Genomic DNA, 288,358 nt, shown 5'->3' with positions numbered 1-288,358 from the left:
CCCCTCCCTCTACAGCTCCACCATCTATGCCCCTCCCCCATAACTGAGTCCAACATCTCTGCCTCCCTCCCTCCCTTTCCCAGATCCAACATCTCTCTCCCTCCCGAGGCCAACATCTCCCCCTCTTTCTTCCATCCTCAGGTTCAACTCTCCCCCACTCCTGTGTTCACCTCAAAAGTCCCTTTCTCTGAATAAGACCCCAGGCATAGGCTATCTGTCACTGTCCAGAACCTTCTCTCTCTGCTGCAGCCCACCCTTATGGAAGCAGAAAGTTACATCAGAAAGGGTGGTCCATGGCATATAATGTTGAATATTTTTCCTTTGTGAATGACCGTGGGGTCCTGTGATATGTTTTGGCATCGTTTGCAGCTGGATATATTGCAAGCATGTGTGCCATTCTTTTCTTTTTGAGTCTGTGTTGGGAGCTTCACTTACGTGATATTCTGATTGTCTTCTTTTTATACCAGATTGCTTAACTCTATTATGTTATACTTGTTCTTTATGTATTACCAATTGTTTCTTTACTCTTGAATGGTGAATGCCATGATGGAATATTGTAAGCCACATTGAGCCTGCAAATAAGTGGGAAAATGTGGGATACAAATGCAATAAATAAATAAATAGATAGAAAGTTTCAGTCAGTGGTAGACAGCCTAAAGCCTATGCCAGAAGGTGGAACCCTGTACAGAGAAAGGAACTTTTGAGGTAAATGGACTGTGGGGGGTGGAGGGTCAGAGACAGAGGAATTGCTGGAGCGGGGGAGGAAGTGAGAGAGAGGGAGAGTGCCAGTCCCGGGGACGTAGGGGGAGAGATATGTCGGTCATGGGGGAAGGGGTATTGGGCCCCCCCCAACTGCTCTGGGCCCTCAAACCAGTGGCGTAGCCAGACCTGACATTTTGGGTGGGCCCAGAGCTAATATGGGTGGGCACTATGGGCCTGATATTCAAAATTATTTAACCAGCCAGGAACAGCTCTTGGCCAGTTAAATAGCATTTTAGCACATAACCATGGCTATTCAGCAGGAGATAACCTGTCATCTCCTGCTGAATATCCACGTTTAGCAGCTAGCCACTAACTGGCTATATCGTGCAACATAGGTGGCTAGGCACAAGTATTCAGTGCCAAACCAAGTATGTTTAGCGGTTAAATTAGGCCACATAAATAGCAGGCATATCTTTAATCACTAAGCACTTAATGGGTTAGCACTGAATATTGACTTAACCAGTTAAGTTGCCACAGTCAAAATGAAACTGGATATTCTATGCCAGACGCCGGAAATGGCTGGAAGTGAATATCTGGGTTTAACACTGAATATCAGGGGGTCTGTATATAGGTGTGTTTCTTGGGATAGTACTAAATAATGCCTTAGAATACACTTGATGACGGATTTCTAAATAAATAATCTGCCCAACTGTCCTGCATCATCATAAACCACATACGTACTTAATGGAAACACTGACATTTTAATATATAGTTACAGTATCCCATAACTTAAACTTGACCAGTCTATTATAATGAAAATACCCTGCAAAATAATTATAGCAATGACACATATCCTTCAAACTTTGCTTTATAGCAAATGTTCATGTTGATGGCACACTGAAATTTGCAGTCTGTGGCAGAACTAAAAAAAGCCCAAATATAATTTATTTACATTTTTTTAAAGGGAAGCAAGGGAAATATAAACTGATCTTGACAGAATTTACTTTCTTTTCAATATCAATTCATTTACACACGTTAATAAATTTACATTTTTCACAAATGTTAACCTTTGTCTACACCAACACATCAAAAACTGCATGAAGCAAAGTCCAGATTTCTCATTGATGAAATAAGCAAAATTACTGTCAACATCAAGATTTTTTCCCCCACCTATTGTGGAATCTGTAGCATACAAAACGTTTCCTCTTACAGCTTTCTAAAGGAAAAATATATTCAAATTCTGGGAGCACCTCAATAATAGCAACACAAAATTCCTTCACTGCCAGATACTGAAGTAACACTAAATCCTGCGAAGAAGCTTCTCAGAGTCTATGCTGCAAACCTAAACAACGATGATTCTGAACTCACAAATACCAATGACAGTATCTTTAAAAAGGAAGCAGTGAATATACACAACAGCGCCAGACAAGTCAGACTGAGATATAGATCCTGACACTAACCACATGCCAGCAGAATCTCTCACCTGTCACATCAGAACACAGATCAATCCCAAAATAAAGGACTCCCCCCTCCATTCATCCCTGTAGCCTAACATCAGCCCTACCCTTTCCTACCCCCCATCCATCCCCATAGCCCAGCATCAGCCCTACCCTACCCTTCCTATCCCCCCAATCTATTCCTGAAGCCCAAAATCAGCCTTACCCTTCCCTACTCCCCCATCCCTCCCTATAGCTCAGCATCAGTACTACCCTTCCCTTCTTTACTCCTCCATCCATATAACCCAGCATCAGCCCTAACCTTTCCTACCCCCACCCCTCTCTGTAACTAGTGCCAGCCCTACCCTATCCTTTTATTATTTTTTTTTTTTATTGCATTTGTATCCCACTTTTCCCCACCTATTTGCAGGCTCAATGTGGCTTTATCCCCTACCCCCTTACCCTGGCATCAGCCATGACTTCTCCCCTACCCCCTATCCCATAGTCTGGCATCAGCCCTGCCCTTCCCTTCCCCCTCCCCCACACAGAAGCATATTAGCATTAAACACTTTTTTTTAACATCTCCACCCAAAAACCCACCATGAATGAAATACAAAACTTTACTTTTTAACCTGGGAAATGTAGACAGAGCCGACCCCCACTCAGAAGCCCATCAGCATTACACAAAACAACTTTTTGAGCTTCCCTGCAGAGGTCTACCTCCCCCCCCCCCCCCCATGAGGCCCACCTCCCCCCCATGAGGCCCAAGATCACCTGGTGCAAAGTGCTGCCTGGAAAGGAGGTGCAAGCTGATTACAGTGAGTGAACCCGATTTCTCCAGCACTGCTTATCAGCTCAACTCTCCGATTTTGCCCCTTGTTGAGTCCTGGAGCTCAATGCTGTGCTTACCTACGGCTAACATGGCTTGGAGGGAGACCGGCTGCAGGGTCACTAGGCAGGCATCACCATCATCGCAGCACTGCAGAATTGACGCAACCGCGACGCGAGCTGAGGATGGCATGGCAGATCCTGAGGTATGTGGCGCCGCAACCACTCCATCCACCGAAGCTGGTCCCTGCCGACCCGCCCCAATGCCTGACTCCCAACGTGACACACTCCCAGTAAAGATCGGCGCTGCAGGAGAGCTGCTGCTTGTTTCCTGGACTGACTCCTGTAGGCTTCCTTGCACGTCGGTACGTGATGTGACTGATTGCAGCTGTGATTGGCGGTCACAGAAACTGGGTGGGCCTTAGCTGAGTTTGGGTGGGCCCGGGCCCACCCAGGCCCACCCGTAGCTACGCCCCTGCCTCAAACACTGCCCTGTTGCCTGAATGGTCAGTTTGCTCCTGTTCATTGCCATTAACATACCTCCTTTCAGTTTTGCCCACTACTTTTCCTTATCAGTGTAGACCAGTCCAGACTGATCAGAAATTTTATTTATTTAAACTATTTATAGACCACTTGATTCAAAATTACCTGGCAGTTCACAACAATACATTCACAATAAAAACATAATTAAAACAAACCAGACAGACCATATCAATACGTGCTAACAATATACAGTATTGTATTCTCATGCAATCAAAACTGATCAAAACTCTGTCAAACCTTAGGAGTTAAAAACAAGAACCTTCTATGCCCAAATGCCTGCTGAAACAATAAAGTTTTAAACTTTTTTTTTAAACAGATCAACCACCAGCAGATGGAGGCAGAGAACTTGAGATTTCCAGTGACATCACTAGTAAAAGGAGTAATGCAGCCTAGAACTTTCTAGGCCTAGAACTGATCTACACCAGTAATGCAGCCTAGAACTGATCTACACCAGCTGCTAGAGGCAGAGAAATACTGAACTTTTCAGTATTTCTCTGCCTCTAGCAGCTGGTGTAGATCATACTGGTCCAGCAGGATTCTTCTTCTGAGGCCTTGCTCCCTAAGGCGCAGTCTATGGCCTCAAGGTTGAGTCCTTGGCTGCATAGGGCTGTTAGGGATCAGTCTGTCAATCTTTATCCTCCTTGAGCAAGAGGAATTCCTCTCCTTGGCCCCAAGACTTGGCCCACAGATCTCGGTTTGGTGAGGCCAGTCTGGCAGTGGTAAGTAACTTCCTCCCACATGTCTAATGCCCCTTTGCAAGAAAAAAAAGAGTATCATTAATAATAAAGAATTGAAGATCAACTTGAGCAATACAGTGGGGAAAAAAACTGTTTAGGATGGGCTGGAGAGGGCTTTGACAGAAACTCCAGTAATCTGCCAGTAATTTGGAACATGAGGACAGTGCCAGGCTGACTTCTACAGTCTATGTACTGTAGTTGACAAGACGGAGTTGGATGGGCTGGAGTGGGCTTCGACGGCAACTTCAGTAGTTGAAAACTAAGGACAAGGCCAGGTGGACTTCAATGGTCTATGTCCCAGAAATTCCAAAGAGAGACAATGATTGAGTATTTTATCACATCCATTGCTGTTTAATCATGACTTGATAATGTGTGACTGTTGGGCAGACTGGATGGACCATTCAGTTCTTTACCTGCCATCATTACCAAAAGCCGTGAAAACTACGTACGACCACCTAAGCTTCCGGAAAAAACTAAAAACTAACCTGTTTAAACAGGCATACCCTACCAATCCAACATAAATGCCTGATCTCTGCAACACAACAAAACTAAAGTAAGTAATGGACATAACACAACTCTTCCGTTGTACGATTCCCTAATGTGGCTGAACCACATGAACGTTATCTTACCACAACATCACTTTGTATTTGTTTACACCAGAGTATTTGTATTTGTTTACACCGGTACTATGTAAGCCACATTGAGCCTACAAATAGGTGGGAAAATGTGGGATACAAATGTAACAAATAAATAAATAAAATCATTTACTATATTACTATGAATAGGAAATTCAAGCACCAGGGTCTTGTTATCCATTGCTGGTAAATCATGACTTGATAATGAGTGTGACTGTTGGGCAGACTGGATGGACCGTTCAGGTCTTTATCTGCCATCATTTACTATGTTACTATGTATGAATGAAAGAGCAGGGCAGATGTAGTATAGGAGAATTCCTGGTAGCAGCAGAAGGGGATCCGTGAGTGCCTTCCAGGCTTGATCAGGGCCAGATCAATGACAGAGTCTGAGGCATACCTGAAAAGGGCCATCATTGTGGAATCTGCAGGTGTTAGGGCATCAGTGGCGTAGCCTGTTTCTTCTGCCCCAAGTGGAACAGGGATATGTCAGGGACAGAAGCCGCTCACAACATTGGATTTGGTTTTTGCAAGCTCCTGTGAGGCAGCAGGAACCAGAGGAGGGTCTGATACTTTCAGCTTTAGCTGCTGAGGAGGTACATGTGGCGGGATCAATGTTCATCTTGGAGCTTGACCGTGTAGCACCCACCCAAAATGAGCAGAAGCAGACAGTTTAGCAGATGCTCCCTGTATTTGTGCAGACATCATGTTATGAGTATCAGGTGCTTAACAATCAGACTTACTATTTATAGGTACAGTTTAAAAAAAATCATTAATTAGGTTGAAACCTGGGAGCATTTAACATCTTTTTTTTTTTGTGCCTACATCAAAAGAAAAAGATGGCATGTGGAAACTTGCTCCTTTTGTTTTGTGGAATGCAGTGGTATATTATAAAAATGCACTTGTCATTTTTTGTTACTACTATTTCACAGAGTTGTCGAATAATGAGGGAAGGGCTTCCTTCATGCAGAAGTTCTGTCCAGCGTCAGTCTAAATGTGGCAACATTGTCCAGTTCAGCACACTATTATACATTATGTTCAGTGGAAAATAAATCTGTTGGCTGAGGCTGCCTGCTATGTGAATATTCCATCACTGTTTCATTATTGCTACCAAGGGAATTTGCTGTAAACTTTGTTTTAATTTGTGTATCCAGACCTTACGTGTACATGGTTTTGCTTTTTAAACCCAAAGATGAATCATAAGTAAGGGTGGTTGAACAATTAAGTATAAATTTTGTTGTTTCTGACTTTACTTGTTTTGGACTGCTTTGGGTCCTACTGATCTGTACATCTGCTATCTAGAAATTTGGACGATGGAAATGAGAAAATAAAAATTACGTTTTGGATGTACTCTGTAGAAGTTGTTGTTTACTTTTGCATTGTGTGTATGGATGCCTATTCTGGTATGTGCATGTTATAATATTTGAATAACTGTCTATACACATGGCTATGATTTCTGAACATGTGGCATCATTAAAGGACAGACTTTTAAATGCCCAGTTGGGTATATATGCTAATCTCAACTTTGTTAACTGTTTCAGACATATCCAACTAATTGCTCCCATGATATAATTGAATTCTATTATTCTGCCTCACTATTTTCAAATGTAAGCCACATTGAGCCCGAGTTTGCTTGGGGATAATGTGGAATATAAATGCAAAAAAATTTTTTTACCTTTTAAGACACTGCCTGTCCAGTTGGATAGTGATGGCACAAGGAAAGCAAGTTTGGTCCAGTGAAGCCTAACTCAAAATAACCTGTTCCTTAGGCCAAGACCCTATCTAAACATGGACTAAACTCCTTCATTTATGCAGATGATGTTACCATATTCATCCCTTTCCAATCCAACCTAGCAGAAATCTCCGATAAAATAATCACTGGCATGAATATCTTAGCCTCCTGGGCTAACGCTTTTAAGATGAAAATGAATAAGGAAAAAACACAATGCCTAATCCTCTCATCCCAATACTCTACACTCCTCCCAACTACCCTGATTACCCCTGATGTCTCAGTCCCCATATCCGACAATCTAAAAATCCTAGGAGTAAACATTAGACAATCACCTAACTCTGGAAACTCACGCAAAAGCCATGATGAAGAAGATGTTCAACATGATGTGGGTGCTGAAACGAGTAAAACCATATCTCCCCCTAAAAACTTTCCGCAATTTGGTACAATCCACTGTACTTACCCATGCTGACTACTGCAACAGCATTTTCATTGGCTGTAAGGCCCAAATCCTGAAAAAACTCCAGGCCATCCAGAACACGGCAGCCAGACTCATTTTTGGTAAATCACGATTTGAAAGCGCAACACCTCTTCGTGAAAAACTCCATTGGCTCCCTGTCAACGAACGAATAAACTTCAAAGTCCAATCACTAATTCACAAGATTATCTATGGAGAATCTCCAAGCTACATGACCAACCTAATTGACCTACCAGCTAGAAACGGATCAAAATCCTCTCGAACATTTCTCAATCTACACCTTCCCAACTGCAAAGGTCTCAAGTACAAAACGTACTACGCATCCAGCTTCTCCGTTATAGGCAGCCAACTCTGGAATGCCTTACCAAGACCCATTCGAACAGTTAGTGACCATCTACCCTTCCGGAAGTTGCTAAAAACTTACCTCTTCAAACAAGCCTACCCAAATGACCAGACTTATGAACCCACTCTACACCACTCGTACCTCTCCTACCCCTACATTCCCTGCCCATTTCACCTATCTCAACCTATTTCCTAACAACCACATCATACCTCTACTATTGCTACAGCTGTGTTCTTTCTATGATACTATGTAATTCCATACTATGTAAGCCGCACTGAGCCTGCTACCGAGCGGAAAGGGGGGGTATAAATGCAACAAATAAATAAATAAATTAGCTGGGCACTTCATATTGAAAATGCGTGGATCCATAGGAGTCTGACATGTCTGGCTTTTCCAATAGAGGCATATTGCAGTTCTGTATATTCACTGCTGCCTTTTTAAAGATACAGTTACTAATATTTGTGTGTTCAGAACTGGTGCTGCTAAGCTTGCTACATAGGTTCTGAGAAGCATTGTTGCAGGATTTAATGTTACTTCACAAAGTAATTTGGCAGACAATCCTTTATTTGTTTGATCCTCCTTAAAGAGAAGGGAGTGGAAGGAACACTGTCAGGAACTCCAGGGACTTGAACCGGTTAATGTCAGCTTCAGAAAGGGGAGAAAGCAGTAGAACCAGAGGAAGAGATAAGAAGACTTATTTTATTGATACAGCTTAATAGGGCATTTTAAATTTGTTATGAAGCAAAGTTGAGGGATATGTGCCACTGCAGTAATTACTTTCCAGGATACTGTGATGTGTGTTGCGAGGTTGACCAGACTCAACTCTACTATTATGGCAAAGTTTAAGTTCTGGGATAATGCAACTTCATTTAAAAATGTCAGTGTTTCCAAGGTTTCCATAAGTGTGCATGTGGTTTGTGTTGATGCAGAGCAGACTGTTTACTTAGCAATCAATCATAAAGTTCACACTAAGGCAATATATAGGAGTATACCAAGCACTACTCACACCTATATGCCTAGTGCCCCCCATGTTAACTCTGCCCCTCCAAAAGTCAGATCTGGCTACGCTCCTGATACTGTGTGGAAATTTAAGCTTATTCTAATTTAAGGCATACTGTAAAGAATGCATTCAGCACCAAATGTTTAGGCATGATATATAGAATCTAGTCCTCTGTGGTCCATTCCCTAGTGTGACCTAGGTCTAAATATCCAAATTCTCTTCCCCCCCCCCCCCCCCCCCCAATCATCTTCCTATGTACAATTTGGTCTGTTTGATCTGTTTGATTGTCAAGGAGGTGTGAATTCCTTTTAAGGCCCAGTTCTTGGAGATCAGTAGTCTGGGTTCTATTGTTCTTCCTGAGCACTGGTCTTAAGACATGTAAACTAAGCCTAAAAGAGTAGGAGACAACCTGTCTCTCTACCTATACTGACATCACCAGAGATCAGTCCAAGGAGATTTATTAAACCTCCTTGGATCAGTCCAGGAAGGGGGGGGGGGGGGGAATGTCAGGGCTGCTTGCATTATCTCCCACAGGCCTCTAAGTAGGCCCTGGGCCCTTAGGCTAACTCTCAGGTTAGGCTCTGAACTGCACAAGGAGTTTTGTGAATTTTTGAGTATAAAATTAGGCACTCAGCCGGCCCTAGTAAATTTTGAAGAGGCCAATTTAGGAGCATAACTCTCAAAGTTAGGAGTGTGAATCTTTTGACTACTGAGCCCAAAGTATGTGAATCCAAACCTGCCCAAGCCTCGTCCCTGGAAATGCCTCTGCGCAGGTTGGATAAATATATACGTATAAGGTTGCATGCTTGTAATTCCAGGGCAGTTTTATAAAATGTCATTTTTGTTCTTAAAATACTGTTTACCTGCTGGAAATTCCTTTTAAAATTAACTCTGAAATGAGCTGGTCTCAGCAAAGGATGACGTTACCTGAATATACAGTGCAAGTGAATCATAGATTTTGTTACAATGGTGATATGAAGGGGGAGGTGTGATAGGATGAAAATGGTAGGTGGTGGAGATGAAAACGGTAACGGAATTCAAACATGCGTGGGATAAACATAAAGGAATCCTGTTCAGAAGGAATGGATCCTCAGGAGCTTAACCGAGATTGGATAGCAGAGCCGGTAGTGGGAGGCAGGACTGGAGGTTGGGAGGCAGGGATAGTGCTGGGCAGACTTATACAGTCTGTGCCAGAGCCGGTGGTGGGAGGCGGGACTGGAGGTTGGGAGGTGGGGATAGTGCTGGGCAGACTTATACGGTCTGTGCCAGAGCCGGTGGTTGGGAGGCGGGGATAGTGCTGGGCAGACTTATACGGTCTGTGCCCTGAAGAGCACAGGTACAAATCAAAGTAGGGTATACACAAAAAGTAGCACATATGAGTTGTCTTGTTGGGCAGACTGGATGGACCGTGCAGGTCTTTTTTCTGCCATCATCTACTATGTTACTATATGTAACATGTTAGCAGAGTGATAAAAAGGTGGCTGAGAGACAGCAAAATTATTGTAAAACTGCTTTGAAACTGATTTTAAGCCTTTGAAATACATTTCGATAGCTGAAAAGAAATCATTTGACATCTTTAAACTGATTTGAAACAGATGGAAAATGAACTGCAATGATGATATTTTACCTTTGGGGTCACATATTTAGTACTAATATTTTTAAATTTGATTTTTACCAGGGACCCATTTATGAATGCCATAATTCAATTCAGTGTGCGAAAGAAGATTGAAAGTGGAATTGAAAGGTAATGTCTTTTTCTTGCTAACTACTGTTTTTTTCTTTGTTTTCTGGTGATCAGTTGCCCTTTTAGACCAACTTTACCCAGTATATATACAGCAATAATTAATATAGCAACAGTGATTGTGACCAAGTACATCCTATTCCATCCTCTCTCACGATCAATCATTTCTCAAGGTTTTGCCATCCTGCGTGTGCTGTAAAGTTTGAACTGAAGCCTGGAGCACACACAGTCCATTCTCATTACATTAAGGTCTGACCATAATGCAGAATGGTTCAAGGTCAAAATAGCTGTTACCATAGTGAAACAGAATTGATCGAGATGCTATAATAAATCTACTGTAGATCGAATGTATTCCTTTCTTAAATAAAAGTCAGCAACTTTATAGTGTCGTGTATCAAAGCACGAAGATGAGCAGTTTTATGGGATCTAATGAAGTTTCTGTAAAAAAAAAACCCCAACAACCCATCACTCTGTTTTGATTAGATGATATTGTATTGCCCTGGGATGAGCATTGATTAAGTAGAATTGGGAATGCAATTATTATTGGGGGAGAAGAGGGATAGCACCTCTGAATAAGAAAGCAGGAGTAAACTCTTTGGGTCTGATCTTCAGTGCTATTTAACTGGCCAAGAACAGCTTCCTGGCTGGTTAAATAGTGCTTATTTATTTAGATTTTGCTCACACCTTTTTCAGTAGTAGCTCAAGGTGAGTTACATTCAGGTATATTGAATATTTTTCTGTTGCAGGAGGGCTCACAATCTAAGTTTGTACCTGAGGCAATGGAGGGTTAAGTGACTTGCCCAAGATCACAAGGAGCAGCAGTGGGATTTGAACCAACCACCTCTGGATTGCAAGACTGGTGCTCTAACCACTAGGCCACTCCTCCACTCTGCTAATATTTAGCACAAGATAGCTGGTTATCTCTGCTGAATATTAGTGCTTGGTGGCTAATCTGCTATATCGTACATTGTAGTCTGCTATATCGTGCATTGTAGCCAGCTATCTGTGAATATTCAAGTGCTGACCGGCTAAGTTTAGCATTCAAATCGGACCACCTAAATAGTCTTCCTATTTTGCTGCTATGAATTTAACCGGAGAGCAATGAATATTCACTTAGGGGTTCTTTTACTAAGCTGTGGTAAAAAGTTTCCTGCGGTAGTGTGGGCGCATGTTTTGGGTGTGTGCTAGGCCATTTTTTACCGTGGCTGGGATAAAGGTTTTTTTTTAATGGGCCGGGAAATGGACGTGCGCTAAAATTAAAACAAGCATGCGTCTATTTATGGCCTGAGCCCTTACTGCCACCCATTGACTTAGTGGTAAGGGCTCACGTGCTACCCACATGGTAACCATGCAGCGAGCGCCAACTGCTGATTACCTCCAGGAACGCCCCCGATGGTAGAAAATAGAAAATTATTTTCTACAGCGGGGTTTTGGCATGTGCCAAACTCAAAATTACCACTGGGCGCATTTGCTAGCCTGGCGGTAGTGCTGATTTGGTGTATGCTACTCGCGCATTATCCCTCCCGCACCTTAGTAAAATGGCCGCTGAGCCTGTTAAATTTGAAGTGGTCAAACCCCCTCCGGATATTCAATGCTGGTTGCTGGAACTGACCTTGCATTGAATATCCAGGTTGAGCACCAATTGTGGCTCTTATGCGGGCTGCCTCCCGCGGTCTGAATATCAAGCCCTTTAGGTTTTCATTCAACTGCTTCTCATATTTAGAGCATACAAAGGGCTTGATTGATAAGGATTTGGTCTACTTAAAATAAATTTGGGGGTCCCTTTAATAAGGAATGCATTGCCTGAAAGGCTCCGCTTAACACAAGACTACCTGTACTTCAGGAAGCAGGTGAACGCTTGGCTCTTCAACCAAGCCTTCAATGGAAGAAGTAACAAACTTGTTAGTCTCACTCACACACACACACAAGGATTGACTCGGGCTGCACATACTGCAGCGGGACATGTTTATCCACTCTTACCCTAGCTGAGATAATATTTAACCATCTCTCTGACCTCACGTGCAACTTTCTTCAAATCAATCACCTTACTTTCCTAATCCTTCCTACTTTCTTACTCATCTATATGTTACAACTTTGCCTTACCCTTCACTACCAATTATAATGTTCTAGTACATTGTGTTGTCATTGCAAGAGTATACCATGCCATACTTTGTATTGTTGTTCGAATATTTTTACTGCTCTAATTGCCTCCTGCTCATGTTTGATCTAGTCTTACTGTATACCGCCTTAAGTGAATTCCTTCAAAAAGGCAGTAAATAAATCCTAATAAATAAATAAATAAATAAAATAAGGTGCACTGAAAAATAGCATGCGCTAGTGTAGGCGAGTGTTTTGGACATGCGCAGGTCCATTTTTCAGCGTGCCTTTAAAAAAGGCCTTTTTTGGGGCCGAAAATGGATGTGCAGCAAAATAAAAATTGGTGCGCATCCATTTTGGGTCTGAGACCTTACCACCACCCGTTGACTTAGCGGTAAGGTCTCACGCGCTAACCGGGCAGTAATTGTCAGTGTGCCGATTACCGCCCAGTTAGTGCTACTCAGTAGAAAATAAAAAATATTTTCCAACGCATGTATCGACGCACATAAAAAAATGGAATTACTGCCCGGGCCACGCTGTAGTTCCAAATTGACGCACTTTGGATGCACGTAGGCACCTACACTGCTTAGAAAAAGGGCCCCTTGGTTTGTGGAAGATGAGCAGTTTTAAACAGCTGAATAACAGCTATCATAAAACATATTTGCAAGATATGCAAGGAAAATGCTTGTTATGGCTTTGAAAAGGTTATTTGGTGTGTGCAAGAGGAAGTGGTAAATGTGTCAAATACATGAGGAGAACAAGCTGAAATTCTAAATACGTCTTATCAAAAGTTAATACATTGAAGAACCCAGCAATTTAAATCATAACATTGTTATGCTTCAGTTGTTATACTTCAGTTTCAGTTAAGTGCTCATTTTTAATTCAATAATGATGGAAATAATGCTTCAAAAAGCAATGTTATATTGATTGCTACACTAAAGACTGTGTCTAGTTAAGCTGGAAATTATTTTTTAATTTTGATGTGGAAATTAAACCAGATTTTTAAAAAAAAAACAAAAATTGAAATTATGAAAATAGAAATAAATTGAGATATCATGAGGTTTTTCTGACCAGTGATGAAAAACACAACTCCAGTGTAAGATGTTGAAACAATAGTAAGCGTTTGGGCGTTTGAGGTCTTTTCTTCATACTTTATTCAAGAAGAAGTGGTACCATTAAGGGTCCCTCTGTGCTCTCCATTCTACCCAATGACATGTCTACAAAGATTTAAAGCCCAATTTTGGATAGGATGTGGAGAGGGAAATTAAGATATCCAGGTTGGGGTGTGAAAAATTGTGACTATATTTTATGAACACAGAGCCTCTTGTAAAATATGTGTGAGGATACACAAAAGTGTATGTCGATGTCTCTCCAAGTCCCATGGAAGCAGCAATTTTATAAAGCTGCATGTGGAGAAAAATTTTTTTTACCCCAAATGTGAGTGGGGGCATCTTTTAAAATCACTGCTCCAAATAACCATGCGCCCCCCCCCCCCCCATCACCACCCATCAGAAACGCAAGAACTCTTCACCCACGAAATATTTATTATCCAATTCCTTCAATTTATTGGCAGTCTCTTGAGAGAATATACACAAGTGATCAACAGTTCCTTTGATCATGGAGTCAATCCTGTTGTAAATCATTTTGAGTTTTGTGATAAAGGCAATATATTTAAGTAAATAAAATAAAAAAAAATAATCAGGAGCACTGATCCCAGGATTCTATATATGGCGCCCCAGTTGTGCGCACAACTTAATTGAGTAATGAGCCCTTAACTACATATAGTAACATAGTAGATGACAGCAGGTAAAATCTGTACGGTCCATCCAGTCTGCCCAACAAGATAAACTCATTACATATGATGTACCATATGTATACCTGATCTTGATTTGTCTTTACCATTGGGCATAGACCATATAAGTCTGCCCATCACTGTCCTTGTTCTAAAATTTCTGAAGTTAACGTCGAAGTCCCTGAAAAGCTCCACTCCAACCCATCCAAATCTATTCAGCCACGATCAGGGCACAGACCGTAGAAGTCTGCCCAGCACTAGCCTTGTTCTCCAACTTCTGAAGCTGAATCTGTCCAGCCATGATCAGGCCACAGACCGTAGAAGTCTGCCCAATACTGGCTTTGCTTCCCAATTACAGGTTTTGCTTACTAATCTCCGCTCTAAGCTTCTTTGGATACATTCCTTCTAAACAGGATTCCTTTGTGTTTATCCCACGCATTTTTGAATTCCGTTACCGTTTTCATCTCCACCACCTCCTGCAGGAGGGCATTCCAGGTATCTACCACCCTGTTCCTAAAAAAATACTTACTGAATTATTCCTGAGTCTGCCCAACCTCAATTGAGCACTGACAATCAATTATTGCAGTTAATTGGCTCTAATTAGGATTTGCGCATGCATCTGGCTAGGCGATATTCTATAAAGATCCACGTGTTACTGTTGGCCTTCAGCCTAATAGGCAACAGTAAGAAACATCAACTACCCATTTAGAAACATAGGATCATGACAGCAGATAAGGGCCAAATAGCCCATCCAGTCTGCCCTTCCTCAGTAACCACTAACTCCTCCTTTTCCTAAGGGATCCCATATGCTTTCAGGCCCAGATGCACTAAACTTTAACGATCCTTTAACGAAGAAATTTTCAATCGTAGCATGCATTAAAGGCCATTTTCCGACGACGCTAGCAGCTAACGAAAACGGAATGCAAACGAGTCAATTACAATTGAAATGTGGACAATTCGGGATGCACTAACCATACCGATGATTGCAACGAATCATTTACCGTGAAATATTTAACGTGAGGTCAGAGCTTTTGTTAAGGCCTGAGCTGTCATACAGACACTGCTCCCCGCTTCTCCCTGCAGCATAAAAATCCAAGCTGGGACGTTTGAAAATATAAATAACACACACAAACACGTGGCTCCCCGCTTCCCCCTGCATAAAAAAGAAAATCAAACCAAAAAGCAAAAAAGGATCGGGAGGGGGCAAAGGCGCTCGTCAGGAGCGTCCTGTATGGATGGCCTTGCCCCCCCCCCTTCCCAGAGGTCGCTGCTGCTCCCCTCTTCCCCCTGTATTAAATACAAAATCAAAACAAAAATCAAAAGTTTAGCAGCCCCGGCCCCCCTCCCTTCCTGTCTCTCTCTTTCTCCTTCTCCCACAGCCCCGCCCCCATGAGGTCATCGCCGCCGCTTCCCCCCTCCCCCGGATCCCCCCTCCGCCTTACCGGGCCCGCGCAGCGCCTCTCACCTCTGCGTGAAGGCGCTGCAGAGGCAAGAAGAACATCTGATCGCCGCGAGTCTTCAGGACGTTTCTCCTTCCCTGACCTGGGCCCGCCCCTGTCTGACGTAAGTAACCTCTATGAGCGCTCTCTTTGTCTCTTTACATTTATTGATTGATTGGAATCTATTAACCTATCTCATGACTCTTTAATTTTCTCAGGAGTCTCTCACGAGAAACTTTATCAAAAACGTTCTGAAAATCTAGATATACTACATCAACCATTTATTCCTGACTGTTTAAGCTAATCAATCACGATTGAAGTTTAATTCAATTCCTTTTATTTCATATTATGAAAATGTATTTTCTTTATCTGAATACCTAACCCACTCTGTCATCTCCTTTTTAACAATGTATTTCTTTCTTCCGGAATTGGTGATCACCATTGCGGAACAATGTAAGCCACATTGAGCCTGCAAATAGGTGGGAAAATGTGGGATACAAATGCTATAAATAAATAAATAAATAAATAAATAACCACCTTTGTGAAGAGATTCACCCAAGGCTGTATATAGAACTAGATGGTTTCTGCTGCAGATGACACAGCTCTCCCCTCACCACTCCACTCTCGATAATTCCCTATGATTACAGCTGTTTGAGATCTGTATGTATCCAGCCTTGTTTAAGGAACTGTCAGAGAAGAGTGATTGGGTTCATGCCATGGCCTTTCTCTGTGTTTCCTTGAAACTGTAGCTCTCAGCAAATATTCACTAGTATTTACTACAGGCATTTGCTCTGCACCTTTGTACTTAAGAATAGACCATGTGGATGCTCCTCTTGTACTGAGCTATAAATAATTGGCTTTGTCTCTAGTGATTAACCCTTAAGGGCTCATTCTGGCAGCTACATTGAAACGTTAATTACCTGATTTGTTTTTCTAATGAGAAGAAATGCAACAGCTTGCTGGCGTTTTTACAGGTTTTTTTTTAAGGGTCCAAACCTATTTTCATATGTTCTGAAATTCCCATTTTACAGAAACTGCTGATGGTATGTGCTGAATGTTTTCTCAGCCTGACTGACATTTTCTTACAGCAGTGAAGGAAGAGAAATGCTGGTGCTCCATGGTGTAACAGAGCCCGAATCAATATTGTCTTTGAAATTTTCACAAAATATTAAAGAGATTTATTAGAAATGTAATTCCTTTTTTTTTTTTTACTTTTTTAAATGATTACATTCCAAAATCACAAAGAAATATCAGAAACATAAACATAAGAAACACTATTTATTTAAAAACATTTTTATTCCACACTAGCCCAAGTTCTAGGCGGATTACAAGTTAGCATACATAGGGGTCATTTTACAAAGCAGTGGAAGGGCTACCACGTGGGCAGCACATGGCAAAACAGCCCTACCCCCTGGGTGCCCCCAGGCGCCCTGTGGTAGTTCTGAATTTGCTGCATGCTGTTTCCTGTGCTAGAAAATTATTTTTATTTTCTAGCATGAGGAGCGGGGAGTAGGCATTTCCGGTGGTATTCGAACAGCGTGGGCACATTGCTGTGTGCTGCCTGATTACCTCACAAGTAGTGCGTGAGCCCTTACCGCCTACTAAATAGGAGGTGGTAAGGGCTCAGGTGGTAATGGCTGAGCACTAATTTAGAAATTAACGTATGGCCATTAATAACAGAAATAAAAATTCTGCCATTTTAGTGCAGCTTAGTAAAAGGACCCCACTCACAAATCACACAAACTAAAATCAAGGAAAAAAAAAACAGCAGGTAGTTCAAATCAGAAAGTCAGCTCAACTCTTACATTTCATGGACTGTAAATCTCACCAAAGTGCCCTTTTACCAAACTGCAGTAAAATGTGGCCTTAGCATGTCCTTAGGCGGGTCATTCCCACACGCTAAGGCCATTTGACTTTGTTTCTTATAGACTTACCAATAAGAATCAAAGTCAGATTGTCAAGATCCTACCTAAACCTACACTACCCAAATTGCAAAGGACTGAAATACAAAACAACTTACGCATCTGGCTTCTCCTACATAAGCACACAACTATGGAATGGGCTCCCAAAAGCTGTGAAAACAATCCACGACCACTTGAACTTCAGGAAATCACTAAAAACCTACCTCTTCAAAAAGGCCTACCCCAACGACCCCACGTAACCCTCTTCACCTACCAACACAGCATGACTATGATCGAACAAGACATCACGCAATCTTCATCAATTCCGAACCTCTACTTATACCCAGAGCTTTTTTTGAGGGGGTACTTGGGGGTACTGAGTACCGGCACCTTTTCCGTTGTCTGCTAAAATTGACCCATGTTCCCCAAGTTTTAATGAAAGAGCTCAGGCGCTACACACCAATTGTGCCTTGTCATAGATTCTGTGACTGGTTTCAGGGTGCCTGGCTATTGTGGGATGGGTTCCTCAGTGATAACCCCCACACCTGAAGGGTGACCTGGCATTTGAGTACCGGCACCTTTTTTGCTAGAACAAATGCACTGCTTATACCTCATACGATCACTACACAACTTTGTATTTGTTATCCACCGACTGGAAAAACGCCTTTGACGGTACTATGTAAGCCACATTGAGCCTGCAAATAGGTGGGAAAATGTGGGGTACAAATGCAACAAATAAATAAATAAAATTTTTCTGCAAGGGTAAAGTGGCCTACTTTTCTGTTTTCTGTATTAATGAACATGCACTAATTTTCCCATTAGCCAGTGAGCCCCTACTGCGGCTTATTTTTTAAGTGGTAAGGGCTCACACACTAACTATGCGCTAATCAGCGCATAGCAATATAGTTGTGCTAACCGATTAGTGCAGAGCACGCCCACTCTCCACCTCCCAGACCCGCCCCTAGTGCTAAAAAATAAATGTTCTTTTTTTAGCGCATGGATTACCGTGGGATGCCTGTGGTAAAACATTTTTAGCTCTGGTAAGCACATGCTAGTGGTTAGTGCAGCAGACTTTGATCCTAGGGAACTGGGTTCGATTCCCACTGCAGCTCCTTGAGAATCTGGGCAAGTCACTTAACCCTCTGTTGCCCCAGGTACAAATAAGTACCTGTATATACTATGTAAACCGCTTTGAATGTAGTTGCAAAAAGACCACAGAAAGGCAGTATATCAAGTCCCATTCTCTTTCTCTTTCCCTTACTGCAGCTTAGTAAATTAAGGGGGGGGGGGTATGGGGAAGAATGGACCCAAGGGGAGGAATCAGAAAGGGGAATGGAGGGAATCTGGGGGATAGGTTGGAGGATGGGAGCATCAGGTGGCAACCAGGATGCTGACTGATATTCCTTGTCAGCACCCGCAGAGCTAAGTGGCCAAACTTAGGCCTGCCTTTTGTGTGGTCCAGTCTGGTTGCTTTGCTACATGGGCACTGGCATTTAATACAGCCCGTTCTGGGTAACTGCTGGCTCCTTCCCAACTTCTCCCCCAGACCACCCCAGTCTGGGCAGTCAGAGCAGATATTCAGTGTGCTGCCCAGTTAAGTGCTACTAAATATCAGTGGCTGGCCCACTCAGTGTGATTTAAGAACATAAGAATAGCCATAGTGGGTCAGACTAATTGTCCATCTAGCCCAGTGGCCAATCCAGGTCACAAGTACCTGGCAGAAACCCAAATAGTATAAAAAAGAAAAGGGGAAAAAAATCCAATAATCCTACTTGTTTTGAGAATTATACAGCGCTGTATCCACAGGAGTGGTTTGAGATAAAGTCACTTTTATATTATGTTCTGTGGCTGAGTTTGCCAAATAATATATTTTTTTCACATAAAGTGTAATAAAGTTTAAGTGTTGGAGGCAAGTGATTGGGGCTATAAGAGATCCGATAGCTCATTTCTATGCTCTTTGGGTTTATTTGCTTTCCGACTATCGATTTGCAAGAGTAATTGACAGTTTTTATTGTATGTTTTCTTAATAAAGCCTTTGCAAAGTTTCATTTAATCACTGTTTATCTTACTATTTATGCCGAAATATCTGCGCCAAATTGTCCGCTCCCAATTGCCCTAGAGCTGCCTAATTAATAGCCTCTGTTTTCGATGCATGGCTTCATGCACGAATTGTGGCAGATTTGGAAGCAGCTGCTAATTTTTAATAATGAGACTTTGTTGATTTTAATACACAGCTATGAATTCGAATGCCCTAGAGCAGATGAAGGATGCTACTTTTCCTCTGTACCCACTGGAATGTGATTAATTTGGAATCTGACTAAAATATTAGCAGTCTGAATACTTTATGAATAAATGTCATTTCTCTGCAAAAGCAGGAAAAACTGAAACTGGCAGATGGGAGCTAATGTGTGCAACTGCAGAGTGATATTACTTTTGGATGCAATGGGCAGGTGCACTATATTTAGAATGGGAAAATACTGGCTAACACCGATTAGTAAGCAGTCTGGGTATATCAGATGATGAACTGAGTGAATGTGCAAAGCCAAGCTACAGCAGTCAAAATGAAGAGGATGACCTGCTATAAATGTTGGCATGAATTAAAAGAGGTAGAATTAAGGAATGAAGATATCATCCTATCACTCTGTTATCTATTTGCCAGACCACATTGGGAGAAGGAACTGATGTCACTGGATGGGGTGAATGGGTGAACGAGAAGTTCTGTGCCGTGACCTCAGTTTTTGCTGACTTCAGCAACCTTCTTCACTTCAGGTTGAATTGAGGATGTAGTAAAACGAGAGTGAAGTTAAGGGAACTCCTACACAATGGCCATGAGAAAGAAAACAGTAGATCTGAAGGACTTTACATTCTGCAATGAGAAGGAGCAGCCCCAACAGAGTGCAAAGATGGTGGTGGGAGAAGCTGCAGATGGGAGCATGCCAGAACAGGTTCAGAGTGGCGTGGCAGCGCATATACACCTATGTTTACTAAGTGGCGCTATGGATGCGTTAGCATTTTTAACGTGCGTAAGCGCCGATAAAAATGTACAGGCACGTTAGCGTTTAACACACCTCAATTTTACAGGCGCATAAGAAATGCTAATGCACCTTAGTAAACATACCCCATAATGTTGATAAGCAGCTCACCTGGGAAGAATTCGGTGTTTGGTTCCAAGAGTTCAAAGATCATTTGGCAGTGACAGATTAGTTCACGTCAATGGCTGAAATTCAAACAGGCATAGTAGAACTCAGCGGTCAGGTGGAGGAATTGGAGGGTGAAATGCTGAATTTGTTCTGTGAGCAGTGCATTATATGTGAGTGAATTCAGTGAAACACAGGGAAAATGTTACGCACCCCCTAATGCAGCCATTGGTGAAATGGATAAATGCTGTTTGTTTCTGAGAACTTAGAATCACGAATGACACCAAAACTGTGAAGGCTAATAGTTTTAATGCAGTTGATTGATTGATACAAGAGTAATATAAATTTAAAGGCAATATGGTAGCACATTAATAATATATGAAAAAAATGTATTGTGAATATCATTAATGGAGATGTATACTGTGTGAGTGATATATAAGGGGAGTTTTTGAGGACCTATGTTTATAAAGGGACCTATATGCAGAATCATTAAAGCTATTCAGCATAAGAAGTCATTGTTCTTGGTCATATGAGGTCCTTTTCTCCCTGACAGATAAGATATTTTTAGCTTTTTTTTCACACAATTGTTTTACTGTGATATACTTACAGTAGATGTGGATGTAATCAGCCATTTGGGTGGCTATCCTGCTTATTTTTGAAGGAGAAGGGCGCCCATCTTCCGACAAAAATCGGGAGATGGGCATTCTTCTCCTAAGGTTGCCCAAATCGGCATATTCGAAAGCCGATTTTGGGCGTCCTCAACTGCTTTCCGTCGCAGGGATGACCAAATTTCAAGGGGGTGTGTCAGCAGTGTACAGAAGGTGGGACGGGGGTGTGGTTAACAGATGGGCATCCTTGGCTGATAATGGAAAAAAGAAGGGCGTCCCTGACGAACATTTGGCCGACTTTACTTGGTCCACTTTTTTTCACGACCAAGCATCAAAAAGGTGCCCGAACTGACCAGATGACCACCGGAGGGAATTGGGGATGACCTCCCCTTACTCCCCCAGTGGCCACTAACCACCTCCCACCCGGAAAAAAATAACTTCAAAAACTTTTGTCTTTTTTTTTTTTTTTAGAGTATGTCCTTCACTATGCTTCCATTGGACGTCCTTCCCTGCAACGGCAGTTGCCGATTTCCTTCCCTGCAAGGACATCCTTCCTTGTGACTGCAGTTGAGGATGTCCAAAATGTGGATGTTTCTGTGAGAAGGACATCCATGCCTTTGCTATGCCTCCCGTATTATGGCTCCCGTATTATCGAAACGAGATGGACGTCCATCTTTCGTTTCGATAATACGGTCGGGGACGCCCAAATCATGAAATTTAGATCGACCTTAGAGATGGTCGTCCCCGGTTTTTGGCGATAATGGAAAGTGAGGTCACCCATCTCAGAAACGACCAAATCCAAGCCATTTGGTCATGGGAGGAGCCAGAATTCGTAGTGCACTGGTCACTAACTGAATGGAAAAAGCCCTTCCCTTACCGATTCGGAAAGGAACGGGCATGCATGAAGGAAATTGCATGCAAATGAGCTGCTCGCTGTTAGCTCATTTGCACACGATTTCCTTCCTAAGGAGGGGAAGCGACGGCAGTTGAGGAGGTCCAAAATGTGGATGTTTCTGTGAGAAGGACATCCATGCCTTTTCTATGCCTCTGACACCCTCTTTATTTATTTGGATTTTGGATCACAAGTAGCAGCAGTGGAATTTGAACCAGCCACCTCTGGATTGCAAGACCAGTGTTCTAACCACTAGGCCACTCCTCCACTCCACTCCCTTGAAATTTGGCCATCCCTGTGTGGGGGGGGCAGTATGCAGGTTCCTGGAGGGGGGTTATGTGTGTGCCAGCGGAGGCATAACGAAGGAGTGGACGTCCTTCTTTCAAACATTTTGGATGTCCTCAACTGCCCCCCACAGGGATGGCCAAATTTCAAGGGAGTGGAGTAGAGTGGAGGAGTGGCAGAGTGGCCTAGCGGTTAGAGCACTGGTCTTGCAATCTAGAGGTGGCAGGTTCAAATCTCAATAAATAAATTACCTGCAGAGTTTGTTTATTCGTTCCTGCCTCTCTGCCTGCCCTCTGCCAGCTCTGGATGATGGCACCACACAAGAGGTGAAATCCTAGAGTGACAATTTCCTGAATGATACAGGAAGTATTTGCTCTCCGATTTCAACAGCCACTTGGTGCCAGGAGCCAGAGCTGGCTGAGGAATGGCAGAGTGGCAGGAATGTAGAAACAAACTATACTGCTCTGCAGCTATCTAGACTATATTGCAAAGAAAAAAAAAAGACAGATGGAGTCATTGCAGGGCTGAGGATTCACAGACTCCCTTTAAGGCCCTGACCACATGCCACTTTTTTTGTTTCTTGTTAGTGATACCACAGAGCCGACTACTTTCCCATGATTGATGACCTCACATGGGCATGCTAGTACATACAGCCATTTCAAAGCAAGAGCAGCAACAAGAATTATTGTAAAATCCTTTTAAAGAAAATAGAACTATATACAATAAATAAATAAAATACTGACTAGGTGATCATTACATATTCTTTATTTATAGTGCACACATTGTATAGTTGAAATTGCCTTTTAGCAAGATAACTGTTTAAGCTATACCAGACAATATTGATTTAGATTTGAAAGATCAATGTTTTTGTGGGGCAGGTTATTACTTATTCATAAGTAGAGATGTCTGAAGATCAGTTACATCACTGTAGATCTGTCTTATAGACACAGTATGAAGAGCAGTGCAAAGAGCCTCAGAAATCAATATGACAATATTGGAAAGAATTACCTCTTCATCTCCAGCATACTCTTTGGCAGAGGTGGAGGGCATAAAAATGAATTTTAAAAACAAACATTTGCAATGTTTCAGTAAACGCAGGGGGAGGAGTATCTCACATCTTCATTAGGCTTGGCAGTAATAGAAATCTCAGCTGGTGCTTTCCCTCTCCTGGTACTAAGAGCAAATCTATGCTGCTGTGGTCTATGAACTTCCCAAGGAATCATACATTTGAGGCTGAAACACAATCCCACTAATTCTATAAATGGTGCACACTTTATAAAGTACCTCACTTATGTACATAATTTAATTGCCTGGTTGGGCCTTAATTAGCACTTAAGTGTCACTAATTGTCAATAATTGGTACTAACTAGCACTAATTAGCACTTACACACATAAGTGAGGTATGTCCCTATTCTGTAAATTTGGTACCTAAATCTTATAGCACGCAACATCTATGGGGGGCATACACTTGGGTGGGGTATGGATGGGTTAGGAGCATACCGACTGTTTTTAACATACAGTTTACAGAATTCTGACAGTTACATGCACAACTGCTACATTTAGGCATCAGCAGTTATGCCTGCCATAGAGCAGAAGTAAGCGGTGGCTTCTACATTTAGGCGTGTCTTTGCTGATTTAAGCTCGTATTCTATAGTGTCTTTGGTGCACAATATGAACATAAGAATAGCCATAATGGGTCAGACCAATGGACCATCTAGCCCAGTATCCTGCTTCCAACAGTGGCCAATCTAGGTCACAAGTACTTGACAGAATCCCAAATAGTACTAAGATTCATGCTATTAATCCCAGAGAATAGCAGTGGCTTCCCCGTGTCTATCTCAATAGCAGACTATGGACTTCTTCAGGAACCTATCCAAACCTATTTCACACCCACCACTGATACCACATCCTCTGGCAACGAGTTCTAGAGCTTAACTATTCGTTGAGTGAAAAAATATTTCCTCCTGTTCGTTTTAAAAGTAGTACAACAAATTGGGAGTGGATTTACAAACGCAACAAACTCAAAGTAATCCACACAATATAAATATATGAAACTCTGTGGTAAAAAGGGAAGGAAAAGTAGCTCAAATCTCAAAAGAGATTCATAGAGCTATATGGATCTAGATAGATCTCTACTTCATCATCTGTAAAAACCTTCCCAAACGGGGTGTGACTGCATTAAGCTCTTCAAAAAGAGAAAACAATACAGTCTTAATAGTACATCAATCTTTAAAAACAATGTTCCAGAAGGCCACTTATCTCATAGCTCAAATGAAGTTCAGGACACGCATCTGGTGAATCTCTCAAACTTCAAACTTGCCTCCAGGCCAGTGGTGGCCAGTGTTTCACGAAGCTTCTTCAGGGTCCCAGATGGCAAAAATAGTTCTGAAAATGAGAAAAGCAAATTAGTGAAAGAGTTTCATAATGCAAAAACAAGCAAGATCCACTCACAAACATGTACTTCAAAGGGCAGCACTGAGAAGCCCTGCAAACCTTGTTGTCCGCATACTGTTCACAAAATGGTTCCTATTTAACAAAAATGATGACGTGAGACAGTCTCAGTATGTCAAGAAACGTCATTGGCTTTCACTTAAGGCACGAATTGCCTTTAAATCTGTCGTGTATAATATTTCAGGTTTTGTATGGTATAACCTCAGAAATGATTATTCAGATGTTTTCTGATCTTTATTTTTCATCATTTAGATTGTTTGATAGCTTTTTATTGAAACTTCCTGCGTTTAATGGCGTTCGATTAAAACGTCCTTTTGAGGCCTTGTTTTCTTTTTGGGCACTCACTATCTGGAATGCTCTTCCTATGTCTATAGATCTGAATTGAGCTACATACAATTATGTAAAAAGATTGAACACTTTTTTGTTTGATAGTTTTGAGGTTGTAATTTATTATCCCATATATTTTGGTAATTCCTCATATTATTTGAGTTATCTTATTTTTCTTAACCACCTTGAACCTTACGCCGGGACTAGTGCGGTCTATAAATTTCAGATTGGATTGGATTAGATTAACCATTTTCCTAATTTTATCAGTGTTACCCTTTCGAAAATTAAATGCTGTGTCATGGCTGTGGCCGTGCTTGGACCCCCCGACTTGCCCTGGGATTTGTAGTGTGTAGTTTTGCCACAATTTGGGTTTCTGCCAGGTACTTGTGACCTGGCTTGGCCACTGTTTGGAAAATAGCATACTGGGCTAGATGGATCATTGATCTGACCTAGTATGGCTACTCTTATGTTCTTACTTACCCAGTTGTTCCCATGGTGTCCTTGGGTCCTCAGCGATTGTTCCTTGCACCTCAAGGCCTTCTTTGGTCCAGCACCTGGCCCGTGGTACTGCGCTGGCAGGAGTTGGCTTCCCTAGGCATGTGTGTGCACTGAAAGGGCACTTTAAAGGGCCAACTATGGGAGATAAAGACTGGCACCCCATGATGACATACAACTGGGGCTATGTAAGGCAGACAGACCTTTTCTGCCTTGCCATCTAAATGGATTGCCTTGGAATCCTGTTCCTAATCCTCTCTTGGTCTTCATTTCCTGTTTGAGCCTCACCTTCAGCTCTCCAGCCCTGCTCAGGGTTCCTGTCTCTAACCCTTCTCAGCATCCATACCTTCAGCCTGCCAAGTATCCATATCTCCAGCCCTGCTCAGTGTCCTTGTCTCCAGTCCTGTTCAGTGTTCTTGTCTCCAGCCCTGCTCAGCGTCCTTGTCTCCAGCCCTGTTCTGTGTTCTTATCTCCATCCCTGCTCTGCATGCTTTTCTCTACTTCTGCTCGGGGTTCCTGTCTTCAGCTCTGCTTGGTGTTCCTATCTCCTGTACCACTTCAGGTCGCTGTTCCCATTATTTTAGGGCTCCCCTGGCTCCAGAAACATAATCCAGGGATCAACTGGGACAAGGGGAAGCTCGCTGCCTGGAGTACTTCTTGCCAGCATCATTGCATTGACTCGGTGCTTCCTGCCATGCCTATAGCCAGCGGTGGGATGGAGACTCATGCAGGCTTATCCCAGGCTTACAGATCCTGTGCTGACATATTCTCTAAAAGAATAAGCTGAGACGTTTCCTCAACATCTGGAATATAATTGCCCCATTAACCTCCTTCCATAGAAGATGCCAAAGGTTTACTTGCTCTCCATTCCTGAGATTCAGGCTATGTTGGCTTACATTGCAGACAGCCTTCAGTGGGGTTTCATCTGCCCCTCCGCCTCTCCAGCTGGGGCAGGTTTTTTCTTTGTGGGGAAAAAGGATGGCATTCTACACCCTTGTATTGACTATCATGGTTTCAATGCCATCACAATCAAGAATAAATACCCGCTTCCCCTGATATCCAAGTTGTTTGACCGTTTCAAAGGGACTCACATTTTTCTAAGCTGGATCTTAGAGGCGCATACAACCTGATTCACGTCCATGATGGAGATGAATGGAAGACTGATTTTAACACCAGGGATGGTCACTACAAATATTTGGTTATGCTGTTCAGACTCCCTGTTTACACTTTATTCTTGCATTTTATCTTTGTAATTAAATCTTTTTCTCTTTACTCCCTATGGTCCGTATGGCTCATCAATGAATAATAAGAGTGAATTCTGAATTTGGGGACCTTTGTTAAACGTGTTTCCCCCTAGATTCTTTGTCATTATTTACATGTCTAAGGTACCTTCCTTCGGGGGCAGGGGAGGGTCATAGCTGTACACTCACAAGTCCACAATTGGGAGGAGCTCAATATTATATGTGATATTTGAGGCTTTTCTTGTTCTTTTCTTGGTCCTCTAGTCTCTCTCTTAGTGGCTTTGTGACTTGAATCCTCCCCTGGTGGGTCCCACCTTTCCTGAGTGGGGCTATAGGGATTGTCCGGCCAGTAATAGAAAATTGGGGAGCTCTTGAGTTAGACCTGTCGAGGACTCACCCAGGAAAACTGGGGCTGGACTCCTTCTCCCATTATCCTTGGGCATCTAAGGGACCCTCATGGGATTTCCTACAGGTAGTCCAGAGGCCAGAGTCTCACTGGTCTCACTATGCTAGTGTTAGGGTTGCGCTATCTTGGATTGTTGCAATGTTCTTTAATGCTCTGGCTCGCCTGTTTCAAGATATAGCTTTGATTTGTAATGCTGGTTTATATTGTTGATCTGTAAGATTGCATTTTAATGCTTTTCAAGTGTTGCACATTTGCTTTGTCAATAGAATCTAGCAAGTTCCCACGCTGCACCTTATACTGGTGATGATGTCACTGAATTCTCAGTGCTCTCTGTCTCCTTCTGGTGGGTGGGGGAAATTGCCACTTGTCTGGCTGGTCTAGCAGGACTCAAGGAAAGGAAATTAGCAGGTAAGACCAAATTTCACCTTAACACAGTCCCGCTCTAACATTTACCCATACATTAACTGCTTAATATACTTTAGTAAACATCTCCCTAACTGGGGAGGGGGGGGGGCAGTAGATAGCAAAAAGGCTATCCTAAATTAAACTACTTACCTATACGGTGGTTGCTGAATATTGCCACTATACATAAAACTCAGCGGTCATACATATATTTAGTACTACTGAGTATTGATACGGTGGTGCTGAATATACATGAATGATGTAAATGTCATGGCCAGTATCTAAAAACAAATACTGACTGTGGGGTTTCAATATTGACCTGGTGGCTTTCAGGTTGGCCTTATGATGGAAAAGAGGAAAGGGAATGGGATTTACTATACTGCCTTTCTGTGGTCACCATCAAAGCAGGTACTTATATACAGGCACTTATTTTTGTATCTGGGGCAATGGAGGATTAAATGACTTACCCAGAATCACAAGGAACTTCAGTGGGAATTGACCCAAGCTCCCCTGGATTGCAGTCCACTTCACTAACCATTAGGCTACACTGCATAGCTAGCCATCAGAACAGAATTTTGTAGCAAATAAATTGAAAGCATTAATTGAGACATGATATTGAAACTATCATTTTAAAACCTGGTTTACATTCCAATTATACACTTAAGTAGATAAGGTGAGGGGAAACTGTTAAGTGTTAAAATGTAATAGAGGAGTAATAGAGATGTAATATTTTGCAAAATACTGCAGTTAACCACAGATTAAGCAATTATGGGTTCCTGTAAAACAACGATGTTAAAGGTCACTGCTTCAATTCACTAATATTCATTTCTTTCATTTTCTTTCCACGTTCTTTATGTTAAGGATCTCTGTATTAAACATTGAAGCCTGCTGATTTCATTGCTTGTGACATATGTTATTAGGCATATTTTCAAAGCACTTAGCCTCCCAAAGTTCCATAGAAACCTATGGAACTTAGCCTCCCAAAGTGCTTTGAAAATATGCCTGATGGTTTTCTATGCCGTGATCAATGCTTCAATAAGTCAGGAATATTTCCCAGGGCACTAAGTGTACGTAGTGTTCTATATATTAGGAATTTACAGATCCCATAGCTTCACCAAGTTAAATCACATCTTTTTTTACAGTATAAACAGGCGGGTTCATGAATTGGAATTTGAAAGAATATGGGAGCTAATGTACAAGGAGTCCAAACCACCAATAAGCAGTTGCCTTAATATCAGTATAGCAGAATGATTAGAGGATGGAAAGAGTTGTGAAACCTGGAGTCAGTGTTTCAGATTAGTCATATAACCTCCCAGTAACCACATTTGGACAGTCAGCTCTTTGGAAGCAGAAACACTTAAATTGTATACCTTATTAATTTTGACAGGGCTGGCAGAAGCTTGAAAATTGGCAGATGACACACCAGTGTCCAGCTAAGGTACTATGGGTTCTTGTGGAAATTATAGGCTAGTAAAACTCAGCAGTGTATTAGGTAAGGCAGTGGAAAGAAATCACAAGAGAGAACATTAATTTGGAATGGTTGGCATGGTTTCAGGAAATGATGGGCATACCAAATGAATACAGTAAATTTCTTGGGAATAGTGAAAAAGTCACCGCATAATAGGAGGATTGTGGACAGTATTTACCTAGACTTTGGGACATTTTTGATATAGTGTCATATGGAAGGTGTCTAAAGAGAATGGAAAAAGAAGACACAGGGGAACAATCAAAGCACAGCTACTAAATTGTCTCATAAAATGAAATACCAAATCAAGGGAGTGGAAGAGTCATCTAATGGTTAGAGCAGCAGGCCTAGAACCAGGAAGTTCAGAATTCATATCCTACTGCTATTGCTTCTGATCTTGGGCAATCACTTAACCCTCCATTGCCTAAGGCACAAACTTAGGTGCGTTGTTATATATCATTAGAGCTCTAAGGAGCCCTTTTACTAAGCAACCTAGGCACCTACGTGCGCCCAATGTGCCTCAATTTTGAGTTGCCGTCTGGCTACTGCGTGGCCCTTGCGGTAATTTCATTTTTGACACGCATCTGCTACGCACGCTGGAAAATATTTTTATTTTCTGGGAGGCGGGGCATTTTACGTGTGTAGACCATTACCACCTAGTTACCGCGTGAGACCTTACCGCCATGTCAGTGGCCGGCAGTAAGGTCTCAGACCCAAAATGGACGTGCGGAAATTTTAATTTTTCCGCATGTCTGTTTTCGGCAAAAATTTTAAAAAGGCATTTTTTTGTAGGTGCGCTAAAAAATAATTCTGTGCACTCCCAAAACACGCGCCTACACTACCGCAGGCCATTTTTCAGCGTACCTTAGTAAAAGGACCCCTAAATTAATATAAGTCAACCAACTAGTAACAGGCTCAGTTTCCAATATGTGAAAATATCACAAGCCCAATATAAACTTTAAAGTCGAACGCAACCAATGGACTTGTATAGAAAGATTTTTCCCAAAGTCGTCACTGGTCCGTTTTTTTTTTTTTTTTACAAAAAAATTTATAATCTCAAAACTTTTCAAATGCTATAGGCCCTGTTGACTAAAGAGCACTAGTATTTTTAGCACGCGCTAATGCTAGAGACACCCATATAAGTGTCTCTAGTGTTAGTGTGCGCTAATTTTTAGCACGTGCTGAAACGCTAGCTCACAGGGCCCTATGTCTTTAACAAAAATATCAACATATGCAAGTTTGTAAATATATAGAATCAATAACTTAGCTTTGTATATGCATGTGTCAGCTCTTGGGGGGTCTGACATGAATCATGTTTCGCTTGCTGACAGTATGAAGGATCAAAGATGTTATTTGATTACTCAAACCATTTTATCAGTTAGAATCTTGATTAATTTAAAATAGCAGCTCACTCATTTGTTTGCCAAACCATCATTGCCGACTATTTCATTTTCTATTGTCAAGATGGTGGCGGTGTGTATTTGAAACTTATTTATAGAAAACAGCTAATGTCCACCAATCAGAATCAAGGAATCAAATCAATGAGAACCATTCCAGTTAAGCGTTCAACACCTTAGGATTTACTGCTTGAAGGGTATATATCCCAAACTGCTCTTTATAGTTTAGCAATTGCTCTAGATAACCACCCACTTGAACATGAAGAGACAGTCCCTGCTCCACAGAGCTTACAATCTAATTAGGACAGACAAACAGGACAAACAAGAGATAAGGGAATATTAAAGTGAGGATGATAAAATAAGGGTTCTGAACAAGTGAATAAGGGTTAGGAGTTAAAAGCAGCATCAAAAAGGTGGGCTTTTAGCTTAGATTTGAAGATGGCCAGAGATGGAGCTTGACGTACTGGTTCAGGAAGTCTATTGCAGGCATATGGTGCAGCAAGATAAAAGGAACGAAGTCTGGAGTTAGCGGTGGAGGAGAAGGGTGCAGATAAGAGAGATTTACCCAGTGAATGGAGTTTCCGGGGAGGAATGTAGGGAGAGATGAGAGTGGAGAGGTATTGAGGAGCTGCAGGGTGAATGCACTTGTATACGGAAATGGATAGGGAGCCAGTGAAGTGACTTGAGGAGAGGGCTAATATGAGCATAGCAACACTGGCGGAATATAAGTCGTGTGGCAGAATTTTGAACAGATTGAAGAGGAGAGAGATGGCTAAGTGGGAGACCTGTGAGAAGCAAGTTGCAATAGTCTAAGCGAGAGGTGATAATAGTGTGGATGAGGGTTCTGGTAGTGTGCTCAGAAAGGAAAGGGCGAATTTTGGTGATATTGTAGAAAAAGAATCGACATGTTTTAGCAGTTTGCTGAATTTGTGCAGAGAAGGAGAGGGAGGAGTTGAAGATGACCCCAAGGTTACGAGCTGATGAGACAGGAGAGATGAGAGTGTTATCCACAGAAATAGAGAATGGGGGAGGAGGAGAGGTTGGTTTAGGGGGAAAGAGAAGAAGCTCAGTCTTGGTCATGCTTAGTTTCAGATGGCGCTGAGACATCCAGGCAGCAATGTCAGACAGGCAGGCAGGCTGATACTTTGGCCTGGATTTCGGCTGAGATTTCTGGTGTGGAGAGGTAGATCTGGGTGTCATCAGCGTTAAGATGATACTGAAAACCATGGGATGAGATCAGAGTACCAAGGGAAGAAGTATAGATGGAGGAAAGAAGAGGTCCCAGGACAGATCCCTGAGGTACACCAACTGACAGTGGGATAGAAGTAGAGGAGGATCCACTAGAGTATACACTAAAGATACGTTGGGAGAGATAATAAGAAAACCAGGAAAGAACAGAGCCTTGAAATCCAAGTGAGGACATCGTATCAAGGAGTAGGCTGTGATCAACAGTGTCAAAAGCAGCAGATAGATCGAGAAGGATGAGGATAGAATAGAGTCCTTTGGATCTGGCTAGGAACAGATCATTGGAGACTTTAGCAAGCGCTTTTTCAGTTGAATGAAGGGGGCAAAAGCCAGATTGAAGTGGATCAAGAATAGCTTAAGATGAAAGAAAGTCAAGGCAACGGCGGTGAACAGCACGTTCAAGTATCTTGGATAGGAAAGGGAGGAGGGAGATGGGGCAATAGTTGGAAGGACAGGTAGGGTCCAATGAAGGACGGCTACTTCGTCCAACATAAATTTACTGACATGGACAGTCGATCATATAAACAACATTGGCACTGTTCCAAAAAGTAATATGTCTAAATCTAAGCACTTGTCCTGTTGTATGTTTCCAAGTCAATCCTGTTCTAGCATAAGGGCACCACTGGCATCTACTACATACTTCATGGGAGCCTTCAGTGATACTCAATGATCTTTCATATTGCTGATGATAACAGTGTGATTCTGTGGGGATAAAAGATATTGGCACCACCAGACTTCCATACTGAGGTCCATAAAAATTTCAAAACAATCTTTCTATACAAGTTCTTTGGTTGCGTTTAATTTTTAAATTAATATAACACAGCAATAACTAAGTCATCACAGGGTACACGGTAATGAGATATAAAACATGGAAATGCATGTAAAGTAGCTCATTACTATGTAAAAATCTATAAATCTAGGATTATTTTAACATCCTGGGATCATCGGGCCTCAAAGCCACGGCCTGATGCGCCTCACCACATATTAAAGGAGCTGTTGGTGCTGTTAGGGAATCAAAGATGCCCTAAACACATCCCTGCTGAAGATCCCAAGACCTTAATGATTTCCCTCCCCACGCTCAAACACCACACACCTGACACAATCCCATTTATCCAATATCAGCTTATCCTTCACCCAATGTACATCTACGTTGTTCCTAAAACATGACATACATCCTCTCACCCATCACACATTCAACCCTCCCAAACTTGCAGTGTCCCTTGTTCCTCCCCCTTTCTCTGCATTGTCCCCTTTTTCCTCCCTCTCTCCTCATTCAACTCCTGGCACTCTCTCTTACCCACCACATTTGCCAAGCACTACTCTTTCCCTTGCAGTCCTCCAGTTTACTCGCATTATCATCCAGCCCTTGCAATCTCTTCTTTCTGCCATTCCTATCACCCCTTCATATACCTCCTCACTCACTACACACCCCATTGCACTGTCCCCTGCTTGTTTGCACTCCCATTCCTCTTCATAATTACAGCAGTTAATTAATAAAACACTAGTTAATCAAAGAACTAATGGTTACAGTACACCAGCAGGATCCATTTTTTTCTACAATAAGCTTCAAACAAAGGATAGCCTGCATTTATAATAGCTTGAAGTTGTGTCTTCTACAAGGTCAGGCTGCTGGTTTAAATGTGGGAAATGAAATCATAAATTAATCCAATCCGACATTTGTATCCCGCCTTTTTCCAATATAAGAATCAAATTGGGTTTCAAAATTAAAACCAAAAGAAAACAGAGAGGATCAATCAAAATACTTATTAAACAAATAGGCCTTTAATGGTTTACGAAATGCTAAATAATTAGACATAGTCTGTATAAATACTGCTAGATTAATAACCAAATGAGCTGTTGTGAAATCTTTTTAATAAGACTTCTTTAACTGTAGGAAAGCCCAAACTAAAGTATAGAATAAAATCGAGAAGAAGATCTGAAAGAAGGAATGGACAATAATTGAATATGAGAGCTTGCCTTGGACACAGGCCGTGGATAATTTTAAAATAACCGTACATTCAATCTTAAACTCTACACAAGTGTCCAGTGGCAGCCATGACGTGGCAAGTTAATATAATAAGGGATAGATTTTCAGAGTGATCACTTGGCAGCTATACTGCATTTAGCTCTGCAAATTATGGATGTTCCACAGAGCAGGGTTTGGTTGAAATAAGGAACTTAGGACTCCTTTTCCTAAGCTGCAGAAAAAGTGGCCTTAGCGCACCCTTACATAGGTATTTCTCGCATTCTAAGGCCATTTTTAGTGCAGCTGGAAAATGAGTGATTTTCCATTTCAGAGTTAATGGCCATGCGCTAATGTTGCCATTAGCACATGGCCATTAACAAAAATTAGCATGTGAGCACTTACCGACGCCCAATTTGTAGGCAGTAAGGGCTCACACCTTACTCCTGTTCTAACCAGTTAGCGAGTGGTAATGTAGCGTTGCTGATTAATATAGAAACGCATACTCTCTGCCCCCAGACGTGCCCCCTCTGTGGAAAAATAATTTTTTTAGTGCTTGGTTTGCGTTTGTACATTGTAGAATTACTGTGAGATGCCTCGGCATGCCCGCGGCAAACCCTTTTAAGCTGTGTTAGCGTGCACTAGTGCTTACTGCAGCTTAGTATAAGAAGTGCTTAATGAGGGGCTCATGCTATGGTATTCTAGACATATAAGTAATGTGTAAATAACACGTCATAGAATACCACATGCGTTGATAGTGTGTATTTTGCCAAAGGGTTTGCGGCTGAGGCAGAGCATGCATACAGGATGAGGCAAAAAAGTAACCCCCTAGAGATTTTTGCTTTTTGCTTTTTTTTCTCAGCAACTGTTTGGAATTTCAACGTGAAATCTTACAGATTTATTTGTTGTTACTATCTATTGGCGAGGTTGCAGACTTTTTAGCATGACCATCCAGTGATTTTCGCGTGTTCAAAAAATGTTTGCACTGTAAAACTACCATTATTTGGAATTAAAAAACAAAAACGAGGCACCAGCGTGCTGTTAATGATGTCACAGTGATGTAGACTTTTGTAAACAATACTTTGAATTTGAATTATATGTATTTGATAATATAAAAATTCACAGATCATTTCTTTAAAAGCACTTTGGATCAGAATGGCAATCAGGGGCAAGGTGTTAGTAGCGGACAAAATGAGAATCCAGACACTGCATGAACAAGGTTTTGAAGCAAAGGCGGTAGTGGGTGTGTATCATCTCAAGAACTGGAAGCTCAGCGTTGTGATGAAAATTTGTCAGTGTGACTGCAAAATCACTAGGTAGTAATGCTAAAATGTCAGTAACATCAACATAGCTTAAGATAATTAAATGTTGTTTAACAGTAATATATAAATAAGTACTAAAACGCTGGGGGGGGGGGGGGAGTTGGGGTGGGCTGGAGGTCCACTGGACCTCCAGCCCCCCCCTTTGCTCACTGGGTGGGAGAGGGTTTGGCTGGCGGCCACTTGACATTTTCTGGGGGTTTGGGGGGGCTGGAGACCCACCGGATCTCCAGGCCTCCCTGAACCTGGGGGGGGGGGGGGGGATCATTGGGGGGACCGGACCTCCAGCCCCCGTTGGTCGGGGCAGGGGTAGACAGGGCCTGGTGGTCCCATGGACCTCCAGCCCTGTTGATCATGAGGGTTTGACAGGTTTGGGCTTTTGACAGCCCCGACCTGTCAAACAAGTGCGGGAGGATTGTGCTGAGCGCATGCTCGGCACATTTCGCCCGCACTTCTACCCCATAATCAGAGATAATTGCGCTGCTTAAATTTGCATGCATTATCTCTGATCATCGGTGCAGTAAAGCCCCACGCTGTTCCAGCGCTATTTTTAGAGCGCTGTTTGGAACAGCGCGGGGCTTTTGATCATGACCTCCTAAGAGCCTAAATTTGGCTTCCAGAACTTTCCTCCCACGTTTTCTTATGTCATTGGTACCCACATGTACCAAGACAGCTGGCTTCTCCCAGCACTATCTAAGATCCCATCTAGGTGATGCGTGAGGTCCGCCACCTTCACAGCAGGCAGACAAGTGACCTGGAAATCCTCAGGTCCACCAGCCTCCCAGCCATCTACATGCCTAATGATCGAATCACCAGCTACAACAGCTGTCCTAACCGTTCCTGCCTAGGCTGAAGTTCTCAGACACATATCCTCAGTGTGAGAGAATAGTTCATCCCCTGGTGGGCAGGTCCTTGCTACAGGAGTACTTCCTACTTCACCAGGGTGATGCTCTCCTTCTCTGCCAGACTGGAGGTGGGATTTTTTTACAGCGTCCATGTAGGTCTCCTCTATGTACCTCTGTTTTCCTCAGCTCTACCAGGTCTGCTTCTCTAGCCTCAAGAGAACATAGTAGTAGTACCTGTTCTCTGAGAGCTAGGAGCTCTTTGCATCAGGCAGACACATATATCCGCTCACCAACTGGGAGATAATTATGCAGGTGACACTCAATGCAAAAGACTAGATAGCACCTCTCTCACTGCTGGACTGCTGTCTCCATCTTAGTATTTTTGAGTTTTTCAATAATGTAAAACTTGCTAAGATATTAAGGATATTAGTCTAATGTAAAAAGTCTTTAGCTTATTTGGTGTATTTTTTATTTATTTAGTGTTTCTTCTTAGAAAGTAATGAAATCTAATTAAAACTCTGTAAGCACACTCCTTGCTTGTTATCCTAATTAGAATAACTGATTATAAATAGAGAGTTGTGCTAGGGGTGGGCAGGAGTTGGGGAGGAGGGTGGGACTGAAGACTAAACTAGGTCCGTCCGTGCCTTCTAGAGGCTATCTGTTAATGCTTAGGTACAAATTTCAAGTTTTAAAACTAGGGGGAAGAGAGTATGAAGATTAGTTGATAAAGTTTGCTTTTTTATATTTTTATTCTACCTGTCACTAACCTGCAATTCCTCCAATCTTTAAGTTTCCAAAGCACAAAGCAAAATAATGTTCACCCACCAGAGAAATGTCTTCCTCTCTCAGAACCTCTCAGAAAGAAAGCCAAGTGGGACCCTCCCTCCTCGCATAGTTCTAAATCCAATGGGACTGCCTCAAACAGACCCCCTCAAGCCAACTCGGCAATCAAATTGCCAACAACCTCTGCAAGCATTCTACTTCCTCCCACCCCAACCAACGCCCAATTCAGGCCAGTAGCAGTTCTACTTTTCCAGCAACCAAAGAAAAGAAAAAAAAAAAAGTACAACCATCATCTGGAACAGAATTTGAGCCCCGTCACTATCCCCCCAAAGATCTTTGGCTGTCAAGTTTCCACCCCCAGAAAAAGTTTGTCTAAAACTATGGGGAAAGTGTCTACCTCCAGAGAAAACTTCCGGTAAGCACAAGTTCTCAGAACGTATTTCTCAGCTGGTACCAATAAATTTGTAATCCGGTATGTTTTTTTAAAAACTATTTTCCTGATCTCTGTTGATCACAAAATATTGGAACAGTGCTGAGTCAGGTTTGGAAATGAAAAGATGGTTCTAAACTGGTCCACATCATTCACAGAAGAGAAAAGCCAGTTTGTGATTTTAGGAGACTTCTCTGAACGTGGTCAGTGGCATGTGTACAGCGAACTTCTATTATTTCTCACTTGATATACTGCCTGTATATTAGAGGCGTAACTATGGGTGGGCCCAGGCCCACCCAGTTTAAGCGCTGAAAAGTGCACTGCCTTTCTGCCTCATAGCAGCGTCGGCCTGCTCAGCCACCTCCCACCTGCTTTTAGTCTCTGGGGCGGCACTGGTAGCTGTAGCAGGGGCGTAGCTATGGGTAGGCCTGGGTGGGCCCAGGCCCACCCAGTCTTGGTTCAGGCCCACCCCATTTGCTTGTCCTCCAATCGGTGCACTGTGAGTGCACTGCACAACGTGCTGTGCTCTGCTGCTCTGATCTCCGTTCATCATAGCGCCTGCCTGCTTTGCCTTGCCTTGCCCCCCAGGACCCCGCAGGCTGCAGCATGCACAGACGCTGGCGCCGCACAGAAACTCTGCCGCCAGTGCCGCTGCCGCGGTTCTCAGAGGCCGACGCACAGAAAAATCTGCCGCCAGTGCTGCAGCTCAGCTGAACGGATCCCTCGCTGTGCCACAGGCTGCCAGCAATAGCTTGAGAAGCTACTGGGGCCTTGCTTCATCTTGCCCCTTGCTCAATCTGCGTTTGATTGAGTCCTGCAATCTTCTGCAGGCAGTACACTCCACTGTGGTCCCAGAGGCAGCAAAGGGAGCACATGTGCACTGCTCTTTGAATCTGGCCCTGTCCAGGTAAAACAACAACTAAAGTTTTATATCTACAGTATAATGCTGGTGCTGGGCTTCTATGTGAGGGTGGGTTCTGTTCTTCACTGCCTAGGGGAAAAAGGTATATTTAATCATTACATATACCTTTTTTTCCCCTAGGCAGTGAAAAGCCCACCCTCACCCAGAAACCCACTAACAATAAATTTTAATGTTGGGTTTCTGGATGGGGGTGGGCTCAGTCCCCAGTTTAAAATTTTTTTAAAAAGTTGTATATTTGTTCATGTTGGTGGGTTTTCGGGTGGGGATGGTCTCTGTAGTGCTCAGGTTAAAATAATGTTTCAAAAATATTTAACGTAGGTGGGATGTTGATGTGCTTCAGGGTGGGTGGGGAGGAATACTGAGAAGGGCAGAGATGCCAAAACTGGGGGGGGGGGGGGGATGGGTAGGGCGTAGGACAGTGTTGATGCCTAGCTACAGGATGGATGGTGGGGAAGGGAAGGCTACAGGGATGGAAAGTGAAGAAGGGCTGATACTGGGCTATGGAGATGGATGGGGGATGGGGGGTTGGGAAGGGCTGATGCCGAGCTATAGGACAATTTCTAATTTTTAGTCTTTTATTCTATAATTGATGAGTGTTGTTTTTTGTTCTTCATGTGACCGAACAGGTGAGAGATTCTGCTGGCATGTGGTTTGTGTGGGGATCTATGAGTCTGACTTGTTTGGCTTTTCCAATGGGATGTGCATTGCTGTTGTGTATATTCACTGATGCAGTTTTAAAGGTACTGTTATTGGTATTCATGTTCAGAATTGGTGCTAAGGTTTGCGATACAGGCTCTAAGAAAATTCTTTGCAGGATTTAGTGTTACTTCACAAAGTACCTAGCGGTGAAGGGATTTTGTGTTATTGAGGTGCTACCAACCAGAATTTGAATACATTTTTCCTATGAAAAGCTGTAAGAGCAAACATTCTAGCTTTGTTCTGAATTCTACAGATTCCACAGTAGGTGGAAAAATATCTTGATGACAGTAGGATTTTTCTTATTTCATCAGTGAGAATTCTGCGGCTTTGCTTCATGCAGTTTTTGACATGTTGAAGAACAGACAAAGATTAACATTTTTGAAAAATATAGGTATTTACCTGTTTTGCTTAATCAATCATTTACATTTGTTATAAAGCCATTGCTGTAATTATACTGTAAGATCCTGTCACATGTGTTGAGATGTTTGCCATTATAGTAGACTTACATCAGGTCAAGTTTAAGATATGGAATAATGTAACTATATTTATCATTTTTCCCTTTTAAGTATGTATATATGTGGTTTATGTTGATGCAGAGCAGTTACTGGGCAGAGCAATCCATCATCAAGTGCATTGTAAGGCATTATTTTGTGGTATCCCAAGAAACACTTCTCATACCTATATACATAGTGCTAGTGCCCACCCATATTAGCTCTGGGCCCACCCAAAAATTCAGGTCTGGCTACGCCACTGAGCTGTAGTGAGCAAAGTGATGCTCCATGACGCAAGCCACGTGCTGTGCGGTGCCAAACAAATCCGCCACTTCCTGTGGGCTGAGGTCATGTGTGTGTGGTGCCCTTCTTTTTCCGGCCTGAACAATGAGTCTGGTAGTTTGTCTCCGGTGGCTCCCCCGTTTCCCCGTGTGGGGCCTCGACAATCGGAAACAGCTCCGCGGGCTCAGCAGAGGGAAGTTAGCCCCGTATTGGCCCTCCGTTGCTCCTCTTTTCTTGTCCGACTCTCAGGTCTCCGGCGTGGTTCCCGCAAGACTGGTGGATGAGTCAGGACTCGGGAGGGTTGCCGTCCCTCGACGTCAGTCTGCTCCTCTCGGCCGGCGCTCCGATGGTGGAGCGGTCGGTGTGAGGTAGGTCCCCTCGTATCAGCTCAGGCATTTATATTTTGAGGAGCCAGGGGCAGACACCATGGGGGTGGGGGAGAGAGAATTACATGCCCACCCACATTGGGCCAAGGCCCACCCAGAATTGGTTGTCTGGCTACACTACTGTAAGGTACCTAAGCTGTATGCATCTATTCTCTGCAGAAGTCACATTATATGAAGGTTATACGAAGGCTCATCTTGCCCCATTTAGATACTGGCTAGTATTAAATTTGCTGAAACTGAACTTATTTTTATATAGATCTTGTTTATTTATCTTGACTAGGTTATAAGCACCACAGTGCAGGGACCATCTCTTATTTGTTTCTGTAAAGTGCTGCATACACCTGGTAGTGTTTTACAAATAATTATAGTAGTAGTAATAATAATATTATAATCTGCTTCCAAACTCCCTGTGGGTTGATGTCTACTTATGTTATTAGTGAGGTTTTAACTGAAGAGTGTGTAGCTGCATTACAAATATTTAATGTGATTCTGTGACCTTTGCATACAAGGAAGTGCAGAGAAAAAAATATGGTTCACTTAGCACAAGTTAGAAACTTGTGAACAGTTGTATCATTTGTCAGTTCTTCCGCCTTTATTGCTGACCATTTTATAAACATTCATATTTTAACCATTACTATATTGATTCATCTCATGCTTACAGCAAGGCTTGAGCTGCTAAGAAGGCAGTGAATGCTTTTAAAATCTACACTAGGGAATTCATTATTCATATTTAAATTCCCCAGTGTAGTCTTTAAAAGGCCAGAGCTAGCATGACCTCTTTTCCCAGCCCAACCCTTCACTGTGAGCATGAGGAAATTGAATCTAGTATCCTTTTATATAAAGTTGATTGAATTATGAATGTGGAAAATGTGTGAATGGTCAGTAGTTAAGGCTGAAGCCCCGACAAATGGTGCTACAGATTTCTAGCTTGAGCTAAGTGAATCATGTTTTTATGATCCTCTTACCTCTAGGTCGCTGATTCAAGTTTAGCTCAGATCTGTAGGGATCTTTAAAGTGAACTGTTGGTCTGAGGCCAGCTTTGGAGGATCATAGCAGAAACATTCCCATTGCTGCCCCTTCCAGACTTCTGCACATCTGTGAATTCTGCCCTGATCTGTGATATGCGCATAAGGCAAGAGAGAGCTTTCAGGATGAGCTTCTCACATTTCAGTTGATTTATATAACTTGGTGGCTAAGGTATTACTTGGATTAGGACTAGTGTTAAAATACATACTTTGACATAATGTGCACATTTTGCGATAGGCATGCACGTGGGTGGTGTCTGGATGGAATATGCAAGAATGCTTGTAGATTAAAGTTACAATTGGTATGTCGTATTAATGGAACTCTATCATTTAATTATCATTTAACATGCAGTTAACCGGAGCGTGCACTTAACCGTTGTGACCCAAAGAAGCTTGACATCTGATAAACATATGTACAGTACTGTTTATTATACCTACAGTATACAGTCTCCGTTAACTGACGTTATACAGTCTCTGTTAACCGACGTTAGGCTTACTTGAAGTAATCAGTCATAGTCCTCTGTACACTCTTGTGTCTGTGAGTTCCATAGACTACATCTGCCACACGGTAAAAACTGTCATAGCACTGATATCCAGTGGCCTCCAGATAGGTCCGCACGGTTTTGAGACTCTCCAGCGCTCTTGCAAAAGTGACAGGAGGTTGTTGAATTTCATCAGCTTGTGCCTCACTGCTCATTTCATCATCTGTTTCATCATCAGCCATTGCCTGCGTGTAGGTGCATATCTCGACATCAGTGCTGTCAGCTGTTTGTAGATCGTAATCAACAGCTACGTAGTGATGAAACTTCCCTTCAGTAACACCAGCTGGGATGTCAATAGCCTGTTCTTCTGACGCGTTTGCAACAGCTGCATCTGTTTCGTCCCTCTCTACATTCTTAACAAAGCTTGCCCGCTTGTAGCAGTTCACAATGGTTGCCTGTGTAACATGATTCGAGGCTTCTTTCTGCATATGTAGGGAATCCAACAATGATAGATTACGAGCCAGTTCAACAGCACATTTATCCTTGCCAGTCTGGTCATCCATAACGCTCATCAGACGACGTAGCACAAGAGCCCGATAATGTTTTTTGAAATTGGCTATTATGCTCTGATCCATAGGTTGGATCAGAGAGGTAGTGTTTGGTGGCAGGAAGACCAACTTGACGTTAGACAGCCTGACATCATCACTGTGTGCAGCACAATTATCACAAAGCAACAAAATCTGACGCTTTTGTGCCCGCAGTCTAGTGTCTAACTTCTTTAGTCACTGCTTCCAAATTTCCCTAGTCAACCATGAATTTGCGTTAGCCTCGTATAACACAGGAAGTTGCTTAACATTCTTGAAGCAACAGGGCTGTTTGCTCTTTCCAATGACACGTGGTTCCAACTTCTCACTCCCATCAATATTGCAGCAAAGGAGGATCATCAGTCGGTCCTTCGACGTTTTACCTCCTGTAGTTTCGGCTTGTTTGAATGCAAGTGCTCCATCAGGAATCGCTCGCCAGTAGAGACCGTTTTTGTCAGCATTGAAAATGTCACGAGGTGCAAACTCATTCAAGATGGTAGGAAGAACTGAAACAACCCAATTTTCAGCACCAAAGTCATCAGCGCCTTGTTTTTCACCATTCTGTTTCTTGAATTTTATGTTGTTCCTGTCCTTCCATCTTTCCAACCATCCAACAGTGGCTTTGAATTCAGTTAGTCCAAGACTTTCAGCTAGCTGATTAGCTTTCTCCATAAGCAGTGGACCACTGACAGGAAACTGTCTGCTCCTGACTTGAGAAAACCACTGAAGAAGAGCATCTTCTACCTCCTCAGCTTTTCCCGCCCGTTTTCATTTCTGTTGTGGATTTGTATTGTTTTGCCAGTCTTCCAGAAGCTGGTCTTTCTGCTTCAAGATACGTGAAATTTGACTGGGATTGACACCATATTCTTTAGCAATAGTTGCTTGACTTTGTTTTCTAATTTTTTAAGAACTTCTATTCATTCAGCCAGTGTTCAAGTCTTACAGTTGCGCAATGACGACGACGACGACAACTCCAGTGTACACTCCAACAACATTCTTTCACTTATTCTGTCTGTGGCAGTTAAAGGGGTGGTAAATTTGAAATCTCGTTGTTTGTCATGTGCCAATCGGCTTCCATATTCCGTGTGTGCGCTTATGCGGAGTCTTTCCTGCAGAGGAGCAATCTTAAACCATGCATATAAGCGAATCTTGCATTTATCAGTGGTGCGCTAAACCGAAGTTTGTCCCCATAGAAATTGATGGCGCCAAAAACGAGACCGAAGTACGGCATTCAGTTAAACAGAGCATGTTTATCCGACGTATGGAGTGCACTGTATGTATATATATATATATATATATATATATATATATATATATATTAGTTTATTTATTTTTATTTTTTATTTTTCAATCCTAGGTATATTTTTGTAGGCTCAGTAGGGCAGGTGGTGGTTACATTTTCACATACTTTCATACATTTTTATATATTTTATTACACATTTATATTTTTATATATTTTCATTCAGGCTCATTTCTGTATTTATTCTTTTGCTTTATTTACATCTGAATCATTTTCAGCTTAAGTATCCCGGATTGTATATATATTCATTATTCAAATTTATTTAGTAATCGTTGTTGGTATTCAATCTTTCATTCTTTTATTTTCGTATTTTATTTTATTTTACTTTACTATATTATTTTCTGGAACAATTGCACATCAAAGCTTGCAGATTCTGTTGCGCTATGCTTGTTAATAAAGTTTTTCTTCCAGTGATGTCATGTTCGCACACAGCTCCGGAGTTACCCCGCCTCCATGGAAGCCTTTATTAGTTCCATAGCAGTGGCAAATCTAAGAGAGCGACAGCCCTAACCCAAATCCCTGAAGGAGTTTGTGTGAAACCCGTGGCGTCAAGCGTTTTGTTATATCTACAGAGAAGAGCAGTCTTTTCTCCATGACAATTGAGTGATATCATCGGAGCCCTTAACGTTTGGTTTTACGATCACTGCAGGGCTCATAAGAGGGTGTTTTGTTATATCTAAAGGGAAGAACAGTCTTTTCTCCATGACAATTGAGCGCTATTATCATCAGAGCTCTTAGCATTTGGTTTTATGACCAGCGCAGGGCTCATGAGATAAGTAAAAGTTCCTTACATTTTGATGTTATTTATGCTGGCTTAGTTGGTTATTTGTAGTGCATTTGTATTATTTGCACAAGTGGGGCACACAATTGCATATTATTGCACACTAGTAAAAAAGGCCCGTTTCAGAGACAAATGAAACGGACGCTAGCAAGGTTTTCCTCGGAGTGTGTATGTTTGGGAGAGTGTATGTGAGAGTGACTGTTTGAGAGTCAGAGTGAAAGTGTGAGTGTGTGAGAGAGAGTGAGTCTGGGTGTGAGTGTGAGAATGAGAGTGTGTGCAAGTGTGTATGTGAGACACAGTGTGATAGAGAGTGTGTGTGTGTGGCCATCCATGCTCCTCTGTCCCCTGCCCCCTCCATTCATCCCTTTCCAGCATTTCCCCTCTTTGCCTGAGGCCTGCCCTGCAATCCATATCCATCCATGCCCATCTGTCCCCTCCATTCATCCCTATCCAGCAATTCCCCTTTCCCTGAGCCCTGCCGTCCCAATCCATGGCCATCCATGTTACTCTGTCACCTGCCCCCTCCATTCATCCCTATCCAGCATTTGCCCTCTCTGCCTGAGGCCTGCCCTGCAATCCATGCTCCTCTGTCCCCTGCCGCCTCCATTCATCCTTTTCCAGCAAGTCCCCTCTCTCCCTTCCATGACCCCCCCCCTCGCATCCATGCTCCTCTCTCTCCCATGTTCCAGCCTGGCCCGCCCTCTTCTTCTCCCCCCCTTCGCATCCATGCATCCGTTTTTTTTTTTCTTCTTTTAAAATGTACCTCCGTGGCGGTTCCGGCAGCGAAGCGTCAGGGAAGGAGGCGGCGCTCCCGACGTCTAGGTTTCCCTTCGCTGTGTTCCGCCTTCTTTTGACGTCATCCTTGACGTCAGAAGAAGGCGGAACACAGCGAAGGGAAGGCTAGACGTCGAGAGCGCCGCCTCCTTCCCTGACGCTTCGCTGCCGAGCGATGCGATTGGTTGAGTGTCATTGCTCCGCCCTCGACGTCATCACGTTTGACGCGTGGGCGGGGCAGACACAATGCGATCTCACCCCCTTCACTTTTGGCTAAAAGAGGCTTCATAGAACGTTGGAGGTGTGTTTTATATAGAGAGATAAAAAATTAACACTGTGCGTTAGCAGCCCAATGAATGAAGTGCAATGTTTCACCCGTTAGTGGTCTTCAGTGACTATCACGTGGGTGTTTAAATTTCTGAGGACGCTCCTCTCCTTTCTATATATTTGGTACTCTCTCCTGGTTAGGGATGTTCTATTCTTTCTGTAGATTAAATATGGCAGAAAGGTGAGCAGCTTCAGGCTGCAAATGCACAAGGAAACACCTCCTGCCCATTGACTGACAGATTGACCCTTCCCCACAGCACCATCCTATCCAGAGCTCTACTGTAGGGATATGCATTTGTTTGAGAAGACACGGGAAGCGTTAACAACCTTTCCATCTAGTTTTATGTCATTATTAGCGTGAAACACTATTTCATTTTTTTTGCCCTGTGTTGGATAGAGTTCACATTATTGGAAAAGTATGTGTACTGTTTGCAAAGAGTGCACGCTTTTTCCAACATTGCCCATGAAGCAGACAAGCAAAATAAACAAAATGAAAATTTCCCTAAACAAAGTGAAACATTTGGGGTTGCATATCCTTAAGGAACAAGGGGCAATCTGGGGGCAGTATCTGGGCAGAGTTGAGATTTACCTAGTTAGCAGCGATTTTCAGACTGCTAACCCGGTGAATGCCCAGATAAAGTTAGGACAGCCTTTTATCTGTCCTAGCTTTATTTGGCCAGTTATCTGAACACTAGTCTGTACATCAGTTGGCATCAGATAATTTCTGGCAGCCAGCCAAGACCCAGATATGCAGTGCCGACCTGAGGGCTGTGCAAGCAGTGCAGCCGCACAGGGCACAAGAGAGACAGTGGTGCAAAAAATCATTCACCATTCATTGTGTCCCCAGTGGTGGCCACAGGGTGGGGGTGCTAGGGAATGTGTCACACAGGCCACAATTCCTGCTTGGGACACTCCTTGGATATTCAATGCTGGTGCCTGGATTAGGTCTGACATCAAATTCTCCCCCCACCGGTGGTCAGTGCCATTAATATTGCTGACCAGGCTGAATATTGGTACGATTGGTTTCTAATTATGTTTTTTATTTTGGAATATTATTGCACCTTAACTGAATCTTTTTACTGGAGAGAACAGAATGTAAAATCAGGTAGGGTTGTATGAACTGTTTATGAATTATATTTTTATATGATATTGTAATGTAGCATACTATACCATACTTTGTGTTGTTATTTGAATATTTTTTACTGCTGTAGGTGTCTATTGATCATGTTTGATTTATTCTTACTGTATACAGCCTTCAGTGAATTCCTTCAAACAGGCAGTAAATAAATTCTAATAAATAAATAAATATTTATAATACTGTATTTTGTTGCATTTTTATGATTCTGTAAGCTGCTTTGGGTGTTCACATTGGGTTCAATCAGGCAGGAATAGAAACAAATATTGATTTGCCATAATGTTTTGGTTCCTAAAGAATTGTGAGAGAAAGTGTAATTGATGCAATTATGCATACATTTAGGTATTTAGAGATAACAGCAGCAGTATTAAAGTGGCACTTATCTGCTTATCGGTTATATGATTGAATTGAATTCAAAACTACAAAATGTAACATAATGCCCAGTGACTTATTGAATTAATTTGTGTTGGCTTAAGTTCTTGAGCATTGGTTTGACAAAGTGCAGCAAAGAACAGCATTCATTAATCAGTACAGGAACTTATGAACAATATAATCTGTTTAGAAAAGCTTAATTTCTCAGCTCAGTTTTTAGGGTCTGTTCTTAACCTGATATTGATACCGTGGTTATAAAGACAGTGGGCCCTGTTTACTAAGGTGCATTTGTTCTGTCCTCTGACAACCTCGTACTAGTTTATAATGTAATCCTAAAATGTGTTTAATGCTTTTACTGTTATTCTCATTTCTAAGAATTTTCACTGCTGCAGTTCCCACTGCAAAGATACATGAGCAATGCATTGTGTGTAATGTAGTTCGCAGGCGATGCAGCCACACTTGCCTATCTGTATAAGAACTGTACTATTGGTGGTGCTGCTGCCTAGACTTCTTCTCTTTCTCAGCCAAGCTTGGTTCCTTTGTCTACCTGCTATCATTTCCTGGTCATTCTTACTATCTCTGTCCTGAGAGGTCAGCCAGGTATGACCTTTTCCTCCAATCGAGGGCTGTCCTCTAGGACTACTACTACTACTACTTAACATTTCTAGAGCGCTACTAAGGAACTTACGCAGCGCTGTACAGATTAATAAAAAGACAGTCCCTGCTCCAAGGAGCAAGGGGACCACCCCTTGCTACCCGATGGCAAGCTCTGTCCTCATTAGTCTATTTACCCCCTCCTCCCTGGGCCTGTGTGAGCCCTTCTTAGCCTCTCCCTACGCCCCGCCATGAGGCATTCTCCATCTTGCTTCGGACAGCACTTGTCCTACTTCACTCCTTGGAACAAACTTGTTTTTTTACCTTGAATATATCTTCTTAATAAGATTTGCACTTTCCAGTCACCCAGCTCTGAGACACTTCTATCTGTTCAACTATTTCCCACCTCTGCAATAAAGCTGCCTCTCTTCAGATTTCTACCTCCAACCACTGGTACAGCTGTCAGAATTACGGAGTCTCTGTGACCTGGGGCAACACTTCTGAACATCATGACTGTGAGTAAATTATCTATGTTCATTCAATAAAAGGAAACTTCAGAAAATAATAGAGAATTCAGGTGTGCTCTGGCGTGCCAAGGTTATACTTCAAGATATTGAGGCTTTAAAGTTAAACAAATCTTAAGAGGCTTGACAGCGTTATCGTTTTTAATGCGCCTATAATTAGCTAACTGTGTAGGCACCTATAGGGATATTGTAGGCGCGTACATGATTAACGCACATTAAAAACACTAACTCGCCTATAACGTGGCTTAGTAAACAGGGCCCAGTGCATCACAAATGAGAGCATTCTTCAAGTTTTCTTTTACATAGAAACATGACTGCAGATAAAGGGAAATGGGACTTGATATACTGCCTTTCTGAGGTTTTTGCAACTACATTCAAAGCAGTTTATATATATTCAGGTACTTATTTTGTACCAGGGGCAATGGAGGACTAAGTGACTTGCCCAGAGTCACAAGGAGCTGCAGTGGGAATTGAACTCAATTCCCCAGGATCAAGGTCCACTGCACTAACCACTAGGCTGCACCTCTACTGGGCCAAATGACCCATCAAGTCTGCCCATCCTCTGTAACCCCCAATTCTACCTGTTCCTAAGCGATCCCACATGCTTATCACATGCCTTTTTAAATTCTGGAACAGTCCTAGACTCCACCACCTCCACCGGGAGGCCATTCCACGCCTCCACCACCCTTTCTGTGAAATAATACTTCCTTAGGTTACTCCTAAGCCTATTCCCTCTTAACTTTGTCATATGCCCCCTCATTCCACAGCTGTCCTTCATTTGAAAAAAGGCCCTCTTCCTGTACATAAATGCCCTTGAGATATTTAAATGTTTCTATCATGTCTCCTCTCTCCCTCCTCTCTTCCAACGTATGCATGTTGGTTGAGGGAGAGGGTTGGGGGCGAAGAGGGGTTGGTGGTGGGGAGGCGAAGATAGTGGTGGGCAGACTTATACGGTCTGTGCCAGATCCGGTGGTGGGAGGCGGGACTGGTGGTTGGGAGGCTGGGAATAGTGCTGGGCAGACTTATATGGTCTGTGCCCTGAGCCAGGGAATAGTGCTGAGCAGACTTATAAGGTCTGTGCCAGAGCCGGTGGTGGAAGGCGGGACTGGTGGTTGGGAGGAGGGGATAGTGCTGGCCAGACTTATACGGTCTGTGCCCTGAAAAAGACAGGTACAAATCAAGGTAAGGTATACACATGAGTTTATCTTGTTGGGCAGACTGGATGGACCGTGCAGGTCTTTTTCTGCCGTCATCTACTATGTTACTATGTTGAGGTTCATAAGCCTGTCCCTATAATTTTTGCATTCAAGACCGTTTACTAATTTCGTAGCCGCCCTTTGGACCGACCAGGGGCGTATCTGCGTGGGGCCACAGGGGCCTGGGCCCCCGCAGATTTTGCCCTGGACCCCCTACCGCCATCAACCCTCCCCGCTGCCGTTGTTTACCTTTGCTGGCGGGGGACCCCAACCCCCGCCAGCCGACCTGACATCTTTAAAGTTCTTCTTCGGCCTCCGTGGCCGTGCTGTAGTTGACTGTTCAATCCAGTTCGGAGTCTGACTCCCAGCACGTTGTAAGTGCAGGACAACGTGCTGGGACGTCAGACTCCGAACTGGATTGAACAGTCAACTACAGCACGGCCACGGAGGCCGAAGAAGAACTTTAAAGACGTCAGGTCGGCTGGCGGGGTTGGGGTCCCCCGCCAGCTGAAGAAATATCTTAAAAGGCGGCAAGCGGACCTCGGCTGGCGGGGGGTTGGGGTCCCCCGCCAGCAAAGGTAAACAACGGCAGCGGGGGAGGGTTGACAGCGGGGGGGGAGGAGGGTGGAGAGTCGTTGGTGGGGAGGTTCTGGCAATGGCGGCAGTGGCGGCGGGGGGGGGGGGGCTAAAATGTGCCCCCTCTCTCTGGCTCTGGCCCCCCCTACCGCCAGAGTCCAGATATGCCCCTGGGACCGACTCCATCCTGTTTATATCTTTCCGTAGGTGTGGTCTCCAGAACTGCATGCAGTACTCCAAATGGGGCCTCACCAGAGACTTATACAACGGCACTATCACCTCCTTTTTCCTGCTGGTCATGTCTCTCTTTATGCACCTAAGCATCCTTCTGGCTTTGGCCGTCGCTCTTTCTACCTGTTTGAAAGCTTTAAGGCCATCAGACACAACCCCCCCCCCCCCAAGTCCTGCTCTTCCTTCGCACACTTAAGCACTTCACCCCCTATACTGTACCGTTCCCTCGGATTTTTGCGACCCAAGTGCATGACACTGCATTTTTTGTGATTAAACCTTAGTTGCCAAATATCGGTCCATTCCTCTAGCTTCGCTAGGTCCTTCTTCATGTCATTCATACCTTCCAGGGTGTCCACCCTGTTGCAGAGTTTAACATCATCCGCAGAGAGACAAACCTTACCAGACAGCCCCTCCACAATATCGCTCACAAAGACGTTAAAAAGAGCCGGCCCTAGGACCGATCCCAGCGGTACTCCACTGACGACCTCCTTTTCTTCAGATCAAGCTCCATTTACCACTACCCTCTGTCTCCTACCAGTCAACCAATTTTTAACCCAATCCGTTACTCTAGGTCCCATACCGAGGGCACTCTATTTATCAGTCGCCTGTGCGGAACCGTGTCAAAGGCTTTGCTGAAATCCAAGTATACCACATCAAGCGCCCCTCCCACATCCAACTGTTTGGCCACCCAGTCGAAGAAGACAGTCAGATTCGTCTGACACGACCTGCCACTAGTGAAGCTATGCTGCCTCGGGTCCCGCATTCCATGTAATTCAAGAAATGTCACAATTCTCCTCTTTAGAAGCGTTTTCAGTAGCTTACTCACCACCAAGGTCAGACTGACAGGCCTGTAATTCCCAACCTCCTCCTTACTTCCACTCTTGTGCAGGGGAACCACATTCGCCCTTCTCCAGGCTGCTGGGACCACTCCAGTATCTAAGGAAGCATTGAAGAGTTCCGTCAGCGGAGCCGACAGAACTTCTCCGAGTTCCTTAAGCACCCTCAGGTGTATCCCATCAGGCCCCATCGCTCTGTCTACTTTTAGTTTGGCGAGCTCCTCATGAACACAGTCCTCCGTAAACGGGTCTTGGTCTACCATCCATCCATCGCCTTTAGCCTTTGTTTTCTGCAGCCCTACCCCTGGTCTTTCATTTGTGAACACAGAGCTGAAATAATCGTTAAGCAGTTCAGCTTTATCCTTATCATCTTCCACATATTTCTCTCCCTCAGCTTTGAGCCTCACAATGCTATTATGGCCCTTCCTTTTGTCACTTACATATCTGAAAAAGGTCTTGTCCCCCAATTTTACCATATTAGCTATCTTTTCCTCCATTTGCCGCTTTGCTTTCCTGATAGCTTTTTCAGCTTCTCTTTGCTTATTTATGTATTCTCTCCTGTCCTCATCTTTCTGAGACGTCTTGTAACATGCAAAGGCTAGCCTCCTTCCCCTTATCTTTTCAGCTACTACATTCAAGTACCAGAGAGGCCTTCTTTTCCTCTTACTTTTATGTAATTTTCTAACATAAAGGTTAGTTGCCTTTAATATAGCTCCTTTCAGTTTTGTCCATTGCTGTTCTACATCCTTCAGCTGTTCCCATCCCGCTAACTGTTCCTTGAGAAATTTCCCCATCTCGGCAAAGTTAGTTCCTTTGAAATCCAGGACCTACAATCTCGAATGAGCCCTCTCTACTGTTTTAATATTGAGCCATACCATACAATGATCACTAGATGCCAAATGGTCCGCCACCTTGACAACAGAAACGTACTCTCCATTCGTAAGCATCAGGTCCAGAACAGCTCCATCCCGCGTCGGTTCCGTCACCCACTGCCGGAACAATTCTTCCTGTAGGGAATCTAAGATCTCTTTGCTTCTAGATGATCCCGCAGCCGGGACACCCCAATCAACATCCGGCATATTGAAGTCACCTATCAGTAGTACTTCCCCTTTCCTAGCTATCTTGCGGATGTCTTCAATTAAGTCCCTGTCCATTTCCTCCGACTGTAAGGGTGATCTGTATATCACTCCAATATAGATACATTTTCCTTTCCCTCTTTCCAGTTTAACCCACAGTGCTTCTGCCACACCCCACATGTCTTGCAGTTCTGTCACTTGGATATCATTCTTAGCATTTAATGCCACACCTCCACCCTTTTTTCCTACCCTGTCCTTCCTGAATAGATTATAGCCAGGTATAGCAACATCCCAGTCATGGTTCTCTGTGAACCACGTCTCCGTGACCACCACTTGTAGTATTTTGTAAACAGAAGAGAAAAAGTGGAGATCAGAACATTTTTGAAAAAAAATCTAAACCAGGCCAGAGTCTTCACATTTCTGAAAGGAATGTACATCTGTTCTAACTCTGCCTGGTGTCCTGGAGCTTGTCACTGTTGTACGTTGCTGAGCAGCATTGTGGACTGTGGCTTAGCCAGAGTCAGTTTTGGGTGGGCCTGAGCCCAAAATGGGTGGGCTCCTGCCCACCCGGGCCCACCTACGCCACATTTTGAGGAACTGGGTCTTGAGTAGACACAGAAAACGTCAGGTAGGCAAGTGGAATTTGAGGCAACATCAGAAAGCTATCTCATCACTGTTTTTAATGCTGTAAAATGCTAACGTGCCTCAGTGAATAGGGCCCATTGTCTTTATAACCACGGTATCAATATCAGGTTAAGAACAGAGCATAAAAACTGAGCTGAGAAATTATGCTTTTCTAAACAGATTATATTGTTCATAAGTTCTTGTACTGATTAATGAATGCTGTTCTTTGCTGCACTTTGTCAAACCAATGCTCAAGAACTTAAACCAACACAAATTAATTCAATAAGTCAAGTCACTGGGCATTATGTTACATTTTGTAGTTTTGCATTCAATTCAATCATATAACTGATAAGCAGATAAGTGCCACTTTAATACCACTGCTCTTATCTCTAAATGCCTAAATGTATGTATAATTGCAACAATTACACTTTGTCCTGATCTCCACTCCTCTGTTCTCCCCTCAGACAACATTGCGAATCATTGTTGCTTTCCAAGATGGATTACTGTAATATTGTGTATGTAAACTATACCAATTTGGTTATGAAAAAGTTACAAACAGTTGAAAACCTGGTGTGTACCTGGGAGTGCCCCTCGCTCTCCTGAGATGTCTGGGGGACCAGTCTACAAAAAATGCTAGCTCCTCCTATATCCCAATGGCTTGATTTTCTACGTTTTGCACGTATTCGTTTTTTTTTCTCAAAAATGGACCAAAAAGCAAAATGTCCAAAGCACAAAACCTTGTTTGAAACAGTATTTTCAAAACAAAAACATAGTCTGCCTTTTTCGAAAATGACCTTCTTTCCTATTCGGATTTTGGGCGTTTTGTGCAAAACATCCAAAATCAGACTTGGACGTCATCTTGAAAATAAGAACATAAGAACATAAGAGTAGCCATACTGGGTCAGACCAGTGGTCCATCTAGCCCAGTATCCTGTTTTACAAACAGTGGCCAAGCCAGGTCACAAGTACCTGGCAGAAATCCAAATCGTGGCAACACTCCATACTACAAATCCTAGGGTAAGCAGTTGCTTCCCATGTCTGCCTCAATAGCAGACTATGGACTTTTCCTCCAGAAATTTGTCCAAACCTTTTTTAAACTCTAATACGCTAACTGCTGTTATCACCTCCTCTGGTAAAGAGTTCCAGAGCTTAACAATTCATTGAGTGAAAAAATGCCCCTCCACGTCTTTGTAAATTCCCAGATGTTTGTTCTGATTTCTTCTTTTTGTGGTCCACATGGAACTGTGGAGGATATTGCAGAATACAAGACCAAATGTAATGTAATGACATAGAGCCACTTCCACTTCAGTGTTTGTATGCTATAAGACTGAGTCTGCCTACTGAATTTATTTCCTAAAACTTTTAGCTTTAAGTCTGATGAATTTCATTGAATTGGTTACACAGTGTTTATGAAAATGTTTTTTTTTAATGTTATTGTAGTCAGTTTAATTGAATTTTAGCAAAAATGTAGTATGGTGAATTTGGGCTTTTGCCTCTAGGCAGTGGTGTGCTGGAGCAGGCTCTCACAGGCTCGCAAGAGCCGGTTGTTAAGTTTTTAAGAATTTTGGGAGCCGGTTGTTAAAGTAGGGCCCTCCATGGCTACTTTAACAACTGGCTCCCAAAATGTGGGCTTTGGCCCCCTGCTGAATTCTCTTTTACTTTGCTGGTAGGGATGCTGAGCCCTGCCAGCCAAGTAAATAGACTGCTGCTGCTCCCAGCTCCTTGTTTTTAGCTCTGAGCAGCAGGCTGGGACTTCTCCAGCATGTGTGAGAAGTTTCAGCATGCTGCTCAGAGCAAGACGTTGGGAGTGGTGGCAGTCCATTTATTGGTTGCCAGCAAAGGTATGCCTAGCGTGCCCGCACGAAGGGAGGGAGGAGAGAGAGGCAAGTGTTGCTCCCCCCCCCCCCACCCCGGCCACCCCTGGCCCTTCCAACTGCAGAGCTGGCTACGTCCAGAGAAAGAGCCGATTGTTAAAAATTTACCAGCACACCCCTGCCTCTAGGTATTATGTTGTTGTAAGGCCTCAGCCATGGACTCATTTGGGCTCCCTGGGCTGTTGACATCTGGTGTGTGTTGACATATTTGTGCATGTTAACATATTCATGATGTGGAAAGCAGCACGGTGTGCATCGGTAATCCATTTAGCTGCTGCTTGTTCCTAGAATCCCATTAATCATTGACAAGACTGTCATATCAACAGTTTCCTTTCAAAACAGATTTGCAGTAAGTTCACACCCATATGCCTGCTTTTCAGCATGTTTCCAAACACAGCATATTTTTGCTATTGTTTTGATTGCTAAAGTAAAGATAACCCCTTAATGTAGTTGATTACATTTAAAACAGAGGCTATTCCTTTCTCAGGCTTATTTCGAAAGAGAAGGGCGCCCATCTTTCAACACAAATCGGGAGATGGACGTCCTTCTCCCAGGGTCGCCTAAATCAGCATAATCGAAAGCCAATTTTGGGCGTCCTCAACTGCTTTCCGTCGCGGGGACGACCAAAGTTCACAGGGGCGTGTCGAAAGCATAGCGAAGGCAGGACTGGGGCGTGGTTAACACATGGGCGTCCTCGACCCATAATGGAAAAAAAAAAGGCATCCATGACGAACACTTGGACGACTTTACCTGGTCCTTTTTTTCTTACGACCAAGCCACAAAAATGTGCCCTAAATGACCAGATGACCACTGGAGGGAATCAGGGATGACCTCCCCTTACTCCCCCAGTGGTCACTAACTACTACTACTACTACTTATCATTTCTAAAGCGCTACTAGACATACACAGCGCTGTACACTTGAACATGAAGAGACAGTCCCTGCTCAACAGAGCTTACAATCTAATTAGCACAGACAAACAGGACAAACAAGAGATAAGGGAATATTAAAGTGAGGATGATAAAATAAGGGTTCTGAACAAGTGAATTGAAGAGGAGAGAGATGGCTAAGTGGGAGACCTGTGAGAAGCAAGTTGCAATAGTCTAAGCGAGAGGTGATAAGAGTGTGGATGAGGGTTCTGGTAGTATGCTCAGAAAGGAAAGGGCGAATTTTGCTGATATTATAGAGAAAGAAATGACAGGTTTTAGCAGTCTGTTGAATATGTGCAGAGGAGAGGGAGGACTCGAAGATGATCCCAAGGTTACGAGCTGATGAGGCAGGAAGGATGAGAGTGTTATCCACAGACATTTACACCAGGTTTCAGCTTGCTTAAATACCAGCATTCAACTTTAGGCGCGGGAATCAGCGTGAAGCACTATTCTAACCCCCTCCCACCCTCAAAAAATGTTTTAAAAAATATTTTTCCAGCCTCTATGCCAACCTCAAATATCATACCCAGCTCCATGACAGCAGTATGCAGGTCCCTGGAGCAATTTTAGTGGGTGCATGCACTTCAGGCAGGCAGACCCAGGCCCACCCCCCCTACCTGTTACACAGTGGTGGTAAATGTGAGCCCTTCAAAATCCGAAAACAATGAAAAAAGAGTCCAATTCTCCCGTAAAAAACAACAGAAAAAACAAAAGAACGGAAGAAATCAAAAAGACCAGACTCGAAGATATAAAAAAGCCAAATTTATTGCACAAGACCCTACACGGTCCGTGTTTCGGCCAAAAAGGCCTTCCTCAGGGGTCTGTAAATTGGCTTATACAATATTCTTATATTCATCCGAAAATGTATTCAAATTCGGACAAATCTGCTGATGCTGTCCGAGCTGATGCCTTCAAAACCCACCACAAACCCATTGTACCAACATGTAGGTGCCCCCCTTCACCCCAGGTGCCAAGAACAGATAACAACTAGGAACTGGTTTAAAAGCTCCATAATATTCATGTTTCACTGCACGTTCTTAAAGCGACTGGGACCTCCACTAGCCACAGCTGTATCTACTTTTAAGCACCAAGATAAGTGGTTTGTCGAATGATTTCTAATGTGGATAAGGAACACACACATTATCCACAGCAGCTATAATGTAACATCATAGGTAGGCAGGAGGCATAGTGCTATGATATATTATAAGTACATAAGTACATAAGTAGTGCCATACTGGGAAAGACCAAAGGTCCATCTAGCCCAGCATCCTGTCACCGACAGTGGCCAATCCAGGTCAAGGGCACCTGGCACGCTCCCCAAACGTAAAAACATTCCAGACAAGTTATACCTAAAAATGCGGAATTTTTCCAAGTCCATTTAATAGCGGTCTATGGACTTGTCCTTTAGGAATCTATCTAACCCCTTTTTAAACTCCGTCAAGCTAACCGCCCGTACCACGTTCTCCGGCAACGAATTCCAGAGTCTAATTACACGTTGGGTGAAGAAAATTTTCTCCGATTCGTTTTAAATTTACCACACTGTAGCTTCAACTCATGCCCTCTAGTCCTAGTATTTTTGGATAGCGTGAACAGTCGCTTCACATCCACCCGATCCATTCCACTCATTATTTTATACACTTCTATCATATCTCCCCTCAGCCGTCTCTTCTCCAAGCTGAAAAGCCCTAGCCTTCTCAGCCTCTCTTCATAGGAAAGTCGTCCCATCCCCACTATCATTTTCGTCGCCCTTCGCTGTACCTTTTCCAATTCTACTATATCTTTTTTGAGATACGGAGACCAGTACTGAACACAATACTCCAGGTGCGGTCGCACCATGGAGCGATACAACGGCATTATAACATCCGCACACCTGGACTCCATACCCTTCCTAATAACACCCAACATTCTATTTGCTTTCCTAGCCGCAGCAGCACACTGAGCAGAAGGTTTCAGCGTATCATCGACGACGACACCCAGATCCCTTTCTTGATCCGTAACTCCTAACGTGGAACCTTGCAAGACGTAGCTATAATTCGGGTTCCTCTTACCCACATGCATCACTTTGCACTTGTCAACATTGAACTTCATCTGCCACTTGCACGCCCATTCTCCCAGTCTCGCAAGGTCCTCCTGTAATCGTTCACATTCCTCCTGCGACTTGACAACCCTGAATAATTTTGTGTCATCGGCGAATTTAATTACCTCACTAGTTAACTATTAACGGATACAACACCTTTAATGGCTGCCAGTCAGTCTAGAGGTGGTTGTCCAGTCACTGAGCAGTACTTGAATGCAAATCAAAAAGTATAAAAAAAGTGGATGTGGTAATTTTGTTTGTTCATTGCACTGTTCAAACACATATATATATTTTTTATTTATTTATTTTTATTTGTTTATTGCATTTGTATCCCACATTTTCCCACCTCTTTGCAGGCTCAATGTGGCTTACAATACATCATGTGTATTGGAAATATATAATAGAATATACATTTAGTATTATGGAAGGATTTGGGGTAACATGATAATGATAAAGCATCTTATAAAGGATGATATAAAGGATAATGAATAAGCATGATATAAAGGCAAATATTATAAGGCAATACTGGATGCATGTTATAAGGGTTTTGTTTGTGTACACCAAGTTGAGTAGAAAACCCGAAGGACTGTATATACCCTGGAAGTGAGTACTAAATATTAGCTGCCAAATTCTGGACCATTCTTCAAGATTGGCTAGGTCCCTCCTCATGTTACCCACTCCATCACGGGTATCTACCCTATTGCAGACATTGGTATCATCCACAAAGAGGAAAACTTTACCAGACAGTCCTTCAGCAATATCGCTTATAAATATGTTAAAAAGAACCAGTCCAAGAACTGAATCTTTCTGCACACCGCTGGTAAAATCCCTTTCCTCAGAGTGAGCTCCATTTACCTCTACCCTCTGTTACCTTCCACTCAACCAGTTTCTATCCTAGTCAATCAGTTTAGGTCTTATACTGAGGGCACTCAGTTTACTAGTCGTCTATGCAGAACCATGTCAAAGGCTTTGCTAAAATCTAACTATGCCACATCTAGCACACCCACATAATTAAATCAGATTTGTCTGTTAAGACCTGCCTCTAGACTAATAAAGCAAAGAATTAATTTTGTCTCTCTGCCTTGGTCTCCCTTAGAGGGGCATAATTGAATGTAAACGTCTATATCCATGGGCGTTTATCTCCGAGAACGGGTCCGTGAAGGGGCGGACCGAACCGTATTTTCGAAAAAAATAGACGTCCATGTTTTATTCGACAATTTGTGAGCTCGGCGTTTTTGTTTTTCAGTGATAATGGAAAATGAAAGCGCCCAGCTTAAAAAACGAATAAATCCAAGGCATTTGTTCGTGGGAGGGGCCAGGAGTCGTAGTGCACTGGTCCCCCTCACATGCCAGGACACCAACCGGGCACCCTAGGGGGCACTTTTACAAAAACAAAAAAAAAGGTAAAAGAGCTCCCAGGTGCATAGCACCCTTCCCTTGTGTGTTGAGCCCCCCAAATCCCCCTCAGAACCCACTGCCCACAAGTCTACACCATTACTATAGCCCTAAGGGGTGAAGGGGGGCACCTATATGTGGGTACAGTGGGTTTGGGGGGTTGGACGACTAATAAGCATTAAGCAGCACAATTGTAACAGGTAGGGGGGGATGGGCCTGGGTCCACCTGCCTGAAGTCCACTGCACCCCGTAACAACTGCTCCAGGGACCTGCATACTGCTGCCAGGGAGGTGGGTATGACATTTGATGGTGAAAATAAAAAGTTGTGAAACATCATTTTTTGTGGTGGGAGGGGGTTAGTGACCACTGGGGGAGTCAGGGGAGGTCATCCCCGATTCCCTCTGGTGGTAATCTGGTCATTTAGGGCACTTTTTGGGGCCTTATTCGTGAAAAAACAGGGTCCAGGAAAAGTGCCCTAAATTCTAGCTACAAACGCATACTTTTTTTCCATTATCGTCGAAAGGCGCCCATCTCTGTTCGGGTGATAACCATGCCCCAGTCCCGCCTTCACCACACCTCCGACACGCCCCCGTCAACTTTGTACGCTTCCACGATGGAGTGCAGTTGAAAACGTCCAAGTTCGGCTTTCGATTATACCGCGTTATTCGTTTTTGGGAGATAAACGCCTATCTCCCGATTTAGGTCGCAATATAGGCGTTTTTGTCTTTCGATTATAAGCTGGTTAGTGTCCTTCTTACTCCTTAAGAATCTAGAGGCCCATTTTCAAAGCACATAGACTTACAAAGTTATATGTGGTACTGTAGGGCTCGTTTTCAAAAGAAAAAAATGTCCAAAAAGTGTCATAAAGCAGCATTTGGACAAATTTCTTCTCAAAACATCCAAATCAGTATTTTTGAAACCTATTTTGCAGACATTTATCTTTCACCACCCCTCTATGCCATTTTTAGTTGGTCTATAGCTATACAGTGCAAATCAGCAAATGAGTGTTTATTTTGGAGACAATGATGAACCAATGGTTCCTCCAGTCTTCCAGATTTAACACAATATCAATGTTCAATCATTCTAGTTTTAAAGTATTGGGAGCTTTAGCCATCATATAAGAGATCACATGACCACTTAATCACTTAAATCACATTCAGTGAAGTACAAGGAGTGCGGCTTCTTAGATAGTAAATTTTATCCATTTTGTTATCTTTAAAAGTGGTTCCTTCCAATGTTACCACACAAATCAAACAAGAGCCACAACAATAATGGCCTCCAACTTCCACTTGTCTCGATGTCCAAATATCTGATTTACATAAACTATCAGATAAGTTCACATTCCAGGAATAAGCAATAGTATGATGAGCCTCTGAGAGTGCTTCATGTGCTCGCAAAACATTCCACTGTTTCTGAATACATTTAGCTGTCTTCATAGACAGACCCTTATATTGTAATACACACACTGTGCTCTGTTAACAGGAGTTTGAAGCAACAAATCCCAGTTATTAAATAATGCTCTCTTAAAAGCTTGTTTAACACTTCTTCTTGAGTATCCTCTCTAAAATGTTTTGTCAATTTCTTACCCTGAGGCAGCCCTAGGTTTTGTGAAACTTGGCCATGTTGGGCATCTGTTTGAACCCTTCGTGTGTTGTTGCCACATTAAAACTAGCATTTGCTCTGGTTTGCATTTGGATTTAGAGTGAGAAATTACAATCAGGGGCAAACTATAGTACATATTTGATATAGTAAGTAACATACATAGTAACATAGTAGTTGACGGCAGAAAAAGACCTGCACGGTCCATCCAGTCTGCCCAACAAGATAAACTCATATGTGCTACTTTTTGTGTATACCTTAGTAAGTATTTTCAGTTTGCCATCTCCATTTGTTTAAGTTTTCTGATTGAATAATTGAAATCACCTATTATATTATGCCATCATTGCTAACTTGGCTAATTTCTTTAAACATTTCTTTATCTTTCTGTTCGTTCTGGCCTAAGGGACGGTATTATAACCTTACCAGTATTCTCTTTCCTTTTATGCATGCAATTAAGCTTCCATCATTTGTATACATACATTTCAAGTTGTGTTTTTCTTTGTATCTACAAGCTGCTTAGAGGTTAATAGGGGTAATTTGCAACCTTTACTTTGCTCTCCCTGTAAAGGCTCATGGCTTTCTTTCAATTTTACTGCAACCTCTCTATCAGGATTCCCTCCCTGTTTTGATAGTATCCTTCAAGGATACCTCACTCCAAATCATGCAACTCTTGGCTGCTTCCCCTATTCTAGTATAAAAGTTGCTCTATCGCTTTTTTAAATGTTTGTGCTATCGGCCTGGTTCCATTCGATTAAGGTACAATCGAACCTTTTGGAATAGGTGTCTCCTTCCCCCGAATATTACCTAGTTCCTAACATTCTAAATTCCTCATCCCTGTACCATTGTCTCAACCACACATTGAGGTTTTGGATCTCTACTTGCCTCTTGGGTCCTGCATGTGGCATGGGGAACATTTTTGAAAATGCTATACTGGAAGATCTGGATTTCTAATTTCTACCTAACAGCTTAATTTGACTTCCAGAATCTCCCTCCCACATTTTCCTATGTACCCATGCTTACCAAGACAGCTAGATCCTCCTCAGCAATGTATAAAATCTTATTTAGGTAAAGCATGAGGTCTGCCACCTTTGCCCCAGGCAGGCAAGTGACCAAATGATCCTCATGTCCATCAGCCACCCAGCTATCTACATGCCTAATGATTAAATCACCAACTAAAACGGCCGCCCTAACCCTTCCCTCCTGGGCAGAAGCCCCTGGAGACACATCCTCAGTATGAGAGAATGTGGCACCCTTGCAGGTCAGGTCCTGTCTATGAGATCGCTTACTACTTCACCAAGGTGATGTTCTTCTTTTAGGTGACCTTCCTGCTCCAAAGCAGCATAGGAGCTGCTAGACTGGAGGTGGGTCTTTTCTACTGTGTCTCTGTAGATTTCCTCTGTATACCTATCTGTATGCCTCAGCTCCTCTAAGTCTGCTTCTCTAGCCTCAAGAGATTGGACTCATTCTTGAGAGCTAGGAGCTTTTTGCACCAAGCTTACACTTATATAATCACTTGCCAACTGGGAGATAATCATATATATGATACTCAATGCAAAAGACTAGATAGCAACCCTCTCTCTTCTGGACTGCTGTCTGCATCAGGGCCGCCGAGAGACTGGGCCGGGCTCCCGCGCCCCCCCCCCCCCGAGACCGCTGCCACCGCCACCACCACCCCCGAGGCCGCTGCACCGCAGTCCCCAGTATCCACCCACCCACCCCCCACCCCGTCGACAGCTCCCCTCCGTCTGCCACCGGGCCTGGGCCCCCTGCATTCAAATCACAGCGCCTCACCTCTGTGTGAAAGCAGCAGCAGCGGCAGCTTGCCTCCCTTCGGGCCTTCCCTCCCTGTGTCCCACCCTCACAGTGGCGGACGGTCAACGGAGCCAAGGGCGGGTGGGTGAGACCGGAGACTGCGTCGCCGGGCCCCCCTTGGAGGCCCGTAGAATTTTGTCCCCTGCCCCCCCCCCTCGGCGGCCCTGGTCTGCATCTTAGTATTGGTGAGTTATTTAATTAATTAAAACTTGTTAAGGTAGTAGGGGTATCAGACTAATTTAAAGAGCCTTAAGATTATATGGGATATTGTATGATTCATTTAGTATTTGCTTCTCAACAAGTGTAAATAAATTGTTCAGCGCAATCATTGGAGATGAAAATACTCTATAAGGACAACCTCCCTCTTGGGGATGGTGGGTGAGAAAGAAGAGCGAAGGCTGAACTGTGACTTGCTGTGTTATCCACTGGGTGGTCATCTGGCCAGTTGGGGCACTTTTGGGGGACTTGTTCGTTAAAAAAAAGGGTCCAAAAAAAGTGACCCAAATTCTCGCTTCTGGAGCCCTTCTTTTTTCCATTATCGGCCGAGCGTGCCCATCTCTCCTCGGCCAATAAACACGCCCCAGTCCTGCCTTCACCATGCCTCCGACACGGCCTCGTGAACTTTGTCCGTTCCCACGACAGACTGCAGTTGGAGTAGCCCAAAATCGGCTTTCGATTATACCGATTTGGGCGCCCATGAAAGAAAGGCGCCCATCTCCTGATTTGGGTCGAAATATGGGCGTCTTTCTCTTTCGAAAATAAGCTGGATAGTATACTACTTACAATGTCAACCCAATATGTAATAAACATTTTAGTAGACAGCTTAGGGTATATGCAAAGACGGAGTAACAGGAGGTTTGTTCTGTCTGTCTGTCCTAATTAGATTGTAAGCTCTGTCGAGCAGGGACTGTCTCTTCATGTTCAAGTGTACAGCGCTGCGTACGTCTAGTAGCGCTTTAGAAATGATAAGTAGTAGTAGTAGTAAGGGGATTCATCAAAGAAAGTTGCCCATGAGGTCAGGAAGGTGCTTGAATATTATTTTAGCTAGGGTTGGAGTGGATAAACATGCCCAGCTATAGTTTTTGCAGCCAGTGTCACTCCTTGTGTGTGTGTGAGACTAGCAAATTAGTTACTTCTTCCATTAAAGGCCTGGTTGAAGAGCAAAGCTTTTACCTGCTTCCTGAAGTAGAGATAGTCTTGTGTTAAGTGCAACCTATCAGGGAGCTCATTCCAGAGTGTGGGTGGGCTACTCCAGAGAAGGCTCCCTGGAAGGTATCACATTGTGTAATGCCCTAGGCCAGTGATGGCGAACCTTTCAGAGACCCAGTGCCCAAACAGCAACCCAAAATCGAATTATTTATCGCAAAGTGCCGGTACTCATTATGGGCGGGGTTACCACATATGACTCCACCCCTATGATAGCCACACCCCCTACACCAGCCATGGCGCATATAAACAGACATCACTGAAAATATTATACTAGTATAGAAGGAAAAAATAACATGATTTTTTTTCATTATAAATCATTTCTGTAAGCTGTTACAGCTCCAGTATACCCAGTGCAAAATAAGACAGCAGATGTAAATTCTCAAATTGGACATATTCTAAACACTAAAATGAAAATAAAATGATTTTTTTCCTACCTTTGTTGTCTGGTGATTTTGTTTTTCTATCCATATTGGTCCAGTCTCTGATTCTGCTGCTATCTGTTCTCTTAACTCCGTTTCCAGATCTTCCTTTCCATTTATTTCTTTACTTTCCTCCTTTCTTCTTCATTTCTTGCCCTCATCCATGTCCAGCAACCCTCCTCTCCCCTTCAGCCACCCATGTCCAGCCACCCTCCTCTTCCCTCCAGCTGCCCTCCCTCCCAGCACCAGGCCGCCCTCCATCCCAGCACCCAGCAGCACCCAGCCTCCCACCCAGCACCCCCCCAGTACCAGGCCTGCTACCCTCCCTCCCAGCACCAGGCAGGCAGCTGCCCTCCCTCCCTCCCTCCCACCCAGCACCCAACATCAGGTCACCCAGCACCAGGCCTGCCGGCCTCCCTCCCAGCACCCAGCACCAGGCCTGCCGGCCTCCCTCCCAGCACCCAGACCAGGCCTGCCGCCCTCCCACCCAGCACCCAACATCAGGCAGGCAGGCAGCTGCCCTCCCTCCCTCCCTCCCACGACCAGCCCTCCCTCCCACCCACCCAGCACCCAACATCAGGCCACCCAGCACCAGGCCTGCCGGCCTCCCTCCCAGCACCAGGCCTGCCGCCCTCCCACCCAGCACCAGGCATCAGGCCGCCCTCCCACCCAGCAGCAGCAGCAGCAGCAGGCCCTCCCACCCAGCAGCACCAAGCCTCCCTCCTACCCAGCACCAGGCCTGCCTCCCACCCTCCCTCCAACCCAACAAGTATCAGCCCGCCCGCCCGTCCGTCCTCCCTCCCTCCCAGCACCAGGAACCTCCCTCCTCCTGTGAAATGTTAAAAGCCTACCGTTCCTCGGGGTTAAAGCAGCAGTGCAGCGCCGGCAGCGAAGAAGCGCGTGTTCTTCGCTCGGCGCGCCTTCGGCCTTCCCTTCGGTTTCTCAAGCTCTGGTCCCGCCCCCTCATAGGCATCCACCGGACCTCCAGCCCCCACCCCCCCCACCCCCGTCGATGGATCACAGTGGTGGGGAGGGTAGGACAGCGTTTTTCTGGAGGCGGCGTGGATTCGGGGTGCCCTCTGTGAACATGGGGGGGATCGTCGGGGGGACCGGAGGTCCACTGGACCTCCAGCCCCCCCCCCCCCCCGTTCGCGTTTGCCTTGGGGGGGAAGGGGGGCCTGCCAGCATGCAACTGCATGCTGGACAGGGCTCACCATTCCTCCCCAATGATCCGCAAAATCTAACGCCAGCTCGGAGCTGGCGTTGATTTTGCTGCGGCTAGCGACCCAATCTTTGGCACGCTGGTCGCTGATCATTGGGGATGAATGCGTTAAGCGCCAATTAGCTGCATTTGCAGGCTAATTGCGCTAGAAGCCCTGTTAAGCATGCATTTGCATGCTACTTGCGCTGAGAGCCCTCGAGTGCGCTGTTTCAGGCGCTCGAGGGCTCTGATCATGGGTCGGCTGCAAACTCTGGCGCTAGTATGGCGTTAACAGCCTCTAGCGTCGGAGTTTGCTTTTGATCATGAGGGCATTAGAGTGCTGTGAGCAGCCCTTCATGACTTCTGCATTGGGTAAACACCAGCATTTGATAGGGTAAATAATCAAACAGCCACATAGGTGCCTGCAAGCACTTACAGTGGGGGAAATAAGTATTTGATCCCTTGCTGATTTTGTAAGTTTGCCCACTGACAAAGACATGAGCAGCCCATAATTGAAGGGTAGGTTATTGGTAACAGTGAGAGATAGCACATCACAAATTAAATCCGGAAAATCACATTGTGGAAAGTATATGAATTTATTTGCATTCTGCAGAGGGAAATAAGTATTTGATCCCCCACCAACCAGTAAGAGATCTGGCCCCTACAGACCAGGTAGATGCTCCAAATCAACTCGTTACCTGCATGACAGACAGCTGTTGGCAATGGTCACCTGTATGAAAGACACCTGTCCACAGACTCAGTGAATCAGTCAGACTCTAACCTCTACAAAATGGCCAAGAGCAAGGAGCTGTCTAAGGATGTCAGGGACAAGATCATACACCTGCACAAGGCTGGAATGGGCTACAAAACCATCAGTAAGACGCTGGGCGAGAAGGAGACAACTGTTGGTGCCATAGTAAGAAAATGGAAGAAGTACAAAATGACTGTCAATCGACAAAGATCTGGGGCTCCACGCAAAATCTCACCTCGTGGGGTATCCTTGATCATGAGGAAGGTTAGAAATCAGCCTACAACTACAAGGGGGGAACTTGTCAATGATCTCAAGGCAGCTGGGACCACTGTCACCACGAAAACCATTGGTAACACATTACGACATAACGGATTGCAATCCTGCAGTGCCCGCAAGGTCCCCCTGCTCCGGAAGGCACATGTGACGGCCCGTCTGAAGTTTGCCAGTGAACACCTGGATGATGCCGAGAGTGATTGGGAGAAGGTGCTGTGGTCAGATGAGACAAAAATTGAGCTCTTTGGCATGAACTCAACTCGCCGTGTTTGGAGGAAGAGAAATGCTGCCTATGACCCAAAGAACACCGTCCCCACTGTCAAGCATGGAGGTGGAAATGTTATGTTTTGGGGGTGTTTCTCTGCTAAGGGCACAGGACTACTTCACCGCATCAATGGGAGAATGGATGGGGCCATGTACCGTACAATTCTGAGTGACAACCTCCTTCCCTCCGCCAGGGCCTTAAAAATGGGTCGTGGCTGGGTCTTCCAGCACGACAATGACCCAAAACATACAGCCAAGGCAACAAAGGAGTGGCTCAGGAAGAAGCACATTAGGGTCATGGAGTGGCCTAGCCAGTCACCAGACCTTAATCCCATTGAAAACTTATGGAGGGAGCTGAAGCTGCGAGTTGCCAAGCGACAGCCCAGAACTCTTAATGATTTAGAGATGATCTGCAAAGAGGAGTGGACCAAAATTCCTCCTGACATGTGTGCAAACCTCATCATCAACTACAGAAGACGTCTGACCGCTGTGCTTGCCAACAAGGGTTTTGCCACCAAGTATTAGGTCTTGTTTGCCAGAGGGATTAAATACTTATTTCCCTCTGCAGAATGCAAATAAATTCATATACTTTCCACAATGTGATTTTCCGGATTTAATTTGTGATGTGCTATCTCTCACTGTTACCAATAACCTACCCTTCAATTATGGGCTGCTCATGTCTTTGTCAGTGGGCAAACTTACAAAATCAGCAAGGGATCAAATACTTATTTCCCCCACTGTATACCCATGGGGTTTGCACCAGTAACCAAATCATGTATGCTATTCAATGCCCTCTGCCCACCCATGAGACTGCCTCTTCAGTCCACAGGCAAAAACACATGTCATTAAACACTGCATCTACTTAAATAAGAATATAAGGACATAAGAATAGCCATACTGGGTCAGACCGATGGTCCATCTAGCCCAGTATCCTGTTTCCAACAGTGGCCAATCCAGGTCACAAGTACATGACAGAAACCGAAATAGCAGCAACATTCCATTCCACCTATCCCAGGGCAAGCAGTGGCTTCTCTCATATCTATCTCAATAGCAGAGTATGAACTTTTTCTCCAGGAACCTGTCCAATTTTTTTTAAAACCCTTAAATGCTAACTACTGTAACCACACCCTCTGGCAACAAGTTCCAGAGCTTAACTATTCATTGAGTGAAAAAATATTTCCTCCTATTTGTTTTTAAAATATTACCTTATAACTTCATTGAGTGTCTCCTAGTCATTGTGGGACCCTTTTACTAACCTGTGCAAGCGTCTGTGCGTGCCCAACGTGCACCAATTTAGAGTTATTGCCCAGCTACTGCGTGGCTCTTGCAGTAATTTCTCTATTACAGGCCTTCTCTATTGCTGCGCCATCCCTGTGGAATGCTCTACCTGGATACCTGAGATCATGTGAAGACACTCAACAAGTCAAGCGATTACTAAAAACGCATCTGTTTGTAAAAGCCTTTTCAGCCACATGAGGTCTTATCTTAGGAGTGGCCAAGTGGTTAGAGCACCAGTCTGGTAATCCAGAGGTGGTTGGTTCAAATCCCACTGCTACTCCTTGTGATCTTGGGCAAGTCACTTAACCCTCCATTGCCTCAGGTATAAACTTAAGATTGTGAGCCCTCCTGGGACAGAAAAATATCCAGAGTACCTGAATGTAACTCACCTTGAGCTACTACTGAAAAAGGTGTGAGCAAAATCTAAATAAATCTGTATGACTCTTTAATTCAATTTATTTTTTTTCTTTTCTCTTCCCCTCATTTCATTTACAGACTGATCATGTTCCATCTTCATATGATTGCAACTGCTACCTATCTAAATCTATGTATGTGACTACTGCTTAAGACTATGTATGTGACCATTGTAACACGCCGTGGATAAAGACGTATTATAAATATAATAAATAAATCAATAAAATAAAGTTTCTCCAACAGGGCATTTGGTAGCTAGAAAAGAAGTAAGGTGAGACAGATCAAAGAAAACATATTTAAAAGACTGATATATAATGATGTTTGCATGGGTATCTAAGAAAAATGATAGCACCCATCTAAAGAACACTAGGAGGCAGATGCAGCAACCAAACGTAAAAAAATCTAAATCGTTAAAGTCCCTAACGATTTTAAAATAACGAAGAATGCACCAAAAAAAAAGTCACACGTGCTGAGATCGGTATTGAAACGTACAGTGTATCAAAGAATCACAATACACATCTTTAATCGGCCCCCAAATCATGCGCAGAGCAGCCAAGCATTATGTTAGCTGCTCTGCGCATGCCACAAACAGTCAAAACACAAGCACATGGCTCCCAAATCAAAATAAAAATTAAAAAAAAGGGTCGGGAGGGGGCAAAGGCGCTGGTCAGGAGCGTCCTGTATGGCCATCCTTGCCCCCCCCCCCCCACCCGTGGTCGCCGTTCCCCCCGCCCCACTTCCCCCTGCATTCTAAATTAAAAAGCAAGAAGAAAAGCAAACGTTCCTTTAGCAGCCCCGGCCCCCCTCCCTTCCTCACTACTCTGTCTCCCCTCAGCTCCGCCTCCCGACATCCTCCGCCCTGTGCCCCGCCCCCTCTTGGGGTCGTCGCCGCCATTCCCTCCTCCATCGGGCCCCCCTCCCTCTTACCGGCCCGTGCAGCGCCTCTCTCCTCTGTCCGAAGGCGCTGCACAGGCAAGAAGAAAGCTGATGCCTGCCTTCGCCCAGCTTCTGTCGCGCGTCTCTCTCCTCCTGCGCCCGCCCCTGTCTGACGTCAGTAACCTACGTAGGTTACCGACGTCAGACAGGGGCGGGCCTAGGAGGAGAGAGACGCGCGACAGAAGCTGGGCGAAGGCAGGCATCAGCTTTCTTCTTGCCCGTGCAGCGCCTTCGGACAGAGGGGAGAGGCGCTGCATGGGCCCGGTAAGAGGGAGGGGGACCCGATGGAGGAGGGGAATGGCAGCGACGACCCCAAGAGGGGGCGGGGCACAGGGCGGAGGATGTCGGGAGGCGGAGCTGAGGGGAGACAGAGTAGTGAGGAAGGGAGGGGGGCCGGGGCTGCTAGAATTTTGCTTTTTCGGGGGGGGGGGGGGGAGAGCGGCGGAAAGTGGGGAGCAGCGGGGGGGGGGCAAGGCCGTCCATACAGGATGCTCCTAATGAGCGCCCTTGCCCCCTCCCAATCCTTTTTTTATTTTTTTTATTTGATGTGTTTTCTGACGTCCTTTGGACCAATCACAGCGCTTTTAGCTCTGCTAATGCGCTGGGATTGGCTCAAAGTTTGTTTATTTTTTCACTTAATGATTTTTCCTGGCACAGAGCTGTCCTAACGAGAGGTCCAGACCTCTGGTTAGATTTCCTGCCTTTTTCCTGCGTAAAGGCAATTGTAAAAGGTTAGTGCATGTCGTTTCAATGGGGTTTTCACACTAATTGCTCATCTCCATTCCGTTTTCGTTAGCTGCTGGCTTCCTCGGTAAAAGCCCTTTGATGCATGCAACTGATCAAATTTTCCTCGTTGGAGGGTCATTAAAGGCTCATTTAGCTTTAGTGCATCTGCTTCTAGGTCTTGTTAATAGAATCTTCTTCCTATGCCACTGGGAGTCTTTAGAGATGTCTGGGAAGTCCCTGATGTTAAAACCATAACATGTTTTTTCTCTGTTCCTAAAGAACAGTCTCAAAAGCCAGTGTTTAACTGGAGCTAAAGCCATTACTGCAATCAAAGTGGAACTAGATGGAAGTTCACTATCTGAGGTCTCAAGTAAAGCAGAAACATCTAGTGGTCTAGTAGACAGTTTAGGTAAAGGTGGATAATAAACTTGAGCAAAGGGAGGAATACTTTCTTCCGGAACATTCAAAATTGTAAGGTGGAATGCCTTTGATTATCCGTTCTCCCTCTGACTATGCCCCTCGCTGACCAAATGGCATGCCAAAAGCAGAAACAGGAAGGCATTTAAAAATCCTAGAGTTTTGTATTGCTCATTCAGGAACTTGAAAAGCATTTTGTCACATATGCTGTGAACCTTCTCATCAGACCCTGCCATACAGTAAGTTGTTAATGTTTTACATTTCCTCTTTGACTAAATTAAAACTTCCTGTTTGGAGTGGTTGTGTTTTGGCTTGCTACCAGCTTGTTAGCAGAGCAGCATTAGAGGTGCTAAGCAAATAGGAAAGTGGGGTCAGTGCTACTGGTGTTAGGGCTGGGACATATGCAGCTTGAATGGAGAAATGGCCATAAGAAGGGGCCTTTGGAGGTAAGAGCCTGCTCTTTGTTAATCTCATTAGCAATCTCTTGCTCTTGTTACCATGACTTACCCTCCCTCCTATCATCTCTCTTCAATTCTCAGTTCTGTCCTATCATAATAGTAGTTCTTTTCTAACTTTTATTATGGTTTTAATTGTAAGCCGCCTAGATGGATCCCCTTTGTACAGTATATCAAATTTTAATAAAACTTGGAAACTTGGAGCTCGGAAGAATATTTCTGCATAAAAACAACTGAATACATTTAGACAGAAGTAAAGCAAATAAGCATGATACGAAGGACACTTTGTTTTCAGTAATTCTTAAGATGAACTGCTCTATTAAAATATGGATGACATGAAAAAGGGAATAAAAGGAAGGAAAAGAGGTGGTTGAACTGAAGACAAATATCGATATACAGAGTAAAAATTCTTTTGAAATTGATTCAATTACAGTTTCTACAGGCTAGACTTGTGGCGCAGTAGCAGTGCTGTCCCCTGCTATGTGGTGGGACCTGGGTTTAATTCCCAATTTAGATCTTCTCTGAGTCAGCCAGGCCTAGGCTCCACAGACAAGTGGAAAATATTCAGCCGATGGTGGTCAGTGATTTGTGGCCTGTGACGGCGTTATGCTTGGATATTCAGAGTCAGACCATGTCTGGGCACCAGTTGTGTGGCTAGCTATCCCTTCTGGGCTAGATTCTATATATCACGCCTAAAAAATCAGCACTGAAACAAAATACACCTAAATATAGGCGGGGTTTATAGAATACGCCGGTTTATAGAATACTTCTATCACCTGTCCATGTGATTAAATTTAGTCGAGGGCAGTTACAACAAGTAAAACATGGTATAAATGCCTATGCCTAAATTAGGCGCAGACTGGGTGGCCATAAGGGCTACTTCCGAAATGGTCGCACGGCCATTTATATAGAATCTCGTCCTTGGCATGCAGTAAGTGCAGGCACTTAAAGCGCCAAACACTTTTTTTTGTGCACATTCTCCACTTATGGCCCCACCCAGTTTCACCCTCTTCAACGCATGGCTTAAGGCATGCTACCTCTAAATATACTGCGTTGGCAGTTAGCGCAATTGTGCATTAATTGTTAACATGTGCCAAACTGTGTGTTAACAGCCTAATGCACTTTAGTAAAAGAGTTCTGCTTTTCAGAGCTGCCAAAATTAATCTGGCCTGTCAGCTTTTGACTGACAAGATTTAACCAGATACTCAGCTTATCTTTTACCCAGAGAAGCACAGCTGAATATCTAGCTAGAGATAACTGGTACAGATCTCCTTATGAATATGTGTTATCAGAGTCTCTGGATTTTTATATCCCCCTGTTTGGATGTAATATTTACTTTGATAATTACCTTTTTTTTTTGTGCCTCCCTTCTTTGTGAGTTGGCACTTGTAATATGGTTAAAGAGTTTATTAGTTTATTTTCTATTGTTTGCACGTTTTACATTATTAATTTGAATGCACAGATAGAACTGATAAAGTTATGGCTGTACTTAAATTAGAAACTTAAAATATTATAAAGAAATATGAAATATTTTTGTTGCAAAGGTTGAACTCTTTCTACTAGAGGATTTAGTGCGTGGTCTCTCAGGGAAAGCTTTAGAAAATGAACAGCACATAAACCATTCTGGTGCTTTGTTTTAAGAGGTGACAGATCCCACTAAAATATATGTTTTCCTCTTAGACCAGAGAGGTCAGGCTTGCCACATAAAATAAAAAAAGCACATTGATGAAATAACTAACTTTCGCAAATCTTTGAAGACACATCTCTTCAACAAGGCCTACAAAGAGAACCCATAGCCCTACAAAACTACCTCACCAACCCATCCAGTCATTAAAGCCCACCTTCTATACTATCATGCCTAACACCTTTTTTCTCTCTTACCTACTCAACCATTGTACATTATCAATTGTATCTGATATCCTGGAATGACTATGTCATAACAAAACTCTGTAAGCCACATTGAGCCTGCAAATAGGTGGGAAAATGTGGGATACAAATGCAATAAATAAATAAATATATCATAGAACCTTAGGGTCAATATTCAGCCCGTGGCAGTCAATGTTTTTTAAATGCCGGCTGCCACGGACTTTTCATACCCAGATATTCAGTGTCGTGCCATACCGGGCTACCAGCATTCAATGTTCAGATACAATATGGCCACTGGCACTTATCTAGGTACTGGTAATATGTCTAACTCTCTACCTCTATTCAGGAAGCTGGTGAAACCCTGGTTCTTCTCCCAAGCCTTTAATACATATGGTGACTGACTGTACACTCATTCTGTACCTGGACTAGCTATCTAAACACACTGTACTTTAGACCAGTTCCTCATATCTTGTTGAACTGTACAAAGAACTTGCCTTGAGTTTAGCTACCCACCTAGTTGTCCTAATTGACTCCCAAGGAGTTTCCCTAACCACACTCTCTCCAAAGCGCATCACATGATGTGGTACCCGCCAGTGAGCCTTCTCCGAAGTAGTCCCCATGCTCTGGAATGCACGCCCTGAAAGACTTTACTTAACAGAAGACTGTCTGTACTTAGGAAGCAGGTGAAAACTTAGCTCTTCAACCAGGCCTTTAATGGAAGAAGTAACTAACTTGCTAGTCACACATACATACAAGGAATGACACCGGCTGCACATACTAGAGCAGGACATGTTTATCCACTCCTATCCTAGCTAAGATAATTTTCAAGCACCATTTTGACCTCATGTGCAACTTTCTTCAAATTAGTACTCTTATTTTCTTACTCCTGTTACTCTATCTTATCTATATGTGCCATCTTTTGTTTACACACTATGCTGTGTTAAACGGGTGTTAAACTGTTTAACACAGCATAGGGTGTTAAATGGGTCAGAAATACTTAAAGTGAAAGGATATAATCACATCGAAAAAACTGCCCCACACAATTTTGTATCTTCAATATCACATACCACAGATTTGTTGCGTTGATTATCACATACTCAGGGCCGTGCCTAGGGTCTCTGGCGCCCCCCTGAAGACTATCAGTTGCCCCCCCTCCCCCGTGTGGCACAAGATGCAAAGGAAATAGGAGCTGAAAGATGGAGTGCATCTTTGTGGGATTGCTCAACAAATAGATCGCAAATAATTTTTTATGATTTTTAACCGTGAAAATGATCGCTCACCACTTGCCACACTGACAGGAATTGTCAGCAATATTCTTAGAAACAAATTGCTATACATTGCAAAATAAGATAGCAGATGTAAATTCTCAAAGTGGACATATTCCAAACGCTAAAATGAAAATAAACTGATTTTTTTCTACCTTTGTTGTCTGGTGACTTTCTTTTTCTGATCATGCTGGCTCAGTATCTGATTCTGCTGCTATCTGTCCTCTTATCTCCGTTTCCAGGGCTTCCTTTCCATTTAATTCTTTACTTTCCTCCTTTCTTCTTCATTTCTTGCTCTCCATTTCCAGCAATTTCCCCTCTCTCCCTGGGTCCAGCCCTCCCATCCATGTCCATCCTTGTCCCTCTCTGCCCTTTCCTCCTCCATCCATAGCCAGCAATTCTCCTCTCTCCCCTCCCCTCCATTTCCAGCAGTTTCTCCTCTCCCTGGGCCCTGCCCTCCCATCCATGTCCATCCATGTCCCTCTCTGCCCTTCCCTCCTCCACCCATAGCCAGCAATTCTCCTCTCTCCCCTCCCAGCAATTTCTCCTCTCCCTGGGCCCTCCCATCCATGCCTCTCTGCCCTTCCCTTACCTCAGCTCCGCGCCCTGGGGCCTTTAAATCTTTTACCTCCAGTCATAGCAGCGTCAGTGAAAGCGCTGCCGACGTCTCCCTTCCCTTCGCGCTCGTTGGTTCCCTCAGTGTCCCGCCTTCTTCTGACGTCAGAAGAAGGCGGGACACTGAGGGAACCAACGAGCGCGAAGGGAAGGGAGACGTCGGCAGCGCTTTCACTGACGCTGCTGCGACCGTCGGAGCCTCAGAGGTAAAAGATTTAAAGGCCCCGGCGGCGCAGAGCTCAGGTAAGCGGCGAGGGTAAACACCGCGGCGGCGCCCTCCAGAGGTCGGTGCCCCCCCTGCGGTGCTTACCCCGCTTACCGTGTTGGCATGGCCCTGTACATACTGTTTTCAAAGAATAGCCATATCTTGTATTCAGACCATCAGAAGTGGCTGCAATTCACTGTCCCTACTCAATCCGGGACTATAAATGGACAAATTTCCTCATAGGTCACGTTATTTTACTGATTTTTGTATAAGCTTTTTTTTTTCTCAGTACAATGTTGAACCAGCAATGCTAACAGCTCCCGACAAAGTATATTTATTTATTTATTTATTTGTAGCATTTGTATCCCACATTTTCTCACCTATTTGCAGGCTCAATGTGGCTTACATTATTCCGTGATGGCGATCACCAATTCCGGAATGAGAAATACATAGTTATAATGCAGGTGACAGAGTGGATTAGGCAATCAAGTAAAGAGAATTCATTTTCATAATAAGAAATAAAAGGTATTGGGTTAAAGTTCAATCGTGATATGTGATTTGTGTTCATTCAGATGCACCTTAATGGCTCTCTTCATGAGTCCAATGTACATTAAGTGGCAAGGACAAACAATACAATAAATAACAAAGATGGAATTGCATGTAACGATAGTAACATAGTAGATGACAGCAGAGAAAGACGGTTGTAACCTTAATCTCCTGTACAGTTTGTGGGTCAACCCAGGATACCCTGAGGCAGAACATGAAACATAGCTATGTCAGCTGTTGGTTTTCCAGAGCGTTGAAGATATGTTTTGCAATTAATTCATTTGAGTGATGAAACTAAAAAGTGATATTCAAAAATTTATTTAAAAAATCAGTAAAATAATATGACCAATGAGGAAATTTGGCTGCTTAAAGTCCAAGATTGAGTAGGGACAGTGAATTGCAGCCACTTCTGATGGTCTGAATACAAGATATGTTTATTCTTTGAAAACAGTATGTGATAACCAATGCAACAGAGCTGTTATATGTAATATTGAAGATACGAAACAATGTGGGGCAGTTTTTTCCAACAACATTTTAATGTAGTATACTATCAGGTGAATTTTTGAAAGAGAAGGGCCCCCGTCTTCCGACACAAATCGGGAGATGGGCGTCCTTCTCGCAAGGTTGCCCAAATCGTCATAATTGAAAGCCGATTTTGGGTGCCCTAAACTGCTTTCAGTTGTGGGGACGACTGAAGTTCACAGGGATGTGTCGGCAGTGTAGCAAAGGCAAGACTGGGACATGCTTAGGAGATGGGCATCCTCGGCCGATAATGGAAAAAAGAAGGGCATCCCTGACGAACACTTGGGCGACTTTACTTGGTCCATTTGTTTTCACGACCAAGCATCAAAAACGTGCCTGAACTGACCAGATGACCACCAGAGGAAATCGGGGATGACCTCCCCTTACTCCCCCAGTGGTCACTAACCTCCTCCCACCCTCAAAAAAAAATTTTTAAAATACTTTTTTGCCAGCCTCTATGCCAGTCTCAAATGCCATACTCAGGCCCATTGCAGCAGTATGCAGGTACCTGGAGCAGCTGTAGTGGGTGCAGTGTACTTCAGGCAGGCAGACCCAGGCCCATCCCCCCCCCCCACCTGTTACATTTGTGGTGATGTCAGCCCTCCAAAACCCACCACAAACCCACTGTACCCACATCTAGGTGCCCCCCCTTCATCCATAAGGGCTTTGGTAGTGGTGTACAGTTGTGGGTTTTGGGGAGGGGGGGTTGGGGGGCTCAGCACCCAAGGTAAGGGAGCTATGCGCCTGGGACCTTTTTCTGAATTCCACTGCAGTGCCCCCTAGGGTGCCCGGTTGGTGTCCTGGCATGTCAGGGGGACCAGTGCACTACGAATGCTGGCTCCTCCCATGACCAAATGGCATGGATTTGGTCATTTTTGAGATAGCCGTCCTCAGTTTCCATTATCACTGAAATCCGGGGACGACTGTCTCAAAAACGACCTAAGGACGACCATCTCTAAGGTTGACCTAAATTTAATGATTTGGGCGTCCCCGACTGTATTATCAAAACGAAAGATGGTCGTCCATCTTGTTTTGATAATACGGGATGCCCCGCCCCATCCTGCGAGGATGCCCTCATGAAAACTTGGGCACCCCGTTAGATTATGCCCCTCTATGGGGTTCATTTTCAAAGCATTTAGACTTACAAAGTTCCATAGTTTCATTGCCATTATGCTGACATCGTATTATATCTATGTTATTTGGAAATGTTCTTCCATGCTGTTTGTTATGGTATTGTTTGTAATTGTACTGATAACATATTTCTGTTAGGATTATTCTGCAGTGCTGTTAAATGTGTCTATTTTTATACCATTTCATGTTAGTCCTTTTATTAGGTTTAAATTTGCCATTTTCATGTTTACTTCATTGATTGTATTTATGTTTATATTTGGTCGTTATCTTGGCCTCTTGAAGCATAATATTCTTAAGGCTTTAATATCCAAGAAGTGTAACCTCGGCACATCAGCACAAAGTCTCTTGTCTTTTTCTGCAATTTACTTGAATAAATGTAGATAATTTACTCACAGTTAGCAGATACTCAGAAGTTCATGTCCTGAGGCTGCGGTATATGTGGAACTACATTACGCACAATGCATTGCTCATATACCTTTGCAGGGAGTAATGGCAGCAGTGAAATTCGTAGAAATGAGAATAACAATAAAGGCATTAAACACATTTTAGGGCTACGCTATAAAGCTAGTGTAAGGCTGCCAGGGGGCAGAACAGTCATTTTACTGTTGTTATACTGTGTGAGGTAGTGAGTGATATAGTGACAGGTTTCTCTAGGAACACTCTCTCACTGATGTTGCAGTTAAGCCATCTTATGTCAGGTGGCGCTAGCTCACTAAGCCAGAAACTGAGTCAGAGGGGTGGGGCTCAGGAAGGAAGGTGATTAAATGCCCTAAGAAAGAGTAGAGCAGAGAAGCCCCACGGCAAGAGGTCTATGGGAGTGAGACCCCGAATACAGAAGTCTCCTGGAGGAAGACTGTGAGAGAAAGAATCCTCCCAAGGAGTTGACAGGGCTATAGTACCTGAGGGAGGCTCAGGGAAGCAGAATGTTCTCAAGCTTATATCTCCAGAGACTATGTGGGATAGACAATCAAGGTAGGAAGTTTCTGCAATTACCTTGACATCTCATATGTTGTGTGTCCAATCCAAAAGCAAGCCTTTGTTGCTCTAGCGTACCAAGGGTAGGGCGGTCCACCCCGGTTGCAGGCAGCAAGGGGGTGCATGGAGCAGGAATGCGGCTGTCAGCAGAGCCGATAGCAGCACAGCGCCTTGCTCAGAGGAGGGAGGTGCTCTACCCCAGGTGTCATCTGATGTAGATACTCCGCAGCTGGGTTGGACAGTGGCTGTTTGGAACGGTATCATTATGTTTAGGGTGTGGCCAGAAGCCAGCCCTAGTAAAGACTGCTTCTTTAGGGTTCTACAAGAACACTGCTAGCACTGCAACAAGCTGTGATGCAACAGGCTTCTGTATAGTAGAACACTGTAAAATAAAGAATTATTCTGTTTATTGTTACCCTTGTATGCCTGTGTCTTTGAGCAACCCTGCCTGACCCTTGTTCACGTTACCACATCTTCTTAACAAAATTGCAGATTTTTCTCTTCCTAAAGGCTGTTAATAAATCACATTAAGTAAATAAATATTCAGATCGGTACCCACATATGTATTGCCATAAATTCTGCCTCCAGACCTCCCTGGCACTACCTAGATGGTGCCGAGGTGGCCTGTCCAAATTTTGAGCAGCCTTCAGCAGATTGTCGCTGAAAATCTGGGTATGACCCACTGAGCAGGACTTTTCCGTGTAGGAGCTGCTCCTACCTTGGTATATCACATTGAATTTTGGGCTCACTGTGTTTGATTATCCACTGGAACTAACAGCTGGTAAAAAAATAGGATATATGGGTTGGTCAAATAGTTCCATGGCATAAGAACACAAGAGTAGCCATACTGGGTCAAACCAGTGATCCATCTAGCCCAGTATCCTGCTTTCCAAACAGTGGCCAAGCCAGGTCATAAGTACCTGGCAGAAACCTAAATCGTGGCAACACTCCATACTACAAATCCCAGGGCAAGCAGTTGTTTCCCATGTCTGCCTCAATAGCACACTATGGACTTTTCCTCCAGGAATTTGTCCAAACCTTTTTTAAACCCAGATACGCTAACTACCATTACCACATCCTCCAGCAAAGCATTCTAGAGCTTAACTATTCGTTGAGTGGAAAAAATATTTCCTCCTATTTGTTTTAAAAGTATTTCCATGTAACTTCTTTGAGTGCCCCCTAGTCTTTGTACCTTTGGAACGAGTAAAAAATCATTTTACTTCTACTCGTTCTACACCACTCAGGCTTTTGTAGACCTCAATCATATTCCCCTCTTATCTATCTCTTTTCCAAGCTGAAGAGCCCTAACCTTTTTAGCCTTTCCTCATACGGCTGAAGAGGTCAGACTGAGCTGTCTTCAGGAAAAGAGGACTACATTAGTTCAAGCCACCCTTTCTGATCTACAGCTGTAGGGTCTCACTCTTGTGTCTTTCAGGAATCCGAGTCTTCATATCCTGCAAGAGAGATGTTGCTTTCTCGCACTGAAATACCTTTCTGTAAATAACAGTTGTGAGAAAAAAAATTACAAAGTGTTTTAAATTGTGCACACTACTAATCAAATGTGCAGATATGAAACAATGCAATGAAGGGCAGCTCCAGACTACAGTGGCTATTCTAAATATATCTGAACAAGAGCTAACATGGGAATTGCCCTCTGAAAGGTGTAATTATGCTACTGTACATGGGCAAGGATTCTGTTGGAAGATTGTGGCGTTTAACTTGGCATTACCTCAGGTTTCTTTTTTTGTTTGTCCCAGATTCAATATCCCCGGTGTTTTCTGGGACTGTGTTTCTGGGCACTCCTTAAACAAATCTCCACATGTGAATTGAAGGAACCACAGTACACAAACACTCTTGTACTATTTCATCTATTTTTCTGTACATTTTTGAAGCATAACTTGTTAAGAGATATATTTGCTGCAATTCTAGAAAGCATTTCCCACTTTTAAAGCATGTTTTAGATGTGGATAATGGCTATTATAAAATTGTGCAAGTGAATACACTCATACAAATAAACATGTTGATAAGAGCAGGTCTGATTCAAGGGTTTCTGATGCCCTGGGTGAACCATCAGCTGTACACTCCCCACCCCCAACCATGTGAACCTCTATTGCCCTCACCCCTCATCTTTCATTCTTCTACTGAATTCCCCTTATTCCCTTCTCCGTTTTCCCAGCATCCACCTACTTACCTCCTGAAATGTCTATTTACCCTGCCTTTCTTCCACCTTAACCCCAACATCCATTCCTCTGCTCCTCTGTCCTCCTGTTCCTTCTCAGTCCCCCAGCATCAGCCCTCTTCTCCACCTGCCTTCTTGTTATTCCAGTTCCCTTCTCCTTGGCTCAGCATTAGATTCCTTCTTCCACCCCCATTTTTTAGCACCTACTGCCCTTTCTGTCATCTTGATTTTAGCTCCAAAGCTCCTTCTCCAAGCCCTAGGATCACGCCCCTTCTCTCCCACCTGCTCCAAGCATCAACCACCTTTTACCATCCAGCCATCTGCCAGTGTAAGCCCTTCAGTGTGTTTTTTCTAGTGTAAAAGGTGCCGGTACTCAAATGCCAGGCCACCCTTCAGGGGTGGGGTGATCACTGAGTGACCCACCCCACAATGGCCAGGCCCCTTGCAACTAGTCACAGAATCTATGACAAGGCAGAATTGGTGTGTTGGGCCTGAGCTCTTTCATTAAAACTTGGGACCATGGGTCAATTTTAGCAGACAATGAAAAAGGTGCCGGTGCTCAGTACCCCCCCAAGTACCCCCTCAAAAAAAGCCCTGAAGCCCTTCCTTAGACAAATATCAGCCCCCAGCCTCAGCCTCTGCATTAGTAACTATCTACCTTCTCCCAGCCCCAGGATCAGACTCCTTCTCCTACCCTAGCATTTGCTGAAGTCATCCTTCTTGCCTCTCTCCCCCTCCCCCAATCAAGTATCTCTCCTGAGTGCGAGGGTAATATCAGTAATCACCACTAGGAGTAGTAAGATAAAGACGTATAAAATAACTGTTTAGAATTCTAGAATGAGCTATGTCTTTTCTAGTTGGCCTAAGTCCTCTAATTCTCTAGATATATACTGATAAACTACAAAAACACACGTAACTAATGACAATATCAAAAGGATTTATTTACAAGGATATAAATAAGAATGTGACAGAAGAAAAGATTAGAATAAAAGTTCTTTAAATGCTAGAATGAATACTAGTCAGGTATCAGTTGGAATAAACACATACCCTATAGCAAAATGCCACCTGTTTGGCCCCTGATAGGATAGTGATTAAAGATCTTGACATATGACCTGAGGAGGTAATGTAAGTCTCTTCCTTCTCGAAGACAACTGGAACAGCAGGTGTTTGCCTTGTCAGAGACAGTGCTCACACTTGACCTTCAGCTGTTGCTGGAGATCTGTAGCTCTGAAGTGTGATCAGATGAGGTGAAGAAGAAGTAGATTAGGTATCGTTGATAGGTTGGCTGGTAGGTAAGTAGGTTCTGTTTTGATACAGCAAGGGCCCTTTTATATCCTTTTTATATCAGCAATATCTCTGATGATTTGATAACATCGCAGAAGGTGATTGGCTTGTGCTCTTTTGTTGTGATGAAAGAAACCACAGGAGTGTCTTATGACATTACTTTAGAGGTTTTCCTCCAAATTCTAGGCTCCAGGCTCGCTGGGATTGACACGACAGGGTCCTTATCACATTGCCCATATTCCTTTGTCCTGCATCAATCAGATTGCCACCTCGACAATTCTAACAGGGTCATGGGCTCTTTTCTTCAGGAAGGCATGCCTGGTCAAGTTTTAAATGTAGCATAGACTCTACGTTGCTTGTCCTAATTATTTTTGGTATATAGATATATTTGTTGTTTCTTAGGCCTCTTATCTGGCCTCGGTTGATTATGTTGTGTTTTAGCTGGTACATATGGGCATGTAATAAAATGTTAGTCCAGAAGGAGATTTGAGAAGTGACGAGAGGGCGAATACTGTTAACATATTTTGATGACGGACAATGTTCTTATGACTATCTGGTGTACATCTATTTGGTCAATTGCATTTTGGTGTACTTAAATTGGTTGCTGTATACATTTTGATTGGTCATCAATAAAAACATTGACACATAAATGTAACATAGAGCACTGCACATTCTGCGAGCTGTGTAAGATGTACCACAGGTGTGGGGTAGTCAAGCTCTGTAATACACCAGTTATTTTGTAGCAGGGGCTTATACCCTATTCTTTTCTCCTTCTCCTGTCTCTCTCTCCCTAAAATGTTGCCTTGCATTTTTCACTCCTACCCCTCCCCACATGGTCTCACTTATGCCCCTCTCTCTCCCCCTCCTTTCCCTGCTGAACCAGCAGCTACCCTTCCTGCCTCTCCATCTTCCTGTGTGCCAATTCCACCACAGGGGTCCTTTTACCAGGGCTTGGTAAAAAGACCCCTAAGTCTGAGAAGTGTTATTGCTTAGTGTATCAGTTAAGAAGGTAATGCATATCCCCAGCAGATGACCTTTCCTTACTAGATTTCATGGTCTACCTATCAAAGATACAGGCTGATGAGACACGCTGATTAATTTCCCTACTCCTGGACCACAAGCTTATTTGAGCTGAATCTTGCTGTATAATTTACAGTGCATCAGAAGCAGGCTTTCATGTGATATATGCTGTAATTCAATTTCTGGACTATCCTATTCCTGCTGTTCATCACTGTCCAGTGTTTCCATTTACCTGTGCTGTAGAAACTGCAGTGTTTCTACAGTGCAGTCTCATCTGCCCGCAACCTCGGAGTCATCTTTGACTCCTCTCTCTCCTTCTCTGCGCATATCCAGCAGATAGCCAAGACCTGTCGCTTCTTCCTCTTTAACATCAGCAAAATTCGCCCTTTCCTCTCTGAACACACCACCCGAACTCTCGTCCACGCTCTCATTACCTCTCGCCTGGACTACTGCAACTTACTCCTCACCGGCCTCCCACTTAGCCATCTATCCCCCCTTCAGTCTGTTCAGAACTCTGCTGCACGTCTCATATTCCGCCAGAACCGATATACTCATATCACCCCTCTCCTCAGGTCACTTCACTGGCTTCCGATCGGATACCGCATTCAATTCAAGCTTCTCCTTCTTACCTACAAATGCACTCAGTCTGCTGCCCCTCACTACCTCTCTACCCTCATCTCCCCTTACGTTCCCGCCCGTAACCTCCGTTCACAGGATAAATCCCTCCTCTCAGTGCCCTTCTCCACCACCGCCAACTCCAGGCTCCGCTCATTCTGCCTCGCCTCACCCTATGCTTGGAACAACCTTCCTGAACCCTTACGCCAAGCCCCCTCCCTGCCCGTCTTCAAGTCTTTGCTTAAAGCCCACCTCTTCAATGCTGCGTTCGGCACCTAACCCTTACCGTTCAGTGAATCCAGACTGCCCCCAATTTGACTGCCCCTATCGGACCGACCGTTCACTTGTCTATTAGATTGTAAGCTCTTTGAGCAGGGACTGTCTCTCTTTGTTAAATTGTACAGCGCTGCGTAACCCTAGTAGCGCTCTAGAAATGTTAAGTAGTAGTAGTAGTAGTAGTTACATACACCATTATCTTTTAATGTTTATTATCTTTACTCTTCAGCTACCTCTGTGAAAATGTCTTCCTGGAGAAAAGAAAACACATTTAGAAGTTGTGAGGATTTCTTTTTTGTCTCTCCCTTGTATTTTCTCCACCAAAATGCAAATTGATAGAGGAATGGGAATTGTAAATAGGTTTCTGCTTAAAACCCTGATCGTGTCGTTTATGATTTTGCTGAGCCTTTGCCTGCTTTCTGCTCAAGGCTAGAGATATTAGGAGTGGGAGTCCCAGTCATCACACAATGACAGCATCTAGTGATTGGATTTGGGGCCCGTGATTGAGTAAAGTACTGTGGTAGCCATGTTAGTCCACTTTTAAAGATAATAAATAGCCCCTCCGAAGGGACACCACCTTGTAGTGGTGGAGGGGCTTCTGTGTTTCAATGACTCAGAGGGCTATGCTGAAGGGTTACCTATATCAGACAGGCCTCTGAGGAGAAACCAGACAAAGAGTGTCCCAAACTGGGAGAGTGGTAAGATGGTGACCTGAAGTTTGTATGCCCAACGGCCCAGCTGCCCTCTGAAGATTTGCATTCTTTACGTAAATTTCCTGTCTGCAATTGCAGTTACCTTAACTGAGAGGAAGGGGACAACCGGCGGTCAGCCGCCGATGGCCAGCGTTTTGTCCCCTGAGCATCAAGTGCGGGACCGCTGCGTGACGAACTGCCCACAGATGAAACGGTTGGCGAGTACTTTGATTAGCGCTGGCGAAGGAGTGTCAATGCTCTTGGACCTGGAAAAAACAACTCCATCGCTCCCGAATTATTCAACCACCATGTCCAAAGGAGTGGAGGAGTGAGTTAGAGGCATATGCTGAAACGGAGGACGTTTACAGCAGAACCTGAATCGGCAGAACCACTCCTAAACACCTAAGAGAAATCAACTTGGAGTTTTTGGCTCCCATGGAGGTTACATTGAATACCATCTGGAAGGCGCTTCGGGACCTAACGGTAGCAGTAAATAATTTTGTTTCAGATATAATTTTATTAGAGAGTTACATGGACAATTTAACTGAACCCTTTGAGAGTGAAAAATTGATATAACAAATGATTCCACAAGAGCAAGAAGTGGTTATGATTTTGAAAATGATAATAGACCAGAAACTTTGAATAATAAAATGGACATTATTATAGATGATTAATATCGAGATTATTGTTTTTCCCAGAGTTCCGGGTATGACTCCTAAAGTTTTCCTCAGAAATATTTCCTCAATTATTACTTTAAAAGGAGTGAAGCCTATGAAAACTGGGATTACTTTAATCAGTGGGATTTGAATTAGAGACTTAAGTATATGTATTGTTAAATGACTTCTTGTTGTTAAAAGAGGAAGAATGTAATCAGATCTATTATTTCTAACTAATATGTATGTTTTCAATGAAATGATTTGACTATACACCGTATTGGCCTTGAAGAAGCCAACCAGATGATCAATGTGGAATAATGAATTAGATGAGTAATATCTGGGGATAATCAGGTTAATACCACTTTTTTTTTACTGTTTAATTGATCTCCTTGTCTTGTTTCACTCTCCCTATTTAGTGGTCTAAGGAAGAGAAAAGAATTACCTGACTGAAATAATTCCAATGTATTACTTTCTCTATATTTCCAGCAAGTTGTTGTATCGCTTGTAAAAATTTAAATGGTTATAAATAAAAAATTTAAAAAAAAAGGTAATAAATAGAAATAAATCAAAACATAGAAAAGAAAATAAGATGATACCTTTTTTATTGGACTAACTTAATATATCTTTTGATTAGTTTTCGAAGGTAACCTTTCTTCTTCAAATTGGAAATAAGCAAATATTGACAAATATCAGAATATATAAGTGAAACCCAAAAGCATTCCAATGACAGTCTCACAGGAAGAGGGAGGGGTAGGTTAGGTGAGAAACAGGGAGAGATGGATGGTAGATAAGAGGGTGACAAACTACTAGAATTTTATGGTTTATAATGGGTTAAAAGACCCAGAACTTTGTTGAGTCCTGTCTGGTGGGTGTCAAAATATTTCATCATTTTGACTTCAAAGGTTTTACATTCTTAGTTTGTCTTACAATTTCCTGTTAGTATTTTTACCATAAGATCATTGTTTCAGTGTTCTGGTTTTGTGAAGTGCTGTCCCACAGAGGTGGCATCCTGGCTGGCATTGAAATGTTTAATATTGCATCTATGTAAATTGAGCCTCATCCACTGCATAGCCAAGGACTATTGCTGCAAAAATTGGGATAAGTGAGTTGGAAGGGAACCTAAAATAGGGAAAAACCTGCTGGGTAACTGCAAATGTAGGCTAATGACACCAGATTCCAGCCCCAGTTCTGACAGAGCTAAAAACCCCAGGAAGCTGAAAGAAATGGATGGACCCCCCCTCCCAAAAAAAAACTAAAAACAAAGAGAGGGTTCAAAGCACAAAACAAAGTCCAAACAGCAAAAAAGTACCAGGGGCCTTCACACGCAGGGCAAATCCTTTAATTGTGCATCATATATCATTGACCCGACATGGGCCATGTTTCAGCGCAAAGCACCTGCGTCAGGGGTCTATATTAAAACATAAATATAATTATAAATCATGTATTATAAACCAATTACAGTAAAAAGACAAACATTAAAAAACCTTAAACGTAACCAATACACATAGAATGTCAACTTGCATATTGAGCAATTCTGAGATATACATGAACCATAGTGTCACCAATGTAGCAGAGATGTAAGGATTATTGAAAAGGTGAAATCGGTGTTGAATTGATTGGAGTGCCAATAGTGTTTTGAGTTTTAGTTTTTTAGAGTACTTTTATAAGGAGGTATTAAAGGCCCTGTTTACTAAGCTGTCTTATAGGCGTGTTAGCATTTTTAACACACGTTAACCATGTATGTGCGTTAACAGTGTATGCATCTACAATATCCTTATAGGCACCTACATGGTTAGTGTGCTTGCTAATTTTAGGCGCGTTAAAAACGCTAATGCGCCTTAGTAAACAGGGCCCCTAGTGTAAGCACATTTTCCTGTGCCTATTTTAATTAGTTTTATAATGACAAATATCCTCTACTTGTCTTTATAAAATGCTAGCATAAGTGGCAGAAATTGCACCTACCTTTGAGCAGGTATAAAGCCTTTGCTTATCATTTTTAAGTACATGTGTATATTACAGTAGGTCCCCCTGTGCACAACAATCAAGCTGTGAATGACTTATGGGGGCTGCCACACAAGTGTGATGGTTTCCATGGCAGGCCTTGAGTGGGGTGGTTTACCAGTTTTGGCCTCAACCATCCCAAGACAGTGGAAGGTAAATTGTCTCATCCAAGGCCTCAAGAAGCTGCCATGGGATTTATTTATTTATTGATGACATTTATATCCCACATTATCCCCAAAACAAGCTCGAGTTCAATGTGGCTTACAGTTTTTTAGATTAAAAATACAGAGTTTGAATTTCAACAATAGTGAAGTAGTGTGATGAAGTGGCTGAGAGTAACAGATTAACAAATAAACTACGAATAGTGTATATATTGATAGATTTGCAATACAGAAAAGATACAAGATTATCATTGAACCTAGGCACTCCAGGTCCCAGCCTAACCATTAGGCTACTCCTCTGCACTACTACTACTACTACTACTTAGCATTTCTATAGCGCTACTAGACGTACGCAGCGCTGTACACTTGAACATGAAGAGACAGTCCCTGCTCGACAGAGCTTACAATCTAATTAGGACAGACAAACAGGACAAATAAGAGATAAGGGAATTACTAAGGTGGGGATGATGAAATAAGGGTAGTGAACAAGTAAGGGTTAGGAGTTAAAGCAGCATCAAAAGGTGGACTTTTAGCTTAGATTTGAAGACGGCCAGAGATGGAGCTTGACGTACCGGCTCAGGAAGTCTATTCCAGGCATATGGTGCAGCAAGATAAAAGGAATGGAGTCTGGAGTTAGCAGTGGAGGAGAAGGATGCAGATAAGAGAGATTTACCCAGTGAACGCAGTTCCCGGGGAGGAGTGTAGGGAGAGATGAGCAAGGAGAGGTACTGAGGAGCTGCAGAGTGAATTCACTTATAAGTCAATAAGAGGAGTTTGAACTGTATGCGGAAACGGATAGGAAGCCAGTGAAGTAACTTGAGGAGAGGGCTAATATGAGCATAATGACACTGGCGGAACATTAGTTGTGCAGCAGAATTTTGAACAGATTGAAGAGGAGAGAGATGGCTAAGTGGGAGACCTGTGAGAAGCAAGTTGCAGTAGTCTAAGCGAGAGGTGATAAAAGTGTGACTAAGTGTCCTAGTAGTGTGCTCAGAAAGGAAAGGGCAAATTTTTGGTGATATTATACAAGTACATGTGTAAATTAGTAATATTGTGCATACCTTTTTCAGGTTGTAATTTTATAGGAGGCCATGAAAATGACTCTGTAAACATATCCCCTTTAAGTCCATTATTACAATATCCATTTGCTGTGAATGTGGCAAAGATCAATGAGCAGAACTAAGTTTCTTAAAAAGCAGCTATTTAAAGCAGATAAAATGTTTCTTTTGCTCAGTAACCAGCTCCCCCACAGCTGGGATCACATGCGCAGCTTTTGCTTCTCATTAAAAGGAGTCTCTGGAAGAAAAAAAACATTAAATCCTACCCTGCATTTAAAGACGTGACTGGATAAAGTGCAGCACACTCAGGGGGTGACAACTTACTGCTTGTATGCTGTAATTATCTCACAGCTCAGCATGCAATATAGGTAACAGGAGATAGATTGCTTCACATATATCTCAATCCTCTTCATTAAAAAAAAAAAAAGTTGTAGTGTCAGTATTATGCAGTCAGTGGCCAGTACACTGATTTTGAGCATAAAGGAGCTATATTTAGCAATTCAGCATCGGGCGAGTCCAAACCACGGGGGCTAAATTAAGCTACCAAGATTTACTACTACTATTCAACATTTCTAAAGCGCTACTCAAACTGCTACAGTTGTCAGAATGACCCTGAAAACACACACAGTTGAATGAATATCATACTTTAAATATGAAACCTTGCTACGTACATCACAAAAATAAGAGCATTTTATTCTAAATGACACTTAACGTTGGTGGCCAGAGAAGGCTTGCTGTAGCAGAGTTGTAGTAGTACCACAAGACTACCACTAGGGGCAGGCAACATTTTGCAGGAATTGCTGACCCAGGCAGCAGCAAAGAGGAACTTCTGTCATTGGGAGCTACACAAGGGGATGTTGTCCCCCCCCCCCCCCCCCCCAGGTAGGCTTGAGGTGGAGGAAGGGTAAAGCATGGGGGCAAGGCTTATATGCCAGGTGGTGGGTTTTGGACAGGGGATCGGGAGGTAGAAAGATGTATCAGGATACTTTTGCGAGGGTTGGAGGTAGGAACGGGGATTGAGGTGCTTGTGCCAGGGGGCCAGAAGGTGGGGGGGGGGAGTCTGATTTGGGCAGGGGGTTGGGAGGAGGGGGCATGTGGTGGAGGGAATGGGATGTACTATGTGGCTTGTTGCACAGATTTTTTATATTTTTCATGTGTGGGCTGGCTCCGCATTCTATGGGGTGCCCAATATAGCACTGGTGCTCCCTTGCTATCAGGCACTTCATGTAAGGTGAGCCTCTGTGCTAACCTTCTGTGGTAAATGCAGTACAGATGGTGGCTCCATCTTCTGCATTTACAGCATAGCCTTTGCACTGACCACATGATCATTTTTGCATTAACTGTACAGTATGTGTAAGTTTTACTGCACTTTAGTAAAAGAGGCCCCTAAGTAAAGGGATCCTTGCAGGAACTCTAACTGGTTGGTACACCTGACAAAAAGCTTTCAGCCAATCAGAGAAAAGCTCCATGGCATCAAGTGGATTTTAGAGATTATAGCTAAGAGAAAAAAAAAGAGTCAGTTGGGAATTTGGTTTTTGAGATGGGCAGGAACATCTTAAATGGCTGAAGTGCCTCAGATTTAAGTCAACCAGATTTTATCAAAAAGAAATCTTAAATAAAAGTGGGCACAAAAGTGTAGTACTGTGGTAAAATTTGAAAGAAAAGTTATATGATTGTATGAGAGGATTTGATATGTTTAGATTTCTTTTAAAGTTAAAATTAGCAGAATGGTGGATTTTAGCTCTGCTTTAAGGGAGTGTGGTTGACTGTCATGATTTAAGCTCATTACTGGTATTTCAAACTAAGAAAACCTGAGTGAATTCATTTGTTGGTTGAGAGACTTGAACTGATCTGTTTTTCTATCTAAAAAAAAAATATATATATATATATATATATATATATATGTGTGTGTGTGTGTGTGTGTGTTATACAGTTTACCCTCGATTTAACGGAGTAATTGGGGTGAGAGAGTGTTCGTAATTGCCAATTGTCTGTTGTTTCCGGGGGAAGTCCTAAAAATAAATACAAAAAAATCATATAAAATCTAATAAATTTGCTTACAGATGTGTTTTAGAACATAAATATGAATATAAATTAGATGTAAAAATGCTGTTTTTACCTTATTCTGAGCTAGAAGAGCTATTTGCCTCCTCATACTTACTGGACAGTGTTTCCACAGGCATTACAGGATGAAAGAAAGTATCAAGCTTCAGCTGCTTCCCACTTTTACAGTCCTCCCAGATAACAATTTCTCTTAAATCTCTCAAATGTTCATAGTAAGGCTTAACCTCAGAATTGTCATATGCATCAGTGTAAGTGATAAGAATATCAATGCATTTGCAAACATGAGACATCTTGGGTTTCATCACTGGTTCGTCTGCGTCTTCATCTGAATCCTCTTCCTTTTTGTCTCTTGCACTCACTTCCTGTGCAATCTCATCAGGCCACAGCGTTTGGTAACCTGGATCCGCTTCACTTTCATCCAAGCAATCTTGAATATCATCTAAAGCTACATCATTCTTCCCTTCCCAGGGCCTGCATTGAGGGGGGAGGGGCAAACATTGCAGCTGCTCTGGGCCCCACAGCTCCAGGGTGCCCCAGCAGTCTGCCATCTCTTCTTCTTGCACCCCAATCCAAGGTCTCCCTTCCTACCCCCTCATCTTTCCTGTCCAGCTTACATCATGTTTTTGTTGATGTGGGATCATTGGCGCAGCAGTGATTGATGCTCTGCATGTGACTGTTTCGGCACATTCCATCCTCTTCTGACGCAACTTCCTATTTCAGTGGAATGTGGTGGAGGAACAGAGCCGGGGCAGTCACATGCAGCATATCAGAATTACTTTTGCGCCGATGATCCACCGTCAACAAAAACATGAAGTAAGTTGGACAGGGAAGGTGAGGACAAGGGAGGGAGACCTTTAATGGGGGTGGCGAGAAGGGGAAGAGATAGCGGACCTTGGGGCCCCCTGGAGCTATGTTAAAGTAGATCGGGGGGGGGGATTGAGAGATAGGAGGACATGTCAAATTGGAAGGGGAGAGGGCATAGAAGAAGAAATGATGGGTTTGAGAATAGAGGTGAGGAAGGGAGAGAGAGAGAGAGAAATGGCAAACAGGGTGGAAGGAAGGAAGAGAGAAGGAAAGTTGTTGGGAGTGGTGGAGAGGGAGGGAGGGATAGATGCTAGATGGGAGGTCAGTTGGGAAAAAAGAGAAAGATGTTGGACCCAGGGAGGGAGGGAGGGAGGGAGAGGCAGGTGTCGAACAATGGGAGAGAGTGGGGTGAGGGGAGGGAACAACAGCAGGAAAAAGAGAGAGAGAGCAATGTTGGACCATGGAGGGGAGAGAGAGATGAAGAGAGATGATTGACCATCGGGTGGGGGGCAAGAGGGAAGAGAGATGGGACAGGAAGATGATGGGGTATGGAGAAAAAGGAACAGGGGATGTTAGACCATCGGGGGGGGGGGGGGGGAGAGAGAGAAGAAATACAGGGCTACAAGAGTGGAGGGAGACGGAGGGAGAAGAAATAGTGGAAATGGAGCAACCATGTGGAAGAGGCCAAGAAGGGGTAGCAATATAATGAGTGAGAAGAGGATAATGAATACAGAGGTAGAAATGAAGTAACGGAGAGTAGATGAAAGATGGAAGGGACTAGCAAGCTGGGGAAGGAGTGATGAGAAATGAGACAGCTAGGGAAAAGAATATGGAAAGTTAATAGGTAACTGAAAAATTTAAAGAAAGAGAAGGGTGAGAAAGAAAATGGAATTTGAGTGGATAGAGAGGCTGAAAAGAAAAATAGGGAGGAGAAATCAATAAGGGAAGGATCACTATGTCAGAGACAGGTGTAGTGAAGGAATAGAACAAGACAGGAGAGAGAGAAGAAAAGAAAAGACAAATGGACAAAATTCGCTGGAAAGAAAATTAGCAGTAGACAGAAACTGGGACCAACATTACAGAAAAATAAAATGTCCAGACAACAAAATTAGAAAAAGTGTTTTATTTTGAGTTTATTAACAGGAATATGTTAACAGGATTTGTGTTCCACAGATGACTTTGTATTGTGTTCAGTGGTGTAGCCAGACGGTTGATTGGAGGGGAGGCAGGGCTAAACTCTAACATGGGTGAGCACCAAATTTTCTCCCTGCTGCCTGCCTCCGCCTGAATGTAAAATATAAATACCTGAGCTGGCAGGGATCTCCAGCCCCTCCAGGTGAAGACTTCCTTTTCCTTTGCTGTTCCGACAGCCAGAACTCTCCAAGCTCTGCAGCCAACGGCAGTATCCCAAAGCTGCAGCCGCCACTGCTGACCCACCCCTGTGAATGCTTGGTTTTTCTGCATACATGAAAACTGAGCATGCATGGGGGATCAGCTTGAGGACACGGCCACAAACTGCAGTCATTTCTAATAGAATCCCACTCATCACCCTCTGAAGTGATAGAACGCATCACACAGGTACACAGTAAAGCTCCTTCCTGATTTCGTTACATAAATATGAACTTCTACTTCAGATCAAGGGTGGTGTGACAAAAGAGCTGATGGGAGCTTAGGGCCATTCTTGACCCATACCTAGTGAGCTGCAGGCTCCCTGATGCCCCCAGGCCACATCTGTTGCTCTTAGTCACTGCATTTGTGTAGCTTCTTTTGGCCCGATATTCAAACAGACTTATCCGGATAGAGCATCTGCTACCCAGATAAACACTGCTGACCAGGGCCTTCCATCGACTTTCATCAACACTATCCAGATAGTAGCACAGAAAATCATTAACAGATTGCCCTGATGCTATCCCATAGATTCTATCATGGCACCCAAAATTGGGCATCGATCCAAGATAGGCATCTAACTACCCCCCCCCCCCGCCCCCCACACACACATTTACTAAGCCACGCTGTGAATGGGCTGTGTCGGCATTAGCGCACGGCAGCCCAAATTTGGGCGCAGTAATCAGCACTCAATTTTATTTCTGTATTGGCCGCTCATTTTCGAGTGCCCATTGTAGAACAGTATTGAGCACTGATTTTTTTTCTATGCCGATTTTTGAGCGCCATATACTGAATCTAGCCCTATCTGGATAGTGCTGAGGCGATATGGGAGCAGAGTTTAAGCAGAGGGAAAAGTTATCCAGGTAGCAATGATGTTCAAAGCATTATCTGGATAATTATCTAGATAAAGTTAGAGCAAAAATTTGCTATCCTTATTCGGTCTGGATGGTTATCTGGATAGCACTTTAAATTTTACCGCTGCCCAGATAAGAATGACTTCCTGCTGTATCTAGATATTCAGTGCTGCTCACCATCCAGATTGCAGTGCTAAATATCTGAATTATATTTAAATACCACAGCTGGCATTTTTAAAAATCACTGGACATGGAACTTAAATATTGACCTGTCTGTTACTTTCTCCTTATCCCTGTCGTCTTTTTCTCCCAATTGACTAGAGGTGGCAAGGAAGGAGATCTCTGGATTTCATTATCTAACCTTAAAACCTTTACACTAGCAGAAAGATATTTTCAATAATTATTTTGATATACCTCATGTGGAAGTGTCTCAATAGCCAACCAGCTGGAATGGACTGAAGTTGAATGTACCACATCGAAGAGTTCAGTCTGTACATTTTCTTAAAGTGCCTAAATATATAAAACGCCAGCTACCCACTGTTTGTTTCAGCACAACAACCTCCATGCCATCGAACTGAGAAACTGAGGTTTCACCGCCAGCTTCTAGCTATCCGCCTTGTCTCCTGGTCTGAGCCAGAGGTCCTCTGTGTTTTAGCAGCACTGGCCTCCTAGAAACTTACTGTCCTTTGGCCTCTTTGCTCTTATGCCTTGCTCTCTGTTTATAAATCAAGTTACAGGAAATAGCCTTAGGTTGCTGAGGTCACTATTTTTGCTCATTAGGAAATCAGAAGTGTTCCGCTTCAGTTGACATTGCTCAAGCCCCAAGGTTGAGTGTGAAGTGCACAGAGCCTTCCTGCATGCACTAATGGTTTTGCAGGCCACCTGCCACTCCTTGCTCTATTTCACTCATGGCTCTTCCACAACCACTTTGCTGCAGCAGGTTCTTCCCATCTTCTCGTTCTTCTCTTAGTTTTCCCAGCTTTGCCACCACTGAAACCATGACACATAAAATCCTTAGCTGCTCCAACTCTACTAACACTTTTAGCAGCAATAACTACTTAGTCTAAAGCAAGAAAGTACATTATTATCAGCTACTGTGACAGATTTTCAGCAAGAAACAGTTATACACTAAAGATGCAAGTGAAAATAAACAATGGTTATTTGGAATAATCCTAAAATATTGATAAGTAACAAACTGATCCAAAGACTGGTTTGGCAAGTTAGGCAAATTGGGTTCTTAAAGCAATTATAACATAATGGCAAAACTTTTCAGGCACTAAAAGATGTCTAGACTTCCAGATATGCAATTTTATGCATGCCACAAACTGTAGCAAGCAATATGAAGTTCTAACATAGACGTAACAACTTTATCTGATATATGGTGGTCATAGACTCTTTAGAAGATTTTACAATTATCGACTAGTAAAGTTTGTATAGGAATGGAAAGAGTGTGGGAACAAGATTTACAGGACTCTTTTTCAGACTATCAGTGGCACTTTCAATAGATATGTGAGCCATGATTATCACTGTCAGTGTCAGTCACTCAGGAGCCGATATTCAAACTGCAGGAGGCAGCCCTGCCAACTCCCGTGGTTGGTGGTGAGCCCGGAAATTTAATGCCAGGCTGTTGCTGGTGACCGGCATTGAATATCCGGTTTATTTTGGCTGGTTACGCTTAAACCAACCAAAGATAGGCCTGCTATTTCAACGGCCCAATTTGGCCATCAAACTTAGCCGGTGATGTGCTTAATATTAGCTGTGATATAACCAGTTAGCTGCTAAGAGCTAGATGCTATATATGGCATCTGAAAATTCCATGCAGAAAAAAAACTGCCCAGGCATATTTTATTTTTGGACTTTGCTCACACCTTTTTCAGTAGTAGCTCAAGGTGAGTTACATTCAGGTACACTGGATATTTCTCTGTCCCAGGAGGGCTCACAATCTAAGGTTGTACCTGAGGCAATGAAGGGTTAAGTCAGTGGCGTACCAAGGGGGGGGGGCAGAGGGGGCGGTCCACCCCGGGTGCACGCCACTGGGGGGTGCCACGGCGCGCGCCTGCTCCGAGTTCGATAAACTTCTTCGCTCGTTCGCTGCAGCTCCCTCTGCCCCGGAACAGGTTACTTCCTGTTCCAAGGCAGAGGGAGCTGCAGCGAACGAGCGAAGAAGTTTAGCGAACTAGGAGCAGGTGCGCGCCGCGGCACCCCCCCCCCCCAGTGGCATGCACCCGGGGGGGGGTGTCATTTTGCCAGAGGGGGGAAGGTGTAATTTAGTGGGGGGGGGGGCGCATCGGCGCTCCGCCCTGGGTGCCATCCAGGCAAGGAACGCCACTGGGTTAAGTGACTTGCCCAAGATCACTTTTCTAAAGTATGCCTAGCCTCCATCTGCATGTCTAAATTTAGCCGCGGCCAGTTATGCCAAGTAAAACTTGGTGTAAATATAGAGCCTAAATTATGCATGGATCAGGTGTATTATATAAGAATGCATATAAATTCTAGAAATGCCCATGACCACGCCCCTTTTCAAATATGGCACTTCAAATTTAAGCGCATCACGTAACAGAATACGCTTAGACAGTTGTGTGTGTAAATTCTAATTGATGCCAAATCTATATAAATAATTCTCACCTCCAACGTTCTGAAGCTCACTCTGTGGCAGGGAAACACTGAAGCCCTGTACTGTTGGTAGGCTAGGCTGTCAGCACCACTCACTCTCACTCATAGAACCGCCCTCAGCCACGCCCCATCCAGACATAATTCACAACCCCAACGTTCTAATGAAGCCTCCAACATTTCAACGTTCTAAATTTGTAGTTGTGTAGATCCCATGAGTGTCTGCCCCGCCCTCACGTCAAACGTGATGACGTTAGGGCGGAACACAGACACTCAACGAATCAAGGAAGCCCAGTGGTTAATCTCTGTTTCCACTCCCCAACGCAACCGTCATTCCCATACACTCAAAACCAAACAAAATCACCACTTTGTGGGTGACTTGAGTCTGCAGAGTCATATCTGGAGGACTTCAGGTCCCTGTCTCGGGTGCCCTGCGAATTTACTTCTTCTCTCCTTTCACTTCTCCTCTGTTTCCTGTGGACCTCTCCTTTTCCAGCACAATAACCTTAAAAAAAAAGAAAGAAAGGAGAAGGAAAGAGATTTATTGGAGAGTGTGGGACAGAGTATCAATCCTGATTCTTTCTCAGTTGGATGTAAGACTTGTGGAGACTGTGAGCTTGAAGGGAGCAGCTGACAGTGGTAAGTCCAACTAAAATTTGACTCAGAACTGCCTGAAGGGCTGCAAGTTCTACTTGGTGCAGGGGAGGTATCCCGACTCACTACTTGGGACTGCATTGTGCTGTGTTTGTGCCAGTCATGGTGAATGGTGACTCCCGTGGAGGCAGTTAAGTGATTTTCCCACTGTGAGACTTACTTGTCCGCATTGGGGTGTTGCAGTGTGTACAAGCCAGGAATCCTGCAGGACGTGGAGGAAATGGTCGGTAGCAGCACATGTTCGGACTTGACGCAGCATCTGAATATGCCAGGGACTTTGGGCTTTCCGGTTGGGCCAGTCCACAGTTTGATGCAGGAGAGCGGGGAAACAGGCGCCATTATATTGGGGCCGACTGACAGTGAGGAGCAGCCTCTGTCTGATCATGCGTAGAGCACAGCCACCAATTTACAACCTCAGGACCCGGCAGAGCATTCAGCTGCATTGAGATCTTTGTTTTCTCCAGAGTTTATATTGCTCTTATACCAGGCCTATTTACTGAAGCAGGAACAGTCATGGTTGCTGCAAGGTGCTTCAGTTTCTTGTCCCACTGCCTGTCCGACTCCTAAGAGATCTTGTTTAGCCTCATCTGTCCACTCCTGGAAGTCTGTCTCTGCTTCTCCTTTCATATCTGATGTGGCCTCGGTCTATTCAGAGGAGCCATCATTGAATGAGCCGTTAGAGGAAGGAGAGCTCCCTCCTGAGGAAGGGGATGAGCCAAAAGTGCTGATGTTGTTTCATAAAGAAGAGCTCAGTACTCTTATTTCTGAGGCATTGGTGGTGCTTTCCATTGAGGATCCTTCTGCTTCGTCATCAGAAGTTCCATCTTCGTTCATCATGAGTGGGAGCAACTGAGGAGCAAGGAGCAAGCCCCCTCTCCCACAACCTGCTTTGAGGGAAGAGTCAGTTGGTATTCTGGTATCTGGAGATGTGGTTCCGAAGTTGGTCCTCGGACCAGGGAGTGCTGCTGCTTTGTCTACTGGAAAGGTACTTTCTAGTGTTTCACTTTCCTACAATGCTGTGAGCATGCCAATAAACACTGATGAAAGATGTCAATGAGGCAATTGCCAGTATGAACAAATCTTTAAAGGACAATTTAATACTTTTTAATAAATTCACTGAAGATACAGTCACAAAAAGTAATAAAAAATGTTCTAGAATTCCTCAAGTGGTTAAAAATTTAGATAAGGTACAGTCTCAAGTTATGTCAGTTATGTCAATCTGCAGCAGCTGCCAAAGATAGTTTAACAGTTCATCTGACATTGAAAGCTATTGAGAATGCTTCATGTAATCTACGCTTACGGAATTTTCCACTGACACATTATCTTTCATCCTTGGAGTTGTTCAAAATGTGTGTAAAAGATGTGCTACAAATACCTCTTGAATCTTTGAAAATAAAAAATCCGTACTAGCAAATCAAATCAAAATAATTCTTATTAACCACTATCTTCCGTTTTCAAGATTCAATGCAATGTACAATGGATCAATTCTCAAATAAAATACACAAATCAAAACAGTATAAAATTAATCAAAAGCTATCGCTCTCATCAACCTAGTTACTAGCAATATCAGGAAACAACGTTTTAACCTTTTTCCTAAAGATTAATCCCCCTGTTTACTACGCTGTGCTAGTGGCTGTGATGTGCTAATGCCGACACAGCCCATTCATTTTGAATGGGCTGTGTTGGCATTGCTGTGTGACAGCCGCTAGCACGGCTTAGTAAACAGGGGGGTAAATAATTAATTTCTAGTTTAGTATATTTAGGAAAAGAATTTCAAAGTTGAGTTGCCATAGATGCAAAAGTAGAATTAACAATTCTTATGTACTTAAGAACTGGACATTCTTAAAACAAGGTGATCATAAAGTCAATTGGTTTCATAACCGGGATGAAAAGCCAAACAAAGAAACTAACAGTGTTTTAATAAGTAATTCAGAAGTTAATCCATATAATATCTGAAAAAAGCAAGCATGATGCTTTAAAATTAATTCTTTCATTAACAGGAAGCCAATGTAATTTCATTAAACATGATGAAACGCTGCAATATTTGCTAAGTTTAAAGATTAATCACTGCAGTGTTTTGGCTAAGTTGTAGTTTTTTAGAGCATTTGGAGCTAATGCCCAGAAAAAGGACATTGCAATAGTCCAAATGAGGGAGCATTAACATTTGGATCAATAGAGGAACTCACATGGGTCAAATGTCTTCATCGACATAAAAACCCCTTCTCTTTTACTTCATATTGCTAAAATCTTCACAGGAATGACAAACACGTGGATCCAAAAAAATAGAAGTGAAAAAACACTTAGCTTAAACTTCTAAATGATAGTAGACACAAAAGTGCAGGGTAAGTCAATCATACCCACTGTGGCCAGAGTTTCGCTACCAAGCTGTCTCAAGGTATGCCTGACATCAATAACTTTGAGCACTGCATAACTTCAATGTGTCACCGACACAGAGGAGTCAGAGCAGCAACAGTTAGTGGGAGACAGATACCTGACAGTGTCAGGTCAGACAGCAGACAGTCGTGATCCAGTATCCAGGCAAGGTCAGGTCAGGCGGCAGACCGGCGTAATCTGATATCCAGGCCAGATCAGCTCAGGCAGCAGTCAGGCGTGTTCCAGTATCCAGGCAAGGTCAGGATTCTATCAGCATCACTCATGTTTTGCCCAGGTTTTAAAATCTGAAGTCCAAAGGGTTATCAAAATATCAAATTTTATTTTTAAATTTTACAAAGCAACTAGAGAAGGTGATACAGTACACACAAAAAGCATACAGAGAAAAAAGAGCACAACTAGACCTTCAAGACTGAGACAACAGGAGTCCTTTATTGAGATCAGACCCAACACGGGCCGTGTTTCGGCCTGCCTCGGGTCTAGGTTAATTATCAAGATACGCAAGTGAGGGATTCAACTCCCCACCAGAAAAAATAGATATATACGAAACTTCTGTAAAACGCCGTCAGTCAATGAAGACTGCCCAAGTAATTTGCAGAACTCCTGTGGAGCGCCGTCAGACAGTGAAAACCGCCAAAAATGAAAAATGCAAAACAAAATTAGGCTGCAAGGAGATGCAGTTAAAAATAACGGGCCCAATATTCATCTGGTGTTAAACCCAGAAATTCAATTCTGGGCCATGTCCATGAACCGACATGAGTTTCCAGGTTTGTGGCGCAAGCTAGTGCATAGCCAGTTACATTCGACATTCAGCACTTAATCGTCTAAGGGTTACCACCTAAATATAGGATTGACTTTTATGTGGTCCTATTTATGTGGTTACCCTAGCTGGTTAAGTGGTCCTTTTACCAAGACTCATAGTTGAGTACTTGAATTGTAAGGGAATTCACAGAGAATCTGGTGAATTCACTGATGTATTTATCCAGTTTGTCCTTTAGAAAAAGGACCCCTAAGTGCTGACTCTGCCCCCAGAATAACTGGTTTTCAGTTTGTTGCTCACCAGTTATTTCAGCACCACTAACTGGTTAAGTGCCACTGAAAATTAATGGTTAGTCCCGAACAGGCGATTTAATTATTATTATTATTATTTGTTGCATTTGTATCCCACCTTTTCCCACCTCTTTGCAGGCTCAAAGTGGCTTACAATACATCATGAGTAGTGGAAGAATACTAGAAAATAAACATTTAGTATTACAGAAGGATCTTGGTCAGCATGATGATAATAAAACAAAGTAATAGTATACAAGTAGATATTATGAAACAGTTCTGAATATAAATGGGCGAGTTGTGCATATTCACATTGGTTGATCTTTGTGGTACGCTTTATTAAAGAGATGGGTCTTCAGTAGTATGCGGAAGTTAGTCCCAAACAGGCGATTTAACCAGCCAGAAGCTGTTTCTGAGCTGTTAAATCACAGACAGACATCAAGAATAATTTTCATGGTGATGGCAAAATCAGTGATGGAATTCAAAAATACATGGGATAAACCCACAGGATCCCTAAAGGGTAGCAGGATAGAATCCAAGTGTAGAGCATTTCCACCCAAAGCAAGAGTAAAATTGAGTTTTTGCATGTAAAAAAAAAAGGCTTGAGGAGGGCACAAATTGAATTAATACCACTTGCAATTCTAAATAAAAGTGTGTGTGTGTGTGGGGGGGGGGGGGGGGGGGGGGGAACACCTGCATGGAGCAGCAGTTACAACTCTGAACAAAAGCATGGTGGGTAATTCACTCAGTGGCAGTTACAGCCCTAACCACTTTATCAGGAACACTGGATGGACCATACAGGTCTTTATCTACTGCTTCTGGGTAAAAATGATGAACAAAAAATATTTTCCGGAATATATGAAAGGACACCCCTAACCTGGCCATGTTTTGGAAAACTAAAATTGTCTTTTCCAAGGGATTAATGTAACCAAAGACTATAAAGAAAAAAAAGCAACTAGAAAATAAAGAAAAAAAAATTAAATACAATGAAAGGATGTTGTCTTACTTCCAATGAATGTTAAATAGATTGGTTTAAATGGGTGCTTCTCTGCCAGATGTCTTTATACACAATTTATGTTGAACTGAGGAAAACACTTTGCTTTTTGTTATTCATAGTGCTCATCCCCTGAGACTTGTTTTGTTCTTCTGGTATAACTGTTCCCAATTGATGATCATGCTGGTTAGTCTCAGCAACAGAAAATCCCTCTTATCTTTTCCTTATTAATGTTCTCACACAGATGGAGCTCTTTTTCAATAAACAGAAAAGCCATTGAAAAACATACCCATTACCTAAAAATTGATGTGTGGAAAGAAAGAATTCAAAGCATGCTCTATGCACTGTATTGTATTAGACTCTATTCGAGATTAATATTGATTATCTGTGCCAAAATGCTGTTTCACAGTCTTGGAAGCTATATAGTTTATTTGCTAAAAATGCTAGGAAAGCTATATTAAACAAGTGCTATTAGGTGAATTATCCTGGAAAAAAACAGAAAAAGCGGGCAAGACCTTGGCCCAGCTGAACTACCATATATACTCGACTATAAGTTGACCTAACGTATAAGTCAAGGGCAGTTTTTGGACTAAAAATGGCCAAAATTGATGTGACATACACACACACTCAGTGGCATAGCCAGGAAGTTTGAGTCGCTACACCCCCCTGCTCCCCCTCCCATCTTCTCTGCCTGCAGCCTGCACCAGGGCTTTCTCTCTGAACCAGTGCCAAAGGGAGGGCAGCTGACACCCGGGACGGGTCGCCACTGTGCACCCCCCCGGGTGCAGCACGGCACACCCCCCCCCCTCGGCTAGCACCCTCCGCAGCGCACCCCCCCCCCCCCCCGCAGCGCATTCATACTTGCATAGGGAAGCGGCGAGGGGCGATCCGCCCCGAGTGCACGTCTCTGGGAGCTGCGTCGGCTCCGCTGGTTCCCTGCTCTCTCTGCCCCAGAACAGGAAGTAACCTGTTCCGGGGCAGAGAGAGCAGGGAACCAGTGAAGCCGACACCCCCCCCCCCCAGCGGTGTGCACCCGGGGCGGACCGCCCCCCCCCCCCCCCCCCCTTCCTATGCCACTGCTCTGAACAATCCTGCCTTTCAGAAAACAGGAAGTTGCATCAGAAGGGGTTGGATGGTTCAGATGGAAAGCCCCAGTGCAGCCTGCAGGCAGCCTATGACTGCTGCTGCCACAACTGCCTGGAGGTGATTTTAAGGCATGGGGGAGGGGCGAATAGAAGGAGGAATTTGTGAGAACTTTGAGGGGCCAGGAAACGAAGGGAGAGAGGCAGTGGGAGGGAGAAGAGAGGGACTAGGGGATTCCTCCATGTGGTTTTGTTCATGTCTGATTTGTTTTGGGACCATTTTCTTTCCAGTTTCCTACACAGTTTTTAAATCTCTAATAGTTTCTCATTGAATCAGAGGCACGGTTGTCGTTTCCTCTTAGTTTTCATTTTGAGTGGTGCTATTTCATTTAGTGTGTTTCCACTTAGTTCATCCCAGTTTCACATGAAGTGAATGTTAGTGGGTATTATGTTTGTTTGGTCATTCATCATTGTTAACCAGAAGCTATGGTTGTCCACTTTTCCTCTGGTTAGGGCAGTGTGTGGTGTCCACCAGGGGCATAGCCAGACACCCAATTTTGGGTGGGCCTGGGCCCAAGATGGGTGGGCAGAAGAACCCCATCCCATCCCATAGGTGATTTGGTCTCTCCTCTCGCCTGCATGCCATATGGTCTCTCAAATATCCCTCCACTCCTGCACACCTTTTAAATTTCAGATTTTCACAGGCAGTGAGGAGCAACTAATACACACTACTCATGTAGGCCCCACATCCTTCCCACTGATGCAGCTTCCTGTTTCCGCATAGGCGGGAGTACGTCAGAGGGAAGTCTGTGGGGCCGGTGTAAGCAGTATATATCAGTTGCTGCTTCCTTCAGGTGAAGATCTGCTATTTATAAGGTATGCAAGAGGGACAGTTGTTGGGAGTTTTTAGCTTGGGAATCTCTGCCGGCCACATCATAGGTGTGCTGCTACTGGTGGGCCTGAGCTCAAAGTGGGTGGGCTTGTGCCCACCCAAGCCCACCCTTGGCTACGCCACTGGTGTCCACTGTTCTCTATTTTTGCCATTCTCTTTCCATTGAAATGTGAAGGTGAGTTTGTTATGGTCTGACCATGGCACCTCTGCCCAGTTATGATTCTCTATTATATGGTTGCAGACATACTAGTCTGTAAGCTAGTATGTTTAATTGGTAACCTTTTACATGAGATGAGGTGGCTGGTGCCATTTTGAAGTTCTATTGGTTCAGGAAGGGCCCATCTAAGTTAGCTCTGGGTCCATCCAAAATATTGGGTCTGGCTACGCCACTGGGCATTAAATGAGTGGGTCAGCAGTTTCTGAAGGGGGCATCAAACCCAGTTCCCCCAGCTTCCAGGCTGCTGCCTTAACCATTAGACTACCAATTCAGGCGATCTGCCATACTTTAACTATTGTCTTGATGTTAGCAGTGGTGTAAGAGAGTTCTATTATGTTTCCTTTGGTCTCCCTGAAGCAGCCAAAGCAAAACATGATCCATTTTGGAGACTAACAAAAAGGATTTAAAAAAAAAAAAAAAAAGGAAAATAGGATAAAAAGACTCAGAAAGTATTTTTGTGACTGCTCTTTATTTAATTATCACCATACAGATAAGTACTTTAACAATACTATTGGTGAACTGGTATTGCTCACAGTTTTTGAAGTATTTCTATAATTAGTTTTCAGTTCTTTTTTATGATTTTGTGAATGTTTGGGCAGGACAGGCTGAAGAAAAGCCCCCAGGACTGGCTGAAGCAGCCTGTTTTTTATGATGGTGCGGGCCCGGTACTTCTTTATAAAAGTTAGTCGCTGCAAGAAGAGGTGCTGCATCGGAAGGTTGGGGGGGGGGGGGGGAGAGAGATGACTGAGCGAGCCACAGGGAAGGAGGACGCCAAGAAGAGGCATGACGAGCCCAAATTTTGGGAGCCAGTTGTTGAAGTACCTACTTTAAAAACTGGCTCCCAAAATTCTTTAAAAACTAACAAACAGCTCTCACGAGCCAGTGTGAGCCGGCTCCAGCACGCCACTGGGATGGGTACACCAGACTCTCTCTCCTGCTTTACTGTCCCCTATTCACCTGCAAGGGTACTCCGTTTCTTAAATAATCATCGTCTTGTTCTGCCAAGCCCTAGAGGTGATGATTCCCACGTATAAGACTCTGGTGAGACCTGATTTAGAATATTGTGTACAATTCTGGAGACCGCACCTTCAAAAAGATATAAGCAGGATGGAGTCGGTCCAGAGGGCGGCTACTAAAATGGTCATTAGATTTCATCATAAAGTGTATGGGGACATACTTAAAGATCTCAATATGTATTTTTTGGAAAAAAAGGCGGGAGAGAGGAGCTATGATAGAGACATTTAAAAAAACCTATGCGTCATACATGCACAGGAGGTGAGTCTCTTTCAATTGAAAGGAAGCTCTGGAACAAGGGGGCATAGAATGAAGGTGAAAGTGGATAGACACAGAACTAACCTGATGAAATACTTCTTCATGGAAAGGGAGGTGAAGTTATGCAATGGCCTCCCGGTGGAAGTGGTGGAGATGAAAACAGTATCTGAATTCAAGAGAGCTTGGGACAAGTGCACAGGATCTGTAAGGAAGTGATGGGCAGACTGGATGGCCATGTGGTCTTTATCTGCCTACATTTTCTCTGTTTCTACCAAATATCTTCCCATGTAGGGCCATAACACTGCCGACCACTTGTGTGTCAATGACATCCTCCCCCACTAGCCCACCTTCAAACTTCATTGGGAGGTATCTTCAAAGTTGTAACATTTCCAAATGTATTCTTTTTTTGTTTATTGAGAAGTACCTTGTCTTTCAAGTATGCAGCTCTTCCCTTCCCCCTATCTACTTTCCCCTTTCTGTCCTGAGGCTGGGTAGGGAGGCAGAAAAAAAAGATAGACAATGGGAACCACCCCACAGGTCTCTGGGGACTGCCATTGGCCCCCAGCCTTGCACTGAAGAACACTGGCCCAGTTTATAGAATTGACTTTTTTATGTCTGTTCTCAGGGGCATTGTCTCCAAATAGGTTAGTTTTGTGCATATCATGATAGTATGGTGTATCAGTATGTATCTTTCTTTTCAAATTCTGAATTCCTTATTGTCAGCTCTGTGTATGTGTGTTGTTGCCATTGACTTTATGTATTTCACTTGTGCTTGGAACACATATTTAAAATGCATTTTTTTATGCTGAAAACATTGCTAATTATGCTACTTCATCTCTGGATATTTCTGTAAACAAGGTTCAGTTCATAGCTAATGTGTTCTAACATTTACTTGCAAGTTTTCAGTAACCCCCAAATTCTCTAAATGGCGTACAAAAATGCATGCAGAAATGTGTGTGCACTGCCGCTAGGTAGGCACAGCTTAATTAGTTAATAAGCCAATCAGTGCCAGTGATTGACCACTAACAAGTAATTATCAGCACTAATTGGACATTATTCGCACATCCCTCTACGTTTATTCTAGAAAGTAATGCACTAATTTTCCAAGGTACACAACCAAAAAAGGCGTACGATGAGGGGGCATGTCTAAAATGTTATAGAATCATGCCTAACTGCACATAAACTGCAGATATGTAGGCCTGATCTAAGTAGGCCTAACTACTGACACATACATTGTTTAGCGCTAAGCCCGATTCTGTACAATGCGGTTTTTTTTTTTGGTGTAGTTTTCCCCAAACTTGCAGTGCTGGTTAGATAAGTCTCAAATGTATGAGGAAATTAGATGTGTTGGAGAGTTTAGGGTGTTGCTTGTAATTCTAAGGATTGGCCCATGGCATAAACAGGTGTTACAACCTGTATTGTACCTCACATCCCTTACTTGGGTGCTTTGTGCTTGGCCTTAGATCTGGAATATCAACCCTATGGAGTGCTATGGGTCCCTCATTGGCCTAGTGGTAACAGCTTAGGCCTGAAGGTCAAGTGACCAGGGTTCAATTCCCACCTGATCTACAGCTATCCTACTCTCCCACCCCTGTGCTAGTGCTTTGGGACCAATAACCAGCCTTTGCGGACAGATGGAATTGGAATTGAGCTAGATGGCTATTTAGTCTTCTGAAGAGTGCCTTAGCTATTTTTGCCAAAGTGACATCATTGGACCTCTCCTTTGCCACACAGATGGATGTCATATAGACTGTTGTAGAACAGGTTGCTTAGTTGCACTCTCAGGGGAGAGAGGTAAGTGACCTCAAAAGCAAGGTGGGGGGGGGGGGGGTCCATGGATGGCAGCATGCCTGAGAGCAGAGAGAATTTTGCCTTGAGTGGCTTCCATCTGCTCTAGAACATGCTCCAACCTGGCCTGACCAGTTTCAGGGCCCTTAGTCACCAGTCAGTGGCCTCACATATGGGTAGTACAGGGGGAATCAGATGTGCAGGAGGGGGGAATATTGGGCTGGGGGGCAGCTGCGGCCTAAGTGACTCCCCCCCCCCAAGCATCTTCTTCATCTTCATCTTTCTCATCATCTTACTTCTCCTCCTGTAGACTTCCCATCTTCTCATCCTCCTCATACTCCTTCAGGGCTGGTGGGGCTGGCCTTGCAGCAGCATCAGGTCCAGGGGATGGGGCAGCTGGTGGATGAGCTACAAAGGTGGGAAACAGAAACATTGGTTACAGTCCTGCTGCCTATCACCTGCATAGTTGAACATAACATATTCAAGGTCAGCCATTGCGGTTGAAAAATTGACCATTAGGGGTAGGGAGCAACCTTTGCCTATTGGTTAGACATTGGCACCTAGTGGCTGACATAGAGATGAATGAGAAGTGGATAGGGTTATTGGATACTAAAGTATTACTCACCTGCTTGGCACACAGTCAGGCACATGCCCCCTGGAGAAAGTTCTGGTCATGCTGCCATAGGTAGCGGCCCCTTGTCGGAGGTCCTCCATCTGTATAGAGACAAGGGGTGGGAAGGGAGAGAGAGAGGAAGGTTGAGTGCCAGAAACATGACAGATTTTTCATACATCTGTTTCACATTACAGGCCTGCTCCTGCCTCCACCTCCCTCTCACAGTGTTGCATGCCATGCCCAGTGTCATGACATGGATAGAGAGGCTGTTGTGATAGTCAATCTGCATTGAACGTCACAGTATTTGCAGAGTATATAGCACTAATTTGTTTTGGGTTTTGAAGCCATATAATCTGATATGAATATGCTGTCCTGTCACTCATTCCTGCCCCCCCCCCCCCCACCCCCAGACTCTAGCATTTTGCCCTTGCCTCCTCAGGGACATAGGCTTTGTCATCCTAAGAGGCACTGAAGGAGGTGGCAGATTGGTTAGAACACTTGTCTTATTCTTCTGGGGTGGAGAGTTCAAATCCTGTTGCTAGTTGCTGTCACCCCACCACCACCACCTGCATGCAACCTGCACTTCCCTCCTGAGGGATGCAGGCTTTTGTCATTCTAAGAGGCACTACTCCACTGGAAAGGAGATGGCAGCGTGGTTAGAAAACTAGTTGTGCCATTCTGGGGTAGCAAGCTCAAATCCCATCACTGGCCACCATCCCCCCCCCCCCCCCCCCCCCCCCCCCACACACACACACACCTCAAGAGGCATTGCAAAGCAGGGGAGGAAGTAGCCTTGTAGTTTGAAAATCCTGCACTGCTCCACAATCATGAACAAAGCTTGTACACAGTTTACACCCCTGGGGAAGGAGGCTTGGGTGTTATATGCAACAGTTAGTCTCTACCAGGTCCGCCTATACCTGAGATAGGATCCTCTGTGGCCTGGGACAACATAATACCTTTTCTTCTTGTGGAGAAAAAGGCAAGCCAGTAGCTTTGAATCTCCATAAGAGGAATTTGGCTGCCTTCTGCTCGCGAAGCCATTTTTGCCAGTGTCCCCACATGCATCATGTCATGATGTACTTACACTGAGGTCAAATCGGTGTTGATCGATTTCAATACACTGCGTGAAAATTTTGGTGATTCAATATACAGTGCAGAACAAAGGTAGGTATATTCTATAAACAGCACAGATTTTTAGGTGGGTTACAGGATGCACAAAAAACCATGACACTAAGCGTGATTCTATAAGTGCCGCACAACCTTTACTGAATCGTGTTCAGTGTCCTTCTAGTTGGTTCCAATTTTTTGGTGCAATATATAGAATTTTGGTGTGTGTCTCTCCTCCAGTGCTGATCAAAGCAAAAATATTAAAAAGCAGCTCATCGCTATTCTCATGAAGTCTGAGTCACCAAAATATTTCCTGCAATTTTTTATTAGTTGAGGTTTCATTCTATAGTTTCCTGAACTTTCACCACAGGGCAGATTTAAACTGAAAAGTAAGCTTTATATCTTCTCTTTGAGAACTGGTGCAAAGCCCCTAGGTAAAGGCATCCATCACTTTGAGCACTTTTGAAAATTGCTCCCATATGACAGAGAAACTTCCTATAGTGTTTAGCATAATACAAATGTAAGAAATGTCATGCTGAGTGAGACAAAGGTTCATCCAGCCTAGCATCTTGTTTCCAAAAGTAGCCATACCAGGACTCTAGGAAGGACCTGACAGATCCCAAAGAATAAAATTATTTTTTACAGTTTTCTCCTAGGGATGAGTAGTAACATTCTGAGGTCTGCTTAACTAATTATTCATTGATTTCTCCACTAGAAATCTGTCCAAATCCCTTTTAAACTCATCTGTGCTAGATGTCTTGACCATATCCTCTGGCAACAAATAACAGCTTGATCGTTATCTTCCTGTTCTACCCGACTTATGATATCGTAAACCTCTATTGCATCCCCTCTAAATCTTTTCCTCTTGAAGCTCGAGTCATTCTCTGTTCAAAAGCCAGCTATTCCATTCCCTTTACCATTTTTAGTGCTTCTCTCTATACATTCTCCAGTTGGGGAAACCAACAAGAGCTATACACTGTATTCAAGATGAGATCACACTATGATTTTTTTAAAATCATCTTTATTAACGAATGCAAGAAATCCAGCAGTACAAGAACAAGTAAATTTGTTTTTGGAAGTAACAATACAAAAACCCCTTCCCCCACAACACCCACCGGCAGAATCCAACACAACATCTCCAGACCTGGTGGTTTCTTATGCAAGTCTAGAGAACACCCAGAGGGTGGGTCCAAGCAACTTTGTACTCTGTGTGGCATGACAGTCCAAAAAGGCTTCCAAATCAGCTGAAATTTCTTCCAGTGACCTGAATGGTCCCAGCCCACCTTGTAGTGCTCCAGTATCAGCAGGGCATAAACCAAATTGAGCCATTGCATCCTAGTAGGAGTTCCGGGATCATCCACTGCACCAAGATGAATACAGAAGAAACAGGTAGAACAATAAAGTTCATTTAAGTTTAGTAGGGCTTAACAGAACAATCAGTATAATCATCAAACAAAAAAATCTGAGGTTGTAGAGGTAAACGAAACTGAAAAATGTGATACACCTTAGAAGTAACTTCCCGCCAGAAGCACTGTTTGAGCAGACAAGTCCAGAACATATGGCCTGACGTGGCATCTGATTACGAGCGTTTCACATGTTGATTATTCTGCGCAAGCCCCATCTGAAAGACTCACTTATGTGATATGTAAGTACAAAACAGAAATTTGTATTGCTGTTCTCGATGGATTGCTGAGGTCAACTTAACTTTATTTCCCATGCCGGAAATGAACTTTCTATATTTGACTATCTAGCCTACCCTATAATTTACTCTATCATCTATGAACTTTAATGCAATACCACCTTGTAATCTACTCTATCATTTACGAATTTCAATGCTATACCACTTTGTATTTATCAGAACCGGAAATGGCGATCGCCACTGTAGCATAATGTAATTTACTCTATCATTTATGAACTTTAATGCTATACCACTTTGTATTTATCAGATCCGGAAATGGCGTTTGTCACTACGAAATAATGTAAGCCACATTGTGCTTGCAAATAGGTGGAAAATGTGGGATACAAATGCAACAAATAAATAAACAAATAAATAAACAAGAGGCTTACACACCAGTTTCTTAAACAAGTCTGCTTAGACCTCAGTCACCAAGTTTCAAGCCAATGCATCCGCCCTTTTCTGTAAGTGCAATGGTAGAAGATCAGCCCTCAAAACCTTGTAGTAAAAAGAAACATATGGGGTAATAGAACCTTCCAGTAAGAAAGTATCTTGTACACAATCAGTTTCATCTTCAGTCAGAGCAGAAATGGGTAAAGATGAAACATAATGCTCAATTGCAAATAAGAGAAAGAATCCACTGGAGAAAGATCATGATGAGTACACAATTGGATGAAAGGAAGCAGTTTCCCACCATTATTAAGGCAGAATTGCAATAGATGAAACCCCTTGGCTCCCAAAACATTAAAAGATCTGCTGACCAGGCCAACTGGAAAGTCACAATTGCCCCACAAGGGCAGCCGTGCTGGCACTTTAAAATTCAATTTCTGTAACTTACATAACCACACCCAAACCTTGTGCAAGGTTACTATAAGACAACTATTCTTGGGGGGGGGGGGGGGGGGGGGGGACTATAGCCATCAGTATTTTTCAACCAATCAGTGATTATGCCGGAGATGAAAGGCTCAATTATAGAGGTCAAAGTCCAGCAGAGCCAAACCTCCATCGGGGTACATAAGTTAAATGTTTATAAGTAAATCTAGCTTTATGACCCTTCCAAAAAAATTTCTGAACCAGTCATTGAAGCTGCTGTTTGCCCCTCCTGTGCAATATTAATGAAATAGTTTGGAAAACATAATGCCATTTTGGCAGGTTAAGCACAAGAAAAAGTGCCAAACAACCCAGCCAGGAGTGACATGAAGGCAGCAAAGACCAATTGGTCAGCAAGGTTGTAGTAAAAAGTAAGAGGGGTTTAATATTGACCTTGTGTAACTTGTGCAATGAAGCAGGCAGCTGAACCCCCAGATATCTAGTAGAGTCCCCACCCCACTAAAAGGGAAAATGAGCCTGAGCAAAGGCTTCCCTAGCAACATTAATTGGGATGGGCACCATTTTATGATAACTGAACCTGAATTCCGCTTCCTCTCCAGATTCCTCAATAAGTTGAAGAAGATTAAAAATTGGAAAATTGATCAATTATATAATGTTATTATCTATCAAAACCACCCCAAGAGGATTTTAAAGCATATGTACCAAACTTGGAAACAAAAATTCCCACGCTCAAATATTATTTTATTTTATTTTTATTTTATTTATTGCATTTGTATCCCACATTATCCCACCTTTTTGCAGGCTCAATGTGGCTTACAATTCATTGAGGATATGGGAAATAGAAGAGAAAATACATTTGGTTACAAGGAGTTTTGGGTAAAATGATAGTATTGAAGCAAAGATAGTATAGAACACTTCTGGATAAATCAAAGACTGTACTGTTAAATGTGTTGATCCTTGTGATATATCTTGTCGAAGAGATAGGTTTTTCAATAGTTTGCAGAAATTGGTCAGTTGATAGATAGTTTTCAAGTTGCGTGGCAACGCGTTCCAGATCTGCGTGCTCATGTAGGAAAAGGTAGATGCGTGCATTGATTTGTACTTCAGGCCTTTACATTTGGGAGGACGAAGATTGAGGAAAGTGCAAGAAGATTTTTTTTGCATTCCTGGGTGGAAGTTCTATTAGGACTGACATGTAGGCTGGGGCGTCCCCATGGATGATTTTGTGGACTAAGGTACAGAGTTTGAACATGATGCGTTCTCTGAGTGGGAGCCAGTGTAATTTTTCTTGCAGGGGTTTTGCGCTTTCGTATATAGATTTGCCGAATATTAATCTGGCTGCCGTGTTTTGAGCTGTCTGGAGTTTTTTGAGTATTTGCTCTTTGCAGCCGGCATAGAGTGAGTTGCAATAGTCCAGATGGCTGAGTACCAATGATTGTACTAAGCTGCGGAAGACATTCCTTGGAAAAAATGGTCTAACTCTTTTTAGTTTCCACATTGAATGAAACATCTTTTTAGTTATATTTTTCGCATGATTCTCAAGTGTTAGGTGTCGGTCAATGGTAACTCCAAGAATTTTCAGGGTATCCGAGACTGGTAAACTTAATTTGGGTGTGGTGATGGTGGTAAATTTATTCTTTTTGTATTACAGAACAGCAACTAATAGATCAACATAGGGTCATTCTTCAAAACAAGCAAGAACTGGGAACCTTAGAGCACAATTGTACAGCCTCGGTCCTTGAGGTCCGCAATCCAGTCAGGTTTTCAGGATTTCCCCAATGAATATGCATGAGATCTATTTGCATGCACTACCTCCATTGTATGCAAATAGATCTCGTGCATATTCATTGGGAAGTCCTGAAAACCTGACCTGGCGAGGGCTGAAGTTGGACACCTCTGCCTTAGAACATGGAGCCAAAGTAAATTCTGGGCCACCAAAAAAGATAATTAGTTCTCTTATAGAGTGAATGGAAAAAGCTGAGGAGCAAGAAGAACATACTTATTCTGCTGTACATGAACCATGTACAGCATGTTAACTGGTCACTTTCTATGTAAGATAGAAAGTGACCAGTTAACCTATTAACAAAAAGATCTGACTGAAACAACTCAAAGACTAAATGAAAGACACCACAAGTGTCATGCATTACACCAATGGTCTCTAATGTTTTTTGTATCTCACACACTATTTGCTTTTGTCTCACCTAGAATGGAAACGGCACTGAACCCTGGAAAGGGGATATTAGCTGTATACAAGAATTGATTTGAATTGAATTGAAGAATACAATTGTCAGTACTAAAAGAGGAGAAAAGGAAAAAAATTGGCTGAAGCTTTGCATAATATCAATTCATTGTTCAAAACAATCCCCATGGAAACCACTGCAGAAACGAACCAATTAATGTATTCCTCTGCTTTTGTTACCATAGGTTAATTTCAGTCTTCCTGAAACATACCAGTGCTAACCCACAGTGGGACTTGTTACATACTATATAGGCTGTGTCCTTCCATGGGCAGTTTTGCCCTTATTTTGTTATTTCTTTTATAGTTTTCTGATTTCTGCTGTAGCTTTGGGGGTGAATTATGTGGCAAGAGTTAGGTTGTTCTTCAGCACAGTTTTAGATTAGGTGGCAATTCTGCGGCATACCAAAGAATTACACATAAAATACATTTTATAAACCCTTCCCTTTTTTAATACATTCATTAAAAAAGAATAATATTCAAAATATGTTTTAGTATGCATCGGTAGTATTTCTTTTCTTTTTTAAAAATTTATGTTATTTATTTATTGGGATTTATTAACTGCCTTTATGAAGAGATTCACCCAAGGCAATGGACAGCAAGTACAGTTTAACATAAAATTTACACTTGTTAACAACATGTGATAACGTGAATGAGAGTGACAGGCAGGGTTGCTGAAAGACACAGGCATATAAGGATAACAATAAACAGAAGAATTTTTTTATTTTACAGTGTTCTACTGTACAAAAGCCTGTTGCATCACAGCTTAGTTACCTCTATCAGTGTTCTTGTAGAATCCTAGTAATGTGGAGGTGCATTTTCGATATGACGTCTAAGTCCAACTTTAGACGTTTTGCAAAAAATGTCCAAAATCTGAATAGGAAAGAAGGTCATTTTCAAAAAATAAAAACGTCTTTTTTTTTTTTTCAAAAATACTGTTTTGAACAAGGTTTCGTGATTTAGACATTTTGTTTTGTGGTTCATTTTCGAAAAAAAAATGTCCAAGTGCAAAACGCACAAAATCGAGCCATTGGGATGTAGGAGGAGCCAGCATTTTTAGTAGACTGGTCCCCCTGACTTCCCAGGAAAGCAATAGGACACCCTAGGGGGCACTGCAGTGGACTTCATAAAATGCTCATAGGTCCCCATCTCACCATTGCTCCCTTACCTTGTCTGCTGAGCCCCCCCCCCAAACCCACTACTTCCAACTGTGAAGGGGGCACCTATATGTGGGTACAGTGGGTTTCTGGTGAGTTTTGGAGGGCTCACAGTTTCCTCCACAAGTATAACAGGTAGGGGGAGGTAGGAGCCTGGGTTCACCTGTCTGCAATGCACTGCACCCACCACTACACTACTCCTTGAACCAGCATGCTGTTCTAATGGACCCGAGTATAACATCTGACGCTGGAAAGTAAATGTTTTTAATCACATTTTTGGGGCGTGGGAGGGGGTTAGTGACCACTGGTGGAGTAAGAGGAGGTTATCCCTGATTCCCTCCAGTGGTCATCTGGTCATTTAGGGCACCTTTTTGTGCCTTATTCATTATAAAAGCAGGTCTAGCTCAAAACGTCTTAGTTTTAGTCCTGGATGGTTTGGTTTTGTTCCATTATAGCTGAAAAACGTCCAGATCCCACCCTTAACACGCCCCTGACCCCTCCCCCCCCTTGTGATTTGAACGCACTTCTGACGGACGTCATAGAAAAACGTCTAAAAATTGGTTTTGAAAATACTAATTTGGACATTTTTGTGAGAAAAACATCCAAATGCAGATTTATACCACTTTTTGGACGTTTTTCTCTTTTGAAAATGAGTTCCGTGGTAACCTGGTAGATGATGGCAGATAAAGACCTGTATGGTCCATCCAGTCTGCCTTTTCAGTACTGAAAGCAGTACATGTCCCACCTTCATTTCAGGCGTGGCACTGTACCAGGGTGAACAGAGGAAGAAAGGGAGTCGCTCACAGAGCTTACAACTCTTGAGGGTCCCCAATCCTGGAATTCCCGAATTAGTTACATCCCAAAATGTGCTTGGGTTTGTTACAGTTCTGTCTTCTATAGTTATGAAAAACCGGTTTCATCCTGCGAGTGCCACACTTGCAACTCTGCCATCACTCTATTGTTTTATAACCCAGATCAACATTAAGAGCATTGTGACCAGAACTTGCTGAACCCTGCAACTTGACCACCTATGTTCTGCAGAAAGAGCCCTAGAAACGGGCAGACTGATGCTTCATTCTGTCAAAGTTTATCTGGGCCAACTGTTACACTAACTGTTATCCTAAGGATGCTTTGGGGGTTTTTTTCTTCTTTTCTTTCTCTATTATATCTTCTCTCCTTTTCTATATCATTTTACATTTTTTTCTTCTTTATTTCTTCCATTGCCTCATTTTCTCATTACTATCTATACCCCTCTCATAGGGGTTTCTTTTCTTCTGTCATCTCCCTTGCTTATCACTCTTCCTTCACCATCTCCTCCCCTCCCAAACATCTAGATCATCCCTGTTCCATCCATGATGTGTGTTCTTTCCTTAACTCTCTTTCTCATCACATTTCCTTTCCCCTATGTCATAACTCTTATTCTTCATTCTCCCTTCTTCATTTTGCCTATTCTGTCCCATCATCTCTTCTTACCCAACCTGTACTCTTTCCTCAACCCTCCAGTTGTATCTCATTTCCTCTCATTGCATCTCCTTTACCCATACCCCCCAACCATGACCCCTGCTTTCCTCCACCTACCAATTATATATCCTGCCAACCCTGTGTCCCACCCCCATCATATTCTCCTTTCCTCTCTATCTCTTTCTTTCACAGCTACTGTAACGACTCTCCTTGCCCACTTTCAGTAGCTCTTGCTATTTAACTACAGAGTCAAGTGGAAAAATAGCCAGGCTCAAGGAAAGATTGTTGAGAATTGTAGGGTCAGGAAGAGAGTGTAGAAGCTTCCAGAGGGGCCAAGAAGGATTGCAGAGGTGGTATAGCTTGGAGAGATAATAGCAGCAATAGAGGGAACAGCAATAGCAGTGGAAGAAGGGGGTCAGAAAAAGTACAGCCTTGGAACTTTTTTTCTGACCCATTATCGCTGAAAAATGTCCAGATTTTAAACCCGCCTAAGTCCTGCCCAAACCACATCTCCAATATGCCACCTTGTGATTTAGACGAACTGCAGAGTAAAACATTCCAATTCTCAGTTTTAAAAATCATGACTTAGACATTCTTGTGAGAAAAACATCCATCTGCCACTTTGTGTGACTCTTGAGACGTTTTTTCTCTTTTGAAAATGAGCACCACTGTTTTTTAAACAGGTCTTTGATTAGGATTTATTGTTCATGTGCGGATTTAACAAAAAGGAGGAGATTAAAGTAGAATTAATGTTTATGTTCCGGCCTGTCTTCTGTTCTCTTTTCAATTTTTAAGCCATTATAAGGAAACTTGTATTACAAGTATTCCTGATGTTACTACTATGTTTACCTTGATGTGGATTATGCCTTGGTCTGTTTGATGTTCTTAGTGGTAAATCCCATAAGAGCTGTTGTTTTTGGATTGGCAGGATATAAAAACATAATAATAAATAAATTCCACTCAGGGCTCTGCCAAGGCAGAAAGGGCTGGCACTGCCGTGCTGTTTTCCATTAGGAGGCCATCCAGTGTGATTGCAAACTTAGAAGTAGATTTACTAAAAGGCACAATCCCATTCAACATGCAGACGGACATATTTACTAACAACACACATTAACGGCATTAGCAAGTGCTAATTAGATAGCATACTTTAGGAAATTTAGCATTTAGAGGTGAGTGCCCTAAAATGCATTAAGCTTTGCAAAATGTGATTATGCATGAAAACTAGTAATTAGCACACATAATTGTATTTGTGAAATTTAACATGCTCTGGGGCCAACGCCCATAGGTCCGGCGCTAAAGCCAACAGCGCAGACACCATAGCTCAAGGTCAGCGCAGAACCTTAGCTCTCTACTGCTCAAAGCAAATGGTATTCAAATTATATGCGTACTATGAATCTGAAAGCAAGGAGGAGGAACATGCGTGGCACGTGCGCACAAGTTTCTTGGTAAGCGCAGCTCTCGTACGCATGCCCATGCAAGATCGGAACTCCAAGCACACGTTGGCGCCATTCTTCTACGCCATTAAATGTAAGCGTTTCAAAAATTGTTTTCACTTGAAAGGCTCATATTTAAGCACAGAAAAATGGCGCCGATGTGTGCTTACAGTTTCTGTTTTGCTGGACTTGCACACATTTGTTTCTCACTATTAAAACAAAACCTCTCTTGAAAACCTTCAATGCCACCCCCGAGCTGGCGGTAAGTTTCCAGCATTAAGGGCAGCATTTGTTTCTGCACTGTTCTTTGAGCATTGGGAGGGAATACCAAATGACCTCATTAACATCCATTTGAGTATATTTCAATACAATTTGCAGCCAGCTTTCCCCACGCTAGAACACTCTGAACATACAGTGCATATTAACGTGAATGCTAATCTGGTGCTAATCGCCTCTAACGCCAGTGGTAGGTTTTGAGCATCAGCCCTTCTGTTTGCCAATTTACTGTGTAATTAATGTGATCACAAATAGCTGTATTGAGGGCCAGATGCACTAAACAATCGATGGAGCCCATTCCTTACCGATTCCCTTAGCGAATCGGTAAGGAACGGGCATGCATTAAGGAAAGGAAATGCAAATGAGCTGCTCGTTGTAGCTCACTTGCATTCTCTATTCCATCATTAAACAGTCGGCCAATCGGCCGGTCGAGTCTAAGCAGAGCAGCCAAGCGTTATGCTGTCTGCTCTGCGCATGCCAAATACGCCTCCCTGTGCCGCCCGAAGATGCCGCGCTGCTCACCCCCTCCGATGTGGCTCGATCCAGAGGACAGTGCAGTTGAGGACGCCCATCCAAAAAAAACGTCCATTTTGGCCGTCATTCCCACCCGCAATAATAAAAACGTCTTTTTTGGCAGTGCTTCACTCAGCTGAGAGACCTGGAAGTCCTGAGCCAATCACAGCACGTTTAACCGAGCTAAACACACTATGATTGACTCAGAGACTTCCTGGTCTCTCAGCTGAGTGAAGCACTGCCAAAAAAGACGTTTTTATTATTGCAGGGGGGGAATGATGGCCAAAATGGACTTTTTTTTTAAGTGGAGCGCTATTTTTTTTGTTACTTTTGTTGCAGTTTTTCAATCCCGCGCAGCCCCAGCGAGAGGTATAGATCTCTCATTAGATTTTCCAGCATTAAGGCAATCGGAAAAGGTTAGTGCATCTCATTACAATAGAGTTTCTACACAATTTGCTCATCTGTATTCCGTTTTCGTTAGCTGCTACAGTCGTCGGAAAAAAGTCTTTAGTGCATGCCAGGATTTACTACTTGCTCGTTAATGGCTCATTAAGTTTAGTGCATCTGGCCCTGAGTGAGTAGATTTCCTTTTTTTGTTCAGTTTAATACATATTCATACCTAATGAACCACTCATGCAAAATTATGTAAAGCATCAAATAAAGCTTGGTGCAAAGAATACTTTGGAAAATGTGATTTCCAACAATCAAAACTAACTATGTCCATAAGAACATAAGAGTAGCCATACTGGGTCAGACCAATGGTCCATCTAGCCCAATATCCTGTTTTCCAAACAGTGGCCAAGCTAGGTCACAAGTACCTGGCAGAAATCCAAATCGTAGCAACACTCCATACTACAAATCCCATGGGTGGAGGAGTAGGTGAGTGGTTAGTGCAGTGGACTTTGATCCTGGGGAACTGGGTTTGAAGCCCACTGCAGCTCCTTGTGACCCTGGGCAGGTCACTTAACCTTCCATTGCCCTAGCCTAGGTACAAAAATTAGATTGTGAGACCTCTAGGGACAGAGAAAGTACCTGCATACAATGTGTACAGCAGTAGTAGTAGGCAAGCAGTTGCTTCCAATGTCTGTCTCAATAGCAGACTATGGACTTTTCCTCCAGGAACTTGCCCAAACCTTTTTTAAACCCAGATACACAAACTGCTGTTACCACATCCTCTGGCAAAGAGTTCCAGAGCTTAACTATTCGTTGAGTGAAAAAATATTTCCTCATATTTGTTTTAAAAGTATTTCCATGTAACTTCCACAAGTATCCCCTAGTCTTTGTACTTTTGGAACGAGTTAAAAAATCAATTTATTTCTACTCATTCTACACCACTTAGGATTTTGTAGACCTCAATCCTATCTCCCCTCATCCATCTCTTTTCCAAACTGAAGAGCCCTAAACTCTTTAGCCTTTCCTCATACAAGAGGGGTTCCTTCCCCTTCTTTGAACCTTTTCTAATTCTGTTATATCTTTTTTGAGATTCTGCAACCAGAACTAAATCCAGTACTCAAGGTGCGGATGCACCATGGAGTGATACAAAGACATTATAGTATTTTCAGTCTTATTCACCATCCCTTTCCTAATAATTCCTAACATCCTGTTTGCTTTTTTGGCCGCTACCACACACTGAGCAGAAGATTTCAGCATATTATCTACTACGACACTTCTTTTTCTTGAGTGCTGACCCCCAAAGACCGTAGCATCAGGTAACTATGATTTGGATTATTTTTTCCAATGTTCATCACCTTGCATTTGTCCACATTAAATTTCATCTGTCATTTGGACACCCAGTCTTCCAATTTCCTACGGTCTTCCTGCAATATTTCACAGTCCACACGTGTTTTAACAACCTTGAATAGTTTTGTATCATCTGCAGATTTGATCACCTCACTAGTTGTTCTGATTTCCATATCATTTATAAATATGTTAAATAATACAGGTCCCAGTACAGATCCCTGCGGCACTCCACTGTTCACCCTCCTCCATTGAGAGAAATGACCATTTAACCTTGCCCTCTGTTTTCTGTCCAATAACCAATTCCTAATCCACACCAGAACCTTGCCTCCTATCCCATTTTCTCAGGAGTCTATCATGAGAGACTTTATTAAAAGCTTTTTGAAAATCTAGATACAGTACATCAACCAGCTCACCTTTATCTACATGTTTATTCATGCCTTCAAAGAAATGAAGCAAATTGGTGAGGCAAGACTTCCCTCGGCTGAACCCATGCTGACTCTGTCCATTAAACCATGTTTGTCTACGTCTTCTGTAATTTTATTCTTTATAATAGTTTCCACTACCATCTGTAGCCCTGTCCCTATCCTTCCTCCAGTTTCAGCAATTATCCCTCCATCCATATCCAGCATTTCTCCTCATTCCTCTTCCCTCCATCCATGTGCATCTACTTCTTCTGTCTTCCCTCCCCTCCATCCATGTCCAGCATTTCTCCTCTCTCCCTTCCCCTCCATCCGTGTGCATCTCCTTCCTTTGTCTTTCCTTCCCTCCATTCTTGTCCAACATTTCTCCTCTCTTCCCTGCCCTCCACTCCATCCATGTCCAGCATTTCTACTCTGTTCCCTCCCCTCCATGTGCATCTCCTTCCTGACTTCCCACCCCTCTATCCATCCATGTCCAGCAACTCTCCATTCTCCCCTGCCCTCTTCTTCATCCACCTATATACAACAAATTTGCTCTCTCCCCTTTCCCCTCCATTCATCCATCCATGTCCAGCAATTCTTCTCTCTCCCCTGCCCTCCTCTCCATCCATCCATGTCCAGCAATTCTCCTCTCGCCCCTGCCCTCCCCACCATCCATCCATATCCAGCAAATTTGCTCTGTCCCCTGACCCTTCCATCTCCTCTCTCCCCTGCCGTCCCCTCCATCCATCCATGTCCAGCAATTCTCCTCTCGCCCCTGCCCTCCCCTCCAGCCATCCATATCCAGCAAATTTGCTCTCTCCCCTGACACTTCCATCCATCCATGTCCAGCAATTCTCCTCTCTCCCCTGCCCTCCTCTCCTTTCCAGAGATCTCTTCTCTCCCCCTGCCATCCTCTCCCATCCATGTGCAGTGATTCTCCCTGCCCTCCCTCAGCTCCCCGATAGCCCTCGTCTCCGTTCCTTCCTGCCCCACCCCCCCAGGCGTTTAACTCTTTTACTTTCAGGCGCAGCAACAACAGTGAAGAAGACAACACAGCGGGCTTGCCTCCAGCTTCTCTGTTCCCTCACACAGTGTCCCGCCTTCTGCAATGATGTATTTTCTGTTTCCGCAAGGGCGGGACACTGTGAGGGAAGGGAGAAGCTGGAGGCGAGCCCAATTGTTTGTCTTCTTCACTGCCGTCACTGCAACTGAAAGTAAAAGGGTTAAACGTGTGGGGGGGTGGGGAAGGAAGGAATGGAGAGGAGGGCTGTCAGTTGGGGAGCTGAGGGTAGGAAGGAGGGACCGTCCAAGAGCTGCCTGCTGTGTTGCGCCGCGCCGGCCCTGTGTTGGGGGGGGGGGGAATGCCCCCCCCAAACTACACCCAAGGAGGAAACAGAGGGTTAGGTAGCTTGCCCAAGATCACAAGGAGCAGCAGTGGGATTTGAACTGGCCATCTCTGGATGTCAAGATTGCTGCTGTAACCACTAGGCCACTCCTCCATTCTAATGTAAAATTCTACTGGCACATACATACATAGAGCCCCTAATTCAATAAAAATCACGCCTGCAAATGTGGGCATGTGCCCAATTTGTGCCCATGATTTAATTGAATAACGAGCTAATTAGTACCAATTATTGGCATTTTAACAAGCAATTATTGGCACTAATTAGATTTAATTGGAACTTACGAGTGAGTAAAAAAAGGGGGCGCAGAAATGGGAGGGTCAGGGGTGGAACGGGGGCATTCCTAGCATTTATGTGCATTGTTATAGAATACCAGGGGATGTATGCCTAATTTAGACACATACATTTGCACCACATTTTAGTTGGTACAAATAGCTGCACTTAAAGTTAGGCGCGGTTCTCGGGCGTAAGCACTATTCTGTAAATTGCACTTTTTAAGCATGGCTTATACAATAACACTTTTTTTGGCACAGATTTTTTAAGCGCCATATATAGAATCTAGTCCAAAGTGTATTCTGCCTCCAAGCAAGGGTAAGTGTGTGGAGGAACATTTTTGCATCGTGTGTTTTATAAAGCCACATAGGCGCATTCTTACCCGTATAAAAATAGGCATAGCATATATGTCCATCTGCCTTTCCCATTTTGCTGCCCTGTTATTGAATTACCCTCTTATGACCAAAGCAAGAATTTATTGGCATTTGCTTTCTTTAATTCCTCACCACCAGCTTCTCTTGCTGGCCAGTGGGGAAATCATCTTTAACTAGGGTTACTAAATGTCCTCTTTTAACAGGACATGTCTTTCTTTTGGACTTCTTCAGATATGTCCTCCAGGTTTTTTTAATTTTTAGGAAAATGTCCTCTTTTTTATGTGCCTATGAACAACACACCTACCCACATAATGAGAGAAACCATCACTGGCCTATTAGTCAGTCTGTGCACATGGGGGTGCTAAAGAGAGGGAAAAAAGGCATTGCAGATCTCCTCTCTGTTTCCCTGCTGGTTGAATCTGTCAAAGGAATTTTATTCATGCAAAACAACTTTTAAGTATATGTAAAGACTGTATTTCAGAAGCCAGCTAAAGTTGCTGAGGGATGTCCACTCTTTTGTCAAGTATGCTTGCGCTCAGACTCAGTCAAACTGAACTCTGGAAATTTTTGAAAAGTAGATTAACTACTGCAAGTCAGTCACTCTTTGATGTGTGTTTATTAAGGGATGAGGACTTGATAAACTGCCTTTCTGTGTTTTTATTTTTTGTGTGTGTGTAACTACATTCAAGGCAGCTTACATATTATATACAGATACTTATTTTGTACCTGGGCAATGGAGGGTTAAGTGACTTGCCCAGAGTCACAAGCAGCTGCAGTGGGAATTAAACCCAGTTCCCCAGGGTCAAAGTCCACTACACTAACCACTAGGCTACTCCTCCACTTAACTGTCTTAAAACCATTTACACATTTGCTATGATTAAATATTTCTTTAACAACTGTTGCAACCATTTTAATTTTTTTGTGTCCTCTTATTTGTCTCTACGAATATGGTAACCCTTCCTGTAACAGAGAACTCCTCAGCTCTGCCCTTTTGCCATTCGGTTACTGCAGTCCTCCCAGAGGCCAAATGCATCACCATTTGAAGGTGCTGAAGTTGTCCCCATCCTACTGGGCAGTAGCAGCAGCAGCATCATGGAGGCCTAAATCCAACCTACTGCTCGTTTTTCTTTTCATTGTGCTACAGCAGCAAAAGTTTTCCAGAATCTTCCTTCCCTCCGTTTTTGTGAACGCTGCTGAGGACTGAGCAATGTGAGCTAGGAAAATACAAGCCTTCCTATTGCAATAAATCTGTGCAGCCAAGAATCTTAGGGAAAGGAGTCTTTATAAGCATGATTCATTTGTACAGCTTATTAAGGAAAGAATTGAAACACCTTGGCAAGATAAATCTAATTCTTTCTTTCTGTGGGACCATCATCAATACGTCAGTATAAACTACTGAACTATTCAGCCTTTTAGGTTTGTACGGCTCTGCTATTAAGCCCTTGAAAGTGTATTTCTTTTGCAGCTTTGTGGGGTTTTTTTGTATGGAGGAGGGGGCAGACGTGCAGCCTGTGGTTTTATTTTCCATTAGGGACCAGCAGAAGGGAGAGTTGAAAGCAGACAGCACTGTAATTGTTCACATCCCCAGGAGCTGCAGTGAGGAGGAGCCCTGCGTGGGACCAGTTACAGCTGTCTGCAGCTGTTTCAGCCTTGTGTTTCTAACTTATGTACAGTAAGAATAATGCAAAACACCAAAAAAGGAGATAAAATCCCCTACGAAACAATAACAGTCGTCAGAGCATTTACCAGAGAAAGCATTTACATAGATATTTTCCTCTTTGAGGATTATTTAACTCCCAACAACACATACTTTTGGTTAGAACTACTCAGATTGTTGTGATTCCTGATGCAGGCGGTCGCACCGATACACGGCACCATGTCAAGTCCTTCTTCTGAACATCCACTGTTTTGAGGAGTTGTTCTTGTACAGACCTGATGGTCTAGTTTTAATTGTGGTAAACTTTGGGCCCTGCTTACAAAGGAATAGGAATATTATGGACATCTACACGGATAGCACATGCTAAAAACGCTAGCGCACCTTTGTAAACAGGGCCCTAAGTGTTTGTCATTTCTTGACTCCTAGGTTCCTTTTTATTTATTTTTCTAAATTATTTTGTATTGGTTCTCCCCTACTTCTTTTTCGTCAGTGCCAATATGGCACCACTGATCATTAAAAGCTGAATGTGGCCCACACATTGTGGGGAGGGGGGGGGGAGATGGCAGATTCATTTCATACAGGGCCGCCAAGAGGGGAGGGCAGGGGGCCAAGTTCTGTGGGCTCAGCCTCCACGGAGGGCCCGGCACCGGGGTCTCTCTCTCTCTCTCTCTCCTGCTCCTGACGAGCCCTAAGTGATCAGGTCCTGACAGGAGCAGGAAAGAGAATACTCCGGCGCCGGGCCCCCCTCCAGTGCTGCTCTTCACTCTCTTCTACCTCCGTGCTGAGCAGCTGCTTTTCCCCCTCAGGTGCTTGCTCGGTTTTGAAACCGAGCATGCACGATTAGAGAAAAAAAGCAGCCGCAGGGGCAGGGCAGACGTGGAGTGAAGAGCAGAGCTGGATTCTTCTGCTAGCAAGGCCTCGAGATCTCCACCAGCCCCAGAGTACCTCAGTTGCGGTGGCAGCGGCGATCCTGGGGGGAGGGGGCGGGAGCAGCGATGATATGGGGGGGCGGTAGCAATTGGGGGGGCGGCAGCAGCCCTGCCCCAGGCCCGGTTCAGTCTCTCGGTGGCCCTGATTTCATAAAGCCGTTTCTACATGCAGAAAATGGCTGTTAGTCACTTGTGTATGGATATAAGCACATTAAAAGTAGGCATACAGAAAGACTATGGGGACAACTCTGTATCTGGATGTCTCAAGATAGGCACACCAATGCTGAGCGCAACACCGATTCCACAATGGCATCTGTGCACCAAGAATACTAGCATAACTCAGCATTGACACACCTATAGTTAGGCGCAAACAGTTACACCAGGTGAATGGCAGGTGTAAATGTTTGCAACCAAGAGTTCCATGATATGCACATAACTTACAGTATTCTATGTTATTATATATATATATATATATATATATATATATATATATATATATATATATATATATATATATATATATATTTATATTCTTGCTCACACCTTTTTCAGTAGTAGCTCAAGGTGAGTTACATTCAGGTACACTGGATATTTCTCTGTCCCAGGAGAGCTCACAATCTAAGTTTGTACCTGAGGCAATGGAGGGTTAAGTGACTTGCCCAAGATCACAAGGAGCAGCAGCGGGATTTGAACCGGCCACCTCTATAATCGGCACCTAGATGTAGGCTCCGATTATAGACTATGCCTAGTTGATATTTCAGCGCCTAAATCTGTGCACATCCATCTACACCAACTAAAACATGGCGTAAATCCCGGTGCGTAGATTTAGGCTCACTGGGCCATATTCTATAACTAGGCACCTAAATTTCGGAACACCTATGAAATGCCCATTTCCCTGCCCATAACCCATAGGTTATAGCAGAATTAGAGAAAGTAAGGATGAAAATGATAGAAGGGGTGGAATGGTTTCCCTATGAGGAAAGGCTAAAGAGATGCTTGAGCTTAAGGGGTTAGGGTGGGGGCAAACAGGACAGCTGCTCTACGTCCCACAATTCCAGGGGGCACCCCTATGGGCCGGCATGTCTTCCTCTTCTCCACACCCCCGTCCGGCATCTCCCTCACCTTCCTGGACTACCTTTAAAACGCATTGTTCTCAGGTTTTGCCGACGGGACAGCGATTCTGATATGCTGCCCATGGCCTCCTCAGTGCTTTCCCTCCACCCCCTCTGACGCAGCTTCCTATTTACACTTATGGGATCTTGCCAGGTACTTACAATCTGGCTTGGCCACTGTTGAAAACAGGATACTGAACTTGATGGGCCTTTGGTCTGTCCCAGTGTGAAGGAGTGGGTGGTACATGGTTGGGTTTCTAAAGGATCAGTCCCTCACTGAGGCTGATGTTGAATCACCTTACGGCAGGTAGCGCTAACCTGCTGAGTCAGAGGAGTGGGGCTCAGGCAGGGAAGAAGTTAAGTGCCTTAGGACAAGAGGTTTGTCCTGAGTGAAGAGGACTAAGCCTGTGATGTAACAAAGGTGACTACAGTCTTTATGGTGTATATAAATAATTTTGTACTTTTACCTGCAACCTCTGTGTGTGTATGCCACATTTCTATGAGGTTTTGTAGCCAGCCACAAGCCACGCTGCCATACCCATGGCTAGGTTCATGGGGAAGGAGGGAGAAATGGGGGTTGGGAGGGGTGCGAGAAATTAAGGAAGGGAGATGAGGTTTAAAGGGGGTTAAGATGAAAGAGATGAATTAAAACCTGAGAAGGTATAAGAAGGGGAGTGCTGGAAATGGGGGTCTGAATGGGGCAGTAGAGAAAGGTTGAGGGACTAGGAGGATTTGGTAATAGACAACTAAGGGAACATAGACTACTGGGCAGAGATTTGGAGGAAGAAGAAAAGTGAAGGGAGAATTAATGGAAAGAGAAAGGCAGAGAAGAAAGAGGGTGGTGAGAAGTGATATAAAAAAACAGTATAGATTCAACAGACATAGATGGAAAAGAAGGTGGATATGAAGAAATAAGGAGAGAAGAAAAGAAATCAGAAAAGATAGACAAGATAAAATAGGAGACCATAGGTTAACTTCATGCTGGCTGTATGATATGGGTATGTGTGATAATACTCTTTTTCATTTGAATCTTTTTGGATTAACGTTACAGAGAGTGACCATTCAGAACCATACTTTGGATCATTTATAGAGTTCACTTTTATCACTTCTGCTTTGAATGCTCTGTTTTCAGATTGCATATTATTAGACTTCTATTTGCTGATGACCTGCAAGTATACTTCTTTGTCAGAGGAGCCCAACTCTGTGATAAAGAAGGTTAATTATTGTGGATGTTTATTTGAATAAATCATTATCTATGAAAAGTCAAGTTGCTAGAGTAGTTAAGTGGACATTTTAGCAACTGAGATCTCCACATAGATCATCCAAAGGATTTGGTAACAATAATATATGCATTGATTTTGTCTGTCATCGATTGTCTTCTTTATGGGAATATTAAAAGGCTGCAGTGTATCCAAACTGTAGCAGCATTGTTAGTGGTCAGCGCTGGCTTTTGGGATCATATTACCCCCGCCTCCAAGAGAGTTACATTGGTTCTCAATTAAATACAGATGCCTTTTTAAACTGCTTTCACTGACATTCAAGGTCAAGCAAGGTTTATTTCTAGGATGCATACAGAAAACATTCAGCCATGTGCTTTGCAGTTTGAGTTTCCCTTAGGAAGATTGGTTATATGAGTTCCTAGTTCCAAGGAGGCGTATTTGGTGAAAGCAAGAACCAAAGCCTTTTCTATGGATCAGAATCTAATCTAAGTAAATTTTGGACAAACCTGAAGACATGCTTTTTTTAAGCAGGCATTTGACCTTGCTGATGTATTTTACTGTAATATATCTATGATTGCCGTATATTACTTTGCAGTTTAAAAAATGGCCTAGTAGAGGAGTGTGGTAGCCGTGTTAGTCCACTCTTAAGGTTATCAATAGAAATCAAACAAAATAAAACATGGAAAAGAAAATAAGATGATACCTTTTTTATTGGACATAACTTAATACATTTCTTGATTAGCTTTCGAAGGTTGCCCTTCTTCGTCAGATCGGAAATAAGCAAAATGGCCTATAAATTGAAGTGAGAGCATGAGAACACTACAAGGGGCACACAATTAGAGAAAAAGGAAGCGGGTGTTCAGGTTCTGACAGATTAATACTCACCTAAGGATGAGAGATTGATAGTTGCAGCTCAGGGCAGTGGATTACGGATGAGTTGGTTCACAGCAAGTATAGAAAAAACTAGTTCAACAAACATTTGTAGATTCTAAAAGAAAGAACTGGAAATGGTGATTTATTTTGTGGCTGACTATATGAAACGGCATATCAAGGTGGCTTGTCTCATTCATTGGAAACTCTGCAAACATTACAACATCACTATGCCAGAAAAGCATTAGGTTCATGACCCTAAGGGACCCTTTTACCAAGCTTGGTAAACATAGTAACGTTTACTATGTTACTATGTTTACCAAGCTGTGGTAAAAGGGAGCCTGTGATGGCGTCGGCATGTGGATTTGCCATGCACCAAGGCCCCCTTTTACCGCAGCGGGTAAAAAGTTGTTTTCTGCCAAAAAAAAAAGAAATGGCCCTGCGCTAATCACAAGGATTGGCAAATGGCCATTTCCAAGGGAGCCCTTAATGCCACCTGTTTAGGTGACAGTAAGGGCTCCCGTGCTAACCCGGTGGTAACCGAGCAGTGAACGGCATTACCCAGTTACCACTGGGTAAGCCCCGGCACTACAAAAATATTTTTCTCATGCTGGAAATGGCGTGCACTGGGAGTGCGAATTGCTGCTGGGCTCCTGCGTTATCCTGGCCGTAGTCCTGATTTAGCACATGACAAAGTGGCAGTAACTCTACCGCTGCTTTGTGAAAGGGTCCCTAAGAGAACTGTGGAACGTGAAGAGGTTATGATCACCTGGGAGATCCCCAACCTGACTGATAAAAAGCTGGATGCAAGGAAACCGTAGTGGTAAAAGAGAAAAACACCAGAATAGAGGTGTCAGTCTCAAGCAATTATTCTGTGAATCACATGGAGAGAGAGATCCTCAAGTACCAAGAAATGCAGTCTGAGACCAGGAAAATGTGGCAGAAAGATACAGAAATATTGAGAAATAGTTGGGGTGCCATAAACCTGATCAAAAAGAATTTTCAAATGCACCTGGATAAGTTGCCTGTGTAAATGTATTTTAATGTCTATATGTTTTATAGACTCCTGAAGCAGGCTTATGGCCAAAACACAGTTACTGTGTCGAGTCTTTGAGCAAATAATTGGTCTTACAATCAAGATTACTAGGAGTAGAGGAGTAGCCTAGTGCAGTGGACTTTGATCCTGGGGAACTGAGTTCAATTCCCACTGCAGCTCCTTGTGACTCTGGGCAAATCACTTAACCCTCCATTGCCTCTGGTACAAAATAGTGCCTGAATATATGTAAACCGCTTTGAATGTAGTTGCAAAAATCTCAGAAAGGTGGTATATCAAGTCCCATTACCCTTCCCCTTCATGGTCACCTTCCCATTGTCTCTTCATTGCATCTGATCCTCTGTGGGATTTCAGTTCTCTTCTGTCTAGGCGGATTTCCACTACACATAACTTATTAGAATAATGGCGTGTATGTGTGCACATATATGCCAACATTCTACCTAAGCACTATTCTGTACATACATGTATATCTGATATAGTGCATATTTTACAGGTATGCATATACATAGGCAGAGTCTGGGTGGAAATCACACTTATACATGTAACTTAAGAATATTATATATTACATGTATATCACCAGGACAGAGTTGATCCAGTCCTGGGTTTATTCCGTTGCATGCAGGAACTTGTAGTTCTGATTTCCCCATTGTATTATCTAAGAAGAGCAAGACTACAAGTCCCAGCATGCACTGGGATAAACCAAGGACTGGATCAACCCTGTCCTGTGAATCTGGATCCAGTTGGCAGCCTTAATTTGGGAGAAATCTCAGCCTGCAAAGATTGAGTGTAGTTAATTGACACATAGGGCAAGAGAGGAAACATTTGCAGTTCAGTTTAATGACAGCTTACTTTACCACTCACTCCAAACCCACTCTCCCATGAATATATATGTGTATTCTTAAACACCACTTAAGCACAGAAATCTAATTTAGTAGTGACCGGAGCTGACCATTTGCTATCATATTTGGTACATCTGCTGGGCTATTCATGAGCACTAGTTTGGCCTTCAAACTGTCTTCCTATACCACTGGATACACTGATCTTATGTGTGAGGCATTTGCCCAGGCACAACATCCCTGTCCACCCCAATGTCACTATGAGTAAAAAAGCAGGCAGTGCTTGAACTTTACAGTGTTTTCTTGATGCTTCTTGTCTGACTGCACAGCTGCTGAGCCTTGACAATCTGCCACCAGTGTCGCTGGTTTCCTAGTGTGATGGGATGCTGCCCATGTCTTGGCCTTCTGGTGAATAGCCAAAAAAAACAATGAATCAGTCAGGCGAGTTTACAGAAAGCATCTTTTATTCTGTTTCTGGGTCTGATGCTTTACAAATAGGATTTTTTCCATCAGACAGAGGCATTCTATACATATATAGCAGGTATGTATTAGCAGGATAAAGTTTTAAGCAACAGTCTATAAACCTCTTTAAGACTACACTTTTCTATTTTCCAAGCCAGACCACAAGCCATAAGCTCTCCAGGTTTCTTATAAGATTGCCATCTGCTATGATTGCTCTCGGCTTTTGTAAACCTCCTAGTGGTGGAGTGGAGAATTACTATATATGGTTTGATAGAAATGTCAAGGCTTATGGTAGGGGTGCCCAGATAAACTCTACGCAAACCAAGGGATTTGACAAGAAGAATTTCAGATATTTTATTATATTTTATTAGAGTGTAAATAAATGGAAACGGATGTATTTCTCTAAGTTGGTACTTCTCTGGGCAGGATCTCTTTGACACCGGCGGATTCTTACACTGGATCCTTCCACAGGCAGGTACTCATGCTGGCTGCCACTCCAAATCTGGATTTCTTTAGGGTGTGGGTACTTGGTTCAGGCTAGGTTCTCTTCTTGGTAGGGCTTCTTCCATTTTAGGGCAGGCTTATTCTTCATAGGACAGGCAGTTGCACAGCTGGCTTTTTTTTCTCAGGACAGGCACACACACTGATAGATGCATAGGATAGACTTCTCAGGGATTTGGGGCCCCAGCAAAGTTGCTCCCTTCCAGCTTCTCACTGTCATGTCCACTACCTCAACACAAGCGGCGTCCTCGGGCTGCGCAGGATCCCATCGACACGCACACGTGACTGGCACTGCCCTGAGCCATGTGTGTGTAGTTCTTCTCTGGGTTTGTTCAGAGAGTGGTGGTTGCAGGCTCCTTAATTGCTTTGCTTCCATGCACCTGTGACTGCTCTCTCTCTCTCTCTCTCTCTCTGCCTGGCTTCCAGGCTGCTTGATTGCTTTGCTTCCACCCACCTGTGTCTGCTCTCCCTCTGCCTGTCTTCCCTTGCTTCTCTCCTATTGGTCTTCTAGTGCCTCTTTCCTCTGCTTTTGTCCTATGGCTGTGCTCATTCTCCCTGCTGGTTCCTTCTGATGTCAGACGCCAGCACTTTATCAGCTCAGCTTTTCCTGGACTCCATGCTTCAGCTTCTACTTTGGTAGGTGTTACTTGCTCAGTAGTTTGCTTCTTAATCTACTTGTCCCTCGTTGCTGACTTTGCCTGTACCTGGATCACTCTCTTGCCTGCTGCCTGCCTATTGACTTTGCCTGTACCTGGATTACTCTCTTGACCTGCTGCCTGCCTACTGACGTTGCCTGTACCTGGATTACCCTCTTGACCTGCTGCCTGCCTACTGACTTTACCTGTGCCTGGATTACTCTCTTGCCTGTTGTTTGCCTATTGACATTGCCTGTACCTGGATTACTCTCCTGCCTGCCTACTGACGTTGCCTGTACCTGGATCACTCTCTTGCCTTCTGCCTGCCTGGCCGATACGTTCACCACCCCGCTTCCAGCTCTGTCTCGTAAGTCCTGCAGGCCACCCGCACCTAGGAGCTCAACCTCTGGGGAATGGCGGTCAGCACAGGTGAAACCAGGGGTTGTCTGGCCGCCAAGCAGAACCTGGTCCGAGTACCGGGCTCAGCAGCGCTCTACTTGGTACAAGAACTCAGAAGTCTGACAGTAAACCGAAGCCATGAGTTCGCCGGACAAACTCGACCTGTCTGAGTTGCCCCAAGTTCTTCAGCAGCAACAGGCCCAGCTAAACCGTCTGTCCGGAGTTCTACAGGATGTGTGTTCCCAGATATCAACCCTTCAATCCCAACGACAGCCTCCTGCTGCGTCGTCCAGATCCGTGTTACCTATTCCAGGGTTGCGGCGCTCTACTTGTTACAAGAACTCACAAGTCTGACACTCACTCTGGCCCAGTTCCAGTTTTAGAACCGAAACAGACCTGGAAATGGGTCTCAACCAAACGGGGCACTGCAATGGGCCAGTGCAACGGCCCCAAGTTAAAAAAAAAAAACTTTTCTTATATTTTTAAACCCCTGTTTAAATTCGTCCCTTCAATGGAAAATGTCGACCTCGAATTTCCATAACATCCAGACTTTTTACAGAATTTAAAGAATAGTAAATCACCTGGATCAGATGGCATACATCCAAGAGTACTCAAAGAACTTAAGCACGAAATTGCTGATCTGCTGTTAGTAATAAGAAAAGTAATTAAAATCGTTCATAGTACCTGAAGTTTGGAGGGTGGCCAATGTGATGCCAATTTTTAAAAAGGATTTCAGGGGTGATCCAGGAAATTACTGACCGGTAAGCCTGACATCAGTTCTGGACAAAATAGTGGAATAAAATTACAGAACACATAGACAAACGTGGTTTAATGAGACAGAGTCAGCATGGGTTCAGCCAAGGCAAGTCTTGCCTCACCAATTTACTTCATTTCTTTGAAGGCATGAATAAACATGTGGATAAAGATGAGCTCGTTGATGTAATATATCTAGATTTTCAGAAAGCTTTCGATAAAGTTCCTCATGAGAGACTCCTGAGAAAATTTAAAATTCATAGGTAGGAGGCAAGGTTCTGGTGTGGATTAGGAATTGGTTATTGGACACAAAGCAGAAGGTAGAGTTAAATGGGCATTTCTCTCAATGGAGGAGGGTGAACAGTGGAGTGCCACATGGATTGGTACTTGGACTAGTGCTGTTTAACATATTTATAAATGGTATGGAAATTGGAACGATGAGTGAGGTGATTAAATTTGCAGATTATACAAAACTATTCAAGACTGTTAAAACACGTGTGGACTGTGAATATTGCAGGAAGACCTTAGGAAATTGGAAGACTGGGCATCCAAATGGCAGATGAAATTTAATGTGGACAAATGCAAGTTGATGCACATTGGAAAGAATAATTCGAATCACAGTTACCTGATGCTAGGGTCCACCTTGGCACTCAAGAAAAAGATCTAGGTGTGGTTGTAGATAATATGCTGAAATCGTCTACTCAGTGTGCCAAAAAAGCAAACAGGATGCTAGAACTTATTAGGAAAGGGATGGTGAATAAGACCAAAAATACCATAATGCCTCTGTATCTCTTCATGGTGTGACCGCACCTTGAGGATTGCATTCAGTTCTGGTCGCCATATCTCAAAAAAGATATAGCGGTTAGAAAAGGTTCAAAGAGCGACCAAAATGATAAAGGGGATGGAACTCATCTCATATGAGGAACAGCTAAAGAGGTTAGGGCTCTTCAGCTTGGAAAAGAGATGGATGAGGGGAGATATGATGGAAACAAACTGCTAGACTGGCTATTGGGAAAATATTTGCGAAATACAGTACTGTATTTAAAACTGCCAAACTCTGGTTAATGATGTTTTCTGTGTATACTTCCCGTGGAGGGACATTTTAATTCTGGCGTTCAAATCCAATTGCAAAATTCTCATCCTGAACATAGCAGTTTTCTCTTTTGAAAATGAGAGCCATATGGGGTTCATTTTCAAAGCATTTAGACTTACAAAGTTCCATAGGTTACTATCAGGCTCATTTTGAAATTGTGAAAAACATCTAAAAAGTGACATGTCTGCATTTGGACATTTTTCTCACAAAAACGTCCAAATTAGTATTTTCGAAACCTATTTTTAGACATTTTTCTATGAAGACCATCAGAAGTACGTTCGAGTCTCAAGGGGGTGTTTCAAGGGCATGTTCAGGGCGGGACTTGGGTGTTCCTAAGACTGAGATGTTTTTCAGCCATAATGGAACAAAACAAAAACGTCCAGGTCTAAAATGTAGACATTTTGAGCTACACCTGTTTTTAATATGAATAAGGCACAAAAAAGTTGCCCTAAATGACCAGATGACCACTGGAGGGACTTAGGAATGACCTCCCCTTTTTCCCTCAGTGGTCACTATCCCCCTCCTACCCCCCCAAAAATGTGATAAAAACATTACTTAACATCCTCTGTGCTACCATCAGAAGGTCCATCAGAATAACATGCAGATTCCTGGAGTAGTCTAGTAGTGGGTGCACTGCACTGCGGACAGGTGAACCCAGCCTCCTACCTCTCCCTACCTGTTACAATTGTGGAGGAAACTGTGAGCCCTCCGAAACTCACCAGAAACCCACCGTACCTACATATAGGTGCCCCCTTCACCCGTAAGGGCTATGGTAGTGGTGTACAGTTGGGGGTAGTGGGTTTTGGGGGGGGGGGGGGCTCAGCAGGCAAAGTAAGGGAATAATGGTGAGATGTGTACCTGGGAGCATTTTAATGAAGTCTACTGCAGCGCCCCTTAGGGTGCCCTATTGCTGTCCTGGGATGTCAGGGGGACCAGTCTACTAAAGTTTTTGGCTCCTCCTTCATCCCAATGGCTTGATTTTGTACGTTTTGAATTTGGATTTTTTTTTTTTTTTTTTTCGAAAATGGACCAAAACCCCCCATCCAAATCACAAAACGTCCAAATACAAAACGTCCATAGTATTTTCAAAAGAAAAGATAGATCTTTTTTTTTTTTTCCAAAAATGGCCTTCTTTCCTGTTCAGAATTTGGACGTTTTGTGTAAAACATCCAAATTCAGATTTAGACGTCATATCGAAAATGCCCCTTTATGGAACTTTGTAAGTCTAAGTGCTTTGAAAATAGTCTCACGGTCAGGCCACATAAAATTCAGTGGCGGGCCACATTTGGCCCGTGTGCCACAGGTTGCCCACCCATGCACTAGAGATACTGCAGATAATACAGCTGTGGAAATATGAGGGCGATTTTGGAAAACTGCAGCAGTTAAAATGAGAATGTGAGTTTCACTTACAGCTGATCTTCCACTAAAGCAGCTTTAGAAAAATGATAGCAACTGTTTATAAGCAAGGCATTTCTTTTCTTATTTAAAACATGAGTCTGTTTGTGCCATTGCAGATTCATAATTAGCCCAACGGCATCCTATATCTTGTGTTTTAAATTTTAAGACAATGTACACTGTATAGGAGAGGAGTGAAGAGTGTCAATATTAGTTTTTTTTTTGTAGGGTGCCTATAATCCTAGGCCTGACTCTTTTCCTTTTATACTTGTTAACCAGGGATTTGTATTTGTTAATGTGCCTTCAGATCATTCACATGCCTCAAAAATTTTAATATACATTAAACCATGTATTAACCTTATTGACACATTTTTAAAAGTTCGAACCCATGTTAAAATAAGTGTCAATAACCAAGCTGTAGGTGATCCCTTTTTATTGGATTAACTTAATGTATCTTTGACAAGCTTTCGAGAGCTGCCCTCTTTTCATGGATCAGTGGAGAAACAATGTAGTTACACTGGGGTTAAATAGTATGAACTCAGCTAGGTTATGGCTTGTCTGCATATGTTATTAAATTTCAGTAGAAGGGGGTGAGGGGGCAGTAACATGTTGCAATCGAAGGGCCCTATGTCTGATAATAGGTGAGAAAGCCGATGTCTTTTGTGACAGTGTTAGTGTTTGATGATTCTAATTTCAAAGGTTTTCTCTTTCTGTGTGCTCCTGAACTTTCCATTAAGCAAGTTTATTGTAAGGTCATTGTTGGGCTCATTTTCGAAAGAGAAGGATGTCCATCTTTCGACATAAAACAGAAGATGGACGTCCTTCTCCCAGAGACATCCAAATCAGTATAATTGAAACCCGATTTTGGACGTCTCCAACTGCAGTCCGTCGCAAGGACATCCAAAGTTCAAGGGGCGTGTCGGAGGCGTAGTGAAGACAGGACTTGGACGTGCCTGACACTTGGACGTCTTTGACCCATAATAAAAAAAAAAAACAAGGATGTCCCTGATGAACACTTGGACGTTTTTACCCGGACCTGTTTTTTTAACGAATAAGGCACAAAAAGGTGTCCAAAATGACCAGATGACCACCAGAGGGAATCGGGGATGACTTCCCGTTACTCCCCCAGTGGTCACTAACCCCCTCCCACCCTTAAAAAACATCTTTAAAAATATGTCGTGCAGCCTCAGATGTCATACTCAGGTCCATGACGCGCATGAAGGTCCCAGGAGCAGTTTACTGTAGTGTACTTCAGACAGGCGAACCCAGGCCCATACCCCCCCCCCCCCCCATCTGTTACATTTGTGGAGGAAACAGCGAGCTCTCCAAAACCCACCACAAACACATTGTACCCACATCTAGGTGTCCCCTTCACCCGTAAGGGCTATGTTAGTGGTGTACAGTCGTGGGTAGTAGGTTTGGGGGGGGTTGGGGGGCTCCGCACACAAGGTAAGGGAGCTATGTTCCTGGGAGCATTTTATGAAGTCCACTGCAGTGCCCCCTAGGGTGCCCGGTTGGTGTCCTGGCATGTCAGGGGGACCAGTGCACTACACATGCTGGCTCCTCCCATGACCAAATGGCTTGCATTAGGATGTTTTTGACATGGACGTCTTTGGTTTCGAAAATCACTGAAAGTCAGAAACGTCCATGTCTAGGTCCAAATCTAGGGACATCCAAATTTAAGGATTTGGACATCTCTGATGGTATTTTCGAAATGAAAGATGGTCGTCCATCTTTTTTTTTTTTTTAAATACGGGTTTCCCCACCCCTGGATTTCGTCGTTTTGCAAGGATGTCCAAATTGCAACTTGGACATTTCTTTCGAAGATGCACCTTTAAGGGATTCAAAGGATTTTGAAAGTTTTCAGATGCCCAAAAACTGTTAAAAAAAAAGTCTGAAAATGACAATAGTGAACCAATGTGTGTGTGTGGGGGGGGGGGGGGGGGGGGGGGGGGCATGTAGAAGCCTATTCTTAACATATGGTTGCATTCATCTTTATTGGGTCTCCTAAACTAGTGCCACCTGCAGAACTCAAATGGGCTGAAGGTGGAGCGGAGTGGTGGAAACAAGCTTCTGGTCCTCAACACTTTTGGAGTTTGAAAAGAGTTAGGATGCCCCCCCCTGAAAAAAAAAAAAGAAAAACAGGTTGGGAACCCCCTGGCTTATACAGCGAGAGTCTGCGTTTAGAACCATATTTGCTCAGTGAGGCTGTTGAATACAAAGGGCTCTATTTACTATGGTCTGCTAGCGTTTTTAGCGTGTGCTAAAAATTAGTGAGCGCTATCCATGTAGACGCCCAAAATGCTAGCGCGGATTAGTAATCAGAGCCCCAAAGTCATTCTATGGCAATATTATAGACTGAAGCATCCTGTGCCCACTGTCATGTGCGGAGGTTCTTCGTGGTGCAGTTGCCCTGAGAAGCAGTTGCTGTGCTTATGACAGCAAAGGTACCTGTCATTCTCACATTTTATCTAGAGTTATCAAGGGAGCAACAAAAGAAATGTACAGAGAGAAAATAGCAGTGATGATGGGATTGTACTCTTGCATGCTACAGGCCAATATATTAATATGGTTAAACGAGGCCACAAGTGCTCTTTCAATTATTTCTGATTATTGATGTTCATTGTCATGATTCATAGTAAGAAGGTACTATAGCATTTAACCTGCAATAACAAGGTATTCTGGATGTCTATTTAGTTTCATGAAGAGAGAGCCAGGAATGGATATTAAGATTCCTGGCACAGGGAGCAGCATCTTGCAGAGAAAGTATGGGTACATTCTAAGCCATAAATCAAATGCTAAAGATGTTTAATTAGAAGTACCCTGTACTCTGCAGTGCCGCTTTTAGGAAAAAGGGTCAAAGGGACCAGAATTACATTTATCCAGGAATATGCCAGCGACAGACATAAAAATGCTGACCACTGCCGCCACCTGAATATCGGCCGGTGAGCGTTCTAACAGCTTTCTGAGGGGTCTTTTCACTAAGGTGCGCTGAAAAATGGCCCGCGGTACCGTAGGCGCATGTTTTGGCAGCGTGCAGAATCATTTTTCAGCGCACCTGTAAAAAAAATGCCTTTTTTGGGGGGAGGGGTCCAAAAATGGACGTGCAGCAAAATGAAAATTGGTGCGCGTCTATTTTGGGTCTGAGACCTTACTGCCAGCCATTCACTTAGCGGTAAGTCATGTGTTAACTGGGCAGTAATGGTCGACGTACGTTCAAATGCCGATTACCACCCGTGCGCCAGAAAATAAACATTTTTTCCAGCGCACATAGTAGACGCACGTAAAAAATAAAATTACTGACTGGGCTATGGGGTAGCCAGGTGGTAACTCAGAATTGAAGTGCATTGAATGTGTGTAAGCGCTTATGCGACTTAGTAAAAGGGTTCCTTAGTTTACCCTTAGACTTTAAGAACACTGTAAGTTAAGTTTAATTTATTATCAAGTTTGATTGGACATATGGATAATGATTAGATATAAAATATTTTTAGATTTTCAGCCAGTGATAAATATAATCTAAGCATAGTTTTGTGCCTAAAAGGGCTCTGAGGTGTTTCCTCCTAATTTGAACAAATACAAATATCATTGTAAGATAATATTGTTTTCTGTTTGCACTTATCCGGTGACGTTTTTGGTTTTATATACAGTGATTATTTCCTTTCAGATCTGCCAGTATGCTGCTGAAATTGCTTAGTATTCAACAGGTGACAGGACTGGGCTGTCCTTTATTATTGGGATTGCTTCCACTTGTCCGCAATTCACTGGGGTCTTGTGTTTTTCTTCTATATTTTTCTCATTTCTCAGTTGAAGGGCCTAAACCGAGCAGGAACAGAAAGAAACTGCAATTCACTTTACTTTCAAAAAGCAACCATAGTACATGGTATGGAAGGGCAGATTGGATAGGCCATATGGTCTTTATCAGCTGTCAGTTTCTGTGTTTCTACTAGAATATCTTTCAGATGCTCTGAAATGCTGTACAAATGCTAAAATATAGTTTGTGTGTTTTTTTAAGTGTAGTGCCCTAAGGTGAATTTTCTGATTTTGTTTTCCTTGTAATTCAAGATGTGATTAGCACATGTAAAAAAGGAAAATAAATCTGATCTTTTAGTCATAATTTCTTGATTAGTGTTGACCACGTCATGGGAGTGGGGGTGGGGGTGGGGAGTGGGGGTGGGGAAGGAGAGGACTAAAGAGCCATGCTCAAGATGGACGCCTAAGGTCTAACATCCATACCGGATATCCTAACATCTTACCCTCACTCTATTTAGAATTCTGTCAAACCCTTCTGGATTTCCTGAGTGATATTTTGAGAAGTTGGTGAACGTCGGGCAAGTTGGACTTTTCCTGTTGTAGCCCACAGGCCATGAAATGCTCAAAACAAGACTCACTGTCCCCGCACAAGATGGCGGGGTGCCAAGAAGCTGAAATCACACTACAGTCCCTAATGACCGAGCTATTACAGATAAAAGAGATGATGAAAGAAAGTCGGGGGAATGCCTTTGCTGAAATGAGCACTGTGATTTCTAATTTACACTGTCGGCTTTCTGCCACTCTTACCAAAACAGCAGTCCTGGTGAACAAGATGGAAGCACATACTGACCTAATTGTTACGCCACAGAAGCAAATAAAGGCTATCCCAATTCTTGAGTGGAATAATCTTTGGGTACTTGATGTGCCTGGGGCACCAAGGAGATTGAAATGATACTGTTCGTGTAGACCTTTGTAATAAAGCTCTTTGACTTATGGTTTCTGATGCCTTTTGATATTGCAAGGGCACATCATGCTCCCTCGTACTGCATTGTCACCAGCAAGTACCCCAGGCCTATTCTGTTAGAGGTCCTACATTATCCACAGGCACTGGACGTTCAGACTATAGGAGAAGAACTGAAAATACAGGAGATGTAATGAATTAAATATTCCAAGCAGAACCACCGAAGTGGAAGAACAGAAACACTGGGATGGTGAAGGGAAGACAAAGGAGTAGTGTATGTAATAGGACACTTCCACACACAATGAAAGACGATTCAGTCAAGCTGTTCTCAAAAGGATGATCTTTATTCTAAAAGTAAAATTACATATTGGAATAGAAGGGTCACTGAAAGGTGATAGAGTTAAGGAAACAAGTTACATTTAAAGATAAGGAAATAAAGAGAAAGAGAGAGGGAGCAAATGAATTTTGAGGAGAAAGTAACCATCCAGAAGGAAAAATACTCCCGTTATGCCCATCGATGCTGTGCACTGAGCTGTTATAGAATACTAGCATAAACCTGAATTGGCACTCTTGCATCTAAGTGTGACCATTTATGTCAGGTCAGTGCCAGGCGTAAATGAACACATTAAGTGTGCCATGCAATCAGGGGCATAGCCAGACTTCGGCGGGAGGTGGGTCCAGAGCCCGAGGTGAGGGGGCACATTTTAGCCCCCCCCCCCCACGCCATTGCCGACACCCCCCAACCATTGCCGACCCCGCCGACCCCCCTGCCGACAACCCTCTCGACCCCCCCTCCCGCCGCCAACCCTCCGTCGCCTACCTTTGCTGGCGGGGGACCCCAACCCTGCCAGCCGAGGTCCTCTTCTTCTCCTGCAGGACGTCAGAAACAGAAGGAAGACTTTTGCGAGAAGAAGAGGACCTCGGCTGGCGGGGGTTGGGGTCCCCCGCCAGCAAAGGCAGGCAACGGCGGGTTGGCGGCAGGAGGGGGGGTCGAGAGGGTCGTCAGCAGGGGGTCCAGGGCCAAATCTACGGGGGCCCAGGCCCCCCCTGGCCCCACGTAGCTACGCCACTGCATGCAATATGTGTAACAGACACGCTCGTGCCCCTACCCCACCCGCATATTCACCCCCTTGGAGTGATGCGCTAAGGCACTTACGCACTGCATTATAGAACAGCACTATTTATTTATTGGGATTTATTAACCGCCTTCATGAAGCGATTCACCCATAGCAGTGACTAGTGCAGTTGCAATTTTCATGGCACTTACGCATGCAAGGCACATGTATCTGCAGATACCCAGTAGCAGAGCTGCCTCTTTTTGTTTGTAACTGTGGAAACAGGACTGTGATTTAAGAAGAGCACAGTCACCCCAGTATAAGAGGTTTGGGGAGGCTAATCCTTCCCTAAACCTAGACCGGCAGACAAGAGCAAGGGCAGGACCATGTACCACTGACAGGCTATGACTGTATTGTATTGTAACATTTATACCCCGCGCTTCCCCACTTATTAGCAGGTTCAATGCGGCTTACAAATATAACAGGTTTACAAGAAACGCAAAATGGATAAACAGGTGAATATGGTATATAAAGAGGTGGACAATAAAAAGTAAGGGCAGGCACTAGTATGGTGACTGATGGGTCAATGCAGAAAGCTTGCCTTAGAGCCATGCACTGATTGCTTAACTCACCACTTCCTAATGCAAACCTAATGCTCAATTTATGTTCACTGATGTAGTAAACAGATTATATGCAAATGGGGCTGACATAGAAGAGGGTTGCAGCTCAATGTTCAGCCCTTTGCCTCCTCTTCCTCCTGCCCTGTGATCATTGAAGAGGGGAAAGCAAGGTTTACAGGTATGCTGCTGGGGGAAATGACAGAACAAGCTGAAGGTGAGGGCTGCAGGGGGGGGGGGGGGGGTGGAGAAAGAAAAAGCTAGGGCTGTTTGCCGTGGGAGAAAGATGACAGAACAAGCTGGAGGATATGCCTTGGGGGAGGGTTTTGCAGCAGGAGGAGAGAGGACACAAACAACCTGGGTTCAATTCCCACTGCAGCTCCTTGTGACCTTGGGCAAGTCACTTAACCTTCCATTGCCCCAGGTACAAAAACTTAGATTGTGAGCCCTCTAAGGACAGAGAAAGTACCTGCATATAATGTGTACAGCACTGCGTATCTCTAGTAGCGCTATAGTAATGATTAGTAGTAGTAATAGGCAAGCTGGGGGCATGAGGGATGGGATGTGTCTGCCACTGAGGGGAGGGGGGAGAGGACAGCTGATAGGTGTGCTGTGGGGGAAAATGATAACAGAGGAAGCTGGAGGTGTGTAGCACTGGTGGTGGTAGAGGGGGCAGAACAAGCTGGAGATGTGTGCTGGGGGTGTGTGCGGGGGGGGGGGGGGGTGGATAGGAGAAATCTTGGGGAGGCAGAAAATGAGGGGTTGTACTTGGAATTGGAGTGGGGAGAACTGGGGGAGGATACAGAAAGGATTGAAGGGTGGGGGGTCTGTAATACCTGAAGATTGGAGGGTGGCTAATGTTACCTCGATTTTTAAAAAGGGTTCCAGGGGTGATCTGGGAAATTACAGATCGGTAAGTCTGACATCAGTGCCGGACAAAATAGTGGAAACTATTGTAAAGAATAAAATTATCAAACACATAGATAAACATGGTTTAATGGCACAGAGTCAACATGGATTCAGACAAGGGAAGTCTTGCCTCACCAATTTGCTTCATTTCTTTGAAGGTGTAAATAAAGTGCATAAAGATGAGCCGGTTGATGTAGTGCATCTAGATTTTCAGAAACCTTTTGAGAAAGTCCCTCAGGAGAGACGCCTGAGAAATTAAAAAGCCATGGGATACAAGGCAGTGTTCTGTTGCGGATTAGGAGCTGTTTAGTGGATAGAAAACTGAGCATAAGATTAAGTGGCCTTTTCTCTCAGTGGAGGAAGGTGACTAATGGAGTGCCACACGGATCTGTTCTGGGACTGATGCTATTTAATATATTTACAAATTATCTGGAAATGGGAACAAGTGAGGTGATTCAAATTTGCAGATGACGCAAAGCTATTTAAAGTTGTTTAAAAAAAAACGCGGACTGTAAGAAATTGCAGGAAGACCTTAGGAAATTGGAGACTGGGCATCCAAATGGCAGATGAAATTTAATGTGGACAAATGCAAAGGGATTCACATTGGGAAGACTAATTCGAGTCATAGTCACCAGCACCCAAGAAAAAGATCTAGTTGTCATCTTGGACAATTGGCTTAAAACTTCTGCTCAGTGTGCAGTGGTGGCCAAAATGCACAGAATGCTAGGAATTATTAGGAAAAAGGACAGGAAATAAGACAAAGAATATTATAATGCCTCTGTATCAGTCCATGGTGCAATCTCACCTTGAGTATTGTGTTCCATTCTGGTCTCTGTATCTCAAAAAATATGTAGTGGAATTAGAAAAGGTTCAAAGAAGGGCAACCAAAATGATTAAGGGGATGTAACTCCTCTCATATGAGGAAGGCATAAGAGGTTAGGACTCTTCTGCTTGGAAAAGGCAGGGCTGAGGGGGCATATGATAGAGGTCTCCTGAATGGAGTGTAAACGTAAATTTATTATTTACTCTTTCAAAAAGTACAAAGACTAGGGGACACTCCCTTAAGTTACCTAATAATACTTTGAAAACAAATAGAAGAAAATACTTTTTCAATCAACAAATATTTAAGCTCTGGAACTCTGGAGGATGTATGTGGCAAAAGCAGCATATCTGAGTTTCAACAAGGTATGGACAAGTTCCTGGAAGAAAGGTTCGTAATCTGCTATTAAGATGGACATGGGGGAAGCCACCACTTGTCCCTCAGGTTGGTAGCGTGTAATCTTGCTACTTGTTTGGATTCTGCCAGTACTTGTGACCTGGACTGGCCACTGTTGAAAGCAGGATAGTGGGCTAGATGGACCATCGTCTGACCCAATATGGCTATTCTTATGCAGTGGCCTAGCGTCCACCCACGTAGGGATCAAGCCCACCCAACAGTAACACACTTTTAGCAGTAGCTGGTGGGGATTCCAAGCTCCACCAGCTGAAGTCTTTCCCCTGATGGTAATAAAAACGCTGCTCTCCACGATACCGGCACCTGCGCATTCTCAGTTTTCAGCACATGCCTGCTGCAGAGTGCTAAGGTGGAAAGAAACGTTTTCCCGCCAGCTGAGATATTTGTTTGGTGGTGGTGGGGGTGAAGGGAGAACACTTGGTGCCCACCCACTTCTTGTCTAGGCCCACCCAAAATCTGTTGTCTGGCTACGCCCCTGTGAGGGTAGATAGAGGGGTAAGGGTGGAGAAAAAAACGAGGGAGAGGCACAGCTGGGGATCAAACCAAGGGAGGGATCTGGGTTCTACTGAAGAGTGTGTGTGTGTGGGGGGACGGACGGACGGACGGACAGACCTGAAAAGTGATTCTGTTGGTGAGGGTCTAACAAGAGAAATGGGGAAGAGAGGATCCAGCCTATGCCAGGAAGGCGCCACTCTTATGTTAGGGGAATTCTGCAGAAAATATGTTACAAATAAAGCATGCAGAATATTGCAGATTTTTTACACTTTATGTGCTGAATTTAAATGTGTTTTACCCAGCATTCTTCCAGACTAGTAACACATAACTACAGAAACTGGAAGATGAGAACTAGTCAAGGGAGAGAGAGAGAGATCTGATGGAGAAAATAAGTAGGAAACAGAGGTAGGCAGACATGAAATGGGTCTAGGCACCTCAGAGTGAGAATAAGCAGAAAAGCCCAGAAGAAATTCAACAGTCAATGGGGCTGTGCAAGTTAAGCATGACGTTAACTGGAGGTATTGGTGATGTGTAGATAAACTCTCCCCGAATAGTCATCAAGCAGTAGAAAAAGAAAAATTGTTAAAACAAGATACATTTTTGCAACCACTGAAGGTTCTCCTGACAGTGTTGTCAACCTGGCTGATGAGTGCAATCAAATCTGTACTTGTGGACTGACAGAGCTAGCTGTTAAATAGCATTTTTTTTAATTCCAAACGGGACAGCATTCGACAGCAAAAGGTCAAAGAAAATGCAAACTTTTCCTATTAGGATTCAGGGCTGCAAAGGCAGCTCTGGCATGGGCACAGGAATGGGTCTGCAAGATATCCCTCAGGTTTGGCGGGTAGATGCTGAAGAAGTGACAGGATCAGTTTGTTGCATGTGCCTGACGGGAGGCGCTCTGGCTTTCCGGTCCTGCGGGCACCCGCCGCCGCCTTTTAAACATCGCCCGCAAACTCTCCGATTTTCCTCTATCTCGATCTCCGTAACGCTATTTTCAGAAGGCAGCGCTCGCTCTTTTTCCAGCCGCAGCCCCTTGTGGAGGTGGTGGTGGGGCGGGAGAGTGCGGGCTTGACCCAGGAGGAGTGTCGTTGTGATACAATTCATTCTGCGAGGCTGACAGAGCAGGCATTGTTCGCTCGGTAATGGGCTTGGCAGGCAGATAAGGAAGTGAGCTGTTCTCTGCATGCAGATTCCTACTGTGACCCGGCAGACCAGAGAGCTCGCAATTGCAGCTCCATGCTGGATTAACTGGAGGCAGGAGGAGGAATCTGCAGCGCTCCCCGAGCCCGGCAAATCGGCTTGGAAACCGGACAGATGGAGCCCTCGGCGGGGAAACATTTTCCGTAGCAGGTAATGGAGTGGGGGGGTTTTCCCCCCCTTTTTAATTTAATTTTACTTCTTCTGACGCCGCGTTTTAATGACTCGCTGGCTGTATCGGTTAATGAACGTGTAGTGAAAAGCTAGATCAGTGAGCAGTTCTTGTGTGCACTAGAAATCTTGCAGAATATTTCCTCTGAGCGAATTTGGAGCAGTGTAGCCACTAACATGAGAATTTGGTCAAAATCTTACTTCTTACACTTGTGACTTGTCTTTACCACACTGTTGGGAGAGGCACAACACTGGACATCACTACAGGAGGCAAATAGAAAGGGATTTACTGGCCAATGCTTCTTAGTGGGGGAGGGGGAGGGCCTGAGGTTTGTTATAAGTTATTGAGGAAGGAAGGAGTTTGCACTGATTTAAACGTTTGATCTTAATCAGTATTTCTGCGTCCCCCCCCCCCCCCCGAAGTCTGGGCTGCCTGTTAAAGTCAACTAAAAGGTACTAGTTTGGGGTAACTTCTTCAGATGTCTTTCCTGCAAGGGCAAGGCCAGATAAGAGTGGATAAAGTGATTCCCTGCAGATCTTTAGCGTCCTTTCATTTTCACCAGCAGGCAATATTAACCTGGGGGGGGGGGGGGGGGAGGAGTTGGGGAAAGGGATACAGTATGTGCTCAACACAAATCGTATAGGTACAGTTAATTTACAGTTCCAATAATTTTAATGAATACATACAAGGAATAGAAAGGAAGGGTTGGCTGCTGGGTTGAAAGGTCAGAGAGGAAGGTGAGGTTCATGCAAACTAGTGGAATGTGCTGCCTCTGAAGACCTGCCTTTTCCCAGGAGTGACACAGGATCTAGATTTATTTGGGGGAAGGGGACCAGTTTTCTTCCTCTTTGGAGCTTCCATCTCGGTGAGAGCCAAGGCTGGTACTATGAGCCTTCATTCACAGCAAACTGCTTCTGCATTTTTCAGTGCTTCCTCTCCCAACCTTCCTAGTCCAATCACTGTAGTGAGAATCCCAAGCCAGGGACTGTGCCACTGGACTTTGTCCAGAAACCTACAAGTATTGACCCTGTATCTGTCCACTAGCAATAAACATTACTCCCTCTATCCCCAGGGAAATGAACACCACCTCTGCATTGTCCCCTTTTGCAGCCCACCCCAGGGGTAGTAGACATGACAGGGATCAAATCAGGAGGCAGCACTGCCACTGAGCATTGAACTGTCTCGGGGAACCCAAGAAGAGATGGAGCAGCCAAGAAAATGAAATGGGAAGATGGAGAAAGGGGCAGAATGTGGTTTTTGAGGAACTGGGGGATTAGTGATTGGCAGAGACAGAGAAGTGGATATGGCATGGAGAAACTTCAGAGTAATTCAGCTGGAAATGGGGAACTAGTGGAGGGGGAAAGGGGAAGATGAAAGATTCACACAGAAAAAGAAAACAATTGTTTTGTACTGCATGGTAGTCAGGGGGTGGAAGAATAACCTAATGATTAGAGCAGTGGGCTGAGAACTGTTTGAATCCCACTGTGACTCTGATTTTGAGCAAGTCACTTAAGCCTCCATTACCTCAGGCGAATAGTAACATAGTAGATGACGGCAGAGAAAGACCTGTACGGTCCATCTAGTCTGCCCAACAAGATAAACTCATATGTGCCCAGCACTAGCCCCTCCTCCCAACCACTAACCCCGCCTCCCACCACCGGTGCTGCCACCCAATCTCCGCTAAGCTTCTGAGGATCCATTCCTTCTGAACAGGATTCCTTTATGTTTATCCCATGCATTCTTGAATTCCGTTACCGTTTTCATCTCCACCACCTCCTGCGGGAGGGCATTCCAAGTATCCACCACTCTCTCCGTGAAAAAATACTTTGACATTTTTCTTGAGTCTGCCCACCTTCAATCTCATTTCATGTCCTCTAGTTCTACCGCCTTCCCATCTACGGAAAAGGTTCGTTTGCGGATTGATACCTTTCAAATATTTGAACGTCTGTATCAAATCACCCCTGTTTCTCCTTTACTCCAGGGTATATATGTTCAGGTCAGCAAGTCTCTCCTCATACGTCTTGTAACGCAAATCCCATACCATTTTTGTAGCTTTTCTTTGCACCGCTTCAATTCTTTTTACATTCTTCACAAGATACGGCCTCCAAAACTGAACGCAATACTCCAGGCAGGGCCTCACCAATGACTTATACAGGGGCATCAACACCTCCTTTCTTAAGATTGGGAGCCCTCCAGGGACAGGAAACAGGAAATAAGAAATAAAGCTAAAGCTTTTTCCATACGTTAATCTTTTTTTTTTTAATGCGGGAAAGGGCTTTTATGAAACTTTGCAACAAATATATGAATGGAGAAAGTTCTACGATGTATTGTGTTGATATTGTAAGTAGTATGCTATTTCATACTTTGTATTGTTATTTAAATATTTTTACTGCTGTAATTGTCTGTTGCTTATGTTTGATTTATTCTTATTGTACACCGCCTTGAGTGAATTCCTTCAAAAAGCCAGTAAATAAATCCTAATAAATAAATAAATAAAAAGTAAACATGTGGAAAGCGTATGCCTAGCTTTATGTGATCTGTGCATTGGCATTTTTGGCAGAGTCTAATCCGAGTTGCAATGGATCTGCGCATTTTCTAAAATAGGTGAGTGCATGCCTAAAGTTCTCATCAGTGCGGGCGTAAATTGGGGTGTGAGTATTTGCTACTGTTAAGACTGGTTTGGGGAGTCTATTTTTATTTATTGATTGAATGACTGATTGATTGGGATTCACCCGAGGCTGTGTACAGCAGGTATAGATTAACATAAAACTTACAATTTTATTAACAGCATAGCAATGGTAAAAGTCACATAGGCACCTTCATTGTCTTTCTAAAATGAGCATTAAATAAGGGCTTTTTTGGATATTATGTAGGTGCCATTTTATGAAGTCAAACCTCATATGTGAGGATTTGGTTGGTGTCCAATGGTGTTGGGAATCGGACAGCTGGGAGATTCCGAAAGTGTGGTTTGCAATTCTGGCTGTAGATAGAGAAAGGAATGGTCCTGGCGGTGCTCCAGAAGAAAATATTTGTCAGGGACTAAATGTTGGAATGCAGTAGAGAGAAGGAGTGAATTTTGTTGCCCAGTGGGACTGGGAAGATTTTGATAGCATTTATTTAAACTTGATATCTCATCTTTCACAGATACATTAAAGTGAGTTACAGCACAAATCGTAAAAATCAATACAGTTTAATATATAAACATTCAATATCCTACACAAATATTACAAACAACCACAGAAATGACATCTGAATTTTACTCACCCCCATCCTTCCCAGAACCTACTGGGACATGGAAGAGAGGGGTTGTGAAGGAAGATTTTTTTGGCATATTATCAATGCAGAGGTGATATTTGAAATAAAAAACTAAGGAGAAAGGAGAAGGACTCTAGATTAGAGCAAAGGGGGACTCCAGTAGTTTAAAACTGGAAGAAGATATGGATGGATAAGGTGGAAAAATGGGGAACACGAGGGAGGACGGAAATGCAAAGTTGAAGAGCATGAAGGATGCAGAGGAGTAAAGAAGGTCGTCAGTGTCTAAGCAGACAAAAAAAGGCAATAGAGAAGTGAGCCATCAGCTATTTGTATTGTGTTCGTGCTTTGAATGTGTTACGTCGGCACAAGCACAAGTTTGATAATGAACAGTACAGCAACACCTTCAGTCTTTTCGTTATGGAGGGGCATTTTCAATATGACATTTAAATCCGACTTTGTGTCTAAGCAGACAAAGGCCATGGAGAAGTGAGCTGTCAGCTGTTTGTGTTGTGTTCATGCTTTGCATGTGTTACAGTGGCACAAGCAAAAGTTTGACAGTAAAGAGCACAGCAACACCTTCAGTCTTTTTATGTGGAGCAGCATTTTCACTATGACATTTAAATCCGAGCTGCATTTTCAATATGATGTTTAAATCTGAATTTGGATGTTTTGCTCAAAATGTTCAAAATTCAAGTGATGAATATAGTGATTTTCAAAAGAGCAAAACATTTATCCTGTTGTTTCGAAAATGGCCTTTATACAGACGTTGCTGTACTCGGTGCTTTTATCTTTCTGGACCATTTTTTAAATAAAAAAAAAAGTCCAAGTGAAAAATGCACAAAACCAAGCCATTAAGATGTAGGCGGAGCCAGCATTCTTAGTAGACTGGCCAGATAGACATCCCAGGAGAGCAGTGGGGCACCCTAGGGGGCACTGCAGTGGACTTCACATAAAAGGTCCCAGGTGTACACATATCACTGTTGCTCCCTTATATTGTATAGTGAGCCCCCAAAACCCACCAAAAACCTACTGTACCCAACTGTACACCACTATAATAGCCCTTATGGCTGCAGATGTCACCTATACGTGGGTACAGTAGGTTTTTGATGGGTTTTTGAGGGGCTCACATGTTCCACCACAAGTTTAACAGAGTAGATTATGGGCCTGGGACCCCTTCTCTACAGTGCACTGCACCGACCACTAGGCTACTCCAGGGACTTGCTGCTCTAATAGGACTGGCCATAACATCTGAAACTGTCATAGAGGCTGGCATGCACTGTTTCATTTACTTCTTTGCAGGTGGTGGGGGGGGGGGGGGTCAGTGACCACTGGGGGAGTAAGGGGGTCATGCCTTAATCCCTTCAGTGGTCATCTGGTCATTTAGGGTGCCTTTTTCAGACATAGGGCCTTGTGTACTAAGCCGTTATAGGCATGTTAGGGTTTTTAACGCACATTAACCATGCACCCATGTTAACCATGTGCACGCCTACAATATCCCTATAGGTGCCTACACGGTTAGCGCACTTCCTAATTGTAGGCGTGTTAAAAATGCTAACGAGTCTTAGTAAACGGGTCTAAACCAAAACATTTAAATTGTAGCCCAAGACATTTTTGTTTTATTCTACTATGACAAAAAAACATCCAAGTACTTAAGTAATGTCACACTGGGAAAAGACCAAGGGTCCATCGAGCCCAGCATCCTGTCCATGACAGCGGCCAATCCAGGCCAAGGGCACCTGGCAAGCTTCCCAAACATACAAATCCTGCCCCTAAAATGCTCCAACACACCCCTTTGCGATTTGAACACACCGGCAACGAACTGCATACCAAAACATTTAAAAAATGGGTTTCGAAAATAACAATTTCAACGTTTTGCCAAACAAGACGGCCAAATGCTGATTTATGCCACTTTTTAAAATGTTTTTCTCTTTTGAAAATGAGCCCCTTTGAGTAGTAGGAGTTATCAAGCAATAGAATCTTACAGCAGCTAAAGCGACAAAACTGACTGAACATCTGTGCTAGCCAGGGACTCCTCCTTTGCCTTCTAAAATAAGAGAAAAGGAAGTCCTTTAAAAACTGCATGCTATTTCAAGTGCTGGTGAAGCAATCATGTGTTTCGGAGTTATGGCAAAAGACAAAAACAAATCTTCAGCCAGGAATCAGTGGCGCAAGCAGTAAAGAAAGTTCTTACAGTAAAGTGAAATCTTAAATGTTGTAGGGAGACAGAGGGAAATGCCCTCAATCTGCCGAAAGAAAAAGGGGTTTTGCTATTAACTGTGCTTGGCATGAAATATCCAACTGATTGGCAGTTTTGTTGTTTTAAAGAGTTTATAGACTAGACAGTCTGTTTTATGTTTCACAGGTTCTTTTCCACCCCTTTCTATCCCAGTAGGAAAAAGACAAAAATGTAATATCATCAGAGCTTGCAAGTAACCCAGTACAAGAAAGGATATTTTAGGCCATTCCCAAGATTTGACAACCAGGTTCCTTGCAGTCCAGATTTCCAGTGATAAACACAGGCCACCCGATATTCAGCACTATTTAACCAGCCAGGATTGGCTCCTGGCCGATTAAATAGCAGTTAGCTGGCTATCCGCAAATAATGGTAAAAGCAGTTTGCTTAGCGGGGTTTAAAAAAGGTTTGGATAACTTCCTTAAAGAAAAGTCCATAAGCCATTATTAAAATTGACTTAGGAAAATCCACTGCTTATTTCTAGGATAATCAGCATAAAATATATTGTACTGTTTTGGGATCTTGCCAGATACTTGTGACCTGGATTGGCCACTGTTGGAAACAGGATACTGGGCTTGATGGACCTTCGGTCTGTCCCAGTATGGCAACACTTATGTACTTATGAGATAGCTGGTTATCTCCCGCTGAATATTCCCGGTCAGCGCTTAGTGGATAAACGGCTATATCGCAAATATTCAGCACATCACCAGCTAAGATTGGTGGCCAAATTGGGCCACCAAAATAGCAGGCCTATCTTTGGCCAGTTTGAACTTAACTGGCCAGTGCAGAATATTGACTTGTTTAAACAAGCCAAAAATAAACTGAATATTCAATGCCAGTCCATATTCAATGCCGGTCACTGGAAATGGCCCGGCATTGAATATCCAAGCTGAGTGCCGACCACGGAAAGCATCCCGGCTAACACTCCAACGGTCTGAATATCGGCCCCTAGGTGTACCAGGTTGTATGCTCAAAATGTAGAACTGGCCAAAAATCTCCCTCTGACCTAGTTCACTTAGCAGCTCTTCCTGTTGGAACGTATTAGAAGCTGAAGTCCAGTGTGGCTGTTTCTTTTTAGATCAAATAAACTGGAGGGGCGCTGTTTGTGGCTGAGATCCAAGTGCAGGATCTAATATCAAAGAGCCCCTGACTGTGGACCAGATGATGTAGGAAGCATTTCCAAACCTCTTACTAGAAAAGAAAAACAGCAACAAAAACCTTGCACAGTATGAAGTCTGCAGAGGCACTGACACCCAACTCTTGAGTCCTTAACTCAAAACGCACGGGGGAGGGGGGGGTCACTGCTCCCTCTCCCTGATCAGCCTGTATGAATCCCTATAAAGAGTGTTTTTCTGCAGGGAATTCTTGGTATTACACCTCAAGATTTTTCTTAATTAAAAATGATTTGCTGTCAGTCTGTTGCTGGGAATAGTGTCTCCAATTGGATTAATTTTCCACATAGCGTGACAGGAATGAACCTCGCTGCTATGCCAGGATATGTTGGATGATCTCAGTCTCTCAGATTCCCTGCTAATGCTCGCCTTCTGGAATTCATAAAGTGTCAGGCAGAATACTAAGGTATCAGTATATTATTATCTCCTGTTTATCTGCTTGATTGTAGTTAGTGCTCAACTTTTTCATTAACTTTTATGGCCCATTTCCTGCTGCCAGTGGGTCTGTGAACAGGTTCACCATGGTTTATAATTGTTTCAGGGATGTTTAGCTTCTTCCGCAGTGTCTGAACTATTTCTACCATTAGCTCTAGTGCTTAAGCCAGTGGTTCCCAAACCTGGTCCTGGAGGCACCCCAGCCAGTCAGGTTTTCAGGATATCCACAATGAATATTCACGAGATAGATTTGCATGCAGTGGAGGCAATGCATGCAGATCTGTCTCATGAATATTCATTGTGGGTATCCTGAAAACCTGACTGGCTGGGGTGCCTCCAGGACCAGGTTTGGGAACCAAAGGGGGCATGTTTTTATCCTAGGCTACACATGGTCAGTTTAAACATTTTGGGATAGATATTTAGCTACGGCTGCCAGTTTTATGCCTGGATATTCAATGCTGAGTCGTGTACGGGTTCCAGCATTGACTGCCCGATATTCAGCGCTATTTAACCAGTCTACAACAGTTAAAATTGGTAGGCTACTCTCTCGGCCTGTTTTGAAGGGAAAGATGCTTGCCGTGTGTCGACTAAATAACATAGAGTAGGATTTCTGCATTCTACACTATATCACAGGGTGCTTCTGTTATGATAAGTCAATTTTGGATCCTTAAATGGGATGTCTTATCATAAGTACATATAAGTACATAACTATTGCCATACTGGGACAAACTGAAGGTCCATCAAGCCCAGTATCCTGTTTCCAACAGTGGCCAATCCAGATCACAAGTACCTGGCAAGATCCCAAAACAGTACAATACATTTTATGCTGCTTATCCTAGAAATAAGCAGTGGATTTTCCCAAGTCCATTTTAATAATGGCTTATGGACTTTTCTTTAAGGAAGCTATCCAAACCTTTTTTAAACCCCATTAAGCTAATTGCTTTTACTACATTGTCTGTCAACGAATTCCAGAGTTTAATTACACATTGAGTGAAGAAATATGTTCTCTGATTTGTTTTAAATTTACTACTTTGTAGCTTCATTGTCTGCCCCCTAGCCCTAGTATTTTTGGAAAGAGTAAACAAGCGATTCACGTCTAGCTGTTCCACTGCACTCATTATTACCTTATCATATCTCCCCTCAGCCATCCTTTCTCCAAGCTGAAGAGCCCTAGCCATTTCAGCCTTTCCTGAAATGGAAGTCGTCCCATCCCATTTATCATTTTCATCACCCTTCTCTGTACCTTTGTGCCTGGGTTGGTTTTTCATTGAAAAGGTACTACTGCCTTTTCTTCTGTTGCAGTTTCTCCTTGGGGTGGATCTGCCTAAGTGTATGAAAAATATTTAAGTCTTGGAGATACTTATGTGAACTGGATGTCAGACTGGCTGTTCACTGAACAGATGCTAGTAAAATCTGTGTTACAGTCAAATACAGGTTATATTTATTTTTAATTTGATACGTTGCCACCTCAGCAGAGAGAGCAAGGTGGTTTCCAACAGCTAAAATAAACATATCCACTATTACATAAAGTTAAACATTAACATTCAAACACACTTGGTCCCAGGGGCGTATCTGGACTCCGGCGGTAGGGGGGGGGGCAGAGCCAAAGGGAGGGGGCACATTTTAGCCCCCCCCCCCCGCCACCGACCCCCCCCCCCCCCCCGCCATTGTCAGAGCCCCCACCGCCACCAATGACTCTCTCCACACCCCTCCCGCCGCCAACCCTCCCCCGCTGCCGTTGCTTACCTTTGCTGGCGGGGGGGCCCCAACCCCCGCCAGCCGAGGTCCGCTTCCACCTGCCGCTGCCTTAAAAACTACTTCTTCAGCCGGCGGGGGACCCCAAACCCCCGCCAGCCGCCCCGAGGTGTTTAAACTTCATCTTCGGGCTCCGTGGCCGTGCTGCTGTTGATAGGAGCTGTTGAATCCACTTCGGAGTCTGACGTCGCAGCACGTACAACGACGTCAGACTCCGAAGTGGATTCAACAGCTCCTATCAACAGCAGCACGGCCAAGGAGCCCGAAGATGAAGTTTAAACACCTCGGAGCGGCTGGCGGGGGTTTGGGGTCCCCCGCCGGCTGAAGAAGTAGTTTTTAAGGCAGCGGCAGGTGGAAGCGGACCTCGGCTGGCGGGGGTTGGGGTCCCCCGCCAGCAAAAGTAAGCAACGGCAGCGGGGGAGGATTGATGGCGGTAGGGGGGTCCAGGGCAAAATCTGCGGGGGCCCAGGCCCCTGAGGCCCCACGCAGATACGCCCCTGCTTGGTCCTTAGTATTCCATCCAAGACAGATCTTCCTATCTTGTCATCCCTCTCATTAACTTATTTGCCTAATAAAATACAAATCCACAACCAGTAGCACAATCCACAATCCACTGTTAAATGTGCAATGCTATTGCATTCTGAGTGGCAATTTCTTAACTCATTAGAATGTTGTGTAATCGATAGGCCAGAGACTTCAACTGGCCTTTTCAATATAACATCTTTGCCTCAATGTGATCAATATGATATCTTTATATATTATAAATCCCCTTAGAATAAGCTTTTCTAGAAATTAGTACAGTGTTAGCTATAAAGGGCCTTCCTGAGATCTAACACTGATTTGTAATTCCACTCTACTAACATCCTACTGTGAGATCTGCCAATCTCACAGAGACTGCAAGGTTCAATTGTTTTCTTATGGGTCCTCAAGATAAAACTATCTAAATAACCATGTTTCCTGAACTGTGTGCTTGGTCTTTCTATAATAACAGAGAATCTGGTAAGGTAATGCATAATTTTGCTAGTTGAAAAGGCCCATTCCCTAGTATTTTCCAGTCTTGACACAGCTCTCCTTGTAAAGATTAACGAGGCAGTTACTTACGGCTAGTTAGGCATGCAAAAGGAATTTAGGCACTGAACCAGATCATCCGCAAAAACCCTTTTCTTTCATGCAACAATTTAATTTAGGTCTGTCTAATAATATTAAATGGCTTTGACTAAAACACTGGGGGCTCTATTTACCAAATTGGGGTAAGACTTTGTTTGCAGTGACCTCATATTAATTGCTAAATTTAATGTACAGTAACTGCAAAACCATTGGGGGTATTTCCAGCAGTTTCCCTTTCAGTTAATGTAGAGAAACATTTTTTTCTAAAATCTAGGTTTACTCCGGTTCAAATAACACCATGCAGTTAGCTAAACCTTTTCAGCAGATGTCATTGTAGACAATACGCTGAAATCTTCTGCCCAGAATGCAGTGGCGGCCAAAATTGCAAACAGGATGCTAGAGATTATTAGGAAAAGGATGGAAAATAAGATGAAGAATGTTATAATGCCTCTTTATTGCTCCATGGTGCGACCTCACCTTGAGTATTGTGTGCAATTCTGGTCACCATATCTAAAAAAAAGTATTGTGGAATTAGAGGTTCAAAGAAGGGTGACCAAAATGATAAAGGGGATGGAAATGAGGGGACTTGATATACTGCATTTCTGTGGTATTTTGCAACTACATTCAAAGCGGTTTACATATCTTCAGGTACTTATTTTGTACCAGGGGCAATGGAGGGTTAAGTGACTTGCCCAGAGTCACAAGGAGCTGCAGTGGGAATCGAACTTACTTCCCCAGGATCAAAGTCCACTGCACTAACCACTAGGTTACTCCTCCACTAGCAGCAGCCCATGTAGAAGCCTGCCCTTGCAGATCAGCAGTGCGGCCACACAGGCTTCTGTTTCTGTGAGTCTGATGTCCTGCACGTACGTCCTGCAGAAACAGAAGCCTGTGCAGCCGCGTTGCTGATCTGCAAGGGCAGGCTTCTACATGGAATGTTGCTAGTGGAATAGCAACATTCCATGTAGAATCTCAAATAGTAGCAACAGAATCTCCAATAGTAGCAACATTCCATCTAGAATCTCCAATAGTAGCAACATTCCATGTAGAATCTCAAATAGTAGCAACAGAATCTCCAATAGTAGCAACATTCCATGTAGAATCTCAAATAGGGAAAGGGAAATGGGACTTGATATACTGCCTTTCTGAAGTTTTTGCAACTACATTCAAAGTGATTTACATATATTCAGGTACTTATTTTGTACCTGGGGCAATGGAGGGTTAAGTGACTTGCCCACAGTCACAAGGAGCTGTAGTGGGAATTGAACCCAGTTCCCCAGGATCAAAGTCTGCTGCACTAACCACTAGGCTACTACTTATCATTTCTATAGTGCTACAAGGCATACGCAGCGCTGTACACCAAAAAGCAAAAAAGTCAGTCCCTGCTCAAAGAGCTTACAATCTAGATACTCCTCCACTCTAAGGCTAAAGAGGTTAGGGATCTTCAGCTGGAAAAAAGAGAAGACTGAGGAGGAATATAAATGAGGTCTACAAAATCCTGAGTGGTGTAGAAAGGGTGAAAGTGAATCGATTTTTTACTCATTCAAAAATTACAAAGACTAGGAGACACTCAATGAAGTTACATGGAAATACTTTTAAAACAAATAGGGGGAAATATTTTTTCACTCAACTAATAGTTAAGCTCTGGAACTCGTTGCCAGAGGATGTGGTAACAGCAGTTTGTGTATCTGGGTTTAAAAAAGGTTTGGGCAAGTTTCTGGAGGAAAAGTCCTTTGTCTGCTATTGAGACAGACATGGGGGAAGCCACTGCTTGCCCTTGGACTGGTAGCAAGGAATGTTGCTACTATTTGGCTTTGTGGCAGTTACTTGTGACCTGGATTGGCCACTGTTGGAAACAGGATACTGGGCTAGATGGACCATTGGTCTGACTCAGTATGGCAATTCTTATGTTCATAACTGCACTATGTTGCCTGCCACCTTAAGTCAATGGGATTCTTTTACTAAGCTGCAATAAAAATAGGCCTTACTTGCCCCTTACTACTACCACCACTAATAGCATTTATATAGCGCTACCAGACGCACGCAGCGCTGTACATTTGACATGGAGAGACAGTCCCTGCTCAAAGAGCTTACAATCTAGGTAACATACAGTAAACTGCAGATCTTTCCTGTGCACTAGGGTCCTTTTTAGTGTGTCCATAAAAACTCCAATTTTCTATTTTGTCCATTAATGGCTGAGTGTTGTTGTCATTAACACAAAGCCCCCTTTTTTTTTTTTTGTAAGTTTCAACAATTATTTTTGTGAGGAAACAACAAGACAGAATATCTTACATTCAATCATAGTTTACAGAGAAAGGAAAACGCTGCTGTAATCAACATTAGAGGTAAAGAGAGATAATTAGTCTCCCAGTTTTTTTATTTCTCCCCACCCCCCATCCCCAAACCAAATGAAACTATTATCACCTTCAGCCTGGTTTCTTATGGCTTCCGGTGATCTGAAAATGAAAGGTAGAGCATCATTAAGGATAAGACATTCTAAACTTGAGAACTAAGTGCCACTGATCTCTGAATCAAGTAGGCAGTGTTCAAAATACGTCTCCTGCCCCGTGGTGTCATGTGTTGAATGTAACTATCCCAAATCATTAAAAAAGCGTTTTTTTACGCTGAAAAAAGCTACGCGCCTCCCAAGCCTCCCAAACAAGTAATTGATGGACCTGATTTCTCCATTTCCAATAAGCAGCAAGTTCAAGAACCGTCCATGACTGCAAAATGTATTTGTGGTCTACTCTTTAGCTTCATATGTTTTTGTTGCTATCAGATAATTATGGTGCAGTTTTTGAAAATTCAGAAAACAGAAGAAAAATTTGTGGAAACTGATAACCTCTACATATTTAAATTAAATTATTAGTTTTTTGACCTATGATAATACTGGAGTCTGTGATGCACCGGCACTGAGAGACCATACTTGTTGCCGAGCTGAGACTTTTGAGGTCTTTTTCCTCCATGAATTGTGTTTAAGACTCTTAAGTTTCACAGTGTGAATGAAGAGCTTTAAGACAAGTTGTTTATTTTTCAGCTTTTGAATATTGTTTATACAAGTGATTTTTGGAAAATCAGTCTCTAGGTATTTTTTTTGAACAATTCACTTAACCCTCCATTGTCCCATTGTACAAAACTTAGAGTCTGAGCCCACTAAGAACAGAGAAAGTACCTGCATATAATATATGTAATCTTGTGATTGTACCCACAGAAGGGCAGTATATCAAATCCATGACCCTTTCCCTTTACCTCTAATGTAGATGTAGTTCAATACACATAGGGGCTCATTTTCAAAGCACTTAGGGGTCGATGATCAGAAACAAACGCGGGTGCTAGAGGCCAATAGCATCGTAGTAGTGCCCACGTTTGCTTCTGACCACAAATAGCATGCAAATACATGCTAAACTTATTCCTCCCCAATGCTCAGTGGGCAGCGAGCCAAATATTGGTGTGATGCCCACAGCAACACCTACACCAGCTCAGAGCTGTCGTTAGGATTTCTGGAGCATCGAAGCTCCCCCCTATAGTAGCCCCTACCCACCATCCCAAGCTAGCGACACAGGGACTGGAGGTCGGGTGGACCTCCGGTCCCTCATGACACCCCCCTCCCCCGACTCAAGTTCAAGGGGAGGTGGAGATCTGGTGGATCTCCAGCCCCCCTCAGCCCCCCACACCCAATAAAAAAGACCTGGTGGTCAGTGGGCTGCAATTGCAACCCTCCTGTCTGGTGGTCTAGAGGCCCCATTCCCCCTCCTCGTACCTCAGCAGTGGAGGAAGGAGTAGCACACTCCGTCCTCTCTTCAACGTCACTTCGAAAATGGTGGCACCCAGCTCTGCCCAGTGCGTCCAGTGTGCTACTACCTTCTCCACTGCTAAGGTACAGAGGGGGAATGGGGTTGCTAGACCACCAGCTAGGGGGTTGTGATTACAGCCCAATGGGCCACGGGGTTTTTAAATTGGGTACGAGGGGAGGTTAGTGGGGCTGGACATGACCTCCAGCCCCCCATGAGCTTGTGTCAGGGGGGTGTTTGGGGTGACTGGAGGTCCGCCAGACCTCCAGCCCCGTGTTGCTGGCTTGGTGTGGGGGTTCTGGGGACACTAGGCCACCAGGGCCTTTCAGTTGTAGGGGGGGGGGTCTTGTGGTCCCGCGGACCTCCAGCCCCTGTGTTTGACAGGTCTGGGCTTTCAACAGCCTGGACTTATCAAAGAAATATGGGAGGATTGTGCCTGAGCACATACTCAGGCACAGTCCTCCTGCACTTTTAACCTATGATCAGAGATAATAGTGTGCTTAAATTTGCATGTTATTATCTCTGATCGTAGGGGCGGTAAAGCCCCGCACTGTTCCAGCACTGTTTTTAGAGTGCTATTTGGAACAGCTCAGGGCTTTTGATCATCTGCATCTCAGACAGAAAGCTCAATAGGTTACTATAGTAAGTCTCCCACTACTGATTAGGATGGCATCCTCTTGTAAACACTGAAATCTTCTTTTTAGATATGGCTGCATTAGAGTTTTGTCAAAACAAAGTAAAGTAGAGGTTGACCCAGTGACAAACCAATGTAGGAAGTGTTGCTTAGGAAACTTTATTGAAGGCACCAACAGACAGGACTTAACAAGGATCTGGGTTTTCTAGCCCATTATAAACCATAAAGTTGTATTTCTCTGTTTATCACTCTTCTCTCACTTACCCACACCCATCCTGTTAGACTATCAATGAAATGAAATGCTTTGATGTACCCATGCATACCTCCTACCCACCCCCACCTTGCTAGACTGTCATTGAAATGCTTTGATGCTTCACTTATATATACTATCAACTAACACATTTGCTTATTTCCGATCTGACGAAGAAGGGCAACCTTTGAAAGCTAATCAAGAAATGTATTAAGTTATGTCCAATAAAAAAGGTATCATCTTATTTTCTTTTCCATGTTTTATTTTGTTTGATAACCTTTAAGAGTGGACTAACACGGCTACCACACCTCTCTACTTGAAGGCACCAGACACTTGTATTTCTATAACATATATATTTCTTTTTTGATAGAACTTTGGTGACTCCTGAGGTAGGCGGTTTGTGTCTGCTGAAACATGGCCCGTGTTGGGTCAAGGGTCTGGTGCCTTCAATAAAGTTTCCTAAACAACGCTTCTTACCTTGGTTGGTCATTGGGTCAATTTCTACTTTACTTTGTTCTGACTGCCTTTTCCATAAGATTTTTGCCCTGTTTGCTGCTTTGCATTAGAGTTTTGTTCTTAAGTTTTGTAATTCTCAAAAAGCGGTGTTGTTTTTTTTCGACTGTAAACCGCTCAGAATATATAAGAAATTGGTCAGGTTATAAATACCCAGAATAGAATAGCTTATCAGATGCATCTGACAGTATTAATCTCAGTGAACCTAATTTAATTTTTGGTCAGTCGGCTTTTAAATTTTATAAGCCGTTAAGATGTTTCGGAAAGTGTGAGTTTATTAGATTGAAAAATTGTGGAAAATGAGGTGAATTGTGCTGCTGTGAGTATTCCATGAGATCACTTGTGGTTCCAAGTCTGGAGTTTCTGTTATGGCTAGTGTTACACAGTTGTGTTATTTTACAGTGCTTGGGGCTATCTGAAATACACTTCCATCAAGCTATTTCTAGCCAGGCCTGTTAATGAGGTTTTGCGTTGGTTTTCATCATTCAGAAGAAGAAGCATAGTCTCATTTAAATTGTTTTCTTTGAAAGAATATTAATCCCTTCTGGATACTTGAGGCCTCATTGTGAATGATCGCTATCCAGTTGTGATTCTGCCATCCATTTTGTACTGGGAGCAGCTGTCTTCAAATAAATGCTTCTGGGTAGTCATCCTTCTCTTGCAGTTAATCTAATCGTTGATAATTGGACAGACCAGGCTCTTATTCACGTTAACTAATGTTGAATGTTGTTTATGTGAGTCATAAATATGAGTCCTGTGCTTCCGAAAACTCTAAGATACGGAAACATCTCGAAATTTGGAAACCTGTGCATGCCCTTAGTGAAGTATTTCTTTTCCATTTCCTCAAATGGTTTTGTTTGTTATTTTTTAGATTACTTTTTGTATTTTCTTTACATTTAAATTTTAAAAAATTTGGAATAAAAACAAGCCTAACTGATCTGCATCCCCACCTCCTGCTCCAGGCGAGAGCTACCTTAGGGCTGTTATAACAAGGAGAGCAGAACAGACTTCTGTGGATCCTTGAGTCTGGGCACAGAGACAGGCAGGACTGTCATAATTCTTCCATGCAGGTTGGAGAGAAAGGCAAGTCTTCAGCATTTCAGGGGTAAGCAGAGAAGAAGGGAGGCCTTCCCATAATTCCTAATGCTCTATACCAAGAGGCATGAAGCAAACATTTACCTTGTTGCCTTCAGTAGGGGCATAGGGAAGTCCTCTAAACTAGATGAAAAAATGTGTATGGCTACTAATCATCTATGTTATATACTAGGTTCACTCTGTCCTCTTTGGGGGTCTTTTATGTAGGCTCGCTGGTGTTTTTAGCGCGTGTTAAAAATAGATGCGCGCTAAACGCTAAAGACGCCCGTAGGAATACATTGGCGTCTTTAGCATTTAGTGCGCGCCTATTTTTAACATGCGCTAAAAACGCCAAAGTGCCAACATAAAAGACTCCCTTTGTTTTCATTCAGCGATGTATCAGGCATTTTGTCTTCACTGGATACAAGTCACGCTTACACTGCAGGACATCACGTTCAGTGTTCTTTATAAGAACCCACAACCTGCTAACTCTCTCTTTTTAAGGAAACTATCTGGTTCTGACGCTCTCATATTTCCATTGTCTACCTCCTAGACACCCATGGGACTGTTATTAGCCAGCGGAAGGCAGGTCGCATAACAATGCCGGGTCACTTCCGGTGATCGGCATTGCGGCATTGAATATCCAGGGGAGGCTTTTGGCCAGCACTAACTTAACCAGCTAAGTGAATATTCAGCGCTGGACGGTTAAGTTAATAGCGTGCAAAGATAGGACTTCTATTTATTTATTTATTTGTTGCATTTGTATCCCACATTTTCCCACCTATTTGCAGGCTCAATGTGGCTTACATTATTCCGTTATGGCGATCGCCATTTCCGGGATGAGAAATGCAAAGTGGTATTGCATTAATGTTCTTTAGTGACAAGTAAATGAGGCAGTCAAGTATAGAGAGTTCGGTTTTGTCCAGTTCTGGTATAAGTTTCGTTGTCTGGTATTTAGGATGGATCATTATGGTATGTCTTATTGAATAGGTTGGTTTTTAGTGATTTTCGGAAGTTCGTTAGGCCGTGCATTGTTTTTATGGCTTATGGTAGTGCATTCCATAGTTGCGTGCTTATGTAGGAAAAGCTGGATGCATATGTTGATTTATATTTTAGTCCTTTGCAGCTGGGGTAGTGGAGATTGAGGAATGTGCGTGCTGACCCTTTTGTGTTCCTGGTTGGTAAGTCTATGAGGTCTGACATGAATTTATGTAGTCTTTGCCCACTAAACTTAGCCAGTCAGCACTGAATATTGATGGTTATCGTGCGATATAGCCAGTTAACTTGTCGGTGCTGACCGTGAATATTCAGCAGAGATAACCAGTTATCTCATGCTGAATATTTGCAGTTAGGCACCAAAATACTATTTAACTGGTCAGCGGCCATTTCTAGCCAGTTAAAAACTTTGAATATTGAGGGCATCTTTTTAGGGGTGTGCACAGAAAAGAACGGTCTGTTTTCTGAATATTTCTGACTTTTTGGCCAATTGTCAGATTTTTACAGGTTATTCAAATCCAAACTGCAAATTGAGTGTATGTTCCTCCTCCTTTTCCCTCTTTGTTATTCACCCTGCACCCCATTGCATTCTGTTTTTAGGCATTATGACATCTTCCTATTCCTCTCCCTAAATCTCTCTCTTAAGGGCTTTCAGATGTTGTTGTGCTATTATGTGCCAAAACCAGACCACGCTTGTTTTCAGGATGTTTAAATCCTCTGATGTGTAGTTTGTAATTATTAAGAACATAAGAATAGCCATACTGGGTAAGACCAATGGTCCATCTAGCCCAGTATCCTGCTTCCAACAGTGGCCAATTCAGGTCGCAAGTGCCTGAAAGAATCTCAAATAGTAGCAAGATTCGTGCTTTTGGTCCCAGGGACAAGCAGTGTCTTGCATTGTTACACATTTTCTATTTGATCCTGTGATTGTGTCACTCAGTGCTAAAGCATGACCCCTGTCAGCTTCAGAATGTTTTCCAGACCTAGGTCTTATTTAATCTGGGCTTTCTTCCATTTATCTATGCAAACTGAAGATGTAGTTGAAAGAAATGTATTTGCAGCTGATTTATTATCTTCTATTTGCACTCTATATCTTTTCTTTTCGCTCAGTGCCTTGACTGACTTTATTATTAAGGAAACCAGAAATGAAAAGGGTTCGGTCCTCCTTCACTTGCTGCCCAATCTTTAAAAACAGAATGCAGTGGAGTGCAGGGTGGATAACAAAGAGGGGAAAGAAGGAGGGACATACTTCTCTACTATCTGAAAAGTTTATTGGTGACATCAAATATTTCTGAAGCAGTGGTTACTCATACTCAGGTTTCTGAGCAACAGGCTGCTAAAATTGGGACCACGTCCGTTCAATTACAAGAGGTTCAGAATATTGAACTCTTGTTAATTAAAGACAGTAATTATCTTTGTAGAAAATTGGAATATCTTGAGAATCAGTTCTGCAAGAATAATCTGTGATTTATTAATTTTCCTAAGTCTCCACTTATAACTCCTGCAAATATGGTGAAGAAATACCTTATGGAAGTATTGGGAATGCCATCTGACTCTTTACCCCCCCCCCCCCCCCCCCCCCCACCCCATAACAAAGGCATTTAATGCCTTTTGGCATGGGTAGTGCTGGACCATCAGGGCAATAAGGACAGCAACAAGGAGCTATGGAGGCAATGAATATAACTGATTTTCCAGAATCTTTATTGGAATTTATTATCCAGAGAACTATCATAGTAGTTTCTTTTGCTTTAGAACCTGACCGTAATGCTGTCTTAAACTATATTTCCTCCATTTGAATAAGTTGTTTTTGGGTTCCAAAGTGAAAATTTATCCTGATTTGTCTAAGGTGCCAAGAGTTACTGGCGTTGAGATTCAGGGTGTTGGCTCTTGGTGCTAATTTCTTGCTGCAAATTCCTTGTAGTTGTTTAATACTATTATCCACTAAACAGTTCAGGTTAGGATGTGAAAATATCCACTCAACAATTAATACCTAAATACCATTATTTCCACTGGACGAAAATGATAGAAATATCAATGTCTAATGCTGTTGTGTAATTAAGAAGGGAAAAGGGCCACACAGAGTTCCTAGATTTGAAGGTATCTATTGGAGGTGAATCGGATGCAAAGCTCTGTTCATCATTGGCCCAAAAAACCTTCCGTGTGTTGTGATAAGTCGTATTAAACTGTAAAAAATCACAAACGAAGGCGGGCCTGGGGCGTGCTTAACACATGGGCGTCCTCTGCCGATAATGGAAAAAAGAAGGGCGTCCTTGACGAGCACTTGGCCGACTTTACTTGGTCTATTTTTTCTTGTGACCAAGCCTCAAAAAGGTGCCCGAACTGACCAGATGACCACTGGAGGGACTCGGGGATGACCTCCCCATACTCCCCCAGTGGTCACCAACCCCCTCCCATCCTTAAAAAAAACTTTAAAATTTTTTTTGCCAGCCTCAAATGTCATACCCAGCTCCATGACAGTAGTATGCAGGTCCCTGGAGCAGTTTTAGTGGGTGCAGTGCACTGCAGGCAGGCGGACCCAAGTCCATCCCCCCCCCCACCTTACACTTGTGGTGGTAAATGTGAGCCCTTCAAAACCCACCACAAACCCACTGTACCCACATGTAGGTGCCCCCCTTCACCTGTAAGGGCTATGGTAGTGTTGTACAGTTGTGAGGAGTGGGTTTTGGGGGGCTCAGCACCCAAGGTAAGGGAGCTATACACCTGGGAGCAATTTGTGAAGTCCACTGCAGTGCCCCCTAGGGTGCCCGGTTGATGTCCTGGCATGTGAGGGGGACCAGTACACTACGAATGCTGGCTCCTCCAACGATCAAAAGGCTTGCATTTGGTCGTTTCTGAGATGGGCATCCTCGGTTTCCATTATGGCCGAAAACCGGGGACGACCATCTCTAAGGATGACCATCTCTAAGGTTGACCTAAATGTTGAGATTTGGGCATCCCCGACTATATTATCGAAACGAAAGATGGGTGCCCATCTTGTTTCGATAATACGGGTTTCCCCGCTCCTTCGCCGGGACGTCCGAGGACGTCCTCAGGAAAACTTGGGCGCCCGGTTCGATTATGCCCCTCCACATCTCCCCCCCCCCCCCCCCCATATTCAGCGCTATTTAAGCAGCCCGTAATGGCTCCTGGCCAGTTAAATATCATTTAGCCAGCTACATGACAATTTTCAGTGGGAGATAGCTGTTATCTCTGCAGGCTATGTCGCGTGCCGTATCTGGCTAGCTGCGAATATTCAGTGCTAGCTGGCTAAGTTTAGCGGTCAAATTGGACCACATAAATAGCAGGCCTATCTATGCCCGTTATTAATTTAACTGGCCAGCATTCAATATTTGCTAAGCAAATCCTGATGTTCAATGCCAGTCGTCAAAAAACAGCCCGGCATTGAATATCTAGATTGAACCCCAGCATCAGGCAGATAGCACGCTGCCCGGCACCAGCTGAAAATCACCCGATATGATTCTAAATCATTTTATTTCTGTGACTCTAAACGGTTGGTTGAGTTTTTAGAGGCAAGAAAAGAATTAAAGGTGGTAGTTGCTCCTATAGATAATGCTGTTCAAGTTGGCTACTCTTTCCTTATTCATCGAATGTTTGCCAGTTAAATTATTTTCTTTTCAAGTTTCTTAATTCTCTTGGATCTTTATGTCCTGTATTTCCTGATATTGTGGACAAATTGAAATTGATATTGTGGATTACAGTAGAGTCTCGATTATCCAACGTAACTGGGACCAGCCCGTTGTCAGATAAGTGAAAAGTCAGATAATATGGAAAACAATGGGAACCTCTCACAATGCACAGAAAACATAATTTATGCATGAAGAACAGGCGTAGAGTATTTTTAAGTAAAATATTGTTTATTAACACTAATCAGCAGCAAAAAATGAAATGAACAAACAGGAATACAGTAGGTGTACATATGGTACTGGATAAAACTCATTGTGCACAAGAATCTTACTATGGTTCCATATGGGAGTGGAGGAGTGGCCTAGTGGTTAGAGCACCAGTCTTGCAATCCAGAGGTGGCCAGTTCAAATCCCACTGCTGCTCCATGTGATCTTGGGCAAGTCACTTAACTCTCCATTGCCTCAGGTACAAACTTAGATTGTGAGCCCTCCTGGGACAGAGAAATATCCAGATTAGTCAAGACATTATGGAGGAGTCTCTTTGAACAGGTAGGTTTTTAGTAATTTTTGCAAGGTTGCCAGATCTTGCGTTGATTTTATTGTGTTAGGTAGTTTATTCCATAGTTGCGTACAAGTATAAGAGAAGCTAGATGCATGTAAGGATTTGTATTTAAGACCTCTGCAGTTGGGGTAATGGAGGTTCAAAAAATATAGATATAGATACATATATGTTTATTTTCAAAGATTCAATTTAATTTCAGTGTGGAAGCATCCAATGTGCTCTTCCTGATTAGCACTCAAGTACTGCATAGGGCCTGTTTGCATTTAATTGGTTTACTGCATCGGTGAGCAAAAATTGGACATTCCGCTTGTGTTAGGAAGACGTGCGCCAAGCCATCAGCGTGTGGCTCTAGTACAAGCTTTCTACATCGGCCTCTTAGGTTGTCTCACTTCTTTTTTACGGATGCAGATGTCAGCACCAAATGCTGAGGTTCCTGTCCTTCCTTTGCAGGATCGACTGGTTCCGAATATTTCAAGTGCTACCTGGCACCATTTTCCAGCCGCCAACGGTCACAAAACTTTGGGCTCCTTTTACAAAGCGGCGCTTCCGATTAGTGGGCTCTGAATGTGAAGATGCCCATAAGAATTGAATGGGCTTCTTCGCATTCAGGGGGTCTTTTACTAAAACTTAACTCGAGTTATCTGCAGTAGGGCCCGTTTTATTCCTATGGGCCCTGCTGCAGATCAGGGGCATAGCCAGACTTTGGCGGGAGGGGGGTCCAGAGCCCGAGGTGAGGGGGCACATTTTAGCCCCCCCCCGGCGCTGCAGACCCCCCTCCCCGCTGCCATTGTCGACACCCGCTGCCGCCAGCACCACCACGAACAACTTTGACCCCACCCCTGACGACGACCCTCTCGACCCCCCCCCGCCCCTGCTGCCCCCGCTGTCGCCTACCTTTGCTAGCGGGGGACCCCAACCCCCGCCAGCCGAAGTCTTCTTCCTTCATTTGGTTGGGGTTGGGGTCCCCCGCCAGCAAAGGTAGCAGACGGCGGGAGGGGGGTTGAGTAGGTCATCAGCAGGGGGGTCCAGGCCAAATCTATGGGGGCCCAGGCCCCCTTGTGGCCTCATAGTAGCTATGCCCCTGCTGCATATAACACGAGCTAAGCTTTAGTAAAAGACTCCCTCAGCCCGCCACTAATCAGTAGTACCACTTTGTAAAAAGGGCCCTTGTGTCCTGCTCTTTCAACTCCTGGCAACTGTTTCAAGCCGTGATGTGGAACCATATAGTCCCAGATGGGAGCCTGCCCAAAACGGTATCACCTGCAAGGTTCCTGTCATTATTTGTTAGAGCATAGCTGTGGTATATCTAATCTAAACTTTGTAGCCCATGGCATTTTAATAGAATCAAACGTTTCAAAAATCTTTTATCCATGGCTTCTTATAATACATTTAAGGGCCCTTTTGCTAAAGTGGATTACGTTTTGGGCTTAACTCGCCCATTCAGCATTTTAATGTGCAGCAGGCCCGAAGCTAACGTTGCATCAAGAAGGGCGTTCCTCAACATTTTTAATTGCAGATAATGCATTAACCTTCAGATTAACATACAGTACCTGCTCCTGGTTAATGGTTAATGCGGGGGCACTTAGCACCTCCTATTTAGGAGGTGCTAAGGGTCCTGCATTAACTCTGTGTTAGCCTATAGTAAGTGTAAGGCCTTAGCTGGCTAATGCTTTCACACCTACTCCCTGACCATGCACACCGAGACTCTTAGTTCATTGGTAAGAGCACTTTCTAGCAGGGGCATAGCTAGCTGGAGCCATGGGGGCATGGGCCCTCCACAGATTTAGAGCTGGCCCCCCTGCTTTCACCTCCCCCGCCGCCGACCCTCTCCAGCCGCATTCGACATCCCTCCCCCCTGCCGCCGTCAGGTACCTTTGCTGGTTGGGGTCCCCAACACCCACCAGCCGAAGTCCTCTTCAGCGCTGGTCTCTGGTGCGTTGCTGAACTGGATTCTGTTTCTGTAAGAACGCGTAGGACGTCAGGACTCACAGACACAGAATCCAGTTCAGCGAACGCGCTGGACTCGGAGACCGACGCTGAAGGGGACTTTGGCTGGCGGGTGTTGGGGACCTCCGCTAGCAAAGGTACCTGGCAATGGCGGGGGTGGGTTAGCAGCAGCGGGAGGGGGGTCGAAAGGGACAGGGAGGGGAAGCGGTGCCGTGAAGGGGGTCGGCGGCGCCAGGGGGGGCTAAAAGGTGCCTAATATGAGATTGTTCTCCACTTTGAACTTGATGGTTAAGCAGATTATAAATGCCAGAATTAAATTAAATCTATTGGACAACAGTTTGGACAAGAATCTATGTGATTCTTGAAGTTGAAGATCAGCTCTCATACCTTGTATTAATATGGAATATGTTACTGCAAACAATAATATATAAATCTGTTGCTTACTTATTCAGTCTTTTGTTTACTATAGCTTTATTTGTGGTATTATATAATTGTAGAGACAATACTTGACGTAGATATATGAATCAGTGATAGAATTATGTTTGTCTTATAAGAAAGTATGAATCAGTCATGGCTACAAAATACAACTGTTTGAAGACATATGAGTCAGAAGTGGAAAGCTTTATATCAAAATGTTTCCAAAATATAAACCCCCTATTTATCCTTCTGTGTAACGATGGCAGGACATTACATTTTGTTGTTTTTGTTTATATGCTGTTAAACTATATTGTAATTTCATTTAAAAATTTGAACATAAAAAGTCTTTAATCTAATCATGGTACTTTTAAACTACTTACTCCCAATAAGGCTCAAAGCAGTTTGCATTCATATTATAAACAGATGAATACATCAGAACTTTTCTTAAAAAAAGGAAAATGCCATAGTAATCATTGATAGCTACTAGTACACTAAAAATTCTGAAATAATGAATAGGTTTCAGATATGAATCGCTTGTTTACTCTTTCCAAAAATACTAGGACTAGGGGGCATGCAATGAAGCTACTAAGTAGAAAATTTAAAACAAATCAGAGAAAATAATTCCTCATTCAATGAGTAATTAAACTCTGGAATTCATTGCCAGAGAATGTGCTAAAAGCAGTTAGCTTAGCAGGGTTTGGGTTTAAAAAAACGGTTTGGATCATTTCCTAAAAGAAAAGTCCATAAGCCATTATTAGGATGGACTTGGGAAAATCCACTGCTTATTTCTAGGATAAGCAGCATAAATCTGTTTTACTGTTCTGAGATCTTGCCAGGTACTTGCGACCTGGACTGGCCACTGATGGAAACAGGATACTGGGCTTGATGGACCTTCAGTCTGTCCCAGTATGGTTCTTATGTCAAATCCAGTTTGCTTCCATTATTTGGACATGTTTTGCTTAAGCAGCAACTCTTCTTGGGGAAAGTTCATCCTAGGTTTGTTTGCATTTGCACTTTTTTGGACAATATTGAGGCTTGCGATAAATAGCATTGGTCTCACATTTGAGACAGTAGCAGGTGGAATGACTTGCAAAAGGTCATAGTGCATCAGTGGGAGAAACATTTTTTAATCCTTTCTTCCTCAGTTATCTGCATTCAACTCCATCAATCCGAAACAGCAGCTCTTTCTTGGAGAGAAATTTCAGAGTTATACCATAAGGGAGATGTTTGGTAGTGTGCCAGAAGCTAATTTGTCTCTGAGTGTTGGGAATTAATGATATTCAGTGTTATGCTCTCTAAGAATTTCTAGGTAATAGTCCCATGATTTTCCAGCAACACTATATTGACCTCAGGGAGGCCAATGCAATAAGCGTTGTACGCTGACACTTAATGCATGGCTTCCTAACACAACCCTAATGCAAACTTTTAGCTCCTCAATGCAATCACCACCTTGGATGAATCTCTTCAGAAAGATGGTTAATAAACGCCAATAAATAAATCAGCGAATAGCAAATTATAGCTGCATTAAAAAGCTTTCAGTGTCAGAAAAAACAGCACACAGTGCAGCAGCCATATGCAGCTATTTGCTACACTGCAGACAGGGCTCTGAGCCAACTTGCTATGGAGGCGCCCCCACCCCCCATTGCATCGCTTCCAGTAGCCCCTTCCTCTTCTGCCCCCAACAGGTTCAGTATCTCTCCCCTTTCCCCCAGTCCAGTTTCTCCCTCTTCTCTGTCCCCCTCTCTGCAAGTCCGGCACTGCTCCGTCACCTCTTTCACTCCCCCGCAGTCCTGTACAGTTTGTTGGTCGCAGGTGGCAGCAGCAGCAGCATAACAGGCTGTCTTCGGCCAGCCCTTGGGTCTTCCTTCTGCTGTTTTCTGCCCATAGGACTCTGGCAGCTGACAAACATTTCAGGACCACAGGGAAGAGAGAGAGGTGAGGAGCAGTGCCGGACTAAGGGGGGAAGAGAGGAGAGAGACTGGACTGTGGAGGTGAGGGGTGGGAGAAAAGGCTTAACGTGTAGACCAGGTGAGGTCAGAAGCTGGGTATTTTGGCACCCTTAATTGTTAGAGCCCTGGGCCAGAACATCACTACTACTACTTACTACTACTACTTAACATTTCTAGAGCGCTACTAGGGTTAAGCAGTGCTGTACAATTTAACTAAGAGAGGCAGTCCCTGCTCAAAGAGCTTACAATCTAATAGACAAGTGAACAGTCGGTCCGATAGGGGCAGTCAAATTGGGGCAGTCTGGATTCACTGAACGGTAAGGGTTAGGTGCCGAATGCAGCATTGAAGAGGTGGGCTTTAAGCAAAGACTTGAAGACGGGCAGGTAGGGGGCTTGGCGTAAGGGCTCAGGAAGGTTGGGCATCACCTGGTCCAATGGTTAGCCTGGCCCTGATTGCAGAGTAAAGTGTTTCCTGTGACAGGAAGGGAGACACTAGAAGAAAAATTCTGCTGACTCCAGATCCCCTTCACCCCCTCCCCCAATACCCTCAAAAAGTATGTTTGGTGGTCTAGTGGAGCCCCCAAATTCCCCAATTTTCTATACCCTCAACCCCAGAGATGACCCCCAGTTACCCCTTATAGTCCCCAAACTATTCCTGGTAGTCTCAAATCCCCCTGGTGATCTAGAGAACTCTAACATCTCTGTTGGTCCCCTGGGCCACCAATACACCTTAAAGTCAGGAGGCAGGAGAGATGCTTACTTGCTCCTGCCTATGTGCTGCCATCTTACAAAATGGCAGCACACATGGTGTATCCTGGGACACTCTGCACAGGATCAGTCTGCCAAATAAGGGTGTACCCACCTGCCAGCTGTAAACCTATGCATGGTAGTGTTTTTATCTAAATCGTTAGTACATATGTATATATTTTTTTATGCTATAAATTTATATCAGTTAAGTTCACTCTTGTATTCTTGCTTTTTCGCTGCATCTTGGCTGATGCAAGACATCTTGCCTATCATTTGTTTTTTTTCTGTTTGGACTTTGTTGAGGTCTTTTGATTATGGTGTTTTCACCGTGGGACAACGTTATGAGTTACAATGAGGAGACTATTCAAAAAAATGTTGCCAAAAGAACCCAAATAAATAAATAAATAGATGGTGCCCAAATTTGGGCGCCAAAAAAAGCACGCTATAAAGAATAGCGCTTATTACCAGAATCTGCGCCTATCTCTGGTGTAAATCCCTCTGACTAAATTAGGTGTAGATCTCCCAATCTCTATAACACTGTGCACAAATCCTAGAAATGACCCTGACCCGCCCATGGCCATGCCCCCTTTTCAGATCCATGCGGAAAAATTTATGCGCATATCTTTACAGAATAGGGACTTATAAAGACACACATGTAAATTCCAATTATTGCCAATTAGCACATATAATTGTTAGCACCCAATTATTGGTGCTAATTGGCTTGTTAAGCAATTAAATTGTGCGCACAATATGGGCACATGCCCAAATATGCGAACGCAATTTTGAGCGCTATATATAGAGTTAGGGGGGGTTAATGTTTATATATTTATATGTAACCCTTTTTTCACCTGAATCAGACTTAGGTGAGTTACTTTAGTAAAACTGTGTACGTTTGTTGGTGGCCCTGATTGGGACCAGCGTTCAATACAGGCTGATGACGACAAAATCAAGCCACATGCCTCTAGCACACAATAATTCAGTCCAGGTCTGAACTGGGTGTTTCTGAACCAAAAGGCTTACTCAAAATCAGATTCTTTAAGAGGACATGGGACGAATCTACACAACTATTACAAACTACAGGCACAGACAAAAGAACTCTAAACAGTCTGATCTTCTTATCACATGGTCTTCGTTCATTATGTTCAGAACTCTCCACTCTTTAGAGGCTCCTGATAGAGTCCTCCACTGCAGTACCTCTGTGTGGGTTGGTCTTCCCCAAATGGAGCCTCCGAGTGGAGGAGTAGCCTAGTGGTTAGTGCAGCAGACTTTGATCCCGGGAAACTGGGTTCAATTCCCACTGCAGTTCCTTGAGACTGTGGGCAAGTCACTTAACCTTCCATTGCCCCAGTTACAAAATAAGTATCTGTATATATGTAAACTGCTTTGAATGTAGTTGCAAAATACCACAGAAAGGCAGTATATCAAGTCCCATTTCCCATTCGTGTAGATCCAAGGACAGTTATTCCTCATCCTCTCCTCCTTCTCAGGGTCAGGAACTTCAATTACTCCTCCAGCTTTCCTACTGTTTGATCCCCATTCCAGCTCACACCTGCAGGCTACTGCTCTCCACTCCTTTCTCAGAGGCTAGGCCAGCCGAAAATCTTCTTTCCCTTGCTGTGTGGTATAATGGCTGAGGAAGCAGGAGCCAAAGGCAAAGAAATTCAAACAGGGCTAGGGTTTTTTAATGGTCACAGTGTCCCTCCAAGTAGAGTCTTTTCCCTCTGTTACTTCATTGGTCAGGACTCAGAACCTTCCTCTAATTCCAGAAGCTGTGGGGTATTTACAAGTTAAAATTCCAGTACTTAGTAAAACCACTAGAAGTCTCTGATAATCACTTAGAACTCCACCTCCTTTTTGGAAAACATCATAACCTATAAATGTATTCTCTCTGCTGCTCCCCAGTATCTCTCCACACTCGTCCTGCCCTACACCCCTTCCCGTGCACTCTGCTCCATGGATAAATCCTTCTTATCTGTTCCCTTCTCCACTACTGCCAACTCCAGACTTCGCGCCTTCTGTCTCGCTGCACCCTACGCCTGGAATAAACTTCCTGAGCCCCTACGTCTTGCCCCATCCTTGGCCACCTTTAAATCTAGACTAAAAGCCCACCTCTTTAACATTGCTTTTGACTCGTAACCACTCGCCTCCACCTACCCTCCTCTCCTCCTTCCTGTACACATTAATTGATTTGATTTGCTTACTTTATTTTTTGTCTATTAGATTGTAAGCTCTTTGAGCAGGGACTGTCTTTCTTCTATGTTTGTGCAGCGCTGCATACGCCTTGTAGCGCTATAGAAATGCTAAATAGTAGTAGTAGTAGTAGTAGATCAGCACAGTGAAACCATTTTTTGTTTTCCCCAAAACACATCATCCAGGTATTAACTTAAGTTAGGAAATCGAATTAAGGGGCCCTGTTAGGAAATTCTTTCTGGCAAAGTCATGCTACATTTGATCTGTTCTGGCTTTTTTTGGAAGACGCAAAATCCTATTGTAACTGCTCGGTTTGAGTCATAGTACAGGTCTAGGTTGCTGCAGTTAACTATAGGCAAAAGTCACATTATAGAAACATTTATTATACTGACATCAAAATGCAAAATTAGAGATTTACTTATGCTCCCATGCTTGTCAGGAAGGTCACATAGAGGGGCATAATCGAATGACGCCGGCCAAATAGATGGCCGGCCATCTTCGGGGCCGGCTCCGCAAAGGGGCGGAGCAAACCGTATTTTCTAAAACGATGGCCGGCCATCTTTTCTTTCGATAATACGGTTGGGGCCGGCTAAATCTCAACATTTAGGTCAAATGTTGAGATCGCCGGGTTTAGAGATGGCCGGCTTCAGTTTTCGGCATAATGGAAACCGGGCCCGGCCATCTCAAACCCGGCGAAATGCAAGGTATTTGGTCGTGGGAGGAGCCAGCATTGTTAGTGCACTTTTTTGAGGCTTGGTCGTAAAAATAAATGGACCAAGTGAAGCCGGCGAAATGCTTGTCAGAGCCGGCCATCTTTTTTCCATTATCGGATAAAGCCGGCCATCTCATAACCACGCCCCCATCCCGCCCCCGTCCTGCCTTCTGTACCCTGCCGAAACGCCCCCTTGAAGTTTGGCGGCTCCACGACGAAAAGCAATTGGCACCGGCCAAAATCGGCTTTCATACCGATTTGGCCGGGATCAAGAGATGGCCGGCCATCTCCCAATTTGTGTCAGAAGATGGCCGGCGATCTCTCTCGAAAATAAGCTGGATAGCTTTCTCCAAAATCTATGGAGGGTCATTCATGTCTTTCCCTGTGAGGGAGAAAGATATAGCATTCTCCCAAAAATCTTGACTGCAAGGTCATTAACTAAAAGCCAAGCAGAAGGTACCTTTCTCACATTATATTAATCACTTTCAATAACAATAATGTTCAACACATTTCAACTTTTATTAGGTAAGAGCTCCTGGGTGGGGATTCCCACCAATCAGGTTATCATTGACACTTCCTAGACAGGAAACTCAGACTCCACATTCCTCTTAAGAAAGTCTACTGAACAAAGATACCACATATGAGTTCTGTCATTAGAGAAGGCTCAAAAACATCAATTACGATGACAACCCATTTATCAGTGTAATTGTTTAATCCTGTATAGTGATGAGCAACCCATGACCTATATCAGTGGTATAATCCTTCAGAATTTATCTGGAAGGGAAAGGGTAATTTGAACATATCCAGTACATATATTTTAATCACACATATTTAAAATACAAATAGGATATTAAATGGCAATTACTCAGTATGCAAATTACAAAATATAGGGTAAAAAAAAAAGATAGAGACAGAAAATTTGGTTCAGAACATTTTTTTCTATTTTTGTCATTTTTAATTAAAAAATGCATGAGCATCAGAATGGGGGGAATCACAGTTGCCATGGCACCCCCAACATTTTCCTTCCCTGCCACCTTCCCCCATCCACTAAAAGTGCTATCAGACTGGTATAATCATCTATTGTCAAAATGATTTTTTCAAAATTTTTTTTTATATATATACACCCAACCAGTCATACACGCATAATCGTTGCCTTTATGCTTTAATAGTAACTGCCTAATATTAGTATATACAGAGTGAGATACAAGTTACACTTGAAAGGCAACGATTATGCATGTATGACTGGTTGGGTGTATATAAATAAAAAAAATTTTTGAAAAAATCATTTTGACAATAGATGATTATACCAGTCTGATAGCATTTTTAGTGGATATTTTCAATTTAATAAAATAAAAGCATTAGAGCAACCCGATGAATGAGGTGCTACACCACTAAGCCACAGAACATTCTGTGTATTAAATTGAGTGGGAATATCTGAGGGTGCCCTTTAAATAAGAGGATCTTGAACATTTACATTTATTACAGGCAACTAGTCTCTGGTTCCGTTATTATAGCTAGGGCCACGGCATCTACAGTTAAGACCTCTCCCCCCTCGGAGGTGAACCTGGATTACAGTTTATCCCCTCCTCTTGTAACTACCCTTGCTATCCTATCAATATTGTAGTTCAACCCTCTTTCCTTTTGTGTCAAGTCTAGTTCCCCCATCTCTAGCTTCCTCTTTTTCTTTTTTTTAACTATGAAAGCCGCCTAGATGTACTTGCAATGGGCAGGGTAGTAAATCCTCAGTAAACTTGAACCTTGAAGAGGCATTGCTCAACCGGCTGGTGTGAGGCCTTGAGTGCGCATGCTTATGGCCTGCTAGTTCTTGCCTCTGTTAACTATAACACTTGAGGAGAAGTCCAGATCATATTGTCCATGGCATGAAAGTTTGGAGTCCCGAAATGCTGGCTTAAATGCAGAACCATTTCAGATCATGCTTTTTAACTAGACTTTATCCGAGCAGGATCCATGTCACAGTACAGCTTTTGGACCTTAATCCTTTGTCCACCAACACAAAACCAGGTTTTCTGGCTGACCTTTTAATCTACTACCTACTCTACCTTGGATAAACAATATACTTTTTAATTTTTTTATAATGCAATTATATAGTGTTTAAATGTGCTCAGACCTACCCATTCCAACCATTATATCCCCAAAGGGAGTATGTGGTGATGTCACAGATGGAACCATCATTGCACATTTAGTGTTCCACCTCCTTACCATGTATGTAAAAACATCTAGGCTGATTCTGAACTCTTACGCATATAGCATAGATTAAACCAAAGAACCTTCTGTATATAGCATATTCAATATATTAAAAGAACATAATCACATTGTCCTAAATTCAAAATATACATGTCTCCGCATACTCCCTTTGGGGATATAATGGTTGGAATGGGTATGGTCTGAGCACATTTAAACACTATATAATTGCATTATAAAAAATTAAAAAGTATATTGTTTATCCAAGGTATAGTAGGTAGTGAATTTGCAGACTTGGTATTGTATATCTTGTGGTCTTCCGTTGATATTATTTTATTGACCTTTTAATCTGCCAGTCCTTGAATTGATGCTCCACTGTTACTTTAACTATGGGATCATGGAGTCCAACTATGGTACAAGTTGGTTCAGATCTCATTCGATTGTAAATCTCTCCTGGACCCAGACATCCCTTCTCAATTCTACTACATTTATCACTTACAAGTTCACATACGTGTAGCAGACCCTCCAAATCTCCTGTACAATTGTTCTTTCAGCACGGCTCTATTTGGGCAGTCGTCTTTGCCTCTTTTTCTAGGCCCTATCCTGTTACACTGGTACAGGGATGGCTGTTAAATCTATTTTCTTAGGAAAGAGTGATTGGCTCAAGGGTTTTGACCCAAGCTCCTCTGCTTTCTTCTGTTGTAGATCTGCTAGCCCCTGAGGGCATATCTTCAATCTCAGGGCTGGAAATGTTCCACTCCATGAATGCTCTTGATAAAGAGCCTTCCATCAGGCTACACAAGGTCAGGCACACAAAATCTATCATACTATCCAACATGGGCAGCCCAGTGTTGGCCTTTTTTTTTTTTACTTTATTTATTAACAAGCATGAGCTATACAACAGTATAACGCAACTCATCAACAGTAGATGCTGAGCTTTGGGTCTCCCATGTTTCTTTTCATTTGGACCACAATGGTGGTACAGGCTGAGAGCTGGTAGGCAGAAGCTGAGGAGAATCACCCTTTCTGATGGCTTTCTTGTAGACTTTCTATATTGCCATCCTCCCTTAGCCACATGGTCTGAGAATGGTGATTGGTTCCATCAGCTGGCTAGCAAACCACAGCATCAAATGGAATTTTGCCGAGCTACATTGAGGAGGAGGAGGAGGATATCTGTGGGGTCAAACTTTGGTTTATGAGTGCTAGCTGCCATTTTGCAATTGTCCCTGTGCAGGCACATCAGCACGCATGTTGCATAGACATGTGCACACACAACGTGTACATGTACATTTGAGCAGAATATGCATATGTCAGGGGAGGGAAGCTGGAAATATGTTTATTTTTTATAACATAGTAAAAGAGTAACATAGTAAATGATGGCAGAGAAAGACCTGAATTGTCCATTCAGTCTGCCCAAGCCATAGTCAATATCAATTCATAATTAAACCAACAATGAATCTTTCTTTGGCGTTTCTAGGACATAGACCATAGAAGTCCACCTGGCACTGTCCTTATGTTCCAACTACTAGAGTTGCTGTCAAAGCCCACTCCAGCCTATCCGAATCTGTCTTGTCATTGGTGGGACACAGACTGTAAAAGTCTGCCTAGCAGAGTTTTCATGTTCCAGCTACCGAAGTTGCTGTCAGAGCCCTTTCCAGCCTGTCCTAAACTGGATTGCCATATATGAGATTTGGGACACGGGATACAAGTCTGCCCGGCACCAGCCTTAGTTCTATACAGCTGACACATCCACACATATGCAGCCACTGAAGTCTTGTTTTTTTATACTGTCCATTTTCTAATTAGAGATCCTCTGTGTTCATCCCGTGCCTTTTTAAAATTCTGCCACCATTTTTGTCTCTACCACCTCTTTCGGGAAGGCATTCCAGGCATGACTTTACTCCTAAGTCTACCACTCTGCAACCTCAATTCAATTCAATGCAACCTTAAAGAACTTCAGACCGCTGAAAACATGGCAGCTAGGCTTATCTTCAGAAAAATGTGATTTGAAAGCGCAAAACCCCTCCGTGAAAACTACACTGGCTCCCAATCAAAGAATGCATTGCTTTCAAAATCTGCACTCTGGTTCACAAAATTATCTTCGGTGAAGCCTCGGGATGCATGACGGACTTGATCAACCTACCAACTAGAAACACATCCGAATCAACACGGACGTACCTAAATCTGCATTACCCAAGCTGCAAAGGACTCAAATACAAATCAACTTATGCATCCAGTTTTTCCTACGTTAGCACACAACTATGGAACGCATTACCAAAAGTCTTGAAAACTACATACGATCACCTAAACTTCCGGAAAACACTAAAAACTAACCTGTTTAAAAAGGCATACCCTACCAATCCAACATAAATGCCTGATATCTGCAACACAACAAAACTAAAGTACGTAATGGACATACCCCAACTCTTCCGTTATACGATGCCCTAATGTGGCTGTGCCACATGAACTTTATCTTACCACAACATCACTTTGTATTTGTTCACACCGGAGTCTGCAAACGCCCTCTCCGGTACTATGTAAGCCACATTGAGCCTACAAATAGGTGGGGAAATGTGGGATGCAAATGTAACAAATAAATAAATAAATAAAATTACCATTTCCCCTTCTCTGGAAAAGACTTATTTCTATATTAATACCTTTCAAGTATGGTTTGATTTGTTATATCAGTATATTTCTCTCATATGCAGTAAGGGGCTCTTTTACAAAGTAGCTGTAGAGCTACTGCCGCTTTGCTGTGCGCCAAATCGAGACTACCGCCAGGCTACTGCAGGACCCGGGTGGTAGTTCCCACCCCCCAGCGCACACCATTTCCAGTGCGACAAAAATATTTTTTATTTTTGTAATGCCGGGGCTTACCTGGCAGTAATTAGGCAGCCCTGTGCACTGCCCGGTTACCGCTGGGTTAGCATGGGAGCCCTTACCATCACCTAAATAGGTGGTGGTAAGGGCTCCCCCCGGAAACGGCTGTGCACCAATTCCAGTGATTAGCGCAGGGCCATTGATTTTTGGGGGTCGAAAGCAACCGTTTACCCGCTGCGGTAAAAGGGGGTCTCGGTGCACGGCAAATTTATGTGCTGATATCACTGCAGGCCTCCTTTTACCGCAGCTTGGTAAAAGGGGCCCTAAGTTTAATGTGCAGCCTACACAGTTTTTCGCTGTTGGGTTAAGCATCATAAGCCGTAATAGCAGGAAAAGGTGAATTGTAAACAGATTGCTTCAGGGATGTTGAATTCATGTGCTTGCTTTTGAGTTTTAGGTTTGGTTTTTTTTCTCTGTGGTTCAATACATAGGCTTCTTCCTTTATAATTACTTCTCACAGTGGACTGGCTAAATATAGTTTCATTTAATGCAGCCTGCTGAACAGGTTTATGTGGATCAATTCATCTTTAAAGTCTGTTGAGTGGAAATTTAATGTTAGTGCTCTGTATCCTGAGATAAAATAGGGCAGAACAAAGGGAAATAAAAGTTGAGCTCAAAGTCTGGAAGCAAATCAAAAAATTCATATGGAGAGTGTGATGTGGTTTAAGATGCACAGGAACAAAGTGCATGGATTATATCATTGATATTAATAAAAACAAATACATTGACTTGTCTGTTATTGGTATCCACAATTCTTCCCAGTCAAAACAAGCACTGGGGAGACTGCAAGCTGAGCCACATCTGAGAAGCTGCTGGCTGCGGCTCTCCCATGTCCCTCCAAACACGGTTTTCTTTGGAAGTGAGGGAGCCATCTGAAAATCGGGTTGACTAGGGGTTGTCTCATTATTCCCAGTGAGAAAACTCTCATATTTTCTTTTAACTAAAACATTTTGAGGATTGCATTGTAAGTTGTGCACAGTTCCATAACATACAGTGGTGGAAATAAGTATTTGATCCCTTGCTGATTTTGTAAGTTTGCCCACTGACAAAGACATGAGCAGCCCATAATTGAAGGGTAGGTTATTGGTAACAGTGAGAGATAGCACATCACAAATTAAATCCGGAAAATCACATTGTGGAAAGTATATGAATTTATTTGCATTCTGCAGAGGGAAATAAGTATTTGATCCCCCACCAACCAGTAAGAGATCTGGCCCCTACAGACCAGGTAGATGCTCCAAATCAACTCGTTACCTGCATGACAGACAGCTGTCGGCAATGGTCACCTGTATGAAAGACACCTGTCCACAGACTCAGTGAATCAGTCAGACTCTAACCTCTACAAAATGGCCAAGAGCAAGGAGCTGTCTAAGGATGTCAGGGACAAGATCATACACCTGCACAAGGCTGGAATGGGCTACAAAACCATCAGTAAGACGCTGGGCGAGAAGGAGACAACTGTTGGTGCCATAGTAAGAAAATGGAAGAAGTACAAAATGACTGTCAATCGACAAAGATCTGGGGCTCCACGCAAAATCTCACCTCGTGGGGTATCCTTGATCATGAGGAAGGTTAGAAATCAGCCTACAACTACAAGGGGAGAACTTGTCAATGATCTCAAGGCAGCTGGGACCACTGTCACCACGAAAACCATTGGTAACACATTACGACATAACGGATTGCAATCCTGCAGTGCCCGCAAGGTCCCCCTGCTCCGGAAGGCACATGTGACGGCCCGTCTGAAGTTTGCCAGTGAACACCTGGATGATGCCGAGAGTGATTGGGAGAAGGTGCTGTGGTCAGATGAGACAAAAATTGAGCTCTTTGGCATGAACTCAACTCGCCGTGTTTGGAGGAAGAGAAATGCTGCCTATGACCCAAAGAACACCGTCCCCACTGTCAAGCATGGAGGTGGAAATGTTATGTTTTGGGGGTGTTTCTCTGCTAAGGGCACAGGACTACTTCACCGCATCAATGGGAGAATGGATGGGGCCATGTACCGTACAATTCTGAGTGACAACCTCCTTCCCTCCGCCAGGGCCTTAAAAATGGGTCGTGGCTGGGTCTTCCAGCACGACAATGACCCAAAACATACAGCCAAGGCAACAAAGGAGTGGCTCAGGAAGAAGCACATTAGGGTCATGGAGTGGCCTAGCCAGTCACCAGACTTTAATCCCATTGAAAACTTATGGAGGGAGCTGAAGCTGCGAGTTGCCAAGCGACAGCCCAGAACTCTTAATGATTTAGAGATGATCTGCAAAGAGGAGTGGACCAAAATTCCTCCTGACATGTGTGCAAACCTCATCATCAACTACAGAAGACGTCTGACCGCTGTGCTTGCCAACAAGGGTTTTGCCACCAAGTATTAGGTCTTGTTTGCCAGAGGGATTAAATACTTATTTCCCTCTGCAGAATGCAAATAAATTCATATACTTTCCACAATGTGATTTTCCGGATTTAATTTGTGATGTGCTATCTCTCACTGTTACCAATAACCTACCCTTCAATTATGGGCTGCTCATGTCTTTGTCAGTGGGCAAACTTACAAAATCAGCAAGGGATCAAATACTTATTTCCACCACTGTACATGTAAAAAAAAAGTTATGCCCGAGGCAATAAACAAATCAAATGCAAAAAATGCTACACCCAATGCAGTAAACAAATCAAACGTACAGAAATGTTATACCTGATGTAGTAAATAACCTAATGCAAAAAAGTTATACCTGACGCAGTAAACAAATCAAATACAAAATAATGTTACACTCGATGCAATAAACAAATCAGATGCAAGAAAAGTTTCACCCGATTTAGTAAACAAATGAGATGCAAAAAACGTTACACTCGATGTAGAAAACAAATCAAATGTACAAAAATGTCAAACTTGATGTAGTAAACAAAGCAAATGCAAAAACATTTATACCTGATGCAGTAAACAAATCAAATACAAAGTAATGTTACACCCGATACCCAGTTTAGTGGCCATATTTGGCTGCATGAAAACGTAGAATATCTTTGGCCAGTTTCAAAATAACCGGCTAAGTCTGAATAGTGACATAGCCGGTAAACTTTAAACCGGCCAAAAATAAACCGGATATTCAATGCTGGTCGCTGAAAACGGCACAACATTGAATATCTGGACTCAGCAATGACCGCGGGAGTTATCCGGTCTAACTCCCACAGTCCGAAAAACAGCCTCTTTCTGTAACTATGTAGATATCTTTGATAGACTGTAGTTTGAAGGTGGACATACGCATGAACAGCATCTCGGCAGGACATACATTTATATGAGTAATTTACCCAGGGTCCCTTTTACTAAGCCACGTAGGCGCCTACGTGCACCCAATGCGTGTCAATTCGGAGTTACCGCCTGGCTACCGCATGGCCCAAGCGGTAATTTCATTTTTCACGTGTGCCAGAAAGCAACTGTTTATTTTTTGGCGCATGGTGGAAACTGGGTGGTCATTGGCATTATACGTGCGTAGGCGATTGCTGCCTGGTTAACACGTGAGACCTTGCCACTAAGTGAATGGGTGGTGGTAAGATCTCAGGCCCAAAATGGACACGTGCCAATTTTTATTTTGCTGCATGTCCATTTTTGGCAAAATTTTTAAAAAGGCCTTTTTTACAGGAATGCTGAAAAATGGATCTGCGTGCACCCAAAACATGCGCCTACACTAGCGCAGGCCATTTTTCAGCGCACATTAGTAAAAGAACCCCCCCCCCCCCCCCCAGTCTGTATGGTAAGCTTATCTTCTCTTACAGTTACATCAAGAGGATTATAATATATTAAACATAAGAAACCTCAAAGCTTCCCAGTGAGCTCATTCAAAATTGAATTACAGTATCACTCCCGGGTACACGTCAATTGCATATGGAGCAAGGTCATATCATTGGTTTCTATAGTATTTAAAGGGGTAGAAAAAAAAAAGAACAAATGCAGAAAAAACTCCTCCTAAGGCAAAAAGGCTTTGGTTCCACACCCCCCCCCCCCCCCAAATCTCTTTAAAGCATTTTCTCTCACTGTTACAGTTTTTTAATCAATTACAATAGCGTTTATAGTAACTTAGGCCTGAATAAGAAAGACTTAATAGGGAATGGTGCACCAATAGTACTTATCCAACAGGAGAATGATGCTGTAATTCAATTTTGAATGACCTCACTGGGAAGCTTTGAGGTTTCTATAGTACTTAAAGGGGTGGAGTGGCCTAGTGGTTAGGGTGGTGGACTTTGGTCCTGAGGAACTGAGTTTGATTCCCGGCACAGGCAGCTCCTTGTGACTCTGGGCAAGTCACTTAACCCTCCATTGCCTGCCGCATTGAGCCTGCCATGAGTGGGAAAGCGCGGGGTACAAATGTAAGAAAAATAAATAAAATATATAATACGCTTGATGTAACTGTGAGAGAATACAAGCTTGCTATACAGACTGGTGGAGATTTATAGCATTGACGATATACCAGTTTGTTTTCCCATAGTGTACATTTATGAGTAACGTACACAGTACCATAAGTTATGCACTTATCTCCCGAAACTAGGCGCAAGTATTTACACCAGCTCTGTGGCTGGCAGAATTGCTCAACTAGTATTTTTTAAAGAAAAGTAGGCATCTACTTTCCTTTTGAAAATATGCACTGATCAGGTGCCCTCTGCGCACCTGTATATACGCTCTAGGTATGCGTTTCTGGAATGTTTATTCCGTGCATTAAAGGTTTCCCTTTCGTCCATGCATTAAAGGTGCATTTCTGCTCCTGAGCACATTGCATTTCAAAGAGGTAGCTGTGATTGGCAACATGATTAGCTCGGCTTTTCATCTCCCTGTCCCTTTTCTTTGTATTGCCCGTCCTCGTCAATAAAAGAAGAAAGTTTCATCTACAAGTTTGCACAAAAGAGAAGAAATAGACATGAAGGGCCCGATATTCATATGGCGGGAGGTAGCCTACATAAGTGCCGCAATTGGCGCTGACTCCGAATATTCAAAGCCAGGACATTTTCAATCAGGCTTCCCTGGTCTTAGTCCTGTGTTCTAACCATTAGGCTACTCCTCAGCTCCACTTTCTTATCTTCAACAAATATACACAAGATGGAGTTTTAATAGTGGTGACTGTCCAGACCTTGCTGGTTGACATGCTTTCTACCAGATTCTATATAGTGCGACTGAAGTAATCTGCATACACGCATTCATTTTAAATATTTAACAAGCCAATCAATGCTAATAATTGCCACTTAAGCAATTATTGACACTAATTGGCATTAATTAGAATTTATACGCACAACATGCTAGGCGTATTCTGTAAAGTGGTGCATATAAATTGTGTTGTGCGCTGCCACTAAGGGGGCATGGCCATGAGCATGGAATGGACAGTTATAGACTACACCTGCTCTGCACCTAACTTAGACACCGGTATTTAAACCAGGTTTTATTTGGCGTAAATGGACACGTATAGAGTTAGACGAAGGCATGGCCGCTAGGTGTATTCTATAAACTGGCTAACCAGCTTATTTTCGAAAGAGAAAAACGCCTATAGTGCGACCCAAATCGGGAGATAGACGTTTGTCTCGCAAGGGCGCCCAAATCGGTATAATAGAAAGCCGATTTTGGGCATTTCCAATTGCACTCCGTCGCGGAAACGAATAAAGTTGACGGGGGCGTGGTGGAGGCGGAACTGGGGCATGGTTTTCAGCCAAGGAGAGATGGGTGTCTTTAGCTGATAATCGAAAAAAAAAAAAAAAAGGCGTTTTTACCGCGATTTTGGGTCACTTTTTTTGGACCCTTTTTTTTCACGAACAAGTCCCAAAAAAGTGCTCCAACTGCCCAGATGACCACTGGAGGGAATCGGGGATGACCTCCCCGGACTCCCCCAGTGGTCACTAACCACCTCCCACAAAAAAAAATCCACTTTAAAAACTTTTTTTCCAGCCTGTATGCCAGCCTCAAATGCCGTACACACCTCCATGACAGCAGAATGTGTTTGATCCTCTCACAGCCTTTCCCTGGGTCAGATGTGGCTCTCGGGTGCAGTACAGGGTCATATCAGCATTGCATTGTGGTGGGTGTAGGGTATTGGGCTCCGTGATTTCATTAGCTTGTGTAACAGTCTCACGATGTTGGTAGTTGGTAGGCTCTTCTCCCATGGTGCTTTTCCCCCTGCCTACTGGGTCAGAGTGTGCCCTGTTGTGTTTCCTGTTGTAGTCCATGCGGTAGTAGCCATTTTTGTAAGCCAGTTTTAGTTCCCTTTCCTGTGTTAGCCACGTTACAGAACTTAGTTCTTACCTTGAATGTGGCTGAAAGAGGGCATTGTACAGCATTCTGCCAGCTCTGACCTACTGCTAATCTCAGTACCAGGGAAACTCGTTGCCAGTGGGGCACAACCTCTGATCTGCAGTTAACTGTGAGTAAAGGCGGTTATTCCAATAAAGGACGTTTTTGGAGAGATTAGTCTTCAGGTGTCAACTGGTGTGCCAATGTTATATAGCAGCAACCAGTCCTAGAGGCCTGCGTGTATGCAGGTCCCTGGAGCACTTTTAGTGGGTACCGCAGTGCACTTCAGCCAGGTGGACCCAGGCCCATCCCCCCCTACCTGCAACACTTGTGCTGGTAAATGGGAGGCCTCCAAAACCCACTGTACCCACATGTAGGTGCCCCCTTCACCCCTAAGAGCTATGGTAGTGTTGTACATTTGTGGGTAGTGGGTTTTGGGGGAGGGGGGTTAGGAGCTCAGCACCCTTGGTAAGGGAGCTATGCATGTGGGAGCTTTTTCTGAAGTCCACCGCACTGACCTAGGGTGCCCAGTTGGTTTCCTGGCATATCAGGGGGGCGAGTGTACTACGAATCCTGGCCCCTCCCACGACCAAATGGCTCGGATTAGGACGTTTTTGAGCTGGGCGTTTTTAGTTTCCATTATTGCTAAAAAAAAAAAAACGCCCAGCTCAAAAACGTCCATTTTTTCGAAAATACGGTTCGGCCCACCCCTTCACGGACCCGTTCTCGGAGATAAACGCCCATGGAGATAGGCGTTTCTGTTCGATTATGCCCCTCCACGTGTACTAAGATTAATCAAAATTTTATATGCATTGCCTTGCAAAATTTTTCATGCCTTTGTATATTTTTCACTTTCTGCTGTCTAAACAATACAATACAAAAATGCAATACAGTAGGAGCTTGTTTCACTGATCTATACAATATACTCTATACTTTGAATGTGAATAAGGGGCATAGCCAGCCCTCGCGGTGGGAGGGGCCAGAGCCCGAGGTGGGAGGCAATTTTGGTCTGCCGCCCCCCCACTGCCTCACTGTCCCCTCTGCCACTTCCCCCGCCCTGCCGCTCTCTCCCCACCCACTGCTGCAGCAAATAAATATGTAATTTATCCTTAAAATCAAGCGTGGTACCGGAAGATTGGAGGGTGGCCAATGTAATGCCGATTTTTAAAAAGGTTCCAGAGGAGATCCGGGAAATTATAGACCGGTGAGTCTGACGTCAGTGCCGGGCAAAATGGTAGAGACTATTATTAAGAACAAAATTACACAGCATATTCAAAATCATGGATTAGTGAGACAAAGTCAACATGGATTTAGTGGAGGGAAATTTTGCCTCACCAATCTACTACATTTCTTTAAAGGGGTGAACAAACATGTGGATAAAGGTGAGCCAGTTGATATTGTGTATCTGGATTTTCAGAAGGCGTTTGACAAAGTACCTCATGAAAAACTCCAGAGGAAATTGGAGAGTCATGGGATAGGAAGTAGTGTTCTATTGTGGATTAAAAACTGGTTAAAAGATAGAAAACAGAGAGTAGGGTCAGTATTCTCAATGGAGAAGGGTAGTTAGTGGGGTTCCCCAGGGGTCTGTGTTGGGACCGCTGCTTTTTAACATATTTATAAATGACCTAGAGATGGGAGTAACTAGTGAGGTAATTAAATTTGCTGATGACACAAAGTTATTCAAAGTCGTTAAATCGCAGGAGGATTGTGAAAAATTACAAGAGGACCTTACGAGACTGGGCATCTAAATGGCAGATGACGTTTAATGTCAACAAGTGCAAAGTGATGTATGTGGGAAAGAGGAACCCGAATTATAGCTATGTCATGCAAGGTTCCACGTTAGGAGTCACGGACCAAGAAAGGGATCTAGGTGTCGTCGTTGATGATACGTTGAAAGCTTCTGCTCAGTGTGCTGCTGCGGCTAAGAAAGCAAATAGAATGTTAGGTATTATTAGGAAAGGAATGAAAAACAAAAATGAGGATGTTACAATGCCTTTCTATCGTTCCATGGTGCGACCGCACCTCAAATATTGTGTTCAATTCTGGTCGCCGCATCTCAAAAAAGATATAGTGGAATTAGAAAAGGTGCAGAGAAGGGCAACAAAAATGATAAAGGGGATGGGACGACTTCCCTATGAGGAAAGGCTAAAGTGGCTAGGGCTCTTCAGCTCGGAGAAAAGGCAGCAGAGGGGAGATATGATAGAGGTCTATAAAATAATGAGTGGCGTTGAATGGGTATATGTGAAGTGTCTGTTTACGCTTTCCCAAAATACTAGGACTAGGGGGCAAGCGATGAAGCTACAATGTAGTAAATTTAAAACGAATCGGAGAAAATATTTCTTCACTCAACGTGTAATTAAACTCTGGAATTCGTTGCCAGAGAATGTGGTAAAGGCGGTTAGCTTAGTGGAGTTTAAAAAAGGTTTGGACGGCTTCCTAAAGGACTTGGGAAAATCCACTATTTCTGGGTTAAGCAGTACAAAATGTTTTGTACTTTTTGGGGATCTTGCCAGGTATTTGTGACCTGGATTGGCCACTGTTGGAAACAGGATGCTGGGCTTGATGGACCTTTGGTCTTTCCCAGTATGGCAATACTTATGTACTTATATACCTTGGCTGGTGTGGGTCCCCAACCCCCGCCAGCTTAAGCCTTCTCCTGTACCAGTCTCCAGCGCTGCCGCATTCCCTGTCCTGCTCTTTTTTCCCCTTCATATCCTGCACACTCCTTTTAGTGAAACTGAGCATGCAGGAGCCCAGAGGAAATTAGAGGGGGCCCAGGCCCCCGTGGCCCCACGTACCTACGCCACTGATGTGAATAGATCTATTATAGAAATTATTCCAAAAGTAATTAACAATATGAAACATAAAAGTTTTGACTGTATAAGTCTGCACACCCTTTGTCATCATAGCAAACCCAAAGTAACTGTGCTTCAAAAATTGCCTTAACGAGTCCCGTTAAAGTGAAATAGAGGCCACCTGTGTCCAATCCCACCAGTTGTGATGATCTAAAAACATCTGGATGAAGAATTGAGCTGTTTATGTGAATTCTATGAAGTGAATTTGAAGCAAACGTCTAAATAAACTGAACAGAGTTTGCCAAAAGAACTCTTAAGTTATTCTAAGGTTCAGAGGGAAGGATATAAGAAAATTTTGAAGTGTTGATATTATGCCTCAGAGCACAATTAGGTCTATGATTGTAAAGTGGAAACAATTGGTACTACAAAGACACTTTTTCAATCAGGCTGCCCTTCCACAAACTAGTGGCAGGTACTGTAGGTAAAGGACTAGATTCTATATATAGCACCAAAAATATTTCCGTCTAGGTGTAATTCTGTAAAGTGCTCTCTTGGGTATTTCAAAGGCTCAGATCCCGTTCAGTCCTTAAGCATTTCTGATGCGTATGACATAGGAGCCAACTTTTTAAAATTATTGGGGGGGGGGGGGGGGGGGTGCAAAGCCCAGTGGAAATAACCCCTCCCTGGACACATACAAGGAATTTTCTCACAGTCAGCTGCTATGGCCTATGATAATGATCCATAAAAGAAGCAAAGGCTCATGCCAATTAAATCACTCTCAGCAGACCAGCAGCCAATATTCAGTGGCACTTAACTGGGCAGTGCAACTGAATATCAGCACTAACCAGACAATTCTAATCTCTGCAGAAATGGGGTGTTCTTGGGAAGGAAATGGAAAGGAGACGGGAATTATGTGGGTTCCAGTGCCTGCATAGCTAAGCAGGCAGGTAACATGTAGTAACTTAGTAAATGACGGCAGATAAAGATCTGAACGATCCATCCAGTCTGCCCAACAAGATAAACTCATTTTACATGGTATGTGATACTTTATAAGTATACCCGAGTTTGATTTGTCCCTGTCTTTCTCAGGGCACAGACTGTAAACGTCTGCCCAGCACTGTTCCTGTACTAAAAGTTCTGAAGCTAATGTCGCAGCCCCTTAAAATTTACACAAAAGCAGTACTCCCCTCAACACGACCCAATTCACCCTCCTATTCCCCCTAATGTATGCTAGTCCTCACCCTAAAAAATAGATGACCCTCTCCATGACATCCTGCTCCCCACAAATCCATAGGCCTTCTGGGGCCTATCTTAAATTTGTTTGTTGTCCAGTGGCTAGGTAGGGGAGGAACGAACACCACTTGTTCCTCCCCTTGGCGGCTTCTGCCTAAAAATGGTAGCCGTCTTTCTGAGAAGCTGCTGTCTTGTCTTTCTTCCAGTCAATCTGTTCCTTTTGGGGTCCTCTACTTGCTCCTGTTTTCCCAGCCACTACCAGTACCACTGTATATTTGGATTGGATCTCGGTCTCACCCTTCTCCCTGTCTTCCACTCAAGAACTCTATCATCCAATCAGTATTCTATTTCCTCCGTCTTTTATACATGCAACTTTATTCCTTTCTGGGCTGACACCACTATTTCACTTTGCAATTTCCTAATCTTCGTGTTTGTGGTTAGGAGAATGTACATGTTTATTATTTCTTGACTATACTGCACATTGGGAACCATCTGTGCGGTTTAAAATTCAGATATAAATAATATCTATGAAATACAGGAAAAGGAACTCCAATAATATATAAAAGGGAACGAACAGACAGAGTTATCACACTGTGCAGAGTTATCATTCTGTGCAGTATAGACTTAACACTGGCTCCATCTCTCGAAATTAATTTGGGTAGGTAACCATAAATTTCCAAAAGACTTTTCAAAAAAGTAGGTTTTCAAACCTGCTGTGAAATTTTAGTAAGAGGGCTCAAAGCACAGATAATATGTAAGTTATTCCACTAGGTGGGTCCAGTTATGTTGAAAATTGAAGAACTATTGTACCTGAATGTACACGGCTTTGATGGCTTGTAGGTGGGTGTATAAGAAATTGAAATGAATAAAAATAAATAAAACAAATGTTCAATCACATCCAGAAATCTCTCTCACACACACTCACACACTCCTTCTCTCTCCTCAAGCCACAAATCCTCAGTGCATACACTCACTTTCACCAGTGACCAGTGACCAGTGGTCCCTCACAAGAACTCCTGTGTAGAAATATGGACAAAATACCAGAAAAAGACATGCCTCCAAAAAATGAGCTGCACTGAAAGTATTTCCGGTATGTCTGTTGAAGAGGTAAAAATAGTACAGAGTGGTTCCTCATGCTTTGTTAATGGCTCAGAGGACATACCAGAGACCCTTGAAGCCCAGCTGCTCTCACTCACAGTTCATAATGCAGCACTACAGGAGCTCTGCTAGTCCTAAAGGGTTATTCCATGGGCTGGAGGCAGAAGCTACTGTAGGCCGGGCTGACTTCTCCACATTCTTGTTGGCTGCAAAGTGGGTCTTCTTTTGTTTACAGTGTTTTATACCACTCTGTATAGGCCAATAAAGTAGCAGGCATCATCCCCAAAACTTGGGCAACTGGGCAGTCAGGAATAACCCCTTCCCCCCATGTAAGAAAGGGATAATAGATGTTATGGTAGACCATATGATCTTTATCTGGCATCATTTTCTATATTTCTTTGTGACCTTTGGGTACTTTGGTCTTTTTTTTTTTTAGGGAGGAGGAGTTTACCGCTTTCTTTTACAGTATGTGTGAATTAGTATGTGCTATAGTGAAGCAATAACATTTTAACTTGTGCTTTGTTCTTTTCCAGTTTCTTCAGTGGCAAGGATTGCATGATATACTGGCGACAGCATTGATACCAGGTAGGAAAAACATGTGGCATAATAACAGACTGACTTCAGAGTGTGAACACTAGAATATTCCAACAGTTTAAAAGGAATATTGTATGTGGAAACAGCATTTCTACAGGTGTCATGTTCCACTAGAATCTGTTAAGCGTCAGTGCAGCTCTTGGAGGTTTTAATAAAATCTGCTCACTCAACCAACCAGTTTTATACCAAGCTTTTTTAACACCTGATTTATTTATTCAGGAAACTGGCAAGCCTAGGGAATCTTAAAGTCAATCATTAGTTAAGAGTGAACAAAGCGGAGTGGAGGAGTGGCCTAGTGGTTAGAGCACTGGTCTTGCAATCCAGAGGTGGCTGGTTCAAATCCTGCTGCTGCTCCTTGTGACAAGTCACTTAAACCTCCATTGCCTTAGGTACAAACTTAGATTGTGAGCCCTCAGAGAAATATCCAGAGTACCTGAATGTACTACTACTGAAAAAGGTGTGAGCAAAATCCTGTACTAAAAGTTCTGAAGTGGAGGAGTGGCCTAGTGGTTAGGGTGGTGGACTTTGGTCCTGAGGAACTGAGTTCGATTCCCGGCACAGGCAGCTCCTTGTGACTCTGGGCAAGTCACTTAACCCTCTATTGCCCGCCGCATTGAGCCTGCCATGAGTGGGAAAGTGCGGGGTACAAATGTAACAAAAAAATAAATAAATAAATGAAAAATAAAATAAATAAATAAAGGTAGAGAGTGCAGTGCTTGCTATGAAGCTTAAGGTAAAGTCCTAACAGGTCATCGTTGAGCCAGTGGCTGCAACATTCAAAAAATAGTCAGTGGCCACTAGGACTAAATTCTGTATATGGTGCCAGAAAATCAGCACTGATAACTAAGCACTGTTCTATAAACTGACTGTGCTCAGATTTGGGTGCCATTTATAGAATAGCATTTGATGTGGAATCTGTGCCCACTTTTGGGTATGAGGATTTATATCAACTGAAATCTGGTATAAATTCTCATGCCTAAATTAGACGTGAATCTCTCCGCACAGTGCACGCAAATTCCAGGAATGCCCCTCCCATGGCTGTGCAACCTTTTCAGATTCGTGCTTCTAAAGATGTGCATGTAAATTTAAATTAATACCAATTAGCATCAATTAGTGCTAATTGGCTTATTTGTCAATTAACTTGTGTGTGCAAATTGGGTATGTGCCCAAATTTTCACACAGTTTTGAACTGTGTACTGACATTTATTGTACAGTGCTGATGCTGCTTCATGTTAATCCTATTAATAGGTTTCAATTAATTGATTGTTTTTATGTTTATATTTGGTCATTTTACTATTGTTATACTGTTAACAAAATTGCAAGTTTTATGTTAAACTGTACCTGCAGTACACCATCTTGGGTGAATCTCCTCATAAAGGCGGTTAATAAATCCCAGTAAATAAATATTTACAGACCACTGACCACTTCCAGCTCTCAGATAGCGGCAATATTCAGCTCAGGGCCAGTGCTAGAGGGAACAAACAGGGCAATTGTCCTAGGTCCCCATTCTATAGGTGGACCCAAACGTACCTAAAACTGAACAAGATACAGCCTGCTATGGTGAACTTTGAGGGCCCCCACTACATATTTGCCTCAGACCCCAGCTGTTCTCTGTACAAAGATGGGGGTTTGATTTAGGACTTTGTTTTTGCTGTCCTAAATTAAATTGCATAGTTATATGGGGATTAGCTAAATGTCACTGGGTATCTATAAAATTAGGCAGCGTGTACAAACTCTGCCTTCACTACATCCCGGATAGTCTGTAAGAGTTTAAAGTGGCACTACCTGTATACCCCCTAACTCTATAAAGTTGGGTGCCCAAATTTATGCTTGAGCGCAAAGTTGCATGGAAATTTATAAAACAGTAAGTAATCTATAAACTGGGCACACAATTTCCATAACACACAACTACAATGGGGCATCGACCTGGTAGGGGCATGGGCGTGCCTAGGAGTTACGCATGCAGGTTATAGAATACTAGGAATTAGACGCCTAACTACCCACAGTTAGGTGTGACCATTTACACCAGACATTCAATAGACTTGCCCTAGTATTCTATTACACCACTTTGGCACACAACAGACCAGGAGACACTCAGTGAAATGACATGGAAATACTTTTAAAACAAATAGGAGGAAATATTTTTTCACTCAAAGAATAGTTAAGCTCTGGAACTCTTTGCCGGAGGTTAGTGGATCTAGGTTTAAAAAAGGGTTGGACAAGTTCCTGGAGGAAAAGTCCATAGTAACAGAATTCAAGCACACGTGGGTTAAACATAAAGGAATCCTGTTCAGAAGGAATGGATCCTAAGGAGCTTAGCCGAGATTGGGTGGCAGAGCCGGTGGCGGGAGGCGGGGATAGCGCTGGGCAGACTTATACGGTCTGTGCCAGAACCGGTGGTGGGAAGCGGGGCTGGTGGTTGGGAGGCGGGGATAGTGCTGGGCAGACTTACACAGTCTGTGCCCTGAAAAGGACAGGTACAAATCAAAGTAAGGTATACACAAAAAGTAGCACATATGAGTTTATCTTGTTGGGCAGACTGGATGGACCATGCAGGTCTTTTTCTGCCGTCATCTACTTTGTTACTATGTTACTATGTCTGCTGTTGAGACAGACATGGGGGAAGCCACTGCTTGCCCTGGGATTGGTAGCATTGAATCTTGCTACTATTTGGGTTTCTACCAGGAACATATGACCTGTATTGGCCACTGTTGGAAGCAGGATACTGGGCTAAATGGACCATTGGTCTGACCTAGTACGACTGTTCTTATTATAGAATTCACACTTACCTGCAAATTCTATGTGCACTCAAATCTGGGCGTATTCTGATTTGCACGCACGACTCAATTGGTTAACAAGCCAATCAATGCCGATAATTAGAATTTACGAGCGTAAATTCTACTGCATGGATTTCAAAAGTAGGCGTGGCCATGGGAGGAGCTTGGGTGGGTCATAGGCGTTCCTAAAGTTTACACGCAGTGTTATAGAATAACCCTTTCTGCGTCTAAAGTTAGGCATGAGCATTTACACCTGCTTTTCACTGATGTAAACGGCTGTACCTAAATTTTAGTCACGTGGACGGTGCTACACGTGTTCTGTAACCCATGCCTAACTTTAGGTGTGGTTTATAGAACACGCATAGGCGCATTTTCCATCTGTACTGATTTTTTCTGTGCCAAATATAGAACCAAGCCCTTGGTGCTCATATGTTTGATGCCTAACTTTAGACAACCTTTATAGACTGTACCTCATATTGCAGCTCAAAATGCACAAATCTGGGATTTATCTATATAGTGGTGACCAATGTATTGATAAGTCTCTTTGAATATCTGGTTCTGAGGGGTTAGCCCACTGCGCCTAGTGCAACATTAGCATCCTTCCAAAGGGAGGGGGAAGAGAGAGAGAAACATCTCAAATTGTGCATACATATTTAACATTAATTCTCTTCACTCATTATGCAGAGGATCCCTCTGCAAACCTTGACTCTTCTCCTCCTGACCTTTTATACTTCAGGCCACATCTACTGCAGGTTTTTTTCTCCCATGTTGTATCTAAGGGGAAATTGGAGGGTCATGGGATGGGAGGTAGTGTTCTGTTGTGCATTAAGAACTGGTTAAAAGATGTAAAGCAGAGAGTAGGGTTAAATGGTCAATATTCTCAATGGAGAAGGTAGATAGTGTGGTTCCCCAGGGACCGCTGCTTTTTAACATATTTATAAATGATCTAGAGATGGCAGTAACTAGTGAGCTAATTAAATTTGCTGACACAAAGTTGTTAAATCGTGAGAGGATTGTGAAAAATTACAAGAGAACCTTACGAGATTGGGAAACTGGGCATCCAAATGGTAGATGATGTTTAATGTGAGAAAGTGCAAAGTGAAGCATGTGGGAAAGAGGAGCCTAAACTATAGCTATGTAATGCAAGGTTCCACATTAGGAGTCACTGACTAGGAAAGGGATCTAGGCTTCGTCATTGATGATACGTTGAAACCTTCTGCTCAGTGTGCAGCGGCTAAGAAAGCAAATAAAATGTTAGGTATTATTAGGAAAGGAGTGGAAAACAAAAATGAGGACGTTATAATGCCTTTGTATCGCTCCATGGTGTGACCACACCTCAAATATTGTATGCAATTCTGGTCAAAAAAGATATAGTGAAATTAGAAAAGGTGCAGAGAAGGGCGACGAAAATGATAAAGGGGATGGGACGACTTCCCTATGAGGAAAGGCTAAAGCAGCTAGGGCTCTTCAGCTTGGAGAAAAGATGGCTGAGGGGAGATATGATAGAGGTCTATAAAATAATGAATGGATTGGAATAGGTAGACGTGAATTGCTTGCTTGTTTACTCTTTCCAAAATAAAAAAGGACTAGGGGGCACACAATTAAGCTACAAAGTAGTAAATTTAAAACGAATCAGAGAAAATATTTCATCACTCAACATTCACTCTGGAATTCGTTGCCAGAGAATTTAGTAAAAGCAGTTAGCTTAGCGGGGTTTTAAAAAGGTTTGGATAGCTTCCTAAGAAAAAGTCCATTAGCTATTATTAAGATGGATTTGGAGAAAATCCACTGCATATTTCTAGGATAAGCAGCGTAAAATGTATTGTCCTGTTTTAGGATCTTGCCAGATACTTGTAACCTGGATTGGCCACTGTTGGAAACAGGATGCTAGGCTTGATGGACCTTTGGTCTGTCCCAGTATGGCAATACTTATGTACTTATGTGTGGTACATGCGCTTCTGTGCTCCATGTTGGTCTTTACTTGCCAAAAATTATCATCATTAACTACTAATTAGAAAGCTGGAATTTTATGACAGAATGAATAGATGATTGTTCAGGCTATGAGCCCAGGGGAACCCTGGTTCAAATCTCACAGCACTCTTTTTGATCCCGGCAAGTCACTTATCCCCAAGAGAGAGAAATATAAATCAAGTGTGATTGTTCAAAGCCCAATCTTCAGCCTTCTCTTAGGTTCAGGTTTCATCCAAAACATTTTGTGTGTCCCCGAGAACATGCTGAATGGTGAAATATGAACTTAAATCAGTTGTGTGCTTATATGCATCAAATAGGAAAGAAAGGGTGCTCATTAATGTTATTGTTGTGTCATTATAAAGAGACGGTAACTCTTGAACACTGGCATAAAGATACATTAAAAAGATATCATAGTTTGGTTGATGACCCTTATTTCCACGTCCTATCATAATAAATAGTAATTTTTTCTATTAATAGCCCTCTACTTCCTTTCCTTTTATTGTTCATGCAGTTGGATATATCTTTTCTCTGCTTACAGCTTACTTTGCAAGTGATCCCTTTTTATTTCAGCAACTTAATGTGACTTTAACAAGCTTTGGAGAATTACCCTCTATTCATCAAGTCAGTGGAGAAACAAAGGGTTAAATAGTACAAACTGAACCAGGTTTTAGGCTATCTCAATGTTGTTGAAGCTTAGTGAAAGGAGTTGAGGTGATAAGACAGTAACACTTTACAGGTCAAAGGCCCTGTTTTTGATAATAGGTGAGAAAGCCAATGTCTGTTGTGTCAAAGTGTTTGATCATTTTCATTTGAAATGTTTTCTGTTTTCTCTTCTGGTAGCTCCTGAAAGCTCATTTAAACACCTTTACTGTAAGGTCCTTAAGGGCGCATAAGAGCTTCACAGTAAGCCCTGCTTCTGTGTGCATGCCAGGGGCGTAGCCAGACTTCGGCGGGAGGTGGGTCCAGAGCCCGAGGTGAGGGGGCACATTTTAGCCTCCCCCCGGTGCCACCAACCCCCCCTGCCATTTTAACCCCCCCCCCCCCCCCGGTGCCATTTTGACCTCCCCACCGCCACCACCACCTTTGACCCCCCCCACCGTCAACCCTTTTGACCCTCTCTTCCCGCCGCCGCCAAACCTCCCCCGCCGCCGCCGTCTGGTATCTTTGCTGGCGGGGGTCCCCAGCCCCAGCCAGCCAAAGTCCTCTTTTCCAGCGCATGCAGGACGTCAGACTCACAGAAACAGAAGCCTGCCCTTGCAGATCAGCAACGCAGCCACGCCGGAGAAGAGGACTTCAGCTGGCAGGGGTTGGGTTGGCGGCAGGAGGGGGCCAGGGCCAAATCTACGGGGGTCCATTTCCCCCATGGCCCCATGTAGCTACGCCCCTGGTGCATGCGCCTGACAAACCGGAAAATGAAGCACACAATGGTGTAGCCAGACTTCGGCGGGAGGGGGGTCCAGAGCCCGAGATAAGGGGGCACATTTTGCAGGTCTTTTTCTGCACGGGGCTAAAATGTGCCCCCTCACGTGGATGGATGGATCGTGCAGGTCTTTTTCTGCCATCATCTACTATGTTACTATATTCACGTTTTCTGTGTCTCTAAATATAAACGTTTCAAATTTTTTTTTTATTTGGAAGGCTTATATTTAAATGCAGGAAATAGGTGTCAGTGCGTTCTTCCACTTTTGGTTTTGCTCGGACTCGCACACATTTGTTTCACACTACCAGCGCTTAAGGGCTTGCACGGGCTTCCTTCTGCTTCCAAATTATATAAAAACCGGCAGATTTTAAAAGAGAATCATGACAAGCCCTCTCTTCAAACACCCTAATATTATTTTTTCAGCAGTAAGACGGCTTTGTTTTTTGCGCTGTTTTCTGAGCATTGGGAGGGACCTAATTAACATCCATTTGACTACAGTAACATACTATTTGTGCTAGTCTTTGGCACACACATCTCCTGCAGTAGAGTCTCTAAGCATTCTGCACTCACTAATGTGGATTCTAGTTGAGCGCTAATCGCCTCTAGTGCTTGCGTTTGGGGGTTCTTTTACTAAGTGGAGGAGTGGCCTAGTGGTTAACAACACTGGTCTTGCCATCCAGAACTGGCCAGTTCAAATCCCACTGCTGCTCCTTGTGATCTTGGGCAAGTCACTTAACCCTTCATTGCCTCAGATACAACCTTAGATTGTGAGCCCTCCTGGGGCAGAGAAATATCCAGAGTACCTGAATGTAACTCACCTTGAGCTACTACTGAAAAAGGTGTGAACAAAAATGTAAATAAATAAGTTTGCAGAAAAATGGCCTGTGCTGATGTAGAAGATGTGTATTGGATACATGCAAGTCCATTTTTCAGCACACCTGCAAAAAAGGCCTTTTTTTGGCCCGAAAATGTACGTGCGGCAAAGTAAAAATTGACACGTGGATTTTGGGCCTGAGACCTTACCGCCACCCACTGACATAGCAGTAAAGTCTTACGCATTAACCAGGCAGTAATCATCAGCGCATGTACACTGCTGATTACCGCCCAGTTAGCGCTGTGCGCTGGAAAATGTCCAGTGCACATAGTTGACGCGCGTAAAAAATGAAATTACTGCCTGGGCTATGGGATAGCCGGGCAGTAGTTCCAAATTGGGTCACGGGTGCACGTAGACGCCTACGCTTCTTAGTAAAAGGACCCCTTGGATCTGATTATTGCTCCACTACTGAGCTGTCAATCTTTTTAGATTTTTTTTCCCCTGTAATAGTTGTTATTTCTAGGAAGATTGATATGTGTCCTCAAGTTCTGGCTTGTTTCTCCAGTATAGCATCTGTCTTCACATTTGTTGCATTGGAGCATATATACAGAGGTGTGGTAGCCGTGTTAGTCCACTCTTAAAGGTTATCAATAGAAATCAAACAAAATAAAACATGGAAAAGAAAATAAGATGATACCTTTTTTATTGGGCATAACTTAATACATTTCTTGATTAGCTTTCGAAGGTTGCCCTTCTTCGTCAGCATATATACAAAATTCATAGAGCCTTTGATTTTGAATGCCTTTGCCATATATAGTTATGCTGTCTTGTAATTTGTGCTGGCAAAGCTAGTATTACAATGTTTTGAAAAACATTTAACAAATTAACCGGTATTAGATTGTAAGCTCTTTGAGCAGGGACTGTCTCTCTTTGTTAAATTGTACAGCGCTGCGTAACCCTAGTAGCGCTCTAGAAATGTTAAGTAGTAGTAGTAGTAATGGATTTATTCCTTCAGGTTGTGACCTGAATTGCTGCCCTTACTTTCTTACAAAGCCATGTGATAAAAAGCTGTTTACTAACTGTCCTTAAAGCCCTTGATTATTCTGGGTGTTCACAGGGTTTGTCATTCATTTGCTAATGTTTTATTTCATTAGGTAGGAAAGTTCCATTCCTAGGAGAATACTGGGCTCTGGGCTAGATTAGCACTTAATGCAGATAATGCTGGTGGTAAATGAATTATTGTCTTAGAGGCAATTGCAGTTCACTATCCCCGCCATACCAAGGAATAAGGAGGAAAGGAATGGGATTTCCTTAAGCATTTTTTTTTTGGATTTGTCATTTTAGAAAATTATTTAAAAAGAAAGAGGTTTGTGCCTAGAACTTCCAATGCAGAACTTTGCTGCAGATAATCAGAAATGGCCCTGGGCACTGATGGCCATTGTGACGTATTTTGACCACAAATTTTAGATGCCCATCAGAAGAAGAAGAGCCGAAGTGTCTGATGCAGAAATCTGTGCATTAGAACCGCTGACCGCAAGGCGTCTAACTTGAGTTTTCTGTTAAAAATTGCCGCCAGAAGGAAATGATCTATGAGCTTGTGGATTGCTGTCACATTGAAATTGCAGCAGTAATCTGCAGCTTGTTGTAGAATGGCCTCCTTCCTGTCACAGCATAAGCAGTAATCGCCGATTGCACTGAAAGGAAGTGGAGCATTTTAAAACCAAAATAAGTTACTGAGTCGGCATTGACCCCTTTCCCCTGGTAGTCTAGTGACCCTTCTCCCTCCCTCCTAAACTGAACCAAATCAATTTGACCCTACCTGACATAAAACCAAAAAAATACCCTGGTAGTCTAGTAGCCCCCTCCCTCCCCACCAAACCAACCAATCTGATCTGATCCCCCTCCCTACACCTCCTGATATGTAATCAAAAAGCCTTGGTAGTCTAGTGACCCCTGACCCTACCCTTTGATGTGATCCTTCTTGCCATTGAAAGAAATTCTCTGGTGTCTAGTGGTACCCTCATCACTCAATCCACTTCCTGGGTCCCCGGACCCCCCTCCCTGGGCATACCTTCAAGAGACAGGAGCAATGCCCACTCACTCCTGCCTCTGCCCTTATTTATTTATTTATTTATTTATTTATTTATTTGTTACATTTGTATCCCACATTTTCCCACCTAGTTGTAGGCTCAATGTGGCTTACATAGTACCGGAGAGGCGTTTGCAGACTCCGGTGTGAACAAATACAAAGTGATGTTGTGGTAAGATAAAGTTTGTGTGGCACAGCCACATTAGGGCATCATATAACGGAAGAGTTGTGTTATGTCCATTACGTACTTTAGTTTTGTTGTGTTGCAGATATCAGGCATTTATGTTGGATTCGCAGGGTATGCCTTTTTAAACAAGTTAGTTTTTAGTGTTTTCCAGAAGTTTAGGTGATCGTACATAGTTTTCAAGGCTTTTGGTAGTGCGTTCCACAGTTGTGTGCTAATGTAGGAAAACATATGATCCAACATGATGAGTCCCACAATGCACTGCTATTTTCCAAGATGGCTATGCTGAGGCAGGCGCGAGTGGGCATCCCTCCTGCCTCTTGAAAGTATGCCCTTGGGGAGGTGTCTGAGGGGCTTGAAGGGGGTCTGGGTGTGTTGCTAGACACCAAGATTTTTTTTTTATAAGGGGACAGGGAGGTTGAGTTGGTGGGAGGAAGGGGAGCCATTAAACTACCAGGGCTTTTTGGTTTTATGTCGTGGGTTGGGGGAGGTGTCAGATAATTCAGTTCAGGAGAGAAGGAGGAGGATATTAGTCTACCAAGGAAAGGGGACCAATGCAGGAAGCTATGTTGGGGCAAGAGTTTTGAGTCAGGGTGCTCTCCTTACCCTTTTTCTTTGTCTCAAATATGGCAGCAAATATCCTGGGGTTGTTCACGTTTTGCTCCAACCGAAACAATTCTGCATTGCAGCAGTTTAATTAATAACCTTCATTGTATACATTTTAGTAGGATGTGTGCTGATATCTGTCATGGGAGTTAATTCAGGCACTGAACCCATTTCTGCATTGTTTGCCTTCTAATGCACACGTTGCGCCTTTGTTAATTTCATGCTTTACCCGCAGTAGTTTTCTGCAGTGACCGCTATGTAAAGTTCTGTGCAAAGGTTTCAACACCCCTGGTCAAAATGTATGTTTTAATGAGCCCTAAGTGAATAGAAGTAGACGTGGAGGGGCATAATCGAACGTTGGCAATCTATTTTGGCGGCGGCACAACAGCTGGCTGGAACCGTATTATCGAAAAAGATGGCCAGCCATCATTTTTTCCGATAATACGGTTTAGCCCGGCCAAATGCCAGAGTTCGCCGGGTTTGAGATCGCTGGTTTTGTTTTTCAGAGATAATGGAAAAAAATGCCGGCCATCTCAAAACCGGTGAAATCCAAGGCATTTGGTCGTGGGAGGAGTCAGCATTTGTAGTGCACTGGTCCCCCTGACATGCCAGGACACCAACCGGGCACCCTAGGGGGCACTTCTAAAAAATTTTTTAAAATACAAAAAAATGCTCAAATCCCCCCCAAACCCACTCCCCACAACTCTACACCATTACCATAGCCCTTATGGGTGAAGGGGGCACCTACATGTGGGTACAGTGGGTTTTGGGGGGGTTTGGAGGGCTTAACATTTACCACCACAAGTGTAACAGGTAGGGGGGGGGGGGTGGACCTGGGTCTGCCTGCCTGAAGTGCACTGTACCCATTAAAAACTGCTCCAGGGACTTGCATACTGCTGTCAGGGAGCTGGGTATGACATTTGAGGCTGGCATACAGGCTGCCAAAAATGGTTTTTATTTTTTTAGTGTGGGAGGGGTTGGTGACCACTGGGGGACTACGGGGAGGTCATCCCCCATTTCCTCCGTTGGTCATCTGGTCAGTTGGGGCACCTTTTTGAGGCTTGGTCGTGAAAATAAAAGGACCAAGTAAACCCGGCGAAATACTGCTTAACGCCGCTTTTTTTTCTATTATTCGCGAAAGCCGGCCATCTGGTAGTCACACCCATGCCCATCCATGCCCAGCTTTTGCTACGCCGCCAACACGCCCCCTTGAACTTTCGCCGGCGAGGCAACGGGAAAGCGGCGATGCTGTCAAAAAAGCCGCTTTCGATTATACCGATTTTGCCGCTTTTGAGAGATCGCCGGCCATCTCCCGATTTATGTCGGGAAATGGCCGACGATCAATTTAGAAAATAAGCCCACCCCTGCCGATGACCCTCTTGACCCCCCCTCCCGCCACCAACCCACCGTCGCCTACCTTCTGTTTCTGATGTCCTGCACGTTGTACGTGCAGGATGTCAGAAACAGAAGGAAGCCTTTTGCAGGAAGAAGAGGACCTCGGCTGGCGGGGGTTGGGGTCCCCCGCCAGCAAAGGCAGGCGACAGCGACAGCGGGTTGGCGGCGGAAGGTGGGGTCGAGAGGGTCGTCGGCAGAGGGGTCCAGGGCCAAATCTACGGGGGCCCAGGCCCCCTGGCCCCACGTAGCTATGCCACTGCTTTAGTAAAAGGGCCCCTTAGCTATTTTGATCTCCTGCCTAATCATTTTGAGAATACCATGGCGATTTTAAAAAGAATGAAACAAAACACAACTTAAAATACGTAATAAAATATGATGCACTAACCTAATGTAACCACTATTTTTTTAAAGAGCCAGTTAAATATCGATTCCCCCAAAGTATTCAATAAACCCCTCATTCATAGTGCCAGTGGGCTTCTTAAAGGATGATTATGTCTATTCAGAAAGTAATTAATAATAAAAAAAAACCCACTAGATTCACTGAACAATGGAATAACCTAGTAGCTGAGGATTCTTGCAGACATCTGAGTGTAAAACCAAGCCTTGAATTGCTTTCTAAAATCAAGATAATTTGATTCTGAGTGGATTTCCAAAGGCACTATATAGGAATCAGTTTTCAAAAGGATTAGGGGATGCTAAACTCAACACAAATTCCCCTTCCGGGATACACTGACCTCCTAATACTTTAAAAGTCGCCAAAAATTGTGCTAGCAAACTTGGTTGCATGCCCAATTTGCACATGCAATTTAATTGAATAACGAGCTAATTAGTGTCTAATTGGCTTTTTAACAAGCAATAGTTGGTATGAATTAGATTTAAATAGCATTTATGCATGTAACTTTAGGCGAGGGATCAGCACCTAAAATTTACACACGACCTGGGAAATGGGAAGGTCATGGGCATAACGCGACATTTCTAAAATTAACGTGCATCATTATAGAATAACAGGGATATACTCCTAATGTAGACGTGTACATTTGCACCACGTTTCAGTTGGTGCACATGGCTGCACCTAAAGTTAGGCGCAATTCCCCGGCATAAGCGCTATGCTATAAACTGTACCTAACTTTAAATGTGGATTATAGAGTAGCGCTTTTTTCGGCGCTGATTTTTTTGGCACCATGTATAGAATCTAGCCGTGAAGACATTTGCTCAATACTGGAATGTTCTTATTTAACCACAGAGATGGCGTCTTTGCCACTGTACCGCGAAGCATGGGGCTATACAAGTAAATATGAACCAGTAGGGAGATGTGAGTATGTGCAACATAGTCAGTGCATGCGTTCCTACATCACTTGGGTTGCTGAGCATATCAGGGGCGTATCTGAGGTTCGGCGGTAGGGGGGGCAGGGGCTAGAGTGAGGGAGCACATTATAACCCCCCCCCCGGCCGCCGTTAACCCTCCCCCGCCTACCGCCAACCCTTTCCCCGCCTACCGCGGTCACCTACCCCCGAGGTCCGCTCCTACTGGTTTTTTAAAATATTACTTCAGCTGGCGGGGGACCCCAACCCCCCCCCAGCCCAGCCGAGGACTTTAACTTCTTCATCCTCGTGCTGTTAAAGCTGCAATGCATCCTTCCAGTTGGACGGAGTTTGACATTGCAGCACGTTGTACGTGCAGGACATCAACGTGCTGTGACGTCAAACTCCGTCCAACTGGAAGGATGCATTGCAGCTTTAACAGCACGAGGATGAAGAAGTTAAAGACCTCGGCTGGGCTGGCGGGGGTTGGGGTCCCCCGCCAGCTGAAGTAATATTTTAAAAAACCGGCAGGAGCGGACCTCGGGGGTAGGTGACCGCGGTAGGCGGGGAAAGGGTTGGCGGTAGGCGGGGGAGGGTTAACGGCGGTAGGGGGGTCCAGGGTGAAATCTGCGAGGGCCCAGGCCCCTGTGGCCCCACGCAGATACGCCCCTGGAGCATATACATTTCCATATTTAAACCAATGTTTCAATACTGTTCCCACCCTTGAGTTGTACGGTATATCCGTCCTGTTGAAGTCTGACAAGACATCAAGATCATTTAAAAACTAAGTAAAGATGACATTTTTGTCTTAGTAGTAAACGGTAGAAGAAACTGAATAAAAAAAAATTATATAAAGAAAATATAGTACAAATACACATAGATATTTTATACCAAAGACCGATGATGAGAAAAGGTGGGAAATATTCACCAAATGTGAACTGCTAATGGTGTACCGCCAGCTAACGGAGTACCACCTCTGATGGTCTGAAGATACCATATATGTGTAAATAAGTATAACAGCAATCAAACACATAATAGTACATTATATATAACATTCTGATTACTAAATATATAAATAAAGTGGGCACTTTTTGATTCTGTTGTAAGGATAAATCAAGAACAGGTATATATACCATATGTAATTTTTACTAGTAATTTTAGATTTGCTCACACCTTTTTCTGTAGTAACTCAAGGTGAGTTACATTCAGGTGCACTGGGTATTTCCCTGTCCCTGGAGGACTCACAATCTAGGTTTGTACCTGAGGCAATGGAGAGTTAAGTGACTTGCCCAAGATCACAAGGAGCAGCAGTGGGATTTGAACTGGCCACCTCTGGATTGCAAGCAAAGTGCTCTAACCACTAGGCTACTCCTCCACATATTGACCCAGGGGCGTAGCCAGACCTCGGCAGGAGGGGGTCCAGAGCCCAAGGTGAGGGGGGCACATTTTAGCCCGCCTCCCCCAGCCACCGACCCCCCCCCCCCCCACCGCCGACCCTCCCCCGCTACTTAACGGTGGCAAAACTGAGGTATTCAAAACAATTTGCCAGGAATGGCACCTGGCTAGTTAAATAGCATTTAACCGGCTATCCAGCGATATTCAGTGGGGGATAACTGGTTATCCCCTGCTGAATATTCCTAGTTCGCAGCCTGGAGATAACTGGCTAAATCGCACATTATAGTCGGCTATCCCCAAATATTCAGCACATAACTGGCTATTGTAAGTGGCCACATCGGACCGCTTAAATAGCTGGAGTATCTTAGGCCGGTTTAAACTTAACTGGCTATCTCTGAATATTAACTTAGCCGGTTAAGCTTGAACTGGCCAAAATAAACAGGATATTCAATGCTGGTCACTAGAAACGCTAGTGTAACAAAGAGAGGGAACCAAGTACAAAAAGACCGAACAAAAAAGAAGAGCACAAAGGGCCTTTAAAAACGGGAAGGAACACAGTTTTTTCATTAAAATAATTCTTTAATGGTGAACTTTGATTGAAGAGAGACCCGACACGGGCCGTGTTTCGGTGCTGCCGCACCTGCGTCAGGGGTCACACCAATGACAAAGGAGGCTTCAATAGACAAATTCTTTCCGAAATTTTGTATAATATATTCCTCCAGCTGCAGCTCCAGAGTCTCCGACAGCCGTCATATACCTCACACTAAACTACGAGGCAAGTCGTAGTTTAGTGTGAGGTATATGATGGCTGTTGGAGACTCTGGAGCTGCAGCTGGAGGAATATATTATACAAAATTTCGGAAAGAATTTGTCTATTGAAGCCTCCATTGTCATTGGTGTGACCCCTGACGCAGGTGCGGCAGCACCGAAACACGGCCCGTGTCGGGTCTCTCTTCATACCCCCTACCTTCATTGGAGGAGGGAGGTGGCTTCTCTCCTCTTCCATCGGCGCCGCCTCGAAAATGGTGGCACCCTGCCCAGTACATGCTAGGATGCACTGAGCAGGGCTTCACACTGTATAAGGGAGAAACTCCCTTATATGGTGTGAAGCCCTGCCCAGCGCATCCCAGGATGCACTGGGCAAGGCTGGGTGCTGCCATTTTTGAGGCACTGATATAAGAGGAGGGATGCCACCTCCCTCCTCCAACAAATGTAGTGGGGCGGGGAAGGGCCGCTAGACCACCAGGTGGGGGGGATTGACCCATGGCCCACTGGACCACCAGGGATATTTGAGGGGATGCTAAGAGGGGTTAGGGGGGCTGGAGACCCACCGCATCTTCAGCCCCCTTGAACTTGTGTTGGGGGGGTCAGGGGGACCGGACCTCAGTCCCAGTTTCTTTTGGCTCAGGGTGGAGGTACTTGAGGTCTGTTGGTCCCATGGACTTCCAGCACCTGTGTTTGACAGGTCTGGGCTTTTGCCAGCCTAAACCTGTCAAAACAAGTGTGAGAGGCGCTCAGGCACGATCCTGCTGCACTTCTACCCTATGATCAGAGAGAATAGTGTGCTTAAATTTGCAGGCTATTACCTCTGATCATAGGGGCAGTAAAGCCTGCACTGTTCCAGCGCTATTTTTAGAGCGCTGTTTGGAAAAGAGCGGGGCTTTCGATCATCTGCCCATCAGATTGTGAGCGCTCCAGGGACCTATTGTGTCTGAACGTATACTGCAACATCGGCCTTCAGGTGATATATAATAAAATAAAATAATTTTTTAAAAACCCCTTTCAATCTACACAAAGAAAGCCTCCCTGCATGTAAATGTCCCTTGTTGTGTAATGCCATTTACATGTCTGGGCCTCTCTACATATATAAAAGCTACCATTTACTTCTGGAGAGGACCTAAGATCATGTTTGGTTGTGTCTCTGATTTTATGAAACAGCTTACCCTGTGAGATTCAAGAGGAGTGGAATTATTTTCATTCAGGAAACAGGTTAAGGTATTTTTATTTTTTTCATAGTACTGGACTTTGCTTGGCGTGCAGTGAGGTAAAACTTTTCTATTGGCATTTTGAAACTTGATATTACAGAAGTATATTGGCCTGTATATTAGTGTTTGTTTTAGGGGAGAGAGCAGGGTGAAATATGGTATTGAACTGTGCATATGTTTATGTACAGCATATTTGATACTTGTTAGTGGTGCACTTATGTATCTGTTAGGAAAACAGAGTATTGTGTCTCAGATTTACAAGCTGCCAAGGCAAACAATACCAGTATCGCTATGCCACACCTTGTGAAGAAGCCATAGTTTTGTTTTTTGGCATGGCTGTTTCCTCCTGCCCCATGTACATTCAGCTAAATTGAAAGCAGGGCTGGGATCTGGGGAAAGAGCTGTTTTTCACTACTATTCAGGGATTTTAGCCCTTTCGTATTACTTTTTTCTCCCCCACCCCAACAGTATAGCTAGTTTTGTGATCACCATGACAGTACTACTACTACTATTTGACATTTCTAAAGCGCTACTAGGGTTACGCAGTGCTGTACAATTTAACATAGAAGGACAGTCCCTGCTCAAAGAGCTTACAATCTAATGGACAAATGTACAAACAGTCAAGTAGGGGTCATCAGATTGGGGCAGTCAGGATTTCCTGAAAGGTATAAAGGTTAGGTGCCGAAAGCAACATTGAAGAGGTGGGCTTTGAGTAAGGATTTGAAGTACTGAGCCAGGGGCATGCACCAGGGCATGTTCTGAACACCTGCAAATATGAACCTGAATCTGGTCATTAGGGGTCACTTTTAGGCCATGATTATGGCTCTGTAGGAGCAAAACAAGCACTATGAAGCGCTATATGTGCTCCTATATAATAAAGATATATTGGATTATAATACATGGCACTATGCAGCATTAATAACCTGACTTCAAAAATGCAGACTCAAGCTTATTCCATCTTTCAATATAAAGCCTATTATTTGCTGAAGCTGCGACCTTGCATATAGATGAAGACTACTGACAAGGGTCCTGATGTGCTAGAATAACAAGGTTGTTATTAGCATCAACGTCATGGCCAGAACAGTCATGGCCAGAATTACCCTTGCAGCTGAAGAGACGCTGAGGCTGGCAAATTGCACATTGTTTATGAAACCCCGGCTTCTTGACAAGGTGACTCCTTCAGTGTGGTGTCAGAGAGAAAATCAACTGTACATAGGCCTACAGGGACATTGTAGAGAAGTCCCACCTCCAGTCTGGCAGCCCCTGTGCTGCCTTGGAGGAGAGAGGTATTCTAAAAGGACAGCATCACCCTGGTAAAGCTGAAAGTAATCCTGTAGCCAGGACCAGCCCACCAGGAGATGCTATATCCTCTCGCACCAAGGATGTGTCTCCAGGAGCTCCTGCCCAGAAAGGAAGGGTTAGGATGGCTGTTGTAGTTGGTGATCCTCATGTCCACCAGCCACCCAGCTGGGTGGCTGGTGGACATGAGGATCACCTAGTCACTTGCCTGCCTGGTGCGAAGGTGGTGGAAAAAAGGAAGTAACCTCGTAAAGTGGAGATGCGCTTGATCCCTATGCAAGTCAAACAAACAGAAGAAGAGTAGGGGGACAGGCTCTTTCCAAACCACAAGGAAGAGGTCTATGAAATTATGTCTTTATTGCAAAACATCAAACGACTCGACACAGCAGCTGTGTTTCAGCACCTAAGTGCCTGCCTCAGCAGTCTTATGATGTCATGAATGCTCTTTACAAGAAAAAGTACAGAGAAAGCAAATACAGTGGTGGAAATAAGTATTTGATCCCTTGCTGATTTTGTAAGTTTGCCCACTGACAAAGACATGAGCAGCCCATAATTGAAGGGTAGGTTATTGGTAACAGTGAGAGATAGCACATCACAAATTAAATCCGGAAAATCACATTGTGGAAAGTATATGAATTTATTTGCATTCTGCAGAGGGAAATAAGTATTTGATCCCCCACCAACCAGTAAGAGATCTGGCCCCTACAGACCAGGTAGATGCTCCAAATCAACTCGTTACCTGCATGACAGACAGCTGTCGGCAATGGTCACCTGTATGAAAGACACCTGTCCACAGACTCAGTGAATCAGTCAGACTCTAACCTCTACAAAATGGCCAAGAGCAAGGAGCTGTCTAAGGATGTCAGGGACAAGATCATACACCTGCACAAGGCTGGAATGGGCTACAAAACCATCAGTAAGACGCTGGGCGAGAAGGAGACAACTGTTGGTGCCATAGTAAGAAAATGGAAGAAGTACAAAATGACTGTCAATCGACAAAGATCTGGGGCTCCACGCAAAATCTCACCTCGTGGGGTATCCTTGATCATGAGGAAGGTTAGAAATCAGCCTACAACTACAAGGGGGGAACTTGTCAATGATCTCAAGGCAGCTGGGACCACTGTCACCACGAAAACCATTGGTAACACATTACGACATAACGGATTGCAATCCTGCAGTGCCCGCAAGGTCCCCCTGCTCCGGAAGGCACATGTGACGGCCCGTCTGAAGTTTGCCAGTGAACACCTGGATGATGCCGAGAGTGATTGGGAGAAGGTGCTGTGGTCAGATGAGACAAAAATTGAGCTCTTTGGCATGAACTCAACTCGCCGTGTTTGGAGGAAGAGAAATGCTGCCTATGACCCAAAGAACACCGTCCCCACTGTCAAGCATGGAGGTGGAAATGTTATGTTTTGGGGGTGTTTCTCTGCTAAGGGCACAGGACTACTTCACCGCATCAATGGGAGAATGGATGGGGCCATGTACCGTACAATTCTGAGTGACAACCTCCTTCCCTCCGCCAGGGCCTTAAAAATGGGTCGTGGCTGGGTCTTCCAGCACGACAATGACCCAAAACATACAGCCAAGGCAACAAAGGAGTGGCTCAGGAAGAAGCACATTAGGGTCATGGAGTGGCCTAGCCAGTCACCAGACCTTAATCCCATTGAAAACTTATGGAGGGAGCTGAAGCTGCGAGTTGCCAAGCGACAGCCCAGAACTCTTAATGATTTAGAGATGATCTGCAAAGAGGAGTGGACCAAAATTCCTCCTGACATGTGTGCAAACCTCATCATCAACTACAGAAGACGTCTGACCGCTGTGCTTGCCAACAAGGGTTTTGCCACCAAGTATTAGGTCTTGTTTGCCAGAGGGATTAAATACTTATTTCCCTCTGCAGAATGCAAATAAATTCATATACTTTCCACAATGTGATTTTCCGGATTTAATTTGTGATGTGCTATCTCTCACTGTTACCAATAACCTACCCTTCAATTATGGGCTGCTCATGTCTTTGTCAGTGGGCAAACTTACAAAATCAGCAAGGGATCAAATACTTATTTCCACCACTGTATTGTTTCATTATTTTTTGTTACATTTGTACCCTGTGCTTTCCCACTCATGGCAGGCTCAATATGGCTGACACGGGGCAATGGAGGGTTAAGTGACTTGCCCAGAGTCACAAGGAGCTACCTGTGCCTGAAGTGGGAATTGAACTCAGTTCCTCAGGACCAACATCCACCACCCTAACCACTAGGCCACTCCTCCTCTTCTGGTTCTGGTACAAAAAGGGGCTATCAACATAACCTGGGATCACAGGAAATACCTCTGTGCACCAACAAAGTGGTCTCAGCGAAGGTGATGGACCTCTCGCATCACCTACATAGGATTTTAGATAGTGCTGGGGAGGAGTCAGCTGTTTTGGTACATGTGGGTACCAATGACATAGGAAAATGTGGGAGAGAGATTCTGGAAACCAAATTCAGGCTATTGGGTAGAAAACTCAAATCCAGAACCTCTAAGGAAGCATTTTCAGAAGTGCTCCACATTCCACGCACAGGGCCCAAGAGACAAGCAGAGCTCCGGAGTCTCAATGCGTGGATGAGGTGATGGTGCAGGGAGGAGGGTTTTATGTTTGTAATGAACTGGGCAACATTCTGGGGAAGGGCTCCACCTTAACCAGGGTGGGACCAGGCTGCTGGCATTGGCATTTAAAAGGAGATAGAGCAGCTTTTAAACTTGAAACTGGGGGAAGGCCGAGAGTCTTTCAAAAGCGCATTGTTTGGAACAAGGTATCTTTCAAAGATATCACCAGATCAGGGAAGATAGGGTATCCTGACAGCGAGGTTGCAATAGAGATCATAGTAGATCAGACTACTTTAAATAAAAAGCAGACAAAAGATTGCAAATTATCACTGTCAATTGCTGAGCAAGATGTAAACAGGAACAAACAAACATAGTTTGAAATGTCTATATGCAAATACCAGAAGCCTAAGAAATAAGATGGGAGAATTAGAATATATTGCAGTAAATGAAACATTAGATATAATAGGCATCTCTGATGGAGGGAGGATAACTAATGGGATGCTGTCATACCAGGGAGCAAATTATACCGTAGTGATAGGGTGGATCAAACTGGTGGAGGGGTAGAACTGTATGTTAAGGAGGGCCTTGAATCAAATAGATTGAAAAGTCTGCAGGACACAAAACACATCTTGGAATCCCCATGAATTGAAATTCCATATGTAAAGGGGAAAAGGATAGTGATAGGTATGTACTACTGTCCACGTGGCGAGGATGAACAGACAGATGTAGAGATGTTACTGAAAACAGATCTCTTCAAGAAGGCATACCATAAACATCCATCTTAAATACTAAACAATAACACTAAATACGATCTACACAAAACCGGAACCTTACCACATGATTGATTAACCCTGTTCTATTAATGATCAAGCATTACCCATTAAACCTGAGTTCGAATAGGGTCTCTCTATATTCGATGACCTAATGTATGTTACAACCCAGTGTATTACTTAGGTACCTTCATGCGATACCATAATGTATTCTGTTTCACCATATATGTATACACATGATATACATATACACCAGGATCTGTTCCATATATGCTATATTCCATGTATGTTACCATGTATGTATGCACCTTAACGCAACACCAACTGTAATTCTGTTACCTGGAAATGGCAATCGCCATTATGGCAAACGTAAGCCACACTGAGCCTGCAAATCGGTGGGAAAATGTGGGATACAAATGCTACAAATAAATTATCAGAAATTAGGGAGGCTTACAAACTGAGGAACACAATAATAATGGGTGATTTCAATTACCCCATTATTGACTGGGTAAATGTAACATCAGGGCATACTAGAAAGGTACAATTACTTGACAAAATCAAGGGTTGCTTTATGGAGCAGCAGGTAAAGGAGCCAACAAGAGGATTTAAAACTGGGCCGCTTGATAACAGTGATCATAATATGACTGGATTTGATATTGGCTGTGGATTAAGTACACACAGGAAATCCAATATGTTAGCATTTAACTTTCAAAAAGGAGGTTGTGATAAAATGAAAATAACGGTGAAAAAAAACTTAGAGGAGCAGCTGCGAAGGTCAAAAATTTACATCAGGCATGGATGCTGTTCAAAAACACCATCCTGGAAGCCCAGGCCAAATGTATTCCATGTATTAAAAAAGGAGGAAGGAAGGCCAAACGACAGCCGGCATGGTTAAAAAGTGAGGTGAAGGAAGCTATTAGAGTTAAAAGAAAATCCTTCAGAAACTGGAAGAAGGACCCGACTGAATATAATAAGAAACAGCATAAGGAATGGTAAGTCAGATGCAAAGTGCTGATATGGAAGGTAAAAAAAAGATTGCATTGGAGTAAAAAACACATAGTAAAAATTTTTTTAAAGTATATTAAAAGCAAGAAACAGGCAAAAGAATCAGTTGGACCGCTAGATGACTGAGGGGTAACAGGGGCACGCAGGGGAGACAAAGCCATAGTGGAGAGATTAAATTAATTTTTTGCCTTGGTCATCACTGAGGAAGATTTATTTTATTTATTTTTGTACCCTGTGCTTTCCCACTCATGGCAGGCTCAATGCTGCTTACATATTGTATACAGGTACTTATTTGTACCTGGGGCAATGGAGGGTTAAGTGACTTGCCCAGAGTCACAAGGAGCTGCTTGTACCTGAAGTGGGAATTGAACTCAGTTCCTCAGGACCAAAGTCCACCACCCTAACCACAAGGCCACTCCTCCACTCTTTGGGAGAGGTACCAGTGCCAGAAATGGTATTTAAAGCTAAGAGTCAGAAAAACTTCTAAATGAAATCTCTATAAACCGGGAAGATGTACTGGTGCAATTTGACAAATTGAAGAGTAGCAAATTGCCTGGATCGGATGGTATTCATCCCAGAGTACTGATAGAAATGAAAAATGAACTTGTGGCACTATTGTTAGTAATATGTAATTTATCTTTAAAATCATGCATGGTACCGGAAGATTGGAGGGTGGCCAATGTAATGCCGATTTTTTTAAAAGGTTCTAGAGGTGATCCGGGAAATTATAAACCAGTGAGTCTGACGTTGGTGCCAGGCAAAATGGTAGAGACTATTGTAAAGAACAAAATTACAGAGCATATTCAAAAGCTTGGATTAATGAGACAAAGCCAACATGGATTTAGTGAAGGGAAATCTTGCCTCACCAGTATAGTACTTTTCTTTGAAGGAGTGAACAAACATGTGGATAAAGGTGAGCTGGGTGATATTGTGTATCTGGATTTTCAAAAGGCATTTGACAAAGTACCTCATGAAAGACTCCAGAGGACATTGGAGAGTCATGGGATAGGAGGTAGTGTCCTATTGTGGATTAAAAACTGGCTAAAAAAAAAAAAAAGAAAACAGAGAGTAGGGTTAAATGGTCAGTATTCTCAATGGAGAAGGTTAGATAGTGGGGTTCCCCAGGGGTCTGTGCTAGGACTGCTGCTTTTTAACATAGTTATAAATGATCTAGAGATGGGAGTAACTAGTAAAGTAATTACATTTGCTGACGACACAAAGTTATTCAAAGTTGTTAAATCGCAAGAGGATTATGAAAAATACAAGAGGACCTTACGAGACTGGGAAACTGGGCATCCAAATGGCAGATGATGTTTAATGTGAGCAAGTGCAAAGTGATGCATGTGGGAAAGAAGAACCCAAACTATATCTACTGTGGGGGGTTACTGAGAGGACGGTCACAAGGAAAGCGAGAGTGACCCAAGAAAGAGCGGAGGAGGCAAGCACATGTCCTGTTTGAGCAGGAAGCTCGCCCCCTGGTGGGTAAAAGAGTAGGGGAAGGAAGGGATAAGACTAGGAACTACCGACCCCATAATGCATCTGACCCAAAACAGTACGAGCAAGCAGTGGGGGAGGAGGAGCAGGATTGGGAGATGAGTTCCAATCAGGGTAATGATGAACAGCTGGGGAGCTTGAGTGGGAGGAGGTGGTGATGGAATGGGATAAAGTGGAAGAGTCGGGGAGAGGGAGGAGGAAGGAATGGAGGTGTCTGCTTGGGCTCAGTCTAGAGGAGCCAAGGTGAGAGCAGGGCCGGTCTTAGGCCGAGGCGACCGAGGCGGCCGCATAGGGCCCCGCGTGACGCGCCTCAGTCAGCCTCCTTCGCTCCCAATTCCCGGCAGTATAAATGTACCTCCGTTGCAGGCAGCGTCAGTGAAAACGCTGTCTGACGTGACGTCCCACCAGTCTTCCCTTCGCTCGTTCGTTCCCTCTCAGTGTCCCGCCCCAAGGAAATGATGTCAGAAGAAGGCGGGGCACTGAGAGAACGAACGAGCGAAGGGAAGACAGGTGGGACGTCAGACAGCGTTTCACTGACGCTGCCTGCAACGGAGGTAAATTTAAATACTGAAGATCTGAGCCTGCCATGAGTTGGAAAGCGTGGGGTACAAATGTAACTTTAAAAAAAGAGAAGAGGGGGTTCGGGTTGCGTACTGTCTGCAGCGAAGCTGCGGTAGCAGATGAGTGGACTAGGGTGAAAGTAGCCGATGCTCCCTTGCACAGCTCTTCCACGCTTCTTCGTACGGACACCGGCCGGCAACATTCCCCTACCCCCTCAGTACACACACATGCACAAATAAAATTTGGCAAAACAATAACGGTAATCATAGACAAGAATAGTACTTCGACTGAGAAAGAGCTGTGCCGCCGTCTGTAAGGGAAGAGCGCCAACACTAGTGAGCCCGCCATGGCCAAAGAGGAGAGCAAAACATTCGGCCAGACTCTCCCCGACTGGAAGCAGTTCATTTACAACCCGCGGAGCGGAGAGGTCCTGGGGCGGACGGCCAAAAGCTGGGCTTTAATCCTGCTCTTCTACTTGGTGTTCTATGGCTTCCTAGCTGGACTCTTTACCTTCACTATGTGGGTCATGCTTCAGACACTGGATGATAATTTTCCAAAGTATCGTGATAGAGTTCCTTCTCCAGGTCTTATGATTTCACCAAAATCAGATTCAGGCCTGGACATTGTTTTTCGTACATCTGTTTCTAGTCCATATGACAAGTATAGTAAAGCCCTTGACTCATTCCTGCAGCCATATAATGATTCGATACAGGGAGCCAAAAATGTATTATGTACCCCAGGGCTTTACAGAGAGGATGATGAATCTAAAAAAAAAAGGCATGTCAGTTTAATCGAACCATGCTTGGCCAGTGTTCTGGCACTGAAGATACTTCGTATGGCTATTCTAACGGAACCCCATGTGTAATTGTGAAAATGAACAGAATTATTGGATTAAAGCCTGAAGGAAATCCATCCATAAATTGTACTTCTAAGAAAGACAATGGAGTGCAACTGCTATATTTTCCAGATTATGGAAAAATTGACTTAATGTACTTTCCATATTATGGGAAAAAGGTTCAAGCCACCTATGTACAGCCTTTAGTTGCTGTTAAAATAATTATCAGCAGTGCTACCAAGGAAGAAATACAATTTGAATGCAAGATCCATGGGTCTCGTAATTTAAAAATTGACGATGATCGGGATAAATTCTTGGGACGAGTAACATGGATGGAGGGGAAGGGAGAATAGTAGACAGGACACCGGAGGATGGTGGACATGGTGAGAGAAAAAATATCAAATGAAAAGAAGACACTGCATAAAACAGAAGACACTGGGACCAAAGCGAATAGAAAAACTAAATGATCAGACAACAAAGGTAGAAAAAAGTATTTTATTCAGAATTTATTAATTGGAATATGTCAGCTTTTGGAAATGTGCATCTGTGATATTTTGCATGTAAGTTTCAATTTTTCTAGTATCGCTGCATGCTGAGTCTGATTTCTTGCGGTAACTTTCCAGTTCAGTATTTTGCCTTCATAACTGTTGTGTCATGTGTTTTTCATGTGTGATCAAGGTGCAGTATCCTGCCAGCGTGTAGTATTTGCAGCCCTTTTTGTTTTGTTTTTTTCACGAGGTAGTGAATGGTGTTTTAGAGCCTGGTGTAATGACAGTTCTGCCTTTCCACACATAAGGTTGTAGCTCGTCCTGTCCTTGGAATTAGTGCTGTTATGGTTTGGTAAGGTTATGAGTGTGTTTTTGCACAAGTTTGTGTATAGTGTGTTGCAGTGGAGAGATTGTGTGTCCGCACCTCTGACCCCCAGGGGTTATGAGAATTGGAACTACTAATTGTAGTGGACTTGAACTGAATAATTTCTGGGGAGCGGGGGTTTCATGATAGCATTGTGCTTATTATTTCAATCAGTTTTTCTGTACAAATTTAGCATCATTTGTCTTTATTTGAAATTTCATAAATAAAAGATGTTCTAAAAATTTTATAATCAATGGGGCGGGGCTAGGATGGGGCCCCACCAAATTGGTCTGCACAGGGCCCCGCACTTGCTAAGACCGGCCCTGGGTGAGAGGTTTGCTGGCTGCAGTCTTTCCTAAACCGAGTGGTATTGGAAGAGATGAATTGAGACAGTTGGGGAAGAGGCTGTGGCAGAAAGTAACCCAGGGATTGAGGCAGAAGAGAGAGTGAAACTGCCGGCTAGGTGGAGAAAAGGAAGGTAACATTGAATTGCTGTGAGCTTTATGTTGCAAGACAAGGAAGGAATCCTTGGAGTAACCCAGTGGATATTAACGAGGGTTAATGATTGAAATGTGAACTTTATGCTGCAATTCAAAGAAGGAATCCTTGTGTAACCCTGTGAACATTAACAAGGGTTAATGTTGAAGGAGGAAATAGCATCATGTATTGCAAGAAAGATGAACTGTGTTGTGTGAAAATAAAAGAGGAATTCTTTTAAGATATGACTGAAGTCTTTGGTCATCCTTTGGGAGAATACTATTCATAAAAACCACCTTGAGGTATGACTGAATGAAAGGACGATACGGAGGTGGACATCGGAACAGAGAGTTGCCTGGGGCAGACGGAGCAGGAGTCGTAGTTGGAACAACCCGGCTAAGCAGGGTCAGCCCTGGCCCAGGTGTGGAAGGGTGATCGGCTGACATAAGTGGTGGCAGTGGTGCAACCTATTCCTATTAGAAATTATGCTGTCAGATACCCCAATAACACCCCCAAAAAGGGTTGTATCTATATGTGCTCACAGCTCTATCACTCAGTAGAGCTATGATTGCTGTGTCTGAAGCATCCCAATCCCTAGCTGACCCAGGGGTTTGAATTGAACTGGAGACCCTCCACATTGTACTGCACAGCATTCCCACAGAGCCACCAGCCTGGCCCTGTGCCATAGGTACACATAATCAGTAGTAAGTCATGGGAACTGGTTCTGCTATGTAATTATAGTTCTTAAAAAAAAAAAAGAAGTGTAAATCACAGCATTGCAATTAGTAATACAGAGCATTGACAGTGATCCAACCATGGCCTTTGTCATAGAAATAAGAAGTATGTGCCGAGGCTGGCCTTCCCACACACTTTCAAGTTTTACACATTGTGGTTTCAGAGAACACCTGCTGCTGGTGGCAGTGGGGGGAGGGGTGTCATCAAAGATAAAATCAACATGTAGTTTTTGGCTATAATAGAAGTTCATCATTTGATGAGATGCGGCCAGCCAACCTAACATAGCTGTTTCAAAATGCAGGAGGCTCCTGTGAGCTTCGATTTCTGGGTTGTGATTTTTACTGCAAACTAGTTTTGGTATTCGCTTATTTTAAAAAATGTAAGGCCACTTTTCCAAAGCTGCTGTAGAAAGTGGCTTTAGCGCACTCTTGCACAGGTTTTTCCTGCATGCTAAGACCATCTTTATGAGAAAAAACAAAGAGTGGGGCAGGGGTGGCACCTCCAAGAACCAAAGGCGATGTGATGGATCTTGCAAATGATATTTATTGAAAATACACCAAAACAGTGGCGTTCCTAGGGGGGAGGTGGGTGCGGTCAGCCCCGGGTGCACGCCGCTGGGGGGGTGCCGCGCGCCTGCCCTTCGTTCGTTCCATGCTCTCTCTGCCCCGGAACAAACCTGTTCCGGGGCAGAGAGAGCATGGAACGAACGAAGGGCAGGCGCGCGGCACCCCCCCCAAGCGGCGTGCACCCGGGGGGGGTTCTTTCGCGGGGGGTGTCCTTTCTTTGGGGGGGGTCGCACTGCATCCGGGGGGGCGGGGCACATCTGCGATCCGCCCCGGGTGTCAGCCCCCCTAGGAACGCCACTGCACCAAAATGACTCAACGCAGAAGCTGTGTTTTGGCGCCTAAAGAATCCGAAGAATACTCTCATTTGAGAATGCATTCACTTTTTCCAGCACAAACAATGTCTTCCTAGATACTGCATTACACGTTGTATGCTGGGGTCCAGCCCATTTCTATACACCATTATTCCAGACTCCTGAGGCAGGCACTTTAGGTGCCGAAACATAGCCACTGTGTCAGTTTGGTGTATTAAGTTATGTCCAATAAAAAAGGTATCATCTTATTTTCTTTTTCATGTTTTATTTTGTTTTATTTCTATTGAAAAGTGGACTAACACGGCTACCACACCTCTCTACTCAAGAAGTACCTAGAAATTATAAAAGTCATGTGGTGTAGTTGCAACATAGAAAACTCAGACATAGAAATAGACTTGGGGGCCGATGCACAAAGGTTGCCGTTAAATATGGCAGCCGCGGAAGAACTTACCGAGTAGCAAAAACAACGGATGCGCAAAGGGGATGGCATGCATCGGTCACTATTTGCGACTTGGGTGCCTACACATTTTGCTGCTGGACTTTTAGAAGCAACCATTGATTCGGTACCGCTGTGCCTGCTATCTGTGAAGGCAAAACAGAGCTCTGCCGAAGTGTTTGATTGCCTGTGTGAAACGAGTTGCTGCTGATGGTTCTATAGTTTGAGTTTTGATAAATGCAACTAGGGCTTTGGCTTGTTATATTAGAAACTGCCCATTGTTACTTTAATTTGATTCATGAAGTATTTGATTGGCACTGCTGTGCCTGTTGTGAGCCGCTGTCAGCAGGCCACCACCTTCAAGCCTTCCTGCAGGTATGAACTCGGCTGACCCTGAAAGGGCCCTTCCCTGGACACAGCACTCCCAGAAGCAGACTCCAAAAATTGCTTAAAACCACTTTATTCCATCAGCAAGGCCAAGACATTTCCTCTTTCAGACATAGTCCTTGGTTACAGCACATATCACCCCTTGTTCCTTCCCCCCACCGGCCACAGTTTCTGGATACAGTTTAAATCATTCACTGCTTCCCCAGCATGACCTGATTCCTGGACACAGTTTTAAATCACTCACGGTTTCACCAGCATGGCAGTGTTCTGAACACAGTTCAAGTCACTCACTGCTTCACCAGCATGGCAGTGTTCTGAACACAGTTTAAATCACTCACTGTTTCCTCAGCATGGCATGACTTCTGGACACAGTTTAAATCACTCACTGCCTCCCCAGTATGGCATGACTTCTGGACATAGTCCAAATCACTCACTGTTTCCCCAGCATGGCCAGGTTCCTGGACACAGTTCAAGTCACTACCTGTTTCTCCAGCCGGGTCTGACTTCTGGCCACAGCTGAAATCATTCACTGCTTTACAGAACGGCACCTCTCTCCCCCTTGAGTGGAACAGCTGCTTAACTTTTCCGCTTTCCCCAGCCTTGAAGAAGGTTTGTTATGAAGCCTTTCAACTTCTTCCCTTGTACCTGAGCTAGAGCAGCAATCTCCATGGGCTCACTTCCCCAGTCATCTTGGGCTTGGATCTCCTCTCCAACCTCTTTTTCCCCCTCCCATCCATGGGCTCCTCTCCCTTTATGGTCCCCAGCTGGTCCTCTCCCTCCTGATTATTTCTCCTCAACCAATCCCCCTCCTCTCCCTCGGGATCCTAGGACTTGTAGTTCCCTTGCTGCTCCCTTTGCTTGCCCCCAGGGCTTTGCAGGGGTTCTTGGGAACTGTAGTCCTCCTCCCTTCTCCGGCTCTTGGGAAACTATGCCTCCATGGGGGCGTGGCTTCCCAGCCCCTAGGATCCTGGGACTTGTAGTTGGAATCTCGGGTATGAAACCTACCCATCTTGCTCCTCTCCTGGAGCTCTTCTTCTCTGACCCTCAGGGGTTCCTCACACCGTGGAAGATAAACAGAGCCATGCAGGAAATCAGCAACTCTGTGCATGCCGTCTGTTTGCCTCAGAATCTGAACCAAGTCATGCTTTAATCAGCAACTCCCTGTCTGCCTGCTCTGCCTCAGAAGCTGAATAGGAGGATGAAGGATCAGTGAAGTCGTCATATCATGGTCTGCCAGGCCTTTTTAACAACTCCACTTAGCACTGTTTGCTGTTAAATGTGGGGTGATCGGCAAGCAGAGGCTGGGAGAAGAGGGTGTCAGCCCCACAGTTTCCATCACGGAAAACCCCTTTGTGCATTAGATGCTACATAACGTTTGCTTTAAATTGGCTACAACCAGTCTAAAGCAAACGTTGCAAGCTCGGTAAGCTTTGTGCATTGGGCCCTTGGTTTCTTACCAACTGTAGATGAGGTAATGTAAATTGTGGGGGGCCATGTCATATTGTGCAATTTATAAATCAATTGTTATGGATTTTACCTATGAAAAAGTATTTCATCATCTTCTGATTCTAAAGAGGAATATTATATTTGCAGCCTTGGATGACAGACGTGAAAACTGAGGATAAGGTTGATAGATCCCAGTAGACCAGGGTGGGCATTGTGCAGCCTGCAGTTCAAACACAGCCCACCGTTGAATTTTAGTATTGTTTTGAAATAATAAAATTTTAAAAAGCCTTGAACGTAAAACTCCAATGTTAATCAAAAATAGGATGAATGACTTTCAACATCCTGTTTAATGGAAAGGCTGTACTAAATTTATCCGGTTTGCTTTCTAGTTAGCAGTCAGAATATAGACACGAACCTATGGGGTAAATTCAATAAATGGTGCTAAAACGTAGGTGCTGGGATGACGCACGCTGAACGTGAATTCTATGACAGCAGTTCTAGCATAGGTTTTCAGTTTTGTACCCAACTTTAGGCATGAGCACTTATTCCATATCAAAGGCTGATGTGTGTGCTTGCGCCTAACTGTTGGTAGTAAAGCGAGTAACCCCTAGTGTTCTATAATTTGTGTGACCCATCCATGCCCCTCCCACAGCCACGCCTCCCTAAAAGATGCATGCAACAGAAATTGCACATGTAGCTTCTAGAATAGCAACTAAGATTAGTTGTACACGCAACTGCCAGTTGGTCCAGTTAACACCAATTTAAGCCAATAATCGACTGTTAACTCAAAACAGCACCAAGGGCTTCTAGAATTGGGATAGCAATTCTTTAAAACAAGACCAGACATAGGCTGAATGTCAAACCATGCTCTCTTTTTGGTGGATTGAATAGCTGCAGTATTGAGGCCCTGAGAGTGACTTTCTGGTTAGCATTTTACCCAATGTATATTGCAGCCCCCTGGTGCAGGCGCAGTTGCCGAAACATAGCCTGTGCTGGCTCTTGCATTAAATAATTGCTATTCCAGTTCTGGAGGCTCTTGGTGCTTTTTCTTGTGTTGCTTTGTATTGCGTGCTTTGGTTTCCCTCTCCTTTTGTTATCTTCAGTGAATAGCCAATTATTAAATTAAGTTTGCTTGCGCAACTGACCTTATTCTATAAAATGGGTAAAGTTGGGCACCCAATTTTTATAGAATAAAGGGGATAACACTTCTGGGTCACTCCTGACACCATATGTACAGCACGGGCCAGTGTCTGGCACTGAATATCCAGTTTAATTTTAATCATGGCAGCCGGCATTTTACTTAACTGGTGGCCACTATGATTAAATATTGGGTCAGTAGTTCTTCAGTATAAGACTTCTGCAATTTAGTCTGCTGACATAAAGGCTTTGTGAAAAACTCTAGCTGACATCTGCATTTATCAAAATTGTAAGCCCCTACCTAAACCACATAAACATTACATCATGTGGGTGAAGGCTTGTTTTTCATTAGCTGAGAGAATCTTCAAAATTGCAGTAGCTTCAGTTCATTAGATTTCATAATCGCATCTATGTGACATTACAAGGGAAAACTGCTTGCAAATCATTCTCACAGGATCTTAACACTGCAGTCATTTTTACTGCCTTAGTGTACTGTGAAAAAGTCTAGAATTGTTTGCTTGCCAGCTGGTGACATATTAAACTGAGTGAGTAAAGTACATTTTTAATAAGGAGCACCAGGTATGTGTTCCCTATGTGGCCTTTTTTCCCCAGCAGGAATCTTCATTCCAGTCCACTTCTTATCAGATTATGAGTAGACGCCAAATACACTGTGACATGCCTCTGTCACCTTTGCTCACAGTGGAACCAGCCTGTAGGACAGTCACAGTGCATCACTAGTTTTCAACTTCAAGCTTTTCCTGTGCCACTGCATTAGGCTGCCCCCTAGTGTGTGTGTGTGTGTGCCTCAGGATCCCAGGTCCCTCTTTCACTCAGGGTGAGCTGGTTCTCAATATGCAGATTTTATGCAAATTAACCTGCCCACCCTTTTCTGCTCAGGGTGACCTGCTTCTCAAAAAGCACACATAGTCAGCATAGTCAGGTCTCACCAATCAGGCTATTTTCATACACCTCTTTATTCCAGCCTCTGGGCCACACTTCTTTTAGCTTTAAAACACTTTCACAAGCTTAACCAGTTCTTCCAGCTTAATCATTTCATTTCTTGTCCAAAGGGCACAGTTCAATATCCATAGATTTCTTCCCCCTGAGCCCTCTCACCCAGCCATTTGGGCTCAGTACTAACTCAGTCCCTGGACACACAGTTCTTCTTCCTGGCACACAGCTCTAACCACACAGTCTCTTCATCTTGGACCCCCAGTCCCTCTTCACAGCTCTAGACCCCCAGTCTTTTCCTCTGGGACACACAGTACCTCTCCACTGTTTTAGACACACAGTCTTTTACCCCAGTCCCTCCTTGAACACATAGTTCTTATTCTTGATATTCCAGGGCCTTCTTACCCCAGCCAGCTTCCTTCTTGGGAACACACAGTTCTACCACCAGGCCAAAGGGCACAGCCAGTCTTTCTCATGGGGATCCCCTGGCTTCAGTTACCAGCTCTCTTCTTCAGCTGCCAGCTCTCCTCCCTCCCTCACAACTCAGGTGGGGTCTTAAGTAGTTAATGGCCAAACAGGACCCAGCCCCTAACCGGCTGCACCTGTTTCCACCTCCCGGACTCTCCCTGGTCCTAGCGACCTCCAGCTATACCTCCCCTACTGGCTCCCTTTTTTGACTCACCCAGCCCTTCTCCCTGGACATTTTAGGGCAACAGCGCCCTCTAGGGGCCTACCCAGGGTAGGATAGCCTCTTCCTTATCACAATATATATATATATATATATATATATACTAGTAAAAAAGGCCCGTTTCTGTAAGAAATGAAACAGGCACTAGCAAGGTTGTCAGGTTGTCCTCTAATGGCAATTGTGTTTTTAAGGGAACTGTTAGGAGAGAGTGTGTGTGAGAGAGTGAATGAGTATGTGTCAGAGAGAGACAGTGTGTGATTGAGAGACAGAATGTGTGTGTCTGTCTGTGTGAGTGAGAGAGTGTAGTGTGTGTCCCATGTGCACCAATTATGCTGTTTCCCCTGCATTCATCCATATACAGGATCTCTTCCCTGCCCCCTCCATCCATCATGGTGCAGCAATTCTCACACACCTCCCCCCTCCGAGTTCCAGGCCCCCCTCCCACCATCCCATTTCCATTCCCTCTCAGTTCCAGGCCCTCCTCCCTCCTTCCGAGTTCCAGGGTCCTTCCCCCCCCCCCTCCCCTCCCTCCCTCCCACCCACCCAATTCCAGGTCCTTTCCCCCCCTCCCTCCCTCCCAGTTCCAGGGTCCCTTCCCCCTCCCACCCACCCAGTTTCAGGGTCCCTCCCAGTTCCAGGGTCGTCGTCCCTCCCTTCCAGTTCCAGGCCCCCTTCCTCCGATTTTTAAAACTGATCTTCACTCACCACGTCAGCGTTACGGCAGAAGCGGTACAACGCATGCAGGCTCTGCTCATCTCTGTGTCTTAGCTCTGGTCCCGCCCTCATTTCCTGTTTCAGCAAGGGCGGGACCAGAGCTAAAACAGAGAGATGGGCCGAGCCTGCGTGCGTTGTACCGCTGCTGCCGTAATGCCGACGTGGTGAGTGAAGATCAGTTTTAAAAATTGGATGGAGGGAGGGGGCCTGGAACAAGAACTGTCAGTGAAGCGGCTCCCGCTCTTCTTTTCTTCTTTTTTTTCCGGTGCCATTGTGTGTGGAACGTCTCTGCCCGCTCCCTCTGTTCTTCAACTGTCAATGAAGCGGCTCTGAAGCGGCTCCCGCTCTTCTTTTTGCCGGTCGCGCGCTTCCCGCATCTCTCACTGGGATTGTAACCACCTCCTGACGTCAGGCAAGCAGGGTTCTAGTGCTGGCCAGTGACGTCAGCAGGTGGTTACGATCCCAGTGAGACACATTCGAACGTTCAAGGAGCAAATTATTATATTAGAGATAGATAGATAGATAGATATACACAGTGCACTCCATTTAAGTGCATGTCTGATAAGCGCATGCTCTTTTTAACTGCATGCCGTACTTCGGTACCTTCTATGGAGACAAACTTCAGTTTAGTGCACCACTGATAAGTGCAAGATTCACTTATATGCATGGTCTAAGACCGCTCCTCTGCGGGAAAGACTCCACATAAGCGCACGCACGGAATATAGAAGCCGATTGGTGCGTGACAAAGGGGCGGTGAATTTGAAATCTCGTTGGTTAACTGCCACAGGCAGAATAAGCGAAAGAATGTTGTTAGAGTGTACACTGGGGTCATCGTCATCGCGCAACTGTAAGACTTTAACACTGGCTGAACAAATAGAAGTTCTTAAAAAATTAGAAAACAAACAAAGTCAAGCATCTATTGCTAAAGAATATGGTGTCAGTCCCAGTCAAATTTCACATATCTTGAAGCAGAAAGACCAGCTTCTGGAAGACTGGCAAAACAATACAAATCCACACCAGAAACGTAAACGGGCGGGAAAAGCTGAGGATGTAGAAGATGCTCTTCTTCGGTGGTTTTCTGAAGTCAGGAGCAGACAGTTTCCTGTCAGTGGTCCACTGCTTATGGAGAAAGCTAATCAGCTAGCTGAAAGTCTTGGACTAACTGAATTCAAAGCCACTGTTGGATGGTTGGAAAGATGGAAGGGAAAGGGGAAAGAGAATTGGGACTTGATATACCGCCTTTCTGAGGTTTTTGCAACTACATTTCTTTTTCAGGGTGTGGCAGACTGTTGAACCTTAGTTACAAGAATAAGGTAATATAACCTGATTGTTTATTCCACATCTTTGTCAACTTATTATCTTGCTGACCTATAGGAGTCCCTTGACCCCTGATGCAGGCGTTTGTACGCCGAAACACGGACCATGTCGGGTCTCCATTATAAATAAAGAACTACATTTTTCTCAATCCTGAAGGCCCAGTGTTTGCTTTGTTTGATTGTTTGGTTGTTCTTGTATACTGTATTCCCTCTCTTTTGTGACCTCATCCAAAAATGTAACAGGTAGGGGGGTATGGGCCTGGGTCCGCCTGTCTGAAGTGCACTGCAGTACCAACTAAAACTGCTCCTGGGACCTTCATGCGCTTTCATGGACCTGAGTATGACATCTGAGGCTGGCACGAAATATTTTTAAATATGTTTTTTGAGGGTGAGAGGGGGTTAGTGACCACTGGAGGAGTGACGGGAGGTCATCCCCGATTCTCTCCGGTGGTCATCTGTTCATTTCGGGCACCTTTTTGTGCCATATTCATAAAAAAAAACGTCCAGGTGAAAACAAAGTGTTCGTCATGGACGTCCTTGTTTTTTTCGATTATGGGCTAAAGACGTCCAAGTGTTAGGCACGCCGAAGTCCCGCCTTCGCTATGCCTCAGACACGCCCCCTTGAAATTTGGACGTCCTTGCGACGGACTGCAGTTGGAGACGTCCAAAATCAGGTTTCGATTATACCGATTTGGATGTCTCTGGGAGATGGACGTCCATCTTCCGATTTATGTCAAAAGATGGACGTCCTTCTCTTTTGAAAATGAGATTGATAGTGTACTTGGGTCAATGGAGGACTAAGTGACTTGCCCAGAGAATTGAACCTGGTTCCCGAGGATCTCAATCTACTGTCAATCATCAGGCAGCAGCAGGAATCAAATCCGGTTCCCCAGGTCCGCAACCCGCTGGACTAACCATTAGGCCACTCCTCCACTCCAGCTAAGGAGGAAGCGTATGCGCATCAGGCAGGATAGTCTATCCTGACTGTTGCAGTTGGTGACTTGCAAAAGCATTAGAGGAATGGAAATCAGATAATAGTTGTTACCAAGATGGTTTTAATGATTCACGAGTAAAAAAACAAAAATAAGATGATACCTTTTTTATTGGACTAAATTCATTTTTATTAGCTTTTGAAGGCAACACCTTCTTCTTCTTCAGATCAGAAATGAGAAAATGTTGTCAAATATCAGAATATATAAGTGAAACTAGTATTCCAATGACAATCTCACAGGAGGAGGGTGGGGGTGGGTTAGATGAGACGCAGGGAGAGAGGAGATGTGGACAAAGTTCTACTAAGAACAGAACAAAGACTTTAAATTCCAGATAGTGACCCCTCGGGGATTGAATATGGAGATGGAATTGTTGGTATTCCTTTAATCATTTCTTTATTAAATTTTGTAGTTTTTACTGTATTTATATATTTATTATTTATGCATGCATGCAATTAGATATCAGTTTATACCTTTTGTGGGTCTTACTCATATTGTTTTATAAGTATGCTTGTTTATTTCTTTAAGGAAGTGAATATGGGACCTTTTTAATGCATTTTGTAGCCATATATAATGATTTAATGTACTTTCATCCAAATTTAAGCTGGTTCTGTCTGTCCCCTGTTTTAAGATCCAATGAAGTCACCAATACAAGATGGCATCATTGGAATGCATTATTTTTGCAGCATTTTTGATGTTTTTATAGCGTTTTTGGTGGAAGAATTCTGAAAATTGTTTGATTTCATTTATTTGAGCATAGTTTTTCATAATCCGTCATCGGTTTTCAATTATTTTTAAATTTGTGCCATTTTTATTTATTGTGAGTGCTGGGAGAGTGAAAACAATGCTGCTTTTAGCCACACTGGTTTTAATTGAGGCACACTCTCTTCACTGAAGTGTAATGCCTTTTTAACTTATTTATTTACTTATTTTAAAAAATTTCTATACCACCTAACTAGGTTGTGTACATAAAAACCGTACACATTTTCCATACAACATAAACATCTATCAGTGTTGTGGCTTATATGTAATGTTTTAATTTATAATTGAACTGTGCTGTGACCTATGACCCTAGCACAAGCAGCCTCTATAGATAGCACTCACACAGCTGGGGCAGATTTAGCATGAATTACTGCTGGATAGAAGGAAAGTATGCTCATGTTATGCTGAATTTTTGGTACTGTTGTAAGGATTGCTGCCTCAACTTTTTAATATATTTCTTAATTGGAAGATTTTTTTTAAATTTGCCATTAGCAAACTCTTGAAAAATATTTTTATTTGTCCTTAGCTTTTAACAATTAGACCTGGAATACACCTCTTGGGTGTGTGAGTCCTATTTCACCTCCTTTTATTAATGAGTATGCTTTTATCAGTAGTTACTATGATTTCATATTGCTTTTATATATTTTTGGCTTCAGCTTGTGGTTTATGGTTTTGCTTTTAGTTATTTATTTAATTGTTCTATGGGTTCTTATGATTTATTCTAACATGTACTTCTTTTGTATCTATTAACAGTTTTTATTAGCCCCTGACGCAAACCTTTATAGGGTGAAACTTGGCCGTGTCAGGCTTTTAAGTATTTATTTATTTATGCTCTCATTCCTCTCCACCCATGTAAATCTCTTCCCTCTCTTTTTTTCTTCCCTTCTTCCCCATCCCTATACCACATTTTCCCCTTTGTCCCTTCCCCTACATTCATGTGCAGCATCTCCCCTCTTTCCCCTACTCTCTTCCCTTCTTGTCACCCATATAACATCACCCTCCCCCCTCTCTCTCCCCACCTCCCTCAGTCTAACATCATCTCCTCTTATCTGTCTGTCCCTCTCCCTCCCAAAGTCCAGCATTTCCCCTCAAATGTGCCTGCCCTCCCTTCTACTGCTGCCACCCCAGCTGCTGTGCCTCTTAGTCCAGATCTGCGGAAGCAATGAAAAGGATTAGGCCCAGCATCAGCTAATACTTCAGCGCTGAGGAGCCTTCAAGCCTATGTTCTGATGAAGACCCAGCTGGTCCAGCCCCCTCAGATGGGTTCCATACATGTCAGAGGGAGAAGGACCAGCAGGGCATTCATGAGCGCATAAGCTTGAAGGCTCCATGGTAGTTATCAGTGATGCTGGACTTACTCTGTTTTCATTTCTCTCACATATCCGGACTCAGGGCACAGCAGTGATAGGTGGCAGCAGTAGAAGGTAGGCAATGGAGGGGGGCATGAACCCTATGATCCGATGGCTCTCTTCCTATGGATGCCTGGGCCCCCTTTCCTTCAGGAGCCCAAGGCAGCTGCTCTTTGCTCTTTTGCTCATAGGAGTGGAGGAGTAGCCTAGTGGTTAGAGCACCAGTCTTGACATCCAGATGTGGCCAATTCAAATCCCACTGCTGTTGCTTATGATCTTGGGCAAGTCACGTAACTCTCCATTGCCTCAGGTACAAAATTAGATTGTGAGCCCTAGGGGAACAGAGAAATAACCAGTGTACCTGAATGTAATTCACCATGAGCTACTACTGAAAAAGGTGTGAGCAAAATCCAAATAAATAAATAAAATAGACAAAAGCATCAGTGTGTGTAGAACTTTAGCCACATATCTGTTGCGTGGTTTTATAAAAGACACCAACATAGAGAAGAGGAATCTCCGTAGGATATACAAACAGCCCAAAAAGAGCAGATGTGGCAAAAAAACAGAAGTGAAAGCACAAGTTGAATGGAATTTCTTTAATGACCGACCGCCATTAGACTTGTGGCTTCATCTTTCTTAGCTCTTTTGGGGCTCTTAGTTTTATAAAAGCTCATTTATTCACATAAACCACTGCATTACCCACAGAAATGCTTCTGAATATTATTACCCTTTTAATTTGGAAATGAGTTTGTTACTGACAAACCCATAAGGTCAGATAAGGAGTAGTATCTATCATTTTACCATATTGTAATCATCGCTGTGCAGTAGATGCCAGGTACACAGATGCTGGCAGACAACCAATGGCACCAGTAGGAGGTAAAAGCCAGCTTGGACAAAATTCAGCAGTACAAATGCACTTGCCATCCCAAGAGGGAGTTGCTGAAGAGACCGTAAAATTTGAAGCACATATCCACAGAGTGAAAACAGAACTATAGTGTAAGAAAGCACTTAGACCAAAATATTGGCCAGTTTCCATGAGGGATGTGCAGCCCCCAAATTTTCACTTCATATAGGGGCCCTTTTACAAAGGTGCAGCAAGCCTACCGCGGGCTTGCCATGTGCCAATTTGGCACTAGCGCAGGAGCTCAGCAGTAGTTTCTGCCCCAACCACAAACCATTTCCAGCACTTAAAAATAATTTCCTATTTTTATCGCCTCCTAAATAGGTGGTGTAAGGGCTCCCCCAGAAAATGGCCATACAGCAAGCGTTTAATTTACCACACGGCCATTTCCTTTTTGTTTTCTTTTAAGCCTTTTACCCACTGTGGTAAAAGTGGGCCTCGGCGCTTGGCAAATCCACACGCCGACACCAGCGTAAGGCCCCCTTTACCGCAGTTTGATAAAAGAGGCCCTTAGTTTCCTTTTTCAATTACAGGAAATTTTGTTTTCTTCAGGGGGATTTTCTATAATGTTTTTCATTTCAGGAGCAATATCAGTAGCACTATACTCTCTCTTTCCACTCCTGTCACCTCCGATAGTCCTTGTATACTGTGCTAATTCCCTCAAATTTTCATCGATCTTTTTCCAGTCAGTGCATTTTCCTCTTCGGTACTATTCCCAGAACACACAAATTCCTCCTATAGAGGTTTCTGATGGGTTAGACCTCTATGTAAAACGGAGTGTGACTGGTATATGATTTTGTTACTTTAACATTGGCAATAAAAATAAATCATCTTTATTAGCTTCTTATTTTTTTATATTTGTATGACATCTCCAACATTATATATACTTCTTCCCAGTTACAAAAGTACCTTTCTGTGTCTCAGGGCAAATTATTATTATTATTTATTGCATTTGTATCCCACATTATCCCACCTATTTGCAGGCTCAATGTGGCTTACATAGTTTTCTAAACATTGTCGTTACACGATAGCAGATACATTTAGTATTGTGTAGAAATTAAGTGAGGGAAGAAAGAAGAAGGAGGGGAGTGAATAGGGTAATTATAGGAGGTGGACTAGTGTGGCTATCGGTTCTCATTGATCGTAGTTATATCATTGTGGTTATCCTAAAAAACAGATAGGCTGTGAGTTCTCCAGAGCAAGTTAGGGAAGCCCTGTTGCATCCCACTACCCTTAGATTGTTCCCCTTTCCTTACTCACCCAGTTCCCAACGACCATTCCTTCTGAGGTCAACTATGCAAGCTTGGGCTGTCTGAGTTTCCCACACCAAAGAAAGTAAAGGGCTCAACTGCTTCCCCCCTTTTTTTGAAGTGTTTTTATTGCTTGACTGCAGGTTAGAGGGCTATGAGTATTTCTTCCTTACCGTGGTACAGAAAATCAAAGGTCTCATGCGCTACTGTTGTATGCCAAAAAAACTTTAGCAAATTGGGCTTCAGATGTCCTGTCAGTAAAAACCTGCTAAAGATAGAGTGGCCTTATGCATAGAGCAGGGGTAGAAATGTTTTTGGAAAATTTGGGCGCCAGTTCAAATTTTAGAAGCTGGGGTTTAAAAAAATCTTTATAGATTTCTATTATTACAATTATTCCACTGCTTATTCCTGGGATAAGCAGTATAAGATCTGTTTTTACTCTTTTGGGATCATGCCAAGTTTTTGTGACTTGGATTGACCACTGTTGGAAACAGGATACTGGGCTTGATGGACCTTCTGTCTGTCCCAGTATGGCAATGCTTTTCTCTCTTTGTGTACTCTTTGTTTTATCTGGGGTTTTTGCTTTTTATTTTAACTTTCTACCCCCTAAGTGTTTCGGTCCCTTCCAGGATTGCCTCTTTTGTAGCTAGCCAGTGGCATTCTATCCTCCTGTTTCCAGTGGCAGCAGCTCCTCTCCCATGTGACTTTTCTCCTATTTCTAACAATGGCAACACTTTGGCCATCCAGAATTGACTTTGCTTCCAACATTTATGGCAGCAGCTCCTTGCCCATCCAGGTCCAAATCTGAATTCCCCCTCCCCCCCCCCAAGGCTCCTTTTCCTGGCATGGGTGCCAAAACTGTGGTGTCTAGGTGACTTGGAGGGGCATAATCAAACACGAACGCCCATCTCCATGGGCGTCTATCTCTGAGAATGGGTACATGAAAGGGCGGGACAAACCGTATTTTCGGAAAAAATGGGCGTCCATCTTTTTTCCGATAATACGGTTTGTGCCAGCCAAATGCATCGGATTTGTGCGGATTTGAGCTGGGCGGTTTCGTTTTTCAGCAATAATGGAAACTGAAGGCGTCCAGCTCAAAAACAACCAAATCCAAGGCATTGGGTCGTGGGAGGGGCCAGGATTCGTAGTGCACTGGTCCCCCTCACATGCCAGGACACCAACTGGGCACCCTAGGGGGCACTTGTAACAATTAAAAAAAAGTTAACTACCTCTGAAGTCCATAGCTCTCTTCCCTTGGGTGCTGAGACCCCCAAATCCCCCCCAAAACCCACTCCCCACAACTCTACACCATTACCATAGCACTTATGGCTGAAGGGGGGCACCTAGATGTGGGTACAACGAGTTTTGGGGGCTCCCATTTACCACCACAAGTGTAACAGGTAGGGGGGGGATGGGCCTGGCTCCACCTGGCTGAAGCCCACTGCACCCACTAACAACTGCTCCAGGGACCTGCATACTGCTGTGATGGAGCTGGGTATGACATTTGAGGCTGGCATACAGGCTGAAAAAAAAAGTTTTGAAAGTTGTTTTTTTTGGGTGGGAGGGGGTTAGTGACCACTGGGGGAGTCAGGGGTCGTTATCTCCGATTCCCTCTGGTGGTCATCTGGTCATTTAGGGCACTTTTTTGGGACTAGTTCATGAAAAAAAAAGGGTCCAAAAAAGTGACCCAAATTCGCGCTAAAAACGCCATTCTTTTTTCGATTATCAGCCGAGGATGCCCATCTCTCCTCGGCTGATAAACACGCCCCAGTCCCGCCTTCACCACACCTCCGACACGCCCCGTCAACTTTGGCCGTTTCCGCGACAGATTGGGTCGAAATATGGGCGTCTTTCTCTTTCGAAAATATGGCGGTTGGTGCCTGGAGTATCTCCAGCCTAGGCACAAACAAATGGGCCATTGTGAGTTGGAGACTGAAAACCTGCCTCTCCACCCACCTCCAATACTTTTTGTGGCCTTGGGCAAGTTCATTTATCTCCTGTAACCTCAGGTAGTCACTTCTTTTATAGAAACAGAGAAAAATGAAGTCAGGCAAAGACCACATGGCTCATTTAGTTTGCTCTTCTATACCATCTACTATCCTTTCCTCTCCTTTAGAGATCCTATGTACTTGTCCCAAGCTTTGAAGTCAGATACAATCTCCTCCACTGGGAGGCTGTTTCATGCATTCACCACCCTTTCAGTGAATATTTCCTTAGGTTACATCTGAGTCTGCCCCCCTTTCACCTTCATCCTATGCCCCCTCATTCCAGATCATCTTTTTAGTTGAAAGAGACTTTCCTCCTGTGCATTTATCACATGGAGATATTTAAACATCTCTATCATCATATCTCCCATCTCCTGCCTTTCTTTCAAAGTAATAATCTAATTCCCAAGCAACTGTTGTTTCAGAATTAGGCAGAGTAAACATCTCTTCAAACCCACTTGCATAAGTAATTGCATAAGTAACTCAGCATGTTCTAAATATGTCTAAACACATTTTGATAAATGTTTTTAAGGATCATCAGAGTTAACAGCATAAACGTTGCAATCCAGACTTTCCAATGCAACGATATGCAAATCTTCATTGGTCCATATTTTTTCAATTTTTCAATTATTTAAATGTCCACCCATAATCAGTAAAAAAACATTTTTTTTAATGATATTTAAGAGACAATCCATAAACATCTCAAATTTGAAATATGTCACCGGCAGCACTTAACTTACAACCATTTTCCACAGTGAGAGAACCTGCAGTTAAGTTTATGGATTGTCTCTTAAATATTATTAAAAACAATTTTTTTCACTGATTATGGCGTGGACATTTGAACAAGCAATTTTATTTGGAAAATTTTAAATAATTGAAAAATTGAAAAAAATATGGACCGATGAAGATTTGCATATCGTTGCATTGGAAAGTCTGGATTGCAACATTTATGCTGTTAACTCTGATGATCCTTAAAACATTTATCAAAATGTGTTTAGACATATTTAGAGCATGATGAGTTACTTATGCATTATGCAAATGGGTTTGAAGAGATGTTTACTCGGTTTAATTTTGAAACAACAGTTGCTTGGTCCCTGCACAATTAGTAGTCCTCTATATAGGATTTTTCTTTCAAAGTATACATATTAAGATCTTTAAGTCTGTCCCTAGATGCTGACCATTTTAGTAGCCACACTCTGGACCAACTCCATCCTGTTTATATCTTTCTGAAGGTTCGGTCTCCAGAATTGTGCACAATACTCTAACGCTCCTGTTTACTAAACCACACTAGCGGCTGTCCCAGGCTAATGCCCACAGAGCCCATTCAAAGTGAACGGGTTCTGCTGTCATTAGCACTGGGCCAGCTGCTAGCAAGGCTTAGTAAACAGACCCCTAAATCAGGTCTCACCAGAGTCTTATACAGGGGCATCATCATCTCCTTTTTTCCTGCTGGCTATTTTCTCTTTCTGTGCACCCAAGCATCCTTCTGTTTAGGACATGGAGTTGTGCCGATATGTAATGTATTTTGTAACCATATATGTGTAGTGCTCTATATAAATTGTTAAATAAATTAAATGGGTAAATAAACGTAAAAGTAACTCGTCTTCATTTTCTGCCTCATTAGTACTTGTACATTATTAATAACGGAGAAATTTAAAACTAGTAATAAGTAAAATGAAAAATTGTTATGGGAAGACATTATGATGTGAGCTCTCTATTGGGCTGGAATTTCATATGCATGATGAGAATGAGCAGTGTTTGTTTTATATATACAGGACCCAATATTCAAAGGATTTGTGCTCTTAACTTTGAGAGTTTGGCTCCTAAATTGGCCTTTGAAAACTTACTAGGGCTGAGTACCAAATTTTATACTCAGAATTTCACTATGGGGTAATTCTTCAGGTGGACACTTCCTTTTAAGTGTCCTGGTGCCACACGGTGAGAGCCTAGTCTTTAATGGCCTCTGGGCATTCAAATTACATTATAAAATACTGACACAACCTGGTATCAGAGTGCCACAGTTACACTAACCATAGACCTGCCGTAAATGTGGATGCCTAAGTGTGGCAAGAGTGTGCATAACTTATAGTATTCTGTAAGCAGTGCATATAAGTGCCAGCAATACATGCTCTGGAATTCATTGCCAGAGAATGTGGTAAAAGCAGTTAGCTTAGCAGGGTTTAAAAAAAATTGGATAATTTCCTAAAAGAAAAGTCCATAAGCCATTATTAAGATGGAGTTGGGAAAATCCACTGTTTATTTCTAGGATAAATACAAATCACAACCAGGGTCTATTCGCTGCTAGATAAACAATTGAAAATGTATATAGACACCATTAGTCCAAACACGTCTCAATTGAGGGGGGTGGGAGAAAAAGCCTCATAATTTCACACAGGGTTATAGTTAAGTCAACAGCAGGATGATTACCCTTTTGTGTTAATTGTAATCATAGGCAAAAATAACCCTCCTCCAAATAAATATTTTCATTAATTTTTTGAACTTTTTTACTATTAAATGTCTTGTGTTCTAAACTTGAAGTTAAATCACTTAGCTTTTGGTGTTAGTGCTCACGTTCACTTTCTGACGGCTTCCTCAGACCTGACAGGTACCCGTTTCGCTAGGGCTTCATCAAGAGATCTGAGCCTTTGAAATAAACCTGTCAAGGGAAAATAGCAAGTGATCAATCTTTTGTTCTTATGCTGCTTATGCATGCTCCCTTATGAGTAAGCATGCACTTACCTGTGAAAGTGCAGGTATTCTGTTCATTCAGATGCACAACTCAGAGCTGCCACGGGGGTCCCGATTTTGGAGAGGGAGATTTTAGTACATGCCCCAGCCCCTCTCTGCCTTGGCTCCACCCACTCTACATCATGACTCCGCCCTCTGGCATACCTCAATCCCACGGCCATTCCAGTAAATATTTTATTTACATCAGTGACAGCAGGGATAGGTAAGATGGATTGTTTCTGTTCAATCTATTAAACCCCCTATCCAGCATTGACAGGCCAACTGTTTTAACCACGAGGCCACCTCATTTGTTCTGAAGCTGTAGCTCACGGGTGTCTGTACTGAAGCCTTAGGAGAAGAACATGTACATCTCTGAGCAAAGAGGTGCATTTATCTCATAGGGAAAGGTGACTACAATCTGCAGACTGAAACAGTGAGGTTTCCTGGAAGTCTGAGAGACCAACCAACAAACCAGTTCTATAACAGTCTATATAAGACATGTGACAAAGGAAAGGTTTGATGTCACTTTGGAAAAGTACCTAAGGCACCGTTCAGAAGGCTGAACAGCCATGTAGCTCAATCCCAATATTCTACCTGTTCTCAAATCACATCTGTCCGCAAGGTCTGGTTGTTAGTCCCAAGACACTAGTATAGGGGTACAGCAACTGTAGATATGCCACTGGCACTCACGCGCATGCACACGCGCACACACACACACGCTATCCCAGATCTAGGACCAAGCACAAAGCACTCTAGTAAGGGATGTGAGGTTCAATACAGGTTCTAACACCTGTTTATACCATGGCCTCATCAGCAGAATTACAAGCAGCACCCTAAACCCTTCAGCCTAAGTTCCTCAGTACATTTGAGGCTTATCTAACCAGCATTGAAATTTAGGGGAAACCACGCCAAAAAAAACGCATTGTATAGATTCACTCTTGCATATGCCAGCAGTTAGGCCCGCTCAGAGCAGGCCTACGTAACTGTGGCCAATTTCTGCACAGTTAGAAATGATTCTGTAACATTGTGCAGTCATTTTAGACACGCCCCCCTCATAGAGCACCTTTTTCGGTTGTGTGCCTTGGAAAACTGGTGCATTACTTTCTAGAATACGCACAGAAGGATGTATTCATAAGTCCAATTAGTGCTGATAATTGCTTGTTAGTGGTCAATTTATTTATTTATTAGGATTTATTTACCGCCTTTTTTAAGGAATTCACTCAAGGCGGTGTACAGTAAGAATAGATCAAACATGAGCAGTAGGCAATTAGAGCAGTAAAAATATTCGAACAACAATACAAAGTATGGCATGGTATACTACTTTCAATGACGACACAATATGTACTAGAACAGTGATGGCAAACTTAACCCTCCATTGCCCCAGGTACAAATAAGTACCTGTATATAATATGTAAGCCGCATTGAATCTGCTATGAGTGGGAAAGCGCGGGGTACAAATGTAACAAAACAAACAAAAAAAAAGATCGAGTGCCCAAACAGCAACCCAAAATCTAATTATTTATCGCAGGTGCTGGTAGTCATTATGGGCGGGGTCACCACATATGACTCCACCCCTATGATAGCCACACCCCTTACACCAGCCATGGCGCATATAAACAGACATCATTGAAACTATTAGTAGTATAGGAGAAAAAAATAACATGATATTTTTTCATTATAAATTATTTCTGTAAGCTGTTACAGCTCCAGTATACCCAGTGTAAAATAAGACAGCAGATGTAAATTCTCAAATTGGACATATTCCAAACACTAAAATGAAAATAAAATGATTTTTTCTACCTTTGTTGTCTGGTGATTTTGTTTTTCTATCCATATTGGTCCTAGTCTCTGATTCTGCTGCTCTCTATCTGTTCTCTTAACTCCGTTTCCAGGGTTTCCTTTCCATTTATTTCTTTACTTTCCTCCTTTCTTCTTCATTTCTTGCCCTCCTCTCCCCCTGCCCTCCCCTCCATCCACCCATGTCCAGCAGCCCTCCTCTCCCCTCCAGCCACCCATGTCCAGCCACCCTCCTCTCCCCTCTGCTCTCCCGCCCGCTGTCCCTCCCAGTGTTACAAGAAATTATTTATTTTGGGGAAAATAGCTCTAGAGCAACTCGCCACTGCTTATAATTTAAGAGCAGGTGCTGTATGTATAAGTTTTAGGATATTAATTTCTCCACCAATCACCAAAGGTGATAATTGCAATAAATTAAATAAATTAAATATATATAGCTTCAATATACTCAGAACACAAAGAGACTGTATTTTTAGCTTCAAAAAGGTTGATTTAATATACAATTGCACACGAGAGGTAGGTTTTAAGAAATCTTTACAGGTAATCTGTGCATAAAATAGAACAAAGTAGCAGGTAGGTTAACTTACAAGTCCTTGTTACAAGCATGCTGTGGTCCAGCTGATTGATGAGCACATGTTTCAGGAGCAGGAGCAAGGCATCAGCAGACCCCAAAGAGAGCAGCAGGTCCCAAGAGGAGGAGGCAGTTGATGAGAATCTGACTCTTGGGAAACAGCTTGTCCTTTTTTATATCTTGCCCGCTGCAGGAGGATATGCCATGTGGATCTTTGTTCTGATTTCCTGGTTTCCACACGACCCTTGGGCATTTGCAAAGCATTGTGGTATCTTGGTCTCATGTCTGCACACGACCCCTGAGTCCTGGTATGACATCACGAGACTTACAGTCTGGATTTTGCTGGCAAATGTCTTTTGATGTCCTGTTCAGTCTCTGGGGCAGATACACATTACAAGTCCTTCCTTTCTGCACATGTCTGGAAGCTGATGGGAGGGGCAGGTATACCTTTGACAAGCAAATGTCCTGTTTATGCTTCCTCTGAGTTCTTTGTTTTATTCAGGTGCCCACCTTAGTCCATCTTTTGTTAGGTGGGCGGGCAGAGGAAGCTCTTTTGTGTTTGTTAAGTGTTTGTGATTAACAATTCCTGCTCTCAGAAGTTCCCAGAAAAGGGAATGGAGAGAGAGGGGCTTGAAATGAAACTATTCTCTCTGCTGTAGTGTCAAATATATATTTTTAAAAGGATACACAAATATATTGGTGTATATATAATCCAGCAAATATGCTACATATTTCAGTAATAAACTGATACCATTACACCAGCACCAGGCACCCCTCCCTCCCACCCAGCACCAGGCATCCCACCCAGCACCAGGCATCCGTCCCTCCCTCCCACCCAGCATTAGGCATTCCTCCCTCCCAGCATTAGGCGGCATTCCTCCCTCCCAGCATCAGGCATCACTCCCTCCCTCCCACCCAGCACCAGGCATCCCACCCAGCACCAGGCATCCGTCCCTCCCTCCCACCCAGCATTAGGCATTCCTCCCTCCCAGCATCAGGCGGCATTCCTCCCTCCCAGCATCAGGCATCACTCCCTCCCTCCCACCCAGCACCAGGCATCCCACCCAGCATCAGGCATCACTCCCTCCCTCCCACCCAGCACCAGGCATCCCACCCAACACCAGGCATCAGTCCCTTCCTCCCATCCAGCACCAGGCATCCATCCCTCCCTCCCAGCATCAGGCATCACTCCGTCCCTCCCACCCAGCATCAGGCCTTCCTCCCTCCTTCTCTCCCTCCGAGCATCAGGTCGCCCACCCGACCCCCCTCCAAAATTTAAAACTCATACCTGCGCGGGGTTAAGGCAGCGTCAGCAGCGACAGCAGCAGTGAAAAGCGTGCTGGGCTGGCTCGGCGCGCCTTCAGCCTTCCCTTCTGTCTCTCAAGCTCTGGTCCCGCCCTTTTGGCCAGTGCATATCAGAATTTACATGCAGCACTTTTCAGAATACGCTTAACAAGTTGTGCGTGAAAAATTAAATTAATGCCAATTAATATCAATAATTGCTTGTTAAGTGGCAATTATTGGTGCTGATTGGCTTGTTAAGTAATTAAATTGCATTTGTGCGTGCAATATTGATCGTGTTGTATAGAATCTGGGGGATAACTTCTAATTTGTGCCAATTTGCACCAATTCAGCTAATCAGTTTAAACGTGCAAAGGACCCTATTTTATAATTGTGTACCCAATTGAGTTCCTATCTTTGAGTGCCAAGTACAGAATCGGGGTTACTATCCATTGAGCACCGGGCTGGATATCCAGAGGTGGCTGGTTCAACTCCCACTGCTGCTCCTAGTGATCTTGGGCAAGTCACTTAACCCTCCATTGCCTCAGGTACCAACTTAGACTGTGAGCCCTTCATGGACAGAGAGATACTCAGTGTACCTGAATGTAACTCACCTTGAGTTACTACTGAAAAGCTGTGAGCAAAATCCAAATAAATAGATATCTATGTGCTGCTTATGGTAAGACAGACTAAATGCTGTCCTAACTTAAATCATTCGACTATACAAACATTGGTGGTCAGTGCTATCCATGTACATTCAGCGCCACCACCTGTCCAGACAGCAGCATTGAAAATAAGTGGATTATTTAAAAACAGAGGCTAGCATTTTAAACAAATACTTGCTGCAGTACTTAAGTAATGACCTGTAATTTTTATTTAGCAAATAGAACTTATAAACCTTCAAGCCAAATTTATGTTTCCAAACAAACCCTCCACCACAATGCTAGAAGACCAGTAATGTTTCAGGTTTTCAGAATGTCCCTTATAAAGTATCTTCGGTGTGTCACAGTTATCCATATGGTAAAAGCCATTCAAAATAAAGGTTCACATTCATGCTTTTCTGTGGATTTAGTACCTATGATCCAGTGCACAAAGTAGTAAGAGGGGTGTTACGCTGGAGAAACAAGCCAGAACTTAAGGACGCATATCAATCTTCATAGGCATACCATGAACTATTACAGAAAAAACAGTTCAGCAGGGGAATATTTCTGAAAAGAAAATCACTCCCTCAAGTAACCTTACTTAAGGCCGCTGAGGGAGTGCCAAGAGCTTTCATTCCTAACTACCCAGGAATTTTCCCCCTCTTTAATACCCTCTCCAAACTCCCTTGGCCAAGTTGTCATAATGAAAGTCCTCAGCCAGCAGTTGGGTTCTTCATTGCAGCCCCTAAACCCAGCCTCTAGGTATTTCTGTTGTGAAAATGACTGGGACTACATCCTCTGAAAGGCCATGATCAGTGCCGTAGCGAGGGCGGCTGACCCCCGGGGCGGTTCGCCGCTGCGCACCCTCCCCCCGGGTGCAGCACGGCGCACCCCCCCCTTGGCGCGCGCATACACCCCTCCGGCGCACGCACCCCCCCCTCCGGCGCACGCACCCCCCCTCCGGAGCACATTCTTACCAAAGGGGGCAGGCGGGAGGGCCGCTCCGCCCCGAGTGCACGTCGCTGGGAGCTGCGTCGGATCCGCTGGTTCCCTGCTCTCTCTGCCCCGGAACAGGAAGTAGCCTGTTCCGGGGCAGAGAGAGCAGTGAACCAGCGGAGCCGATACCCTCCCCCCCCCCCAGCGGTGTGCACCCAGGGTGGACCGCCCCACCGCCTCCCCCCTTCCTACGCTACTGGTCATGATTGCAGCCTCCGCAGCATCCCTAGCTGCTTCACAGAGTGAAAGACACATGAATGGTTAAGGAGAGGTGAATTGAAACCTAAGGATAAACAACTGATAGCTGCAGCTGAGGACAGCGGAATACAGACGAGATGGTTGACAGCAAACATAGAAAAAACTGGTACAACAAAACAAATACCTGTAGATTCTGTAAAAGATGTGGAAATAGCCATTTGCAGCTGGCTGAGAAGTTCTGGTGGCAGAAAATTTCTATACAGAAAGGCACAACAAGGTGGCTCATCCTTTGGAAACTTTCCACCTAATATTTAACCAGTGGCTGTAACGGCATCTGAGCCGCTCATAGCTGTGGGCTGAACTGACCCTGGATATTTAATATCACAGCATGTTTGTCTCTTAGCGTTGAATACCTCGGTCTGAGCACCAGAACAGCTTTTTTTTGCTGTCCCAACTTTATGCGGTTCTTTAGCCAGTTATTTATTTATTTATTTATTTATTGCTTTTGTATCTCACATTTTCCCACCATATGGCAGGTTCAATGTGGCTTACATATTGCTAAAAAGGCGGTTACAAAATTTAGATTTGTAGAAGTCTAGTACATAATGCAGAAGTACAATAAACACTTAGGTTGATATATTAGCATATTGTGAGAGAGGTTAATAATATTGTTTTCCATTTTTGAACTAGCGCCATACTAGTGCCCGCGTTTGCTATCGCCCCATGATCAGACCACCTGAGCGTGTGAAACAACATGTTCGCGAACTCTGACAGCAAGCAGCATACACATGCGTGCTAAACAGGTATTTTATTATTCTTCCCCAATGATCAGCGGGCAGCGTGCCAAACACTGGCACGCTGCCCGCAGGCTAAAAAGCACCTCTAATGGCTAAGTTCGCACTCCACCCATTCCCCACCCCCTGCCCCCTCCTAACCTCACCAGTAAGGGGATGGCCAGTTAGTGGGGTTATTCAGCGGCACTAACCAATTAAGTTCCACTAAATATCTTGTGCCAGGTTTCTCAGCAGGGTTTAACTGGACAGGAGCCTCTCCTGCCTGGTTTAACCCTTTTGAATATCGGGTGGTTTGTAAACAGAATAATATTGTGTACAGGAAAAGCACAGGGATCATGACAGAATGAACAGATGATTATGATCACACAGTTGTATGATTGCTTCTCCGTTGGATGGCCTTTTTCTTTCCTATTTACCTATGGCGTTTCTTTCACATATAATTTTTAATTTATAATGTTTTTTATTGTTAGCTGCCATGGCCTGTTTTCAGAAATGGCGGAGTATCAAGCATTTTAATAAACATAAACATCCCCATTCTGATTGATAAAAAGCTGGATGAAAGGAAACCGGGCATAGCAGTGAAATAGAAAAACACCAGCTCAGCATTGATCATAGAGGTGTCAGTCCCAAGCATTTACTCTGTGAATCGTTCAGAGTAAGAAAAGATCTTCAAGTACCAAGAAATGCAGTCCAAACCTAGGAAAATGTGGCTGAAGGGTACCGAACTGTATCCCATCATTTTGGAAGCCACAGGCTTGATTTAAAAAGAATTTTCGAGCACACCTGGATAAGTTACCTATCCATGATACGCCTTATGGACTCCAGAAGGAAGTTCTCATTGTCACAATGCACATATCACAGTGAGTGTTAAGAGTAAATTTGATCATACGCCACATACCCTGGCATAGAAGTGAGATTCATTGCTGTCATGGTATACATAAAATTAAGATACAACAAAAAAAAAAAGCACCAAGAGCCTTCAGAAACGGAACACAGCTCCTTTAATTGTAAACATCAATTTTCTAAGATGTACCCGATACGGGGCGTGTTTCGGCGTACAGCGCCTGCATCAGGGGTCTGTTTAAACATAAATAACATTGTAAAAAAACAAATGATAAAAACGTAAATACCATCATAGATAATAAAACTAATTAATTAATATAATTAAGAATAATATCTCTCTATATAAAAAGCAACACCAACGTTCTATGAAGCCTCCAGCCGGAAGTGTGAAGGGGGCGAGATATCCGGTTTCCCTATCAGTGTCTGCCCCGCCCTCTCTGTAACACAGTCAGTGAAGGAAAACAGCAGAGCACGAAATCAAATCCCTGGCTCTGTAACAGTGAAGGACTCAGAGGGGGGAGGGGAGAGAGGCCAGAGGGCAGGGACACACACACTCCCACATGCACACAGAAGAAAACATTGCTAGCCCCCGTTTCATTTGCATCAGAAACGGGGCTTTTTTACTAGTGATATTATAAAACATAAATACAGAATGAAAATGAAGCAGACAAATGGAATCTTTGTGCTATAAATAACATGTATTTATATTATGATTAACCTTGACATGGTTCCATTGTTTGAACACATAGAATTTAAATCTCCTTTTCTCTTTTTAATTAATGGAATAGCGATATCACTTTTCACAATGTGCATGTGTCTTTTTACTTTTAGTCAATAGTTTTTATAAACGTGGTAAATTCACTCATCACATCATTCTCCATAATCATTAACAACCGTGTCGGGTCCATCTTGGGAAACTGATGTTTACAATTAAAGGAACTGTGTCCCGTTTCTGAAGGCTCTTGGTGCTTTTTTTTTTTTTGTTGTATCTTGGACTTGTTCTGTACTTTGGCCCCTCTCTGTGTTGTTTTAATGCATAAAACTAACCCATTTGGAGACACTGCCCCCTGAAATACCAGACCAAGGAATCTGGCCTCCATACAGTAGTGCACAACACAAAATCACTAGCCTGGTCTCTGTACTACTGTTTTAAGAAGGTTTTGTAATTCACTAGAGGTTCCTTTTACTAAGGTGCACTAAAAAATGGCCTGCGGTAGTGTAGATGCATGTATTGGGCAAGGGCAGAATTATTTTTCAGTGCAACTACAAAAAAATGCCTTTTTTTTGCCGAAAATGGACGTGCGGCAAAATGAAAATTGCCGCCCGTCCATTTTGGGTCTGACACCTAACCGCCAGCCATTGACCTAGCAGTAAAGAATCCGTATGGTAATGACCTATGCGCACCAAAAGCCACTTGGCGCACGTCCGTTAAGTGCACCCAAAAATGAAAAATATTTTTCAGACGCGCGTATGACGCATGCCAAAAGTGGAATTACAGCAAGAGCTACGCGGTAGGCGGGTGGTAACTCCATTTTGGCACGCGTTGGGCATGCGTAGACCCTTTTGCGGCTTAGTAAAAGGCAGGGGCATAGCCAGACTTCGGCGGGGAGGGGGTCCAGAGCCCAAGGTGAGGGGGCACATTTTAGCCCCCCCCCCCCGGCGCCGCCGACCCCCCTGCCACTTTTGACCCCCCCCCCCCCCCGGCGCTGCCGTCCCTCTCCCGTCCCTTTCGAGCCCCCCCCTCCAGCCACTGCCAACCCTCCCCCGCCACCGCCAGGTACCTTTGCTGGTGGGGGTCTCCAACCCCCACCAGCTGGAAGTCTCCTTCAGTGCTGGTCTCCGAGTCCGGCGTGTTTGCTGATCTGGATTCTGTTTCTGAGTCCTCCTGACGTCCTGCAGAAACAGAATCCAGATCAGCAATGCGTCGTACTCGGAGACCGGTGCTGAAGAGGACTTTGGCTGGCGGGAGTTGGGGACCCCCGTCAGCAAAGGTACCTGACAGCGGCGGGAGGAGGGGGTCGAATGTGGTGGGGGAGGGTCGACGGTGGGGCGGAAGGGGTGAAAGCAGGGGGGCCAGGGCTAAATCTGTGGGGGCCCATGCCCCCGTGGCCCCACCTAGCTATGCCCCTGGTAAAAGGGCCCCTAGATTCCAAGTTAGGGAAATTTCTGAGACCTGAATTCTAATCCACACTTTCCTAATAACACTGCTGCCCTTCTTTGAGGAGGGGGGGGGGGGTTACTTTCTCTTCTCTACTTTACCCTGACACAATTGAATTAATAAAAGGAAAATAATATCCATTCTCACTCTTTCTCCCTAGAGTAAAAGTGCTCAGGTATTCAAGTCACCCACACCATGAACATATCTGGAGTGATATGATTGTAAGTGTGGAAAAAGTGGAGTCAAGTTTCACTGAGGCAAAAAAGCTCTACAAAAATGCAGAGTATTACATTTGTTATTGGCAGTCTCTAGCTTCCAAGTGTGTACTGCAGTACTTTTTAAGTAGGCAATTTATGGAGGTGACGTAGAGAGATGTAAATATAAGAGTGGCTGTGGGCAAGGGCAACATCCTTAGCTCCTGCAGTAAGTCTCATTGATTTTATTGGGACCATTAAAATATGGCAGATGGGCCTGGGCTGCCTGCTGCATTTAGAACAGCCAGCACATTAGTTAGCCTCTAAGGAGCAGTGAGCAGAAGAGATGGTGTGATAGCCTGCCAATGCTTTAATGCCACCTGCTGTCAATGACCTTATAAAGCAGTACTAACCTGTACTCTCTCCCTCTTATGGATAGACAAAGAATGCACAGTTGGTTCATTGTGCTTTTTGAGGCAGCCGCCTCATTCACAATTCAATACTCAGTCTGGTACCCATTTTCACTCTTTCACTTTGGATGTCCAGGGCACCCCAGAATTTTGGTCTATGTAGTAGAGAATGACGCGGGTACAAAGTTTGTCCCCATTCCCGTCCCAACCCCATGGACTCTGTCTTTATCCCCGCCCTGTTCCCGTGGACTCTGTCCCTGCTCCTGCCCCATCCCTGCCCCATAACCAACACCGCTTTAAGCTAAGTAGCTAAATAGAAACGTATTGGTGCTAGTTCATGTAACTATAAGAAAAAACGGTTACATGATAATAAGATTGGCGATTTAAAGAGGTTTTTAAAGCCAATGATGATGAAGCCCAGCTCTCTGAAGTAAATTACAAAACTATAAAAATTATAAATGTATTTACTGGAGGCTTCTAGAGGCTTTCTCCTCTGAACAAGTACTCTATTTTTACAAATGATAAGATTGAAGAATAGTGTTGTTTTGTGATGCCAGATATAGAAATCTCCCCACTTTGTTTTGATATTTGATATTTATTATCGATTTAGGGAGATTACCTCTTTTTTGAATTTAGTTTTGAACCATACGGTACCTTTAGCCATTGAACAAAGAGCAATTTTAAACCCAGAGAATTTACCCATGTAACAATACAATGTAAGCCACATTGAGTCTGCAAAAAGGTGGGAAAATGTGGGATACAAATGCAATAAATAATAATAATAATAATAATAGTAATATTGCCTCCACTCAGAGGCTCCAAAGAAATGCAAATGTTTTAGGATTTTTTTTTTCAAAGGCAATACAGTTTTTTAAGATTTACACCCTGAGCATACAATCTGGAAATTCTCTCTCTCTCTCTCTCATGGTTCACCCTTGACCTCTCTGTGCTTTTAAGTCAAAGTTCAGAGACATTATGAAGACAACCTCTCCAGCCTTATCGAATTCAAAGATATAACTATATTGGGTCACTCAAGAGGCTGCTGTATCTTGCCTTGAAGAAGAAAACTAATGATTCAGAAAAGAAAAATAAATGTGGGTTTATTTTGTATTTTCTCATTATCCTTGAGATCCTTCTCAGATGGAGACATTTTTCTTTTCAGTATTATTACTCTTGAACCTAGGATGTTCCAGTAAAAAGCAAACAAGTGTTTTACCCACTGAAAATGGAATCTCATTTTACGTGAGTTCATTAAAGTGCTTTGCCTTTTTATTCAAAGATTTAACTATGAACCGTGACATGTAGTCAGCTACAGATGAGAAAGTGGACACCTTGAACAAACCAATTTCACTCTTGGCATGTTCTTTTAAACCAACTGTCCTCATTGACAGCAGGGTTCCTACCGTTTTCAGAAATAGCACTACAGAATGAGATCTGAATTCAGCTAAGGCTGTAATCACATCTGTTCATGGGGGTAGAACTGTGAAATCAAGCTTTAAAGGGTTTCTGTTTACAGGATTTTATCATTCCTTCTAGCAAAGAGATGGCTATTTTGTAATTTACTTCTCATGTCAGAAGAAAGGCAATGAATTAGCTGATTTCACTCCTGTTTAGTTTGCATCCACAGGCCTGAATGCAGGAGAGTAAAAAATATATAAAATGTGGCCTCTTTAATGGGCCTTTGCTAAAGGGTTTCACAAGAAAAGAAAAAGCAGTGCTAAAATTGATTGTTGTGGTTGTCTGAATCTTGTTGCATCTGAGGAAGTGAAACCAACCTTTCAAACCTGATTGGTTGGGGTTTGAGGTGGGTGATGGGTGCACTAAACTTCTTTTGAAAAATTAAAACATTAGCGCAAAAAGGACTTATGCCAAGGACAAAGTACTTCTTCCCCCTCCCAAAATTTTAGAATAAGACTTAGTTATTCCCCCCCCCCCCCCCCCAGATCAGTTTGTGAGTGGAGGAAGGGGCATTAGACTATCAAGAAACAATGAGGGCAGGGTGTTCAGGTTGGGGGCCCCTTCTAACCCTTCTACGCCGCATCATACCTGGTGGCAAATTCTAGCACTGCAGATATCAGCTCAGAGGCTATTAGTTCCTCTGCATTGCTGTGGATTAGCTATGCATTTTAATATGCAGTGTGCTGATGTCTACCACATGAGTTAATTTTATCGCTAAACCCTTTCTGCATCGTGTAGTCTATAACAAGCATGTAGATTCCTCGTTAACCACACACTGCATCCCACAGTTGTCTTTTGTATGATCCCTTGAATGCATACGTTCAAATACAACAATCAAGAATTAGGATACAAAAGAGAAAAGTTAGAAGGAAGAAAAATCCAGGATTTGTAAGAGGACAACAGCGCTTAGTGAGACAGAGTTTGGTTTCCAATCATTCCCCTACCAAAGAAACCCTCTGTGAGTTAGGAGTTTGTGACGCTGAAATGTTGATCATTATTATTTACTTTTTGGACACCAGGTCTAGGAAAGAATTATTTTGGCAATAGCAATCTAATAAGGATTTTGGCAAGTTTTATTTCATATAAAGGATTAGTGGACTTGGATATGTTTACTATTTGAGGAGGTCCCCTGTAGCATTCACGTGATAGGTAATTGTAAACCAGGCACCTATGGGACAAGTCCAAAGAGTCACCTATTTTAGAAAGGCAAATTAGGCACCTAGGTACATGTACAGATCCAGCCCCGATGCACATGACAATGCACACAACTACATCCGCCTCAAAGTTGGTGTAAATATATGCAGGTACTGTATGTGTGTTCTCACGAATTGTATAAAGTATGTACGTGTATAGCAACTCCGCCCCTGCTCCATCCAAACTCCGCCCCTCGGAGTGCTTGCACAGGCTAGTCTTGACACCATACGTTCTTACAGGTACATGAACCACCATTTACTTTAAAAGGATTTTTCCATATTTACAACAAGCTTTTCATGCAAAAGACCTTTGTAAAATTACCCCAAAGTGTGTTAGCAGTTCTAAATATATAGAAGAGGCCAATCATTTTTTGCATAGGAACACTTTGCTGAGGAAACAAGCAAAAGAGAGGACCTAGACAGCAGGGCCGGTCAAACCCGGTAAGCGGGGTAAGCACCGCAGGGGGGCGCCTGCCTTCAAGGGTGCCGCTGTGCCGCCATACCGCGCCACCCTTGGGGGTTTAAATCTTTAATTTACCTCCGTCCCAGCGGCCGCATCATTTGAAAGCCCTACCCGTCTCTAGCCTTCCCTCCTTTCGTGAGTTTCTTCCACAGAGTCCCACCTTCTGATGTCATTTCCTCGAGGGCAGGACTGTGAGGGAACGAACTCACGAAGGGAGGGAAGGCTAGAGACGGGTAGTACTTTCAAATGACGCAGCCGCTGGGACGCAGGTAAATTAAAAAAGACAAACCATGCAGGGTGGCAAGAAGAAAAAGGGGGATGTTGGGGGGAGAAGAGGGCGGGAAGGTGGCCATAAATGGGAAGGGGATGGGGCGGAGAATCGCTGGACGGGACAGGGTGGGAGAAGAGAGAAAGGAGATGCTGGGGGGGGCGCCAACTCATACTCTGCAGGGGGGCACTAGAGACCCTAGGACCGGCCCTGCTAGACAGTTTAAGCTACCATTCACTAACACTGTTCTACATCCAGTGGTGTGTGGAACGGCTCTCATGGACTCGCGAGAGCTGTTTGTTAAGTTGTTAAGAATTTTGGGAGCTGGTTGTTAAAGTAGACCCTCTCCCCCCCCCCCCCCCCCCCCCCCCCCCCCCCCCCCCCCCCCCCTTGGCTACTTTAATAACTGGCTCCCAAAATGTGGGCTTGGGCCCCTTCCTGAATTCTCTTTTACTTTGCTGGCAGGGATGCTGAGCCCCACCAGCTAAGTTAATAGATTGCCACCACTCCCCGCTCCTTGTTTCCAGCTCTGAACAGCAGGCTGGGACTTCTCATGCATGCACGAAAAGTCCCAGCATGCTACTCAGAGCCAGAATCATTAGTGGGGAATGGTGGCAGTCCATTTGTTGGCTGGTAGGGCTCGGCATCCCTGCCAGCAAAGGTATGCCTAGCTTGTCCACATGAGGGGGGAGAGAGGCATGCATTGCCCCCCTCCAGTCCCCCCTTCCCCCCCCCCAACACATTTTAGGGCTGGCTGTGCTCGGAGAGAGAGCCCGTTGTTAAAAATTTATCAGCACACCCCTGGCTACATCAGCATGGAGGGCTGTGTGATACTGTTTGCTATACCACAGGGCAGGTGGTTTCCATCACCGGGCCTTAAGGGCTGCAAGTTTTCTGGGACTTCGGTATCCACAGTGAATATTAAGCAGATATATTTGCATGCATTTGGTTCAAGAACTGGCTTCATTCGCATATGTCGGCTACTTTGAAAACAAGATCTGTCTGGGGACCGCTGTTACAAGTTCTCATTGTATGTGTGTAATTTCTGTGGAAGATCTGAAGATGCAGAAGTGAATTTTGTAGCAGGGTGTGGGGGCAGTTCTTTACCCTGTTCTAGACCTCCATGACCAGGAAAATCAGCTATAAAAACTGCAGCAGTCACTCCTCCTGTAAATTTAGGAGCATATACATCACTTTGAAACAAATTATTTTTGAAATTACAACTTTTCCCTGGGGCACAAAATTAAATTGAGCTGCAGACAGAGTGCAAGAAGACATTTACCATTCTTTTTTTATGATGATTATAGTAAATGCTGAGTTCTGAGTCAGTGAAGAGCTGCACAGATTTCATGAGGTCCCTTTTCTTGTTGCAGGAGAGATTGCTGCCTGAGTCACAGATGCCTGCATTCCGTGAAGTGTGACAGTCGCTGCTGATGGCTCCGGTTCTGGCATTGGGATTCTCAACTCATGGGCAGACTGACATCATTGCCTGGGGAGGGCTCGCAGCAATAACAACATTCTTGGCCCTTACTGTCCTCCTTATTCTCTGCTCCAGCTGTGACAGGTAAGATTCAGCCACTCAGGAGAGTGGGCATGCACAGGAAATGGATAGTGAGGGAAATTCAATTGTTTGTGCAGCGCTGCGTACGCCTTGTAGCGCTATAGAAATGCTAAATAGTAGTAGTAGTAGTAATTCAAGAAAGCATGGGGCAAGCGGAGAGAGCTGGTGGGTGAGAGAGGGCAAAGGGGTGCAATGGCAAGGCAAAGTGGGCAGTGTCTGTGACTGAAAGGCCTTTAGCATTGGTCTTAAGTGTTTCTAAGCCGGCATGTCTCTTTGGAAAAGGGTGCTGCCACAGTACTTGCTGGTCGTGAGTCAATTATCTCTTCATCGATAACCTTGTTGCTCCACCTACATTAAACCACATCTGTCCAAAGACAGCATCATGGCTAGAATGGTTAATAAAGTTCGATTGTGTTTAAAAGGAAGATGAGCAGGCAGGGTCCTTTTGCTTCAGTTCAAGTGGAGGAGTAGGCTAGTGGTTAGTGCAGCAGACTCTGATCCTGGAGAAGTGGGTTCAATTCCCACTATAGCTCATTGTGACTCTGGGCAAGTCACTTAACCCCTCCATTGCCCCAGGTACAAATAAGTACCTGTATATACTATGTAAACTGCTTTGAATGTAGTTACAAAAAAAACCATAGAAAGTCAGTAGATCAAGCCACATTCCCTTTCCTCCAGTGGCGTAGCTATGTGGGGCCTGAGGGGGCCTGGGCCCCCGTAGATTTGGCCCTGGCCCCCTCCTGACGATCCCCTTGAACCCCCCTCCCACCACCAACCCTCCCCCGCCGTCGCCGCCCGCCCCGCCGCTTCAAATACCTTGTTGTTTGCTGGCCCCGCCAGCCGAGAATCTAGTTCTTCAGCGCCGGAGTAGCGCCTTCATTCAATGCAGTTCCTGGCGTGATCAGCTGTGTCTGACGCCATACGTCACGTATGGCGTCTGAAACAGCTGACCACACCAGGAACTGCATTGAATGAAGGCGCTACTCCGGCGCCGAAGAACTAGATTCTCGGCTGGCGGGGCCAGCAAACAACAAGGTATTTGAAGCGGCGGGGTGGGCAGCGACGGCGGGGGAGGGTTGGTGGCGGGATGGGGGGTTCAAGGGGATCGTCGGGGGGTTCAATGTGGCGGCGGCTGGGGGGGGCGGCGGCGGGAGGGGGGGCGGCGGCGGGAGGGGGGGCTAAACAGTGCCCCCCCACCTAGGGCTGTGGCCCCCGCTCCCAGCGAGGTCTGGCTACGCCCCTGCTTTCCCCCTTGCTGCTCTTAACATGGCAGGTCTCAGCAGTGACTGAAATAGGTTAGAAAATATCATGTAAAGAACTGTCAGATGCAGGTTTAGGATGAGGCCTACTTAATTTAGAATTGAAAACTACATTGCATTTTATATTTATTTATTTAGTAATCAGACCTAATATTCCTCTCCTTCCAAGTGTGATCACATGATGGAGAATTACTACTGCAATACAGTATTTACATAATGGGCTAGATTCAAGAAAGTGCGGCAAAAGTTAGGCAAAAAAATATGGATGGTAAATGCCAATTCTATGACAGCAATTGGGCACGAAATTGTCAATATAGAATGCAGCGTAAATTGGCATATGTGCTCCTAATTTTAGGTGCGAGCATTTACGCCATGTCAAAAGCTGGATTAAATGGTCACACCTAAAGTAGACAGTTGCGCGCATAAGTGAGAGTATTCTGTAACACATGTAACTACAAGACACGCCCCTGATCTTCCCAGTGTTCACATCCCCTGTGCACTATAGCATTTAGGCACTAGCCAGCTGATGTTCAAAACAATTTAACCGTCTGGAAACGGCCACCAACTGGTTAAATCGCTGGCTTGTGGCTATCTGGTCATTTTCAACAGTACTTAACTGGTTATCTTCGCTGAAATTGATTGGTTAGCGCCAAATTCAAAAGCAGCTAACTTATGGGCATTCCAGGGTAGATTAAGTGCCAATACTCAGCTCCTCACCGCATAAGTAAACCGCTTAAGTCGGGCTGCATAAATAGCAGTCCTGTCTTTAAGCGGTTTGGCTTATACAGTCAAGGGCTGAATATTGACTTAACCAGCTATTTATTTATTTGTTACATTTGTATCCCACATTTTCCCACCTGTTTGTAGGCTCAGTGTGGCTTACATAGTACCGGAGAGGGCGTTTGCAGACTCCGGTGTAAACAAATACAAAGTGATGTTGTGGTAAGATAAAGTTCATGTGGTACAGCCACATTAGGGAATCGTACAACGGAAGAGTTGTGTTATGTCCATTACGTTCTTTAGTTTTGTTGTGTTGCAGAGATCAGGCATTTATGTTGGATTGGTGGGGTATGCCTTTTTTAAACAGGTTAGTTTTTAGTTTTTTCCGGAAGTTTAGGTGGTCGTACATAGTTTTCAAGGCTTTTGGTAATGCGTTCCACAGTTGTGTGCTTATGTAGGAAAAACTGGATGCTATGTCTTAGCTGGCTCAAAAAAACTAAATACTCAATGCTGAAGCCCGGACAGGCCCCAGCCTTGAATATCCGGGAATAACACCTGTTCATCGCTGGTTGGGGCAGTCGGTTTATAGAAAAACATCTGAATGCAGTTACACACATAACTACATATTAGCACCAATTAATGCCACTTAAGGTTATTGTTGGTACTTAAGGCCTATTTAACAATTTAGGGGCCCTTTTACTAAGCGGCGATAAGCCCACCGTGGGCTTACCGTGTGCCAATCTGGAGCCACCACCAGCCCAATGCAGGCGCTGATGGTAATTCCACCCCCAGCACGTGGAATTTTCGGTGCTAGCAGAAATATCCAAAAAATATTTCCCCAGGGTGGTAATCGGACAGTGCCACGTGTTACCTGGTTACCGTTAGGTTAGTGTTGGAGCCCTTACTGCCACCTCAATGCGTGTTGGTAAGAGCTCCCCCCACCTCACATGGCCATGCGGTAAGAGCAATCTTACCGCATGGCTATGTCTTTTTTTTACCTTTTTATCTGCTGCGGTAAAAAGGGCCTCAGCGCGCAGCAAAATCCACACCTGCCACTAACACAGGGCCCTTTTTCCCACCGCTTAGTAAAACGGCCCCTCAGGCACTCAGCTGGCATTTTCTATAACTTGCATGCCCAAATTTGAGCACTGGTTGGAAATTTGGGCATGCAGCTTTATAGAATCTGGCCCAATGAAGGGGGATGAGGGTAGAGAAAGTAAATATAACCCCCAGTTCTGAACCTTTAAAAAGTGTTCTGGATCCGAGAGAGGAGTTTGCATTATATCACTCACCTGTCAGGTGGCTGAGATATACAGAGATGCCCTCCCAAAGGAAGACAATTCTGGGACAGGCCCAGAGCTCATTAAATAAGGTCTCTTCCGTTGTTCTGCACTTTGCACAATTTGGGGAGGCAACAATCCCACCTTAGAAGCCCTCCGGGGGAGAAAAATATGCTCTATGAATAATCCTAAACTGACATTTCCAATAGTCAGCACCATGAACCAGCCCTGGAATACCCTTCACCAACTGAGGGAAATTCAACAACACTATCGGGGATGATAATTCACGCTCCCATGCTTGTTGTAAAAGTCCACACTCCTTAGCCGGGCTCAGAAGCCTCTGCTATTTAATAAAATAACCTCTCCCCTCCTCCCCACCCTCTGATATTTAGCCCTCCAGCAGTCAGCATTAAAAAAAAAAAAAGTTGACTGACACAGGCAAAAAAAAAAAAAAAAAAAGCAGATATTGAGCAGCATTATCTGGGTAACGGTTGCTGCTGAATATCCAGATCTTGTTATTATTTGGGGTCTGCCAGGTACTTGTGACCTGGATTGGCTACTGTTCCAAACAGGATACTGGGCTACATGGACCATTGGTCTGACCCAATATAGCTGCTTTTATGTTCTTATTATGAGGGAGCCTCCGTTGAGTTGTGATCTTTTCCCACTCGAGACCAGCAGACAACTGGGGTAGAAAAAGCTGCTGGAGGAGTAGATGAGGGCTGGAAGCAGAAGTCTTGTAATTTTGCTGCTGGTCTGTTACGCTGTCCCATACAAACAACCCCCGGGTCTGACTGCTGGGAATATGAGAGAATCATTCTTAGTCTGCAGTGACTTTAAAGGTGTGAGCCCTAGGTCTCTGTCTCTGGAGTGTGCTGTAGAGTGCGTGAGCTCTGCCACATTGGCATTCCCGCTTTCTGTGCAGACATTCCATGGATTAAAGTTGCAATGCAAACAGGCTTTTCGCAGTAGATGAATGTGTCCACAAAACATTGTTTTAGCAGTTGAGACTGAAACACCAGTTTCTTGTTTGGAGTAACATCTCTGTGTATACTGCGTATACAAAATGCTAACATGAAATTTGGAACATCGACCTAACACACACGACTACAAAAGTGCATGATCTAGCTTGACCATCTTTATGTATTACTCCATTCACAAAAGCCAAGTGTTCAAGGACACAATGGGCTCCTTTTACTAAGCTATAGGAAAAAGTGGCCATAGCGTTCCCTTCTGCAAGTCTTTCCCGCTCACTAAGGCCATTTTTAGCACAGCCAGAAAATGTCCGATTTTCCACTTTCTGAATCAATGGCCATGCACTAATTTTGCAGCATCTCAAGCAAGATATAGCAGAATTAGAAAATGTATAGAGCAAGGCATTGAAAATGATAAAGGGAATGGGATGACTTCCCTATGAGGAAAGGCTAAAGAGGCTAGAGCTCTTCAGCGTGGAGAAGAGACGGCTGAGGGGAGAGGTCTTTAAAATACTTAGTGGAGTGGAATGGGTAGACAGGAATCACTTGTTTGCTCTTTCTAAGAATACAAGGACTAGGGGGCACACAATGAAGCTACTAAGTAGTAAATTTAAAACAAATTGGAGAAAATGTTTCTTCACTCAACGTGTAATTAAACTCTGGAATTCGTTACCAGAGAATGTGGTAAAAGCAGTTAGCTTTGCATGGTTTGAAAAAGGTTTTCCTAAAAGAAAAAGCCATATGCCATTATTAAGATGGACTTGGGAAAATTCACTGCTTATTTCTAGGTTAAGCAGCATAAAATCTGTTTTACTCTTTTGCTATATTGCCAGGTACTTGCGACCTGGATTGGACACTCTTGGAAACAAGATACTGGGCTTGATGGACTTTCAGTCTGTTTCAGTATGACAAAACTTATGTTCTTACGTTCATTAACAAAAGATTTGTAAGCGATAAGGGCTCACATGCTAATCCTGAGCCCTTTTAATGATTTTTTAGCGTATAGCTTGTGCACATTGCAAAATTACCACGGGACACCTCAGTGCATCCCACGGTAAGCGTTACTACAGTTTAGTAAAAGGAGCCCAATGTAAACACTGATTTATCACTCCTGAATCCAAAGCCGATCACAATCAGTAAAGTGAAATGTCTTAAGACACAAGATAAACACAGTGTGTAGTGCCTTCTGAAATTCTGACTAGCTGCTTCCTAGTTAATATGGTCAGAGCAGTTGCCTAAGTGAGATAAACATTAATTTCCACTCACTAACGATGTAGCTTTTGCTAGGAATAAACTACCTGGAAAGAAATGCACCAAATAGCTCATTATCTCCCTTCCCTTCTTTTGTACCCATGATCACTTACACCAAAAAAAAAAAAACATTTATGACCCATAACTAATTTTCATTCATAGCCCTTGAGAGGAGACATGTTGATCCCAGGCCCAGAAGTTTCTCCCATTTCAGTTTATTCCTCCTGGCCAGAAACGTCCTTTAGAAGGGCACACAGTATTCATCTTAAAACATGCTTCATAAAGCATGTCTAATAAACAAGAGATATCTTCCATGCAGTTAATATTCCATTTAATATAGCAAATTCACAGCACACCTACATAAATAGTGTTCATATTTATCTATCTATATATACACACATACACAGGTACTTATATATATCTTTATATATCTATCTTTATAGCTATCTATAGATAGATAGTGACTCAGCGCCTCCCACAGGCAACCTGTGGTATAGCCAGATCATCTATGTTCCCCGTCCACCAGTCTTCCAGATAGCATTATGAGTCCACAAATCCTTCAAAAACAGTCTTTATTATTTATCGTGGTTCAAGAACAAAAATCAAGCAGGGTCATTTTTGTTCCTTTTTCAACAAGTGGATGTAGCCTTTTAAATATACCACAGAGGAGAAATGAAAATTAAACCCTTTACTTATTCTAGACTCCTGACTTTTTTGCCTCTACCTTCGGACAGAGTTTTCCTAGCTGAATCCTATGCCTCCTATTTTACGCCTGTTTTAGCTATAACTCAAAGCAGACAAAATAATGTACTTATGCACTGTGCTTTATGCTTCCCACTAGAGTTAAACGTTTACTGTTTTACCTATCCTCCAAACAAGTAGGTTTCTTTTCCCAGTTTATAGCTTTAGAGATTGACCTTCAGCTAAAATCTTCAGCACTGTATGTGAGTTAAACAGGCAGGTTTACTGCAAACTGGGAACCTGGAAAACCTATCTCCTTTCAATACAATACTAGCAAGTAATAGTTAACTATCCCCAATTCAGCTGCTGAACTCCTACTTAATTACTATTCCAGGTTCCTGTACAACCTGTCTCTGTAAGCAAGCCAAAAGGCTTCTTTAAATGCTGGGACTGTCACTGAAATATTTCCTCAAAGCCCTGCACATATCAAATAAGCCAGCTGCACAGCTCCCCTTGGGGTCTGTGGATCCATACTCCAGCCAGCTAACAGGAGGGCCACCAGTTCCCTTCACTAATCTCTCCCAGCCTCTCTGCCCTTCTTCAGGATCTGCCCACTGCTAGGGCTCTCTGCCTTTCATAGCTTCTTAAGGAAAAATCCCTTTTCTTAGTGGCTGGTTGAGGTTGTTGCTCCTCCCAGGGAAATCCTTTCTTCTTTTCTGCCTGTGGGAAATCTTCCTTTCCCTTAGAGCTCTTTTTCTGCTGGGTTGCTGTCTATATTGGAGTGTGATCTTCAGCCATGCTGTCTCCCTTATTTGCTGGGGATATAGAGAGAGACCTGCAGGCTACCTGGATTGGGGAACTGAGGTAACAGCATGGTGAGCTCCCCTGCCCTCATGACTCCCGTTCATGCTTGGGTTTCTGCTGCCATTTTTGTAAGGTAAGTAGGAGTTCTTTCTTCCACCTCTTCCCCAGTTGGTACAGGACACTAGCATTTGCCTGCTTTTTTAGTGAGAAACCAGATGAGGACCTTCCACGTCCAGATTTTACCTTACCCCAGTCTTATTGTATCCGCCAAGACCAGGTTTTAAGAGGTCTTTTGGCTCTCCTCTCTGTCCTTGGCTGGGCCGCTGAGAGACACAGCCAGGCCCGGGGCAGAACTGGACCGCCACGCGTGCCCCGCTTCATGTACCCCGCTTCGGCACCTTTCTGTCTCTGAATCACTGCTGCACTATTCCCTCATTCTATCCTCTCCAGCTCAGTGCTCCTGTGTGCCAGGAGTCGGGACCCATATGATTGCATTAACACGATATCGGGTAATGTAATCATTCAGGTCCTGGTCGGCACACAGGGCAAGGGAGGACAGACCTAGAAGCAGGCGAGCCTGAGCCCAGGCCCTCTCTTGGAGGTCGGGCCCGGGGAATTTTGCCCTTCCTCTCGGCGGCTCTGGTCCTGGGGAGCTGAGCACATCTGTAGTCATAATGGGCCCGATTATTCAGCTGCCAAGGGTATTATAAAAATAGAGTGCTTATTTATTTACAATAGCAGCAAAAATGATATGAAAAGGCATAAATGAAGATAATGAAAGTCTTATCATAGAAACAGCTCAAAGTAAATGTACATTATCCTAGGCAGACTTATAATTCAGTCAGCTACTCTACACCCACAGCACTCATCAAACATCTATACATGACAACTATTCAACCTGATGTACATGACCAGCAGATGACACAATATTCCTCAGATGGTCTGTCAGATGCAACGCAGGCCTGCATTTCAGAAGGAATGGCAACGCAGCTGTCTTTGCCTCAGATAAGAGCCCCTTTTATACAGAAATCATTAGCTGCAGCTGGGCTAGTGATGTGTATTCTGGCCTTGTCGGTGACGCACACATAACTTTGTTTATCCCAGATGTTGTGGCTTCAATAGCCACAAGATTGTCTTACTGGCACCACATTGAAGGGGTTACCTTGATAAGGTGTCAGGGTTTCACGAACAATGTGCAGTTTTGTCAGCCACAGCGCTTCTCCAGCTGCAGGGGAAATTTCAAGAGTGTTTGACTGGTTTGGCCATGATGTCGGTGCTGATAACAAAATTGTTATTCTGATAATGTGAAGCTATTGTTAGTAATATGTAATTTATCCTTAAAATCGAGTGTGATACCGGAAGATTGGAGGGTGGCCAATGTATGCCAATTTTTTAAAAGGTTCCTGAGGAGATCCGGGAAATTATAGACCGGTGAGTCTGAACATCGGTGCCGGGCAAAATGGTAGAGACTATTATAAAGAACAAAATTACACAGCATATTCAAAAGCATGGATTAATGAGACAAAGTCAACATGGATTTAATGAAGGGAAATCTTGCCTCACCAATCTACTACATTTCTTTGAAGGGGTGAACAACATGTGGAATAAAGGTGAGACGGTTGTGATATTGTGTATCTGGATTTCAAAAGGCATTTGACAAAGTACCTCATGAAAGACTCCAGAGGGAATTGTAGTGCCATGGGATAGGAGGTAGTGTTCTATTGTGGATTAAAAACTGCTTCAAAGATAGAAAACAGAGAGTAGGGTTAAATGGTCAGTATTCTCAATGGAGACGGGTATTCCTCAGGGGTCTGTGCTGGGACCGCTGCTTTTTAATATATTTATAAATGACCTAGAGATGAGAGTAACTAGTGAGGTAATTAAATTTACTGATGACACAAAGTTATTCAAAGTCGTTAAATCGCGGGAGGATTGTGAAAAATTACAAGAGTACCTTATGAGACTGGTCGTCTAAATGACAGATGACATTTAATGTGAGCAAGTGCAAAGTGATGGATGTGGGAAAGAAAAACCCGAATTATAGCTACATCATGCAAGGTTCCATGTTAGGAGTCACAGACCAAGAAAGGGATCTAGGTGTCGTCGTTGATGATACATTGAAAGCTTCTGCTCAGTGTGCTGCTGCGGCTAAGAAAGCAAATAGAATGTTAGGTATTATTAGGAAAGGAATGGAAAACAAAAATGAGGATGTTATGCCTTTGTATCACTCCATGGTGTGACTACACCTCGAATATTGTGTTCAATTCTGGTCGCCGCATCTCAAAAAAGATATAGTGGAATTAGAAAAGGTACAGAGAAGGGCGACGAAAATGATAAAGGGGATGAGATGACTTCCCTATGAGGAAAGGCTAAAGCGGCTAGGGCTCTTCAGCTTGGAGAAAAGGCAGCTGAGGTGAGATATGATAGAGGTCTATAAAATAATGAGTGGAGTTGAATGGGTAGATGTGAAGCCTCTGTTTACGCTTTCCAAAAATACTAGGACTAGGAGGCATGCGATGAAGCTACAATGTAGTAAATTTAAAACGAATCAGAGAAATTTTTCTTCACTCAACGTGCAATTAAACTCTGGAATTCGTTGCCAGAGAATGTGGTAAAGGTGGTTAGCTTAGCGGAGTTTTAAAAAGGTTTGAACGGCTTCCTAAAGGAACAGTCCATAGACCATTATTAATGGACTTGGAGAAAATCCACTATTTCTGGGATAAGCAGTACTTTGTACTTTTTTGGGATCTTGCCAGGTATTTGTGACCTGGATTGGCCACTGTTGGAAAACAGGATGCTGGGCTTGATGGACCTTTGGTCTTTCCCAGTATGGCAATACTTATGTACTTGTGTACTTATGTATATTGGCACCCTTGGCAGCATTCTTTTATCTGTATGCAAGACCAAGGCTCATAAAGCAACAAGCTTTAGCAGTAAAAGATGAAATAAGTCAAAGTCTGGATTTTTGAAGTCAAATTATTACTGCAGAATAGTGCCATGTATCATAATACCATATATTTTTGTTATATATGAACATACAGTGCTGTGTATAGTGTTTTATAGTGCTTGTTTTGCTCCTACACACATTTACTTTGTAATGCTTTATTGGGATTGTAGTATATTAATATATGACTGTCTCTCTGTTTCAATTCCAAGAGAAAAGAAGCCTAAACACCAGAATGGGGACCACGAAAACCTGATGACTGTGGTAAGGCCATCATCTTTTGCTTCCCTTTCACTCTGAGGGGTTGTTGTCAGCTCATCACTGTTAATGTCTAACTTTGGTCCTCTGGAAATGGACACATGATATAGTTGGTTTGTTGGCTGAGATTCTAAAATAGCTTATTTCTCTGTTAAAATATTTTTCTTTGCAGACTGTTATAGATTCCTTATGGGTATGAGGTAATGTGTGCCAATAAAATTTAAAGAAGCTGGAATTTCTGATATGTATTTCCAGTCTTTACCCGAAGAAACCAGATGCTTATAATTGGTCAAATGTACTAAGATTTATTATACCTAGTCAATCCCTGAGGGAAATGATTGAACTGTAGGAGGCCACCGTGCAGTCCTAATGATTGCTGCCATCTTGCTTGAGCAGATAGGGAGTGATCCAGGGCATACAGCTGGTTCACAGAAACAGAAAAAGTTTGTCTATTGATTTTATTTAGATTTAGCACATGCCTTTTCATCGGCTGCTTAAGATAGTTACATTCATATATATTGAGTATCCCCCTGTCCCCAGAAGCCTCACAATCTAAATTTCTGCCTGAGGCAACAAAAGGTGAGGTGACCTGCTCAAAGCTTCCTTGGCCCACTGCTGTAACCATTCTAGGCTACTCAGGATGGATGCTACCTCAAATATGATCAGGGCTATGATGTGCAGAGAAGGTAACAGTCATTGTGCAACAGTGATATCTGATGGTTCGATTTAAGATCTGTGATTGCAGGGTTCCAAGGGCCGTCACTGCAATGATGAGCTAAGAGGCCCTTTTACAAGGGTGTGGTAGGGATACCACGCGGGTAGCAGGCACCAAATCGGCCCTACCACTGGGTAGCGCAGGAGCCCAGTGGTAGTTCTGAAGTTGGTGGTCACAGTTTCCTGCGGTAGAAAATAATTTCTATTTTCTACCATGGGGAGCATTCCTGGCGGTAATTGGCAGTATGGCCACATTGCTGCTAGAGAGTTGCACAGGGACAGAAATCTAGCCTGTCCATGCCAAAATCTAACCCATCCCTGCGGGAATCTAACCCATCCCTGCCCATCTCCACTGCAAGCAATCTCCTCCATCCCTACCCCTGGCCTACCCATCCCCACCCCTGCCACACCACATTGCACCCCACCATACAGTCACCTTGACCCCCCTCCAAGAAAGCCAGATTCTATAATCAATGAAAATACTGTTAAAAATAACATAAATGCATTTTATTCTGTACTCTGATAAATACAAAATTTAAAACGATATACATTTTCAAAATAGCAAATATCCATGAGCACCATGTCCCCCTCTCCTTTCCCTCTGATCCATGAGCAGCATGTCCCCCTCTCCTCTTCTCTCCATCCCCTTCTATCCCATGTGTTCTATTTCCCCCTTTTCCTTCCCCCTCCATGTACATCCCCCTTACCAACCTTTTTTCCAGCCCCCTCCCTCCCTGCACCTACATTCTATCCACCCTTTTCATGGATAGGGTGCTCTCCACGAATGTACCTCAGTGCACCCTGGTGGTCTAGTGGCCTCAAAAGATCCCCACTCTTTCCTGCCTGTTGCTGCTGATCCACTCACTGTTGCTGCTTCTTTAAGACAGCTGCTGAGACTTCAAGCAGTGGCCTCGCAAGACTTCCATGGAAGTCTCATGAGGCCGCTGCTTGATGTCTCAGCTGCCATTTTGATAAAGCGGCAGCAGCGAACGAATCAGCAGCAGCGGGCAGGAAAGAGTGGGGATCTTTCCTGCCCTGAAGAGGTCACTAGACCAGCAGGGTGCATTGAGGTATTTTCAGGAAGTGCACCCTGAGGCTTGGGGGGTGGGGGTGGGGAGGAAAGGCTTGCCTGAACTTCCGTGAGAACCCCAAAGGACCTGGGTCCATCCCCGTGGGATCAATGTAATTTCGAACAAATGTTAAATGTAAGTCACATTGAACCGAAACTCATTTTTTGATAATTGTGGGATATAAGTATGAATAAATAAATAAAAATAAATAAGTAGGAAATATTACTTTATGGCCTTACTGGCACTCATCGTATGAATTGAAGAATGGATATATGAATTCTGTTTTTCAGCCTTCTGATAAGGAGACATTCAGTCATTCCATCACAAGTTTGGGCACAGACCCTCCTGCCAACAGTTACCAGAATGGGGGAATCAGCAATGGTGATGGTAAGTGCAAATACCCATGCTATAGTGGCTAAGCAATTCTACTAAATTTCCTCATGGAAAATTTGCTTTTAAAGGGATACTACAATTTTCCTTGCTGTGGGTCACCACTTGACTTCAAAAATGACTTTGGACTATGCTTACATTTAGGCTATGTACATAAAGGAATTTTGTATAGATGGCCATTGACCCACTTGTTTAGGGAGTAATGAAACGGCGGAGTGGGTGAGGGGGAGGAAATGTCCCTGGCTGCACAGACTTTCTGCCCCTCCCCCTCCCCCACACCCCTCAACCCCCCTCCCAAGGATCTGTCACAAAATCTCATGATTTCACCTTCATGTGTCCATTCTCTCCCCCCCCCCCCCCCCCTCCACAATCATTGCAGGAGTAGTAGGAAATGCTCCCCCAACTCTGGCTGCTGATTGCCTTATTCTGTTGGCCACAATCAATCAGAAGCAGGCAGTGAGGAATTAGCAGCTGCAGCAAGCAGAGAACTTCCTGCCTGGGTCACCATTCTTGTGTCTGCCCTGTTCTGAGCCTACACTGTCAGTGCTGCATGATGCAGCTCCTGCTCCAGTCTATCAATCCACGTTTTGTAAGGCTTAGTTTTACCATACTGGATGCCTGTTGGAAAAGTGTGTAAAGTAAATATGGGAAAAAGGGAGTTAAGATGTGAATGGAAATAAAATTAGTTACAGAATAGATAGAAGAAATGATCTACTGTAATATGCAGACCTGTGCACAGTTTATATAGGCATTTTATGTTAGCTGAAATTATAGGCACCTTTTTATACCCAACAAAGTAGACATAAATATGGGAGGTAGTTACCTAGTGGTGCTTGAGTGGCTGGTGAGCCTTTCCTCTGCTATTTCCACCTGGCAAGAGTGAGTTGAGTCCCTGAGGTGGAAAGCCATATTGTTTTAATGGGAAATGCCTGTCTCTCTCTGAAACCCTGCGCTCCCTAGTCTACCTCCAAGCTGTCACCAGCAGCGATTCCTGTAATCATCCTATACCAGTTCTGCAGGCTTCCCTCTACTGCATCCCTCCCAGTGAATAAACAGGAAGTGATGTCATCGAGGGCAGGACACAGTAGAGGAAAGCCTATAGGGCTGGCACAGGTCACCTAAAGGAATTGCTGCAAACGACTGCTCAAAGGTAGATAGGGGTGGGGTGGGGCAGAGAAAGGCAGGTAGCTGCCATGAGAAAGAGAGAGATATATATTTAAAGAGAGAGGAGTGATGCACCGCCAGTGAGGTGCTTTGGGGTCCACAAAACTGAGTGGGCCTGAGGCAAGAATAGGTGGGCCTGTGCCCACCCAGGCCTACCTGTAGCTACGCCACTGGGAAAGAGGAACCCAAACTATAGCTACATAATGCAAGGTTCCACATTAGGAGTCACCGACCAGGAAAGGAATGTAGGCATCATTGTTCATGATACGTTCAATGTGCGACGATGGCTAAGAAAGCAAATAGAATGTTAGATATTATTAGGAAAGGAATGGAAAAGCAAAAATGAGGACATTGTAAATCCTTTGTATTGCTCCATGGTGCGACTGCATCTCGAATATTGTGTGTAGTTCTGGTCCACCGCGTCTAAAAAAAGTTATAGTGGAATTAGAAAAGGTACAGAGAAGGGCGATGAAAATGATAAAGGGGATGGGATGATTTCTGTATGCAGAAAGGCTAAAGTGGCTAGGGATCTTCAGCTTGGAGTATTGGGATAGCAGTTAGTGCTCCTCCTATGTAGGATGGGGTAAGCGGTCCCATGATTACATGTTACTCAGCACACGGTAAGTGCAGCATGTTAAGTGCTGCAACCTTTCCACACCCATTTTCTGCCCATGTTCTGTCCTATAGCAAAAAAAGCTATTTAACACACAGTTTAACACTTGGTAATGGGCAAAATACCAGAAAAATGATTACCGCATTTGTGCATTGGCTGTTCTGTGGACTAAACTGTGCATTAACTTTAGTAATAGGGCACTAAGGGCCAGATGCACTAAACTTAACGAGCCAGCAACGTGGTTTTTAAACTAGCTCTAGCTGGTTTAGCGCACAATGCACAAAAGGGTTCTCCGAGCCATTTTCCTGTCACGGTAGCAGCTAACGAAAACAGAATGCAAAGCTATTAAAATGTGTATGCAATGCAATGCACTACCGTTTCCGACCCCATGCACAAAAGCAGTCCCCAACCTTACCGTCAAAATTTTAACAGGAGGTCAGGACCTGCCGGTTCTTCATTATCACAAGTAGGAGAAGGGGAGAAACAAGGCAGGGAAGATGGAGCAAAAAAAAAAAAATAAAAGTATACTGGCTTACCCGCAGCTTCTTTGAGTGTATGAAAGCCGTGTATGAAAGTTGTACCGTGATTCTTTTCTCAAATGACATTTTACTGGCAAGAAATGGGGGGGGGGGGGGGGGGCAGTAAATGTAAACTATAAAAGTAATGGTGACTTACCAAAAATGCAAGGAAGACAAGGGTCAAACAACCTCTGCTGGGAAACAGCATCCCCCATGCTTAGAAGCACAACATAGAGGGGCTAAAGCAATTGGACAGTGTCAGCCTGGGATGTTCCACCCACTCACTACTGGAGGGGGACACCAGGAAGTTCGGATCAAATCAGCTCACAGCTCTGAGTGATGTCATCAGGGAAGCCCTGCAGGGAGGAGGAGTTGGGACAGCAGCCAGCCAATGAGAGTCCATCTTCAGGGAGATGGGCGTTCCAGGATTTCAGCCCGCCAATAGAAGAAAGCAGCAGGAACAGCTGGGGGTGGAACCAAGCTCCAACTGATGCTGATTCCTCAGAGTCCAGAGCCAAGAGCAGCAGCAGCATATTCCCAGCAGTGGGGAGGCAGGGAGCCCCAACACAGGTCTGTCCATTAAAACAAAAATGTGCTTTTGTGCTTGCAAAATAAAAAAAAGGGCTAAACAAGCGTGTATGAGAGCCATCTGTAGCATGCGCAGAGCAGTCACGCATAGCAATTGACTGTTCTGTGCATGCTCAGCTCTCCGACTGGCTTCCTCCATATTGCATGCAAATGAGCTGGGTCACAAAATTAACGAGCAGCTCATTTGCATGCGATTCTCTTTGTGAATCCCTCTGTGTTTCTAAATCGGTAAATTTTTACCGATTTGGAAATGCAGAAGGATTCTTAACGCAACCTTTGTGCATCTGGCTCTAAATATTTTTAAATTGTTTTAAAGCACCTGTAAACCAGGGAGAGAAGCCATGTATTAAGCCCACTTATACCATCAATCAATCAAAGCAATTATAGACAGGTTGCTGTGGCAGTCAGCATCTGTTCATGATCCAGGGAGTTTATTAGGCTGCAGTGGGGAGTGCAAGACTAGTGAATCCATTTATATCATTCAAACATTTGCCATTTGTAGGCAGCCTTATATTTTTGATGAAATTGTAGGCTACTGTGGTCAAAACCCTGGTCCATATTTTTAAATTAATGTAATTTAAAAGGCATTTATAGCCTGCTTCTATTCCCATATGGGTCCGAGGCAGATTACAGAATGAAACAATTATAAGAAATAAACAAGATTAAATCTCTTACAAACACAAAGACGTCCTGTGTAGCCAATATGGGAGGCCATTGGTTGTCATCAAAGCCCATAATATTATGGCCAGCAATCTGTTTAGCTGTTGTTTATATCCTAAGAATCATGACGGTAGCCTGATATTAGTTATCTTGCATTTTACAAAATGCATGCCTGTATACTGTCAACAAAGAAACACAGCAAATATAAGCAATATACCATCAAACCCCATCTTAAGAGCTCTACCCTTCTTTGTGACACAGGATGCCACTGTATCTGTGACATTTGTTTTTTCAAATTATGTAATGCCTCTTTATTAACTCAGAACAAAGGTAAACAACCAATCACAAACTGCCTATCGACAACAGGGTTTGCTAATGCAAATTCGAAATATAGACATTATCTTCCCCAAAGAAAACCCCCATCCCCCCAAAACAGAAACTGAATCTCCTCCCTCCCCTTCACCCTTCCCCCCCCCCAATTAACAGACAAATTCAGTTGTGTTATCCCTCAAAGCAAGTTTATCATTGCATTTAAAATGTTTCTTTTACTTTGCAGTCATTTCAGAAGACAGTACAACTGCCTGTATCCAGCCTTATGAGGAAGTGCAGACCTCTTACCCAGACCTTTGTGATCAGCAGGACTATACGGGAAAGTCCATAAGATGTCCTCAGAGCAGGGAGCTCCCACGAATCCCTCCTAACAGTAACCTAGAAACTGCTCTTCCAGCGAGACCAGTAGAAAACTATCCAGGACTTGGGACAGAAGGACCTTATGAGGTCCTAAAAGACAGCTCCTCCCAAGACAACATTATCGAGGACTCGCTGTATGAAACAGTGAAGGAAATAAAGGAGGTTGGTGTGGTCTGCAGCACAGATGGAAGCAAGAAACTGGACAGTAGGGCAACGGCTCAACATGCCCATGAGCAGAGCCCCGAGAGCAGGACTGAAGCAGCGGAATATGCTTCCATCAACCGAAATAGAAAGAGCCAACAGCGTGTCAGTTCAGAGTGTGCCATTAACAGTCCAAGAGATCAGGAGGATGAAGCTCCGCCACCGGTACCAGAGAAGCTCCTTGATGAGAATGAGAATGTACAAAGGAAGAAAGCAGAGGAAGAAGCAGAGGAGAATGACACCGAGGGAGCCAGCCAGGTAAACTCTACAGCTGGAGACGCTGTATCTCAGTGGGCATCAACAGGGAATTTTATTCAGTTCTCAGCCTCTTGTGGGGTAATACTATAAAGGGATGCCTAAAATATGTACCTATATTTTATGGGCAAGTGATTACACCAACCATACTTGTACCTAGATTGTGAAAGAATCCATTTATATTTTAGTATTTTATATTGCATTACATTTCAGTCTTATATTCCGCATAAACCTCTGCAGATCCATGCGGATCACAATAACAAAACCGGAACAATTTATCCAAGAATTACAAAACAAACTTCAGATTCTAGTCTAAAAATCAACCCACATATTTCTTAAATAGAAAAGTTTAAAGTTGCTTTAGCACCTGAACAGTGTGGGGCTATACCGCCTCTATGAACAGAGCTAATAGCATACAAATATAGGCACTCAATTAGCTCTGATCATAGGGGGAAAGTATGGGAGGATTGTGCCTGAGCATTCGCTGAGCACAATCCTTCCACACTAGTTTGACAGATCTTGGCACCTCAGACTTCCACCAACCGCCACACCAATCCCCCCTCTAGATTGCGACATGGGGGGCAGGAGGTCCAATGGACCTCCAACCCCCCAAACACCCTAAAAAGAAGCCCTGGTGGCCCAAGTGGGCTGCCACCCCAACCCCCATCTTTTCTGGTGGTCTAGCGGAGCCCTCCCCCCTCTCCCCCCGTATCGACAGAGGAGGAAGTAGCACACTCCCTTTACATCAGTGCCGCGTTCACAATGGCGGTGCCCTGCCCAGTGCATTCTGGGATGCGCTGAGTGGGGCATCTCCACCATATAAGAGAGAAACTCCCATATACGGTGGAGAAGCCCCACGCTGCGATCTCTTAGCGTGTGGCCTTGCAGTGGGGAGCCTTTACCGCCACTCATTGAGTTGGCAATAAGGGCTCCCATTGTAACCCGTAGGTAACTGGGCAGTAAGCGTCAATGCGTGATTACCGCTGGGTTACCGCCATACAAGCCATTTCCAAGGTTTTCTTTGTCCCCTGGAAATGGCGCATGCGTGGGGCAGAACTACTGCCGGCCGTAGTCCAGATTTAGCATTCAGCAAGCCTGTGTTGGGCTTACCGATGCTTTGTAAAAGACCCCCTAAAAGAATTAAATCCAGAGAGAAAAGATGCATTTCCCTGAGTGTCTCAGGAAAGGTGTTTGGCTAATTAATGTTTATGCATAGTAAATGGATCTCTAAGCTAGAGCTTAAGGGGGGGAAGTTATCAATGTGGACTACTGTTAAGACAGGTTATTTTACCACTAACTTGTGCCATTTTTAGCACAGATCCCATTTTATGCAATGAGACCTAGTTAGTAATAATCTGATTTAACTGTAAAATAGCACATCTTAACGGTAGCTCACATTGATAACTTCCCCACTAAATGGTGTTAGCTTATTCCAGCATTTTTCATCAAAATGCAAACTGTGATAGGCTTGCTTGCTTACTATCTTATCCTTGGTACCCTGTTATAAAACTGCCCTCACAATGCTGCTACTCCTCCTCCCTTTCTTTCTATTCTTTCCTGAATACATTAGAGCCCCATATAACTATTTCCCAGTCATGATTCTCTGTGAATTGCATCTCCATGACCTCCACTAAATCCAAATCAGCCTCGTCCATCACAGCCTGTAAATCCAGAATCCAAGCATTAGTATACATAGATGTCCAGATGTTGCCCTTTCTTCCTATTTCTATAGGGGTATTTAATGTTTCACTTGCCTGAGGTCTTTCACTTACCTTGTGGCTTGGTTCATCCATCCCTGATGACCTAGTTTAAAGCACTCTTCTATAGGTTACCCAGTCTGCTATGGAAGAAACTTCACTCCATTCTTTGATAGGTAGATGCCATCCCATGGTCCAGGAAGCTGAAATGCTCTTGATGACACCATTTGTGCAGCCATGTATACCTCTTCTGAATGCAAGCCTCCTGTTCGTCCTTTATCTTCTTCAGGCAGCATCAACGAGAACCTGTGGACCTGTTTCACGCTCTCCCCCAGATCCATGAAGTCACTGTTGATGTATTTGGAGAGATAAATAACAGTATCAGTATAAGAACATAAGAATAGCCATAGTGGGTCAGACCAAAGGTCCATCTAGCCCAGTATCCTGCTTCCGACAATGGCCAAGTCAGGGCACAAGTACCTGACAGAATCCCAAATAGTAGCAAGATTCATGCTACTGATCCTAGAGACAAGCAGTAGCTTTCCCCACGTCCATCTTAATAGCAGACTATGGACTTTTCCTCCAGGAACTTGTGCAAACCTTTTGTACACCCAGATACAGTCACCACTGATACCACATTCTCTAGCAACGAGTTCCAGAGCATAACTATTTATTGAGTGAAAAAATATTTCCACCTGTTTATTTTAAAAGTAGTACCATATAACTTCCTTGAGTGTCCCCTAGTCTTTGTACTTCTTGAAAGAGTAAAAAAATCGATTTACATTTACCTGTTGTACACCACTCAGTATATTGTAGACCTCTGTCATACCACCCCCCACCCCAGCCATCTCTTTCCAAGCTGTAGAGTCCTAACCTCTTAAGCCTTTCCTCATATGAGAGGAGTTCCATCCCCTTAATCATTTTGGTCACCCTTCTTTGAACCTTTGTATATATTTTTTAAGATACGGCAACCAGAAGTGCACACAATACTCAAGGTGTGGTCGCACCATAGAGCAATACAGAGGCATTATAATATTGTCTGTCTTATTTTCTATCCCTTTCCTAATAATTCCTAGCATCCTGTTTGGTTTTTTTGGTCAACGCCACATATTGGGCAGAAAATTTCAGCATATTGTCCATGATGACACCTAGATCTTTTTCTTGGGTGCTGACTCCTAGGGTGGAACTTAGCATCTAATAGCTATGATTTGGATTATTCTTCCCAATGTGCATCACCTTGCACTTGTCCACGATAAATCTCTTCTACCATTTGGATGCCCTGTCTTCCAACTCCCTAAAGTCTTCCTGCAATTTTTCACAATCCGCATGCGTTTTAACAGATTTGAATAGTTTTGTATCATTGGCAAACTTAATCACTTCACTCGTCATTCCCATTTCCAGATCATTAATACATATGTTAAATAGCACTGGTCCCAGTACAGATCCATGGAGCACTAAGATAATTGGCCATTTAACCCTACCCTCTGTTTTCTATCTATCAACAAATTCCTAATCCACCACAGAACATTGTCCCTCTCGAGGGACTTTGTCAAATGCTTTCTGAAAATCTAGATACACTACATCAACTGGCACACCTTTATCCACATGTTTATTCATGCATTCAAAGAAATTAAGCAAATTAGTGAAGCAAGACTTCTTTTGGCTGAATTTGTGTTGACTGTGTCCCATTAAACCATGTTTGTCTATGTGTTCAGTGATTTTATTCTTTGTAATAGTTTCCACTATTTTGCCCAGCACTGAAGTTAGGCTTACCGGTCTATAATTTCCTGGATCATTCCAGAAATTACATTGGCCACCCTCCAATCTTCAGGTACTACAAATGATTTTAATGACAGGTTCACTAATTGTAGATCTGCAATTTCATATGTGAGTTCTTTCAGTACCCTGGGGTGTATACAGTCCAGTTCAGGTGATTTACTACTCTTTAATTTGTTCACTAAGGTTCACTAAGATTTTTTTCAGTTCCTTTGCATTGTCACCATCGAAAACCATCTCTGGTATAGGTAGATCTTGTATATTTTCTTCAGTAAAGACCGAGGCAAAGAATTCATTCAGCCTCTCTGCTATGGCCTTGTCCTCCATGAGTCCCCCTTTACTCCTTGATGATCTAACAGTCCCACGGATTCCCTCACAGGCTTTCTGCTACTGATGTACCTGAAAAAGTTATTACTATGAGTTTTTGCCTGTGAGGCAAGTTTCTCTTTGTATTCTCTTTTGGCCTTCTTTATCAATGCTTTGCATCTAACTTGCCAGTGCTTATTTTGCTTCTTGTTTTCTTAATTCGTATGTTTTTTTTTCCATATTCTGAAAAAGATGTTCTATGGCTCTAAGTGCTTTCCATATTTTGAAAGATATTCTGTGAACACATCTGCTGTCATTTGCTTTTCTTTCCACCTTTGTTAATGCTTCAAATACATCTGTTCTGGGCTTCCAAAATGGTATTTTTAAACAACGTCTATGCCTGACTAAAATCCTAACGTTTGCAACTGAGCTTTTCAGCTTTTTTTTTTTTTTACCATTTTCCTCAATTTATCATAGTTACCCTTTTGAAAATCAAATGCTGCTACAGTAGATTTACTTAGTGACTACACTCCAGTTATTAAGCGAAATTTGATCATTTTATGATCCCTGTTTCCAAGTGGACCCAACACCATTACCTCTTGTACTAAGTCCTGTATTCCACTAAGGACTAGATCTAAAATAGCTCCCCTTCTTGTAGGTTACTGGACCAGTTGTTCTAAGAAGCCAGTGGCGTAGCTATGGGGGGCCTGCCCCCCCCCAAAAAAAATTGGCTCAGGGCACCCCCTGGTTTGGCTGGCGGGGGTCCCCAACCCCCACCAGCTGAAGCATTTGTCCCACGCTGGTCTCGCCGCATTGCCTACCCTGCTGTTCTCAGGCACACCATGCATGCTCGTTTTAGTGAAAGTGAGTATGCCCGACACATCACACATGCTTAGTTTCATTAAAACGAGCGTGCACTGAGCGACTGAGAACAGCAGGGCAGGCAATGTGAGAACAACGCAGGACCAATGCTTCAGCTGGAGGGGGTTGGGGACCCCCCCCCACACACACACACACACACACACACTTTGGGCTATGGCCTCCTCACCTGTTGAGGTCTGGCTACACCCCTGAAAGAAGCATTCATTTATTACATCTAGGAATTTTACCTCCCTAGCACGCAATGATGTGGCATTTAACCAGGCAATATTGGGGTAATTGAAATCAACACTAATGTATGTTAAGGATTAGTAGAATATATATCCAAAATCAATTAAACCTTTCTACTATTTAGAACCCTGTATTGCAGGTGTGGATTCACGTATATTTATGAAAAATACGTGGAGAACAAAAGACTTCAGAAACCACAGGAAAAATTCTCTTTAAAGCCATAATTTTCAAAGTTAAGAGAACTCCTTTCTTCAATCACTAGTCTTCACAAAAAAAACTCCACTCTTCTTATTCATAAAATACTTGTGCATACACCTTTGACAATACAAAAAGGTAGAGGCTATTTATCACGCCACAATTTCGGTGAATTAATTCAAAATATTACTTAGCTTGCATCTTCTGAATATCAATTCTTTTCCATGATGTCCAGTAATCATACGATTAATTAATCTTAACTTTGAAAGTTATTGCTTTAAAGAGAATTTTTCCTGTGGTTTCTGAAGTCTTTTGTTCTCCACGTATTTTTCATAAATATACGTGAATCCACACCTGCAATACAGGGTTCTAAATAGTAGAAAGGTTTAACTGATTTTGGGTAATTGAAATCACCCATTATTATACTGTTGCCCAATGTGCTAGCTTTTCTCATTTCTGTTAACATATCTTCATCTGTCTGATTGTTCTGGCCTGGTGAACAGTTATATAGCACTTCACATATATTCTTTCCCTTCCCATATAAAATTTCTATCCATAAGGATTACATCACTGCTGTTTGTTTCATGCAGAATTTTTATTTTGTTTGACTCAATTCCCTCTTTAACATACAGCGCAACCCCCCCCCCCTCCAATTTGTACATCTATCACTGCAATATAATTTATACCCTGGTAGCACAGTGTCCCATTGATTGTCCTCCTTCCACTAAGTCTCTGAGGTTTCCTGCGACTATCAGCTCTGCTCTACACTGATTGTGTGGTAAATTCTAGAATAGTTCCTTAACTGTTAGCCTATGAAACTGTAATAGGGACTTTAAATGCTAAACAAACAAACAAACCTATTCCTTAAACTCCCTTTGCTAAATAAGCAGAGTAACTTAAAAATAAAGACACTGAGATTACCTAATTAACTCTAAGAGGCATATTTTTAAAGCACTTAGACTTACAAAGTTACGTGGAAGGGCATTTTCAATATGACGTCTAAGACTGACTTTAAAAGTCCAAAATCTGAACAGGAAAGAAGGTCATTTTCAAAAAGGAAAAACGTCTATCTTTTTTTTTTTTAATATTGTTTCGAACAAGGTTTGGTACTTTGGACGTTTTGTTTTTAGGTCCATTTTCGAGAAAAAAAAATCCAAATAAGTTCAAAACGTAGAAAATCAACTATTGGGATGTAGGAGGAGTCAGCATTTTTAGCAGACTGGTCCCCCAGTCATCCCAGGAGAGCAATGGGGTACCCTAGAGGGCACTTTGTGCACTTTATAAAAATGCTCCAAGGTACACATCTCACCTTTGCTCCCTTGTCCTCTGAGCTTTCCAAAAAACACCCTAAACCTACTCCCCCCCCCCCCCCCCCGCTGTACAGCACTACAGTAACCCATATGGTGAAGGAGGCACCTATATGTAGGTACAGTATGGTTTTGGTGACTTTGGGAGGGGGTCACAGTTTCTACTGCAAGTATTACAGGTAGAGGGAAATAAGGACATAGGTCCCCCACGCCGTAGTGCACTGCACCGACCACTACACTACTCCAGGGAGCTGCATTCTGCTCTTAATAGACCTGGCTATAACATCTGAGGCTGTCATAGAGGCTGGCAAGTCATATTTCTGTTCACATTTTTGGGGTGGGAGGGGGTCAGTGACCACTGGGGTGGGGTATTGGGGAGTCATCCCTGATTCCCTCCAGTGGTCATCTGGTCATTTAGAGCTAAGGAGTAACCTAGTGGTTAGTGCAGCAGACTTTGATCCTGGGGAACTGGGTTTGATTCCCACTGCAGCGCCTTGTGACTCTGGGCAAGTTACTTAACTCTTCATTGCCTCAGGTACAAATAAGTACCTGTATATACTATGTAAACCACTTTGAATGTAGTTGCAAAAACCACAGAAAGGTGGTATATCAAGTCCTATTCCCTTTCCCATATCTAATATAATAAAACGCACCCTCAACGTTCTGAGGACAACGTTCTGTGAAGCCTTGAAGCCTGAAGCCTGAAGCCTTGAAGCCTGAAGCCTTGAAGCCTGAAGCCTGAAGCCTTGAAGCCATCTGACGTCACTCCCAGGCTGAGGCTGAAGGGTTCGTGGATTCGTGGTGTGAAGCCTTCAAGCCAGCCAGCCGTCTCTGCCCCGCCCTCGCGACAAAACAAACAAATCCGGAAGCGAAACGTCAGGGAAGGAGGCGGCGCTCCCGACGTCTAGCCTTCCCTTCGCTGTGTTCCGCCTTAAAAAGAAGGCGGAACACAGCGAAGGGAAAGCTAGACGTCGGGAGCGCCGCCTCCTTCCCTGACGCTTCGTTGCCGGAAACGCCACGGAGGTAAATTGAAAAAGAAGAAAAAAAAAAAAAACGATGCATGGATGCGAAGGGGGGGGGGGGAGAAGAGGGCGGGCCAGGCTGGGACATGGGATAGAGAGGAGCATGGATGCGAGGGGGGGGGCATGGAAGAGAGAGAGGGGACTTGCTGGAAAAGGATGAATGGAGGGGAAAGGGAAAAGAGGAGCATGGATGGGCATGGATTGGGAGGGCAGGGCTCAGGGAAAGAGGGGAATTGCTGGAAATGGATGAATGGAGGGGGCAGGGGACAGAGGAGCATGGATGGCCATGGATTGGGAGGGCAGGACTCAGGGAGAGAGGGAAATTGCTGGATAGGGATGAATAGAGGGGACAGATGGGCATGGATGGATATGGATTGCAGGGCAGGCCTCAAGGAGAGAGGGCAATTGCTGGATAGGGATGAATGGAGGGGCCAGGTGACAGAGGAGCATGGATGGGCATGGATTGGAAGGGCAGGACTCAGGGAGAGGGGAAATGCTGAATAGGGATGAATGGAGGGGACAGATGGCCATGGATGGATATGGATTGCAGGGCAGGCCTCAGGCAGAGAGGGGAAATGCTGCATAGGGATGAATGGAGGGGCCAGGTGACAGATGAGCATGGATGGCCATGGATTGGAAGGGCAGGACTCAGGGAGAGGGGAAATGCTGGATAGGGATGAATGGAGGGGACAGATGGGCATGGATGGATATGGATTGCAGGGCAGGCCTCAGGCAGAGAGGGAAAATGCTGGATAGGGATGAATGGAGGGGGCAGGAGACAGAGAAACATGGATGGCCATGGATTGGGAGGGCAGGGCTCAGGGAGAGAGGGGAATTGCTGAAAAGGGATGAATGGAAGGGGCAGGGGACAGAGGAGCATGGATGGGCATTGATTGGGAGGGCAGGGCAGGGCTCAGGGAGAGAGGGGAATTGCTGGAAAAGGATGAATGGAGGGGACAGATGGCCATGGATTGGGAGGGCACGGCTCACACTCTCTCTCTGATATACAATGTCTTTCTGACACTCACTCTCAGACACTCTGTCTCACACTGTATCACATTCACTCTCTATGTGCCACACAGTCACTCACACACTCGCTTGGTCTCATACACTCACTCAAACAGAGAATCTGTGTCTCACACACACTCTCTCTCTCGCCAACCCACACACACTCTCACTCACACTGTGTCTCACATACACACTTGCACACACTCATTCTCACACACACACTCTCTCACAAACACACTCACACCCAGACTCACGCTCTCTCTCACACAATCACACTTTCACTCTGACTCTCAAACAGTCACTCTCACATACACTCTCCCAAACATACACACTCCGAGGAAAACCTTGCTAGCGCCCGTTTCATTTGTGTCAGAAACGGGCCTTTTTTACTAGTACAATATATTGTTCTTGCCTGCCTGCACCCTGCAGCAAGACAGTATATAACTTCAAAAAAGAGACAGAGATTTCATCTTTCTTTTTTCTGTAACTTATCATCACAGCTTTCATCAGAAGCAAACAGGAGACAGAACAGTGGAAAAAAAGGTGATGAGTGGCATGCCTCGGGGATCGGTTCTGATCAATATCTTTGTGTGCAATACAGCAGAGGGATTAAGAAGAATAAAATATGCATTTTTGTGGATGATGCCAAGATCTGTAACCTAGTGGACAGACCCAAGGACTAAATGGAATGAGACATGATTTAAGGAACCTCGATGAATGGTTGACTTCATGGCAACTAAGCTTCAATACAAGAAAATGCAGTGATATATTATGTTTATGATTATTTAAAAATTGATGTACCCCCTTTTCTATTAAAATGCCAAGGTGGTTTACAGAATTCCAAAATAAAATAACGTAACAATTGTGAATAAAGGAACTCCATTAAAAATAGGAAAGAATACACTCATTCAAGAGATCATTATACATCTAATATAATAAAACGCACCCTCAACGTTCTGAGGACAACGTTCTGTGAAGCCTTGAAGCCTTGAAGCCTGAAGCCTTGAAGCCTGAAGCCTTGAAGCCTTGAAGCCATGAAGCCATCTGACGTCACTCCCAGGCTGAAGGGTTCGCGCCGGATTCGTGGTGTGAAGCCTTCAAGCCAGCCAGCCGTCTTTGCCCCGCCCTCGCCTCAAACCAAACAAATCTGGAAGCGAAGCGTCAGGGAAGGAGGCGGCGCTCCCGACGTCTAGCCTTCCCTTCGCTGTGTTCCGCCTTCAAAAGAAGGCGGGAGACAGCGAAGGGAAAGCAAGACGTCGGGAGCGCCGCCTCCTTCCCTGACGTTTCGCTGCACGAACCGCCACGGAGGTAAAGTTAAAACGAAGAAGAAAAAAAAAAGGGATGCATGGATGCGAAGGGGGGGGGGAGAAGAGGGCGGGCCAGGCTGGGACATGGGAGAGAGAGGAGCATGGATGCGAGGGGGGGGGGGGCATGGAAGGGAGAGAGGGGACTTGCTGGAAAAGGATGAATGGAGGCGGCAGGGGACAGAGGAGCATGGATGGGCATGGAATGGGAGGGCAGGGCTCAGGGAGAGAGGGGAATTACTGGAAATGGATGAATGAAGGGGCCAGGGGACAGAGGAGCATGGATGGGCATGGATTGGGAGGGCAGGACTAAGGGAGAGAGGGAAATTGCTGGATAGGGATGAATAGAGGGGACAGATGGGCATGGATGGATATGGATTGCAGGGCAGGCCTCAGGTAGAGAGGGCAATTGCTGGATAGGGAAAAATGGAGGGGCCAGGTGACAGATGAGCATGGATTGGAAGGGCAGGACTCAGGGAGAGGGAAATTGCTGGATAGGGATGAATGGAGGGGACAGATGGCCATGGATGGATATGGATTGCAGGGCAGGCCTCAGGCAGAGAGGGAAAATGCTGGATAGAGAAAAATGGAGGGGCCAGGTGACAGAGGAGCATGGATGGGCATGGATTGGAAGGGCAGGACTCAGGGAGAGGGGAATTGCTGGATAGGGATGAATAGAGGGGACAGATGGGCATGGATGGATATGGATTGCAGGGCAGGCCTCAGGCAGAGAGGGGAAATGCTGGATAGGGAAAAATGGAGGGGCCAGGTGACAGAGGAGCATGGATGGGCATGGATTGGAAGAGCAGGACTCAGGGAGAGGGGAATTGCTGGATAGGGATGAATGGAGGGGACAGATGGGCATGGATGGATATGGATTGCAGGGCAGGCCTCAGGCAGAGAGGGAAAATGCTGGATAGGGATGAATGGAGGGGGCAGGAGACAGAGAAACATGGATGGCCATGGATTGGGAGGGCAGGGCTCAGGGAGAGAGGGGAATTGCTGAAAAGGGATGAATGGAAGGGGCAGGGGACAGAGGAGCATGGATGGGCATTGATTGGGAGGGCAGGGCTCAGGGAGAGAGGGGAATTGCTGGAAAAGGATGAATGGAGGGGACAGATGGCCATGGATTGGGAGGGCACGGCTCACACTCTCTCTCTGATATACAATGTCTTTCTGACACTCACTCTCAGACACTCTGTCTCATACTGTATCACATTCACTCTCTATGTGCCACACAGTCACTCACACACTCGCTTGGTCTCATACACTCACTCAAACAAACAGAGAATCTGTGTCTCACACACACTCTCTCTCTCGCCCACCCACACACACTCTCACTCACACTGTGTCTCACATACACACTTGCACACACTCTCATTCTCACACACACACTCTCTCACAAACACACTCACACCCAGACTCACGCTCTCTCTCACACAATCACACTTTCACTCTGACTCTCAAACAGTCACTCTCACATACACTCTCCCAAACATACACACTCCGAGGAAAACCTTGCTAGCGCCCGTTTCATTTGTGTCAGAAACGGGCCTTTTTTACTAGTTCATTATAAAGACAGGTCTAGCTCAAAACATTTTAGTTTAGTTTTGTTCTATTATGGCTGAAAAATTTCTAAGTTTTGTTTATTTGTTTACTAAACCATCACTTATTGCATAGCAAGCCAGAATGGTTTACATGTCAGAAATGTACAATAACATACAAGTGTAGTTTAAGATAGGAAATCCATTATAAGATAGGACAGCACACACACAATTTCTATATTGAAGATAATAGCATAGACAATCATTACATCAGTCGTACACAATTTCTAATGACTTAAGTCTCCTTGTATAGTGTAAAGCATTTTTCAGACCTGTGTGGTCTTCCTATTCAAATAATATTATATTTCAAAAGCTGTTTGATAAAAGTTTTCAGAGCTTTACGGAAAAGAGGGTACAATTGTTATAACCTAATTGATTGTGAAAAGGAATTACACAGTGCTGGGGACAAAAAGAAAAAGGCTGAAGCACGGGTGGATTCCCATCTAGCTCTTGAGGGTGGTGGGATCACTAATCTATTGTCTGTGAGTGAACGGAGCGTTTGCGACGGTGTGTGTGGAATAGTTAAGGTCGCAAGGTAAGATGGGGTAGCTGAATGAAGCACTTTTGGGCTCATTTTCGAAAGAGAAGGGCGGCCATCTTTCGACACAAATCGGGAAATGGGCATCCTTCTCCCAGGGTCGCCCAAATCGGCATAATCGAAAGCCGATTTTGGGCGTCCTCAACTGCTTTCCATCGCGGGGGTGACCAAAGTTCCCGGGGGCGTGTCGGAAGCATAGTGAAGGCGGGACATGGGTGTGCTTAACACATGGGTGTCCTCGGCCGGTAATGGAAAAAAGAAGGGCGTCCCTGACGAGCACTTGGCCGACTTTACTTGGTCCATTTTTTTCTTGCGACCAAGCCTCAAAAAGGTGCCTGAACTGACCAGATGACCACCGGAGGAAATCGGGGATGACCTCCTGTTACTCTCCCAGTGGTCACTAACCCCTCCCACCCTAAAAACAACTTTAAAAATATTTTTTTGCCAGTCTCTATGCCAGCCTCAAATGTCATACACAGCTTCCTGACAGCAGTATGCAGGTCCCTGGAGCAGTTTTAGTGGGTGCATTGCACTTCAGGCAGGCGGACCCATCCCCCCCTACCTGTTACACTTGTGGTGGTAAATGGGAGCCCTTCAAAACCCACCACAAACCCACTGTACCCACATCTAGGTGCCCCCCTTCACCTCTAAGGGCTATGGTAGTGTTGTACAGTTGTGGGGAGTGGGTTTTGAGGGGGGGTTGGGGGTTCAGCACCCAAGGTAAGGGAGCTATGCACTTTGGAGCAATTTCTGAAGTCCACTGCAGTGCCCCCTAGGGTGCCCGGTTGGTGTCCTGGCATGTCAGGGGGACCAGTGCACTACGAATGCTGGCTCCTCCCACTACCAAATGGCTTGGATTTGGTCGTTTCTGAGATGGGCGTCCTCGGTTTCCATTATCGCTGAAAACCGGGGACATCCATCTCTAAGATCGACCTAAATGTAGAGATTTGGGTGTCCCCAACCGTATTATCGAAACAAAAGATGGACGCCCATCTTGTTTCAATAATACGGGTTTCCCCGCCCCTTCGCGAGGACGTCCTGCGAGGATGCCCTCAGGAAAACTTGGGCTCCCTGTTCGATTATGCCCCTCTTTATATGTCAAAATGAGAACCTTAAATTTTACTCGTAGGTCTATCGGGATCCAGTGAAGACGATGTAAAAGAGGCATGGCCCTATTGTATTTTGAGGCTCAACAGATAATACAGGCAGCCATGTTTTGAATAGTTTGTAAACGTTTTAAGTTAAGCTTAGTAATGCCTGCATAAATAATATTACAGTAATCAAAACGTGTTGTAACGTAGGCATAGGCTAAAATACGTAAGGAGTCCTTATCTATAGAGTTTCTGATAGAGCATAATTGCCGCAGGTGATAGAAAGATTTTTTTTTTTACTACATCAGATATCTGATCATTGAAAGAGAGAGCAGAATCTATGATCACAGCTAGACTGCACCGGAACAATTTGCCTGTCAAACAATGTAGGAAAAGGATGGCACAGGACTATAACCCGTTACCCAGGAAGCTATTGTCTTATCAGGGTTTAATATCAGGCAAGAATCATCACTTACCACTAATATTCTTCAGCCTATCTAACATGTTTGGTTCAGCAAGAGCAATGTAGACACAAACAAGTGGACAGTATCTCTGCCAGCTAGTTTCTGCCAATTTTTAGTGTGTTTCTATGTGGAAGAGTGGTCCATCGATTAGAGCAGTAGACTGAAATTAGGTTCAAGTCCCACGGTTGCTCCTTGTGATCCTGGGCAAGTCACTTAACCCTCTTTTGCCTTCCAATATTGGGCTCACAGCAAATTTAAAAGTGTTGACTGCTGTGGGCTCAGACATTCAATCCTTGACTTAATCCAGGCACCAATATTGAATATCCATGTCTTAGGCACCTGCTGGAAGTTATGTGTGTTCTGGCTAGTATTCAGACCGGTAGCGGGATGAAGTTATAACAGCCTTTCTGCTGGCTTAACTTTATCTGGGTACTTGCTCATCTGACTGAAAATCACCACTAACCAGGTAAGTCCCAGCTTCGCCCTCACTCTGCCCCCAGACTTTCCTATAGTAACTAGACAGTGCTGTGGCAGCCAGAGCACAGCACTAGCCAGTTCTGGAGCAGGCCATCAGGATTTAACTGGGTTGGAACCTTCCTACCCAGTTAAATCCTTTTGAATATCTGCCCTTTAGCTTGCCTGGTGTACCTGAAATAACTCACCTTGAACTAGCGCGAAAAGCTACAATCCAAAATCCCTCATACTACTCTGTGATAGAATGAGCAGGCATAAGGCATAGACCCTCCACAGACACAGCCAAGCCATAGTGTAAAACAGAACAAAATTCTTTTATTAGGTTGAGTATCGATTATACACCAAGACCTGATAAATGTCACAGGCCTGATAATTCAAGAGTAAGCATAATCTTCTTGTAACTCAGATCTAATACAAAGGGAGTGATTCCTGCCAGGCTACACTCATTCACAGTGCACAGGAGTATCAACTTAATGTTTAGCATTTAACAGACAAGGAAAGGCCTAGTTTCTGTCCAGCCACAAGGTTAGCATTTCACAGTGTTTAACTGAGAATTTTCCTACCTTAGCCATTCTTCTGGTGACTTGACCATAACTTAAAGAGACCTATCCTGAAGGACTCTACCTTCCTGCTTTGGGCCTCTCTGACTTATTCCTGCTCTGTGTTTCTACTTCCCTCTGGCTGGACCACGCCCTCCTGGCTAAGTAGTCTAGAATTAGGTCTCTCTTAATGTGGCTTTGAGAGGGAGTGAACTTAAGGGAAACCTAGTTTATTCTATGCACTCTGTCATATACTCATAAACAAACAAAAAACCCTATCACTTTGAAATAGGAAAAGCTGACCAGAGTCCAGCTTTGTACACTTAGGAGATGTTTTCTGAATGGTGAAAAAAAATGGTTTACTTTGAGTCAGTTTATCATTCGAAAAGAGAACTGAGGTCAACATTGTTTGACATCAGAGGGAGTGCTGAAACAATTTTCAATCTTTAGAGGTTTTCAGCAGTGCAGAATGGAGAAAACTGGAGCATTTCCAGGCTGTGCTTCCTATTATTGGCACCAGAAAAATAGGTATTGTAGTGTTTGAGTTTCCAAGATTACAAGGGTTCATCCTTCTATGAAGAACTGGTGACACTTTCAAGCAAAATGGTTCTCCGGGACATAGTATGTTTGCAGTGGAAATTGAACACAGGCTTTAAAAGTAGTTTTGTGTTGTTTTGTCACCCTGCCCATTTCCAAGATTAATATAGAGCAGGGTTTCTCAACTATGTCCTTTCAGGATACTCATAATGAATATGCATGATAGTTTTGCATTAGGGGTGTAACCAGACACCCAATTTTGGGTGGGCCTGGGCCCAAGATGGGTGGGCAGAACTCTGTTCTGTCCTACAAGTGATTTGGTTTCTCCCTGTCTCGCCTGCATGCCATATGGTCTCTCAAACATCCCCCTCCCCTGCATACCTTTTAAGTAGCAGATTTTCACTGGCAGGGAGCAGCAACTATTACAAACTACTCATGTTGGCCCCACAGCCTTCCCTCTGATACAACTCCCTGTTTCCACATAGGCAGGAATACATCAGAGAGAAGGCTGTGGGGCCGGTGCGAACAGTACATATCAGTCGCTGCTTACTGCAGGTGAAGATCTGCTGTTTACAATGTATGCAGGAGGGATAGTTGTTGGGAGCTCTCGGCTGGTGGGTTTGGGGATCCCTGCCAGCCACATCATAGGTGTACTGCTACTGGGTGGGCCTGAGCCCAAAGTGGGTGGCCTGGGCCCACCCAGGCCCACCCTCGGCTATGCCACTGTTTTGCATACAGTGGAAGAAATGCATGCACATTTATGCATATTGATTGTGGATATCTTGAAAACCAGACTGGCCTGGTGTGTCCTTGAGGGCTGGGCTGAGAACCCCTGAAATAGAACACATCTGAAGTGCTACAACATCATTAGTGATTCCATCAATCTTGATTTGAAAGTCAAGCCTTTTGGTGAAAGTGATTCAGTGTGTGTCTTCTTTTTTCCTGAGTGTGGGCAGAAGCTCTGAGCAGAAGGTAGAACTCCACTGAGATGTACGAATAAACTATTAGCATCATTGCCCAGGCTGGTGGTTAATGATATGTGTTTCCTTCCTGTACATGGGGGATGTATAATGTGCACTTTGTAAAGCATTGATATTTTTAATGATTCTCTTTGAATGATGAGGTACTAATACCCAGGGGCGTATCTGCGTAGGCCCACAGGGGCCTGGGCCCCCGCAGATTTCGCCCTGGACCCCCCTACCGCCGATAACCCTCCCCCGCCTACCGCCAACCCTTTCCCCGCCTACCGCGGTCACCTACCACCGAGGTCCGCTCCTGCCGGTTTTTTAAAATATTACTTCAGCTGGCGGGGGACCCCAACCCCTGCCAGCCCAGCCGAGGTCTTTAACTTTTTCATCCTCGTGCTGTTAAACCTGCAATGCATCCTTCCAGTTGGACGGAGTTTGACGTCGCAGCACATTGACGTCCTGCACATACAACATGCTGCGACGTCAAACTCTGTCCAACTGGAAGGATGCATTGCAGGTTTAACAGCACGAGGATGAAAAAGTTAAAGACCTCGGCTGGGCTGGCGGGGGTTGGGGTCCCCCGCCAGCTGAAGTAATATTTTAAAAAACCGGCAGGAGTGGACCGCGGTAGGTGGGGGAGGGTTAACGGCGGTGGGGGGGGACGGCGGCTGGGGGGGGGTTATAATGTGCCCCCTCACTCTAGCCCCTGCCTCCTCTACCGCCGAACCTCAGATACGCCCCTGCTAATACCCCATTTAATTTTCCACAAGCTGTATTTTTTTTTTCTTTTATTCTCTTTCTTTATAGCAGTTCCTATGGTTCAGATCGAAATGTGGCTTCATGTACAATTCCACAGGAAACTTATCTCCAAGATGGTTTTTATCAAGGGTTCTTAATAAGAATTGCAAACGGGGCTGGTTTTCAAGATAGTCTAAGAAATGTTCAGTTCATATATTTTCAGATATATAATCTTGAAAACATAAGTTGGTCATCCTGAAATTCTGACCTGTTTTCAGTCCTTGAGAAGTGCAATAGAGAACTATCAATTTCATTAATGTAGGAAATGAGTAAGCAATAGATTAGCTGGCCAGTGACAGGAGAAAGATGAGCCTTCTCAGATTCCACAGTACTGGACATTCATGTGAAACTGTTTTCTTCTCCTTTCAGAGGCAAAGTTTGCATTCATACAAGTCTCGGGAGGAAGACCCCTGTCTAACAGAGGATGATGTAGGTCTCTTGAATGTTTTTTTTATTTTACATACCCAAAACATAAACAAGGCAGTTCTGTGAGTGGAAGCATGCAGTTATGCATGTCTTGTGTGTGTAAGTACAAACAAAATTGACACTTACACACACAAGTGCACTATGCACTATTCTGTAATGGAACACGTAAGTGGCTTATTGCGTAACTACAATGGACATACAGATTGGCAGAACATGGGAGGGGCATAGGCGTGTCTCCAACTTATGTTCATAACTTATAGAATTGTATAGGTTTCGTGTGTAGCTTGCCACACTTAGACTTGCACATTTATGCTTACCATTGACGTGGCATAAGCAAGCACGTCAAAAAGTAGGCACACCAATGCCAACTTATGCTACTGTTCTATTACGGAATCTTGGGGCCCTGATGCTGTATAGAATTAGTGCTGAGTGCTTGGCATTGGAGCACCTACATTGTAGCACTCAGTTATAGAGCTGCCCCCAAAGGACCTAATATTTAACTACGGTGGTCAGTAGTTAATTAAAATCCTGACTGCTTCAGTTTAGGTGACACCAGAGGCTCCTGACTATTTAAATTGCTTGTGTGTGGCTATCCGGGAGTTGAGGAGTAGTCCAATGGTTAGTGCAGTGGGTTGGTCACCACGGCCAATAACGCTGACAACCACGGGATAAATATTGGCCAGATAATGTTTAGCTCCTAAGTGATGCATAAATTGTAATGATTGCCAATTAATTCTCATTATTGTTTAACTGCTGTTAAAAACGCTGATTACCTTGTTCCACCAATTAAGTTCAGCCTGTGGTGGTCACCACTGCCAATAACACTGACAACCACAGGATAAATATTGGCCAGATCATTTTTAGCTCCTAAGTGAAGATTAATTTTAGCTGAAAACTTGGGCTTCTTTAGTAGACTTTTAGTGGATGTGATATCCTTATTGCTTTATGTAGATTATAATATTTTTTTCTCTGAATATTGACTGGAGGATTTATAGATCTTTGGTAATAGCAGCAGCGTACCAAGGGCGGGGCGGTGGGGGCGGTCGGCCCCGGGTGCACGCCGCTGGAAGGGTGCAGAGAGCAGCCGCACGCCTGTCGGCTCCGCTGGTTCCCTGCTCCCTCTGCCCCAGAACAGATTACTTCCTGTTTCGGAGCCGAGAGCTGCGTGGCTGCTCCCAGCAGCCAAGAATGCACCCGGGGGGGGGGGGGGGGGGGGGGTTGATGCGCTGGGGGGGTGTCATTGCACCCGGGGGGGGGTGCGCATCGGCGATCCACCCCGGGTGGCAGCTGACCTAGGATTGTCACTGGGTAATTAATAGGTGCCAGTTTACTAATTTGCAAAGATTTTGCACCTAATGCATGTTAATAACCAAAATTGAGGTGTGCTAAGTGCAAAACCTCTGTGTTAAATTGTTGGGAGTGCTCTTGGCACTGTGGGGAAGGTAGCCATGCAATTAAGTCAGTTTAACAGTCACCAGTGTGTGCTAATGAAAAGGCCAGAAATGCAAAATGCACTTAGCAACATCTCTGGAGGTGCTGCCATGCTAACAGTCAACATATAGTAACAACCTCTGCATTAACTGCAAGGCACAGTTCCCGCTCCTTAAATTCCCATAATAGCAGTTTCACATGACAGTTAGCACATGCTAACACTTAACACAGCACTACCCGTTAAAAGCCATATTAAATACCTAACTCTGCTTAGCCAATAGGCCCAAAATTAATATAAAATTAAACTTGGCCATATTTGTCGATGTTTGTGTGTTTGTACCTCAATTTGAAGCTGTGGTTTTCTCTTCAAATTATATTTCTTGTGTATCCTAGATCACAGCTATGTACTCCACAGTGAGCAAGACAAGTCACCCTGTCAAATCTCAAGACACACCATCCGATCCCACCTACAGTCAAGACATGAACACATCACGATCCCCGTCTATTTGCAGTGACCTTTATGCCACTGTCAGAGACCACGAAAAAAGTCCAAACACCGTCGATGTGCCTCAGCCAGCAGAGAGAACAAATGGGGAGTCCGATCCAGAGTACGAAGCGATCCCACCGGTCTGCCGAGAGGAAGAAAGGACTGCATCTGTTCCTAACGCCAACCGCCGGATGCTGCTGCTGGCAGAGAACGACTACGAAAGCATCGGAGACTTGCAACAAAACAGGGATATTACAAGACTCTAGTGATCGTGGAAAACGTAAGATTTTGTGAGGGGTGTCTTTAGCCGGTACGTCCAAAAAGAAGGTATTAGCAAAAATGCCTCAGAAAGAAAAGCTAAGTCAAATGAAATATGAGTGAAAAGAACAAACAGCTGGGGCTGCAAGGATTATTTTCCTAAATTCATGTATGGTGCGAGCCCCAGTGAGAAGTAAACATCTCTGTGATCCCAATTTGGGGAAGGATTATGATTGTGTACTCTAGATTGATGGAAAAACTGTCATTCGCGTCCAGCCACACAAGCTGTTCATTTGCCAAAAAAAATAATAATAATCTGAAGGAAGATGTTCAGTAATTTGGTTCTCAGGCATTTCAGTGAGAATTTTGTTTTTTGGGGCTGACCTCTCTTCATGTTCTGAATTTTGCTGTAGGGAGCTTGGCAGATGTTTGTATCCCTTATACTATGACAGCTGCAGATCAGGTTAAAACTGGGACTTTGTTCCAGAGATATTCCTTTTATGACACACGTTTTATGTGATTTGTAAAAAATTGTACAGTTTCAGCAGGGCCCAGACTTGGACCTAGGAGCATTTACATTAAGTTGCAAGAGAGAAAACAGAGTATCAGTACATACTTCAAATTAAAAAGCTTTGATGGTGACCTCAAAATACATGAAGACATTTTGGGTTCTATTTGGTAAGCATTTTTCCCATAGACACAAAGAAACGTAGTCAGTGTGGGCTACCTTTCAGATTTGTTATTTTAACACTAACTCATGGTATTTTACCACAAGTCTCATTTTATATCCGAATCATTCATATCCAAATATGAACTCTTTATACTTGACTGTTTAATCTACTATGCCAATCATGATCTCTAATGTAATACCACTTGTATCGCTCACTCCGGAAATGGCGATCGCCATGACGGAACAATATAAGCCACATTGAGCCTGCAAATAGGTGGGAAAATGTGGGATACAAATAAATTAGATCCAGTGATACCTAGTTACTGGTATCTAGTAGTTACAGATTACTGAGGTTAACAGTACAATAACAACTTACTAGTAGCCTATGTTGATAACCATGCCTCAAAATGGAAAAAAAACATTTAGGAAGCCTTTTACAAAGCCAAGCTAGCATTTTTAGCTCATGGTAAAAATCAGCTGGCGGTAAACGCTGAGATGCCCAGGAATGGCTCTGGCCGGTTAAATAGCCTTCAGCCAGCTAAGCACTAATATTCAGTGCCAGATAGCCGGCTATCTCGGCTGAATATTAGCGCTTAGCGGCTAGCCTGGTTACCGGCTATGTCGCATGACATAGCCAGTTAGCACCAATATTCATTGGCTGACTGGCTACGTTTAGTGGCCAAATAGAGCCGGCTGTGTGCAAACCAGCTAAAAATACCCAGAAATTCAATGCCGGTCGCCGGATACGGTCCAACATTGAATTTCTGGGTTCGCCGCTGACCACGTGAGGCAGCCCAGTTAACTCCTGTGGTCTGAATATCGGCCCAATACATTTTTCAATGTGTGTGGATGAAGAAGGTTCACCCACTTTAATCAGTCTCTGGACATTTTCTTCGTTCCATATAGCTTAAGTCCATGCAGTATGCAGATAATTCTGTAACTATGCAGCTGTAAATAGGCAGCCACAGGGAGACTAGTGGGAGCCTATTCTATAAAGGGACATAACTAGTGTCTGCTTTCCTTTACAAAATACTAGTGTCACTGCAACAATATGCACCCAAGTTATAGAGCTGGCACTGGCATAAGCACTTACGCCTGAATGCCCAAAATATATGCATAACTTTTAGAGGGTAATTCTATAACTGGGTGCCCACATTTATGCGCTGCTTGCTTGCAAAAATGTACAGAATGATATCGACACAAAAAGAGGCAGGTATGATCCACAGATCTTAGTAATAAAGGAAGATAATGAACCAGAAGATAAAGTAGAGCAAACTTTTATTAAAACAGCCAACATGGCCACATTTCACCTATTGCAGGTTGCTTCA

At 43.8% G+C, this 288,358-nt stretch overlaps 2 protein-coding genes across 2 annotated transcripts; both read left to right on the top strand.

Annotated features, from left to right (window-relative positions):
* Positions 1–143,957: 143,957 nt before the first annotated feature.
* On the top strand, positions 143,958–286,860 carry PAG1 (phosphoprotein membrane anchor with glycosphingolipid microdomains 1). The gene is made up of 8 exons (XM_030215908.1): positions 143,958–144,239; positions 190,639–190,690; positions 249,799–249,989; positions 260,112–260,163; positions 262,232–262,328; positions 266,431–267,023; positions 284,128–284,187; positions 286,009–286,860. The coding sequence occupies exons 3-8, from the start codon at positions 249,859–249,861 to the stop codon at positions 286,366–286,368; spliced, it is 1,293 nt and encodes a 430-aa protein (XP_030071768.1). The 5' UTR covers positions 143,958–144,239; positions 190,639–190,690; positions 249,799–249,858; the 3' UTR covers positions 286,369–286,860.
* LOC115459876 (sodium/potassium-transporting ATPase subunit beta-3-like) lies at positions 214,505–215,537 on the top strand. The gene is given in 2 exon segments (XM_030189694.1): positions 214,505–215,115; positions 215,118–215,537. Coding segments are annotated over 2 exon segments (840 nt in total). The 5' UTR covers positions 214,505–214,695.
* Positions 286,861–288,358: the final 1,498 nt, after the last annotated feature.

This window comes from Microcaecilia unicolor, chromosome 1, assembly GCF_901765095.1.
Source record: "Microcaecilia unicolor chromosome 1, aMicUni1.1, whole genome shotgun sequence".
In the NCBI taxonomy this organism is placed as follows: Eukaryota; Metazoa; Chordata; class Amphibia; order Gymnophiona; family Siphonopidae; genus Microcaecilia; species Microcaecilia unicolor.
This window is presented reverse-complemented; position numbering and strand designations above follow the sequence as displayed.

What these genes read in the sequence shown, in the direction of transcription:
- PAG1 (XM_030215908.1), top strand. Translation starts at nt 249,859, where the DNA reads ATGGCTCCGGTTCTGGCATTGGGATTCTCAACTCATGGGCAGACTGAC. An exon ending in ACGAAAACCTGATGACTGTG is followed by an intron (nt 260,164 to 262,231) that starts GTAAGGCCATCA and finishes TCTGTTTTTCAG; the next exon opens with CCTTCTGATAAGGAGACATT. An exon ending in GGGAATCAGCAATGGTGATG is followed by an intron (nt 262,329 to 266,430) that starts GTAAGTGCAAAT and finishes TTTACTTTGCAG; the next exon opens with TCATTTCAGAAGACAGTACA.